Source organism: Capra hircus, chromosome 15 (assembly GCF_001704415.2).
Source record: "Capra hircus breed San Clemente chromosome 15, ASM170441v1, whole genome shotgun sequence".
NCBI lineage: Eukaryota > Metazoa > Chordata > Mammalia > Artiodactyla > Bovidae > Capra > Capra hircus.
The window spans coordinates 41,975,959-42,199,372 of NC_030822.1; the positions used below are offsets into that span (position 1 = coordinate 41,975,959).

A 223,414-nucleotide genomic window follows, 5' to 3' on the forward strand; every position below is an offset into this window, starting at 1 on the left:
AGTCTATCTGATTGGCTGTTCTCCAGTCAAGCATTAGAGCCCTTTGAATCATGTCATCACTCAGCATCAATCAGCTGTAGCTACTTGGAGGAAACAGTATGAGTGGGTGGGTGTGTATTTGGTGGGAGGTGGGAGGAGGGTGTGTGGGGTGTGTGTGTGTGTCAGATTCAGGTAGGGGAGTCTAAGTGAGAAGCTCAGCTTGGCCAAGCACTATAAAACGTGCCTTTAATCATTTCCAGCAAGAGTCCTTGAAATGGGGACATTTGTGCCCCACCCCCCACCCCGTTAGCCCAAATGAGTGTGGTTGTCAGTTGCTTTTAATTTGGCAACATAATTTTGGGGGGGGGAGGCGAGTTGGAGCCCCCACAGGAGCCGACAACCACATCTTCCAATTCATATTTCCACCTACATTTGGGATCCTCCTTTGTACAAGCCACTGAACTGCTAGAAACGTGGATGCCTCTAGGTGTTGACGAGTGCTCATGAACTTCAGACTTCTCACTCTAGAATGGGGTTGAAGAGGAGGTTGATAGCTGGATGTGCTGTTCGGGTAGGGCCCGAATACATTTCGGTTCACTCTCTTTCCAGAGCAAGCTCATTCTTTTTCGTGGGCACAAGAGATGGGCCCAATAACTACAGTTAGAAATGCAGCAGGTGAAAAGCGAGCTCCTCACCAAGCAGCCGGGCCAAATCAGCGGGAGGCAGAGTAGCAGGTGGGGTCGGTTCAGCAATCACTGAACTCGGGGTTGGAGCGAGGACGTGTGCCGAGTGCAGAGCCGGGGAAGAGCGGCCTCCAGACTCCAAGGCTCCCAGGCCGGAGGCTCGCACACAGCGAAACAGATGAGACCCCACGTCCTGCCAGGCGCAGGTCTGGGGCATCCTCCCTGCTCCCAGCAGCGGCGGGCGCGGGCCCCGAGCGCTCAGCTCCTTGCAGGGCGGAGGGCGGCGCGAGGGAGGGAGAGAGGGAAGGGAAAGGCGAGCGTGAGCTGCCTCGAATGCTTGGAATAATTCCGCTTCCGTTTGGAAAGCCGCAGCCTCAGTCCCGCCGCGCCCGCCGCGTCCGCCCAGCGCCAGCTCCGCGTCCCGACCGGCCCGCGGCTGCCCGCTCTGCCGCCATGGCCACCTCCCCGCAGAAGTCGCCGTCTGTCCCCAAGTCCCCCACTCCCAAGTCGCCCCCGTCCCGAAAGAAAGATGACTCCTTCTTGGGGAAACTCGGAGGGACTCTGGCCCGGAGGAAGAAAGCCAAGGAGGGTGAGTGCGGCCCGGGCAGGGCCGGGAAGCTAGGGGCCGGAGCTCCGGGGGCTGGGCGGGCGCGCGCCGCGGGTGCCCGCCGCGGGTGCCCGGCGCCGGGGAGGGGGGCGCGCGGTGGCGCGGGCGCGCGCTGCCCGGGAACGTCTCGCGGGGCCAGTCCTCGGCGCCGCCAGGCTCGCTGTCGCCTGGGCGCTTGCCCTCCCGGGCCCCGAGGCGGTCTGTTGGGGCAGCCCGGGCCTGGGATCAGGAGGCGCCCGCACTGGGCCACGGGCCGAGGAGGCGGCCGGGCCCTCCAGCCCGGAGGCGGCGGCCTCCCCTAGGCCCGAAGTCCCCGCCTTCTCCGCGCCGAAGGCTGGCAGTTCCCAAGTTTCTGCTGAAACTTTTCTGGGCGCCGTCACTCTCACTTTTTGCCTTCATTGGTCTTTGAAATCAGATCGTTTCCTAGTATGCGGTTGCAGCCTTGGCCTCCTGGAGCTCTAGTCCGTCCCCAGGGCTAAGCCGGGCTCTGTAAATGTGTAGATCAACACCAAATGTTTGCTGAATGAATGAGTGGAGCGGTGGCAGTCTTCAGTGAGTGGTCCCACCTTGTGAAAAATGATAAACTCGCACCCTAGGAGGAAACCTCGATTAGACACACACACACTGTAGCATCCTGGGCTCTGACCCTTCTGCGAACTCTAGAGTTAAGGCCTCTTGCAAAAACCATTTCCTTTTTCCCATCAGGGTGAATTGAGGAGAACTTACTTTTTTTCCAGGACAGTTTACATGTAAAATATTTTGTCCTGTGGGCAGATTTTACATCCTTGTTTTTTTTTTTTTTTTCTTAATTGAAGTATAGTTGATTTACAATACTGTGTTAGTTTCAGGTGTACAGGATAGTGATTAAGTATTTCTGCAGATTATATTCCGTTATAGGTTACTTCAAGATAGGAGGTATATTTCCCTGTGCTATACAATATGTCTTTGTTGCTTGTCTATATGTAATTGTTTGTATCTGTCAATCCCATACCTCTTATTTGTCCTTCCTCCTTCCCTCTTTGGGGCTTCCCAGGTGGTTCAGTGGTAAAGACTCTGCCTTCCAATGCTGGAGGTGCAGTGCAGGGAAGATCCCCTGGAGGAGGAAATGGCAACCCACTCTATGATTCTTGCCTGGGAAATCCCATGGACAAAGAAGCCCTGCTGGGCTACACAGTCCGTAGCGTCGAAAGAGTCAGTCCTGCCTTAGCATCTTAACCTCCACCATGCTGTTTTCTAAAGTGGCTGCACCAATTTACATAGCCACCAGCAGTGTACGAGGTTTCCCTTTTCTTCACATCCTCTCCAATATTTGTTATATGTAGCACCCTGAATGTTGTTTTGAGCAATGAAGTGACGGTTTGGGAAAAGGCCTAATGATTGGTGTGTAGGAAGAAGTTGCTTAGTTTAAAAAAAAAATTTTTTTTTTCCAGACTCCTCTGTGGTTTGGGAATAAACCTTTTTAAATTAGTAATGGTGATATGTAAATAAGTTTCATATTCCTGACTTATCTTAAACCATGAAAACTCAGTGGAGAATTATCAAACATGACACAGAGAACTAGACTTCTGATTCTCTATATTAAATTGAGAAGCAGCAAAACACATCCCTAAAAATGTTTCCTCCAAAGTGTGGTTACTTTGGTAAACCACTGTGGAATAGTGTGCTTTTGTTGTTGTATAGTTGCTAAGTTGTGTCTGACTTTGTGACCCCATGAACTATAACCTGCCAGGCTCCTCTGTCCATGGGATTTCCCAGGCAAGAATACTGGAGTGGGTTGCCATTTCCTTCTCCAAGGGATCTTCCCGACCCAGGGATCGAACCTGTGTCTTCTGCCTTGCCAGGCTGATTCTTTACCGGTGAGCCACACATATTGTGCAATACATGTGGCTTCGGGAGTGTTTTTCTAGGCTATCCCTGTAACTTTCCTATGGTGTTCTCAACATGGGCTCTCCAGCTTGAGACTGGGCAACTCAGAGTTACTGAAGCTCATGACCTATCAGAAGTGCTCACCCCACTTTGCCAACTCTTTAGAAAAGTTTACTTTATATTGAGCCCAAAGTTGGTTTCTCTGTATCTGCTACTGTTCTGATCATGCAGCCAGGAGGAGTCAGGGATGGTGGCTCTTCACTTTCTCCAAGTGGACCTGCTTTGTGGGGTCCCTTGACCCTTCCAAACATCCTCGTTTCCTGTAGCTGGTTCTTGCAGATGAACTTCATGGCCCTCTGGTTTCCTGTCTTCAGTTTCAGTCCCAGTCCCTACAGGAAACACAGGAACAAATCAGTTGCGATTTTAAAACTAACGTGGTAAAGAACCTTCTGTGTAGGTTCTTAGGCTCGCCTTTCAGAGTCTACTTGCCAAAGGGTCACCATTCACCTTCCTTCCTCCAGATCTGTCTTCAAGACTTGCTCTTTCCAAGAACACCATCCTGAATGGTATCTGCCAGCTGAAGGTGCCCTAAATTTGTCCTGCAGCAATGGTTATTCCTTTATTTTATCCACTTATTTATTATCCTTAGAGTTTTTATATTTTGTCTGATGCCCAGACTGTACCATTTTGGCTCCCGTAAGCTGTCCAGTGTAACTGGGGAAGTAGATGTTTGGTTTCTAGCATGAGAGGAAGTCTCAGTATTGCTGAGCAACCCTTCTCTCCTAATCAGCTTGCATCCTCATTTTCCAACAGACCTGTTTAAACCCATGTCATTCAGTCTCTTCCCCAGACTTTGAGATAGAAAATTCAGTGCCAGATCTAGACACACCCCCTTCGTCCACAATTTTTGTTAAGGAAGTATGTTAGCATTGCTTTGCCATTTTCCCAGAGTATTACAAAAAGCTCTCTGCATTGCATGCTCCCATGTAACTTGCCCCTTTCTGGTAAGACAAAAAGGCATTGTGCTTGCAAATTTCTCCTCTGACACCACTCTTATGAAAATAATATAAATAATAGCTAATGCCCCTTGAGAAAAAAGTTTAAGTGCCAGAACTTTTTGAATTTTCCTCACACCCCCTACCCCCCAGTCCCATCTATATCTCAACTTTTCCTTTCCTGTTCCCTCCTATCTTCGTCCCTTCCAAGGAGATCCCTTCTTCCCTTGCTCAGGAGGCCCTTCATTTCCATTCTTCCCAGACTCAGTGCAGCCTTACTCTTTCTTTCATACCCCCAGTCTTTTTCATGCTGCTTAATCCCCCTAACATCTGCAAGTGTGCTTGAGTCTTTGCCATTTGTGGACACTCTCCCGATGTTGGTTTCCTCTCAAGGTGCTCAGCAGAGGCCTTGGAAGAGCCATCTGTACCGGCTTCCCTTTTCTTAGCTCCTAGTCACTTCCTGGTGCCCTATACCCATTCTTTCACCAATTATATATTGAGTTGCCTACCATGTTCCAGGCATTGCGCTAGGTATTGGGGTATGACAGGGAAAGAACACACAAAAATCCCTGCCCTCACAAGCTTGCCTTCTAATAGGGAAGACAGATCACAAACAAGATAGTGAGTGGATAAACTTTGTGTGTTATATTATAATGGTGATGAGTGCCGTAGAGCAAAATAAAGCAGGGAAAAGGGAGATGGAGTGTTGTGGGGTGAGGGGGGGGTATGGCTGGCAGTTTTAAGTAGGGTGGCTAGAGAAGGCCTCACCAAGAAGGGTTTACTCGGGTAAAGTCCTGAGGAAGTGAGTGAGAGCTGTATGTGTATCTCGGAGAAGAGCACTGCAGGGGAGGGAATGGCCGATGCCAAGACCCTGAGATGGCAGTGGGCCTGGTGTGTTGAGGACAACTGTGGAACGTGGTGAGGTCTCAGGGGTACTTAGAGTGAAGGGCTGTGTAGGGTCCTGCAGGCCTTTACTCAGAGTGACATGGGAAGGTCTTAGAGATTTTTTGTGCTGAGGAATAGCGTGATCATGCTTCTGTTTTAACAAGATGGCTCTGATGGTGATAAGTGGCTAAGGGGGCAGGGTGGCAGCAGGGAGATGATCTATCAGGCTACTGTAGTGATCCAGCTAAGATGTGGTGGTCTGATGCTGAGTGGTAGCAGTGGAGGGATGATCATTCAGTTCTGGATATAGTTTGAAGATATAGTGGATAGGATTTATTGAAACACTGGAAGGGAGATAAGAGAGTAGAATCAAGATGACTCCAGAGTTTGAGTTTGAACAACTGGAAAGGTGGAACTGACTTAGCTGAGTTGGAGAATTCTATAGGAAGAGCTGGTTTGGAAAGAAAGGGCAGGACTCTGTGTTGGATCTGTTTAACTCGAGGTGCCTCTTATGGTCCCAGAGGCCATATTGAGTTCACAGCTGGTTTTAGGAGTCTAGCCTGGAGAGGGATCTGGGCTGGAGACACTCTGTGTAGGTGTATTTAAAGCCAGGAGAGTGAATGGGGTCATCAAAGGAGCATGGGACATACAAGAGGTCTAAGGACTCTCCAACGTGTAGAAGGTGGGAAATGCAGAGGAACCAGCGAGAGAGGCTGGAAAGGAGTGGCCAGCATGATAGGAGGGAAACTGGGAAGGCATGGACTCCTAGAAGTTGATTGTAGAATTTATTTCCATGATTTACACTTCACTGAATTGATGCTTTTGAACTGTGGTGTTGGAGAAGACTCTTGAGAGTCCCTTGGACTGCAAGGAGATCAAACCAGTCCATCCTAAAGGAATCAGTCCTGAATATTCATTGGAAGGACTGATGCTGAAGCTGAAACTCCAATACTTTGGCCACCTGATGCAAAGAACTGACTCATTGGAAAAGACCCTGATGCTGGGAAAGACTGAGGGCGGGAGGAGAGGGGGATGATAGAGGATGAGATGGTTGGATGGTATCACCGACTCGACGGACATGAGTTTGAGCAAGCTCCAGGAGTTGGTGATGGACAGGGAAGCCTGGTGTGCTGCTGTCCACTAGGTCGCAAACAGTCGGACACGACTGAGCGACTGAATTGAACACTTCACTGACTAATGTCTCCAGAATCCACTGCCTCCTTGTCAATCCTCATTCTACTTGGGCTCTTGGTGGCATTCGTATTATTCAACTTTTTCTTTCCCTTAAAATTCTCTCTTTCTTGATCTTATCCACAGTGAATTGTTCCCTGTGCCTTTATTTTACTTTATTGGACTTCTTTTCAGGCTTTCAGTATTTGTTTCCCTCTCAGTAGCATTTCCCAGGGGAGCTGCTTTGCCCTTTCTTTCTGTTTTCCCCTCCATGGATTCTCTTACCTAATCCCATGGTTTTGGCAACCACCTGCCAATGGATGGTTCCCAATCCACATCTCCACTCCAGATCTTTCATCCGTATCCAGATTCATCTTCCCCCTGTCTCCTGGCTGTGTCCGGGATGCTCAGACTCGGCATGCCTGTGATGGAATTGTTGTGTGTCCCACTTGCCCAGATCTGCTGCCTCTCTCTCACCATTCTACCAGCTGAGGTGGAAATGTTGCAGTTGTCCTCTGTTTCAGAAGTCAGCATCTTTTTTTTTTAAGAGGCAGATGGTAAATATTTTAGACGTTGCTGGCCCTCTGGTCTCTATTCAGCTCTGCCTTTGAGGCCACAGATGATAGGTAAATGAACAAGTGTGGTGTGTTTCAATAAAAATATAGTTATGGACATTGAAGTTTCACATTTCATAATATTCATATTTTTCATAATTCATGATTTCATAAATTATGGATTTCACATACTTATGTCACAAAATAGTCCTCTTTTGTCCTTTTTCAGTCACTTATAAAACGTGAGTCTCATTCGTCGTCCCGGGGCTGTGCAGACTCAGGTGGAGGCTGGATGTGGGCATGGCAGTAGCTCGCCTGCCTCTGCTCTGTTTCATCCCCACATCCAATCATCTCTCATGCAATCCTGCTGATACTGCCAGCCAAATATTTCTGTTTTAATCCAGACCTCATTGTCTTCTTCGGGACTGCATATTTTGTTAAACTTGAGCATCTTTAGTTTCCACCTAAAGTATTGCCGTACCCACCCCGCTAGTCTCCCTGTCTCTGGTCCTTTTTCATTCAATCCACGCATCATCCTTTTGCTGATATGTTGTTTTATTTTTAAGCACAAAGATAAAATCTCCCCAACAGTCCTTAGCATGGCATTAAGTCCTTCACAGTTGCTCTGTGGTCTACCTTCTTTGTCTTAGTCTTCTTAATTTCCTTTTCAGGAAGTTTCCGGTTTAGCCATTCGAAACTGCTCTTCGTCCCCCAAACACGTCATGTTCTTCCACGTGTTTGCACCTTTATACATGCTGTTCCATGTTTCTGGAATGACCTTCTTCCCTTCTCTATGCAACAATTTCCTATCCAGTCATTGAGACCCAACTCAGATATCCCATCCTGCTTGAGGCCTGCTATAGATCCAATAGGAAGAGTGAGATACTTCCTTCTCTGTGATTCCATACTACCTTGCCTGTGTACGATGGCACGCTGCATTGCCACCTTTGTGGCTGTGCATGTCACACTGTGATGAGAGTGTTCCTGTGCCTGTCCTGCTTGCTATAGCATTTAACACATAATGATATTGCAATTTCTATGGAATGAATTTCTCCCTATTTTTCTTGGTGAAAACAGCCCCCCACGAACTGGCTGTGTAATCTTAGACAAGTCTCTTCCCCTTTGCTCATTTCTAACATAAGTAATTAGGCTAAGTAACCTTTTCAGCCCCTTGCAGGTCTGGTATTTGATGACTTCTGATGACTTCTCATTTCACCAGGCTTCTCTCAAATTCATTGTTCATTTATTGTCTATGTCGGGTGGTCTGGGAGTGACATCATCACAAAGACCTCTTTCTTTCCTCCACTAATGAAGGCACCTCTGTGTCGGGAGGAGGAGATGGAAACCAGGATAAGTGGGCCGCAGCCCAAGGACACCTCCATATTAGGAATCTGTCTCCTTGTCTCAGGGAATATCTCCATTTGGTTAACAAGCACAGTTCATAATTTTGTTTTAGCCATTAGTACAGGAGGAGAGATGAAATCCTGTAGACATTTGTAAGTGACTCGCTGTCATGGAAAAAAGAACACAGTTGGGGAAAGTTATGACAATTTTAATAATAAAAGACTTCAAAAATATGTTACAAAATAAAAGTAGAATCCTTTAAAAATGTAAATGGTCTGTTACGTGTTCAATATGTTCTCTAGCTTTGCAGTCAGTGGGAAGCCCAGATGAGGGCCTTTCCCTGAGGACCAGGCCTGCAGGACAAGGTGGCCTCATTCTTTCTTTTCTTTCTTCTCTGTAGACTCCAGAGGGCAGGCGTTGTTTATGCTGCTCATGTTGTACCCCACGTGCCCGGCACAGCATTGGCACTTAACAGGCGCTCTGTAAAACCATGCTAACTACCTGAACTGTCAGTGGGAATAAGATGCCCAGGTTACTTTGAACTCTGCTCTAAGCTTTGATGACTCTTCTGGTGCTCTGATTCCACCCAGGCCTTGACTTCTTGCCCTGTGCTGGGGGGTGGGCAGGGGCCAGGGGGAGGGAGCTTAGAAAACAGTGTCCTCCCTCCCCTCAGGAATCTCTTTACCCTTTTGTGGGAAGACGTCACTTAGCTCTGTTATTTCACAAGCACACAAAGGCCCCTGAGACTGGAGGAGTAGGTCCGAGAACCAGTGGGCATGGATTGGTCGGTGGCAGCAGGGAGCCTGAGAGGAGGCCCACTGGTCAAGGGTGGTGACAGGCCAGTGTTCTTTGTTTTCATACAGAAAAGTTTGCTTTGTGGAAATGACATTTCACATGTTCATGTTAAAGTGCTTAAAGGAAGAAAGACCAGAGGAGAAATAGCCTATTTGCAATTTGGGGAAGATGAGAGCAATGTTCAGACAGAAGCTCTTTCATTCCCCCGAGTCAGCCCCGTGCCCTCACCCTGTTTGTCCCTTCTAGCTTCATTTACTCACTAAGTGAGAACTCAGGAAATCTGAAAATCAGCCAGGGCCCTGCCTCTGTCACTGTGTCTCAGCAAGGGAGCTCCAGCACAACTCCCGACTCCAGCCCACCAGGAGAAGGAACCTCCCTGAGCCCAGCCTCACTCCCAATCACAGTCACTGCCACCTCGTTCAGGCCTGGGACAGCTGTCTGTGTGGTGTGCGATCACTCTCACACTCGTTTGACATCTGGCTCTATTAGCATTTCTAAGTGATAATCCTGTTTTCTCTGAACATACCCGCCTGCTGCAGCCTTAGAGAAACCCACTTGTGACTAGTGTCGTTGGCTTTCCTTCCAACCAGCCTTAGGGAAATGGCTAGGCCGTGGATGGAAGAAGCAGTGAGCTTAATCAGTTTAAACTGATATTAAACAGATATTAAACTGAAATATCCTTAACTACCGCACACTCTCTTGGGGAAAGGGAGAAGAAACCAAATTACTTAGCTCCTGACTTTTAAAATAAAAGTTATTTTTTTCTTCTCCATTATAAAATTAACCTGTGCTTATCGGATTTATGGGAAAATAGAGAAAACAATCATGCAATGTTCTGATTCTCAAAAGCAATCATTATTAGGATTTTGGTTTATTTTTTCTATTTTTTCTTTATAAATTTTTTCTTTTTTATAATTGTAACTGTGCCATTTCTGTTGTTTAGTCACTCAGTCATGTCTCTTTTGTGACCCCATGAAAGCCCATACCGTCTTTATTATATAGATAAAAATTCTGTATCTTTATTTTCATTTATTGTAAATATTTTTCATCTTATTAGATTTTATTAAACATGCTTTTAATTGGTGCATAATATTGCATTCATAATAGTGAATGTCCTATTGCTTATTTAATCATTTCTTTTGGTGCTTTTTTAAATTTTTCTAGAAATAATGCATACATTTTTAAAAAAAATATGCAGAATAATTTTTTTGCCTGGAGCCCCAGAAGTATAATTACAGGGTCAAAGGGTAACAGTTGACTTGCTTACCAGCTTATAATTGGTAACCAGGTGACATGACTGCTTTTGGATCTGGTGGTCTTCCTGGTAGTTTGCTTGAAAGTGAAACCAACATTGTTAGGCTGAAATATTCTGGTCCTGGGAGGACCGGTCACGGGTGGGGTGGGGTGGGGTGGGATGGGAGAGTAATGGGTCAGGAGAGCACAGATTTCCAGCCTGGCCGCTAACATGCACAAGGGAAGCTCTGCTAGAGGCAGGTCTTCACTTCACAACATTCTCTTATGGCCATTCTTTATGCTTTTATGGCCTGGCCTCAGCCTCAGAGCTCGTCCTTCTAACACGACCCGAGGAGGGGCTGCCTTGGGAATAGTCATCCTTGAAGTCAGAGCTGTCACTTCCTACCCTACTCTGAGTTCTCCCTAGGCTTCTGTGAGACCCAGTGGAGGTTTGTTTAAGAAGTCCCTCCTTCCCTTGATTACTTCCTCTTACCTCCTAATCTCTGAATTCTTGGACTTGCCCCCCCACACCCCCAATTTGGTGGCCACAGACAGATGGGAAGAAATCAAGACAGTGGGCTGAATGCTACAGCAGACAGATTTGAGTTGGGGTTGAAGGACCCCTTAGGAGATACAGTGCTTCAAGACGCCAAAGGAAGAAACCCATAGGCTGGCAAGAGAAGGGATGGGATTTGGGAACCTTCTGAGTTTCAGGTTGGATTTTGACAGAATGGGCCTGGCTGTTGCCTCTGGGGTTGTATCCTCAACCTGCACAGAAGGCAGTAGTCAGGTGTCCCATTTCATCTCCTAAGAATGGATCGGAGCCAGTTGGAGCACGTAATTATCACACCTACCACCCTAGGGGGTATTTCTGGGAGTTACTTGTGGAGGCAGGCACCCTCCCTTAGTAGTGATGTGTTGCGGGCATTTATTTCATCACTGAGTCATATCCTATTTTCTTCACTCATCCCCTTATCGCTTTTAAAATCCAGAGGCAACTCCCCTCTTTATGCTGTGAAATACAACCTGACACCAAGGAGCCGGGGTTGATGCAGCGGATCTCCTGGAGATGAGGATGCTGGGTGATAAACGGGCAAGGCTGCCAGCCCCTGTCTGCTCCCTCAGTGCTGTAAACTCAGGTTGCAGGGCTCCCGATGACCCTAAGGGGCTTCGTGGAGCAGACCCTGCGCTTGTGTTTTTCCAGGAAACATTTATTGGCAGAATAGGTAATCTGCCAATCGCAGTGTACATTGACTTTTCATTCAAAACCATTATTCCTAAAGCAGTTTTTGTGTTGGCCAACGTGACTTTGGCTACGGGGCGTGCTGGGAGGGAACTGCTTCCTGTGGGGAGGGGAAGTGGGAGAGGAGTTCAGGAAGAGGGTCTGCAAGCCCAGTCACCCAGTTTCAGGGGCAAGGGCACTCCTGGTCTGTTGTAGTGGGCACCGAGGTGGCAGGATATAGAGATTTTTAGCATCCACTGGGTGTCTGAGTCCTGAATTAGGGAGGCTTATCCAGATCAGGTCTGCGATTCAGGGTCTTGGCAGTGGAAGCTGAAGGAACTTGTGTTAGTCGCTCAGTCATGTCTGACTCTTTGTGACCCCATGGACTGTAGTGCACCAGGTTCCTCTGTCCATGGAATTCTCCAGGGAAGGATACTGGAGTGGGTTGCCATGCCCTCCTCCAGGAGGAACTTAAACAGGCTAGTCAGGACCGTGGCTGAGGAGGTAAAGAGCAGAGACAGTCTAGTGCTTGGTGTGGACTCAGGGTTCACCACCTCCCCCGGAGTAGAGGTAGGCGGGGGAGGCTGCCAAGGCTCACAGGACGCCTGGGTTTTGCCTCACGTACCTCCCCTTGACTCCAGGCTTGGAAATAAACTTTCCTCTCGGGGTAGGGTAGGGGATTCCTGACTTAACATAAGGCTGAGCTATCCTGGGCTCCCAGCCCTGGTGGGTAGAGCTGCAGATGACAGCTAGTTAATGATGACAGTTGGGAGAAACAGGGGCAGTTGGAACTGACAGTTTTGATGCTGTTTGCAAAAGGCAGAAGAAGAGGAACACAATTCCACCTTAAACAACTCAGGATACAGGCAAGTCCCGAAGTAGCCCCTTGCAAGGAGAAGCAGCTGCCTCTTGGCTGAGGGTGGCGAGGCTCAGCAGCCCCTCCAGTGCATGTCCAAGCGCCTGGAGAACAGCATGATCCCTTCACCTGCTTTTCCTCCATGCCTGTCATTATGGTAAATTACAAGGCTTCCATGATGGTCAGGAGAGGCAGGTTGATTCCTTCTGATTGTTCCTGTGCTGAACTTGGCTGGGGTGAGGGGCACCCAGATTTCACACCTTGTAATGGCCCTGCCAGGGGTGGATGTTAGCACAATTGGGACCTGACACTTCAATAAATCTGAGACATTCTGCTGCGGAGATCAAAGTTCAGAATTGCTTAAATTGGTGTTGGAGCTGGTGGGAAACAGGAGTCCAGGGCCATGAATTAGATAGATAGCAATTGTCGTTCAGTTTGTGAGGCTTAAACGTCAGCTTTTCAGATGATACAACGTCAATTTAAGTAATTTGGGCTCCCAGCTACCTAGCCCTTTCAGCATTTCTGGTTCTTGGAAGTGTGATTCATGGTCTCACTTATGTTCTTAAATGGAAAAAAACCCAAAAACCAAACAAATCAAACCTCAAGCACACCTTGCTTGTATCACCAGGGTTGGACAGTTGTGTTGGATCATCAGTTTTCATGGAAGTGTGGATGACGATTGCATCTCCTGCCTGGATGTGCTGGTAACTGCCCAAGCTACCGTGACCTCTCCCCTGAGCTTTGGACTCATTAACACGTGTGGGTCATGGCACTGTAAATTGTGCACAGAGATGCACCTGGGTTTTAACACAGGGCACATAATTCTCAAAGGCTTCTGATGAGGTGAGAAAGTGCTCTGGTTTCTGATGACAGCTCGAGTCCAGAGGAGAGGTGGTCTGGTTTATGTGAAAGAGTGGGCACTTCAAAAACATACTGCAGCTTTATTGAGATACAATTAACTCATTTAAGTGGTATAACTCAGTAGTTTTTAGTATATTCAAACTTATACAACCATTGATATAAACAATTTTGGAACATTCAGTTCAGTTCAGTTTAGAACAGTCTCACTACCCCCAAAAGATAACCTGTACCTGTTAGCAATCTCTCCCCTTCTCCTCTCCATTCTCCTCCTCCCAGGTAACCATCATATATTCTGTCTCTCCAGATTTGCCTGTTCAGGGCATTTCATAGGAATGGAGTTCTGTGATATGTGGTCTTTTGTGATTGACTTTTTTCACTTATTTTCAAAGTCCGTCCATGTTGCGGCCTGTATCAGCGCTGCATTCCTTTTCATGACTAAACAATCTTCTGTTACATAGATACACTGCATTTTGTTTATCCATTCATCAGCTGATAGACATTTGCATGGTTTGAACAATCTTCTGTTACATAGATACACTACATTTTGTTTATCCATTCATCAGCTGATAGACATTTGCATGGTTTGTCGTTTTTTGGCTATTACAAAGAATGTAGCTGTCAATTTTCAGATTAAGTTTTTGTGTGGGCATGTTTTCATTTCTCTTGGGTATAAACCTAGGAGTGCCATTGCTGGCATTTATGCTGACTCTATGCTTAACATTTTGAAGAACTGCCAGGTTGCACCACTTTACCTGTTCACCAGCAGTGTAAGGGATCTAATGCTTCCACATCCTCGCCAGCCCTGCTTGTTATCTGTGTTTTTGATTGTAGCCCTTCCGGTGGGTCTCATTGTGGTTTTTATTTGCATCTCCGTAATGGCTAATGATGTCGAGCCCCTTTCCACGTGCTTTTTGGCCATTTGTAGGTCTTCCTGGGCACTTAGGCTTTTAAAATTCCATGGAGTTCAATGCACACCTCCTTTGTCCTGAGCAGGATGGGAGTTCTGCCTGCTCATGCAGAAAGGGGAAGCCTGGCGAAGTCTCACCCTCCCATGTTTCAGGTGTTGGCTGGGAGCCCAGGAGACATGCCGCACCTTGTACTAGGTGCATCTTCATCTTGCAGAATGACTGTATTTCTGAACTATTTCCTGTGAAGCAAATTGTCATCATCCTATTACACCGCTGATTTGCATTATTAAATGAGAAATTGTTTGGCTGGAATACAATTTTAGCCCCAAATTGTTAAAGAAAAAATATGCCAGAAAACCAGCGAAGATTTAGAACATGTCCATTTAAGTGAAATGTGGAAATTCTTGGTATTACAACATTACTTTTCAAATAATAATATTAACATAACAATGACAACAATTACATAAGAGCTTTGTGCTGTTATGCGCCAGAGAATGCAGTAGATGCTTTACGTACATTACCTTATTGGATCTTCGTAACAACGCTATGAAATGGGTATTATTAGCCTCTTTGCCTGTTTACAGATGTGGAAAGTAAGGGGCAGACAGGCCAGGTAACTTGCTCAAGGTCAAGGCTAGTGTACTACTTAAGGTAACACTGCTGCTGCTAAGTCGCTTCAGTCGTGTCCGACTCTGTGTGACCTCATGGACGGCAGCCCACCAGGCTTCCCCATCCCTGGGATTCTCCAGGCAAGAACGCTGGAGTGGGTTGCCAATTCCTTCTCCAAAGCATGAAAGTGAAAAGTGAAAGTGAAGTTGCTCAGTCGTGTCTGACTGTTAGCGACCCCATGGACTGCAGCCCACCAGGCTCCTCCACCCATCGGATTTTCCAGGCAAGAGTGATGGAGTGGGGTGCCAGTGCCACTAGCAGCGGTAATAGATAAGTCCCCATTTCTCAGAAGCTTAACATCGTAAAAATGTATTTCTTGTTTATAACAGAACCCAATGGCAGTGTTCTTGACTGAATTGCCCTCCACACGGTCATTCAGTGATCCCAGACCCCTTTCCCCTATGGCTTTGCCTCTTCCAGGTTCTTTGAACCCTCATCAATCACCCAGTTGGTGAGAGAGAGAATAGGACTGCAGTGGGAGGTTTTTATGGGTCAAACACCTACATGATCACTTCTGTCCACTTACCACTGGCCAGAACTCAGTTATGGGGCCAGACCTCCATGTGAGAGAGGCCATGAGACAGAGCTGAGTTGTCTGCCCGGAGGGAAAGGAAATGAGCTTTGGCAAGTGTATCCGTCATTATGCCACTGCTAGCAAGTGGAAGACATGAGATTTGAACCCTGGCAGTTTGGGACCAGAGACTGACTCTACATCAGCACTTTCTGCCTCCTCACCATGAACAGTGGCTCAAAGCCTGAGAAAAATGTGGTGGACTGCACCACATTTATAACTGTATGTGGCTGCCTGATTGCTGTGCTTGGGAATTCTGTCAAAGTTGCTATCTTCAGAAAACAATAACCTTGAGAACAGATATTGAGCGTTTGCTTTGTTCCAGACATGGCTCTATGCATTTTACATGTTCTGCTTTATTTAATCGTCACAATTACCCAGGCGATAGGGAATTATTACTGGTCCCATTTTCCAGGCAAGGAAGCTGGTTATGTGTCCAAGGCCACATAAGTAAGCAGTGTCTCTGGGCTCCGAAAGGCCCTTACACAAAACCCCGTGGTACAAGGTGGGGGCTGAAGGGAAGAGATCTTGCTTCTAAGATCCAAACTTTCTAAGTCATTTATGAGACAGTGGGGAAAATGTAAACACTGGGAATGTGATGACACTAAGGAATCATTGTTAATTTGTAGGATGGCCATATTAAAAAAGAAAAAAACTCCTTCCTTATATTTTCAAAATACATCCTGAATGTTTATGGACAACATGATCAAATGTCTAGGATTTGCTTCCAATCATACAATGTGAAGTGACCATGAGTTGCCAGTTGTAGGATGGTGATGAGTCCGTGGAGTATTGTGGTACTAGTCTCTCATTTTGGAGTCTATTTGAAGTTTTCCATAATAATTATAATAAAAAAGGAGACTTTGAATCAGACTTTAATGAATGGACTTTCTGCAGCCCCTGGATGGTAAATGAAGTGCTGAGGGTGGGCTCAGAGCACTAAATGAGTTTGCTGAAGACCAGCTGAGCGGCCTGGGATGTTTTGTGGAGCAGCTCTTCCAGGGCTCTGGGAGCCATTGGCTGGTGTTGGAATTGTAATTTGAGATACACCTGGAGGCAGGGTTTAGTGTCTGGAGAATGGAGCGTCTGAAAAAGAGCCCCAGGGCCTCCAAAAGGCAGGAGCACAGGCTTCCTGGATGAGGAGAGGCCAGGTCAAAGTCAGGCTCTGCCCTGGCCAAATGGCCTGAGATACACAGACTTCTTGTGCAGCCTGTGATAAATATCCTGCTGAAAGGTACAGCTTGGCCCCAGGCTCCAGCTGCACTTTAATTAAACGGTGAAAATCCATCAAAGACGCCGCCTCCTCAGCCGGCCTGTTCTCCGGAGTCCCAGGTGAAGCCAGCTCTTGGCTGGCCCTGGGCCAGCAGGAAGGTGGGCTGCTGGCTTTCCCAAGCCCCTGCCTAAGATCAACATCTACCGCTTAGCAACCTGGCTTCCAACTTGATGCAAATTAAGCCTGGCATTTGGAGATGGTATTAAATGTCCTAAATCAATATTCTAGAGGCAGGATCAGAACAATTAAAACCCTGATTTTCTCCTCAGATCATTGGTGTATATATGAGTAAGTTTTTCAGCTCACTTAAAAAACTTAGCAGGTTGAAAAAGATGAGGGTTGGCTTGGTGGTGCTCTGAGCATAGTTTATTCCATCCTCAACATCTTTTCCTATTTTTTCACGTATCCAAGGTATGTCCAGCACAGAGGGGCTTTCATGTATGATGTTGCATTTAATCCTTGCAATAACCATAGGAGATCCTGTCATGTACATTTTACAGGTGGGGAAACTGGGGCTCAGAGAGGTGAAGTGACTTGTCCAAGGTCTCTCAGCTGCTAGGTGGTAGAGCAGGGAGCATAATTTGTTTCTTCATATTCAAATTCAGTGCATCACTCACTCTAAAACAACTGGCTTTTTCTGCATAGCTTCCGTGGCTCAGATGGTAAGGAATCCTCCTGCAATGTGGGAGACCCAGATTCTATCCCTGGGTCGGGAAGATCCCCTGGAAAAGGGAATGGCTACCCCCTCCAGTATTCTTATCAAAGAATTCCAGTCCATGGAATTACATGGACTGGATTACAGTCATGAGGTTGCAAAGAGTCAGACACGACTGAGCGACTTTCACTTTTCTGAATAGTTTTTCTTTCGCCAATAATAATAATTAGCAGTGATGAATAAAACAGTATTAATAGTAAGTGGCTAATGATTTACAGTTTCTCTGGCCTTAAAGGTGGTGGCAGCTTTTCTAGTTTGTCCATTTCTTTGTTCAACAAACATTTATTAAGAGGCAACCTAGTCGGGAGGTTTCTGGCTCTAGAGCCTGCCAGACTCCCTGGTCCTACTATACAGTGGGTGTGTAACCAGGGAGTCTCTCTGAGCCCCAGTTTCCTCATCTGTGAAATGGGATGTTACTAGTAGCCACTTCACAGAGGTGTCATGCGGATTAAACGAACTGGTACTTGCAAAGTGTTTAAAGTGGGGCCTGATCCCCAGGGGGCATTCCAATATATATGAGTCCCTGGCAGACACTGTCAAGGCCATAGGGATATCTGTGTCTTGTCTCCCATGGAACTTACCTCGTGTGTATGGCCAGATGATATTATTGCTTCTGTGTTTATTAAACTAAAGATATTTATGATAAAAAAATTCAAAGAGGCAAGAAATATATGAACTGGAAAGTAAGGAAGGGCCCATTTCTTTTCCAGCTCTCAGGCTTTCGAGATAATAGTGTATCTGATGATGATAGTGCGGTGTCAGGTATTGTCTTATAAAGCATATGTTTCTCCCTGGAATAGCTGGAAAGAGCATTCAGATGCTGCTGCTCCTGCTAAGTCGCTTCAGTCGTGGCTGACTCTGTGCGACCCCATAGACGGCAGCCCACCAGGCTCTCCCATCCCTGGGATTCTCCAGGCAAGAACACCGGAGTGGGTTGCCATTTCCTTCTCCAATGCATGAAAGTGAAAAGTGAAAGTGAAGTTGCTCGGTCGTATCCGACTCTTAGCGACCCCATGGACTGCAGCCTACCAGGCTCCTCCATCCATGGGATTTTCCAGGCAAGAGTACTGGAGTGGGGTGCCATTGCCTTCTCCAAAAGAGCATTCAGCAGTTTATACTTTTCACATACTCATTTATCTTGAGTATCTTTCACATATGGATTTATTATTTTTCAATAAACATTTTTATACACTGTCTGGATGTGCCACTGCTAACATTTAAGCAGTTCCCTATCAATGGACATTTAATTTTTTTGTAGTATTTTGCTACTCCAAATGCTGCATTGTATAGGCTTGCAAATGAAAACATTCTGTATCTGTTTATTTGTACAGTGAATTCTTAGAGGTGAAATTGCTGAGTCAAAAATTTGTTCTGTTTGAATTTTGTTGGTTATTACCAAATTGCTCACTAAAAAGGAAATACTTGGGAAGAAAAACTAAAGTTGTCCTGAACTGTAGTTTTATTGGAAATGCTTTTCCTTGGCCATACAATTTTAGCTCTCAGACTTCTGGTATAGATAGAATGTTCTGGATTTCAAGGCAAAATTCTGTATGTTCTTAACTGTCTACTCCCAGGCCCCCTATCCCTGTTCTCTGAGGGAAGGGTTTTTGTTTTCTCCCTTCAACTTTCAGGATAAATATGTAGAGATTTCACACTCTTCTGGAATGGATGCTCTATGCTGCAGAGGGCCCAGATTTCTCATTGGTGGAGAAAATTACAGGAGAATATCCCCCAGTGGATGGCTGAAGCCAGGGTCTTGCTGAGCATCCCACAAGCCTTCTTCAATCCCTCCAGACCCGGAAACAGCTGGGTCCTGCCAGTGTCCTTCTGCCTCCAGCCCCTACGGCAGGGAGAGATGGGACCAGCTAACAGATTGATTTCCTTTTAGGGATGACTGCTCCACCAACCCCCAGCCAACCAGGAGCTGAAAGTCCAGTGTAATAAATTGTATCCAGGACCACAGCGAGGAGGGGGAGTGAAATGACTCACGAGTCTCTGCATCCTCCCGTCACATTCCAACAGCTGCCTTCCTCAGGGCTTAGGTCACTCCCTAAGAGCAATACCCGGACCAGGCTGTGGAGCACAGCCACCGGTGGCCGGCCTGGCTGAGGGGGACCCAGTGAGGGGGCTGCAGACGAGTCCTGGCTTTTTCTTGTGGCCTGGTCCTTGAACAGGCTTGTGACCCTGGCTCCCCCTGGGAACAAGACAGTGTGTTTCTGCTTTCAAAGGGCTCTCAGTCTAGCCTCTGGGGACCCCTGTCCTCCTGTGCCCAGCTCAGTGCCCTAGAGGGAGACACACCTATGAGCTTGGTGACCCTGGGCAAGTCACTTCATTTCTCTAAACCTCAGTTTTCCCCTCTGCAGAAAGGATGGGATGAACTTAGTACCAGTCTCTAATGTTGTTAATAATGGATAAGCTGATTCATGTCAGAAACTTAGCTTGGGACCTGGCACACAAGCACTTAATATTAGTTGTTGTTATGACTACTATTTCTACTGTTCCTTTTGACCCATTTTGCAAATAAGACATTGGGAAATGTGTTTTGGCTGTAGCTCTCATCCCTGCCTATGATTTGTAATAATAAGAGTGAACATTTATATAGAGCTTATTATGTTCCAGGGTCTTATGCGTGTTGACTCATTTAATTCTGCCAAACCCTATGAGTCACCGTGAAATAGGTTCTATTATTATCCCCATTTTATGCATGAATCAACCGAGGCATGGAGAGGTTAAGCTACTAGCCCATGGCTGGTAAATAATGAAGTAGTGGATCCAGGGTTCAAACCCAGACTGTCAGCTCTGAAATCTTATCTTCCTAACCACTGTGTCTTCCTGCCTCCCACTATATGTTTATATATTTCTGTAGGAAAGTTTTCCAAAGTTATAACAGTTAAGTGACATTTATTTTCCTCTTTTTACTTGCATTTAAAAAATAAGAACTGTTTTTTTTTTCTTATCGTAGCAATATAACATTATACCAATTTTGAAAAATACAGAAGAGGAAGACTAAATTATCCCCAGTGCTATCACCTGGACCAGTGGTCCACATGAAGGGCCAGTTCTTTTGTATTTCCAGTCCACTGTGGACTGTGGTGTCCCACTGTGTGTGACTACTGTGCAGCTTGTGAACCTGGAACTTCCATCCCAGTTTGACAGCATTCAAGCTGGTCTGCACCCTGTTCAACTCACAGTTCCATGAGACATGTGCTTGGATGTTACAGCAATATTAAATTGCTAAAAGTTTCCAAATGCACACTCTAGAATTATTTTCCTGATAGGGTAACATGCAGTTCACAGACTGCTGCTGTCCTGTGAATCACTCTGCAAACTGCATTGACTTAGACACTGTTTCCATTTTAGCATATTTTCCAGAATTTAAAAAAATTTTATTTTTCGTTTCTTCACATTTCTTTTTCTCACTGTATTTCCTGTTACGATGTTCACTATAAATAATTCTTGAATATAAGAATTTAGTCTTTAACGACAATGATATTATAATATTCCATCTGATTAATGTACTATAGATGACCGACCTAGTCCTTCTGTCATGCGGTTCAGTATATTTCCATGTATTTGCCATGATAAAAGTATGATGTTGAACAGTTTTAGTCTAATTGCTTTTCCATATTTAATATTTCCATAGGGTAGATTTCCTAGAATGGAATTACTGGGTCAAACAATATGAAACCTTTTCAATTTCTTGGTAGTTATTACCAAAAGGGGATATGCCAATATATGCTCCCAGCAGTAGTCTATGAAAGTGTCTGCTTAACAACATCCTTTTCTGCATCCGTAATTATAATTTAATTAATGAGAACAACCTTAATTGTTTTTAATTTCTCTGATTACTGGTGAGGTTGGACATTTTCCATGCGTGTAGCCATTTATATTTCCTCTTTTGCTTTATACTTGACTGTTATTACTTTGAACAGATTTCAAGCTACTTTAAGTTGGAGGCCAAGTCAATCCGTACAGAAAGTCTGTACTTGCTGATGTATGGTCTCTCCTTTTTCTGGGTCCTTCCTCTTTTCTCTCTTTTCTCTGCTGCCAGAATTAGGGGATGGCTTTATATGGTCTTGATGGTCCCATCTTTAGAATAAGCCATCTGAATTCAGACCGAATAGTGTACATGGACAATGTAGCAAGTATTGGGACTGTGGTGTTTCTTTGTTTGATTTGGCCATGCAATGCAGTTTATGGGATCTTAGTTTCTTGACCAGGGATAGAACGTAGGCCTTCTTCAGTGAAAGCTTGGAGTTCTAACCACTAGCCCGCCAGGCAGTTCCCTATATGGGACTGTTATCTGAATGAATGTGTTCTCCCAAATTTATATATTGAAATCCTAACCCCCAAGTGGCAGTGTTAGGGGGTGGGGCCTTTGTGAGGTGATCAGAGAGAGGTTAGTGCCTTTATCACAGGGGCTCCAGAGAGAGCCCCTGCCTGCTTCCACCATGTGAGGACCCGGTGAGAATGCATCAGCTGCACACAACCATGCTGGTGCCTTGATCTTAGATGCTGACCCTTAGGACTGTGAGAAATAAAGTTCTGTTGTTTGTAAGACACCTCGTACATGGCAGTTTGTTATAGCAGCCCAACAGACTAAATTGGGGATATTTCTTGAGTATTTTCAATTTTTTGCTCAAAAATATTTTTTCTTTTTTTTTTTCCTTTTCCTTTTGTTTCTGTGTTAGTGTCAAATTTTGTCTTTTTGTAAGTATCACATGCCAACTCGAATCAAGCAGTTTTTGAAACTACTGATCTGCTGGGATTTCTGATGTATTTTTGTTAGTGATGGGGAAAGTAGGAAGCATTTTTGAAATGGGGATGAGTTTAGGAAAGTCTAGATGTCTGAGTACAAATATTTAGCCATGTTCCCATGTGCTGTGTGCTTTACTAGCAGTGTAGGCAAAGTGAGGCCCGAGGAGCAGTGCAGGCTGAGGTCTGGCAATAGATGTGGACCTGTGTTTCCCTTAAAGGGATTTGTTGAGAGCTCTTAGTTAATATTGGGCTTCCCTTATAGCTCAGTTGGTAAAGAATCCTCCTGCAATGCAGGAGACCCCGTTCGACTCCTGGGTTGGGAAGATCTGCTAGAGAGGGGATAGGCTACCCACTCTGGTATTCTTGGGCTTCCTTTGTAGCTCAGCTGGTAAAGAATCCACCTGCAATGCGGGAGACCTGGGTTCGATCCCTGAGTTGAGAAGATCCTCTGGAGAAGGGAAAGGCTACTCACTCCAGTATTCTGGCCTGGAGAATTCCATGGACTGTATAGTTCATGGGGTCGCAAAGAGTCAGACACAACTGAGCAACTTTCCACTTTCACAGTTAGTATCAGGAGATCTTTGTCAGTGAGGCGTGATTTCTCCATGTGCCCTTTCAAAGTCTGTGCCAGTGGCAGGTGTGGCAGTGGTAGTGGCACCAGAATATTCCACTGCAGGTGATTCTCACCTTTACAAACCTCCAGTCCCCTTCCAGGGTTGGTGGATATTTTTAAGCAATGCGAAAGACCCTAATCGGAACCTATAGTTACCATAAGGGCAAATAATTTTAACTAGCTAAAATACATAGCCATTAAGGGAATTGAGACTGGAAATTATTTAATTTCATACTTAGGAAAGCTATTAATAAGCATCCACTCAAAAAAAAAATAAGGTTCAAATTAGTTTAGAAAAAGCTAGGTTAAAGGAACTTCTTTTCTTCCTATCAAGGCTTAATACTTTCTCTGAATTTCTAAAGCAGGAGCTAACATATAGGATACAATATTTATAAAACTTTTGCTATAGGATCCTACTTTTCAAGAAGCATCTATTAACCTCTTGCAAAATAGGTGTTTTGTAGCAAACATCATTCAGTGGAAAATGCTGGAGCTGCCCAGCTTCTGTGGCATTGGTGTTCACATTGATCATGAGTCTTTGAAGCTGATGATTGTTGTGCTGAATTATATAGGATTATCTGGGAAATGAGATGGACTTTCCTGATAGCTCAGTTGGCAAAGAATCTGCCTGCAATGCAGAAGACCCTGGTTCGATTCCTGGGTTGGGAAGATATCCTGGAGAAGGGAAAAGCTACCCACTCCAGTATTCTGGCCTGGAGAATTCCATGGACTTATATAGTCCATGGGGTTGCATATCCCCTGCTTTATAAGATTGATTTTTTTTTTTTTTTGGAATGCAGTTATTCACCGCCAGCTCTCTTTTATGTCCAGTGGTAGAACAGTAGCCTTTGGGGAGCAATAGGATTGGGAAGTCGTCATCACAGGTCAGGTGTTTAATGGCACTAAAAATGTGTCCTCCTTTTACTAAAATAGAACAACCAAGGCAGTCGAGTAAGCTAAGACATTTGATCCAATTTAGGTTAGTGGGCCAATATTACATAGTGGTTAAGGAGAGTAGATGCTTAGAAATACAACTGCGTATGTCAGACCCAGACGTTGCCACTTAACTAGCTGTATGACTTTGGGCAGTGAGCCAACCCATCAGAATTCTCAAGTTCCCCACCTATAGTAGAGTGAGAATAATAATTTCACCTACAAGGGTTGATGTGGGAATTAACAATGCATGGTAAGAGCTCAGAATTTCACGTATCAGTTGAGAGCCTGGCGGGGAGCAGTTGGCATCCGTGATAAGGTAATCAGAGAGAGTGATGAAGGGACCTTCATCACTCCACCCAAGTGATGTGGGTGGAGTTGAAGGAAACCAAGGATGGCAAGGCACCCCAGGGCCGACAGCAGCTGGGAACAGATCCTACCTGTGAGCCTTTAAGGGGCAAGGGACGGGGCACTGACCAGCAGCTGGGAAGAAAGCTGTAGCTGTTGAAGAGCAAACCATGGCCTGGCAGGGAGGGAGCCAGGGGATAAACATCTCATCCACTGGTCCAGCCCAGCTGTGCCAGAGAGGGGATTTAGAGCAACAAGTGGTAAGGGCTCGGGGGGTGTTACCTAAGAAACACTTTTCTTTAATTTTTGTCATCAACTCTTAGTGGTGGCACACAGGCTTCTCTCTAGTTGTGACACATGGTCTTAGTTGCCTGAGGCGTATGGGATCTTAGTTCCCCAACCAGGAATTGAACCCTCATCCATGGCTTTGGAAGGCAGAGTCTTAACCACTAGACCACCAGGGAAGTCCCCAGCTAATTTGATGGATACTGTGTAATTAACTTCCTCTTTTCCCCCTTGGTCACAGAATCTTCTACAGGATTGCTGTTGCTTATTCTCAGTGGCACTTCTGGAAAATTGAAAATGATTTAACCTTATTGTGCCTCTTGCTTTCTTTCTGCAAAGGAGATACTGCTGGTATGTTTCTCATGATGTGAGATGAATTAATACATGTCAGGCACATAGAGCAGTGCCTGGTGCATAATAAGCTCTCAGTAAAAATGAAGCCATGAGCTGTTGCCTTTCTTCACAGTTCCAAAGGGATATCAATGTGTATATTCTGCTTTGTTGCAGGTAATAAGAAGGAGCTTGTTTTTCTCCTGGGTCTGGCCCTCCATCTCAAAGTTTAATACCTTTCTGATTGTGTGTTTCAGTGGTTGAGTCTCCATGCTGGACCTTAACTCAGTCCCAGAAACCCGAATACATTTTCTGATGCTGATGGTAACTCCTCTGTGCTGTACTTGGCACAATGAAGAAGGCATTTCTCGATCCTGCTCTATTAGCTCTGCCTATTAAATCTTTGTGCTAACGCACATGCTATCAACCCCACCAGCAAGTGTCTTGGCAGCCTCCTCCCTTCTCACAGAGGCCAGTAAGGCGGGCGCCATCTCTAAGACCCCGTCCACTTTTCTCCGTTTCCTCTTCTCTCCCTCTTTCCAAGGAGGAACCCCTATCAGTGTGGAACCCCTACTTCACTCTGCCTCCTCCTTTACGTTCCCCTTCCCCCACCTCTTCTATTGATGATAAGGGTGTGGAGAGACAGGGAGAGGGATCCTCTTGGTTTTCCAGTTTTGCCGTGAGCAGGAGTCTGTGGCTTTGATGTCACCTGGATGGAGAGCAGGTGCCCTGATTAGTCCTCTAAGGGCATGGGGACCCTACACAACCCTCGGGGTGGAGAGCTGATGATCAGAAGCTGATCGGAGCCCCCACTGTGTTCCCCCGCCAGCGCTCTGGGCATTTGGCCTGAGGGGTTCTGCTGTGGGACCCAGATCAATATCAGACCAAATAACTGAAGTATGTGTTCAGCATTTATGTAGGGCAGATGGGGAGAAGTTGGCTGTTTGTCTTCACAGTAAGACAAAGGGATGACAGTGTTTTTATTTTCCATCATTTTCTGAGCTAAGCAACATCTTGAAAAATATTTAAAAAGGGAGTTTAACAGTTACTCAGATACATCACTTATTCCCCTAAATAGGTCTAATGGCTAGGGTTAGTTTGGTTTTTAAATTTCATCAGACCTGGACCTGCTGAACTCAAGATCCTGTCAGCTCACTGGTTTCGGGCTTGGTGGTATGGCCTCTTGTTACACCTTGCAGTTTGCACACTGGGCAGTGCAAACAGCTTTATCCAAAGTAGCTTTCCAAGAGGACTGTGCCTTTCCTCCCCATCCCACCAAGTGCATCATCTTCTTTGACAAAGGGGGACCCATTATGCTTTATCAGTATGGAGGAAGCAGTATGGAAACTCGAGTTAACTGGTACCATATTTCCAATTTATTCCAGGGATGTTTTAGAATTTCTTATAAACTTGCACCCCATGAAGCCATCTAACTGGCTTACCATTTAATATAGCACTTTTTTTTTAATCACTGGGGAACGCTTAGATAGGAGGCTGGCCAGGACCTGAGTTATGGCCTGTGTGTAGTTTGTTTATTCATTTGTTCAGCAAACAACCAAGTGTTATTCCAGCCTGGGTGACCTTTAGGTCTTGGGGTTGCAGGTGACAGCAGGACATCCTGGGGCTCTCGTGTTGGAGGTGAAGGGCTCACGATTTGGGAAGATCACCCCATGTGTGGTAGGGATCATGGTACATGCAGACCCTGCTCCCTGGGGATGCCAAGGTGGGTGTCGGGGTCCCAGGGAAAGGATCCAGTCCTAACGGGATTCAAGAGTACACTCAGTCTCAGCAGGCCCAGGAGGGGGAAGGAGGAAAGCCCTTCATGCTAGAGCCCAGTCCAAGAACTTGATGCTGCCAGCAGTTGGAATTGCCTTGGTAGCCTAAGTCTTCTGTGGTGGGGCCAGCCCTCATGGGCATGGGATGGCAGATGGCCAGGACCTTGTGCCAATCACTAGGTGGGGACTGGAAAGAAAGCACTGAGTTTGGCCCCATTTGGGGCAGTGTGGGTGGTCCTGCTCACTTCCAGCTGTGGGGCTTGAGTCATCAGCAGCCCTGGCCAGGGTGCTTGGACGTGTGGCCAAACCCAGAGTCCTTTTGGTCCTGGCACCTGACCCTGGCCATCCACGTCTCTTCTGGAGATTAATGAGCCATTGTCTGATGTCACTGAGGAAGGCTGTGGCAGGCTGGGGAGGAGACCTCAGAATGTAATTGACATGGTTCTCACATGGTCCATATGGGATCACTCACATGTGCCTGGCTTTCCAGTTTACAAAGGAGGGAATTTGGGCTATGTCAATTACCAGCTGGGTATCTATGTACAAACCACTTAAACCCTCTTAGCCTCAGTTTCCTCGTTTATGAAACAAGGATAATGAAAGTCACTGCCTCGCCCATCTAATGGGTATTTTATTTGAGACAATGAAGGACAGGGCAAGAGGCCAAATGGGACACAAGAAAAAAGGGCTGGGACAGGTCTGGAGGAAATGCTGAGAATATAGTTTGTCACTCGAGAAGCAGGTGAAATGGTGAAGAAGGGTGTTCTCCTCTTCAGATTGCCTAAAATTGTGTAGTCTCCTTCTCAGTGGACACTGAAATTGCAGGGTTCAATGCAAATCAGATTGTAAATATGATTTTCCTGATCATAAAAGAAATACATGCTTATAAAAATTTTAAAAAATATTAAATATCAAGACAAACATTAAAATAAACCATAGTCTTTTTATTGCTAGTATTTGGATGTTTTCTCTCTCATTTGTATATCTAATATTTTAACAAAATAAAAATCATACTGTATATTCAGTTATGGGACTCAAGCTTTTGCAATGTAATTTGTAACATAAATGTTTTTAACAGAATTAGACTCATGGTGTGTATCAGTCAGGGTTCTCCAGAGAAACAGAACCAGTGGAAATATATCTGTATTTGTATATTGTATATACATATACACACATACAGACACATAACATACAGACACACATAAGTATTTGTACTAAGAGATACACACACACACACACATATATTTGAAGAGATTTGTCTCAGGGGGTTGGTGTTCATGTTTACAGGATTGGCAGATCTGAAACCTGTAAGGCAGGCCAGCAAGCTGAATACTCGGGCAAGAATTACTGCTGTAGTCTTGAGGCAGAATCTCCTCTCTTATGGGAAATCTCAGTTTGTGTTTGTAAGGCCTTGAACTGATCAGATCTGCCCACACTACAGAGGGTAATCTTTTTCACTTAGTGTTAATCCTATCTATAGAAATACCTTCGTAGCAACATCTAGCTTTTGATTCAATAACTGGGTACTATAGCCTAGCCAAATTGACACACAAAACTGACCCATCTTTGTATTTTTATCTTTTTGTTTCTCACGTCACAGATATTTTTTTCACAGCAGCATCAAACATTTTATAAGAACTTGATATGACTGTATTATTTTATTCACCAATGGCTTTACCATCATTTGTTTATAAGTTTCCCTGTTGTCAGATATTTAGGTTGTTTCCACTGTAGATGTAACACTTGATAAACATCTTTGGCTACATCTTTATATATATATATATGTATATATATATATTCCTTATTAGTCCCTAGAATATATCATTAGTGGAGAATTACTGAGTCAAAAGTAAAGATTTTAAGGCTTTTGATACACTTGGTCAAATTTTCTCTAGACTTCTCAAGGTGTGATCCTCGTACCAATACCATCAGTATAACCAAGTTGTGGTTGCTGTTTTTCAGTCCCTAAGTCATGTCGGACTCTCTGACCCCATGGACTGCAGCACACCAGCTTTCTCTGTCCATCACCATCTCCTAGAGTTTACTCAAACTTACATCCATTGAGTCGGTGATGCCATCAGCCATCTCATCCTCTGTTGTCCCCTTCTCTTCCTGCCCTCACTCTTTCCCAGCATCAAGATCTTTTCCAATGAGTTGGCACTTCACATCAAGTGGCCAAAGTCTTGCAGCTTCAACTGGGTAGCTTATGAGAAAGGAAGATTCTTGGGCCTCACCCCAGACCTACTGAATCAGAATCTGCATCTTAACTAGATGTCCGTGTGACTTGTGTACATTGCAGTGTGAGAGGCACTGCCCAAGAAAATTTGTTCTGATTTGTAAACCATCTGTAGTCTGAATGTGTGTGTTCTGAAATGTATCTGCTGAACTCCAGATGCCTGGTATTGTAGTAGATGAGGCCTTAGATAGGTCCTTAAGTCATGAGGGTAGAGTCCTCATGAGTGGGATTAATGCCTTATAAAAGAGGGTCCAGAAAGATCTCTAGCCTCTTCCACGTAAAAGGACATAGGGAGAAGGGGCCAGTTATGAACCAGGAAGACCAGTCTTCACCAGAGAACTTGACCATGCTGGTGCCTTGACTTTGGACTTGGGCCACCAGACCATGAGAATTAAATTTCTGTAGTTTATAAGCCACCTAGACTGTGGTATTTTGTTATAGCGGCCCGAATGGGCTAAGACATACCAGAAGTATTTGGGGATACTCAGTTCTCTTCTCTCTCATCAAAACTGGGCATAATTTTGTTTTTTTTTTTTACCTTATAAACTTGCTAGCCAAAAAATGATATTCTGTTGGTCATTTGATTTTTAGCTTGTAACAAATTTATTGAATCCGCTGACTTTCATTGGAATTCAGTCAGGAAAGAGCCCTCCCTAGCCTGAGCACTGCCTTAAAACATGCTCTGTGACATCTTAGGTGGATTGCATGTCCAGCTATGAGGACATTTAAGGAATTAGGACTCACCTGTAGGTTTGAAGGCCTAGTCCAGTCTGAAATCAAAACTTCAGCTTCCCTTCCAATTCCATGCTCTTCCACTCCCCCTGGCCCAGCCTGCCCCACAACTCCGGCATGGGTGTGGGTGATGGGCCTGGCGTGGCCTTTCGCTCTCTCCATTCCCTCCTCCTATTTCTCTTATCTGCAGTTGGGGCAGGAAGGAATATGAGAAGGGACAAAAGTCCTCCTATAGTGGTGCCATTGTTACAATGCTCTCCTGATGGTTGCTGGCTCACTGCTAATGTGTTTGGTTTTTCAGAGCTCCTGCAAGGAATTTTAAAAGAGTTCTTCAATGTGGTTAGCTTGCTTGGGATTTCAGTCTCTGGGAATCCGTGATGCAGTGGCCTCCCCTGTCATGCCTAAAATAATGGCATTCCAGGACTGCTGTTGCTGTCACCCATAGGAAAGCATGTCATCTATTTAAATTCCCCCAAAATGACAGCAACGTGGAATGAAAATTCTGATGTTTAAAAAGCATATTTCTGATTGTTAGAATATGGAAAAATCATTTCCTTTGCAGATTGGAACTTTTTTCTTTTTTAAGGTTCATTTCGGAGGCCTCAATTCCACTAGATTAGCCCAAAAGTTCATCTGGATTGCTTTCCCCTGATAAGGAATTCTTGGTTTGCTGTGACCATGTCTCCTCCCGATCTGGTTTCATAGCTCTCCCAGCCGAGAGTGTAGACCAGCCTCCGTTAGGCTCGCTGATTGACTGGGCCGTGGTGCCTGGTTAGCAGGTTCTGTCACTATTTCAGTGCCGTCCAGTGAGCGGGGGACTGCTCAAGAGCTCGAGCTAGTGTTTGCCATCCCTGCACCTCCCAGCTGGCCTAGTGGTGTCTGATGAGGAGCTTGGGGGTGGCTCGTTGAGAAGCTGGGGTGTTGAGTATGCTCTGAGTTGGAATTCCAGCTGACCAGCTCTGTGAACTTGGCCTTATCGTCTCGTTTCCTCACTGGCATAATTCAGATTAGTTCATTTATAAATGTGTATCATGTGCCTACTATGTGCTAAGCACTATTTTAGGAGTTGGGGCTGTGGCAGTGAATAGGCTAGAGATCTGAATAATGAGAGAGGGTCGACGATCTTGGGGATGAATGTTCCAGAAAGAGGGGTCTGCAGGTGCAGCCACAGAAGTTCAAGGAACCGAAAGGCTCCCATGGTTGAAGCTTGGAGGTCGAGGGGAAGCTGGTGGGAAATGGAGCTGGGAGTCGGGCCAAAGTTAGATCCCAAGGGGCTGCCAGAAGACTGAGTTTTTCCCTAAAGCACATGGAAAACTATCAGAGGATTTTAGAGGTGAATAACATGATCTGGTTTACTAGTAGTAGTAGTTACTGCTTCTCTTTGAACATTAACTGCAATTAAATAAGATAATATATGCAAAATTACTTAGTGGTATGCCTTGTATGTAGTAGGTGGTTGATAAGTGTTAATATTTTTACCTTTTAGCGAGACACTGGTGGTCTCCTACAGTTTGACCTTATGAAGTTTGTGGTAGGCTGAATAATGGCACCCCACAGATGTCCATGTCCTAACCCCTGGGCCTGGCAACTATGTCACCTTATAGCGCCAAGGAGAATTAAGGTTGCGAATGGAATTAACGTTGTTAATTTAATTTTAAGGTGAGACCTTAAAATACGGAGAGTGTCCTGAATTATCCAGATGGGTCCAGTGTAATCATAATAATCCTTAAAAGAGGAAGAGCAAGGCAGAAGGGAGTCAGAGGAGACACGACCATGGAGAAAGGCCAGAGAGAGACAGTGTTACTGACTTTGAAGACGGGAGAGCAGCCATGAGCTAAGGAGTGCAGGGTGCTGCAGAGCTGGAAAAGGCAGGGAAATAGAACCTTTTACATTCCCCTTAGAGCCTTAGATGATTGCTTCTTGACAGGAAAGCTACAACAAATCTAGACAGTGTGTCAAAAAGCAAAGACATCACTTTGGCAACAAAGGTCCATATAGTCAAGGCTTTGATCTTTCCAGTAGTCATGTACAGTTGTGAGAGCTGGACCGTAAAGAAGGCAGAGCGCCCAAGAATTGATGCTTTCGAACTGTGGTGCTGGAGAAGACTCTTGAGAGTCTCTTGGACAGCAAGGAGATCCAACCAGTTAATCTTAAAGGAAATCAACCTTGAATACTCACTGGAAGGACTGATGCTGAAGCTGACGCTCCAATACTTCGGTCACCTGATGCGAAGAGCTTTTTCACTGGAAAAGGCTGTGATGCTGGGGAAGATTGAAGACAGAAGGAGAAGAGGATGACAGGGGATGAGATGGTTGGATGGCATCACCGATGCAATGGACATAAACTTGGGCAAACTCTGGGAGATGGTTAGGGACAGGGAGGCCTGGCCTGCTGCAGTCTGTGGCGTTGCTGAGTTGGACATGACTGGGCAACTGAACAACAAAAACTAGAGCCTCTAGAGGGGAATGAAACCCTGCCAACATCTTTTTTATTATTATTAACTATTTTTGGCGGCTCTGGGTGTCTGATGCTGTGCGTGGGCTTTCTCTAGTTGTGGTGAGCAGGGGCTTCTCCTGTGGCAGAGACTGTAGGTGCTTGAGCTTCAGTAGTTGCAGCTCTCAGGTTCCAGAGCATGTCATCTTCAGTAGCTGTGACACACGGGCTTCGTTGCCCTGTGGCATGTGAAATCTTCCCGGACCAGGGATTGGACCCTCGTCCCCAGCATTGACAGGCAGATTCTTGAGCACTGGACCACCAGGGAAGTCCCCTGCCAATATCTTGATTTGAGTCCAGTGAAGAACCCGTTTGGACATCCGATGGCCAGAACTGTGAGATAGTGACCTTGTGTCGTTTCAAGCCACTAAGTATGTGGTAAAGATTTCGTACTAAATATTCCAAACTCCAGTTTAGTTTGCTCCAGTATGACCTATGACGCATGTGTTTTAAGATTGCCATTTAGTTCACCATCTGTTGATTGATGCCTACGGCATGCCAGGCTAGATAAGACGACTCTGGAGGAGCTGACCGATTAGGAGACTTTCTGGTATTTCCCACAACCTCCAGAGGTACCAAACTCCATATGTGCCTCTGGTGGCACATGGCAGCCTCTTAAGTACAGAAGTGAAATGAGGCCTGCTTTTCATTGACCTGGGAGGGCAGGGGAAGCGGCTGAGCTGGTGGTGAGAGGTTGGGCTCTCAGCTCCAATCCCCTTGGCTGGTGACCCAGACACAAGGACTGCAGGGAGAGGTGGGCTTGCCCTGGGCCCAGCCCCCAGGCCTCCTCCATGAGGCACCCCAGCCCTCCCCCTGCCCCCACTAACACCCCTTCTCAGGCCCTGCCTCTCTCCTGGGGGGGCTCTGGGCCAGCTGCCTCCTTGCTTGGACTGCTCTTATTTTCCCTTTACTAATCGTCAGGTTCTGTCTGTGGAGGCGGCAAACAGGGGCTCCTGGAGGCAGACCTGCCCAGGCACAAGTTAGGGGCTCAGCAATGCCCGGGATGTGATTGGTTGGGGCTGGATACAAAGGGTTCCTGTATAAAGCAAGAGCCTTCGCTTTATCCTTTTAGGGAAGTTCATTCTCTCTGGTTGCCTCTCCTCCTCCTTTTGGAGATGTTGCTAGAATATTTCTGCAGCAGGGGCCCAGCCTATACCAGTCCATCCTTCACACTGAAACTGTCAGAACATATGTGTCAACACCAACCACCAGCTCTGACCTAGTCCCTCATTGACTGGAAATCCCTCTCGTCTTATCACCCCATTTATAGCTGTGGTTTCAAACATTAAAAAGAATAATAAAATCAATGCATTTTTTTTTCAGTGAAATATCAGTATATAAAGCTGAATACCAGGAGGCAGTAAAGTATAGAATTGTCATTAAGTATCAGGACTCTAGCATCAGACAGAGCTGGGTTCAAATCCAGACTCTGCCACTTATATAATCCCAATGAGTTGTCTAATTGCTGAATTCATTTCCTCACCTGTAAAATGGGATGTTGGCAGTTCTTAGTGCATGGGGCTGTTTTGGAGATCAGAAGTGATTACTTAAGAGAGTGCCTGGCTGAGCATAGGTACTCAATAAAATGTTGGCTCTTATTACTAGAATATGAATTAATCTTCTAAGTTCTCATGTATAACATGTATTATCATTTTATTATACAAGTGTATAATTAATATTTAATTATACAACCCATTGCAGACAGTAGTTTGGCTATCTGTATGAACACAGAACTTTTTAAAAATTAATTTTATTTTTTTGAAACATTTCAGACTTATAAAAAATTTTGAGGAGTACAGAAATTCCCATTTGCCTTGTATATAGTTTCCCCTATTGTTAACATCTTACACTAGTATGGCACATTTGTTACCATTAATGAACCAAGATTGATACATAATCATTAACTAGGCTCTGTACTTTATTCCCTAGTTTTTACCTAGGAACTTCATTTATCTGTTGCAAAATTGCATCCAGGATAGCAGATTACATTTATGATTTTTTTTAAGTATGATAGCATGTTATTTTAGTTTTTAGAATACTTATTTACTTGGCTGCGCTGTCTTAGTCGTGGCATGCAGAATCCTGTTGCCTGACCAGGGATCGAACCTGGGACCTCTGCATTGGAAGTGCAGAGTTTTAACCACTGGACCACCAGGGAGGTCCCGGCATATTACATTTAATTGTCACTCAGAAATGGAATTAGGCTCCTCTAAGGAATTAGGCTCCTGTTGTGTGTGACAGGCTCTCAGACTTCTCTTGTTTTTGATGGCAATTTTCAGGAGTATTGATGTTTTGTAGATATTTTGTAGGATGTCCCTGTATTGGAATTTGATGTTTCTCTCCTGGTTACCCTGGAGTTGAACGCAGGAATTTGCAGTCAGTGGATCGTGGATGGCTACCACAGAGTTCTCTTAGCTTCAGCATCCATGAAATTAGAATCGAATGTCTGCGGGAACTTTCAAGCACAGTTTGGAGAATCACGGATAGATAAGCAGGGTCCTTGGTGTGGCCTATGAGATCCTTCTCAGCCTGCCCTACCCACTTCTCTGGCCTCTTCTGCCTGCTGGGAGCCCTCCAGATTCACCACAGTCCCCCGAGAAGTCTGGCCCTTGATGTATATTGATTCTTCTGCCTGGAATGCCTGCCCTCCTTTCTGTGTCCATCTAATTCTTGGCCTCTGAGATCCAGGTTAACTCTTGCCCCCTCCCTGATGTCCTTCCCACTTTCCCTAGGGAGGCTGACACTGTCCCCGGGGTTCCCTCAAAACTTGGCATTTCTCTCTGTATTGTCCTTCTGGGTACAGGTATCAGTCCACCTCTCCCTCTGGGTCAGAAGCTTCTTGAGAGCAGGAACTGAGTCGTAATCCTCTCTGTATTCTTCATGCCTGGTGTGAGGCCTGGCATGCAGTAAATGCTTAAGAGCTAGCTGTTCAGTGAATGACTGACATTTAAGAGAGGTGCTGTGTCTGTACCTGCCTTAACACAGCATGTTTCCTTGATCCTTAAAATGTGGGGATGTCCCTGTGGATGAAGGATGCCAGTAACTAGCCCTTGGGTGGCTCTTTTAAAGCCACTTTCTCCCTGCCCCTGAGAGGTGTGAGTACATGGTGTGAACATGGAAAGGGCCACCAGGGGGCTCCAGGGAGCAGTTCACCGACCCAGCCTGAGAGGAAGATTGAGTGGTGACTTCAGCAGCCAGCCTTGAGTCCTGCAGAATTCACAAAAAAAAAGTGTGTCCAAAGAGAGGTCTGTTTTGCTACTGATGTACCAGGCTCTGTAGCAAGGACAGGATGTACCAGCCTGTTCTGAAAACACGTGTGGGCCCCAGACAGTCTTTTTCCCCCAGAGATTTCTGCCTGCAGAAATTCGCACAAAAGATACCGATAGCCAAGAAATAACATTTGCAGGAGCAAATGATCTCGTTACAACTGCCAGCAGACCTTCACTTCATTCAGATATCCGCATTTCTGCTTCCACTGCAGAGTTAATAGTTCTCCCTGGATCGGAAACTCTTAATGGATATTACTAAAGCCAAGATTATAACTGAGAAGTTGGAGCCAAAATCTCAGGGCTTTTTTTGAATTCTATGAGAAGGGGGAAAAAATAGCTGAGTTGATTTAAGATAATGAAATTTGAATTAGAAATTTCTGTCTGGGGTCAGTAACCTCTTTAATTTTGCCCTTGTGGCTGGTATTATTAACACTCGTAAGAACAACAGTAGCTCTAGCGTATTGGGTACCTACTCCATGTTACGCTCTGGGATGGACATTGTGCCCACGCCAGGTACCTGCCCTTGGGCATCCAGGGGGAAATAAAGCAGCATAGTCCTCACCCGTTCTGCTGCAAAGATACGAGCTCCGTCACATAGGTGAGGCAGCTGAGGGTCAGCCACATTAAGTGGTTTGTCAAGGCTGGAAATCAAATTCTTTCTGGCTTCAAGACTTGAAGTCTTGTCAGTCACGCAAGCACACCCCAAAAGGATCTAAAATAGCTGCCAATCATGAAACATGTCTGTGCTCCAGGGGATGGGATGGGATTGGATTATTGCAGGAGACAGAAACATATAGTATTGCAAGTAAACCCATCATTAATAATAATGATAAAAAGGATGATAGTATCTTACAGTTCTGGGGCTACAAGCTTCCCAGCAGTCACGGTAGACAAATGAAAATATGGGGGGGGGTGGGGGGTGGGAATCTGCTAGAATTGAATGCTGTTTGCACTCAGAAGACTTTTATAGTTTAAGAGCAAAGTTAAGATGGAATCTCTGAACTCGCATGTTTTAAGAGGCAGACTCCTCCTCCTAAGGGTTTTGACCCAGCTGCTCATGATCCTCCCGCACCCACCTTCTGTTTGGCTCCCCAAATGTGACGGTGATCAGGTGAGGTGCCCATCGGACAGGCTCCAGGAAACTGGCCCTGGCGGCTCCCTATCCCAAAGGCTCTCTCGCCAGAATTTCTGAGAATGAACATGCTAAACCATAGAGCCCAGAACCAAACTTGGAGAACACTCCAGCCCCAGCTGAAAGGCATTAATTGTCTATCCACAGCTTTCTTAAACAGGAGAGCGTTTGTAACTGGAGCGCAAAGCAGTTTCAACACAGAACCATGACTAAAGGAGGATATGCAAAAACCTCTCATACTTTTGTCCCATAGCCTAAGTCCCTTTAGAAGCCTCCAAGCTTCTCAGGACCGGGTGTGTGCCATGCCCTTAGCCGGGCGTCACGCTCCCATGCCCGGCTCATCCTTGGCAAGTTCACTTCTCTGTGCTCCAAGACTTACCCCGGGGTCAGCATGGAGCTATTAATTATTTTTCTTTGTCAAACCTTTGTCAGCAACTTCATCCCCAAAAAAGTGGTTTGTATTCCCTTTGGCAAGAGTTGTGACTCTAGTAAATAAGAGATAATTACACTCGGGTTTTAAAATTAAAACACCCGAAAAAGCTAACAGTGCCAGTGAGGAGTTACTTATATTTCACAGCAGCCTGCTTCCCTTGGGACAACAGACTGAGTTTGCTGTGTTTCATGCAGACTCTGAGGGGTTTGAAGATAGATTTTTATTTTAAGAGGCCTGAAACTCTTCTCTTGCTTCTAGTTCGTATGAAATCATGCTTCACATTCTTTCGTATTTTAGCACCTTTGGAGGAATTTAAGGCTCTAAAACTGCAATTAAAATGTGAGCATTAAGGAGTCGCAAGATTAAATGAGAGAATGTATCAGAAAGCATTTGGAGATGTTTTTATTGCATCATGTTCATTCTATGTGCATAATGCTTGGATTTGGCAGGGAAGGAGAAAGGCGTTCTTGTCTTGTGGCTGCTGAGAATTTCTTTCTTTTTTTTTTTGTCCTCTACTTTGCACTTGGAAAGTGAAAATATATTCAAGTGAGTCCTTACAAACATTTGATCTTGTTTTCATAAGAAGTGAGAGGAATTGTGAAATGTAATTTTAAAAGTGGAAATATACATTTTTTTCTCATGAAGAATTATTTGCTTAGCGTCGTTTGGCCAGTGACCCCATCTCTGGGGCAAGAGAGAAGTGTAAGGTGTGGCTGACCCTTGCTGCCTGTTCACAACAAACCTCTCGTTAGTGTGCCTGGTGGAAGTTGGTGAAGTTTTGCTTCATGGAGCTGCTGAGGGGAGAAGACGTTCTACCGCTGTGTCAGAGGACCTAATGCCATAGAATGAAGGGCTGTGCTCTTTTTAGAATGTAAGGCTGCTGCAGAGCCCACCTGGGCACTGGTGGGCAGGCTTAGCTCTTTGCTTTTCCCCCACGTGCCCCTCCCCCACCACCTTGATGAGTGATGTGCGGAGGCCAGTAGAGAGCACCGAGGACTCCAGAACTTGGGGAGAGTATGTCTGACAAGTGAGCTGCCAACTGTACTTACACAGATGGGCGTTTGGGCCCTGGATATCTATGAATACCCACCCCACCCCCGCCAAAAGACATTGTAGGGCCTGTAGGAGTAAAGATGGTGTGGAGAACTTGAAACCAGGATTCCAACATGGTGGAGTGGAGAGAGTTAAGTTTCATGTGTTGTGTGCTAAACTTTCTCATAGGGCTTTCATATCTGTAAATTATAGGAGAAAGCCCTCTTTTGACAACCCTGCATTTAAGACGTTTCCACCACTTTGACTATTAAGTGGCATTATCTTGCCCTCCCCACCCCCACCCCAGATGTGCTTTGATAACCAGGCAGCACTCCCTGATGTCATCTATACTTACATTTATTTGGAGGCATGAGGAGAGTTTTAGCCCTTGAGAAACAATGGCCAGTGTTTACTCTCCAGGGGAATCAGCCTTTACATCATCTGAACCTAAGACATTTTCTGAACTGTAATATATATTATCACAGATCTTAATTTGAGGCATAGATGTTAGAATAATTTCATTTTGAAATATGGTGGTAGTAAAATCCAGCATTAACGTGAGCAGTCAGTAATTCAAACTTTTATTTGCTCTGCTATCAAAGGAATATCTTTCTGCTCCCACCAGCTGGGTGTGGGGAGCAGGGAGTGTGGGGGTGGGGGGAGGGGGAAAGATTTAGCGTTTTTGCTGATAATAGTACTTTTCCAGCCCAATTTGATTTTTTTCTTAAAGAACTGCTTCCCCCGCCTCCCCCTTGTAACTTGATTTGTTTAGTTTCTGAAGTCCATAAGAGTCCTGCGTGGCTCCCTGGATCTTTGTGAAAAGGCACATGACCTTTCCCACTAAGCTGTTGGCGCTAATCTATGCATGCCTTACCAGGGGCAGAAAGTTTGAAAACTTATGAGAACTGTTTATAATCTCCATTTGTTTCCCCCTTTCAACATCTTAATGCCACAGTGAACTGGCTGTTTTGGCAAAGAGGTCTCAAGTGGGATGATTGAGGGGGAATTTTCCCCCTTGGTGGAACTGATTGACTAGCCTATGTGAGCTGCTTTAGAAAACTTTTCATCTGTAGAATAATTTTGGCCATTATGAACATAAATGGCTTTGTCACCCTTTAGCAGGCAGATGGAGCATGTGTTTCACATTATTAATTCGAGGTGGTGTTAGGGCTGGTTGAAGCAGCTTTTAAGAAAGCAGCGTCTACACGGCCCCATCATGTTTCCAGTTCCACTGCTCAGGCAGTGTTCACACTGCCCAGGGTTGCGGAACAGCCCCTTCTGATGGGAATGCTGTGTGACATGGACCTTGCCAAAAACTAATGGATCATTTACAGGAAATAAGAAGTTAAGGAGGAGGATGAGTCAGTAGACTTCAAAGCGAACCCATTTCCACAGAACTTAAATAATGAATACCAAAGACTGAGGATTTCACAGACAGCTTCTCCAGCTCTCAGTGCAGCTGGAAACTTCGCGCAACTCCAGTACTGTCTGCTCTGATAACAGGGTCCCAAATGCTTCAGGAAAGAAGAGGCGATAAGGAAGAGTAGGGCAGGGATGAAAAAGAAAGAAGGGGAGTGATTTGCAAAGAAAGATAGAGGAAGAAGGGTGGATGGGTGGATGGATGGGATAGATGGAAGGAGGGATGGAGGAGAAGGGAGAAGGAACAGAGGGACGGAGGGGCAGAGGCTGGGGGTGTCAGGTGGTGGGTAGTTAAGTCTAATTTTGTACAGATATATTTTGTGTGGCAAGTATCCTGGTACCCCTGTCATGTGGGTCTCTGTTTAGCGGATTGTGCTGTGCTGTGCTTAGCCACTCAGTCGTTTAGTGGATTACTAAAGTCAAAATAAAATTGTGTATCTTTTAAATGCCACTTAGTCATTTATGAGATCATAGACAAGGGGTTTAAGGAGTTTTCTTTTGGAACTGCTTATGATGGAGAACTGTGTTTGAGAAAATTGAGTGCTGGTTCAGATTACAAGCACAGCACAGAGGTCCCTCACTTAAGGAAACTTGTATATATCAGTGAAACAGTTGGATTCGGGAGATTTATGTGTATGACATAACTTTTTTTTTTTTTTTTAGATTTAAGGGAAACTCTATTCAGTCTTTTCCAAAAGCAACCTAGTTTAAAAACGAATTGAGATCAATAGACAAGGAAAAGCTAGACAGATAGGCGAACATACACACCCACGAAGGGAAGGTAGTACAGGTCAGGGCTGCCAAGTCAGACTCTCTCCATCTTGGAAGTGAGGTCATCACAGATCATAGTCAGCTCACCATTCCCTGTAGTCCTCTGCTCAACCACCTCCTCCAGCGAGTAGGCTCGCATCTGCTCCTTCCTCAGGACCCCCTGCAGCGCCAGGGCGTCCGTCTGGGCCTTGTTCCAGACCTGGGCAATCTGCTTGTTTGCCTGCTGAAGCTTCTCCTCCCCCTGGTCCTTCAGCACCTGGTCCTTCTGGCCCTCCTTCCTGATCCTCGCTTTGTAATCCTCAACGCACTTCCTCAGCAACTCTTGATTCGTGCGGTGGCCTTCGATCACCTTCTGTTTCTCAAACTGCTTGAAGAGGTCGAAGAATGACTTCTTGTAGTACAGGTCTGCCGTCCGCTGAGCTTTCTCCTTCAGAACCTCTGGATCTCGACCTTGGCAGATTCCTTCTCTTTCTGAGCCTCCTCCGTTGCCTGGTTCACAGGCCCCTCAAACCCGTCCACGATCTTCCCAGGGTCTCCAGGACCCTCTCCTGCAGGTCCACGCACCTGCCCTGCAGCGCCTCGTTCTCCTGCGTGGCCTCCACCGCTGTGTCCAGCGGTTCCACTTTCAGGAGTTTATCCATAAGAAACAATTAGACAAAGGTATGAACACTGTGTGGATAACAGCATTGTTCATACTTGTGAAAACCTTGAAATAAACTTATACATCTAATAGATATCAATAAATCATGGTGTATGTATATTGCATATACTATAACATCATCAAAAATACAATGCAGTTCTGTATTATTGACATGGAATGATTTTCACAGTATATTAAAAATTTTCAGAAAGTATATGCTTATATGTGTATAAACACTTATATTTACATTGAAAAAAAGTCTGGAGGGATATACCTAAACTGTTAACAATGATTAAAACTAGGGAGGTACGGTTTGGGGTGATTTTAATTTTCTTGTCTGCAGTTTCTCATTTGTTTTCTACAGTGAATATGTATTACTTGCCTACTCTAAAAAACAATTGAAAGAAAAAAAAAAAAAAACAGTTGGTAAGAGAGGGGGATTTTTCACTCTGAGAGAGGATTTATTTAAGCTTTTTTCCCACAGAGAAGGGCCCAAGTTAAGTTTGTGTTTACAGAGCCCTTCCCAATGTTGGAAGGGGGGAAAAAAAACCTTCCCAAATGTCAAAATCCTGTTTCTGGATCTCTTTTGCTTCAAGGGCCCTCTGGTGCCAAGCCCTCCTCCTTGCTCACAGCCTGACCGGAGTCCTCTCGGGTGGCCGGATGCCCTTGCAGCCAGCAGAACTGGATGGGGAGGCAGCAGGGGTGCCTCTGGCCAGATGGTAGGTGCCCTTGCCTCTGGGCTGGAGACTCTAGGTTCTAATGGCAAGTGACAGAGACCACCCAAGGCCAGCATTGGTATTTTAAAAGACTTGGGGACTGGAGGGGGAGGAGAAATCACTTATCTAAAAGAAGAAACCCTAGACTGCCAGTCACTGGAAGGTTCTTGCTGGACGCAGGCCCTCTTGGTCTGGAGGAAAACCAGGAAGTGCATTCGTGCCCCATTTTCAGAAGTTCTCCAAGCACATCAGCATGGGCCCATCGAGGGTCTGAGGCGGGGTGTGGGGGCTTTCTCGCTGCCTTTTCCATGATAAATTCTTCTACTTTCTGGGTGGCGTGGGGTTTTATCCCCCCACTGTGGGCTTGACAAGGGCGCTCTGGCAGGTCCTGACCACAGGCCTCCGAGAAGTCCCTTCTGTATCTGCTCTTCCATCTGCTGGAAGGCCATGGTGACCTCTGGGACTACTTCCCACTCTTGTCTTGATTTTTTTTTGTTGGATCCAGCTGGTCTCATCCCCGGGGCAGGATGGGTGTGGGAGGAAGACCAAGACAGTTGGGATTCTTTAGCTGGTGGGTTGCTGGCCTGGAGGAAAGCCCAGCTTCTCAGCCATCCCTGCCACAGCCTCCCCCCACCGCCTAGTTCTTGGTTGGAATGGAAGATTCAGTTCTAACTTGGTTTGGAATCAGCATGCTGATTGCTTCCTTCTCAGCAACTGGACCTCACTGGAGCCAGACTTAATCTTTATTCATCACCCACTGGCTATGTGATCCAGGCAGATCATTTAACCTTTCTGAGCCTCTGTTTCCTCATCTGTAAAATTTCAGCTTTATTGGGGGTGGAGGTTGGAGGGGAAGATGGGTAGGTTGAAGACTTACTTCCCTAACATAGGGAAGTGCTTCGAATAATAGCTCACACACTGTAATAAAATTATTACTGCTGTGACAACTGACATTGACTGAACAATACTTTATGTCAGGCAGTTTTCTAAATACTTTGCCTATAAAAATTTACTTAATCCTCACAATGGCCTCTAGAGTAGATACTAACTAATCCCACTTACAGATGAGAAAAATGGAACCATGGAGAAATTGAATAACTTGCTCAAGTTAGTATATGAATTAGTGAAATAACCAGGCTGTGACCAAGAAGTTTTTTTTTTTCTTTTCTTTTTTTTGTTGTGGTAAAATACACATAACATGGGCTTCCTAGGTAGCAGGAGGCCTGGGTTCGATCTCTGGGTCAGGAAGATCCCCTGGAGAAGGAAATGGCAACCCAGTCCAGTACTCTTGCCTGGGAAATCCCATGGACAGAGAGAGAAGCCTGGCAGTCTATAGTCCATGGGGTCGCAAAGAGTCAGACATGACTGAATGACTAAACAACACAGAACATAAAATTTACCATCTTAAGCATGTTCAAGTGCACAGTTCAGTGGTGTTAAGTAAATTCACATTGCTGTGCAGCTGATCTCCAGAGCCCTTTTTCATCTGGTAGAACTGAAGTTCTATATCCGCTAAACAGCTACTCCCTATTACCCGTCCCCTACCCCAGACCCTGGAAACCACTGTTCTACTTTCTGTCCCTATAAGTAGAACCATGCAGTATTTGTCTTTTTGCGACTGGCTTATTTTACTTTGCATAATGTTCTCAAAGTTTACCTATGTTGTGGTATGTGTCAGAATTTCCTTTCTACGAGTAAATGATATTCCATTACGTATATATATATACACCAGATTTTCTTACCCATTCATCTGTCCCTAGACATCTGGCTGTTGTAAATAATGCTCTTATGAACATAGATATATCTGTTTGAGTTCCCGCTTTCAGTTCTTTCGGGCATATGCACAGGGGTGGAATTACTCGGTCTTATGGTAAATCTATTTCTAATTCCTTGAGGAACAGCCATACTATTTTCCATTATGGCTATACAAGTTTATGTTCCCACCACAAGAATTCCTATATCTCCGCATTCTCCCCAACACATGTTTTGCTCATAGTAGCCATCCTAGGGGGTATGAGGTGGCATCTCATTGTGTGTGTGTATGTGTTTTTAAAGATTTTTGGATGTGGACCATTGTTAAAGTCTTTACCGAATTTGTTACAGTATAGCTTCTGTTTTATGTTTTGCTTTTTGGCCCTGAAGCATGTGGGATCTTAGCTCCCCAATCAGGTATTGAACTCGTACCCCTGCACTGAAGAAGCCTTAGCCACTGGACTGCCAGGAAAGTCCCTCGTTGTGGTTTTGACATACGTTTCCCTGCTGATTAGTGATGTGAGCTTCTTTTCATGTTCTCCTTGGCCCTTTATGTATCTTTGGAGAAATGTCTATTCAAGCTGTTTGCCCATTTTTTAATCAGGTAGTTCGTTTTTTTTGTTGTTCAGTTGTAGGAATTTTTAATATAGTTTGGGTATTAACCCTTTATCAGATGTATGATTGACAGATGTTTGCTTCCATTCTGCCTTTTCACTCTGTCGATTCTGTCCTTTGATGCACAGAAGTTTTAAGCTTGGTGTAGTTCAATTTATTTATTTATTTGTTTTTTACTTTTGTTGCCTTTGCTTTCGGTGCCATAGCAAAACAGGGAATACTTTTGGGTGATCTATAGTTGAGGAAAGATGAGGGAATAAGCAAATTCTATCCATTTTGTTTGGAAAAGTAAGACATGAAGACAGGAGCTAGCACCCTTTGTGGTGTTGAGTAGTGTAGAGAGACTAAAAAAAAAAAAAAAAAAAAAAAAATAAGCTATAACTAAGCAAAGGCAGTTTGGAATTGGATCTCAGCCCAACATGAAGAGAAAAAGAGCCTAAGAATACTGTATTAGCAGACAATGTTTGAAGCAGAAAAAAGAAAAAGTCCTGAAGGGCTGAGAGCCAAAAAGTCCAAGTAAGAATAAAAAATTAGGAGAAGATGGGGAAATGATGGGCCTTTGACAGTCTAAAGGGGGGAAAAGGTGGTGTGCATTAGAGAAGGATTATTGGGTTGAAATTTGAGCAGGGAAGTTAAAAAATTCTTTTGGCTGGGCAAAAAGGGAGATTCTACTGCCGGGGAAAATGGATTTTGCAACAGTAGGGGAGAAAAAGCAGGACACAGAGGAAGTGAGGCTGCTAATTACGAGAGGGAGGGCTTTTCAGAGACTCAAGGAAATGACTGCAGAGCTAAATTTTTAGTCCCTTTCAGCCTTCCCTGTCAGGGGTTCCAGCAACAATGAGCCAGCACAGCCAGAGCAGGCGAGGAAACAGGAGACTCGGCAGCCCTGAAGAGCGTGCAGAGAAGTATCTGAAGCCCATGCATGCCCTTTGGTTTCTATTATTTATGTTAAAAATGGCGAGCACTGTACTGTGGCAGGAAGAACCCTGGCCATGATTGCTGCTGCACACCCCTGAAAGGCGGGAGAAGCCTTCAGTGTCTGAGGCAAACAGACCTCGAACAGCAGCAGCCTGGCCGGAAGGCAGTGCCACATGCCAGGGGAGGGTTCATCTGGAAAGAGCACTGTGCTGCGAGTCCAGAGGCCTGGTGCCTCCCAGCTTGGCCATAAATTCACTCTCCTTCAGTGATTCCTCCCATCTTCTTCTAGAAAACAAAGGCCACAGCTAGTTGATCTTCATTTCAGAGAGGCAAAGAGTCTTATTCAAATGACCTGAAGTCGATGGGGATAATATTAAGGACGTACGTGGACAAGAATTCCGAAGACGCAGACCAGGTGGGCCAGCGGCTGAGCAGACACCACAGGAGACCTGGAGGGAGGACCGTGGAGGGTGCTTGGAACCGTAGAAGTTTCTGGACTGTTCGTCTGGCATTCTGCCACTGACGTGACTCTGTTCTGTTCTCTTGCTACTGGATGGCTTCCTGCCCCTCCTCTCTGGATCTTTTCTCTCTGTCTTTGTTCCTGCTTGAAGTAAGGATTGTCCTGTGAACGCTGATCCTGAGCCCAAGACTTGTTCTTAGAGGATAATGAAGATGATAATAGCAGCTAATGTTTATCAAGTGCCTACTATGTGTCAGGCGCTGTTACAAGCACAAGATAGGTCTTAAATTACTTTATAGTCTTAGCAATCTTGTGGGGGCAAGAACCACCATTCTCCCCAGCTGGAAAAAGCTGAGGTGCAGAAAGGGATTTGCTGTGGTCACACAACTAGTAAGTGTCATAACCAGCATTCAGATCCAGGCAGTGAACTCCAGAGCTCACCACCCACTGCTCCCAGCAAGGAATGGGAGGAGTGAGCTGCCAGAGGTCTTCAGTTCCTGTTTCCCTCGATGGTCACCCAAGCAGCAGTCATCTGTCTGTTCACATCAAGCTGCTTAGGACATTTGGGGGGGGGCAGTATTTTTCAATCTGTACCAGCTCTGAGAGTTAGTACTGAGTTGACTGTATGTAACATCTCGATGGACTCAGGCATTTGCCATTATGGATTGCTTGACATGGGATGGTCAGGGAGGCAGGCCGACTAGAGAGGAGATTGAGGATCTGGTTCACTAAGAAGTCGTGGCACAGACAAGGGCATTCAAGCCTGGTAACAGAGGGATTACAAACATCTCAGCCCTACTCGGATGTCTAGGCAAAGATGTGGGACTGGAGTTCAGGGTGGGGGTGGTCACGGTGGACATTAGGCCGTGAGAATGAATGAACTTTCCTGGAGAGAATGTACAACGCGGTGAGTCTGACTACATTTATCAAATTCTTTCTCTGTGAGTCTAAATACTGGATGAATCCCAACAATAGATTTTTTTTTTAATTTGCCTTTTTTTTTCTTCTATTTTTGTGATAATTTCAGACTAGTTTTGTTGAAATGGACTTCCCATGTGCTTAGGCTATCCACTAAGACACGTTTCAACTGCCCGCCTCTTAATGCCTAACTGCTCAGGCCATGCATTACAGTGAGGTTGGTGGTGATTGCAAGGGCAGTTAGAAATTAAGCGTTTGTTGGCAATCATCTAGGTGCAGTGCTTTTAGTCGGGTATGCATTTTGGTGGGAAACAGCGGCTTAAGTTCTTCAACTGAAATTGTGCAGTTATCATCTGTACACGCCAATCCTTAATCCATGAAGTAAAAGGACAAACCAGAAGGATGTGTTTCAAAAGTATTGGGGCCGATCAAGCCTTTTCTGATTATGTTCTTTTGGAGTTTAACTGTCTAAGCTCTAGAATATGGAAACGGGTCATTCCTGGAACATTCTGGATTGTGTAGTTCAAGACCTGTTGATGGAATTCAAAGCCTTAGTAGATGGTTGTGCCAGCCAGATGCTGCTGCCTTAATTTCACTTCTCCCTGCATTTAGAGAGCAAGTGTCCCAGTCAGGTAAGGGCTTCCATTCACAGTCATCATCTTCTGTGTATGATTTGAAATGTTCGGGAGTATGCTTGCTTCCATTTAGGATTCTTACACTTTTTTTTTTTTTTCTAACTTCAAAATTGTTCCATGTTTACATTTCTATCCATAGATCTACTTATGTGATCACTGTAGTTTTTAATAACTTCATGGAATCCTGTTGGGTTGCTATACTGAATTTACTTAACCTGTTCTTGTGACTGAACGTTTAAACCGGTTTGATTTTGCTTCTTAGTAATATGCTGTTAGAAACTTTGTTCGCATTGCTTCCTTTCTGTCTCTCTTTTCCTTTTGAGTATTCCCTTGGGAGTATAGCTCAAAGAAGAATTAAGGATCAGAGGTTTTATAGCTCTTGTTCCATAGCAACAGGCAGGCTGCAGAGACGCTGGAGCACTCACAGTGCTCCCAGGGATGGCTGAGCACGCTTGACCCCGACATCTCTGCCAATATTGTTCTATCATTGTTTCTTGTGCTTTTGTTAGTAGGTATACAGTTATTCTGATTCATGTTTCTTAAGTTATTACTGAGGTGGAACATTTTCTCCGCGTTGGTTTATTGGGTACATTTCCAGGGAGCATAATGTGTATATAAGAGGCTGGCACAGGATACCACTTTTTAATGTTCCTTCTCTCTTTTCCCTTTCCCTCATTAGCCGTTTGTCAAATAGGGTGTCATTACTGATGACAGTGTGTTTTTATCATAATATAAGAGTTCATTCCTATTTTGGATCATAAATATCTTCTATCTATCATAATTTAAAACTTTCTTTTGCTCCTTTTATATTTGTTTTGTTAGTTTTTATTAAGGAGACTTTTTTATTTTTTAAATTGAAGTATAGTTGATTTACAGTGTTGTGTTCATTACTGCTATACCGTGAAATGATTCACTTATACATATATATTCCTTTGTAAAATATTATTTCTATTATGGTTTGTCATAGAATATTGAATATAGTTCTCTGTGCTTTACAGTAGGACCTTGTTGTTTATCCATTCTATGTATAAAAGCTTACATCTGCTAACCCCATCCTTCTGCTTCATCCCTCCCCAACCTTCTCCCCTTTGGCAACCTCCAGTTTGTTCTCCACGTCTGCGATTCTGCTTCTGTTTCACGGAGAGGTTCGTTTGCGTCGTATCTTAGATTCCACATATATGGAACGTCACATGGCAGTTGTCTTTCTCTTCTTGACTTTCTTCACATAGTATGACTGTGTCTAGTTGCATCTGTGTTGATAGTGTGACCGTGTCTAGCTGCATCCGTGTTGCGGCAGATGGCATTCTTTTCTTTTCCGAGGCTGAGCAGTATTGCATTGCGTATGTGTGCCGTGTCTTCTTTATCCAGTCTTCCCTTGGTGGACATTTAGCTTGTCTCCATGTCTTGGCTACTGTGAATAGTGCTGCTGTGAACAGAGGGGTGCATGTATCTTTCTGAACTAGACTCCTGTCTGGGTATACGCCCAGATGTGGGCCTAGTGGATCATATAGTAATTCTGTTTTTAGTTCTCTTAGGAAGCTCCATACTGTTTTCCACGGTGGCTGCCTCAACTCACATTCCCACCAACAGTGTAGGAGGATTCCTTTTCCTCCACATCCTGTCCAGCATTTATTATTTACAGATTTTTTTAAATGATGGCCTTTCTGACTGGTGTTAGAGGGTACCGCATTGTAGTTTTGATTTGCATTTCTCTAATTATTAGTGACGTTGAGCAACTTTTCATGTGCTTCTTGGCCATTTGTATGTCGTCTTTGGAGAAATATCGATTTAGGTCTTTTGCCGATTTTTGGATAGGGTTGTTTGCTTTGGTTGTTGTTGTTGAGTTTTATGAGCTGTTTGTATATTTTGAAAATTAAGCTCTTCTCAGTCACATCATTTGCAAATATTTTCTCCCATTCTGTAGGTTATCTTTTCATGTTTCATGGTTTCCTTTGCTGTGAAAAAGCTTGTATGTTTGATTAGACCCCATTTGTTTATTTCTGTTCTTATTTCTATTGCCTTGGGAGACTAAGAAAATGTTGATATGATTTATGTCAGAGAATGTTTTGCTCATGTTCTCTTCTACTAGTTTTATGGTGTCATGTCTAATGTTAAATATTTAAGCCATTTTGAGTTTATTTTTGTGTATGGTGAGATGATCCAACTTTCTTAATACCGCTTACTGAAGAGACTGTCTTTTCCCCTTTGTATCTTCGTGCCTGCTTTGTTGGAGATTAATTAACCATAGGCATGTGAGTTTATTTCTGGGCTCTCTATTCTGTCCCATGAATCCATTTGTCTGCTTTTGTGCCAGTACCACACTGTTTTGATTACTGTAGTATCAAAATTGAGCTAAAATACTAGTTTTGCAGTATTGTATGAAGTCTTGGGAGACTTATGCCTCTTTGCTTTATTTTTTGGGTGGATTGTTTTGTTGATTCCAGGTCTTTTATTATTCCATATGAATTTCAGGATAATTTTTTCTAGTTCTGTGAAGAATATCATGGGTAATTTTATAAGAATTGCATTAAATCTGCGGATAATTTTGGGTAGTGTGGACTGGTTGTATCCATTTTAACAATGTTAATTCTTCAATCCAAGAGCATGAAATACCTTTCCATTTCTTTGAATCTTCTTCAGTTTCCTTTATTAATATTTTATAGTTCTCAGAGTCAAAATCTTTCACCTTCTTGGTCAGATGTATTCCTAAGTATTTTATTTTGGGGAGTACAGTTTTACGGGGTATTGGCTTTTTTACATTTCCTTTCTGCTACTTCATTGTTGGTGTAAAGGAATGCAACTGATTTTTGTATCTTAACCCTGTATTCTGCTACCTTACTGAATTCATTTCTCAGTTCCAGTAGTTTTTGTTTGGTGTCTTTCAGTTCAGTTCAGTTCAGTTGCTCAGTCATGTCCGACTTTGTGACCCCATGAATCGCAGCACGCCAGGCCTCCCTGTCCATCACCAACTCCCGGAGTTCACTCAGACTCACGTCCATCAAGTCGGTGATGCCATCCAGCCATCTCATCCTCGGTTGCCCCCTTCTCCTCCTGCCCCCAATCCCTCCCAGCATCAGAGTCTTTTCCAATGAGTCAACTCTTCGCACGAGGTGAAGTACTGGAGTTGCAGCTTTAGCATCATTCCTTCCAAAGAACACCCGGAACTGATCTCCTTCAGAATGGACTGGTTGGATCTCCCTGCAGTCCAAGGGACTCTCAAGAGTCTTCTCCAACACCACAGTTCAAAAGCATCAATTCTTCGGCGCTCGGCTTTCTTCACAGTCCAACTCTTGCATCCATACATGACCACAGGAAAAACCATAGCCTTGACTAGATGGACCTTTGTGTCTTTAGGGTTTTCTATATATAGTGTTTTCTCATCTGCATATAATGACAATTTTACATCTTCCCTTCCAATTTGGATACCTTGTATTTATTTCTTTTTCTTATCTGATTGCTGTGGCTAGGACTTCCAAAACTACGTTGAAAAAAAGATGACAATGGGCATCCTTTTCTTGTTCCAGATTTTAGTGGGAAAGCTTTCAGGTTTTCACCACTGAATGTGAGTTTGTCATAAATAACTATTATTATGTTAAAATATGTTCCCTTTATGCCCACTTTGATAAGTTTCCATCATGAATGGATGTTGAATTTTGTCAAGTGTTTTTTTCCTGCATCTATCGAGATGTGCATATAGTTTCGTCTTTTGTTGATGTGGTGTGTCACGTGGATTGATTTGCATATGTTGAACCATCCTTGTGAACTTGGGATGAATCTCACTTGGTCATGGTGTATGATCTTTTTTATGTGTTGTTGGATTTGATTTGCTGATATTTTGTTGAGAATTTTAAAGGAGACTTTAAATAGATTTTAAAATATTTGAGTCTACCTTCTTTCTGCCTTATATTAATAATACTATTTATTCAGTAGTCATGAAGTTATCTCTCTGCTATAACTGGGGTAAATATACTTTTTGATTAAGTGCTGTCTGAGTTTAATTAGTTCATTGACCAATTTGGAAAGTATTCTCATATTTGGTAAGTTAAGATTTAATCTACTTTTCTTCTGATACCAGATTCTTCCACCAGCATTTATTAGATGGTGATTCTCTCATCCACTTATTGTGATTCTTAGTTTTTGTTTGTTTGTTTGCTTGCTGTATTTTAAGGACTTATAGGTGCTTAAATTCACCCCTGGGATCACTATTTTATTGGAATCTTTATCCTGGCTTTGATCCAACAAAATTCAGTTTTGATAAAGATTACTTTATAATATATCCTTAAATTTGATTGTTACATCCTCCTCCAATCTTCTTTGGTATTATTGTGTATTTAGTTTTACTTATAAATTTTGCTAGTGATTAATCATATACTAGAGCAGAAGGCAATGGCACCCCACTCCAGTACTCTTGCCTGGAAACTCCCATGGACGGAGGAGCCTGGTGGGCTGCAGTCCATGGGGTCGCTAGGAGTTGGACACGAATGAGCGACTTCACTTTCACTTTTCACTTTCATGCATTAGAGAAGGAAATGGCAACCCACTCCAGTGTTCTTGCCTGGAGAATCCCAGGGACGGGGGAGGCTCGTGGGCTGCCGTCTCTGGGGTCGCACAGAGTCGGACACGACTGAAGCGACTTAGCAGCAGCAGAGCACTCTAGCAGGAATTTAATTGTTCTTATGCTAATCTATTTTTGCTTTATTGACTAATGTTAGTGATATTACTCTAAATCAAGAGTAGTGGCTCTAACTTTAAGTATTTCTTTATGTTAATTCCCATTATAGTTTGATATCAATAATTTCTACTTCACCATGATATGCTATTCATCTAGATTCATCTAGATTCTCAAGTTGGTTTTTTTTTTTTTTCAGTATTGGGAATCATCATTTTTCATTGCCTTTTCTAGCTTTATATCACCGGTATGTATTTGGTTGTTTTTGCATTCTCTGTTTATACTATTAGACTTCCCTGGTGGCCCAGACACCAAAAAAAAGTAGTATTTTTATTTCTGCCTTTCCTGTATTTATTCTCTATTTCTTATTCATCTTGTCTTATAATCTTTTCTACTATGACTTCTAATAGAAATACTGAGAGGAGAATCTTAGACCTCTGACTATGTTTGCAAAGTAAAGCCCTTGGGACTGCGCTATCCATTATGGTTAGCTGCTAGTCACTGATGGCTATATTTCAATTCAAATAAACTAAAAATTAAGTAAACTTAAAAATTTGGTTTCTCAGTCACATTAGCCACGTTTATGTGTACAATATGCCACATGTGACTAGTTGCTACTACACCGGACAGTGCAGGAATATTTCCATCATTACAGAAAACAGACAGCTCTAATCGAGGCTCTCCACACTAAAAATGATATTGATATTCAGCTTTTAACCTGTAATCATTTTTATCTGAAGGAAAATATCCCCTCTTCCTAAATCAAAGCTTTCTTATAAAGAGTTAGTGTTGAACATTAATGATGGCCCTCTCAGAATCCACCAAAATAATTCTTAGATTTAAAAATAGATTTTTCTTATCAAAGTGTTGAACAATCCTAATAAATTTCCCCATGTAGTGCAAGTTCTATCTTTGTATAATAGCTCGTATTATTCATTTTTGAAAATTTCCCCTGTCTATAGCATATTATTTGTGATTTACTAAACTATATTCTTCAGTAAGATAGTCGTGTAATTCCAAGACACCTCCACCTCCCCCCCTAGTATTGTCCTCATTAGATGTTCAGTCATGATATTATTGGCTTCCTAACACGACTTTATGGTGTATAACGGTCAGATGGCATCACCAACTCGATGGCCATGAGTTTAAGCAAGCTCCAGGAGAGTTGGACACAACTGAGTGACTGAACTGATATTTTGAAACAGTTTATGTAACTGGTATGTGAAAATTTAGTGATGTTCTCCTGAGAATTCATTAGGGGCTTCTTTTAGAAATGTGTGGATGGAGCAAAATTTTCCCAAACAGTTTCTCTGATATGAGTCTCTTCATGTTTATAATTTTTACCAATATAATTAGTTTTTAATCCAATATAATTGGGCTTCCCTGATAGCTCAGTTGGTAAAGAATCCACCTGCAATGCAAGAGACCCTGGTTCAATTTCTGGGTTGGGAAGATCCGCTGGAGAAGGGATAGGCTACTCACTCCAGTATTCTTGGGCTTCCCTTGTGGCTCAGCTGGTAAAGAATCCACCTGCAATCCAGGAGACCTGGGTTTGGTCCCTAGGTTGGGAAGATCCCTGGAGAAAAGAAAGGCCTACCACTCCAGTATTCTGGCCTGGAGAATTCCATGGACTGTATAGTCCATGGGTCACAAAGAGTCAGACACAACTGAGCTACTTTCACGTTCATAATTAGTTCATCAAACGCCACTGAATGTAAACTTCTGGTGGAACACCAGGCAGCATGCTGGCTGACAAGATGAATGTGACATTGGGCGTCAAAAAGAATGAGGATTTTCACACCCCCTCTTCATTGGATTCCTCAAGGCTTCCCCCTACCCCTCAACCCCTCCAACTGGACTCCCCAGCTTGAGTCCCCAGGTCAGCCTCCTCCTCTCCCCACCTCCATCCCTTGACCTCATTACCTCTGCCCATCTCCAAGTTTCTCATGCAGAGAATACCCTTTTCCTCTTCACCTTTCATTCACCTTGAGGATCCACCCAAAGTTTCTGTCTGGGATTATCTCTGAGTGATTTCTCTCTGCTCTCATCTTAATGTATTCCTTGATCATGTCATTCTTTTTGGCAAATAACTATCCACAGCCTTGTCATATTATCTAACTATCTTCTGTGTCATTATGTATGTCTAATATCCTTGTAGGGGTGGGAGTGGAGGGAGATTTCAGGTTTTCTATTTCTTTTGTTCAGCAAAGAGAGTCCAGTACATAAAGCTGAGTATGTGGATGAAGTTAAGAGATACTTATTGGAATAAGGATTTTGATAAATGAAGGATTCTCATTTCATTACCAAGCAAAGCCAAAAAGATCTGTGGCCAAGGGCAGGTTTTATGTAACCTAGGAGGAGAAAAAGGCAAAGGAGATTCCATAAAGGACCAGACTCATCTTCCAAGTTTGTTAATTCAGCTGTTATTTCCCCTTCACTAATAGATGACTCTTGAGTACCTAGCATGTGCTGGATGTGGGAGATACAGGGTTGAACAGAATCAATATAGTCCCTGGCTTCATGGTGTTCACACCCAAGTAGGGGAGATTGGTATTAAACTAGTAAACCAACAAGTTGTTGGTTCTAGTTGTTGTTCACGCACTAAGTCACATCCAGTTCTTGGTGACCTCATGAACTACAGCATGCCAGGCTCTCTGTCCTCCACTAATTCTGGGAGTTTGCTCAAATTCATGTCCACTGAGCTATCTGACCATCTCATCCTCTGCCACCCCTCTTCTCCTTTTGCCTTCAATCTTTCCCAACATCAGGGTCTTTTCCAATGAGTTGGCTCTTTGCATCAGATGGCTGAAGTATTGCAGCTTCCAGTGAATATTCAGGGTTCATTTCCTTTAGGATTGACTGATTTGATCTTCTTGCAGTCCACAGGAATCTCAAATGTCTTCTCCAGCACCACAGTTTGAAAGCTTCAGTTCTTTGGTGCTTAGCCTTCAAATACCTAATTCCAAATTGTATTAAGTGCTATAAAGGCAAGAGAAGGATATTGACAATTAAAGTTAGCCTGGGTGGTTGTTCAGGGCCTCAGTCAGTTTAGGAAGTGACATTTAAGCTGAGTGCTGAAGGATGGGTCATTAGCCCAGTATAATCAAGTAACGAAACCAGGCAGAGGGAACAGCTTGTGCAAAGGCCATGAAGTGTGAAAGAGCTTAGTGGGTCTGACAAACCGTCAGAGGCCATCGTGTCATTGAACATTTAATTAAATGTTCGAAGAAAAAAGTGTTCCCTAAAATAACAATTGTAATGTTAGAAAAACTTATTCATTAAAGATCTGTTGTGATATTTGGTGGATATTTTTCTTTAATTTTAGACATTAATTCTGAAATATATAGCTTCTTTTTTAAAATCTTACCATTATTTCAAAAGTCAAGTGGACCTGACTGATATTTGAACATCATGCCTGTCAATATGCCTACAAAGTCATTGATAAGTGTCCAAATGAACCCAAATTGTTGGTCATAATTTTGATCATGCCTGTATTTCTTCTTTCTTAGGAAAAAAAAAAAAGGTGTTATTTTGACTTTTGGCTGAACATATTGTGTTGTAGATTATCCTTCAATGAACTATTTAAAATGTTTAAATTAGTCACCACTTAAAATTTTATTTTATTATACCATCAATAGCCAATTTAAAAGAGCCAACTATTTTTAGTTAAAAAAAAAAGGCCACTGTATGAGTGGAGCTTGATGAATAAAGGGGAAATTTCCCATGGTTGAGGCAGATTCAGATTCAAAAGTACTTGGATTTTAAGCTATCTGACATACATTTTAGAGATTTTTTTTTCAAGCCAATGTATGTGCCTAGTACTGTCCAAGTAATATTACCGTGTATAATCTTATTTAATACTGAGAACATTCATATTACATGGGTACTTTATTGTGCCCATTTTCCAGTTGAGGAAACCAAGGCCTAGAGATGTTAAGCAGTTAGCCTGGGGTCACACAGAATATTGGTGAAAGAGTCTATATATAAATAGGTTGCCTCGAGCCTCCAGAGCCTGAGCTTAAGCTCTGACCACTGGGTCAGAGCCTTGCCACAGGGTCACTTGACCACTGTGTGGCTGATGGAGCTAGGCAGTAAAGGAGCAGGCAGATAAATTAGGAGACTCTTTCAATGGTCCAGGTGAGAGGTCAAAGCTTGGACCAGGGGGCTGCTGTGTAATTGAGAAGAAATTAGTATTTGGAGGTCAGGGCAAAAGGTTAGAAAAAGAAATATGATATAAGGGAATAAGTATGCTTTACTTAGACTCTTTTTTTTAAAAATCTTTGAATTCTTATTTTAATGAATTTAGAATTTAGGGGGAAAAAAAATAACTAGCAAAAGCATAGCAAGAAAATAAAATTAGGATCAGAAATGAAGTATGAATCAAACTAAAAATTGATAAGTAGAAAAAAAGAAAAGTGAAAAATGATCATTATTATTAAGTGAGTCATTTGTATGGAATATTATTTATAACTCCTAGCTATATTAGCTAACCAAGCTGAAGCAGATAAGTTGAGTGAGATAATGAAATTAGTCAACAATTTATTGTTATGAGATGTGAGAGGAGATATATTGCCCTCTGTGGGGCCCGTTCTTTTTCTTTTTTTCCCACCTTTTCTTTCCCTGTCTGTTGAAGTCTGACCAGTCTGCATTATCTTGTTTAAATCCCTTTCTAAAATAGAAAAATCAAACCGTCAATGTGTACACATGGTTATTTTAGCCCAAATCAACAATTACAAGCAGTAGAGATGGCCTTGCCTTTGTGCAAGCAAAGGTTACATTATATTCAACCTTTTCTGTTGAAGGGAGCAGAGATGGGCTTCATCTGCTTTAGAAATGCTTTCTACCCCCACAGACGTATTTTTAAAAAGCAAGTTTTATCCATGTATCATATGGGTTATCAAGTGCAATGGACAGATTAGAAGGAAGCGTCTGTGGGTGAATTTAGGTTATGTGTTCAGGTACAAAGGCCAAATATAGCTGCTGTGCTACTCACTCTTACTCTCTTGAGAAAAGGTGAATGCCCAAAGAGGAGAAGTAAATTACCATCAGGCTTTCCAGCTGAGATGTGAGGAAACTGGTTTTCGGTTTCCAGGGAGCAGGACTGTGTCTGTCTAGGTGTGTGCCCAGAAACTCCTGTAGTGAGAGGGCAGGAGAAGGGGGAGGAGACCCCGGGAGTGACTGCCGAGGCCCATTTCATGTAAATGAGAGATTTACAGACTCTCTCATTCACGAGTCTGCTCCAAGACTCCCTCCTCCTGGGAGAAGTCTTCACACCTGGGATTGGGCTTGCCACCAGCCTATGGGGCCCTCCTTAGACAACCCTCTTCCATGGTTCCAGTAGCTTTCTATAAGAGAAATTAGGAAACTTGGAGAACAGTGGGCGGAAGATGAGCAGAGAAGGGCAATAAAGGAGTCTCAAGCCCTGTGCATTCGACATGAAGGGAAGGAAGGAAGGAAAGTTAGGTAAACTGAGAGGAGAAGAGAAGCAGCAGAAAGGATGGATCACTAGATGCTAACACTAGGCCATTCAGTCATTCATTTGCACACTCATGTATGCACTAGACATTACTAAGCCAGGACAGAGTGGGCTCCTGAGATGGCCAAGGTACCATAACCTTTAGGTATCTTCTCTGGATGGTCTGCCACAAGTTCACAGACATTGGTGTGTCTAGATGTTGTATTCAAAATCCTTGGCATAGCTTCTGGCACATATTTGGTACTTAGCAAACCCTGACAGTCATCACATCACCAGCATCGTCATCATTACAAAGCTCTGAGATCCTTGAGGACAGATGGGTTGTTCTTACATCTTGAAACTCCTGGGTTGGCAGAGTGTCTAATGCAGAGATCAGACCCCATGAACCTTACGTCGAACTACCGACCAACTGAATGGAGACATTTTTGGGCACCTGACTCCTTGCTGGCACCTTTAAAAGGCATGGAGAAAGCTTCTGAGACTGACCTTTGTCCTAAAACAAGACGGGGCATAAATTTAAAACATTTTAAATTGAGAAGTCAATATAGGGGTTGAATTTGCCAAGTGAATAGAAACAGAAGGAGCTTCAGGAATTTGGAGGAGGAGCAAATTCTGTCAGTTGGTAGGGAGTGGGTGATATGTATTAATCCAGAATCTAATCAGGTTCAGAGTTTTAAAAGAAGTGCACTGATAAATATTTAACAATCAGCTCTCTGGGAAAAAAGTATATGTCTGAATGTGTGTGTAAGTGTTAGTTGCTCAGTCGTGTCCTACTCTTTGCCACCCCGTGAACTATAGTCCACCAGGCTCCTCTGTCCATGAAGTTCTCCAGGAAAGACTACTGGTGTGGGTAGCCATTCCCTTCTCCAGGGGATCTTCTTGATGCAGGCATCGAACCCAGGTCTTCTGCATTGCAGGCAGATTCTTTACCATTTAAGTCTTACTGATAGGAAGGAGCTACAGCACCCAATTCACAAGTAATAATACAATGTCTAAGACTCTTTCTTGTACATTTCACACTCCAGTTGATTCTCACTGAATTTTTTTTGCTGTTTTTGTGTTGTGGTATCCATAGCTAGCCTGTGATTGTGGTTCAGCCATGGTTTGACTAATGGAATTTCATCCCAATCCACCCACTCTTCCTCAATGTATTTGCTGTCATGGAATTTGATACGTGATTTGCTAAACTACTTTTTTACCCTTGTGCAATAGTTCAACCTATGATTTTTCAGCTTAACGATGGTGTGAATGCTATATACATTCAGTAGAAAGAGTACTTCAGCTTTTAAATTTTGGTCTTTTTCTAGGCTGGTGATGAGCTACCGGTTTGATACTGTCTCAGATGCTGGGCAGTGGCAGCAGCCACAGCTCGCAGTCAGGCATCCATGGATGAACAGCCCATACTCTTATAACCATTCTGTACTCATATAACCAGTCTGTTTTTCATTTTCAGTATAGCATTCAATCAGTTACATGAGACATCCCACACTTTGTTATAAAATAGGCTCTGTGTTAGATGAGAATGCCCAACTGTAGGTTTATATAAGTGTTCTGAGCATGTTTAAGGTAGGCTCAGCCAAGCTATGGTGTTTGACAGGTTAGATGTATTGAATGCATTTTCAACTTTTGCTATTTCCCCTGGTGGCTCAGATGGTAAAGAATCTGCCTACACTGCAGGAGACCCAGGTTTGATCGCTGGGTCAGGAAGACCTCCTGGAGAAGGGAATGGCAACCCACTCCAGTATTCTTGCCTGGAGAGTTCCATGGACAGAGGAGCCTGGCAGGCTACAGTCCATGGGGTCACAAAGAGTCAGACACAACTGAGCGACTAACCCTTTCACTTTCTCTTTCAGACTTAACGATGGGTTTGTGTGCTTTGTCGCTCAGTCATGTCTGACTCTTTGCGTCCCCACGGACTATAGCCCACCAGGCTCCTCTGTCCATGGAATTTTCCAGGCAAGAATATTGGAGTGGGATGCCATTTCCTACTCCAGGGGGTCTTCCCGCGTCAGGGATCAAACCCACTTCTCTTGTATCTCCTGCATTGTCAGGCAGGTTCTTGACCGCTAGCACCACTTGGGAAGCCCCAACGATGAATTTATCGGGATGTAAATTCATCACAAGTCAGGGATGATCTTTGTTATGTTCACTAAACTGAAACTTCTTTCAGCTTCAGCATTACATTTGTCAGAGCTTATTCATTCACCACCAACCTCAACACCTTCTTTGCCGAATCAAATAATCGTTTTCAAATACTGGGAGGGTATTTTCCTTTTATTATACCATTCACAATGTAATGACTACAGACATGACTCACATCTGCATTATTGACATTTCTTCCGTTATTATCTACATTTCTTAACTGTAGATAATCAACAGAACAAGAAACCAAGCTCTGACCTGCAGTATTTTCTATTTACATACTTGTAGCATGCTTTCCTGGTGGCTCAGCAGTAAAGAATCCACCTGCCAATGCAAGAGATGAGGGTTTGATCTCTGCCAATGCAGGAGATTTAGGTTGGGAAGATCCACTGGAGAAGGAAATGGCAACCCACTCCAGTATTCTTGCCTGGGAAATCCCATGGACAGAGGAGCCTGGTGGGCTACAGTCAATGGGGTCGCCAGAGAGCCAGACATGACTTAGCAGTGACTTCAATGACAACAGTGTATAAATACCACCCCATCATGGCCAATTTTGTGGTATCTTTGAATGTGGACTTGGGAAGAGAAATGTTATACAGAACATCATTATACAGCATTTCTACCATATAGATCCCATGAATGCAAATAATCCCAAGAGCATAGATAACAGAACAAGTGATGAATGTTGAGTATTTATTACCCTTGTTTTTCAGTATCATTAATTGTTTAAGTGTATGATTTCAATTTTAATAATGGCTGTTTTTAACAACCAGCCCCATGAATTCCTAAAAAACGTAATACCAGAGAGCTGGTCAGAGCAGGCTCTAACACCCCAATGGCCCCTACTCCTAATGAGGGGGGAGGTCTCCTCTCTGGGGAGGAACTCTGTATACCTTCTCCCCCTCCCCACTCGCAGACATACAGGGTGTAGTTGCTCATGCCGCCCCAGCAGGAAAACTCACATAGTGGCTCATTTCTTTCCAGAATCTGATACCAGGCATTCTCTGGGGGGTTTGACATGGATCTTCCCTGGTCCATTACTCACCCTGATCCTGACGTTTAGTGCAGTTCCTAACAACCCTACAGTTCACACTTACTTCCATGTCTCTTTCTTTAAACATGAGAAAGAAGGATCTCAGAGGATGGTCATAAGCGGAGCACTGGGGCCAGCTGTCAAGTCGGGTTGCCTGCAGTGTTCTTCACAGCCCCCTCCCGCTCAGCCTCCTGAAAGAGACCCAAACCTGCCTGATGGGTTAGAGAGGTTCTCAACCTTTTTTTTTTTTTTTCTACCACAAGAACAAGGAGACATGATTCCTAATATAAAAAACACATATTTTTTATCAGGAAGGCATATTTTTATTGAAAAATTTGACCAAAACAAGCTCTGCTGGCTCCACCCTCAGCTATATTTTCCTTTCTTAAGCAATATTCCTTTCACATAGATGTAAAAGAAAACCGCCAAGTGGGAGGTTGGAGTAACCTGCCTGCTGACATGTAGCACTTCATTTTTGTGTTGGTTGGTGAATAGCTGATCCCCTATTTCCACCAGTACCTCCCACCCTGCATGGGCAAGCTTGGCCCTCCCAGGCTGTGCCGGACCCTCCCACAATCTGACCCCAGCAGGTACCCCCACACCTGCTCCCACCCTGCCTGGACAGTGCCCGGATGTTGCCCATTCACCATCACTGTGGCCTGTATCCTCTCAATCACAAGGTTTGAGCCGCAGAATACCCTGTGTGCTCAGCGCCCACCTCTGGATTGAAGCCAAAAGGCTCAGGCCTTGTGGCTGTGCAACCCCTCTTGGTTTTGATAGAGAACACCTCTCAGAAGCTTAGAATCAGAAAGGGGTTTTCAGAATCCAAGCCCCCTCTCTGATGTGTCTACCCTGCCTTTCCCATCTTTGGCGGGTTCCCAGGTAGCTTCACTCCTTTATCCCCACATCCTATTTCCTTTAAAACCCAGTGAGCTCTCACCTGTCCAACAGCCCCACCCCCACCTCTAGCCCCACCCCCATTCATGCTTGAGCCTTACCATCTACTATTAGACCTTCTACATGCAGACCTTCTGCCCGACCAGCTGGGCCTTGGCTTATGTCCAGATGCCCCTGAGGCTGATGCCACCTGGATCCTCACGTCAATCTCCATCGACTTTCCTGCCTCTTATTCTCCTTGTGCCATCAACACTTAATCACAGCGCCTCACTTGCCCTTGGAGACGTTTTCCTTGTCTTCTGCTGTGAGTGCAGACTAGTGTGTGTGTGAGCCCTAGTCCAAACCCAGTAGTTTTTGGAAATTCCCAACTTTCCCTGTTTTGACTACAACTCTGATTTTCGTAGAGATAAGGGTCCTAGGTAACACTGGCATCTCCTGTCCATTTGACCAAAGCCAAGAGATGGAACCTACTTCTCCAAAGGGAAAGGAGCTGTAATGTGATTGATGTCCAACCATAGAGTTAAAGTAAAACTGGTTCTTCAATTAATGTGAAATTTTTCCTGTTGTTGCTTAGTTGCTAAGTCATGTCTGACTCTTTTGTGACCCCATGGACTGTAGCCCACCAGGTTCCTCTGTCCTTTGGACTTTCCAGGCAAGAATACTGAAGTAGGTTGCCATTTCCTTCTCCAGTGGATCTTCCCAGCCCAGGGGTCAAACCCACGTCTCCTGCATTTGGCGGGTGGACGCTTTATCACTGAGCCTCCAGGGAAGCCCAGATAGCTCCTACTATGCTTTGAATTGTGAAATTACTACTACGGTTGAGGAATGATTAAGTCGTCTTTTTTTTTTTTCCCCTCATTTTCTTTCTTGCCTGTTGCTTGAAAAACATTGCTCACAGATGTTTAAGAACATATATTAAAAGTGAATTCCAGTGAAAGGCCTGTTAATTACATTATTCAGCCTGGTTCAGTAACTCTCTTTAAAAATAACATGCGTGTTTAGGACAGGAGTGTTTTCCAGTTGTCATTTCATGAGATAAATGTGTTGGGAAATGAAGAGAGTATAAATAGATGTGAAAGTCACTTTATCTAATTGAAGATGAATGCTGAGCTTTGGGAGCTGTAGCAGAATTGAGTCCTGGTTCAAACTTGCCTCGAAAGAGATTTATGATCATGGGATATGAAGCTTCATTTCCCAGGGGCTCTCCTGGTGACCATTAACTCTTCAACTCAGTATTCTGTCTTTTTATCCAGCAGAGGCAGCTCACAAGGTGGATGAGGGGAGAAGAAGGATGCAGGTCAACGAAACTAAACAGCAGCAGCAAAGCCACCGCTCCATGCTGTGGAATTTAAAGTGCTTTGACAAACTAAGAGCCACATTCTGTCATGACTGTGTGATGCCAAGTGGCCTTCCCTTGGGCTTTGATGTCTTCTTTTTCTGTTTATGTCGTCGAGATTTTCCAGAATGCTTTTAAAAGGGAGAATTAGGAGTAGCTCTAGCACTGTTGGTTTTAGACATTATTGTTGAAGCCTGGCAGAGCCATAGTATTTGAGCTCATTTTCTGCCTTGACCTCAGAAAACCTTTTTCCAGAAAACTGACTACTTAGGTCTAATCTGTGGTTACACACAAAGGAGATCTGGGCTAGAAATGAGGGTTCTATTGTGGCCGTTATACTGAAAGATGCTTTCTTGATGGAATACTGCAATACCATGTGGGTTAAAATATTAAAAGGTGTATTAAACTGAATTGTTTTAATGGTTCGAATACCCTTAGAGGTTGCCAGAGGGAGGCGGGTAGCTGGAGTTCTTAATGACGAACTGGAAGAATAAAATGCACTTGAACCTCGAGGTCAGATGCTGAATTCCTCCTGCAGGTGGAAACACTGCCCCTTACAGGGAAGGCCAAGTCTCATTTTTGTGATGACCTTACCCCCTAGAAACTTTCCAGGAATCCCTTATCATCAGCTCCCCACCCAAAAGATGAAAAACACCATCTGATTTCCAATTTTCCCATCTCTTATTGGAGTTTGCAACTTTCTTGACTAACAGATGGCCAGAAAATGTGTAAGCCCAAATAAAAGCAAAGCACGCCTCACTGTGTCTTCACAAGTGTCAGTTGCTTTTTCAAATTAAAATTATGTAAATCATCCCTTGGCTGGAAGTAGGAGAATCAGATATGAAGGAAACAAACCTAGCACTCAAGAATATTTTAGTTTGGGTTGTGTGTTGGGCTTTTTTTTTTTTTTTTGCTTTGCTTTGCTTTCCCCACCACCCCCCACCCCCCCACCCCCCGCCCCCCCCAGCTTTTAATGTTTCCTTTTAAAGAGAAAGAAGAGAAGAGGCATTTGGTAGAAGCATTTTGCAAGTTGCTCATTCACAAAGCTCGCCGAATTTCATCAGCAGCCAGCCTAGAATATTAGGGCTGGCAGAGACCTTAGAGGTCATCGTTTTAATTGACTTGAAGAGGGAGGGAAAGATTCTGGAGTAAAAGACCCAAGGAGGGCCTGGTCTCTCCGGGTTTGGCATCTTTCTTACCTCAAGGAGTTAAAAGTCTGGGGCTGAGCGTGATCAACCAGATGGTCTTTAACAGTAACATGGTTCATATTGTTTAGATTATCCTCTTGCAAGTACCGTGCCTCGTTTACCTTTTATGGAATAAAGTGTGGAAAATTGACCACAGATGTAAGTAACCAAGAATGACGGGGAAGCTGTTGTTACCAGGCCTCCTCTTTTCTCTCCAACACGCCTGATCCCGAAGATAAAAATAAAGAGAGAAATGGGAGGCCGGCCGAGCAATAATTTGCCTTACCTCCACGGCTCGGATACGGGCCGCCCTCTGTTTGACGTCTCCATAAATCCACGGTTGGCCTTGAGACTCCTGTGAAGGCTACCCTCACTTTCTGATTTTCCAAGTGCCCTCCGGTTAAAATATCATACAACGTAAGCAGTTTTTCCATCCTGTTTGGAAAGGCAGAGGGGGCAAGTCCAACATACTGGCAGGGAGCGGTTTTCAGCCCTCTGGTCCCTGCAGGAGAGCAGAGAGCGGCATTTTGCAGCCTGAGGGGCACAGGTCAATCCTGCCTTCCCATTGCTATGATTGCTACCTCGGCTGCAGCTGCAGGCTGGGCCCAGTGAATTAGAACTAGGTCTTCATGATTCTTGGGAAGGTGAGATCTCTGAGCTTGACAGAAGACTTGAATACCCAGAAAGGGCCCAGCTAGGAAGGAACTTGTTGAGAGAGGCCTGTGCTTTCCTTTACGGCATGCATTTTAGGATTAGAAAGGCATTTATGCCTTTTTAAACCTTCAGAAGAATAGTCTCCCACCAAAGTCATAAACTAGGTTTCCTGAAGTCCCTTTGTTTTCTCCATCTTTCTCCCTCCCACGTTCCATTGCCAAGGCCATGTTGGCCTTCGCTTCTCATCTTTCTCCATGGCACTTGCTGCCTTTACCTGTGGCTGTGACCGCCATCAGGTGACCAGACTTCTGCTCGCAGGGCAGCTGAAGGCAAGGAGGGCCAATATAACCCACTCAGGGACCGCGGGCTGCTCTGGGCCTCTGTGAGATGGTTGCTGTGCCTCAGAGTAGACCAGATTGCCTTCCGTTTATGAGGGGCCAGCATGAGATGGGACTCCATGCCTCTGCTCTCTGTTTTCTCTGTCTTCTCATTCACATCAGTGCAGCCCCCCTTCCTCCTGCCAGGCACCTCCACTCACCCCTTCCACCAAGATCTCTGTCTGGAGTCCTGACTCTGCTGTCAAAAAACTCCCCACCGTCAGACCTCCTGAGCCCACTCCTCATGTGCTTTCCCAGACACTCAGGGCTGTCTCTGGGACATGGCCTTTTTCCCACACTCCCCTGGTTTTCCGTGCATACTTGTAGCTCACTGGCCTCCAGGACTCCTTTGAAACCTGCCCTGCTTTTAAGGATTAGCCCACTCTCCCTGGAGGAGGATCTGGCAACACACACACACACACAGACACACAGACACACACACAGACACACACACACACACAGACACACACACACAGACACACACACACAGACACACACACAGACACACACACACAGACACACACACACAGACACACACACAGACACAGACACACACACACACACACACAGACACACACACACACACACACACACACACACACACAGACACACACACACACGCCCTGTTACAAGCCCCTGGAAGCATCTTGCTCACCGAGGACTTGAGCACTTGGAGTTGTCAAACACGCCCTTCCTCTCTGTGAACGCAGCAACCTCTTTCCTGACCTGTCCATCAGCCGTGCAGCTCCTCTGTCTGTCCTCTTGGCATCGACAGCGACTCCATCCACTCCGCTACATGACTTTGCTCCCATGCCTGGAATCCCGAACGTTTGCCCTCTGAGCGTCCCCTCCCTGCCCACAACCATCTGTGTCAGCACCTCTTCTAGTCTTTTATCCCCAGGAAGATGTGCTTGCCAACCTCTCGCTCCTGACCCCCGCTTCTCCCAGACCCTCAGTCTCCTACACCTCAGCCTGGTCATCTGGAGATTATTTGAGCCACACTCTCCAGCGTCCTCAGTTTTCCCCACCTCCACTCCAGCCCCTTTTGTTCTTTCACTGTTCCAGCTGTGCAGTCTCCAGCCTGAATCCACTCACAAGGCCTTTTTGCGGAGCCTGGCACTGGCCCACTAAGAGCTGCTGGGGATAATCTCATAAGCTGCCTGAAGGACTTGGGACAAACCCCTTCCCAACTGACTCTAACATTACCCCAACCCTCAGGGCCGCCCAAATCCTTTCTCCTCAGTCATCTCCTCTTTTCCCCTTATTCAGCAAATGTCTTGAAAATCCACCTACAGCGCGGCGCTTTCGCAGTTTCTGATGGTGTATCAAACTGTAATGTGCCTTCTGCTTCCTGTGAAATTGTTGCAGCAAAGGTTACCTATGACTTCCCAACTTCCAAATGCTCTTTCTTCGTCTCATGTGATCTCTCTTCAGTGGTCAGCCTCTTGGAGTACTCCTCTTTCTTGGCCATAACAGGTATCTCTGAGGGTTCCCTGAGCACTTCATCTGTTTTTTCCCCCATAGAATCTCCCTTTTCTTCCTGCTTCTTAAAAATTAATATTCCCTGAGTGCCATCCTCTGCCACCACTCCCCTCACTCCTATCCATGACCTTGATCCCGCAAGGTGGGAAAAAAGCAAATAGGGTTGATCTTCTGAAACCTTATTTCAACCCACTTCTAAAAACATCCTTCCCATGCAACACGGATGGGAAGGGAAACACTAGGTGACCATTGGTGCCTGACAGTCCGCTTCTGAGATGATGGCATGCGTCTCAGGGCTGAAAAATATTCATTTTGATGGCAGTGCTGGTGGGCCATAGAGGGGCAAACCCATGACATCTGCAGATGGTTTGCACTGCTGTGTTGTGGTTGCAATTCTCATAGGCCATCAGGAACAGTGAATGGGTAGTTCCTCGAACCTGGAGAAGAGATGCCATTTAAAAGCTGGTGTATACAGTGGACATGGTGCTAGCTTTAGAGTTAGGCATTGTATTTTGAATCCTTTTTTCCTCTTACCAGTTGTGTGACCTTGGGCAACTGACTTCTTTCCTGGCTGTCTCTTAGTGTTTTCATTTATAAAATAGATAAACATTATCATCTACCCAGGATTGGGAGTAAAGCATATCTTAGGAAGATATCATGATTTGCTAGACTTTGTTCAGTAGGATGATTGAACTGATACAGTGGTATTCTCTTAAGTCGCCTCTAAGCTGACAACTTATCCCATATTACTTAACATCCTCTTTTTATGGCACTGGCATTAAGAGTTGAGGAGAGATTGAGCAGAACTTGTCCCTGGCCTCAGGCTGGTTGAAATCACGCACAATACAGGTAGAGTACTTGCAGTAATCATCTCTAATCCAGGTTTCATTGAAGTTGCTTAGTAAGAGCTCTGAGAATAGAAAGATAACTGCAGGCTGGAGTAGATGGGACAGGTGGCCTGAGAGAAACGATGGCTGCTTGGAGTGGAATGTCATGTTATAAAGCAAGTAGTGAGTGATACAGTCAGAGGCTTTTTTTTTTTTTTAATGTGGATCACTTTTTAATAAGTCTTTATTGAACTCGTTACAGTATTGCTTCTGTTTTATGCTTTGGCTTTTTGGCTGTGAGGCATGTGAGGTCTTAGCTCCCCAACCAGGGATCAAACCTGTGCCCCACCTGCCTTGCAAGGTGGAATCTTAACCACTGGACCATCAGGGAGGTCCCAGTCCTGGGCTTATATTAAAGTTAGGTAGGGAAATTAAAATTTATGCCAGAGGCCCCAGGGAGTCACTAAATATTTTTGAGTGGGAACATGAAAATGGTGTTTTCAGAAGCTTAGTTTAAGCTTCCTCATATATAAGACATTTTTGATGGAGGGAATCGTGCCAAGGACATTGATCAGATAGTTGCAGAACCTGATCTGAAGAAGTGCAGGGTTAGGTTGGGAAGGAAAAGATGGGAGTGCAAGCTATTTCATAAGAAAAAAAAAAAAAAAAACACCTTCAAAAAGCAATAGTGACCATTTTCATATTGTAGTTTCAGTGTGTGTTTTCCAACACTGTCAAGCAGTCATCAGATTCTCAGTGGCCACTGACTGGATGTCCTACAATTTAACTCAATTCTGATACTATCTACTTGAAAGATGCTGCCAATCCAGCAGGTTAAGGGCCTCAGTTTCACAAGGGTCTCTCATCCATACCCACTCATTTTAAATAAAACTAGTCTGAAGTCCAGGTTGTTACCTATGTCTCTGACCTACTATGCATTGAAGGCTCCCATAGCCCCTCCTCAGTTCAATTAATTGGCTAGAGTGGCTCACTGCGTTCAGGAAAACAGTTTACTTACTAGATTACCTATTTATCAGTCATGTAGCCCAGGAACAGCAGAGGGAAGAGATGCTTAGGGCAGGGTGTGTGGAATGGGGCTCAGAGCTTCCAAGCCCTCACTGGGCGTCCCACTCTCCCAGTATAGGCGTGTGTTTTCTAACTGGAAGCTCTCAGAATCCCGTCCTTTTTCAGGTTTTTATGGAAGCTTCATTATGCAAGCATGACTGATTAAATCATCAGCTGTTTGTGACTGAACTTAATCTCCAGCCCCGCTCCCCTCCCCTGAGGTCAGGGAGTGGGGATAAGTTCCAGCCCTCTCACCTAGAAGTTGGTTCCCCTGACAACCAGCCCCCATCCTTATTAACATAAATTCTCCTCACTAACAGAAATTCAGGAGCGATCGAAAGGGGCTTGTAATGACTATAAAACCTGTGTTGCTTTTATCAGGACATTTCAGCAGTTTTAGGAGCTGTGTACCAGAAATGAGAATGAAGACCAAATATATGTTTCTTATTGTAAATCACAATATCACAGAGATGAAAGCACAAAATGACTTAAAAGTAACTTTGACTTTTCTAAACCTTTGACCGGCGGTATTATGAAAATGAAGGAGAAACTTTTGTGTGTGGTAAAATATACATAACAGAAATCTGGAGTGGGTTGCCATTTCCTCCTCCACGGGGTCTTCCCAACACAGGGCTTTAACCCACGTCTCCTGTGGCTCCCGCATTGCAGGCGGATTCTTTACCTCTGAGCCACTGGGGAAGCAAAATATGCGTAACAGAAATCTTACCATTTTAGCCATTTTTAAAGTGCACAGTTCAGTGGTATTAACTACATTTACGGTCTTGTGCCACCATAGCCACCAGAGGAGAAATTTTTTTTGAAGATTTATTTCTGTGTTATTTTTGTCTGTACTGGGTCCACATTGCCGCACCTGGGCTTTCTCCAGTTGCAGAGAGCAGGGGCTCCTCTCTAATTGTATTGCATGGGCTTCTCATTGCAGTGGCTTCTCTTCCTGTGGAAGAAGGTTTGAGGCACCCAGGCTTCAGTAGAAGTTTGTGGGCTTAGAAGTTGTGGCGCACCCACCTAGGTGCTCTGAGGCACAGTCCCAGACCAGGGGTCAAACTTGTGTCCCCTGCATTGGCTGGAGGATTCCTTGCCGTTGAGCCCCCGGGAAGTCCCAGGGGAGAAACTTTTACAGCAGTTTGACTCACTGTACCGCCAGAGCACATGATCGATGCGCATGCATTTTGTCTATTCTGTTATTTCAACATTTTCTAGTAATTTAATTTGGTCATATATTGCAAAATACCAGTCTGCAATGATTTGGAAATTTTTAAAAGCTGATGCTTTTCTTCAGATTGCTTGAGAAGCACTCTGCTAAAGGAATAAGAAAGATACGGGGTGGGGGCGGAGAATAAATTGGAAGAGTGAGACTGATATGTACACACTACTATATATTAAAATAGATAACTAATAAGGACCTGCTGTATAGCACAAGGAGCTCTACTCAGTACTCCGTAATGACCTGTGTGGGAATAGAATCTGAAAAAGAGTGGATGTATGTGTAACTGATTTGGTGTGCTGTAGAGCAGAAACTAACACAGCATTGTAAATCAACTATCAGTTCAGTTCTGTTCGGTCACTCAGTCGTGTCTGACTCTTTCCGACCCCATGGACTGCAGCACGCCAGGCCTCCCTGTCCATCACCAACTCCCGGAGCCTACTCAAACAATTGTCCTTCGCATCGGTGATGCCATCCAGCCAACCCATGCTCTGTCATCCCCTTCTCCTCCTGCCTTCAATCATTCCCAGCATCAGGGTCTTTTCCAATGAGTCAGTTCTTCACATCAGGTGGCCAAAGTATTGGAGTATTCAGCTTCAGCATCAGTCCTTCCAATGAATATTCAGGACTGATTTCCTTTAGGATGGACCAGTTGGATCTCCTTGCAGTCCAAGGGACTCTCAAGAGTTTTCTCCAACACCACAGTTCAAAAACATCAGTTCCTCGATGCTCAGCTTTCTTTATAGTCCAACTCTCACATCCATGCATGACTACTGGAAAAACCATAGCTTTGACTAGACGGACCTTTGCCTATCCTTCTCCAAGGGATCTTCCTGACCCAGGAATCAAACCAGGGTCTCCTGCACTGCAGGCGTATTCTTTACCAACTGAATTATCGGGGAAGCCCAAATCAACTATACCCCAATAAAAATTCATTTAAAAAAAAAAAAGGTATAGCATCCCTGGGAAGGAAGAGGTGAGCTATAGGAAGGGTATCTTCTACTCTCCTCTACCAGGCAAGATCCTAGCCATTCTTGAAGCTCAACTCCTGGGTCCCTTCCTCTGAGAAACCTTCTCTTCCCAACCTCCCTGAAAACTCCCAGGCCTCACCAGAGGTTGATCAGCCCTCAGGTTGCTGCTGTCCCACGGACATACTTCTTTCTTTCTTTCTTTCTTTCTTTCTTATTTGGCTGTGCCAGATCTTAGTTGCAGCACGCAGGATCTTTGACCTTAGCTGTGGCGTGTGAACTCTTGATTGCAGCATATGGGATCTAGTTTCCTGACCAGGGACTGAACTCGGGCCTCCGGCGGTGGGAGTGCAGAGTTTCAGCCGTGGACCAGCAGGGACGTCCTCATGGACATATTCCCATAGCTACTGTTGTGGGGCCAGGTGGACTGGCCATCTTGGTGGTGTCCCTGCTAAAATGTGAGCTCTGCATGGATACTGAAGCCTTCTCATCTCTATGTGCACATTACCCTGCACGTGGTAGGCGTTCCGTGAAGAGTTGTTCACAAGAATTAAATTGAATTTAGACAGCCGACTTAGTGGATATAGAGATGATGACATGTTGGGGTATAAAAGAAAGGATGTCAAGGCCATGCTTGGTACCAAAACTCCTTTGGGAAGGAGGAGGCCATTCATCTATTCTGAGGAAGATGTGTGGGGAAGACACCGAGGCTGATGCACAGAAGTGGAGTTGGGCAGCCTGTGTAGGGAATGCGCTGGGGAGGCAGACAGACAGGCAGCAGCATGGTCTCTGCTTCCCATTCACTCTTTAACCTCATACTTCTGTTGAAGCATTCATCACAGTTTCAATATCCAGTCATCAGATATGCTTCAACCCTGTCCCTCATTTATTTGTTTATTCAATCAGTACTCACCAAGGGCCTATTTTGTGTCCAGCTTTGTGTTACAAACTTTGCTTAATAACGCTAACCCCTGAGCATCCTTTCATGGTAGGTATTTTTGTCTCTGTGTCATGGAAGCAGCTCAGGAGATTGAGTTATTTGCCTGAATTAAGGCAGCTAATCAGTAGCATATCAGGTTGTGACCCGAGGGCTTGAATCCCTCCTGCCTTGCATAATGTCATGAGGCTGGTGCTCACTAAGTGTTCATTGGGACAATTCCAGGAAAACTTGGACCAGAATGGGAAGAAAGGGGACAGAAGAGGCAGTTCGGGGTTAAGGGTTGGCTTATCCAGTTTGGAGGAAGATTGTGAGAGAATGGGGCTAAGGTAGGCACTGTGGAGCCTAAAGACCCATAACCCAGGGGAGAGAGGTCTGGGAGACTCTGTTTAGACCTTGTTGGATCTCAGCCAATCCATGTCACTCCCTTGCAGTCGACTCTGCCGCTTTTGCAAATTCTCTACTGCGGCCTCTCCACTCTGCTTGAGCTGGGCCAGGCCACCTCTCCTGCCTCTTTCCTGGTGTCCTCCCTTTGCTTTCTGTGCTCCAGCTCCACTGGCTGCCTTGTTCCCTTCAGAGGACATTTCCACTCGAAAGCCTTTCACTTTCTGTTTCCTCTTCCTGAATGTTCTTTCCGCTTTGTGTTTGCATTTCTGGCTCCTTCACATCACCCAAATATGTTAAAATGCTCCCCTCTCTGCAGGCCCATGCCCACAATTTAAAAAGGACACTTCTGGTGTCCCTGTATCCCATCGCCCTGCTCTGTGTTTCCTTACAGCCTGCCTTTGCTGGCCTAACAAATGTGTTTGCCTGCCTTTTCATTGTGTCTCCCCTTCAGGAGGCCTGAAACTCCCTTGAGCAGGAGTGTATCTTGTCTGTTGTTGTATCCCCATAGTACCTAGAATAATTCTTACAACATTGATTGCTCTCCATTCATATTTGCCAGATAAATGGGATGACCAGCTTCTCTCTCAGAATCTGAACTGAGAACACAGTGACTTTCTTGGTTGGAGATAGGTGTGGCTCCATGGAGTCGGTCAGGCTTGGGTTAACAGCCATGTTCATCACATGTAAGCCTGGGAAGTTGGTCAAGATCAAAAGAAAAGCTAAAGGGAGAAAGAGTCCAGGTGTCAGAGAAGGTTTCACGGCCAGGGGATTCTCTTTCACGTCGTGGCCTAATGATATTTGTATTGGCTTCTGTATTTGTTTTGTCCATAGACTTGTCTGGGTATCTGTATTAGTTTTCTCTGACTACACCATGAACTGTCACAAATTCAACAGCTTAAAGCAACACCCATTTATTATCTCACAGTTCTATAGGTCAGAAGTCTGGGTGGGCTGGGTTCTCTGCTCAGGGTCTCAGACTGAAATCAAGGAATTGGCAGGACTGGCCTCTTATCTGGAGACCCTGGGGAAGATTTCGCTTCCAAGCTCATTCAGCCTGTTGGCAGTCTTCAGTTCCTTGCAGTTGTCGGACTGAGGTCTCTATTTCCTCTCTAGCTTTTGGCAGGAATTGCACATAGCCTGCAGAGGCCACTCTCAGCTCCTTGACGTGTGACCCCCAACTCATCAGCAAGGGAGAGCTTCCCACATATCGAATCCTCCCACACATCGAATCCTTCCCACAAAGCTCTCTGAATTCCTCTTCTGTTACTAGCAGGAGAAAACTCTGCTTTTAAAGCACTCATATGATTACATTAGGCTCACCCAGTTGATCTTCTGTTGATTAATTTAAAACCAACTGACCAGTAACCTTAATCATATCTGCAAAATCCCTTTTGCCTTTTAACCTAACATTATCAGGGCATGATATAGTCACAGTCCTAGCTTTAGGATAGGAAATCTTGAGGGCCAACTTTAGGATTCTGACTATCACAGTATTCATTTTTCTAAGTTCCTTTAATTCATTAGCTTGGAGGGCTGGTAGAAGGGGGAATCTTTTATTTGCAACTGAAGAGCAATGGCCATAATCCACAGAGGCCTGGCAGCCCAGTGAAGTGGGGGAGGTGAGTGTACAGTTATAAACTTTGTCTTCTTGACCTCTGCTAAATTGCGGTTCTTTCTTTTTCCTCTGGAATGGAGTTCGGTATATAGAGATGTGAAAGATTAGACCATCTGCCATACTTCAGATGCCAAAAATAATGAAAATAGACCCTTGCCTCTAAACTCTTGGGTAGAAAAATTTTTTTCTTTTTTTAATGCTTTTCCTTGCAGATTGCTCTCCGAATGAGATCATTGGTGATCCTGAGCCTTTTCCCATGACTTAATTGATGAGGAGAGGACCGCCCAGCTAAAGCTTACAGAATACATTGGGGGTAATTGGCTTAAAGCCTGCCGGCTCTTGTCGAAACGAGCGGTTTTGGTTAAAGCACACCATGCAGCCGAAAAGTATTATGTATGTATATTTTCGTCTTGAGGTATTATCAAGAAATTCCACATAGAAAGGAATAAACTATGGTTTGGGATTGAAAAATGCAAGAAGTAAACTCTGTTTCCTGCAGATGTAAATCAGGGCAAATTTTAAAGCCTTTCGTGACTCAGAGAGAGGTCACCAACCAAATCTGCAGAGAGAGGCAGACTAAAACAAAACGGCTACATTTTTTATGATTTTTCCTCCTGCTGCTTTTAGCTCTTCATTTACCCGGCCTAACACAACTTTCCAGACGCTGCAGGAAATCGGAGATACGGAATTGCTGTCCACTTCACTGCCTAGCTTCAAAAAATGAATAGTCAGACCTGAGCGTCAAAACTGAGTAAACTGGGGATTTGAGAAAGAAAGCATACTTTGTGGCACATTGGTGGCAGTTTGCAGGATTGTGAGATGAGTGATGGCTCTTCACCCCTCGTAGCCTAGTCCGACCCTTCTTTAATGCATGGACCGACTCAGCAGCATGGAGACAGGAGGTCATCATCTCTCCTGGATCCTACTCTCTGGAGTGAATCAGGAGCTAAGGAGGCAGCAGCTATGAATGAAGATAAGGAATCCTAGATCTTGGGTAGTACCTGGTGCCGCTGCTGGGGGACCTGGCAATTTTGAGCCTCAGTGTCAATTAGAGATCATGATGCCTAGTTAGCAGGATTGTTTCAGAATTAAAGAAGATGTATCTGTAAGCTTTGTAAACCATTAAGCAAATGTAAGTGGTTCTATTATATGAGCATTATTAATAGGAAGACATTGAAGTTCCCACCTAGTCCCATCCAGCCTAGTCCCTAGATTCCCATTCCATGGAGCCCAAGACAGGAATGGGAAATGCAGGGAGAGGCTTTGTGTTTTCAAGGCCAATGAATCTAACACTGGAAGCTTGAAGCTGCTTTTAAAAGGGAGAAGGGGGCCGCCACTGTGCAGCACAGAAGCCTCAGGCCCTAGACAGAAATCCAGGTCGAGCTCCAGGAGTTCAGCCCAAGAGCAGAGCTCTTGCAAGCAACCCACCAGATTCCCTGAGGAACCAGATGCCAAGCATGAGTCTGAGGACCCGAAGGGATAAGAACCTGAAGCTTCATGAGGGTAGAAGGCAGAGGGCTTCCATGGCCCCTAAATGAAATAGAGGTTGTTTCCATAGCCAGTGGGGAACTCTCCAGGTGTTTCACGTTTCTTGTTGACTTAAGTTTTTAAAAGCATCTGTCACAAACTGTTTTTTCTCTTGGGTAACTCCTTCCCCCTGCAGATGTAGGATTCAAAGATAGAAAGCTGAACTCTGGGCTTTTGGCAATAACAGAGTCAAGTGTATTGATTCATTTTTTGATTCAGCAAGAGTTTATGACGCCTCCTCTTTTTCAACCCTGTTCCAGACCCAGGGGAGTCAGAGGTGCAGCACACTATCAGATGGGTGCACGCAGACACTTGGATGGAATGGAAGCAGCTGTGCCATAATTTTTGACTTCCTTCTCCATGCCCTCAGCCAATAGTGATTTCATACAGTGACCGTTGCTGCTGATTTCTATCCCTAAGATGCTGATTTCTGTCCCTAAGACCTTGCTTCTGTACTTTCTTCCTTTCCTCTACCTTTAAGTTCTAGCTTGAGCCCAGCTTCTCCTCCAGAGCCTTCCCAGATCTTCTCATATATGTGGATCACCACTTGCTTGTTGTCTGTGCCCCCCGTTTCCTGTCTTGAGATCTCATTCCTGTTTGCCTCGTCCTTTTCAGCTTGGTTTATAGATCCTGAGCCTGGCTCAGTGGGGGCTTGTTGAGCTGAACCTAGAGATAGTCACTTCCAGCACTGTGTGTTTTGAATTTTCTGCCCTGACTTCTGTCTGCGCATGGTTTCTCCATGGAGTGGGGGCATGTCAGTGTTGCCGCCAAATGGTATAGACTTGGCAGAAGTGGAATCCACATTGTCAGTGGGAACAGCTGTGGGTGAGACATAGGTCAGTAGACAAAGGAGGCATTGCAGGGTCCTCCAGGCAACACCATGAGGCAAAGTTCAAGGGCAAAGAAGAGGTGAGCCCCCACTAAAACACATGTGGGGGACCAGGAACAGGCAGCTCAGATGATTATCACTGTGTGCTTGCAATGACTCATCCAGTTTTTATGTGTAAGGGCACTGGCCCAGTGTGTCTTAAAGGTATTAGTCTGACTGTCTGGGTGAAGGAAGAAGCCGCTGACTGTTGCCACATAGGTGGACCTGGGCCTTCTGAACCCCTAACCCTGGGCTGGGGGAAGAGAAAGCAGCTGGGATGGGGTAGAAGTAGGACAGGAAATTTAGGATTTCAAGGTCATATGAACAGTTGGATTGTAGGGCCTGGTGGCCTTGGATGGAGCAGTCCTATAGTCAGTGGGTAGAGCTGAGGGGTCCTGTCCTCCAAGTAAGGGGCTGACAGAGTGGTCAAGAAGGCCGTGGACTCGGGGAGGGCTGTGCTTCAAGATAGAAACGGAGCACTGTGATGGAGTCTGGGGAAAACTAACTGAGTTCGATGTTGCATATACTTAACGCAGCCTGGACATTGGGCGTCGAAGTTAAGGTCCCTACATACTCAAGTTTATGTGAAAGAAGTGAGCTAAGTATACTCCATCCTGGGGTGAGTAACCATGGGAAGCTGTGATCACTCCTGGGCCTGAGTGGTTACTGAATTCCAGAGATTTAAAAAAAAAAAAAAAAATGGTGCGCAGAGGGCCACCCAACAGCCAGAGCCTATGACCTTTGGTGATGGTGCCTCCATAGCAAGAGAATCAGGAAATAACCCAAGCTCCTCTCTCTCCTGGCCTTCCTGGGCTCCTTCCCATTGGTCTACTTAATCAGAGGCAGAGGGCAAGCTTGCCCACTAACACAGCCACTCTCGGGCAGGAGAGGGTAGGGGGAAAATGGATCTTGAGGGGCCAACTGTAGGCTTTCGCAACATAACTAATTCTCGACCCTCCCTTCTGAGGGAACTGGCCCTACCAAATAGCCTATGTCTCCAAGAAAGGCAGGGCTCAGGATTCATGTGAGGTGAGCCTCAGACTGAAAATCTCTGTTGCTTGGAGTTGACAGGAGCTGAGAAAAGAGGGTCTGGCGCTGTACCTTTAAAATAACAGCTTGCTCCATACATACGGAGGCCATGTGTCCTCAATTTTCCAAGACAGTCTCAATTTCAAATATTCTGTCCCATTTTGCCCATAAGAATACTGGCACTTGTCAGATCGCATGTTCCAATTTTTGATTCAGAAAATATGGTCACTGTATCCCTATACCACAACAAATGCCAGATGGTTAAAAAAGCTAATTTTTTTTCATGGTATACTTATCCCAATTGTTGAGAAAAGACAATTTTCTGACTATTGAAGCAATTGAAAAAATTATCAATGATAAGTTTGATGGGTTCAATTACATTTTAAAAAATCACCTTTTTTCTTTTTTCTGTACAAAGAAAACCAGCAAAGCTAAAAGGTAAAAGGAGAAGCAACTGATTGGGGAAGTAGTTACAATAAACATAACAGCTAAAACTCGCCATCCAGACACTTTGGAGAATTTCATATAAATCTTAAAGGGCACAGTCAAGACTTCATTGGACAGATGGTCAAAGGATATGAGTAGATAATTCACACAAGAGAAACATTCACTGTAAACAAATCCCAGGGAGGTAATTTAATATGTTCAAGTTAAAACAACTGCGACTTACCATTTCACACCTATGTATACTATAAAAAGTAAACAAAAGCTATAAAATATAACTTGAGCAGAGCTTTGTAGGAACATGCACATTGCAGAAGGCATTAATATTTCTTTTTCTTTTCCCCTTCCTAGAGGAAAGTATGGAGATATGTAAAATATATCAGGACACGAAAGCAATCCCTGACTGGCTCAGCAATTCTACTTTTGGAAATATATCCCAAGAAAATTATTAGAAAAACTATTATTATTAAATTAAAAGTATTATTAGAAAAAAGTATATATACTATATTGTATATTATATATACACACCCTTGATACAACATAGGTTTGAACTGCATGGGTTTACTCACAAAGATTTTTTTTCAAAAGATATGTATTGCAGTATTACATGACCTGCAGTTGGTTGAATTCTTAAATGCAGAACTTCAAGTATTGAGGGCTGACTATAAAGTTATATTTGATTTTTGACTATTTTTGACTAAGGAGAGGATGGATACCTCTAATCCCCGTGTTATTCAAGGGTTAACTGTACGTATGCACACACACACACACACACACTTTTACCTAAGACAACCCAATTTACCAACAATTGTGTGATAACTGAAATATAATAGTCTAGAATAAGTATTATATTATTAAAATATCAAATATATTCACTTTGTGAACATGAGAGAAGGTATATTTTAAAATGTTAAGTTTTGAAAAAGTACAATGAAACTCTGGCAATAATGATGTGGTCATGTGAAAGCTAGTTTTGTCCAATTATAAGGATCAGATAAGAGTCTAAACTGTGCAGTTCATCAGTTTTCTAAGGTAAAAGTGTATTCTGTGGCTTCTGGCTTGTTATTCGTTATTGCTGATTTTAGATATTCTAAATGTAGCCTGTTCACCATAAAAATAATGAGTAAAGTAAGAATAAGGCTCTGACTCCTGTTGGTTTGTAGATTGAGTGTCAAGGGTGATGCTGGTTACTTCTTCAAATGTATCTCCATACAGTCGGGGTGGTGGTGGTGTTCAGTCGGTCGGTCGTGCCTGACTCTTTTGCAACCCCATGGACTGTAGTTTGCCGGGCTCCACTGTCAATGGGATTCTCCAGGCAAGAATACTAGAGTGGGTTGCCATTTCCTTCTCCAGGGGATCTTCGTGACCCAGGGGATCAAAACCTTTTCGACTGCATTGGCAGGCAGATTCTTTACCACTGAGCCACCAGGGAAGCCCACAGGAGGGGTGGCCACTTCCTATTTAATGCTGTACTCCTCGACCGTGGAACCCTCTGTTCCCTGTCTCTCTTCTCTCCCTCTTGATTGTGATCCATGAATACCGATGCACCTGGTTCTAGTAGGTGATGAGGCTCCGTGTATGTGGTACACAAATCCTTGAACATAGCCATTTAAACTCAACCATGAAGTCACTTCAGGTCCATCCATGTAAAGGTCAGTCTAGTTACTATCCTCCACTGCAGGAAAAAGACAATTCAATCTCTAGTGTATGTTTTTGTGGTATTTTTAAAGCCTTAAATGCTAATCTGTTAAAAATAAGGGTGGGGAGTTCATTGTGCAAATGTGAAACTTACAAATGCCAACCCCTGTGTTCCTCCTGTGAACCAGCGGCCAGTGTCTAGCCAATTCCTTGATCTCTGGCAGCAGGGAGAGAGGGACTGGGGCACACGGCCGAACCCCAAGCCCTGCACGTAGCATCCCAGTCTGCTTGGGTGCATAGACTTCCTCTGGGAAACCCAGGGTCCTCTGGTACCTTGCTCACTGAGACAGTGACTCCCATAAACGTGTAACAAGTTCTTGTATATGCAGACCCCTTGAGAGTGTTTGTGGAAATCCCACCTTTCATTTTCTGTGTGACCTTGAGGAAAGCACTTGAAACCTGAATTCTCATAGCAGAAAAAGCATAGGAGAGGAGGCTGAGGAAAGTTTGTGTGAGTGCTCTGAGTTCGGTCGCTAGCCCTGAAAGTAGATGCCATATATATACTATGAAAATTTATAAAAGGCGGAAGAAAGGATAGAAACCCCATAGAGCTCCAGTTATCCATCAAAAAGACTACTCCTGGTTGTCAAGGAAATGAGCATAAGTTTTGAAGTCAGCTGGACCAGTGTTAACCTAACTGATGCCTCATTGCCTCTCCTCCTCACGCTGAAACTGTTAATGATGGTATCCACCTCTTGGAGTGGTTGTGAGTTAAAGTTAAATAATCTTGTAATGAACATAAATGAATGTATGGTACAAAATAAACTTCCCATAAGCATGAGTTCTCTTCCCCTTCTCTCCCATAGATTATCTTGCATACAGGAGGTATTTGGTTTACAGTATATATACACTGTATGATAATGGAGTCATATGTAGAGAGTGACAGTCTGATTCACCTGCCACACAACAGAGATAACCAAACACCGGGAATACGATCTCTCTCGGCCATAGTGCAGCATGGCCAGCTACAAACAACAGAAGGAAGAAGGCAGAGAGATGGGATATGGATGTGACTCTTCTCAGGGATAGGATTGCACTCTCTGAGCACAGTATTGGTCCACATGCTAACATGAAGATGCAGTCTGTCCAGCATGGGATACAGTAATCTCTGATCACCATTCCCCAAAACCAACAGCAACAAAGAAGTGTCTAACACGAAGTAGTGGGATGTCCCAGTGGGTAGATGGAGCACAGCAGCAGGAACTTGGGGGAGTGATGCTCAGATGTGCAGAAAAGCAGATGGAGAAGGAAATGGCAACCCACTCCAGTATTCTTGCCTGGAGAATCCCGGGGACAGGGGAGCCTGGTGGGCTGCCGTCTCTGGGGTCGCACAGAGTCAGACACGACTGAAGCGACTTAGCAGCAGCAGCAGCAGTCTTGGGACACATTTAGCCCCAGACACTGGGCGGGGGGGTTCTTGGACCAGGATTCATCAACAGGGACTAAGGCAGAAGGTCAACAATAAGAACTTTGATAACAGACTGGATAATGAACTCTCTCTGGTACTAGAAGAAGCTCTGTTTTGGGGTCAGATGGTGATGCTCTTGAGCCCAGGACAGTCTCAGATCAAGATGGAATCCTGGAAACTGAGGCAGGACTGAGTCCCACAGATGAGAGTCAGTTGGTCCGAGTCATGAGGATGGGATGGGATGCGGCAACTGGGAGCCAGCGTGGACCAAACCCTGTTCCTCTTGAAAGCGGACTCACTTGCTGCCACTTGGTTAAACTTTGGGCTAGTCTCCACAGATGTCAGTGGAAATTGCTCCAGAGTTTTCCGAGGGTGCCCCAGAAGTTTCCCTCTCCCTGCTCCTTTCTCTTTGTTCTCTCCCCAGCTTATCTAAATCTGTGTGGGTAACATTTAGCCAAGAAGCTCTGTCAGGATTTTGGTGAGAGGAGGAAACTAACTGTAGGTAATGGAAAATTATATTCAGTGTATTATGGTTGCTTTAATTGGGGCTTAGTCATGATGCTTAATTCATTTCTAAATCTGAAATCTCACTAAAGTGAATTTTCTGTTTAGCAAGAGGGATGTGGATTCAAGATGGTCATGAAGTGCCATTGCGGCCCCTCTTGAAGCAGTCTTCCCTGACTTTCTGTTGAAGGGTTCCCTCGTGGACTCACTGTTTCTCTTCTCCTCCTGACCACAAACTCCAACTCTGTATCATCTCCCTTCCTCTCGGTGCGTTATACTTTCCAGCTAGACCAGTGTTTGTTGTTGTGTTTTTTTTTGTTTTTTTTTTTTTTTTATGGGGGCGATTTTTCCTCTCAGGGGACATTAGGCAATGTCTGGAGACATTTTTGATTGTCATGATGGTGGGGGTGGATGCTCTTGGCATTAGTGGATAGAAGGCCAGGCTACTACAAAACGCCCTACATTGCACAGGACAGCCCCCCATAACAAAGACTCATCCAGTCCAAAACATCAATAGTGGCTCTGTTGAGAAACCCTGGTCTAGATTGTAAGCCTGTTATGAGCTGACGTGATGTCTTAGATTCTGGCAAAATAATAATCACCACTAACAACTAACATTTATCAAACTTTTACTATGTGCCAGGCATTGTTCCAAACACTTTCTACATATTAGCTCATTTAATCTTTTTTTGTTAGGAATGATTGTTATCCCGTTATACAGATGGGGGGCCTGAAACATGAGAAAATTAGCTTACCTAAGGTCACACAGCCAGTGTCTGGTGAAGACCCTCACTAATGGTAAGAATAGTGGTACTAGTAGCAGTGGACTTTTTATTAATTTTCATCAAGCCAAGGGCTTTGTATATTTTGTTTCATCTTTGCCAGGACCTCTGGCAATAGAAGTCTTAGAATACCCATTTAAGGTTTGCAGAACCTAGGTCTCAGTTGAACTTGCCTTTTTTTAAAAAATTTATTTATTTTTTAACTGAAAGATAATTGCTTTACAGAATTTTGTTGTTTTCTTTCAAACCTCAGCGTGAATCAGCCATAGGTATACGTATATCCTCTCCCCTTTGAACCTCCCTCCCATCTCCCTCCCCACCCCACCCCTCTAGGTTGATACAGAGCCCCTGTTGGAGTTCCCTGAGACATACAGCAAATTCCCATTGGCTGTCTATTTTACATATAGTAATGTAGGAACTTGCCTTGTTTTTATGAACGTGTATGTTTTTAAACTTAGTGTCCCTCTCCCCCACTGCCCTGTAATCCTAAGAATGCGAGGATCTTACTGCTGTCCTGCTCCCCGAGTGGCCTCTGTATTCAGCTTGAGTTCTGGCAGTGGTGTGCACTCCCTAAGTGATTAAGGGGCGAGGGAATGAAATGGCAGTGTGTTGGATGCCCATAGATGGACCTGCTGAGACCTCGCTGTGGCTTGGCAGTCGTGCCATGTTTTTTCTGCCCTGGAGCTTTCCTCTGATTCTTTCCCTCCACTGGACTTCAAAGCTGCCCCGTGAAAGGGTCTGCTCCTTATCACCATATAGTGTCCAAAGAGTGTTGGGGACAGGCTAAGAGTATTCACTGTCTGGCCTCTCCTGGGCCTTGTCAAAACAAGCAGGAGCGTCTCATTGTTTATAGGAGCTAAAAATCATGACCATGTTAAACCCAAGATTGTCAGGCACCTTTGGACGTTTTTACAACCCGCTCTCAGACGAGGGATGGACTTTCTTGTGGCTGGATATCAAGTCCCTGCATAATGAAATTTGATGCCACATGATGCTAGGTAGAGATACTTCTTTTTCTTTCTGATATCTGGACATTTTCAGAACTTAGATAATTTTATCCTGTTTACATCAAACATGCAGGTAACTCTAGACTTTTATATCTGTATTATTTCTGGGGAGGTCTAATGTGATTATGAATGACAGTAATTGACATTACATGCTTTGATTAAATTTCCTTTGCTGTGAATCAAAACCTTTTAGTCCAGTCCTCCAGTGCTATTTCTGGACTTCTCTTTTACATACTCCGATGCGTTAGGCAGCAGGTATGACACAAATTCGCTGTCATAAATTCTACATCCCATAGATTAACTGAGATAGGGCATGCAAGGTCGACTTAATGCGAGCCACATGATAATCAATCAAAAAATGTTAGTTGAATCGCATACTTTGTGCCTTTTAGGTGTACGCTATTTGAAGAACCATAGTGTTTCTTGGATGATAATCATAAAGCTGATGTTTATGAGCTGGCTCTGTTTACAGATGATTGTGGATAGCATAGTAATTACATCCCAGGATTTTTCTCCTTCCAGGGTTTTTAGGTGGTCACTAGGACCTTAGAGGAAACTACCGGAGATAGCCTCCTGCCTCCTCATCCCCTAAACAACAACAGTGGCAAACTCAGTCATCACCTGGTCAGCCTGCTAGAGAGGGGTAGAGGGGAGGGAGGGTCTGGATCAGTTACTTGATCCTGACCCCTCTCCCCTTCATTTGGGTGCACAAAGCATGTTGCCTTGGAAAATGCACCCGTAGCATTTCCAGGTATCCGCTGCTCCTGGGCCTTTGAGCGTCCTCGGGCCCCCCCATAGCGCTATCTCCACCACAATCCATACTTTGGTCTTTGCGGTCAGATAGAATAGGAAGTAAAAGTCCTCTGCTTAATTGGCCATGACATCTCCTTCCAGCCTGGGGATTTTCCCCAGGACTGACTCTCAGTGAAGCCATCTTTGTCTCTTTGTTAAGTCTCTCCCCACCCCTGGGACAGAGTGATTTGGACACAGGGTCCTGGAGGACTGATCAGAGTGGTGGGCATCCCCACCAATGCCTCACAAGTTAGCATCTTGGGAACTTGTCCTGAGTCTCCGCAGTATTCTACTAAGGTGCAAATGAACTTGTCCCAGCATCTGCGGAGTCTACTGGGCCAGTGCCAGTACTGGACCACCTCCCAGCTTCATCTGGGAGTGAAACAGATGCACAGGCCACCCCTCACCCCTGGCCAGGCCTTTGCCTAAAGCCCTCTAGCCAACAAACCCAATGGGCCATGGTGGCAAATGTTCAAATACAAGAACATTTTCTTCTTGGCCTTAATGCATGTCTAAGATGGTAAGTTCGTGCCTGGAAATGTCTATGTAGATACGTTCCCATCTGTATTACCTAACCGTGGGTTTAGGTTATCTTTCCTGAAAGGATGGGTTCCCCATAACTGAGACAAGACTTGAAAGCACAGCATGGCCCTCATGCTGTGTCTGGGGCAGCTTTAGGTCTCCCAGCTATACCCATAGTTTGCTGTGCTTAAAGAGATGCTTATGACCTTGAGTCTGTGGGCAGGCTAAGGAATTTTAGGTGCCCTCAGATGAGACTCACTTCTCAGTAGTCTAAGCATCAACCCCTTGAAAACACCCTGCCCAGCTCTGACTGAGGTGTATACCCAGCCTGAACAGAAAAAAACAGGCGCTCCAGATTTCTAGTTGCCAAGAGGCAAGCGCTAGAATCCTGTTTGCTTTGCAGCAGGTCTGTGAGTCCCATGTGGCATCATATTAAATTATATAGGCAGCCACTTGTTCTCAACTGATGCACTGAGCTGAGAGTTGTGGGTTGAGCAGGCAGCCTTCTCCTCGGGAAATGGCTGAAAAGATGCTGTAGCTCCACAGACCTCCGGACCTTGGAAGCTGGGCCTGAAAGCAAAGGAGTGAGGGCCACCGGAGGGAGGGCTCAGCTCTGGGCAGAAGATACCATGATTGTGGCTGAAATTCTAGACCATGGGCTGCGGGGCACTTTGCCCTAAAGGTGGGTCAGAGTCTGGGCGAAGTTGGATGTGCTGTGGTAGGGGTGGTTCTCTGCTGGGGGTGCCCTGGCCACCTCCTGGTTGCGTCTCTTGTGTTTGGGCTTCTGAGATGGCAGATGCCCCTCCTCTTGCCTCTGAAGGTTTGTTGTGTCAATCTGACCTGCATTAGCCTAGCTCTGTTGTTAAAGAGAGCTCTGGAGGGATGGGGTGTATGGGTGGGGGGAGAGTGTGGGCGTGTGTGTAAGATGTTTAGAGGTTGGGGGTGGCAAAAAGAGGATGAACATGGAGATACAAGAATGAAGGACTTTTGAAAGAAAAGATCTACCTAATTTTACTGCTTGTTGTCCTCTGCTCCCTCGTAAAGGTAAATCTAAGCATGCATTCTGGAAGTGTAGTGAGAAGCTTTCGGCTTCCGTGAGCTATTAGCCTGCTAAATGCTTTTCCTGAGACCTAACAGCCAGCTCTGCTCAGTAGCTGGAGCAGGGAGGGTGTTGTAATTCTCATTAGTGACAGTAATATCAACTGGATAAATATCTTACTTCAAGAGCTCGTAATCACTGATGCCTAATGGACCTTTGAAATTCTCACAAATAGTTTGGAATAAATAGATAAAGACAGGGACTGAAATGGGTTTGATTGATGTGCATGGGAGTCCTTGGCAAGACTTTCCACTCGGTTTCCTCTCAGATTAAACATGGCTTGAACCTAAACATGTTTGGGTTTATGCCTGGGCTGAAATTCCTCCCCATGGACCTTGACAGGTTAAAGATTACATCAGTTTTGGCTCTTGGATCCGGGTTCTGAGAAGACCACAACTGATAGAGGATTGAAAAAGGTAGCTGTGAGCAACGTTTAGTCAACGTGGGAACCCGAGGGATGGCTGTGTTGACAGTCTCCTTGGCTCCCCTGAAGATGTGCAGGGGGGACCTGACTCCTCCCAGGGGCCCACAGTGCTTTTATGACAGATTCACAGCTGGTTGATAAATCGACAGACCCCAGAGTCACTCATTTGCACCCTCTGGGAAAGCGCTTGTGTTGAAAGTCCCAGCATCTCTCGGGGGGAAAAAGGGGACTTGAGGGATCCTGAAGTTACAGCTGACTCTGGGACGCTCCAGAGCAGAGCTGGGTATCAAAATTGGGGCAGGGTGTGGAACAGACGCAGAGGGAAGGAAGGGGTGGAGAGAAAAGAACCCAGGCTGATGCTGAGTGAGAGGCATTTTGTTGTTTCATTTAATACATTGTGGAGACCATTGAAAAGGATGATTTTCCCCTTTATTTACTAGATATTTATATATGTTTTCCTTATATTAATTGCCATGTAATATATTGTATTAAATTTCCCTAGGGACTTTGATAGACTGTTATTATGGATTTTTAGAATGAAGTTGTTATCCATTAAGAATATTAATCATGCTTACCCTATTAGTTCCATTTTTTGCTTCCAGATTGACCTTATTCTTAGTTGTTTGACCTGATCTGCCTCCTTATTTTAAAAAACAAGCCTTTGGTTTCCTTCTGCTTTTTTTCACCCAGAATCTAGTTCTTCAGTACCATGAAACACACACACACACACACACACACACGAACTTCTTGCTATAGAGAACTTCTGACAGATACTAAAGTAGCAAGAATACCGTGGTACACACCCTTAAGCCCATCACCCTCTTCAATACGGATTAATCCATGGCCAACCTTGTTTCATGTATGCCTCCCATCTGACCCTCAGCCCCCACCAGAAGATTCTTTTGCAGTGAATCCCAGGTACACCATTTCAGTATTTTTATTTTGGTTATAGCTCTTAAAGATAAGGGTTTTTTTTTTTTTAAAGAAAAACACAATTATTATATTATATGTAGATAAAAGTCTAGTAATTCCTTAACATGTTTAGCTATTCAGTCTCATAACTGTGATCATTTATTATTTTTAGTTTCTTGAAATCAAGATCAAAATAAGACCCATGCCTGGCAATTAATTGATATTATACCAGATCTCATTTATTCCTCGAAATATATATATTGAAGAAACTCACTGAGTTCCCACAGTCTAGATTTTGCTAGCCGTGCCTTGACAGTGCCAGTGAACCTGTTCATCTGTCCCTTGTGTCTCCTGAGAATTGAGAGGTGGACCTAGAACTGATGGTGGTGTGTCCCTTTGAGGGCAGGAGGAAGGAGAGGCATGATGTCTGGTTGTCACTGGTTTGTCAGGATCCATTAGAGTTCATTGCCTGGAAACCTTCATTCATTAGGGGTTTCCAAATCATCGTGTTCTAATTCATCTATTCTGTCATCATTTATCAGCTGAAATGCTTTATAAAGATAAATGTTGCCTCATTAAGCATTTGATCAATGCAAGTATGGTTTGATTTGAAGAGCGAGGATAAACATCAGATATTTTCTCTTTATTCACCAGTTTTCAGAATGAAGGGGTTTCCTAGCATCTTCTAGAGGTGACAGAGAGGTGTTGAGTTTTGTTTTGTTTTTTTTCTACATTATTATTGATTTGTGGATTTAACTATATTTGATGTATTTGGACCCCTTGCAGTTATCCATGTTGATGCTCAAACTTTTCCGTCTTTGGCCAGTGAAAGCCTCTTGGATGTGATCTTAATCTGGTACAAGTTCATACCTAACTGATTTCTAGCGATAAGATGCTCCAGGCTCAACTTGTATATTTTCTGCCTCAGAGCTAGAATTGGCCCTTTGTCCAAGAAGCCCTGATTCCTTTTATAGGGAATGGCATTATTGTTTAGAGCCCACAATCCAGGTGCTATGCATGTTGAACAGCATCTTTTTCCACCTCTGAAAATCCAGCCAAACCACAGTCAACACCACCACTTGTTAAAACTGTGATGGTCATCACCCCTCAGTCATCTCCATCTAGCCTTCACCTTGCCTCCAGACCACCTCCCAGTCTCTGTAACATCCACAAAATACCACTTCTTAACATTCCTGGGTACTTTCACCATGCCACTTGACCCAAAACTTCCTTCTGCATTCTAAAACATTTCATGGGCCTTTTTCTACTGCCTCTTTCACAATCCTCTCTGTCCTTATCAACCCAAGACAAAGGGATAGGTCATCATTTCTTAAAAGTCTCCTCCAGCTTTGTTCTTAAGCTCTGTTGCCTCGCCAAAGTCTGGCTTGTCTCATGAGGTCATCTCTGAGCAGCCCCACTCTCTCCCAGGGCTTGTCCACATTCCTAGACACACTCTGGGGAGCAGTGGGCTAGCAGTTACCAAATGCTCACTAGGGTATGTCCTACTGTGCTGAGTACTTCATGTGTGCTGTGTCATCTGAGCTTCTTTACAGTCTTGTGAGCTAAGAATTATGATTTCCACTTCAGAGGGGACAAAAGTTATTAAATAAGAGGCAGAGCTGGGATTCATCCTTTCTCCAGAGCTCAGGCCAGCTCAGATTGCCTAATCATGGTGCTAGATCCCAGGAGGACTTCTGCATGGATGGATCCACTAAGGAATCTTCCTGAGCCTTCTGCAAACCTGCAGAACTCTGCTCTCCTTATCCTACACTGCTTTCAGGAGTAAATCCACACCTTGTGTGTTCTGGCTCTTGGCTTAACTCTCTGACACCTCACAGACTCATTGTGCTCCAGCAGTCGTCCTGAAAATGGGTCTGTTCTCCTCTCTCCTCTTCACCTGATAAACTCAAACTTCTCCTTTAAGAAGCAACTGAAGCATCTTTTTTAAGGAGCTCCCCTCAGACTTCCACCTCCAGATGAGTTAAGTGATACTGCTTTGGCTCTCCCAGGGGACCATGCTCTGGGAGTGGGTCTTATTTATCCCTTTGACCCCAATTCCAGTAATTTGTGGAACTGGATCAAATGACAGGTTGTACAGAAAGAAGTTGCAGTGGAAGTGTTGGGCAGGCAATCAGAATACCAAGCACAGTAAAAGCATCTCTGATTTACTACAATTTCTTTTAATAGGTTCTCTGTATAGTGCCTGGCCCGGGAAAGTTGCTCAGCAACACTGTTAAATCCATACTTACACAAATGAATGAGTGTTTGGTACCAGTCATCCTTTACTTGCTCACATGGATCAAATGTTACCTTCCTTGAAATGGTTTTTACAGTTTCTTGTGGCCTCTCACTCTCTGCTTCCGTTGTACATGTGTATTTTTGTCCATAAGTTAAATTATGCTCTGGGCCTGGAAGATATATCTGGGATGAGGCTCCCAACGCATTGCCTTGCACGTAGTCAAGACTCAATAATTATCCGTGGAATTTAATCAAATGGCAGGTTGTACAGAAGGAAGTTACAGTGGAAGTGCCGGGCAGGCAATCAGAACACCAGACAGACAGTTAAAGCATCTCTGATTTACTACAATTTCTTTTAATAGGTTCTCTGTACAGATTTGCTGTCAACATGGATTATTGGTTTAGTGGAAAAAAAAAAAAAAAGGACCCAGGGAGCTGCAATAAGTCTTGTGAGGCACAGAGACTGGCAGCATTTTGTCACTGCTTCCAGGGCGATGGGCACAGATGTCTGCTCTAGGACAACACTTTGTCATAATGCTGAAGAGGCCTAGATAATGAGCAAAAAATGCTTCCGCCTAAAGAGCCAAGACCTGTCGGCCTTCTCTGCTCCTTCCTTTGCTGTCTCCAATTCTTGTTTTTCTCTAAAACCCAGACCCACCCAAGATTACCATCTGGCTGTGACCTAGAAGGTGGAGCTGTTTGTTTGTGCTATGTTTATTTCTGCCAGAAGGGAGCACTGTTCAAAGATCAGCCTGGCCACACTGCCTATTCATTCCGAAAATACGTATTAACATGGCCATGCAGCAGTGGGCAGGCCTCTTGGCACATTCGAAATAGTGGGGGAGATGGGTTCTTCAGATACGTGCACAGATAGATAATTACAAACAGTGCTAAGTGAGATGGATAGAAGAACAAAGATGCAGCCATGGAAGGGTCTGGCACTGCCTCTCCAGGAAGCCCTCCCTGGTCCCTCCTGGCGGTGCAGGCCTAGCCTGGTCTCCCTCATTGCCCTGAGCCGTGCCTGTGTTGGTCCTCAGACCACTGAGACCCCAGGTGTACATGAATGTGAGCTCCTACGGCAAGGGTTCGTTCTTTTCTAGAATATGTGTGGCATACAGCAGGTGCTCAATCAGTATTTAAGACTGGGAGGAAGCCAATGAACACATTTTACCAGGCCTCATTCCATTAGATGAAGAAGTCAGAAACTTCCCGCAGCACTGTGATTATAGTGGTGTGATGATGAGTTAGTTCCAAAACTTCTGCTCCGTCCCCAGAAGGAGGAGTCTCTCTTCCAGAAGGGATGGAAGGAGTGACTAATGAGCAGAAGTCTTCAGCATAAGGCCTGGCCTATTCAGGAGCTTGGAGCAAGTTATGTCCCTTCCCCTGCCCCCTAGAAGTTTCCTTAGAGTGGTCTTGTGCTCTGATGCAAGCACCCTGCCCAGCAGCAGTACCAGCCTCCTCTCAGGGCAGACCTGAGCCAGGTCAGGTCCATCTCCTGCTCAGCTCTGAGTCTCCAGCCTGGGCATGTCACAGTTGGGACTAAGGGAATGTCTGTTTTGAATGGCATGGGCTTAGTGTCAGAATAAGATGAAGAGGGTTCTGCAGCCCATCCATTCTGGTTTGCTTCTTCCTTGGAGAACAAGAGTATTTTCCCCTCCCAGATATGTTGCCAAAAACATACCCTTTTGGCTCCCACCGGATCTCCTAGAATTTGTCTCCTAGGGGAAGAGGTGGCAGACCCTGGCCCCCAGATCCCCAGGTGAGCACAGTAGATGCTTTTGCACTCAACACAGCATCCCAGGTCACTTCCTTTTTCAGCCCAGCTTGGTAGATGGTTTGGTGTACACAGAAGGCTCCCCACTTAATCAGGCACCTCCACTTTTCTGTCCCAGGGTTCTGGTTTCTGAAGCCCCCTCAGCTGGCACCCATTGTGGCCTAGAAGTACAGAGGGGTAGCACCCGGGGCCACCTCAGCAGTAGGGAAGTCTCCTGGAGACACTGTGTATGGTTCCTTAGCCCCATAGGAGCTGCAGTTCAGGTGCCCACAGGTAACTGGCTCAGTAACATGGGCCTCCTTCGCTGGCTCTTCCTACGTCTCTGCATCTCTTTCCTCACCCCTCACCCCTTTTCCTGGGATTTCTTTCCCCTTTCAAATGACTTCAAACTCATACACTGGAGAATGGAGACAGCTAACTGGTAGAATCATCTTCCAGAGAACTTTTCAGGAAGTCTCCTACACTTTCTGAACTTTAGCTTCCTCATCCACTAAACAGAGCGAAGAGCCTGTAGCCTGAACCTCACATCAGGCTGTCATCTGGTTCCCCAGAGGCCCCACATTTTGCACTTGCTGGTCCTGCTGCCTGAGCACCCCCTCCCCTCCCCACCTCACCCCCTTCCATAGCTGCCAAATGACTCAACCCTCCAGATCCAGCCGCCTTCCCCAACGACTGGGAACCACCTAAATGTCCAACAGTTATGGAAGGGTTAAGCAATGTGTGTGCATACCTTCTACAGAGGTTGAGAAAGCCAGTTAAAGGGAGAGCTTTGATGGCATAAGGAAGTACAGTGAGATTATCTGGTACTATAAAAGCTGGCCACAGAACTACCCAGTATGTACCCAGTATGGGAGTATGTGTAAGTGTGTATATAAAACGTAGAGAAGCAGAAGAAAACATAACATGTTACCTCTAAGCAGTAGGCTTGTTTTCCTCTTAGTTTTTAAATATTTTTCAGGTTCTCTTAAATTAGCATTTTTTTCTCTTCTAGCCAGGAATAAGTCAACTTGTTATGTAAAACAAACAAAAATACAGCTTAAGTGTAGCCTCTGTCCTCAGAGAGGCTAAGCTTACGAAGAGTGACCAGACCACCTGTAGGGTTCAGTGTACAAAAAACATTGTTACGCAGAACTGGAACAACATACAGTGTAGTGTTAAGGATGTAAACTCTGGAGCCAGCTGTTGTTGTTCAGCTGCTAAGTCATGTCCAACTCTTTGCGACCCCTTGGACTGTAGCACACCAGATTCTCTGTCCTCCACTCTCTCCTGGAGTTTGCTCCAGTGACTGCAGCTGTGAAATTAGAAGACATTTACTTCTTGGCAGGAAAGCTATGAGAAACCTAGACAGCATATTAAAAAGCAGAGACATCACTTTACTGACAAAGGTCCACATAGTCAAAGCTATGGTTTTTCCAGTAGTGTACAGATGTGAGTGTAGTTGGACCATAAAGACGACCGAGCACTGATGATTCGATGCTTTTGAATCACTGTGGTGCTGCAGAAGACTCCTGAGAGTCCCTTGGACTGTAAGGAGATCAAACCAATCAATCTTAAAGGAAATCAACCCTGAACATTCATTGAAAGGACTGATATTGAAGCCGAAGCTCCAATATTTTGCCCACCTGATGCAAAGAGCCAACTCATTGGAAAAGACCCTGACACTAGGAAAGATTGAAGGCAAAAGGAGAGGAGGGTGGCAGAGAATGAGAAGGCTAGATAGCATCACTGACTCAATGGATATGAACTTGAGCAAATTCCAGGAGCCAGATGACCTGGGATCAATCTGGGTTCCACTTTTTTGCTCAAGTTACATAACCTCTCTGGGCCTCATTTTCCTCATTTGTGAAATGGGGATAGTCAGTTCCTACTCATTGGATTGTGGGGAAGATTAAATGAGTAAACGTATGTATTATTAAAGAAAGGTGCTGTGTCTGCGTCCCTGGCACAAAAGAAACACAGTGCGAGTATGTGTTCTCTCACGTCACCATGATCCATTCAAGGGAGAGTTTCCACCAACAGTGGTCCTTCAGGATAAACCACCAGCTGACCTCCAGACAAATCCAGATTTAGCCCACTAGTGAACTGATCCAAGCAAAACACAACAGTGCCATTGTCACTCACTGGCCACCCGCCTACCCAGAGCCCTTGTTTCAGTGGAGTCCACCACTTGGAAATTCCAAGGGACTGGTCCTTGATGTGGCACTTTAAGCAGCATCAAGCCACTGCAAAAATAAGTGCCTGGCTTACTTTGAATTAATAAATAGGAATGCTATAGACACGAAGGTCAAAGAGCCACAGAGAAAGAAATAAAGAAATTTTACTCCGGCGATACAGAGATACAAAGCCAGAGGCCCCGCTGGTTGCCTAGAGCCCCGCTGGTCTTCCCGTGGTCTCTGCAGCTCCCATGTACTCCTCTGTTGCTCTCTCCACTTTGGAAGAATGCTCTCAGGACTTGGTTCAGGACTGCGTGGAGGGCAGAGCATTACTGCGGTGTGGTTTGTGTGCACATCTTTCCCCTCCCTGCCCAGCTGCAGCATCCTCTGAGCACTTCCTCAGGGTGTAGCAGCACACGCCTGGTGTACTGGTCTCTCACCGTCACCACAGGTAGCTGTTCTTCGGGCATCCCCCAACCCCAGAAGGAAAGGACTTGTTTGTCATTGTATTCACAGCTCCTGGCCCAGCCCCTGGTACCAGACATGCCCGTGTGTGCTTATGAATGAAAGAGATGAGCAGTGCCAGTTTCAGCCTGGCTGTCCTGAGTTGTTGTGCCCACACTTCACATCTAATTAGCTAACATACCAGGTCAGTTGCTATGGTCTCCCCAAGGCTGTTATTAATACAAATGCTAGGGTATATGGATGCGCAGAGATGCACACGCATGCGTGACAGCCTGGTGTTACCCGTTATAAACTCCCAGAGGGACACCTACACCACTTTCTACTTAAGTAGGAACAGACCTTTAAAACCAAGAAGATGGTTCTGGTGCTAGATCTAAAGCAACAGCGGACATGGTGTGTCAAAAGACAAAGAGCGGTGATGTGTTTGATTTTGATCATAGACCCTCTGTGCCTGAGCACTGTTTTAAATTCCCAAGGCTTACTTGAGACCTCACTGGTGTTTCCGTTCACATGGTTTTGACAGCCCAAAGCTAGTCAACGGTGCATCCATCTCCCTCTGAGCGTACTTGCAATTGGAGGGCTGCTGAATCACGTGTTTGGCTGAGCAATGAATTAATGTCCAGGGACCATCTGCCTGGCAGCCTTCCAACCCTGCAGAGACTATAAAACTGACCAAAACAAAGACACGGGTGGAAACTTTAAGACTTGGGACTATAGATTCCCCTGTCAGCTCCCATCACAATACCAACGTCTAAGTTTCCTTTTTGGCTGTGCTTCAAGGCCCAGATGTCAGACCCTGGTGACTAAACAGCTATGCCAGGTAGAGCAGAGTGTGGGGAGACCCTGACAGTCTGCTGAGGCCACTCTGAGCTGTTCCCGTGTTTGCCTGATGCTTTATATTATGGCCACTGAGATAAGTTTGTTGTTGTTGTTGTTTTTAAGTAATAAAACTCTGGCTTAAGGGCTAGGATGGAAGGGGTGGTGATTTTGCATTTCCTTTTGATAATTTCACATAGAAGAAGAATGAACCCACGTGTTGTAGGCGGGGTGAGTATTGAGAACAGAACCTGTCCCCCAAGAAAACTGTTGGAGCCAGAGTAATGCCCCCCCCCCAAGATATCCATATCCCAGATATGGATTTTAATGAATCTAGGGATATATTAGTTTACATGGCAAAGGGAAGTTAAGGCTCCAGGCACAATTATGGCTGCTCATCAGCTGACTCTAGAATAAGGAGATTGTCCTGGGTTTTCCGGTGGCCCAGTAAAATCATAGGGTACTTAAAAATAGAAGAGATAGGCAAAAAAAAAAAAGAGGTCAGAGTACCACAATGTGAGAAGGATTTGACCCCCGTCCCCCACTGCTGGCCTTGAAGATGGAGAAAGGGGATCACAAGCCAAGGAATGCAGGTGGCCTCCAGAAGCCAGAAAAGTCAGGAAAATGAACCTTCCCCTAGAGCCTCCAGAAAGGAGCAAACTCTGCCAATGCCTCGATTTTAGCCCAGTGAGACCCATGTTGGACTTCTAACCTGCAGAACCATAAGGATAATAAATCTGTGTTGTTTCAAGCCACCAAGTGTGTGGTAATTGTTACTACAGCAATGGAAAGCTAATACAACAGCCATGTCATAAAAGCCCCATCAGGAACAATGGATAGATTCAGCTTCCAAAGCAGTTCCAGAGAAAGCAATAAAGACACCTTCAGTGATGGTTGTACTAGTGGGACAGAGCTCTTCTTGGGAAAGCAGAAATGACCTTGCCAGGCATCCTTAAGTTATGAGGAAGCTCTGTCTTCTCATCTCAGCCCTGGAAACAAACCTAAAAACCATGCAGTTTCTGTGTGGAAACAAGTTCTCACTTGGGAATAAGTACCGCTTGCACTGTAGGACTTTGAAATGGTCTTTGTGCTTTGCTTCCTGTACAAATGCTTCTATAGGGGTCAGCTAATGTTGGATAAATTACCACTGTCTCCTTGGTGATGGAAAGAAACATATGCGTCTCTTAAAATTATGGATTTCCCCCCAGTGAGCACTATATTTCGTTGGAAAAATAGAAAATTTGGGTTGTTTTTTTTAATGGACTATTTTTATAATACTTTTAGATTTATAGGGAAAATGAAAAGATAATACAGAGAGTTCCCTTATGCCTATGTTCAGTTTCCCCTCTTATTAACATTTTATATTAATATGCTGCATTTGTTATAATTCATGAACCCATATTAATATTATTAAGTTATTCAGATTTTTTTCAGCTTTTACCTAATGTCCTTTTTCTGTCCCAAGTTCTCTTGCAGGATACCGTGTCACCCTCCACTGTCACATGTTCTAAGGTTTCTCTTGGCCGTCACATTTTCTCAGACCTTCCTTGTTTTCAACGACCTTCTCACAAAACTCAAAATTATCACAGACTTAAATATAAAATGTATAAAATATACAGAAGAAAATATAGCAAATCTATTTGATTTAGGAGTTTGGCGATGAGTTTTTAGATGCAACACCAGAAGGACAAACCATGAAAGAAAAATCAATAACTTGGACTTCGTTAAAATCTGCATAAGATCTTGTTAAAATGGAAGGTGTATGGTCTGTATCTAGATTAATTTTTGCAGTTGGCTGTCCAATGGTTCTAGCATTGGTTGGTATGACTGTCCTTTCTACATTGAATTGCCTTTCCTCCTTTGTCAAAGAGCAGTTGACTGTATTTGTGTGGGTTTGTTCCTGGGTTCTCTATTCCGCTGCATTGACCTGTGTGCCTGCTCTTTTGCCGCTGTCATTTACCTTGACGTCTGGTAGTGTCGATCCTCCAGCTTTGTCCTTCTTTAATAATATTTTGTTGTCTACTTTGAGTCTGCCTTCCTATGTGAACTTTAGGATTGGTTTGTCAATATACACAAAATAGCTTGCTGTAACTCTTGACTAGGATTACACTGAATCTATAGGTGTACAAAAAGGATGTTCATGACCCAGTTAATCACGATGGTGTGATCACTCACCTAGAGCCAGACATCCTGGAATGTGAAGTTAAGTGGGCCTTAGAAAGCGTCACTATGAACAAAGCTAGTGGAGGTGGTGGAATTCCAGTTGAGCTGTTTCAAATCCTGAAAGATGATGCTGTGAAAGTGCTGCACTCAATGTGCCAGCAAATTTGGAAAATTCAGCAGTGGCCACAGGACTGGAAAAGGTCAGTTTTCATTCCAATCCCAAAGAAAGGCAATGCCAAAGAATGCTCAAACTACCGCACAACTGCACTCATCTCACATGCTGGTAAAGTAATGCTCAAAATTCTCCAAGCCAGGCTTCAGCAATACGTGAACCATGAACTTCCAGATGTTCAAGCTGGTTTTAGAAAAGGCAGAGGAACCAGAGATCAAATTGCCAACATCTACTGGATTATGGAGAAAGCAAGAGAGTTCCAGAAAAACATCTATTTCTGCTTTATTGACTATGCCAAAGCCTTTGACTGGGTGGATCACAATGAACTGTGGAAAATTCTGAAAGAGATAGGAATACCAGACCACCTGACCTGCCTCTTGAGAAACCATATGCAGGCCAGGAAGCAACAGTTAGAACTGGACATGGAACAACCGACTGGTTTCAAATAGGAAAAGGAGTATGTCAAGGCTGTATATTGTCACCCTGCTTATTTAACTTATATGTAGAGTACATCATGAGAAATGCTGGGCTGGAAGAAGCACAAGCTGGAATCAAGATTGCCAGGAGAAATATCAATAACCTCAGATACGCAGATGACACCACCCTTATGGCAGAAAGTGAAGAGGAACTCAAAAGCCTCTTGATGAAAGTGAAAGAGGAGAGTGAAAAAGTTGGCTTAAAGCTCAACATTCAGAAAACGAAGATCATGGCATCTGGTCCCATCACTTCATGGCAAATAGATGGGGAAACAGTGTCAGACTTTATGTTTTGGGGCTCCAAAATCACTGCAGATGGTGATTGCAGCCATGAAATTAAAAGACGCTTACTCCTTGGAAGAAAAGTTATGACCAACCTAGATAGTATATTCAAAAGCAGAGACATTACTTTGCCAACAAAGGTCCGTCTAGTCAAGGCTATGGTTTTTCCAGTGGTCATGTATGGATGTGAGAGTTGGACTGTGAAGAAAGCTGAGCGCCAAAGAATTGATGCTTTTGAACTGTGGTGTTGGAGAAGACTCTTGAGAGTCCCTTGGACTGCGAGGAGATCCAACCAGTCCATCCTAAAGGAGATCAGTCCTGGGTGTTCTTTGGAAGGAATGATGCTAAAGCTGAAGCTCCAATACTTTGGCCACCTCATGTGAAGAGTTGACTCATTGGAAAAGACCCTGATGCTGGGAGGGATTGGGGGCAGGAGGAGAAGGGGATGACAGAGGATAAGATGGCTGGATGGCATCACCGACTTGATGGACATGAGTTTGGGTAAACTCTGGGAGTTGGTGATGGACAGGGAGGCCTGGCGTGCTGCAATTCATGGGGTTGCAAAGAGTTGGACACGACTGAGAGACTGAACTGAACTGATAGGTGAACTTGGAAGAAACTGACACTTTAATACTGTGTCTTATAATCCATGTATCTGACTGTCTCTCGATTTATCTAGATCTTCTTTGATTTCTTTCATCAGAGTTATGTAATTTTCTACATGCCATCCCTGTGTACATGCCATTTGATTTATATCTTAGTATTGCATATCTGGGTGCTGCTATAAATGTTATTGAACTTCCCTGGTGACTCAGACGGTAAAGAATCCACCTGCAATGTAAGAGACCTGGGTTCAGTCCCTGGGTTGGGAAGATCCCCTGGAGGAGGCATGGCAACCCACTCCAGTATTCTTGCCTGGAGAATCCCCATGGACAGAGGAGCCTGGTGGACTACAGTCCATGGGGTTGCAGAAGATCAGACACAACTGAGTGACTAAGCACAGCAGATAAATGATATTGTGTTTTTAATTTCTAACTTTAATCATTAATTGTTGGTGCATAGGAAAACAATTGATTTTTGTCTATTAACCGTCTATCGTGCCCCCTTGCCATAACTGCTTATTAGTTCTAAGAGTATGGACTTCCCTGGTGGCTCAGAGGGTAAAGAATCTGCCTGCAGTGCAGGAGACCAGGGTTCAATCCCTGGGTTAGGAAGATCCCCTGGAGAAAGCAATGGCTACCCACTCCAGTATTCTTGCCTGGAGAGTTCCGTGGACAGGGGAGCCTGGCTTCCTGTGAACAGTCCGTTGGGTCACAAAAATTCAGACATGTCTGAGCAACTAACAGAAGGCTATGGGTTTTGTTGTTGTTGTTGTTTTGTTTCATCATTGGTCAATTCTTTGGGAGTTTCTACACAATCAATCATATTATCTACGAACAGAAGTGAAAATGAAAGTGAAAGCTGCTCAGTCGTGTCTGACTCTTTGCAACCCCATGGACTATTACAATCCTTGGAATTCTCCAGGCCAGAACACTAGAGTGGGTAGCCTTTCCCTTCTCCAGGGGATCTTCCCAACCCAGGGATCGAACCGAGATCGCCCACATTGCAGGCGGATTCTTTACCCTCTGAGCCACAAGGGAAGGTTATATTTCTTCCTTTCCAACTTGCGTGCCTTTTATTTCCTTTTTCTGCATTATTGTAATAGCTAGAATTTTTAGTATGATTTTGAGTAGAGGAGATATCTTTGTCTTGTTTCCAATCTTAGGATATAAGCATCCATTTTCTCACCATTAAGTGTTTTTTGGTAGATGTTCTTTCAGGTTGATTTTCCACATAGAGAAAAGTTGTTGGGATTTGCCAGTCAGACAGTGTAGATGTTTCTAGCTGCAAGAACTTCTGGGGGGACCATTGAGCCATTTAGAAATTAAAGGAGCTTGAGTGAGCTTTCATGACGGCCAGAAAGTAATCACTGGAGTCCCAAGAAGGAGCTAGAGCAGCCTAAGTACCTCACTGGGGTTCACTGGCACTGAAGGAGAAAGAACAACCTGCTTATCCTCTTGCTCTGCCTCAGTATGGTGTTTGGGTTTCTCATCTACAGACATGGGGAGCATGGTCCAGCGCAGGCTGGGGAACAGATGAGTTCACAGCCCTCGACACTCTGGACCCTGCCTACTTACTCACCCCTTGTTCTTCCTCCCTGTTTCTCCTGTGTGTGCCCTACATTGCCAGTGTTCAGGCGTAACTACTGCTGTCTCAGCAGCTGCCCTGTTTGTCTACATTTTGCTGTTTATACACAAGGTGTGCCTTTTGTGAGGCACCTGTGTTGGATGAAAATGTAAGTTTCTCAAAGTCCGGCTCACATGTTCCCCTTTCTGAGAATCCTTCCCAGTCTTCCCCATTGAAAGTTAACCTTGTTGCCCCCACCACTGAGCTCCCACAGCCCTCTGGTTACATGTCTCTCATCCGAGCGCAGCATACTGCCCACTGTGTTTTTCTGTGCCTGCCTCTCCCAGCAGAACAGATTGGGGCAGACTCATGTCAAATCCCCAAACCCTATGCCCAGTGCTGGCACAGGGTTTGCTTCAAAGGAGGTGCCCAGTGATGTGTATTGGTCACATGAATGAAATTGCTAGCTTTGCACAAATGGACCCTTTTGTACTCTTAGAAGCCTCTGTCCATTCTTCTCACCATACTTGCTTTCCACCTGGTGTTCTTCAGGCCGTTGTATATATGTTTTGGAGTATAAGAGATATCTGCAGCTATTCTGTTTCTCATGAAAAAAGGGAGGGAAAATTACTGTTCTTTGTATACCTACTGCCTTCATTCATCAGCTTTATAATCTTGGTGTCCCATGCACCGATTAGAGAGCTAAGGCTCCAAGCCCCGGAAGACACCAGCTCAGCTGATTTAAACAAAAAAGGAACTTCCTTTATCACTTATAACAAGACACACAAAGCTAGGGTGGCTCTAGGGATGGTGGCTTAGCAGTATCAACAAGAACTCCCTTCTTTCTTCCCTGCCAACCTTAACGTATTAGCTTCTTCGGGCAGACCTAACCTCATGACTACAAATCTAGGCATAACATCCTGATGCAGTATGGTTAGAAGGAGAAAGATACCTTCTCTTCCTTGACCCTCTTTTTAAAATGAAGGACAACTTTTCTAGAAGGTTCTAGAAATTTCCAGTTACAGCTCTTTGACCAGAATTGTGTTACCTGATAATGCTTGAGCCAGTCACCACTAAAGGAACTGAGATTATCATGATTAGCTTAACTCAATCGAAATCTCACCTAGAAGCATGGCAGTTGGGGGGTGGGGGGGGTGGTTTGCAGTGTATACTGGAACAAAATGAGAGAGTTATTTCAGCAGAGAGAGAGAGAAGGTAAAATCAACATTGGGGAAGAAACTAATAGTGTCAGCTACACTTTTTTTTTTTTCTTTCCTTCTGGTTTAATTCCATTCAGTGCCCCCCTACACCTTTGTTTTAAACAACATTGTTTTCTACCACATTTTGAAGTGTTTAAGTCAACAACATAAGGTCCCATGGCTGATAAAAAAGAGAAGTAGGATTCAAATCCAGGTCTTTCAGACTTCAAAGCCCATCCATGTACTTGTTCTGCTACACAGCTGGACCCAGAGTCACGCTGTGTTTCCCAGAAAAGCCAGGCTCCCTCCCTCATGGCGAGCGCTTCAGGAGTTGAGGCAATCGCCCTGCTCTCCCAAGCCCGACCTTCAGCTGGGCATTTAATCTGTTTATTAAGTTATGACTAATGGCGCCGCGAGACACCAAAGGCTGCACATTCAGACCTAGTTTTAGGTTGTTAGAGGAGGTTCAGGGGAAAACATCATATTCATATTCTATGCTGAGAAAATTCAATTGCAGCTCTTTCTCTTTCAGAGTGCAGGGATGGCGAGGAGCTTCTGCTGGGTCCTGCTTTGGTTTAATAGAAATGAAACCTCCAAAGCACGTGGGCTGTTTTGGGAACATGGCCACTAATGCAGCCCCATGGGGCAGGGGGCCAAGCCTGAGCCGGGCAGTTTGCATATTCACTTTTACAAACAGTTGGCTCCGAGTCAGCAGTTAATGGGATGGGAATGATGTTCCTGTACCAAATCATTTCCTGAAAAAAAACATTTCCAATTGCAAACATATCTCTGCCTTTCTTCTTGGGTTTGTTTTGTCTCTGTGAGTGAATTAAAGAGGCAGGGCAGAGGGGAGTATTTCTGACTGGGGATTTTTCATCTAAAAACATTTCTAACAGTGATCTACACAGAAAAAGAGGCGCTGTTCAGACCCACCTTTAGGAGTCCTGGCTGCAAATATGGTGTTTCTAGTCACACGTTAGATGTATAGATATCTCTATATTCAGATTGGCTCTTACTGGACAACAGTCTTGGGACCAAGGTAGCTTTTTTCTCTTTACAAAAAGTAAGCTGGAAATTCTGCCCTAGAAACGTGCCCACACACGCACACACAGGATCAGGCCAAAGTATGGTTTTCCTCCCTTAAGGACAGGCTGAAAGTCTTCTTTGCATGCTATACACTGCTCTGGTAAATTGTGCTTCAACTTATAACCTGTGCAGTGGAAGACTCGTCTTAACAGGTTTATTCATTTATTCAACAAATGGTCCTTGAGTGCTTATCATTTTAAGTAATAATTGCAAATAATTACATAGCTTTTAACCAGGTACCAGATACTCTTCTAAATGTTTTACATGTATTAACTCATTTAATCTTCTCAACAACTCTAGGAGGTAGGGAATATTATTATCACCCCCATTTTGCAGATAAGGAAACTGAGGTGTAAGATGGATGAACTTGTCCAAAGTCACGTACTAATAAGTGGTAGAGCCTGGATTTGAATGTAGGCAGTCCTGACTCCCCTTCAGAGATCTAATAGCGAACAAAAGAGAAAAAGTGCCAGTCTTTCCACGGCTTACATTCTGTTGAGAAGGGGATAGATAATAAATGTAGAAATAATGGTTATTTCAGATTGTGATGAGTGCTATGGAGAAAATACAACACAAGAGGGAGGCAGGGGACTATTCAGAGGGTCTTGTAGGTCTTAGGAAGGAATTGGGGTTTTATTTTGAGTATAATGGGAATTCCCAGGTGGCAGTAGTAAAGAATCCTCCTGCAATGCAGGAGATGCAGATTCAATCCCTGAGTCAGGAAGATCCCCTGGAGAAGGAAATGGCGACTCATCCCAGTGTTCTTGCCTGAGAAATCCCATGGACAGAGGAGCTTGCCAGGCTGCAGTCCACAGGGTCACAAAGGAATCAGACATGACTGACCAGCTAAGCATGCACATGAGGGGAAGCCGCAGGAAGCATAAAGCAGGAGAATGTATGATCGTGTTTACATCTTTATAGATCATTCTGACTGTGCTCTAGGAAGTAGACTGACGTGGGGAAAAAGCATCAGAAAGCAGTGGGCAGGTTAGAAGGCGGTTCTGGTTATTTAGGTGAAAGATAACGGTGGCCTGAACCAGAATGGTGATGATGGAGCTGGTGAGAAGTGGTTGGAATAGGGTCCTGTTTTGGAGGGGGAACCCAGAAAACTTGCCAATGTATTGGCTGCAAACAGTGAGGAAAAGAAGAAGGGAAGGGTGATTCCTCAGATTTTGGCTTGAACTCTTATGCAAATGGTAGTTCCGTTTACTGAGGAGGATAAGAAGGAAGGTGGAGAAGTCTTGATGCGGTGTTGTTACAGTGGAGGTAAGGGTACTGAAGATCACGTGTTCTGCTTTGGATGTATAAATTTGAGACCTCCATTAGTAGACCAAAGAGGAGATATTGAGTGAGTCTGGAGCTCAGGGTCAGGCCTAGGCTAGAGATTTTGTTTGTTTTTGTTTGTTTCTGGTTCTTCTTTTAATAATGAGTTGACTCTTGTTTTCGCAACCCAGTGATGCTGGGTAAATAAAACCACTCAAAAGAAGAAATTAGGACAGAGCTTGGTTGTTTTTGTACATGAAAAATATCTAGGAAGGTGCTGCATTTTTATCCTATCCCTGATTTTGTTGCCTTGAATTCAGTTTTAGATAATACAATCTTATTAACTTTAAAAATACGTAATGCAGCATGCATCAGGCTGGAGATTTAAATTTGGATATCATCAGCATTTGGATCTATGGGATCAGTCAGGCTAGCACCATCCAACTGAATCTTCTGTGATAATGGAAATCTACATCTGTACTGTCCAGTGGGGTGCCAGCTGCCCCATGGGGGCCACTGAGCACTTGAAATGTGACAGGGGGAACTAAGAAGCTGAGTTATTAATTCATTTAAACTTCAATAGCTGCATGTGGTTAATGGCTACTGTATCAGACAGCACAGACCTGGTGGCAGGGTGGGGTGGGGTGGATATACAGATGGAGAAGGTTCTGGGCAAGAGCTAGTCTCTTCACTGGCCAGTTAACCCAGTCTCACACCCACACTGAAACGTAACTTTATTTCCACTTCCCATTGCCTGTGTAGTGATGCTTGTTAAGTGGTAGACATCTTGCTTCTTTGTGAGAAACAGCCTGGAAAAAAAAAAAGCAAACGGCTAGTCCTAGGAGGAGTGCTAGGAGACATTATAAAGTCTAAAGAAGCAATTGTGCTTTGCTGGAAAGCAAACGTAAGCCCATATTTATAGAATCATTTAAACCTTGAAAGTGTCACTTATATTTTTAAATTATGTTTTGTGGGGGGAATTATATAGAATGTTGGGTGTCTGTGGATTTGGAGATTCAAGATGGTGACTGGCTGATATCCCATCTGAATGTCAAGAGCCCACAGCACCAGGACTGAATACCAGCTTCATAATGCGAGTTGTGTCTCTCTAGGGCAGAGTGGGTTTCACTCCCTTTGTTAGGCAATCTCGCTCTCTGTCCAACTGCAACCATCAGTGACGTCTGCTAATATGAAAGAACTCTTTGTAAGCAGCTGCCTGTGCTTAAGAGTACTTGCAAGTGTATGCTGGCAATCGGTGAGGCCAGAGTCAGTACAAAAAAATAAAATGGAAAGATGGGACATTGCTTTTACCAAAGTTGATTGCAGCTGCCATATCACCTCTTTAAGAACTGTTTGGTGACCAGCTCCTTCAGAGAAAACGGTTGTTCTGTGCTTAATTGGTGCAAAGGAATTGAGTGCAAACTGGAATTGAGCAGAACTGAGAGGATTTGAGCCACTGCTTTTAGGAGAGGTAATAATCCAAGGTCAATGCTCAGCAAAGTGCCATCACACAACTGGTTTTGTGGTAGGGATTTGTATTTTTCTTTTTTACTAAGGCTTCTTGTAGGGGGTGGGGGTCAGTGGATGGAGGGGGTGGGGCTGGAAGTGTCTAGTGGTCACTGACCTCTTGTTATTTTTCTTGAGGACAATGGAATTGTAGACTTCTAAGATTTGGGAAACTGTAAAAGAACTTGATGGTCACCTGTCCAGCTTTTGATGTTCAGCTGAGGGAATAGGTCTGGAGAAGTGAGGTGCCTGACCCGAGGGCCCATGACTCCCTATGGTTGAAGGGATAAATCCAGAGCCCAGGGAGAGGCCAGCATGAGGCATCCTCGAGCAGTGCTGGATGGGAGGAGGGGGGTGGGGAGGAGGGAGGGAGGGAGGAAAATGTCCAAAAAAATGCACAGGAGCCAATTCAGGAGAGAAGTCAGAGGAGGGTTGACCTGAGGATGGAAAAGGCCTGTGGCTCAAATGGAGCCTCAGCGTGGGGACCTCGTGCATCTAGTCAGCAAAGACTTGTCAAGCGTGCACTCTGCACCGGACGGCAAGCCCCTGAAGGAGGGACAGGAGGGAGGCGTGGCAGAGACTTAAGAAAGACGTCAGTGCTCACTTTGCTTCCATTTATTCCAAGATCATTACTGAAGGGAGGCAGATGTCCATACCCGATTTTTCTAGGAAAGCGAGTAAGGTGACAGAGAGTGAGATGAAGGGGACAGTTTGGTCCTTCTAGCAAGAAGAGGCAGGAATTGGATGCAGCTGCATCACAACTGTAGGCTAACCTTGGTGCTTTCGTTTCTCAGTCTGCATCAGTGTGGAACATGGTATGGGCTGCTGCTTAACGCTGCGCTTCCTTCTTACAGTGTCCGAGCTTCAGGAGGAAGGCATGAACGCCATCAACCTGCCCCTCAGCCCCATCCCCTTCGAGCTGGACCCTGAGGACACGATGCTGGGTAACGGGGTCTCTTGTTCTCTCTGGGTTAGCCTGATGCCTTCAGAGCAACCACCTCGCTGACTGCCTTTTCTTTTTTTTAAAGAGGAGAATGAAGTGCGAACGATGGTGGATCCCAACTCACGCAGCGACCCCAAACTTCAGGAACTGATGAAGGTAAGAGGGAATCAGAAGGGGCTTTAGGTGCCTCCCGACTCCACAGGTGTCTCTAGACCAGTCACCTGCATAGGCACCACTCGAGCCACTGTAGAGAGAACAGAAATCCACAGCAGTCCCTGGCCACAGGCAGCTTGCAGTCCAGAAGGTGGACATCTACAGGTTAACAGAGGTGGGACATAACAGGTGCCCAAGGAATGGTGTTGACCATAGGCACTGGAGAACTTAGTGCAAAAAACTCACATTTGCCAGGATCTTCTCACTCACATAGTCCTCTCACTGCGTTTCCCAAGGACCCTCAAAAGTACCCTCTGAAGTTGGATTTAGTATCATCTCCATCTCTTTTACAGGTGAGGAAACTGAGTCTCAGAACAGCCCGGTGATTGTTCATTTATAGTCATGGCATGAGTGGAGGAGATGAGATTCAAACAGAAATGATTAAGATGAAATAACAAACTGTGTGTAATGTACTTGGCACAGTGACTGACCAGTGGTCACCCTCAAAAATTCTCTATTTCCTCCCGCTTCTGTGTCTATCTTCTTCAGCTTCTCCAAGCTACACTTAAAACAGGACCAGAAGGCGCTGGGTGCAGAGGGATTCACTCAAAACGCAAAGCTGAATGTATCATTTTCCTGTTCAAAACCTGTGTGTAGCTTCCTATGAACTGCAGGTTGCAGCCCACAGTCCTGGGAGTGGTGTTTGGTGTCTCCATGCTCCAGCTGCCTCTTTAACCTCAAATAATCCCTGCTTGGCAAGGATGCCACAGGGACAGCAGACCTGTTCACGGCAGCGCCTGGTGCACACTTGCACACAGCTGCTCCACGCTCCCACCGCCAGGCCTTTGGCCATGCAGTCCCTCTGCCCAGGCGCTCTCCTTGCTCTTCAAAGCCAGGTCACGTCCTTCGGGAAGCCCTCTCCAAACCCCAGGGCTGTCGCTCAGCCCCTTTGTGTGCCGCTGTGGTTCATGCATTTGCTTCTGTACTGTTGTCATCGCATGACGTTCCAACTACTCGTATGCTTCTTGGTCTCCTTCACTAAGTGGGGAGGTGCTTGGGGTTAAAGAGTGTTCTTTTTTTTTTCATCAGGGATGGTCTTTTTTTGTACCTTCAGGATCCAGCACAGAGTGATATATAGCAGACATTAGTAAGTGCTGGATGTGTAGATGGTTGGATGGATGAAGGAGAGAAGGAGGGAAGGGGAAGAGAGAGGAAGGAGGAAGGGAGGAAGCACAGAAGCCCTGCCTTAGGCCAGTAGAACAATGTGCTTTGAAAGCCCGAGCCTCCTCTCAAGGGTGGAAACCTAGCCCAGCTCCCGCCTGTGTTGTAAAGGCAGTCTGCTTATGCCAAGTCAAAGAAGTCAAAAGGTGATGCTCTGGGACCTCCCTGGCAGTCCAGTGGTTAAGACTCCATGCTTCCACTGCAAAGGGGTGTGGGTTCAATCCCTGGTCGGGAACTAAGATCCCACATACCATGTAGCATGCCCCCCACCCAAAAAAAGTGGGTGCTATTCCGTTTAGGGGAAGTGGTCACAAAGTCGGAACTGTAGTGCTTGCCTGAAGCTTGTGATCAGGAGAGGTGACTGGACACAGAGAGACCAGAGGGACCTTCTTAGGGTGAGGGAACTGTTCTGTATCTTGATTGTGGCTGTGGTCACACAACCATGTACGGTGACCAAAAGTCATCACACGGTATGCCTAGAATTGGTTAATTTTATCGTATATGAATAATACCTTCATAAATAAAGCAAGAGGTTGAAATTAAAAAGACAATGGCCTTGTGCAAGCTTCAGTTTCCTTACCTGAAAAACGAAACTGATGCTACCTGCCTCTCGGGATGCCGTGTGGATTAACTGAGTGGCTGGTCACCTGGAACGCCTCTGCTGAATGCCTGATGCACAGAGGCTAAGACACAGACCACAGAGGACACCGCACAGCCCCACTGAGAGGAAGCCTGGTGCAGGGAGGAGAACGTGTGCTGTAAAGTGAGGTGGACAAGAGTCTGATTATTCCTGTCCCTGCCCACAGGTCCTCTGGGACCTGGGGCTGTGATTACTTCTGTGTTTGGTTTTACCTCCTGAACATAGGGGTGACAGTAACCACGTGGCCAGGTGTCATAATGGGAGAGTGCTTTATTTATTAATAAAATCTGCCCTTACTGGATGTTTGGCCCTTGCTGTATGTAATTCCTTTCTTTTTTTTTTCCCTGATATTGGTTTTGACTTTTGGCCACTCGGTATAGCATGTAGGATCTTAGTGCCCTGGCTAGGGATCAAACCCATGCCCTCTGCAGCGGAAGTGTGGAGTCCTAACTACTGGACCACCAGGGAGACCCTGTAATTCTTTTCCACCACCTAGTGTGGGAGGTGCCTTCAACTCCCATTATAGAGGTGGGGAGTCAGAGGTTCAAAGCAGATAACTAGCTTGCCATAGATTCATAAATCACAGACATATGCACACAGTGGCTCATGGATGACAGAGGTACACACACAAACACATAACGGTCCATCGATCCCAGAGATGCACAAATTATTTTAGTAGGTAAAGTGAGGGTTTCAACCCCAGTTTGCATGACTCCAAAGCCCATCCTCTCCTGGCTGCAAAGCCACACAGCCAAGCACTGTGTGAACGATCCTCGCCATTCGGGGAAGGGAAGGCAGGGGCCAGAGGTGTTAGCGGAGACACTGGAGCCACCAGCACTAGCGGAGCCTATACCTGCAGGTTAATAGGACTGTTGGGCTCACACTCACAGCTGCTGGCACACATACTCAGGTGTGTGGATAATTCTGCTCCTTTCAAAATCTGAAGTTCATTCAAATTTTCACTGTCCAGGATGAGAACACTGGTGTGTAAGGAAACATCCTATGAGTCTTCCCTTATTCTCTCTCTCTCTCTGCAGGTATTAATTGACTGGATTAACGATGTTTTGGTTGGAGAAAGAATCATTGTGAAAGACCTGGCTGAAGATTTATACGATGGCCAAGTCCTGCAGAAACTTTTTGGTAAGAGGAAAGTTGAATGTCGCAGTGGGTGTGTTTAAATCTAGTTCAGAGCTGTTCTCCAGTCACAATAGTTCACTGAATGGAATAGGGATGGGGGACCTTGGGCTAGAAGACCAGTGAAATGTACTCTTGGAATGTTTTACATGAATGCCTTGCAAAGGGAGGCTTTGTGACCAGACAGGGTTGCTCCGCCTAGCAGTTGAGAATCGCCAGGAGGGCATATGACAAGACTCCACTGCGCACTGAAAACATGCTTCACCCTCTCCAGAAAATTGTGCGCCTGTGGCCTCTGTAGGTGTATTTACAGGCGCGTGGAGCTGCGTGCGTGTGTGTGTATACCTCTGTCACCTGTACATGTATGTGTGTGTGTGCACGCATATATGCATACCTCTGCAGGCTATGGGCGTGTATGTGTGTGTGTTCCTCTGAGTATCTCTCTCCAGTTGGTGCAAGTGCGCAGGTGTGTGGACCTCTGCGGCACTTGGCTCCCGTGTGTCTCCAGGTGTCTCGCCTCTGGCAGCGTGTGCATCCCCGAGTCAGTTCACAGCTGTTACGTGAAAGTGTGGGGCTGTTGGGGAGGGAAAGGAGACTTCTGGGTGACATTAGTGTTGAGAGGACAGATTCATCATGCCTGGATTTGGACTTCTCCTCTCTGTCCCCCACTTCCTGTCCTCCTAACCGCTGCCCCAAGTTCTAGACTCCCATTCTTAGCTTCTCACTAGTGCCTCACACTGAGCGCATCCTCTTTCCTAAGGATGTTTCTTTCCTTCCAAGTGAATAGAACCCCTTCCTCTCTTCCCTGCCTCTCCATGGCTGTGGGGCAGGGGGTCTCCATGGCCCCATGTCTTGCTCAGAATTCTCTCCCGCGTCCCCTCCTCCCTGCCATTTTCACTTGTCTGAACTGTTGAAACAATTTCTGAGCTCACCTCTTTGCCTCCCATCTCACCTCTTTGCCTCCCATCTCACCTCCTCCAGCCCATTCCCCTTTGTGACCAGCTGGCGCTGCTGGTGGAGGAACCGTTTTTAATTGCAAGTCTCATTTTGTCAGTACTCGCTCTCCCCCACCTGTGGGACGAAGTCCAGACCTGTTAGCACAACATTCAAAGCATTGCATCTGCCTTGTCAGCCTCACCTCCAGTCACTCACACGTGTGGCTCACGCCATGTAAAATGCTTCAAATCGCGCCTGACACCCAGTGAGTGCCCAGTCAGTCAGTGTCTTTTATCATTCCATTGGCAGTCTTGCTGTGTTTATGGACACCGCACCATGCTATGACTACACTGGGCATATTCACACCTCTTCTGCCGTTTCTTTTCTTCTGCCTCTGGGGCCCTTCTTCCTCCTTTATCCACTGAGGTGAACCATTATTGCTCATTCTTTCTATCTGCAGAGTCAACCAAACGTGCCCCCACTCATGACATAGTCACATTTGAAAGGAATAGTCATGGGTTCTGTGTTCTCTCAGATCCAGATACACACACGTGTATAAAGCATTCATGCTTTTCTTATATAGATACACACACATGTACATAATATGTATGCCTTTGTTGTATAGGTACACACACCTATATATAACATACATGCTTTTATGTTATAATACATAAGACATGTATACATAATATATATGCCTTTATTATTGTAAGACGTTCCATTTTGTTTGTAGCTGTTTATGTAAATGTATGGGCTTCCCTGGTAGCTCAGCTGGTAAAGAATCTCCCTGCATTGCAGCAGACCCTGGTTTGATTCCTGGGTCAGGAAGATATCCTGGAGAAAGGATAGGGTACCTACTCCAGTATTCTTGAGCTTCCCTGGTGGCTCAGATGGTAAAGAATCCGCCTGCAATGCAGGAGACCTGGGTTTGATCCCTGGAATAGGAAGATCCCCTAGAGGAGGGCATGGCAACCCACTCCAGTATTCTTGCCTGGAGATCCCCATGGACAGAGGAACCTGGCAGGCTACAGTCCATGGGGTCATAAAGAGTCAGGCACAACTGAGCGACTAAGCACACCCGTATAAGCGTATGTAGGCTTCTCAAGGGCAGGAGCCGTGTCATATTCCTTTTTCCAGTCTTGTCCAGTAATAACACCGTGCCCAGCACTTAATCAATGTATACTGAACCAATGAATGAATAATATAAAGTCTAGTAATTTCTAGGAAGCTAAGCTCATTTGGTACTCAAACATCAATATTAATGAGTATTAATATTTAAAGGCTTGTAAATGTAACTGAACACGGAGGGGAACTTTGGCACGTGCAGATGTGGAGAAACCCTGAGCCTCACTGACGACCTCTCCTAGCATTTGTAGCTTTTAGCTGCACCACCAGATTTCCACCTGGGACCTGACACTGTCTGGAAGTGTTCTATGCTGGACTTTGCAAGCAGGGGTGGGACGTGGCTGTGGGGTAACAGAAAACGGTCATGAAGCAGTGTCGCCTCTGGGAATGGTTACAAAACTGCCCAGCATCATCCATGCTGCCCCAGGTCAGGCATCAAGGACAGTCAGGTTGCTGCTGCTGCTGTGGCTGCTAAGTCGCTTCAGTCATGGCCGACTCTGTGTGACCCCATAGACAGCAGCCCACCAGGCTCTTCCGTCCCAGGGATTCTTCAGGCAAGAACACTGGAGTGGGTTGCCATTTCCTTCTCCAGTGCATGAAAGTGAAAAGCAAAAGTGAAGTCGTTCAGTCGTGTCCGACTCCTAGTGACTCCATGGACTGCAGCCCACCAGGCCCCTCCGTCCATGGGATTTTCTAGGCAAGAGTGCTGGAGTGGGTTGCCATTGCCTTCTCCGACATTCAGGTTAGACCACCTCAGATCTCAAACTTCATGTTGAAAAGGTGATTAAAAACAGAGCTGATGCCTCTTTTGTTAACCTAATTGTAGGTCGAAGGCTAGACATACACATTCGGAAGCTACAGACAGCATGCCCATTGGAGAGAACTCGTTTGCAGTTTAAAATGTGCATCAGGAGCTCCTGGGAGGAGGCGGTCTGGAGATGGGGATTTGGGGTGACCCCTCCGACCTTGACCCCTCTGGCTATTTTCTTTCTTCGTGCCCAACCACATTTCTCAAAATAAAGGCTGGCACTCCCTCTCCCTGCTTCCCCACCACTAAGCATTCCCTCCTGGGATACGGGCTGGGTGCACCACCTTGCCATCAACTTTTCCTTCCCATGTCACCAGTGTCACCTGAGTCCCTCGTGCATGGTGACGTTTGACCCTACTGAGCATCTCATCGGCCTCCCCCCACCCGACTGTCTCTGTGGCCTTGTGCTGCCATTACTCTTCCACCCGCTTCTCAGTTGTCCTCCTCTGTTTTTCTCTCCATAATGGTTGGGTTTCCTCCAGCTTCCATCCTTGGCCGCCTCCTCTTTTTCTTTCATACCTTCTTCCTGGGTGATTTCGTCGTTGCTACAGTTTCAACTGTCGACTAAATGATCATCAGCCTCAGATCTCTATCTTGGAACAGCTCTCTCTTTGAAGCTGTGAGTAAGGTTATCTCTTCCCTGCCTTTCCAGCCTGCCCACCTGCATGTCACATAGGCACCTGTAACCCGCCTGCCCCAACTCTGCTTATCTTCCTCCTCCCCAAACCCATTTTGTTTTCCACCTTGAGGAATGCTATTCCAAGCCCAGATTAGAAATCTGGGGGTAATCTTGAATTGCTCCTTCTTCCCTCATATTCTGTTGGTCACAGTGCTGACAGCTGTATTCCCATATATATGTGTCAAACCCATCTCATTTCTCAACCAGCTAGAACACGTGCAGCATTTGTAAAAGTGCCTGGCTCACTGCGCACTGGGTCAGGGGTGGCTGTCACCAATATTTTCCAACCCCACTGCTGCCTCCTTAGCTCAGAGCCTCACCATTCGTCTTAACTTCTCTGGCTCCAAACTCCTCTTCTTACGTTAAGCTGTTTCCTGCCTTGGAGGCATTCTGAAGTTCTCCCAGATCTTCTTTATATTTCATGATTTGTCTTACCACTTAAACCCATAGCCCATTTGTCAGTGTTTCTTTAAAACTTTTTTATTTTGAAATAATTTTAATAGAGTTGCAGAGACAGCCAAGAGGTTTCCCGTCTCCCTTTACTCAGCTTCCTCTAATGTCAACATCTCACCAAGCAAAGGGTAAGATCAAAACTAAGAAATCAGCCTCAGGACAGTGCTTAACTGAATCGCAGAATTTATTTGGATTTCACCAGTTTTTACATTCATGTCTTTTCTTAGTTCTGGAGGTAAACCCAGAATCCCCCATTACATTCAGGTGTCACATCTCCTATCTTTCACGACCTTGGCACTTTTGAGGAGGACTGGTTAGTTATTTTGCAGAATGGACCCCAATCTGGGTCTGTCTGGTGTGTTCTCATGATTAGCTGTATGTTTGGGGAGGGGTCACACAGAGCTGATGTGTCCTCCGAGCATCATTTCAGGACAGACATGATGTTACTGTGACTGGTCACTTGTGATATTAACCTTGACCACTCAGTTAAGGTGGTATTGGCCAGGCTTTCTTCACTATAAAGTTTTACTACTTTTCTCTTTGTTATTAACTTATTTGCAGGGAGATACTTTAAGACTTTAAAAATATCTTGTTTTTTCTTACACTCATCCTACTAACTATAATCGGTGAAGTATGTCTGCTGGTTATTACTGTGGTAGTCTAGTGGAGGTTTTCTGTTTTCCTATTCTCCCATTCCTTCTGCATGTATTAATTTGAAGTCTTCTGTAAGGATAAGACTTATGTATCCAGTATTTATTTATATTAGTTTGGATACAAGGATACTTACTTTATAATCATTCAGTTCAGTTCAGTCGCTTAGTCATGTCTGACTCTGCAACCCCATAAACCACAGCACACCAGGCCTCCCTGTCCCTCAACTCCTGGAGTTTACCCAAACTCATGTCCATTGAGTTGGTGATGCCATCCAACCATCTCATCCTCTGTCATCCCCTTCTCCTCCTGCCCCCAATCCCTCCCAGCATCAGGGTCTTTCCAATGAATCAGCTCTTTGCATCATGTGGCCAAAGTATTAGAGTTTCAGCTTCAACATCAGTCCTTCCAAAGAACACCTAGGACTGATCTCCTTTAAGATGGACTGGTTGGAGCTCCTCACAGTCCAAGGGACTCTCAAGAGTCTTTTCCAACACCACAGTTCAAAAGCATCAATTCTTTGGCACTCAGCTTTCTTTACAGTCCAACTCTCACATCCATACATGACTACTGGAAAAACCGTAGCCTTGACTAGACGGAGATTTGTTGGCAAAATTATGGCTCTGCTTTTTAATATGTTGTCTAGGTTAGTCATAACTTTCCTTCCAAGGAGTAAGCCTCTTTTAATTTCATGGCTGCAGTCACCATCTGCAGTGATTTTGGAGTCCAAACTGTTTCCACCATTTCCCCATCTATTTGCCATGAAGTGGTGGGATCGGATGCCATGATCTTAGTTTTCTGAATGTTGAGCTTTAAGCCAACCTTTTCACTCTCCTCTTTCACTTTCATCAAGAGGCTCTTTAGTTCTTCTTCACTTTCTGCCATAAGGGTGGTGTCATCTGTATGTCTGAGGTTATTGATATTTCTCCCAGAAACCTTGATTCCAGCTTGTGCTTCTTCCACCTCAGCGTTTCTCATGATGTACTCTGCATATAAGTTAAATAAACAGGGTGACAATATACAGCCTTGACATATTCTCTCCTCAATTTTGAACCAGTCCATTGCTCCATGTCCAGTTCTCACTATTCCTTCTTGCTCTTCATACGGTTTTCTCAGGAGGCAGGTAGTATGGTCTGGTATTCCCATCTCTTAAGAGGACCTAGTGGTGTGTAGAATGAGCAGCCGAATTTAGAGTAGGCTGACTCTACATTGTTGTTGTTTAGTCACTAAGTCATGTCCACCTTTTTGCAACCCCTTGAACTGCAGCACACCAGGCTCCCCTGTCCTCCACTGTCTCACAGAGTTTGCTCAAATGCATGTCTATTGAGTCAATGATGCTATACTCTAAATGGTGAGTGTTAAATAGGGATGATTCCATGAGTCCCAGGAGGAACGGCATCTTGAAGGGTTTGGTCATATTGGTTTTGAGAATCTCTTCTCCACACCCAAAATAGAACTTAGGCTGAAGTAGTAGCTATGCTAAAATTGAAAGAGTAATGAAAAGCAAGATTGATCAGAGTTCCAATCCTGGTTCTGCCACGAAAACATTCCTCTGCAGCTCGGGTCACTCTTCTGTAAAACCAGGAAGATGACCTGTACAGCTTTACAGTAGAGCTGTTCAGTATAGTACCCACTAACCACATGTCGGAGAAGGCAATGGCACCCCACTCCAGTACTCTTGCCTGGAAAATCCCATGGATGGAGGAGCCTCGTAGGCTGCAGTCCATGGGGTCGCTAACAGTTGCACACGACTGAGCGACTTCACTTTCACTTTTTACTTTCATGCATTGGAGAAGGAAATGGCAACCCACTCCAGTGTTCTTGCCTGGAGAATCCCAGGGACGGGGGAGCCTGGTGGGCTGCCATCTATGGGGTTGCACAGAGTCGGACACGACTGAAGCGACTTAGTAGTAGTAGTAGTAGTAACCACATGTAGTTATTAAAAGAAATTAAAATTAAAAATTCGTTTACTTAGTCACACCAACTCCATTTCAAATGCTCCCTCACCAAATATGTCTAGTGGCTATCATACTGAATAGTGCAGAAATGAGCATTTCCATCAAGAAATTTCTTTTGGATAGCACTGCCCTAGCTGTTGCTATGATAGTCATTGATTCTAAGATGATTGAAGATAATGTATACTGCTATTCTTAAATTGGATGGGACATTTTCTGGTCTCTGAAAAACTCAAAAGCTGGATGAAAGTCTTTTTAGTCTTATTCTTTTATCTATTAGAGTAGAGAAGCTCTCCAGAGTGTCTCACTAAGTAAAAAAAATAGTATGGTGGTTGTAGTATGGCAGAAGTATTGTGTCAGTGTTTCTGTGCATTGAGACATATGTAATATTTGAGTATGTAGAGAATATATCTGGTGAGTCACAAAAACTCTCTATAGCGTGGAACTTGGAAATTTGGGACAGCAGAGGGAAGAGGGGACTTAATTTTCACAGCCTGAATTTTGTCCATGTTTGTATATTCTCAATTTTTAAATACATATGTAAATTTCAATAGCAAAACTGAATCTATCAGTAGATGTCAAATAATAATGCTTCATACATTTCAACAGCTATCCCAAGTATAACAGGAAGAGAAGGAAACTACCTAAATATGATAAAGACCATTTATACAAAACTTAACAGTGAACACATTACATAGTGAAATATCAAAGGCATGGCATGAGGAACAAGTCAGAGAGGGTAGCTATCACCACCATTATAATTGTTTTGGATATACAAGCTAATGTAATAAGATAAGGAAACAGGTTTTCAGGTTGAACATTATGGCTCACTAAATGTTGAAGCAAATCTTCTTGGCCTGCATACTTTAATATAAACCTTAAAAAACACACTTTTTTTGTATTGTATGGCTTAACTGGAAAGGAATGAAATCCTACTGATGCCAAGAACAACAAGGAAGTGTAAATCCAGTAAAATAAGTGTTAATTTCTAAACAGTAATTAGCCTGAGGTTTAATGACTCACACTTACAGGGTCAAGAGAGAAAGCCTGAAGCCTGAAAGGAAGGGGAATTGGATCAGATACTCCTGAGTATACAGCAGGGTTTCTGAAGTGTAACACTTTCAGTGGGTGAAATAGAAAATCTTGTCCCACAGAGAGGGTAAGTAAGGATAAATGTCTATCTCAGCCTTGGACATGAATAGGACACAAGAAAGAAGACTGCACTGATAATTCCTTATCATCAAATGTCTGTACTCACAAATTTTGGACTAGAATTCACAGTACTTTTGTGGTTTTAAATGCCCAAGCTGAAAATGTAGTTAAAACTTGTTCCAAGTTTTTAGTGCTTCCCAAGGCAGGAGCAAACATATGCCTTTTTAAAAGAATGAACCTTAATTCCAGGCTACAAAACATTCCTAGAGATAAAATTCCAAGGTAAATGAGCTCAAAATCAGAAATCACCAAACACATGAAAGTAAGCCAGTATGACAGCATCAGCCAAAACAATAAACTACAGATTCATCCCACAAATGCTATCAGTTCAGTTCGGTTGCTCAGTTGTGTCTGACTCTTTGCAACCCCATGAATCACAGCACGCCAGGCCTCCCTGTCCATCACCAACTCCTGGAGTTCACTCAGACTCACATCCATCGAGTCAGTAATGCCATCCAGCCATCTCATCCTCTGTCATCCCCCTCTCCTCCTGCCCCCAGTCCCTCCCAGCATCAGAGTTTTTTCCAATGAGTCAACTCTTCGCATGAGGTGGCCAAAGTACTGGAGTTTCAGCTTTAGCATCGTTCCCTCCAAAGAAATCCCAGAGCTGATCTCCTTCAAAATGGATTTGTTGGATCTCCTTGCAGTCCAAGGGACTCTCAAGAGTCTTCTCCAACACCACAGTTCAAAGCATCAATTCTTTGGCGCTCAGCCTTCTTCACAGTCCAACTCTCATATCCATACATGACCACAGGAAAAACCATAGCCTTGACTAGACAGACCTTTGTTGGCAAAGTAATGTCTCTGCTTTTGAATATACTGTCTAGGTTGGTCATAACTTTTCTTCCAAGGAGTAAGCGTCTTTTAATTTCACGGCTGCAATCACCATCTACAGTGATTTTGGAGCCCCCCAAAATAAAGTCAGCCACTGTTTCCACTGTTTCCCCATCTATTTCCCATGAAATGATGGGACCAGATGCCATGATCTTCGTTTTCTGAATGTTGAGCTGTAAGCCAACCTTTTCACTCTCCTCTTTCACTTTCATCAAGAGGCTTTTTAGTTCCTCTTCACTTTCTGCCATAAGGGTGGTGTCATCTGCATATCTGAGGTTATTAATATTTCTCCCAGCAATCTTGATTCCAGCTTGTGTTTCTTCCAGTCTGGCATTTCTCATAATGTAGTCTGCTATAGATATGAGCAATTGATCAATTATGGAATATAAAATACATTTAATATGTCAAAAGTTTTAAGACTATTGAAAGGATGATAAAAGCACAAATAGCTATCAAAATTGAACAAGCAAACTATGAACGAGAACTAAATAGAACTTCTAGAAATGGGAAAAAAATGGACTAATGTAATTAGAAACTTCAGTGGATTAGACATAGCTGATTAGGAATTGATGAACTGGAATATGGCACTGAAGAAATTACCCAGAATGCAATGTGAGAAAGACAATGGAGTGGAAAATGAGAATTAAAAACAGAGATTAAGAAAATCCAACACATGGCTAATTGGAATTCTAGCAGGAGAAAACAGAGAGAATGGCGTATAGATAACAGTTAGAGACATAATGAATTAAAAATTTGAGAACTGATGGAAGATATGAAGTCTAGATTCAGGAATCTTAGAGTATCCCAAACAGGGCAACCAAGCCAAAATCTTCATAATGAAACCTTAGAACACTGAAGGCAAAGAAAAGATCAAAAGCAAAGAGAAAAAAAGAGATTACCTATAACAACAGACTGAAAGCTGTCTTTTATCAGGAACAATAAAATCCCAAGGTTATTGGAATGAAAATTTCAAAGTGCAGAAAAGTATTGTTAACTTACAGGTTTACATCCAGAAAAAAAAAAAAAAAAAAAAACTTTTAAAAGTGGGGAGAAAATTAAGGCATTTTAAACAAACATGAAGTGAGAGGGTTTACTACCAATAGACCCTCACTAAAAGGAATGTCTAGAGTATGCTCCACAAAGAAGGAAAATGAACCCCCAGAAAAGATATGAAATGCAACAAAAAATGAAGATACAGTAGAATCAGAATCCCAGACACTTAATCCTAGCACTTAAGTCAGGAAGAGTGATCAGTTAGTGTGCTGAGGTCCTTGTATTATTCAGTACGTGGATAAAGAGACTAAGCAGCATAAGACTGCAAGTTAAATACACATGATAAAAGTTCTAAGGAAACCACTGAAATAATCAGAGTATATAGCCTCCCTACTTTTAATAAGGAGAAAGTAAGAGGGAATAGAAGCCCTAATCTGAGAGACAACAAGGATGAAAGGGGGACATAAAGAATCAGAAAAATAGAGTAACAGAAAGTTCAAAAGAAGCTGATACAAGTGAATCCAAGTATATTTGTAAACCCAATCAATGTAAATTGGCTTTATCCTTTTAAAAGATTGTCAGCCTAGATAACAAAAAATCTTTCTATATGCTGTTTACTAAACATAGTCTTTGATATAGGAGGATACAGAAGGGTTGAAAAAAAATGGAAACAATCGTATCTACTAGCCAATACTAATTAAAAGAAAGCTGGGGTAACTATTTTAATATGAAATAGACTAAGGAGAAAAACATTGCTGTGGAGAGTCTCTACATTATTAATGAGACTAACGTTACTAGGAAATAAGGACATTTTAAAACTAAAACGTTTATGCATTGAATGTTACTATATAAAACATTTTAAATGTCGGTCAGAATTACAAGAACTTGACAAATCTACCATTAACATATTTCTTTTAATAACACATTAAGAAAAAGTTCGTAAAACTAGAGAAGAGCTAGACAATCTAAATGAGCAGCAACACCTCCAAATGAGTGTTTTCATTCTTTTCAACTGAATGGAACACTGGCAAAATTTGACTATGTCCATAAAGGCTCAATAAATTATACAGACCAAATTCTTTGACCATGATACAATAAAGAAAACTTTTTTAAACTAACCCTCTCCATGTTTTTGGAAACAAATATATAATAACCTAGGAATTGTTCATATTGGAAGGAGTAGTTTATGTATTCTAATTCTTTGAAAGGGTGGTTACACTTATATAATATGATATATGTGGCGACTGTGTTTGTTAGAATATCTAACAATTCTGAATGACAACCATTCAGAATGCTTGAGTTTATTCTGCCCTGTTTTAATATTTGAGAACTTTTTGAATACTGTTTCATTGTTTTCTATAAATAACCTCTGCAAAAGCCTATTTGGATGCTAACTTCAAAAACAACTGAAAGAGTTACAATATAATCCTACCTGAGAAAATTTTCTAAATAGCATCCTATTTCAAAATCATGCCTACTACTTTACAACAAGTTAAACTAATGATGAACAATTTTCAGAACTATAAAAACATGAGAGAAACAATTTCCTGGAAGAATAAAAATTTGGTAATGGAAAATGTTCATAGAACTAGCTGAAATTAGCTGAATAAAGGGGAAAAAAAACTAGAAGACTTTAAAAAGAATTTAGTAACACTGAATGAAGTTATTTAACTGTAGGACTATTTGAGTAGATCTCTTAAATTTTAAGGGTTGAATATTTTTAAAATAATATGAAGGGTAGAAACAGTAGAAGAGACTCTCAAATCTATCTTAAAATGTCATAAAATTGAAATAAGTGACATAAGCTTGCAAAATAGGGACAGTAATGTTTTATGTTATTTGTATGCCTAGAGAATACTAAAAACTCAAAGAATAATAAAGGAATTTGGTAAGATGACTGTATTCAAGAAGAAAATTTGTAAGACAATAACTTTTATTTTTACCAGTAATAATCAGTTGGTAATACATATATACATACACACACACACACAGAGGATGTTTACTGTAACTTTATTACAAATGGGGGAAAAGTGCAATATAACCTGACTGTGTATCTACAGGGGAATGATTGAATAAGATCTGTTATATATTGGGTTGGCCAAAAATAGTTCATTCAGGCTTTTCCATAACCCATTTTCTCCTGGGCAGTTTTGTCTTCAAAGAATTACTCAAGAGGCATTTGACTTGGATAAGCTACAACTGCTGAAAAATAAGATAATGTAAGCTATATGGAGACTGTTGATGTATGGTGAAGTTTCATTAGTTTGTATGGCGTGCCTAAAAAATGAGGAGAAAAGACATTTTAAACATGCTTCAGAAAGTCCTGTCAATCCTCCAATAGGTTGTGGAGAGTGGATTAGGTAAATCCAATAGCAGACAACATATTTCCCATTAAGGAATCCAAAATTGTTCCTTAAGATAGAAATATAAATTTACATTAATAAATAGACTTTTTTTTTTTCGCCTTTAAGTATTAAGGGGTTATGTCATTGCATACCCGAACCATTGATTTTAAAACATACCAGGATAAGTTCCACTTAAGGAGGAAAAAAAACATTCAATTAAACTATTACCTGATGCTTTCTTATGACTTGGAATTTTTATGTTCTACTTTTTGAAATTGCTTATGTAGGCTTTCTTTAAATTTACTGAAGTATAGTTGATTTACAGTGTTGTGTTAATTTCTGCTATACAGCATCTTGTAGGCTTACTGAGACGTGGAAGTGACCACACTGTGAAGAGTTATGACCAAGTTCATCCACATAGAAGCAGTGGTAACTCTTGTAGCTCCCATCTGGCTGTCAGCAGTTGTAGGATCCCATCAGTTTTAAGACAGCCTGACTTCAGGGATGTTAAAATGTGAGAGGATGTGTGCGTTAGAGTTAATTAAATCGGACACATGAAATTAGTTATCTTCCAAGTGGGTTTAAAAGGAAAGAAGGTTCTTGAGACATAAATATGATTCATATTGTACTACACTATGAGAGTGTTCAAGACACCTTGAATTAGGACTTGACCACTGCCCGGGGAAGCACGGAAGGCTTTCCAGGCAGGGCACAGGGATGTCCTTGGAGAAGAAGGCAGACATGAAAAAAAGAGGGGGAGATATGAGGGGAAATAGCTCAAATATGATAAACTGGGTTAAATGCCCACCTATGGTCCTGGACTCCCTGGAGAAGGGAAAGGCTACCCAGGATCCTGGCCTGGAGAATTCCATGGACTGTATATGTATATAATCCATGGGGTCACAAAGAGTCAGACACGACTGAGTGACTCTCACTCACTCACTCATGGTCCTAAGGCCTTATTATTTTGGGGTTTCAAGACATAATCCCTAGGTCTTCACAATACATACGAGCACCACAGTGCCACCATCAGCTGAGGAAGGGACAGCAGCAACCCTCTCTTACTAGGTGCTCAATGTGTATTTGGTGAGTGAGTGAATGAGTGAAGGTGTGAGTACATGGCTTGGGGTGGTGTGTAGCAAAAGTAATAGCTGTTCTCTTTCCCTTGTCGCCCCAGAAAAACTCGAGAGTGAGAAGCTGAACGTTGCTGAGGTCACCCAGTCAGAGATTGCCCAGAAGCAAAAGCTGCAGACTGTCCTGGAGAAGATCAACGAAACCCTGAAACTTCCTCCTCGGAGCATCAAGTGGAACGTAGACAGTGAGTTTTGTGGAGGGAAGTGGGATTGTTACAGGACACCTGTGGGGTTTCCCCAGGAGGTTGCATCATAAGCTGGGTGGGTGCAAACCCATATATCTCTGAGCGAGATGTGCCTTTCCTTAGAATGCAAGCTCATCACCCTCATCCAAGGGAAGCTGAGGAAGGCGTTCTGTAGAAACCTCATGTAGACTGTTGGGAAGGGAACTCCTGTTCATTGAGCTACTTCTGAGTCCCAGCACACCCTTTTGAGAAAACTGTCTCCAGCCTGTCAAAGCTCTGGAAAGTGGAGATCCCTAGTTTGAGCAGCTGAGAAGCAGGGAGCAGGGACTTGGCTCTATTTTAGTGCCCATCCCCTTCCTCTCACCCCCATACTGTCCAGAGGGAGCAAAGATATGGTTGAGAGCATAGGTACTGGAATAGGATTTTAAAATTCAGGTTTTCATGCAAGTGTAGCTCAAGGATCTCAGAGAGTATAAATGGTTCATTCTCTTGCTGCTTCAAGGGCCTGGCTGTCTAATATGGACCTAATTGAGTCCATATCAGTCAACATGAGATCAATAGATTTGAGCGAATCCAGTAGCAACAACACGTCTTCCTATCGGGAGCCCAACATTGTTTTGTTCTTTGTGATAGAATAAAAATATGCATTTAGATGAATAAAACGACTTAGATTGTAGGTTTTGCCTTTTAAGTATTAAGAGATTGAGTATTATATCTTATTGCATCTGATGTATACAACTTACAAAAATTTTTTTTTGTGGCTGCACTGGGCCTTTGTTGCTGCACACGAGCCGTCTCTATATGCAGTGAGCGGGCTTCTCACTGCGGTGGCTTCCCTCGTTGCAGAGCACAGGCTCTAGGCACCGGGCTTCAGTAGTTCTGGTGCGTGGGCTCCAGAGTGCAGCCTTAGTAGTCGTGGTACATGGACTTAGTTGCTCCACAGTATGTGGAATCCTCCCAGACCAATGATCAAACCCACGTCCCTTGCATTGCGGCCTGATTCCTAACCGCTGGACCACCAGGGAAGTCCTGATGTATACTACTTAAAATGGACGTCTCCTCCCCTCCCCACCCCACCCCAAAAAACCACCTTTTAGACCTGAGAAAGTAAGGGGAATCTTCACCTCTCCAAGTCAGAGACATAGTAGCTGCCACTGGCAATCTCTTCAGCGGGTTCCTAATATCCGACATTGGAAAAAGATGCCAAGTACCTCCTTCAGCATAACTGCACCTTTGCTTACAGGCATGATAAGCTGCCTGGAGCAGCACACAGCACTGGGAACAAGGCATCCTCTGCCGAGCAGAGCCGATACCTGAGGGTGGGAGCGGGGAGGCCGTGGCTGTGAGCCCCAGAGGCTGCCCCAGGCCCCAGGAACGCTAATCATGTTCAGCGGGGGAGGGAAAGGGAGCTGGATCACTAGTTTGGGTAATGTATCTGCATTCTGGAAATCCATAATAGCAATAAGCATTAAAGTCCTCTGATGGTGACCTCTGGTCAGTTTTGTTTGATCCTATTTCCTACTCCTTTGAAAATGGACCATCTCTATATACGTCTGCAAAACAAAACACCTTTTACCTCTTTTTTTAAAAATTGAAGTATAGTTGATTTGTTAGTAGCTCAGTCTTTTCCGACTCTTTGCGACCCCATGGACTGTAGTCCACCAGGCTCCTCTGTCCATGGAATTCTCCAGGCCAGAATACTAGAGGGAGTCGCCATTCCCTTCTCCAGGGAATCTTCTCAACCCAGGAATTGAACCCAGGTCTCCTGCATTGCAGGCAATTTCTGTACCGTCTGAGCCACCAGGGAAGGAGTAAAATATTTAGGAAACCCTCTGGAGCTCTCTTTTCTTTTTTTTTATTGAAACATAATTCGTTTATAGTGTTGTGTTAATCTCTGCTGTACAGCAAAGTGATTCAGTTATACATAAATATATATACATTCTTTTTAAAATGATTTTTCATTATGATTTATCACGGGATATTGACTATAGTTCCCTGTCCTACTATAGTAGGACCTTGTTTCAAAACTCCTTTTCATGTATCATGGACTCTGACTCAGAAAATAGGAAAGATGGAATTGTTTTCTTTCATTTGTTTTTAGGCAACAGAAATTTATTTGCTTCCAGTTTTGGAGGCCACAAGTCTGAGACCAAGGGGTGGGTATCTTGGTTCTTTCTGAGAGCTGCAAGGGGAGGATCTATTACAGGCCTCTCTCCTGAGCTCACAGAGGGCTGATTTCTTGCTATATTTCTTCACATCATCTTCCTTCTATGCATATTTCTGTGTCCAAATTTTCTCTTTTGATAAGGACACTTGTCATGTTGGATTAGGGACTCCCCCTATTCCAGCATGACCTCATCTTAAATAATCACATCTGCATTGATTTTACAAATAAGGTCACATTCAGGGGGACTGGAGGCTAAGACTCCAGTGGGTTTTCATTTCCGTCTCCAGGATGAATTTGAGGCTGGAGTGAGCAAATCAACCCTTAACATCTGGCCAGCCCCCACCTACCTCTCTGTCCGCAAATGTATCTGATGCTGTCTCAGCCTCTCTCCTTGTCATCCATACTGGCCTCATTTAAATAAGGCACAATATTCCCACCTTTCTAGAACCCTTTCTGGAAGACATTTCCTTGATCTGAAACATTCCTCATTTCATCTTCCCCATCCACAAACCATTTTGCCTGGTTTAAGATAGGAATTTTTTAAAGCCACATCAGAACCCTTGTCTTCAATGGCTTTGAATGATTTGTTTTGGGTTCGCATTCACTTTCATTTCTTATAGGGAAATGCCTACGAGTAAAATAATCACATCTATTGCCACCCTCATCTAGCTGTTTTCATTTTTTTGTCATTACTATCCACATCAATGCATAGTTTTTCATATTTTTACTTGATGAAGGCATGTACAAACTCATTTTGTTATCCTCTCTTAATATTACATCATACACATCTTCTATATTCACATGTGGTCTTTGTAGTTATAATTTTTGATAGCTGCTCTGTTTCCTGGGCTAGGTATCCCATAGTTAACTTAAACCCTATGTTGACACTGATCTTTTTTAGAATGTTTTCCAGCTTATTGCTAATATCAGATAGTGCCGAGTTAAATGTTAGGTTGTGGCTCTTTGCTTCTCTTGAATTATTCTCATCAGATAGCTTTCCAGAACTGAGAGGAATGACTAGGTCAGAGGGAATAATTATCTCAGGGACCAGCTCCCTGTGATGCCTTGGGGCTTCAGGCCGCAGTGCTTTCTGTGATGAGGAATGTGGCGGGCGCGACTCCCAGGGCAGGCTCTCACCCCTCCTCTCTCGGTTATCTTCCCTGGCTCTTTCTGAGGACACTGTGTCATCTTTCCACTCAGGATCAAGGTGGCAGGGGCAGCACTGAGTTTCCAAGGTCCTTGATCCAGGGTTTTAGGGGACTCTTCCTTTTCTTTTTTTTATTCACAGTAATAATTTTTATTATTGAAAATTTAGAAAATACAGTTAAAAGACACTTAAATAACATCTAACATATTTAACATATTTATAGTGCTGTATGCCTTGTACTTATCTAAACACTTTACATATTTTGAGCCTTGCAATCGTTATTCAACCATCTGACCCCATTTTACAGATGGGAAAGTTAAGGCATAGAGAGGTTAAGAAACAATGAATGTAAGCTTCCCAAGGGCAAGGATTTTTGTCCCTTTACTGTTGTATCCCTAAAGCCTGGAAAAATGATTGGCAATACTAAGCACTATACCATTTGCTAAAGGAGTGTCACACGGTGGGTGAGTGGTGGAGCCAGGAATGAGACCCAGAGAGTCTGGCTGCGCCTGTGTCCTGAGCCACACATACTGCCCCCAGGAGCTGTCCATCAGATACAAGCACTGTCAGCCTTGTGATGTTCCTTCGGGGTTTGTATGTGTGTAAGAACTAAATACATCAATAAATGAATAAAATGTGTGCGTATACTTTGCATATAAAATACATTTTTATGAAGATGAGATAAACCTGTATATATGTTTATCTTTACAGATCTTTATCCTTCTATATGTCACTTTTTAAAATATCATATGATATAGATTAGGTATATCATAATTTACTTAACTAATGACAGATTTTAAGATTTTTTTTACATTTTCTCACTAATATCAGTACAGCCTGAGGAGTTCTGTCTGCTCATAGATATAATTACTTCTTAGGAATAAAAACCCAGCAGTGTTAGTTTAGAGCCAAAGGATATGTACATTTTAAGGTCCTAACACATACTGTCAAACTGCTTCCTCCCAAATTGCACCAATTTCTGTGTCCACCACAATTCATGTTTGGGGAACTATTTCTCATTCAGCAGCACCCTTGAAACAGTTCCCCAGCCCTAGAGCGACCCTCCTGGGGTCTGCAGGGCCCAGTTTATACAGTGGAGTCTTGGTTTCTCAGCCCTGCCGTCATTCTGCACGTTTCCACCCTGACTGGAGCACAGGCCACGGCGGCCCTGCATTCTGCCCGGCGTCAGGGAGAAGACACCCGGAAGACGTGCTGGGAGATAAAAGAATGAGAGTGCCCAGATACACAGAGGTTGTCAGAAGCTTTCCTAATTGAAAAGATAACATGTCTTTATTCTAAAGAAACATTTGAAGCAGGAAAAAAGAATCAATCTTTCCGCTATAGCATTTTTTTTCGCTTTCCAAGGCTTGGCAACAAGCACATGTGTATATGTCTCTATTTGTGTACATATGTGTATGTGTGTGTATTTATATACATGTATGTATGTGTGTATGTACAAATATATGTGTATTTATAGGCATAAATCCATAAATGTTTATTTCCCTTATTTCTAGTTCTCTTTAATATTCTTAATATTTACATCTGTCTACTTTGTCTTAACAATGATTTTCCATATATGCAAACTATCTCATCTTGTGGATGTTCTATAATTTATTTAAGCAGTGAATATTAAATCATGTTTGTCCCAACCTTGATTTGCAAGGAAAATCTCAGGCATCACTGAGGAGAAGAGAAGCAGCTCTGTAGTTAGGATAAAGGAGCCAGAGCAGTTGTACTCCTTTTTATCAGTTTTGCCTGATGACTTTTGGAACAAAGGGTTTCTCTGCTTACTTTTTTTTAAAAAATTGAAGTTAGGCTGCTTGTCTAAACCATCCTCTTACAGGGAAGTGTATCATCTCTAGGTCCATCCAAATGGCATTATTTCATTCTTTTTAGTGGCTGAGTAGTATTCTATTCTGTAAATATGCCATATCTTTTCTCCCCCAAACTTTAAACTTAATTTTGTATTGGGGTATAGACGATTAACAGTGTTGTAGTATCGGGTGAACAGCAAAGGGACTCAGCAATACATAGACATGTATCCATTCTCCCCCAAACCTCCTCATATGCAGGGTGGCACGTAATATTGAGTCGAGTTCCAAGTTCAATACAACAGGTACTTATTGGTTGTCCATTTTGAATATAGCAGTGTGTTCATGACCTTCCCAAGCTTCCTAAATGTCCCTTCCCTCTGGCAACCGTAAGTTCATTTTCTAAGTCTGTGAGTCTCTTTCTGTTTTGTAAGTTTATTTGTATCATTTCTTTTTAGATTCCACTTTTAAAGGGTGTCGTATGATATTTCTCCTTCTCTGACTTACTTCACTCAGTATGACACTCTCTAGGTCTATCCATGTTGTTGCAAATGGCATTGCTTCATCCTTTTTGATAGCTGAGTAATATTCCATTTCTATATTCCCACATCTTCTTTATCCATACCTCTGTTGATTGGAGCACATCTTCTTTATCCATTCATCTGTCAATGGACGTTTAGGTTGTTTCCCTGTCTTGGCTATTGTAAATAGTCTGCTGTGAACATAAGGGTGCAGGTATCTTTCTGAATTATGATTTTGTTCAGATATATGCCCCGGAATGGAATTACTGGTTCATGTGTTAACTCTTATTTTTGAGGAACTTCTGCACTGTTTTCCATGGTAGCTGCACCAGTTTACATTTCCACCAACAGGACAGGAGGATTCCCTTTCTCCATGCCCTCTCCAGCATTTATTATTTAACATCCTTTTTACACAGCATGTATGTGATGTAAGAGAGAGAGAAACTACATAGTTTTTCCTCGTGAAAGTATACCCAGAAAGACAGAGCACTCATCGGAAGAGTGTGCCTACAACACAGCTCTGCTTTGCTCACCGAGACCGTCAAGGTAGCATACGGCATCACCAGAGTGTGAGAACAAAATCTCTGACCACAGCTTTTCCAGCATTATGAAAAAAGGGTAGCGGGAGCAAATGTCCTTACAAGCCTCAGTGACGGGACTGATGCGGTCAGTTCTGACTGGAAGAACAAACCCGGATTTTGCGTTTGTGCATCATGTCAGTGGGTCTGTCGCATGCCAGGTGCCCTTTTTTGAAAGGGTGAGTGGGTCTCACTGGGTCTCATCTGTGGTACTTGGGCTCCCTAGTTGCTGCATGGGCTCAGCTGCCTCATAGCACATGGGATCTTCATTCCCCGATCAGGGTTCGAACCCGTGTCACCTGCCTTGGCAGATGAATTCTTTACCACTGGACCACCAGGGAAGCCCCCAGGTGCCTTCTTTAAGGCTGTAAATGTTGGGGGATTCTTAGTTGACGAAGCCAAAGGCCCCAAGCTGAAAACTCCTTCTGGAAGGCCATGAGTTAGGAGCAGTTCATCTGCTGTATAGTGGTGGTATTGAGTTGCTGTTTATCAGAGTCAGTGGAAAACCTTCTTTGAAGCAGCAATGATAACAGAAAACTCTAATGAGTTCCCAAGAATGGTCTGAATCATTTCATTTTCTTGGTGATTTCCCAAAGCTTCTGTTAGAGCAGATTTATTGATCCCAGGGCAGACAGAATGACACCCTAATAATGGGCCCAGTTCACACTCACTAACTACACAAAATAGACATTTCTTGTTCCTTCCTTAAATGCCCCTGTAATTAGACCCATAAGGCTGGTAGGACTTACTTTCCCTGTGAAGGCAGGTAAAGTATCCGGAGACTTTCTCCTTTCATGAAAGAAAGGGGAGAAAGTTGACGTGGTTTAGTTGTCTAGATGCCAGGCACTTTCCCATAAGTGATAATAAAAAAATCTCCCTGGAGAAGGAAATGGCAACCCACTCCAGTATCCTTGCCTGGAGAATCCCATGGACGAGGAGCCTGGTAGGCTACAGTCCACAGGGTCACAAAGAGTTGGACATGACTGAGCGACTTTTTAGTTTTACTTTTTACTTAGTAGCTATATAACATCCAGCTAAAGACTAACAGGCAGGTATTCTTTCTGCCCCCTTCTGATGTCTATGTCAGAAGCTTTCTCTATCTCCTTTATACTTTAATAAAACTTTATTACACACACACGCAAAACCCACCATTCCTAGGCATTGCTATGTGCTAGGAGCTTTGCCTATGTTATGTCTGGAAATTCTTACCACCTGCATTTCTTCATAGGCATTGTTATCCTCATGTGTGAGGTTGAGCAGGTTGAACCCCAAGGGCCTTGAATGGCTTACCCAAGGCCGTGTACTCAGTAAGGGAATGGTAGTTTGTCAGGTCAGAACGCAAGCTCCAGTTGGCCTGACCCTGTGTGCCCGTTACATCAAACCCTTTTTTTCCTCTCATCTCAGAAAGCTACAACTCAGTAGTTTCCCAGCCTTTTCTGGCATACACGGCTTAACATCCAGCACACACAGGTCAGCTACAGCTGGGGCATGAACATCCCCTCCCAGCTATGACCCAAAGGGCACTGCCTGCACTGACTATGCATGGCACTCAAGAGGGCAACAAAAGCCTGGGGTGTCTCTCATGCCTTCCTCTGGGGCTCTTAAAGCCCTGGGCGAAGGAAGGCACCTGGTGTCCTGACTCCGTGTTCCCTGATTGAGGGCCTGCTTTGTGTAGAGCCTTGGAACAAGATTAGGGCTGATAACCCATAGAGTTCCCCATCAGATGGGAAGGGAGGGGGAAACAGCAGACATGCTTACGGTCATCGGCAGAGAGTGAGCAAGAAGCTGGAGGTGGCGCCGCGCTGATCTGCACTCAGGCTCCAGCAGTTGCCAGGATCCCAATCAGAGTGGAAAAGCACTGCACTGCAATCCAGGAATAACACGATCTAAGAAGTAAATCCGTGGGATCTGGCTGAGAACCGAGGGGGCCCAGGGTGAGGCCTACAATGACTAAGGGTGTCCCCTGACCCTTGGGGGTGGGATGAAAGGGGTATTGATTGTGGATCAAAGTGAATCAGGATGCTGGGTGAGGGGTCACTGAACCCAGATTTGTTTTCCACTTTGTGTACAAGCATTTATTTCTGCATGTAGCTGAAGATAAGGTTTGATGGCCATGAACCACCTCACAAGACCAGGACACAGACTGCATTAGCCCCACGTGGCACTGCTTTGTTTTGAATATCTGTTTATATCTGCCTAGAACCTGGAAGAAGATTCTCTGATTTATAAATCATCTTCTATTTCAGCCGTTCATGCCAAGAGCCTGGTAGCCATCTTGCATCTGCTAGTTGCTCTGTCCCAGTATTTCCGGGCACCAATCCGACTCCCAGACCATGTTTCCATCCAAGTGGTTGTGGTCCAGGTAAGTCAGAAACCACCTCAAACATCAGTGCCCTTAAAGGGGCGCAGGGGCTGAGCTCCGGGGTGAGCTCAGGCACACTGGGAAGCTTGCTAGGAGGACTGAATGAGTGCTGAGTGTGCCTGGGTGTGCTGTGTGTTGGGAGGCATGTCAGTGAGCTTTCTGATGCGTATGGGCTTATTTCCGATATACATACAAAGGGTGGAACAGCGTGTGCTTGTGTCCGGGACAGCCTTATGTGGGGCGTGTGCCTGGGGTTTACATGCTTTCGTGAGGAAGGTACCTGGGTGTTATGTATTTGAGGGTGGGTGCTGTATATATTTGTGAGGTCTGTGTAGTAGGATTACAAGAACATATTCCTATGTGTGTAAGTATGTCCTGTAAGCCATGGAGGGTCATTTTTTGGTTCAACAACCAATGCACAGTTATTGAGAAGAGGCAGGTATCTGTGCATGTGAGGGCACGTGTGCATGTGTACACGTGTGTTTGAGAGAGACCCTGACAGGCCGTGCCCATGCTGAAGGCACTGCCGCTTTTCACCTGCCCAGAGAAGCACAGCTGGGGTATCAAGTCATCTTGTGCAGATTATTATGTGGAATTTCCATTTACACATGGCTCTGTCCTTTCCACAATGAGGGGATGCTCTCTCCCCATGACTATCTCATTCTGCTCCTAACCCCATTAGATACTCAAATTCAATTTTATTTTCCAACTTTATGCTGTTGAGCAAAAGGTCGTCATTTTGTTGGCTTCTGTTCTTTTCCAAATAAACATGCTGCAAGGGAGAACATCCCTAATGAACAACTCCCTGGTTATTCAAGGTTATCCAGGGTTCTGTCTGGCGGCTCTGCCATCCCTTGGTGAAGAAGAGCCTGGAGGACCAGTAGGTTTTGCTTGAGAAGCCAGGCCAGGCCAGCTTCCTGGACAAAAGGTCTTTGGGCCAGGCTTTCAAGAATCAGAAGTGAACTGGAGGAAAGGCGGACATGGGGGTGCCACTCAGCTGTGCCCTAGTGAAAAAGTATTTTTTCCAATGCCTTCTGGGTACTTAACTTGCCAAACATTAAGGGGGTATAATAGGAATATGACACCTTGGCCCTGCTTGCCCAGAGACAGGACTACCTGAGCAGCGGAGAGGGCTATCAGAGGCCCCTTGTCAGTGCACACGTGTGTGGTTCAGACACTGAGTGTAGCTGACTGAAAGGGACTAATTGGCCTCACTTGTGGGCTCTCAACTGTGTCAAGCATGGCATGAAGGATTTTATGGATGTGCGGCCAGCCCAGAGCCTCCTGGTATATGCATCTTCCTAGCGAATCCAGGCCATCTCTATTGTGTCATTTTTTTTACCAATCAATAAAGTGTGAATCCGTTTCATTATATTTTTTAAAACTATGATTCAGGATTTGTGAGGATGGGGGGTGAAACAGTGGTCACTGCAGGCCCGTGTCTCATGCCTTATTTTGAACTCAGTTATAGGCCATCAGAAGCCTGTCACTGGTTTAATTTCTCCTGCAGGCCGTTTCCTTAGCACGAGGGAGAAAGGAGGATGTGTTACTTAAAATGGCATCGAGGCATGTCAGGTTTTATGGGGTGTTTTGCTTTATCAAGTGAAACAGGCACAGAAGCATGACTCAGAAATGGCTGTAAGATGCTGACTGAACTAGAGGGTTAGTTCTTTAGGGAACAAATAGTGGTTTGAAGTGAATCAGGATGCTATGAGGGGCACTGAACCCAAAATTCTTTTCCATTCTTTGTACAAGCATTTATTAATGCTGTCTGTTGTTGGAGATGAGGTTTGATGTCTGTGAATGGCCTTATTAGTCCTATGTGAAAATTGTTACAAATGTTGAAGCTGAATTTGGAGAAAGTCCTGGTTTATCCTCACTGGCTCTTTTTTAAATGGTATTTTACATTTTTTTCTTCCTTTTTTGCTTTGATAGTTCATTCTTCTTAATCTAATCCAGATACAGGCATGGCCTTTATCCAGCTCTACCTTTCCTTCTGTAAAAGGATTTTGTAAGGATGCTAGTTTCTGTGGCTATTGGGAATGCCAAGAAAAGGTTGTGAAAGTTGGGACAGGAGGGTCAGAAGGTGGGCTTTAGCTAAGAGAATAAAGCTTGGAGGCTCCTTCTTGACACACCTGGCCTTTGTGGAAGATGGATTTGCTCTGACAACCTCTTGCCATGCCTAGACTATCTTCCAAGTGTCTGGTAACTGATTGGGTGAGGACCTGATGAATGCATCTCTCTCCTCACCTTCATCAGGAAATCTCCCTGAACCCCAGCACTGCTTCAGCAGCTCACATGCCCACATAAACCAGCACTCAGTTGACTAACGGTAGGGACTTCTCTTGGTCCACAGGCTAAGACTCTACGCTCCCAAAACAGGGGAACCAGGTTTGATCCCAGATCAGGGAACTAGATCCTGCATGCTGCAACTAAGACCAGGTGTAGCCAAATAAATTGATTTTTTAAAAATTGGCTAGTAGCAGCCTCTGTCTCTCCGAACAGCGTTCTGATCGTGCCCCTGCTCCCCCGACTCTGCCTTTTTTGCGGGGCCCATTCCTCCCACTAGAGTGGGCTCTCATCTGTGTCCATTCGCATCCTAGGCTGACCCTCCCAGCTCAAAGCACGTGTTCTGGTCCTGCTCTCAGCACTTCCTCTCTGCAGGGGGCAACCATGTAATTGCTTATCCACCGCACATTTGAGAGGGAAAGAAAATCCTACTCTGATAATTGAGCTGGGTCCTGAGGCATAAACCAGGGGCTTGTTTGAGGAAAACCTTCTTGCTCACCTTTTCATCTACCCCATTTTACTCTTAAGTTCCTCGAGGTCCGAAACTGTCATAAGTCCAACAGAGGGGCTTGTACGGAGAAGGCACTGATTAATGAAATGGAGAAGAAAGAGGATAAGTTGATGGCAGGGGGTAGACAGATGATGGGCAGATAGATGCGTGGATGGACTTACAAAGTCCTTACCCTTTTCTCAGAGCATAAGCTAGTTACCTAAGGACTGTACTACTTACTGAAAAGCTCCCCTAGTTAAACACTTTTTAAAAACTCTCCTTCTGACTTCTCCAAGTTGGCCTCAGTTCCTCCACCCCAACCCCCTCACCCGCCAGTTAAATGTGTTTCTCTGCTTCCCCCTGTGGCCCCAGCCGGAGGGCAGACACACCCTGGCCTTCATTTCCATTTGGTTTTCTGTGGATTTCTCCAGGAGGCAGTGTGCTTCCAGCAGAAGGTCTTCCAATAAAGAAAGAAAAGAGTCGCCATCCAAGAAACAGCCGACTTGTTTGGAATAAACACTAATTGCTCTTAAGTATGAATGGTACAGTCCAGTCCCAGGAAACCAGGGGCCTTGTTTCACTTCTAGCAGTATCTCATCGCTGGCTTCATTTCTTAAATGCCAGTAACTTTCTCAGTATCAGGAATGTTAATCAGTTTTTTGTATTTTTCTAAAGCATATTTTTCTCTCCTCCTCCCCAACCCTCTCCCCACCCCACCCCCGTTTTCAGAAACGAGAAGGAATCCTCCAGTCTCGGCAAATCCAAGAGGAAATAACTGGTAACACAGAGTATGTCAACACCATTGTTGCCAGCGATTCTGTAATGGAACACAGATGTTTCTCCGAAATTCATCCATTTGCTGATATTTAGTTTTCATTTATTGGGATTGCAAGAGGGATTAGACTTCAGCCAATGATTATAGTTTAGCCTTTTCCATGCATTCAAAACATGCCTCTCAATGCTTAAGGTACAAACTTGGGTGGGGAAGTGGGGAGAGGGAATTAGCCGTGATTGAAAAATTCTAATTTTGTGGCACTCCAGGAAAAAGTGTGCCCAAAAAAGCCAACCAGCATGAAATCATCATGCCATAAACATGGGATTGAATTTAAATTGTTAACCTTCAAAAGGACGTTTTTCTTCCTTTTCTGAATCTGATTTATATGGTCACGTGCCATGACCCAGAAAGTCCCTCTCTACCTTACAGTGGTGGATTTTTTTTTTTAATTTACATTCACAGAAACTGGAATATCCGAATATGTAAGAGGTTTGTCATAAGAAAGATAAGTTTTGTTCTCAAGCACAAAGAGTGGGATGGTGTGGGGGGATCTGAGATCACTGGGCAGGCCTGAGCCCTGGCCACACACAAAACCAGCAAAATTTGTTTGTGTCTTCTCCTGCTCCCCCAACTTTCCTCTATTTTCCTTCAAACAAGACGAGCCAGTGGAAAGGGCAGGGGCACATGAAGCAATGATTATACCCCCTAAAACCTCACAGCCCAAAGATGGAGGAGAAAGCCATCCTTGGTTTACTTGACTTGAACATTAAGTTCATTCTTCTTCCCAGTACACTACCTGCAAGTCATTGCTTAATAGGTGATAGATATACAGTTAGAATAAACATAATAAGAATTGAGAAAAAAGATGTATTCAGCATTTAGTATATACTAGAAATTATTCTAAAATATTTGTGTATATTAGATCATGTAATGCTCAGAACATCTGATTGAGTTGTTTACCGTGTTATCTTCATTTTAAGAGTAAGCAACCTGGAGCCCAGAGAGGTTTGGTAGCTTGCCCAAGGTCACACAGCAAGCAAATGGCTCTGTAAGACTTAAAGCTAAGTGGTCTGTCCCTAATTCTTGTGCTCTCACTGCTTTGCTGCATCACTGCTGTGAGTATCGTTCCAATTCCTGCCCTCTTTGAGAAAACATATTCTAGGTCAATGGCAGGTGCACCTTGGTGGGTATCACAGGATGGACGGGAGAGAGCCAAACCTACCTTCCCAAGCCAGTGCCTTCAGCAAACTGGGCAGTGAAATGCCATATTGGGATGGTCCCTGAGCCCTGCTCCTAAAACATGGTTGGGGATCCTGAATTTCTGAGTCCAGTATTCTTTCTCAATTGTAAGCAATAGTATGAGTTTATTTAAAGCAAGAAATAAAGTTAAAGCAAGTCCTTTAAGCGTCACTTATACCAGGCTTTGTGTGAACACCAGTATATCTGTAAAGCAAAGGGGAAAAAGAAATGGTAATGTGGTAAAGACCACCCATAGTTGGAGACTTAGTGCAGAATAAGATGCCAAGGAAGGAAGCTTTGGGGGATCTGCAGCCAAAGGTGAGGAGAGAAGAGTCACACTGTTTTTTCTCTTCTTCCCGCAGGGCTCTTTCTGGAAGGCATGGTGAGTTGCGTAAGATTGTCCTCTGGTGCTGGTGCCTGCCAGTGGGGTCTAGTTAATTCTGCAGCAGCTGGAAGAACAGGCACTCAGCTTGCTTCCTGTGTGTTTGTCTGCGCCAGCCTGGTGACAGGCTGGCTGGTGGGGAGGGAGGGTCAGCCGCTGGTGGGAAGAGGAGAAGGAACCACAGCTGCAGTCCTGCAGGTCACTAGACCACCGGCACTGCTGGGCTTCTGCGTGGGTCCTGGGCGCTCGCAGGGCGGTCTTGCTCTGCGAATAGTGTGGAAGTAGAGCAAGTGATGCGCACAGCACAGCCCCCTCTCCCCACTCTGTCCAGCCCTTCTCGAAGCTGCCTCTTTGCTCATCACACCTCCTACCTCTCCCATTTCCCAGAACCTTGGGTTTGTCTCTAAGGTCTCTGAATGTCCAAGATCACAATTCTCATTCTCAGATTTAATCATTAAGAGTGGGTGCGAGAGTGGGAGAGGCAGCCCAGGACCACAAGCCTCCCAGGGCCAGGCTCCTCTTGGAAACTCCCCATTCCCAGTGGCAGATCCATCTCCACTCTTTCTTCCTACTATTTATTTTTTTGTTTGTTTATTTGGCTGCCTCAGGTCTTAATTGCAGCATGCAGGATCACTTAGTTGCGGCATGCAAACTGTTAGTTGCAGCATGTGGGATCTAGTTCCCTGTTCAGGGATTGAGCCCAAGCCCCTTGCATTGGGAGCAGAATCTTAGCCACTAGACCTCCAGGGAAGTACCTCCTTCCACTATTTCACCCCTCAGATCAGTGGACCTAGGGGCTGTAGCAAGGAAAATCCCTGCAGGGGGCATGGCTTCACTATTTTCTCTGATTCTATATGCACTGTGGATACTATTTTGAAATATTCTAATCATACTAAATAATAACTCAGATCAGCAGATACTTCAGAGTTTAAGGAGCATGTACTTTCTAGTCTTTCATCCTCATAACCCATCTAGGGGAGCTTCATGTCCAGTGCGCATTTTATAGAAGAGGAAGGCGAGGCTAAAAGGATTGGAGTGGCCGGATCCCTCAGGAGGGGGAGCTCCCCTTCTGTGCTGCAGCTCTGTGGCTCCCAGTCTGCCTATCTGCCCTCTACCAGGAAGCCTGTCTGGGTTTTGAAAATTAGGGAGTGAAGTGATTTGATATTTGGATGACATTCTGCTTTCAGAAAGCTTCAGAAACACTTTAGAACCATGACTAAATCATGGTATGAAGGGATACACAATAGTGACGAGAAATGGCTAGTTCCAAGCCAGATTGCCTGCTAGAGCCCCCCAAACCCAGCCTAAAAGAGAGTCGATGTGGAGGGTGGACACACGTGCTTACACACACACAGAGGGGGAGAGGCCCCCAAGATAAGAAGCAACCCCAGACCTCTGTCCAAGCCCAGTTTCCCAAGTTTCCAGCACAGTTTATCCCCCAGAGAATTCTCACCTGGAGGTGACCGCTGGTCTGTAGAGGCTGGTGCCTGGGACCTGGGGTGGCACTAGCTCTGGGCTCTATTTGCTTTCTCTTTTTTTCAGAACGTGATGCTTTTGACACCTTGTTCGACCATGCACCAGACAAGCTCAACGTGGTGAAAAAGGTGGGAAAGAGGTGCCTAAGAGGGAGGGCGGGAGGGAGGAAGGGGAGTGAGACGTCAAAAGACATCAGGAAAACCCCCAGCAGCTTGCAAGCTTTCTGAAACTGGTGTCATGTCCAGATGACCACAAACACAGGGCTTTCCTGCTTGATGTCTGTTTCACCTGTCTTGTTCTCGCTGGATGCCTTATCTAGTTTCTTTCTTCTCCCATTTAGATGACAGCATCTCTGGGAGGTTCTGAGGCTACGGGCCCCTGTCTTCCCACTCACACTGAACCCCCAGCCATCCCTGCTCCTCACGCAGACCTCCCTCTGTCTCTCTGGACACAGGCACCTGTACCAAGTGGAGGGGGGACTGGAAGGGACCCGACATGGTCGTTTCTCCTCTGGCCCCCTGAGCCTGGGCTCAGGCACCCCAGCTGTCATTCTGTCCTCTCACACTCCCCGCTCCTTGCCCAGTCTTGGGCCTGGCTATCTGAGTCATACAGTGCCTGGGACTGCAAATCCTGGGGGCCATCCTTCCCTGTGGACGCAGGAGTTCCACAAGAGCTTCACTGGCTGAGCCGTCTTGGCTGGGCCTCGTCCTCTGTCCTCACGGTGGAGTCACGGGGCAGCCTCCGGGGCAAGAGTCTCCATCTCAAGGCCTGGCTTGTGTTTTCTTCTAGACGCTCATCACTTTCGTGAACAAACACCTGAATAAACTGAACCTGGAGGTCACAGAACTGGAAACCCAGGTGGGTGACAACCCCGAGTGCAGGGTGGGGGACAAGACCCTGCAGGCCCGCCACTGTTCCCAGGGCCCCACGTCGCTGGGAGGTTTTTCCACCCTGACCCTGGAGCTTCTCTGGGGAAGGGAGAGGGAATTCTATTCTCCTCAGAAGGGTGAACTGCATGAGATTTCTCTGAATTTTTTCCTAGTTCTTATTTTGAAAATCTGCAAGAGTATTGTCATGAACCTCTATGTACTCTTCACCCACATACACCGATTGTTAGCATTTGTCCACATTTGGGTTTTTTTTTTTTCTTTCTACCTCTAAATACTTCAGCATACGTCTCTTAAGAACAAGTACATGCTCTTAGAGAATCACAATACAGTAGTCAAATTCAGGCAGTTTTAGCATCAGTGCAGAGTAAACCTGTTTTGGCTGAACCATGTGAAATTGCTGCTGCTTGACTACTCTGGACATGAGCAGTGTCACATGGTCCAGAGAAACACAGATGTCCTGATATTCTCACCTGAGCCGTGTAGCTGTCATGTCTCTTTTTAATAAAGAACAAATCCTCAGCCTGTCTGCCTAATGCTGACATTTTTGAAGAATGTGAGCTATATGGTGCATAGAATCTATTTCTCTCCTTCATGATTAGAGGTAGGTTATGCATGTTCAAGAACAGTACCACTGAGACAATACTGTGTTCTTCTCAGGTATTTTTGTCCATCAGTTCGGTACCTGGTGGTGGTAACTTTGATCACTTGGCTAAGTTGGCATTCTCCCAGATTTCCCTACTGTAAAGCTCCTCCCCATTATAATTAATAGCTAATCTGTATTTAGGAGATACTCTGAGACTATGTAATGTGTCCCATTTCCCAGTCTCCTTTCATTTGCAATTAATTTCTAAAGTGTGATTTTCTTTTGACTATATGGGCACCTCCTATATTTTTAAAGGTAATTCCCAGGTCTGCGACTGAGCTCTCCCTGGGTGTGTCTCAACTCTGGAGGCAGCGTCATATATGGGAGATGGGGACATTCTGCAGAAGTAATGATTACTGGAGAGAGCTGGAATGAGCCCTTGGAACTTCTTCTTCACTTTTCAAGGGCAGGGAAGGGGACGTGTGGGGTCTGTCTGCAAGTTTCACCGCCAAGTCATTGGAACTGCAGTCGGGGGTGGCAGCAGGCTAGGTCTGTGGCACTCCGAGCTATGAGTAACCCTGACCCTAACCCAACGTCCTCTCTTGAGTTGACAGATTGGATTCTTTCATCCTCAACCCATTCCAGCCACAGCCAGAGGAAGGCCCAGCTAACCTGTTCCATGGAAGGGACTTGATTTTGACACAGATGTTGGGGTCTGCTTCTCATGGTCCACCCTGGGGTGGCCTGGAATGAGTCATGCTCAGGCCCTACCCACCTGACTTGAAGGCCAGATGGATGAACACAGGGAGGAAGCCACTCCTAGGTCGAGTTCATGCTCAGGGTGGTTTGCCCATAACCAAGGTTGAGCCACAGCCCCACCAGCTAGTCACCCAGGAGAGCTCAGACTCTGGGCCCAGCCCAGATTCTGGGTAATTCAGTCTAGTATTTTAAAAGTTTCCTAAGATGCTTCCAAGAACTTCGACCTCTTGTGAACTCTAGCAACTGTTGTTTATATAAATGTTTGATGGCTCTGCCTCCTTTGAAAGGTTCTAGAGTATCAGGTATGCACCTGACCGCTATATCTTCACTCAGGCCTTTATCTTCTAAACCCACAGCACCTACTCCTTTCACACTCCCCTCATCTCACAGCCCCCCACTGTGCCCACAAAGCCTGCCCAGCGCACACGTGCCTCCCCTCCCTCGCATGGAAAGCCTGCACCCCTCTGCTTGGCTTCAGCGCCTGTTGTTCGTTTGACCAGGTTCTCAGCCAGTCAGGCCTCTGTTGTCCTTGATGGAAGGGACCAGCTCTAAGCCTCTTGCCATAGCCCTGAGCACACAGTTGTGCTTTGTCAGCAAGAGCCAGGACGTTGTGTCCTGAATGCTTTGTTGTTTTCCAGGATAAAAAGTAGCGATAGCTAATATCTAATATGTGTTAAGTGTTGCCTACGTGCCAAGCAGTGTTCTAGACAACTTACACATATTTACCCCTTCCCTCCTGCTTGCCTTCCTGAACTAACTCCTGCTCATCCCTCGCATCTCCATCCAGGCAGCACCTCCTCTGGAAGCCTTCCCTGGTGCCTGCCGTGGGATGAGTGACCTCTCCCAGTCTCACGCAGGCCAGCATGTTTCCCTCCCTCAGAGCAGCAGCAGCTGCATGCCTGTCCTCCACAGGAGTCTCCCCGCTGGCCCATGAGTTCCTCCAGGGCCGGAGCCACACCTGACCCACCTCTGTGCTCCCTGTGCCAGATCAGGGCTTGGTAGAGAGTCGGCGCTCAATAAATACTAGACCAGTTGAGATCAGGAGCGTGGGCCTGTGTGTGGACCAGCCGGACGTGGGGCAGCAGACCTTCCCGCCTTGGGCCACTGTTCATCACTGCCCGCCAGCAGCCTGCCTGAGGACATAGCCTTTGGGGGCTGACCTGGAAGCTGATGGGCCCCTGGATGGGCCAGGGCTGGAGGGCTAGAGGGCCCAGTGCCTTCACCTGGCTCTCTCCTCCAGTTTGCAGATGGGGTGTACCTGGTGCTGCTCATGGGGCTCCTGGAGGGCTACTTCGTGCCCCTCCACAGCTTCTTCCTGACCCCGGACAGCTTTGAACAGAAGGTAAGAGGAGGCCCCAGCCCATATGCCTGACCCATCTTCCCATACTTGTGCTGGGACCATCTGGGTAAAGGTGGTGGCTTCCTGTCTCCCCAGGGTCTTCAGTGTTTGGATGAGGTGGGGCCGTGGTAACGCACAGCTGAGCTGGGGAACAGCGACCTACAGGCCCCTGAGCATCCCTCCTTTGCACCCCCTGGCCACACCCTGCCAGGGGCCACAGCCCAGCTTCATTCCTCCCCAGAGGTGACAGGGAAGGTGGCTACAAAGTGGTCAGTCCCTCTCAGCTGAGTTCTGATGCCTCTCCTGGGCTGCCACCGCCCACCTGCTAGACAACAGGCATTTGGTCCCAAGCAGAAACCTTTCTCTGCATGTTGAATGTCTTTTTTTTCTAAACTTAATTTTTTAATTTATTTTACTTTGGCCTCACAGGGTCTTCCTTGCTGCTCCCAGGCTTTCTCTGGTTGCTGGCTAGCTGGGGCTGTTCTTCCTTGTGGTGCCTGGGCTTCTTACTGTGGTGGATTCTCTCATTGTGGAGCACAGGCTCTAGGGCACAGTCGCAGTAGTTGCGGCTTGCGAGTTGCTCCACAACATGTGGAATCTTCCAAGACCAGGGTTCAAACCAGTGTCCCCCGCATTGGCAGGCAGATTCTTAACCACTGCGCCACCGAGAAGGTCCTTTTGAACATGTCTTACTGTCAGATTCTTTCGACTATGGGCACACATGTTCCTGGGTTTACAGTCCTGGCCGTGACTCAGGAATACAGTAGGACATGGAGAGGACCTTTAACTCCTCCGGGAGTGCTTCACCAGCAGAGGCTAGGCCTCGTCCGCACTCCGTGTGGCAGGCCCACTTTGGCCGCCTTGTTTCTGCTTCAAAAGCCAGCCTCAGAGGCTCAGCCCCTGCCCCTCTGGCTACAGTGCTCGTCCTTCCACTTTCCACGGGCAGGTCCCGGGGAGCCGCAAGGGGCCAGGAATGAGTGTGCAGCGCCTCACACACTTCATTTCTCTTTCCAGGTCTTGAATGTCTCCTTTGCCTTTGAGCTCATGCAAGACGGAGGATTGGAAAAGCCCAAACCACGGCCGGAAGGTACTTTGCTCTTCCCTGGGTTCATGGCAAGAGGCAAGACCTTCCCCTGCACACAGGTTTTCATGGCACAGAGCATGATTCGTGTTTGATACCAAAGGGAGACTGTCCTCTCTGAAACCGTCTTTGCCATGGCAAGGGAAGGTGGGACAGGGCACAGCTGCTCAGTTCTGGGGGTGCTTGGTGAGCTGCAGATTGCACAGCCATGGGGGGAAAAAAAAGGAACCTGAAATCCCATGTGTGGGATCATCAGTATGAGGGCCCGTGCAGGCATGATGCAGAGCAGAGGTGCAGCTGCAGGAACTGTCCTGGCCTGATTTCCAGGTTCTTCTGTCCCTGGACAGGGTGCTGACCTGCCCGAGAGCTATCTCCCAGGTAGGCAAGGGGAAGATGCAGAGGTCATCACAGGCACTCTGCTCTGAGCATAACTACCTTTTCTGCGCTCTGCCAGCTCCAACTCTGCCTAAGGACAAGGCTTGATTTGTCAGGTTTGCATTGCAAAGGTTAAGGCTGAAAAAATGCAAAAAGCAGCAAAATGCTCCAGCAGTGCTCCCTTGCTTGTGCTTAATTAAAGCAATGTGCACATTTGTGCATGTCAGAGGAGATGGTGGGAGTTGGGCTAAATTGGAAGGACCAGATAAGGCTTTTGTATTTTTTTTCTTTTATACCGGAGTATACAATGTTGTGTTGGTTTTAAGTGTACAGCAAAGTGATTCCGTGATACATATAATGGATCTATTCTTTTTTAAATTTCTTTTTTCATTTAGGTTATTATAGAGTATTGAACAAAGTTCCCTGTGCTATATAATAGGTCCTTGTTGATTATCTATTTTAGATATAGCAGTGTATACATGTCAGTCCCAAACTCCCAATCTACCCCTTCCCCTCTGGTAAACATTGGTTCCCTAAGTCTGTGAGTCTCTTTCTGTTCTGTAGTAAGTTCACTAGTATCATTTTTTCAGATTCTGCGTATAAGCAATATCATATTTGTCTTTGTCTGACTTGCTTCACCTAGTATGATAGTCTCTAGGTCCATCCGCATTGCTGCAAATGGCATAATTTCATTCTTTTTAAAGGCAGAATAATATTTATTGAATATATGTACCATATCTTCATCCATTCAGCCGTCAATGGACATTTAGGTTGCCTCCATGTCCCAGATACTGTAAACAGTGCTACGATGAACACTGGAGTGATGTATCCTTTCAAACCATGTTTTTCTCCAGATATATGTGCAAGAGTAGGACTGTTGGATCATATGGGAGCACTGGTTTTAGTTTTCTAAGGAATCTCCACACTGTTCTCCATAGTGGCTGTATCCATTAACATTCCCACCAATAGTGTAGGAGTCCCATGTCCCTGCACCCTCTCCAGATTTTGTTTGTAGACTTTTTGATGATGGCCATTCTGACTGGTGAGGTGAGATCTCATTGTAGTTTTGATTTGCCTTTCTCTGATAATTAGCAACATTGAACACCTTTTCATGTGCCTCTTGGCCATCTGTATGTCTTCTTTGGAGAAATGTCTGTTTAGGCCTGCCAGTTGGGTTTTTTTGTTTTTTTTTTTTGGTATTATTTGTTTTTATATTGAGCCACATAAGCTATTTGTAAATTTTGTAGATTAATCCCTTGTTGGTAGCATTGTTGGCAAATATTTCTCCCATTTTGTGGGTTTTTTCGTTTTATACATAGTTTCCATTGTTGTGCAAAAGCTTTTGAGTTTATTTAGTTCAGTTGACAATGGTGAAGCAAGTCTTGGAGGGATTTGATGCCAAGGCAGCAAGTTTGGACTTGATTCCATAACAGTAGGAGTCATGGAAGGTTCTTGAGCAGGTGGGCGGTGTGATCAGAGCTCTATTCCAGAGAGACGACTTGGAAGACAGTGTGAGGCACCATCAGCAGCACTGGGGAACGTGAGAGGAAAAACAAGCTTGAGAGGGGACGTAAGTGTCAGTTTTGGAAACCTTGAGGTTTTAACCAAAGAGAACTGGAGTTCAGGCCAAAGAACAGGGCTGTGGTTATATCATTGCAAGTCTTCCACTTATACACCAAGAGAGAATGGAACAACAGGAAAGCATGTAAAGAAAAGAGAAGGGCTAGCAACAGTATCAGAGAAGGCAATGGCACCCCACTCCAGTACTCTTGCTGGAAAATCCCATGGACAGAGGAGCCAGGTAGGCTGCAGTCTATGGGGTCGCTAAAGTCGGACACGACTGAGTGACTTCACTTTCACGCATTGGAGAAGGAAATGGCAACCCACTCCAGTATTCTTGCCTGGAGAGTCCCAGGGACAGAGGAGCTTGGTGGGCTGCTGTCTGCTGGGTCACACAATCGGCCACGACTGAAGTGACTTAGCAGCAGCAGCAACAGTATCTTATGGGAATGCCTTTACTCATGAGGCTGGAGGACAAAGCAAAAAAACCAGAGGAGAGAGGTCGATTGTGAAGACATTAGTTGGTCCCTGTCTAATAACACTTTCCAGACCTCAGTAACTATCAGCTGGCCAGCAAAGGCCAGTTTCTTAGTCCTATTTATCATCACCTTGTTCTGAGCACCTGGTTGCTGCCAGAGGAGAAGCTGTAGCAATGCTGTTGTCCCTCTTGAGGTTCTCTCCCTGCAAGGCCACTCAAGCCATTCTAATGCCTTCAAAAGTGGACTCTAAGCGTCCTGTGGCCAGCTGTGAAAAGCACCCTGCTTCTGGGTATGGGAGATGTAGCAGGAAGAGTTCCGGCCAGCATTTCTGCTCCGTCTTCTTGATCTGCCTAATGTGAAACTTTCTGGTTACAGATTGGAAGTTCTCCTTCTGACACCAGTTTTCAAGCATTTATACCCTTTAACATGGTTTTTCCAATATCAATTAGTCTATAGGGATATTTCAGCATATAGATGACATTTCTTATATAATTATTGAACTGCTTAATATGAAATTTCCTGACCGATGTGAATGGAAAAACACGTCTGTTTTATTTGCTATTATACTGGGCACTATGCCCATGCTGAGAATTTCCAGTGCATAAAGTAGAAGTGAAATAGAATTCTATGAAACTGTACTTTGTGAGAAGTGTACAGCATTCTCTCTTGTTTCTTTGCTTCTACCTGGGAAGTGAAATTTGGTAGTAAATGCTGTAGACTTTTCAAAAAGTGCTTATCTAGGTAGTTCTTTGAGGGTGTTTCAATATCAAACTGGCTGTAGTAGAGGCATTTTTTTATGGCAAATATTTTTAAGGTCAGGAAAATGCTTCCTCTGCCATGCTGTTTCACACTCAAAGCTCTGTTATACCTTGAAATCCCCCGGAAACTTTGGGTTTCCATCTTAGATGACTTTTGCTACTTACACTTCATAATCTTTTAGTACGCCAGTTGTTGTTCAGTCGCTTAGTCATGTCTGACTCTTTGCAACCCCATGGACTGCAGCACTCCAGGCCTCCCTGACCTTCCCCACCTCCTGGAGCTTGCTCAAACTTACGTCCATCAAGTCAGTGATGCTATCAAACCATCTCATCCTCTGTCATCTCTTTCTCCTCCAGCCTTCAATCTTTCCCAGCATCAAGGTCTTTTCTAACGAATCAGCCCCAGATAGTGTAAATGCAAGTCAAGCTTCAGCATCAAGTTCATGGCCAAAGGAGCAGCTGAAATATTGGCATGAAGGTGGTGGCTTTCTATTTAGGGTATCATACCGTGCCTCTTCAGTTGCACATGACCACTCTGTAATCATTCAGATAGATTCATCTTTGAATATGGTTAAGATACCAGCACTCTAGGCAGATGGGGACTAGAAGACACCTAGAACCAGATAGGAATGAAGTCTGCCTGTAAGACAGCCGGCAGGCTGATGGAAGGGCTAAAATATAAGGAGTCTAACAGCTGGGACCAGGCTACTGCAAACAGTGCTGAAAATCCAGGCAGGTGAAGGCAGGCTAGTGTAGATGATCAACACTGTTTGTGGAAGGATTTGGTCAGAGGCTGGAAATATGGGAAATGATTGAACTTCCCTCCCCCATTCCCTTAGGAGATAGTTTACAGACCAGTGGCAAAATTTTTAAACTCTGATACGAGTGTCAGCAAGGATGCACAGCAACAGAGACTTTCTCTTTGTCCTTGTGTGCTTGCATGCTAAGTCACTTCAGTCGTGTCCGACTCTGTGCGACCCTATAGACTGTAGCTCACCAGGCTCCTCTGTCCATGGGGTTCTTGTGTCCATGGGGTTCTCCAGGCAAGAATACTGGAGTGGGGTGCCATTTCCTTCTCCAAGGGATCTTCCCGACCCGGGGATCAAGCTCACATCTCTTATGTCTCCTGCACTGGCAGGCAGGTTCTTTTACCACTGGTGCCACCTGGGAAGTCCCTATCTGTTCTGTGTAATACATATAGGACTTATCATAGGGGCTTCCATGGCACAGTGGGTAAGAATCTGTCTGCCAATGCAGGAGAGATGGGTTTGATCCCTGATCCAGGAAGATCCCACGTGCTGCGGAGCAACTAAGTCTGTGCGCCGCAGCTACTGAGCCTGCGCCCTGGAGCCCACAAGCTGCAGCTACTGAAGCCCGTACTGTACAAGAGAAGTCACCACAGTGAGAAGCCTGAGCACAACTAGAGAGCAGCCCCCACTTGCCTCAGCTAAAATAAAAGAGCACCCACAGCAACTAAGTCCCAGTGCAGCCAGAACTAAATAAAATTATTAAAAAAAGATTGATCATACAAATGTAAATGTATGATTCAAAATGTCCACATCCTAATCCCTGGGACTTATTACCTTACATGCTAAAAGAGACTTTGCAGATGTAAGCTGAGGATCTTCAGCTGGATCCTCATTGGAACCCCCACGACGATCCAGGATAACCAGAGTGATATAACATGAGAAAGACTCCACCAGCCTCGCTGACTTTGAAGATGAAAGGAGGCCATAAGCCGAAGCATGCAGGCAGCGCCTAGAGGGTTAGAAAAGGCAAGAAAACGGATTCTCCCTGAGAATCTCCAGAAGGGAACACAGCCCTGCTGACACCCAGTGAGACCCGTTTTAGACTCTGACCTTTAGAATTGTAAGATGATATATTTGGATTGTTTTAAGCCGCCAGATATATGATAATATGTCAAAGCAGCAATAGAAAACTAATATACCCTATGACTAACAATTCCACTCATAAGTAGGCAGGTCCATATACCAGGCCGCTAGTCTAAGAATATCCATAATGGACTACACTGGCATGTGCATCCCCAGTAAGCAAGCTAAATAAATTGAAGTACACTCATACCATGGATTATTGCACAATGGCAACAATAAAAAGGAATGAAGTGAGAAATCATGAGAGACTTCTATTTGCTGAAGCATGAAGAGGTCAATGATTATCCTCTGCAAAAAAAGCAAGTGTAAAAGTGGACAAAATGATCAAAAGCAGCCATTTCAAGGCACTGAAAACTTACCAGAAGTAGTTCACAAATTGAGAAATTTTCTTGAAAGACAACAGAACATAATTAGTTATACCTCAGTAAAACCATAAAATATACATCAATGAAATTGTTTAAAGGATGAATCCTATAAACAATTTTGAGTAAAAAAAAAATCACAAAATAATGTGTAGTATTAATCTATGTATTTTGAAGTATAAAAATAGGCAAAACTACAATTTGATGTTTAAGGGTTCATATGTTGCTGGTGGAACGTAATCTTATATCCTATGTATCAAGAGTAATCATGATAAAAGTGGGGATAGTGGTTACCTTTGCAGGGTGACTGCGAACCTGAATGCAGAGAGGAAGGGGGGTGCTTCTAGGGTACTGGCAATAGTCTACCTTGGACATGAATTGTGGTTACATGAGGGTTTTCATACAACTATTTAAAACTCTGTGTGTGTGTTTGTATAGCATATACTTTTCTGGATGCTTGTCATATTAAAAAAAGTTAATGTAAAGCTTATGGCTAAATCACTAGACAGGGTAGCAAATCACCACCAAAATAACCCATACCAAAGGATGGAAACAGGAGAGCAAGGCAAAGACTGCATATGAGCTCCATCCATTGGAGATGGGATGGAGGCTGGAACACAAGGGACATCTTAGAGCCTGGACTCACCCTGAGTAGGGGGCTTGTGACCACCCCATTTATTCCAGCCCCCACCAGTTGGTGGCACTGAACCTCCCGATTTCCTCCCACCTTGGTCAGGGAACTCAAAGATGGAGGTAGGAAGGCATCAGAGAAGGGACTTCAGACTGGGATGAGGGCAGCTGGGGTGGCCCAGGTGGGTCCATGGAGGGCATGGCCTTGAGTCTGACTTGTTTCTTCCTTGGCCTTGACCAGACAGCTTCTGCTCTGGCTGTCTATCCAGAAGCCCTACCATCCTGTCTGCTCCCAGACAGGGACTCTGGACCAGCATAAAGAAGAGATCAGAGCAGTACTGACTTGCTAATAATACAATTTATTAGCCCAAGCTTTGCAGGGAGTCATAGATCATTCCCAGGAATCCAAAGCTCCTTTCCTAGCTGAGAAGGCCCACCTACTGGCCTACCAGGAACAACCTGTGTGGCCCTTGGCTTTCTTGCTAAGAACACACAATAAGTAGTGTCTCTGATTATAGTCCCCCACTTCACCAGGCCCACCTTGTGGTGATGACCTACAGAAAGAATGAACTCAGATTTCCCAAGGAGCAGGGCTTACTTTATGTGAATGGTACCCCCGGAGTTGTGCAATGGAGACTTAACAGACTTAAGCACAGGCTTAACAGCTATCCGTTAAGCTCTGCTACTAGGCAAAGATGGGAAAGTTGAAAGGAAACTACCATTTAGGGAGCCCTTCATATGTTCATGAGGCTTCCCTGGTGGCTCAGACGTAAAGCATCTGCCTTCAATGCGGGAGATCTGGGTTCGATCCCTGGGTCAGGAAGATCCCCTGAAGAAGGAAATGGCAACCCACTTCAGTACTCTTGCCTGAAAAATCCCATGGACAGAGGAGCCTGGTAAGCTACAGTCCATGGGATCGCAAAGAGTCAGACATGACTGAGCGACTTCTCTCTCTCTCTCATGTTCACAAAACCCAATCTTACCAGTGAGAAAACCCAATTCCAAGACATTAAATGGCTTTAAGCAGATCATTAACCCATTGTAGTGAAGATACACTTCAAATTTTAGTGGACATTAAAATTAAAACAGAGGAGACGTATCAATATAACAGTAGATGGATGCAGAGCTCACCTCCTTTGTGAACACATCAAAAATATATCTACATGTGGAATAATTTTCACTGAAAACTAACTGGAGACTGGCAGAAAGACTCTTGTACAACCAATGCTATATAAAAGATCCACACAGAACTGGGTAGGAAAGGAAGGGAAGCAATCAAGGACCTCTGCTCCTGAGAGGGGATGCATATGAGGAGGGGGATCACATGGACAGAGATCCTCCCTGGGGAGGAGGCAGTCTGAGCCGCATATTGGGCACCCTGGCCCTGGAATCTGACACTAGGTGGATGAGTCCCCTTAGGTTTGAAAATCAGTAGGACAAATAGGAGGGCTATATGAAACCTAGACTCTTCTCATGAGGAGCACACTTGCTAGCTCTCAAAACAAGGCGGAGGAAGCAGACTGAAACAGCAGGGGACCCTGGCTGGTTTGCCATAACTGCCCCAGCATATGCCCCAGCCTGCGATGAGTACCGCTGCAGCCCCACTTGCTCCGTGATGCTGCTCCACGCTAAGGCAAGGGCTGCTGCGGCCGAGGGGAATTCTCAGTTTTGAGGGAGGGAGCTGGTTTGGACATGGAACAGCCTCTGAAAGGGGCAGGGGAAACTTCTTCTGGTGCTTATGGAGCCAGCACATCAGAAGTGGTCTAAGACCCTAACTAGGGCTGGGACCTCCACAGCCCACACATAGACCACCTCTGAGACCCAGTCCAGCCCAATCCTGCTCTGCTCTAGGGAGAGGCGATGGGCGGGGAAGATCACACACTTATGGTGAACAGAGCCAGTTCAGTTCCCACCTGAGGGCTTCTGCTTCAGCAACTTGGGACCCAGCCTCTCTCCCAATAGGGTGATAGCAGCCACTGAGCAAAGCAGAAGGCCCAGCTCACACCTAGCTCTACATCTAGCCCCCCCCATCTCCCAACCCCACCTCCTGCCAGCGTGACACCTGCCAGAACACCGTGGGGAACGATGTGACCCATGCTCATGTCAGACCCAGCTCTCGCACCAAAGCCACGGGACACATGCAGACCGCATAGTCACTTCCACACAAGGACATCCATGGAGTCGGTAACTGTTTCACCTAATCTCACAGGGACAGAGCAAGTTAAGCAAGATGACAAGATACAGGAATTTATTTCAATTGAAAGAACAAGAGAAAACCTGTGGAAAAGAAACAATGAAATGGAAGTAATTTACTTGATAAAGAGTTCAAAGCATTAGTAATAAGAATGCAAAGTGTATTAGGGAAAAGAATACATTAATACAGTGAGATTTTAATAAGGAACTAAAATTTTAAAAAAACTGATCAGAAGGAGTGTGGAGAGAGGGAACCCTCATACATTGTTGGTAGGAATGTAAATTGAACAGCCACTATGGATTACAGTATGGAGGTTCCTTAAAAAACTAAAAATAGAACTACCATATGATCCTGCAATCCCACTCCTGTGCATATATCTGGAGAAAACCATAATTGAGAAAGATACATACACCCTTATGTTCATTGCAGCATAATATACAATAGCCAGGACGCGGAAGCAACCTAAATGTCCATCAGCAGAGGAATGGATAAAGAAGATATAGCACATATATACATGGAATATTATTCAGCCATAAAAAAAGTTAAATAACGTCATTTGCATGAAAACTCATGTACCTAGAGATTGTCTACTGAGTAAAGTAAGTCAGAGAAAAAACCAAACAATATAACCTATATGTGGAATCTAAAAAATGTTACAAATGAACCTATTTACAACCCAGAAATAGTCACAGATGTAGAATACAAATTTATGGTTATGGTAGGGGGGAGGAAGGGGTGGAGACATAAATTGAGAGACTGGGATTATACACATTTAATCTTAATTATTATATACACACTACTATATATAAAAGAGATAACTAATAAGGACCTACTGTATAGAATGGGGAATTCTTCTCAATACCCTATAATGACCTACATGGGACAAGAATTTTTAAAAGAGTGATATATGTATATGTTGAATGGTTCTATGGAGACCTACAAGACCTTCTAGAACTAACAACAAGAAAAAAAAGATGTCTTTTTCATCAAACAGGACTGCAGTGCAAAAGTAGGAAGTGATGCCTGGAGTAACAGGCAAGTTTGGCCTTGGAGTACAAAATGAAGCAGGGCAAAGGCTAACAGAGTTTTGCCAAGAGAATGCACTGGTCATAGCAAACACCCTCTTCCAACAACACAAAAGATGGCTCTGCACATGGACATCATCAGATGGTCAAGATCAAATTCAGGTTGATGGTATTTTTTGCGGCCAAAGATGGAGAGGCTCTATAGAGTCAGCAAAAACAAGAACAGGAGCTGACTATGGCTCAGATCATGAACTTCTTACTGCAAAATTCAGCCTTAATTGAAGACAGTAGGGAAAACCACTAGGCCATTAAGATATGACCTAAATCAAATCCCTTTTATGATTATACAGTGGAAGTGACAAATAGATTCAAGGGATAAGACCTGATAGAGTGCCTGAAGAACTATGGATGGAGGTTCATAACATTGTACAGGAGGCAGTGATCAAAACCATCCCCAAGAGAAGGAAATGCAACAAGGCAAAATGATTGTCTGAGGAGGCTTTACAAATAGCTGAGAAAAGAAGAGAAGTGAAAGGCAAAGGAGATAAGGAAAGATATATCCATCTGAATGCAGAATTCCAAAGAACAGCAAGGAGGGATAAGAAAGCCTTCTTAAGTGAACAATGTAAAGAAATGGAGGAGAACAACAGAATCTGAAAAACTAAAGATTGCTTTAAGAAAATTAGAGGTATCAAGGGAACATTTCATGCAAAGGGGCATGATAAAGGACAGAAACAGGATGGACCTAACAGAAGCAGAAGAGATTAAGAAGTGGCAAGAATATATAGAAGAACTGTACAAAAAAAAGTTGTTAATGACCAAGATAACCACAGTGGTTTAATCACTCACCTAGAGCCAGATATCTTGGAGTGCAAAGTCAAGTGGGCCTTAGGAAGCATTGGTACAAACAAAGCTAGTGGAGGTAATGGAATTCCAGGTGAATTATTTCAAATCCTAAAAGATAATGCTGTTGAAGTGCTGCACTCAATATACCAGCAAATTTGGAAAACTCAACAGTGATCACAGGACTGGAAGAGGTCAGTTTTCATTCCAATCTCAAAGAACAGCAATGGGAAAGAATGTTCACACTACCACACAATTGCACTTATTTCGCATGCTAGCAAGATAATGCCCCAAATTCTTCAAGCTAGGCTTCACAGTATATGAACTGAGAACTTCCACATGTACAAGATGGTTTTAGAAAAAGCAGAACAACCAGAGATCAAATTGCCAACATCTGTTGGATCACAGAAAAAGCAAGAGAATTACAGAAAAACATCTACTTCAGCTTCATTGACTATGCTAAAGCCTTTGACTATGTGGATCACAACTAACTGTGGAAACTTCTTAAAGAGATGGGAACCAGACCACCTTACCTACCTCCTGAGAAACCTGTATGCAGGTCAAGAAGCAACAGTTAGAACTGGACACGGAACAACAGACTGGTTCCAAATCAGGAAAGGAGTACATCAAGGCTGTATATTGTCACCCTGCTTATTTAACTTATATGCAGAGTACATCATGAGAAACGCTGGGCTGGAAGAAACACAAGCTGGAATCAAGATTGCCGGTAAAAATATCAACAACTTCAGATATGCAGATGATACTACTTTAATGGCAGAAAGTGAAGAGGAACTAAAGAGCCTCTTAATGAAGTTAAAAGAGAAGAGTGAAAAAGCTGGCCTAAAACTCAACATTCAAAAAGCTAAGATCATGGCATCCAGTCCTATCACTTCATGGCAAATAGATGGGAAAACAGTGGAAACAGTGACAGACTATTTCCTTAGGCTCCAAAATCACTGTGGACAGTGACTGTAGCCACAACGTTAAAAGACATTTGCTCCTTAGAAGAAAAGCAATGACAAACCTAGACAGCATATTAAAAAGCAGAGACATCACTTTGCCAACAAAAGTCCATCTAATCAAAGCTATGGTTTTTCCAGTAGTTATGTACAGATGTGAGAGTTGGACCATAAAGAAGGCTGAGCACTGAAGAACTGATGCTTTCCAACTGTAGTGTTGAAGAAGACTCTTGAGAGTCCCCTGAACAAGGAGATCAAACCAGTCAGTCCTAGAGGAAATCAGTCCTGAATATTAATTGACGCTCCAATACTTTGGCCACCTGATGTAAAGAGCAGATTCATTGGAAAAGACCCGGATTCTGGAAAAAATTGAGGGCAAGAGGAGAAGGGGGTGATAAGATGGTTGGATGGCATCACTGACTCAATGGATATGAGTCTGATTTAATCTCCAGAAGATAGTGAAGGATAGGCAAGCCTGGCGTGCTGCCATTCATGAAATCACAAAGAGTTGTACGCAACTAAGCGGCAGAACAATAGCAATATATATATTTATAACTGATTCACTAGAGACAATGATATGCAAACAAATTTGACAACCTAGAAGAAATGGACAAGTTTCTAGAAATAGAAAGCCCACAAAAATTCAATCAAAAAGACAGTTTGAACTGACCTATCACTCGGGATAAAATTTTTGTTGTTGTTGTTTAGTTGCTGAGTCACATCCTACTCTTTGGTGATGCCATGGACTAGAGCCCACCAGGCTCCTATGTCCATGAGATTTGCCAGGCAAGAATACAGGAGTGAGTTGCCATTTCCTTCTCTAGAATATCTTCCCGGCCCAGAGATCAAACCTGTGTCTTCCAAACTGGTAGGTGGATTCTTTACCACTGAGTCACCAGGGAAGTCCAGAGATGAAACAGAATCTGTCATTTTAAAACTCCGTACAAATAAATTCCAGGACCAGATGGCTTCAGAGGCAATTCTACCAAACAAAGGAGAACTTACACCAATCCTTCTCAAACTCCTCCAAAAAACTGAAGAGGGGGGAACTCTCCCAAAGACATTGTCTGAAGCCACCATCACCCTGATACCAATACCTGATAAAGATACTACCAAAAAAGAAAACCACAGGCTATTATCTTTGATGAATATAGATGTAAAAATTCTCATCAAAACATTAGCAAACTGAATCCAACAGCATATGAAAAAGATCATAGACCACAACCAAATGGATTTATCCCCAGTACACAAGGATGCTTCAGCGTATGCAAATTGGTCAATGTGATACACCGCATACAAAAGAAAAGACAAAAACCACATGATCATCTCAACAGATGCCAAAGAAGCATATGATAATAGTCAACATCCATTCATGTTAAAAACTCTTACCAATGTGGGTATTGGGGGATCATCTCTCAACATAATAAAAGCTATTCATGACAAATCTATAGTCAATATAATACTCAATAATGAAAAGCTAAAAGTCTTCCTGCTAAAATCTGGAACAAGGACATACACTTTCACCTCTTTTAATCAACATAGTATTGGAAGTCCTGCCAACCACAGCAATCAGATGAGAAAAAGAAATAAAAGTTATCCAAATGGGAAGGAAGAGGTAAAATCGTCATTACATGCAGATGTCACGATTCTCTATATATAGAAAACCCTTAAAGACTACACACAAAAACTACTAGAACTGATAAACAAATTCAGCAAGGTAGCAGGATATTAGATTAACGTACAGAAGTCAATTGCATTTGTTTACACTAACAATGAAATATCAGAAAGGGAATGTGAAAAACAGTACCAGACTTTCATAGTGGCCCGGTGGTTGGGAATCCACCTGCCAATGCAAAGGACACAGGCTCGATCCCTAGTTCAGGAAGATTCCGCATGCCATAGGGTAGCTGAGCCCATGTGCCACAACTACTGAAGTCTGAGAGCCCTAGAGCCCATGCTGCACAACAAGGGAAGCCAGCACCCTCGGAAGCCCATGCACTGCAGCTAGAGAGGAGCCCCTGCTTGCCACGAGTAGAGAAAGCCTGCATACAGCAGTGAAGATCCAGCACAGCCAGAAATACATAGATAAATAAAATTTAAGATAAATATTCTAGAAGCAGCATTAAAAAAAAAATACCATTCAAAGTTGAATTCCCAAAAGAGAAATACTTAGAAATAAACCTTACAAAAGAAATGGAAGACTTATACACTGATGACTATAAAACATCAATAAAGGAAATTGAAGATGATTCAGAGAAGTGGAGAGATATCCCATGCCCTTGGATTCGAAGAATTTATATTGTTAAAATGGCCATACAACCCAAGTGTGTGTGTTAGTTGCTCGGTCATGTCGGACTCTTTGCAACCCCATGGACTGTAGTCCACCAGGCTCCTCTGTCCATAGAGTTCTCTAGGCAAGGATACTGGAGTGAGTTGCCATTTCCTTCTCCACGCAACCCAAAGAAATCTCCAGGTTTAATACAATCCTGTCACTCATGACATATTTCAAAGAATGAGAACAAATAATCCTAAAATGTATGTGAAATCATAAAAGATCCATGATTGCCAAAACAATTCTGAAGAAAAAGAACAAAACAGAAGGCATAATCCTCCCAGACTTTTGGTTACTACAAAGTTTCAGTAATTGAAGACAGTGTGGTACTGGCACAGAAACAGCCAGATGGATCAATGGAACAGAATAGAGCACCCAGAAATAAACCCAAACACCTCAGTAACTTTATTTTTGATAAAGGAAGCGAGGATATACTATGGGAATTAAAGACAGTCTCTTTAACAAATGGTGTTGGGAAAGTTGAAGGGCTGCATATAAGTCAGTGAAGTTAGAACACACCTTCTCACCATACACAAAAACAAACTCAAAATGGCTTAAAGACTTAAACATAAAACATGACACCATAAAATTCCTAGAGAGATCATAGGCACAACATACTCTGACTTAATTCGTACCAGTGTTTTCTTAGGTCAGTCTCCCAAGGCAATAGAAGTAAAAACAAAAATACACAAATGGGTCCTAACCAAACTTACAAGCTTCTGCATAGAAAAGGAAACCATTTTTTAAAAGACAATGTACAAAATAGGAGAAAATATTTGCAAGTGATGTGACTGACAAAGGCGTGTAATTACCAAAATACACAGCAGCTCATACAGCTCAAGAACAACAAAAAACAAACAATGCAATCCAAAAATGGGTAGAAGACCTAAACAGATCTTTCTCCAGAGAAGAAATAACAATGGTCAAGACACATGGAAAGATGCTCAGTCTTGCTAATGACTAGAGAAATGCGAGTCAGAACTACAGTGAGGTACCACTTCACACCAGTCAGAATGGCCATCATTAAAAACTCCCTTGTGGCTCAGTCAGTGGTAAGGAATCCACCTGCTAATGCAGAAGACACGCGTTCAGTCCCTGATCGGGGAAGAGCCCATGTGCCGCAGAGTGACTAAGTCCATGCACCGCAACTAGTGAGCCTGTGCTCCAGAGCCCTGGATCTGCTACTGCTGAACCCACGTGCTACACTGCTGAAGCTTGTGTGCCCTGCAGCAAGAGGGGCCACCACAATGAGGAGCCTGTGCACCGCAGCTGGAGAAAAGCCCCTGCACAGCAACAAAGACCCACCACAGCCAAAAATAATGGATAAGTAAATAAAATTATTTTTAAAACTCCACACATAACAAATGCTGGAGAGGATGTGGAGAAAAGGGAACTCTCCTGCACTCTGGTGGGAATGTAAGTTGGTACAGCCACTATGGGAAACAGTATGGAGGTTCCTCGGAGAACAAAAAAAACAGAATTACCGTATGACCCAGCAGTCTCACTCCTCAGAATATTTCTGGACAAAACTATAATCCAAAGAGATACATGCACCCCTGTGTTCACAGCAGCACTCTTCATAGTAGCCAAGACATGGAAATAACCTAAATGTCCATTGACAGCGAATGAATAAAGAAGAATCCATACATATATCAATATACAATGGAATACTACTCAGCCGTAAAAAGGAATGATTCCCTTGGCAGCAACACAGGCACAACTAGAGATTATCACACCAAGTGAAGTCAGAAAAAAGAAAAATAAGTACCATATGTAATCACTTATATATGGAATCTAAAATATGGCACAAATAAACATATCTACAAAACAAACAGACTCATAGAGAACAGACTTGTGGTTGCCAAGGTAGAGGGGGCTGGGGAAGAGATGAAGTAGGAGGTTCAAGTTAGCAGAGGTAAGCTATTATATATGGAATGGATAAAGAACAAGGTCCTACTGTATAGCGCAAAGAACTTATATCATCCTTCTCAACTGTTAAAAAACACCGAAGAGAGGAGGGCATTCATAAATTCATTCTACCAGGTCATCATGACCCGGATACCAAAATCAGGCAAAGATACTACAAAAAATAAAAAATTACAGGCCAATATCTAAGATAAATATACGTAAAAATTCATGACAAAAATATTACCCAAATTCAACAATATAAAAATTCCCAAATTAAATGGGATTTACCCCAGGAATGCAAGGATGGTTCAGTTCAGTTCAGTTGCTCAGTCGTGTCCGACTCTTTGCGACCCCATGAATCGCAGCACGCCAGGCCTCCCTGTCCATCACCATCTCCTGGAGTTCTCTCAGACTCACGTCCATCGAGTCAGTGATGCCATCCAGCCATCTCATCCTCGGTCATCCCCTTCTCCTCCTGCCCCCAAACCCTCCCAGCATCAGAGTTTTTTCCAGTGAGTCAACTCTTCTCACAAGGTGGCCAAAGTACTGGAGTTTCAGCTTTAGTATCATTCCTTCCAAAGAAATCCCAGAGTTGATCTCCTTCAGAATGGACTGGTTGGATCTCCTTGCAGTCCAAGGGACTCTCAAGAGTCTTCTCCAACACCACAGTTCAAAAGCATCAATTCTTCGGGCTCAGCCTTCTTCACAGTCCAACTCTCACATCCATACATGACCACAGGAAAAACCATAGCCTTGACTAGATGGACCTTAGTCGGCAAAGTAATGTCTCTGCTTTTGAATATGCTATCTAGGTTGGTCATAACTTTTCTTCCAAGGAGTAAGCATCTTTTAATTTCATGGCTGCAGTCATCATCTGCAGTGATTCTGGAGCCCCAAAAAATAAAGTCTGACACTGTTTCCACTGTTTCCCCATCTATTTCCCATAAAGTGATAGGACCAGATGCCATGATCTTCGTTTTCTGAATGTTGAGCTTTAGGCCAACTTTTTCGCTCTCCTCTTTCACTTTCATCAAGAGGCTTTTTAGCTCCTCTTCATGTTCTGCCATAAGGGTGGTATCATCTGCATATCTGAGGTTATTGATATTTGTCCCAGCAATCTTGATTCCGGCTTGTGTTTCTTCCAGTCCAGCATTTCTCATGATGTACTCTGCATAGAAGCTAAATAAGCAGGGTGACAAGATACAGCCTTGACGTACTCCTTTTCCTATTTGGAACCAGTTTGTTATTCCATGTCCAGTTCTAACTGTTGCTTTCTGACCTGCATACAGATTTCTCAAGAGGCAGGTCAGGTGGTCTGGTATTCCCATCTCTTTCAGAATTTTCCACAGTTGATTGTGATCCACACAGTCAAAGGCTTTGGCATAGTCAATAAAGCAGAAATAGATGTTTTTCTGGAACTCTCTTGCTTTTTCCATGATCCAGCGGATGTTGGCAATTTGATCTCTGGTTCCTCTGCCTTTTCTAAAACCATGGTTCATGTATTGCTGAAGCCTGGCTTGGAGAATTTTGAGCATTACTTTACTAGCATGTGAGATGAATGCAATTGTGCGGTAGTTTGAGCATTCTTTGGCATTGCCTTTCTTTGTGATTGCAATTAAAACTGACCTTTTCCAGTCCTGTGGCCACTGCTGAATTTTCCAACTTTGCTGGCATATTGAGTGCAGCACTTCAACAGCATCATCTTTCAGGATTTGAAATAGCTCAACTGGAATTCCATCACCTCCACTAGCTTTGTTCCTCAGTATCCCTAAATCAATGTGCTACATCACATTAAAAAAAGGAAGGATAAAAATCATATGATCATCTCAGTAGACACAAAAGGTGAAAGTGAAAGTGAAGTCACTCAGTCCTGTCCGACTCTTTGCGACCCATGGGCTGTAGCTCACCAAGCTCCTCCCTCAATGGGATTCTCCAGGCAAGAATACTGGAGTGGGTTGCCATTTCCTTCTCCAGGGGATCTTCCCAACCCAGGGATCGAACCCAGGTCTCCCACATTGCAGGCAGATGCTTTAACCTCTGTGCCACTATTTGACAATATTCAACATCCATTCATGATAAAAAAAATTCTCAAAGTTGGTATAGAAGGAACATATCTTGATACAATAAAGGTGATTTACGATAAGAAAGCCTTTTTAAGTGAACAATGCAAAGAAATGGAAAAAAACAATAGAACAGGAAAAACTAGAGATCTCTTTAAGAAAATTAGAGATAACAAGGGAACATTTCATGTAAAGATGGGCATGATAAAGGACAGAAACAGTAAGGACCTAACAGAAGCAGAAGAGAGTAAGAAGCGGTGGCAGAAATACACAGAACTGTACAGAAAAGGTCTTAATGGCCTGGATAACCACAATGGTGTGGTCACTCACCTAGAGCCAGACATCCTGGAGTATGAAGTCAAGTGGGCCTTAGAAAGCATTACAATGAACAAAGCTAGTGGAGGTGATGGAATTCCAGTTGAACTATTTCAAATCCTAAAAGATGATGCTGTGAAAGTGCTGCACTCAATATAGCAGCAAATTTGGAAAACTCAGCAGTGGTCACAGGATTGGAAGAGGTTGGTTTTCATTCCAATCCCAAAGAAAGGCAATGCCAAAGAATGTTCAAACTGCTGCACAATTATCCTCTCATTTCACATGCTAGGAAGGTAGTGCTCAAAATCCTTCAAACTAGGCTTCAGCAGTACGTGACAGAGAACTTCCACATGTACAACATGGATTTAGAAAAGGCCAATTGTCCATGTCTGTTGGATTATAGAAGAAGCAAGAGAATTCCAGAAAAACATCTACTTCTGCTTCATTGACTACGCTAAAGCCTTTGACTGTGTGGATCACAACAAACTGTGGAAACTTCTTCAAGAGATGGGAATACCAGACCACATTACCTGCTTCCTGAGAAACCTATATGCAGGTCAAAGAACCACAGTTAGAACCAGACATGGAACAATGGACTGGTTTCAAATTGGGAAAGGAGTATCTCAAGGCTATACATTGTCACCCTGCTTATTTAACTTACATGCAGAGTACATCATGAGAAATGCTGAGCTGGATGAATCACAAACTGGAATCAAGATTTCCAGGAGAAATATCACTAACCTCATATACACAAATGATACCACCCTAATGACCAAAAGTGAAAAGGAACTAAAGAGTCTCTTGATGAAGATGAAAGACGTGAGTGAAAAAGCTGGCCTAAAACTTAGCATTCCAAAAACTAAGATCATGACATCCGTTCCCATCACATCATGGCAAATAGATGGGGAAACAATGGAAACAGTGATGGACTTTATTTTGGGGAGCTCCAAAATCACTAGAGACAGTGACTGCAGCCAGGAAATTAATAGATGTTTGCTCCTTGGAAGAAAAACTATGACAAACATAGACAGCATATAAAAAGCAGAGACATCACTTTGCGCACAAAAGTTCATCTAGTCAAAAGTATAGTTTTTCCAGTAGTTCTGTATGCATGTGAGAGTTGGACCATACAAAAAGCTGAGTGCCAAAGAATTGATGTTTTTGAACTGTGGTGCTGGAGAAGACTGTTGAGAATTCCCTGGACAACAAGGAGATCAAACCAGTCAATCCTAAAGGAAATCAACCCTGAATATTCATTGGAAGGACTGAAGCTGAAGCTCCAATACTTTGGCCACCTGATGCAAAGAGTGGATTCATTGGAAAAGACCTGATGCTGGGAAAGATTGAAGGCAGGAGGAGAAGGAACGACAGAGGATGAGACGGCTGGATGGCATCATCGACTCAATGGACATGAGTTTGAGCAAACTCTGGGAGTTAGTGAAGGATAAAGAAGCCTGGCATGCTGCAGTTCATGGGGTTGTAAAGAGTCATACACAACTGAGCAACTGAACAACATGATAAACCCACAGTTAACTCCATACTCAACAGTGAAACGCTAAAAAGCTTTTTCTCCAAAATCTGGAATAAGACAAGGATGCCCATTTTCATCACTTCTAGTTAACACAGTGTTGGAAGTCCTAGCCATAGCAGTCAGAAGAGAGAAATAAAAAGTATCCAACTGGACAGGAAGAAAACTACAAAGGTGTTATCACCTTTGTAGATGACATGATACTATATTTTGAAAACCCTAAAGTCTCCACCAAAAAACTACTAGAACTAATAAATGAATTCAGTAAAGTTGTAGGAAGTGAAAGTTCTATAATTTGAAAACCGTGAAACACTTATGAAGGAAATTGAAGATGATACAAAGAAATGGAAAGATATTCCATGTTCATGGATTGGAAGAATTAATAGTTAAGATGTCCATACCACGCAAAGCAATTATAGATTTAACATAATCTCTTCCAAAATACTCATAACATTTTTCACAGAACTAGAAAAAATAATCCTAAAATTTATATGTAACCACAAAACTCCCCACATTGCCAAGGTAATCTTGAGAATAAAGAACAAATCTGGGGGAATCATTTGCTATAACTTTACATTGCAAAGCTACAGTAATAAAAATGACATATATATCAGTGGAACAGAGTAGAGAGCCCAGAAATAAACCCACAGACTTGTGCTCAGTTTATCTACAACAAAGGAGGCAAAAATGTACAATGGAGAAAAGGAGAAAAGACAGTCTCTTCAGTAACTTGTACTGGGAAAACTGGACAGCTACATGTAAAAGAAAGAAATTAGAACATTTGTTCATATTGTGTACAAAAATAAGCTCAAAGTGGATTAAAAACCTAAATTTAAAACCTGAAACTGTAAAACTCCTACAGCAGAACACAGGCCAAATATTCTTTGATATTCTTTGACAGATTGTAGTAGATTTTTGTAGATCTCTCTCCTAACAGGAAAGAAACAAAAGCAAAAATAAATAAATGGGACTTGAATTTAAAAGCTTGCACATCAAAAGAAACATTGACCAAAAAAAAACACAACCTACTGAATCGGAGAAAATATTTTCAAATTGTATTACCAGTAAGTGATTACTAGAGGATCCCCTGGCAGATCAGCTGGTAAAGAATCTGACTACAATGCAGGAGACTGCCTGCAATGCAGGAGACCTGCGTTCAATCCCTGGGTTGCTAAGTTCCCCTGAACAAGGAAATGGCAACCCACTCCAGTATTTTTGCCTGGAAAATCCCATGGACAGATGAGCCTGGCGGGCTACAGTCCATGGGATTACAAAGTGTCAGACACAACTGAGTGACTAAACCACCATCCAAAATATATAAGTAGCTCATACAACTCAATAGCAAAAAGTCAAGCAACCTGATTAAAAGATGAGCAGAAGACCTGAACAGACATTTTTAAAAGAAGATATACAGATGGGAAACAAGCACATGAAAAGATGCTCAGCATCACTAATCTGAGAAATGCAAATCAGAATAACAGAGATAGCACCTCACACCTCTCAGAATGGCTATCAGGAAAATATCTGCAAATAGTAAATGCTGGAAAGGATGAAAAGGGAACCCTTCTACACTGCTGGTAGGAATATAAGTTACTGAAGCCACTATGGAAAATAGTGTATGTGCTGCTGAAGTAAGCACTTTGTTTTGGGGGGCTCCAAAATCCCTGAAGATGGTAACTGCAGCCATGAAATTAAAACACACTTGCTCCTTGGAAGAAAAGCTGTGACCAACCTAGACAGCATGTTAAAAAGCAGAGACATTGCTTTGCCAACAAAGGTCCGTCTAGTCAAAGCTATGGTTTTTCCAGTAGTCATGTATGAATATGCGTTGGACTATAAAGAAAGCTGAGCCCGGAAGAACTGATGTTTTTGAACTGTGGTGTTGGAGAAGACTCTTTGAGAGTCCCTTGGACTGCAAGGAGATCCAACCAGTCAATCCTAAATGAAATCAGTCCTGAATATTCATTGGAAGGACTGATGCTGAAGCTGAAACTCCAATACTTTGACCACCTGATGCGAAGAACTGATTCATTGAAAAAGACCTTAATGTTGGGAAAGATTGAAGGCAGGAGGAGAAGGGGACGATAGAGGATGAGAGGGTTGGATGACATCACCGACTCAATGGACATGAGTTTGAGCAAGCTTCCAGGGTTGGTGATTGACAGGGAAGCCTGGCATGCTGCAGTCCATGGGGTCACAAAGAGTTGGATATGACTGAGCGATTGAACTGATGAAAAATAGTATGGAGCTTCCTTAAAAACTAAAAGTTGAACTACAGTCAGTTCAGTTCAGTTCAGTCGCTCAGCTGTGTCCAGCTCTTTGCAACCAACCCCATGAAATCACAGCCTGCCAGGCCTCCCTGTCCATCACCAGCTCCCAGAATTCACTCAGACTCACGTCCATCGAGTCAGTGATGCCATCCAGCCATCTCATCCTCTGTCGTCCCCTTCTCTTCCTGTCCCCAACCCCTCCCAGCATCAGAGTCTTTTCCAATGAGTCAACTCTTCACATGAACTACAATATGATCTAGCAATTCCACTGCTGGGTATGTAACTAGAAAAGATGAAATCTCTAGTTCAAAAAGATACATGCACCTGATGTTCACAGCAGCACTATTTACAATAGCCAAGACATGGAAGCAACCCAAGTGCTCATCAACAAATCAATGGATTAAGAAAATGTGGTAAATGAATATGGAATACTACTCAGCCATAAAGACAAATGAAATACTGTCATTTTCAACAACATAGACAGACCTACAGAATATTATGCTTAGTGAAATAAGCTAGATAAAGACAGACAAATACTGTATGATCTCCCTTATATGTAGAATCTAAAAAAATAAATGAATGAATACAACAGAACAGAGACTCACAGATATGAGAACAAACTAGTGGTTACCAGGAGGGAAAGGGAAGGAGGGAGAACAAGATAGTGGTAGGGGATTAACAGACACAAACTACTATGTATAAAATAAATAAGCAACAAGGATATACTCCACAGCACAGGAAGATATAGCCATTGTTTTTAGTGACTTTAAATGGAGTATGTCTATGAAAATGTTGAATCACTGTGTTGTACACCTGAAACTAATGTAATATTATAAACCAACTTACTTCAATAAAAGAAGAAATAAAATTAGTTAGGTTAAATGGGCATTTTGAAACCTTTTCTCATATTGGCCATTTTCTTTCTCAAGCAACCTTAGAACTCACCTATCTTTAAAAGAGAAAAACAAATCCTGTCATCTCCATCCGTGTCTGTCCTTCATCAGGCTCCCAAGTTCCTCCTTTGCACCCACGCCACTGCTCATTCTGCTGTGAACACTTTGCCTCCACCTACACGTGGCCATGCTCTCTCTCAAGCCACCAGTAGGACCATGTCCCCTGAGACTCTTTCCAGCTCTTACCTTCTTGGGAGCATATGGCTCTATTAGTCATCCCCTCTTTCTGGATTTTTCTTTCTTGGCTTCCAGGACACTGGGCAATTATTCATTCATTTCAGTTCAGTCGCTCAGTCATGTCCGACTCTTTGTGACTCCATGAACCACAGCACACCAGGCCTCCCTGTCCATCACCATTTCCCGGAGTCCACCCAAACCCATATGTCCATTGAGTCAGTGATGCCATCCGAACATCTTATCCTCTGTCATCCCCTTCTCCTCCTGCCCTCAATCTTCCCCAGCATCAGGGTCTTTTCAAATGAGTCAGCTCTTTGCATGGGGTGGCCAAAGTATTAGAGTTTCAGCCTCAGCATCAGTTCATTCATTTATCTCCCACTAATATGTCTGAGGTCTGTGCATGCCAGGTACCAGGCCAGGCACTGGAGCAAAACACAATCAATTCTCTGCAGTCACATTGCTCAGAGTCCCGGCAGAGACAGATTTCATCAAATAAGCACACAAATCATTGATTTAGAACTGGAGAGAGTACTGTGAAGGAAGAGTGTGGGAGTTTTGAGAACATAAGACAGAGTGCCCTCACCAAGACCAGGTGTCAGAAAGACTTCATGAAGGAGGCAGTGCTTTCAGCTGAGGTCTACAAGAGGATCGGGAGTTAGCTACTTGGGAAGAACAATCTAGATGTTTAACAGTGTGTGCAGAGGCTGAGATAATGGAGGACAGCCTATTGGGAGGTTGTAAAAGAAAGCCAGTGTGGTCAGTGCAGAGTGAATGAGCAGAACATGGCATGAGACTGGAGAGGTGGGCTGGAGTCAGCTTCTGCCCTGTGAAGCCTTGGATGAGGATTTTGGACTTTAAGTGACATGGCTGTCTGACCATACAAGCTGTGAGCTGCACACCTCCTGTTAGTCACTCAGTCATGTCCGACTCTTTGTGACCCTATGGACTATAGCCCACCAGGCTCCTCTGTCCATAGCATACTGGAGTGGGAAGCCATTCCCTATTCCAGGGGATCTTCCCGACCCAGGGATCGAACCCAGGTCTCTTGCATTATAGGCACATTCTTTACCATCTCAGCTACCAGGGAAAACTCCTAGGAGCAGAGTTATGTTGTTATTTATGGTAACACTGTGCAAATGTGAATAACGAACTGTGGAGTGTGCATCTAGCACAACCATACCCAGAAACCAAGTAGTCTAACTGCAGTGAGTACAATGGACAGGAGAGGGCAAGAGGCTTTGAGGAGCCCAGTTAGGAACCTGCTGCCCCAGGAACCAGTTAGGCCTCAGTGTTCCCCTACCTGCCCCTTCACACACTCCCTCGTTGAGCTCACCTTTGCCCCCGTCTGCCTCTCTAGCAGCTCCTCCTTAGGCTAACGCCCTAATCTTTGACTTGGGTGGAATTTAAGGAACACTCAACATCAAGCAGAAAGGGGAGGACAGGAATTAGCCCAGAGGACAGGGGACTGTATTTGGCAGAAAGTGATTCATCCTGAGCAGGGCGAGGTAGCAGGTCTCAGCTACGGGGCAGGATCCCAGTTAGAGGCTCAGATCTGTGCAGGAACCAACACAGAAGCAGAAAGGGGGCTGCGCTCCGGGCCTGGCGGCTGGTCCCTGAGCCCCTGGTCTGTCAGCAAGAGAACTTGGAGCAGAGTCTGAGCCCAGCAGGGTGGAGCAGGATTGGTGTACAACTGAGACGAGGCCTGGGCAGGAGCAGGCAGGAGGGTTTCCAGGAGTTGAGGGAGCCCTAAGGAGATTCCCAAGCCCTGGGTCCTCAGCTTATGGCCCAGTTGGTCTTAATCTTTGCAGTGCTGGGACCTGGGCACACCTGACTATGGCAGTGGCCGCAACTGCCTGGGTTCCCAGGCTAAGACCTGGAGCCACTGGAGCCCCCGCCTCCCACTCTGCTGGTCCTGAATGAGCCCTGTTCCTATTCACCAGGCCACTGCAGGAGCCCTGACCTTGTCCCCAAACCCTTCTCTCACAGCAGCTCAGCCTCCTCTCTCCCACTTTTGAATCCTAGAGCATTTATTATTTTCTATTCTCTGACATCATTTACTTCATCTGACGTTCTGCACAGTTAGGGGTTTTTTTCTAATAACTTTTAGCATGAAAAATATCACATAAACAGAGCAGCACATAAAAGTGTGGGTTAGTGAAATAGTCCACGAGCCACCTGTAACTAGCACCCAGTTCAAGGGAAACAGCCACCCCAGCTCCTGAAATTTCCCTCCACTTGTCCTTTTTGGACTTGGGTAATCCTCAACGTCAACTCTCCCGCCTTGTATAGTCATATACAAGGGAAAGGCTTTTACCTTTTTCTTCTTTTAACTTTTCCTCGTAATTACCACGGTTTGTACCTCTGTGTGGGCTTCCCAGGTGGCTCAGTGGGTAAAGAATCCGCCTGCAGTGCAGGAGATGCAAGAGACACGGGTATGATCCCCAGGTCAGGAAGATGCCCTGGAGGAGGGCGTAGCAATACCTATTCTTGCCTGGACAATTCCATGGACAGAGGAGCCTGGCAGACTACAGCCCATAGGGTCGCAAAGACTTGGACACAACTGAAGTGACAGAGACACAAGCACGTAGCCCTCTAGTAGGCAAAGAGTTCCTTTCTTTATGTTTTCTCTATGCTGGTTCTTCAGGGAAGGGTCTCCAGCAGGGTCATGAATGCAGAGGGGCCAGAGCAGAGCCTCGTGGGGAGAAGGTGGAGAAGTCAGCATCAGCAGAGGGTTCGCGAGGCAGCCAGAGAAAGTGACCAGTGAAGCGAGGAACAGAGAGAGGGGACAGGGGAAGTGAGGGGGAGGAAATGGTTGCATGAAAGCTCAGGACTCACAGTGGAATTCTCCTGATAATAGAGTCCAGCTCCCAGTCTCAAACCCAGCCACCTTGCTCTGTACTTAATCTTTCAAATGATACCTATCTACCAAGTATCCCCTGCCAGGTGGGATCCTATGCCTTCTAGGGGCCCACCCTTCCTTCTTAAAGGAGAGGTGGCTTAGTCCTAAGCCACCGCCTCATCCCCCACTGTAGCCCCAGGCTGTCCCCTCCTTTCCACCACTCAAGCTGGCGCTGTGGTGCAGATAAAGGCAGAGGGGCACCCAGACACAGGTGAGACCAGAGACAGAGTCAGGTCAGGGTCCTCACACCTGAGATGCTGATTCCAGGGCAAAGGCTGAGTGCCCTGGGGCCCACTGTCTTTCAGTGAGAGGTGCAACACCCACACCCTAGTACCTCTGCCCCTCACTGCCCCCTGCTCTGAAGTCTTGCTGCACAGCCCTCCCGTCCTTCAACACCCACCTGGCCCTGGTTGTCTTGTGGGGCTGCTCTTCTGTCCTAGCAGGACAGGGAGCTGGCTCTTCAGAGCACACAGTGACGTCCTGTGGGAGAGAGGAGAGCACACCCCTCCCCAGGACCATGCTGGGCACCCATGGTGGGTGGCAGGAGGAAGGGACGACCCATGCCAATTTGGGCACCACTGAAGCAATGTGTTTTTTGTTTTGTTTCCTATGCAGACATCGTCAACTGTGACCTGAAATCTACCCTGCGAGTGTTGTACAACCTCTTCACCAAGTACCGGAACGTGGAGTGAGGGTCAGACTGGACCGTCCCCGGAAGCGCCTTATCCTGCTTATTCCTGTCTCCTGCTCTGTGCTCCCCTCCAAGTCCGGCTGCTCTTTTCCCAGAGATAGTGGGAACTGAGATCAGGAAGGAAGTGACCTCAGTGGGCTGACCTGACCTCCTAGGCTCTGAGGCTGACCCCACAATGGCTGTGAAGGTTGTCCCATCCTGGTACCAGGTCCAGATTTCCTTCTGTGTAATCTGGAACCAGCTTAGGCACAAGAGCCCATCCACCCACCCACCCACCCACCCTCAGAAGATGAAAACAAAGGATAAGAGCTACCATTTAATGGGTGTAACCTATGGGCTGGGCACCACGCTAAGTGTTCTGACCTACTACTCCAACTTGCGCATTCTCATGACTCCCACTGATGATGATGTTCTCAGCCCCTTTTACAGATAAGGAAACTGAGGCTCAGAGAGGTTACGTGACTCGCCAGAAGCTGCCGTTTGTTTTGCTTCTTTGAAGACCATATTCGTTAACAGCGAGCCCGTCATGTCACACTCTCTGTGCCTTCTGCACTTGCGTGTGCACGTGTGTATATGCGTGCACGTGCACCTGCGCCCTCCAAGACGGTGGGACCCCCTGATCTCAGCGCCAGCCAGGCTAGGTCAGGACTCGGTGGTTCGCACTGAAATTGGCAAATCAAATTTAGCCCAATTAATAGTGTGTGTGTGGCAGGAGCCGTATCCCTCAACTCCTTTGTACAAATGAAAATTACGCTTAATTCCTTCAGATTTGTAATAACCCCTTATTCTGGTTTCAGGGTGACATTTGGAAAGGATTCTGTTTGAAATTAATGGAGTGGCACATTTTGCAGCCTTTTTGCCTGATTGCATGTAATGGAAGTGCCCTATATTTTCCTACAAAATAAGTCCTCGATTCATTATCGTTAGGCAAATGTACAATATACCCAGGCACCGCAGAGAGCTGGGCACAGGCCCATGCGAGCAGGGCTTGGGAAGTAGGGCTCTTCAACAGGGACTCTTGAGCTTTAAAGAAAGGAACTCCTTTTTGCCCTCTAATTGATCATTTAGACCATTTCTGGCGAAGTCTACCCACATGCAATTACTGGCTAATTCAGGCAAGCAAAAATGTAAGTTATTTAGACCCAATCTGAGTAGGTTTCCTTGCGTGGGTTACCCGCGGGCTTGTGGTTACATGGATCCCCTCTACATGAACCCAAGTTTGGAATACAGGGCTCAAGTTGTCTCAGCCTGCAGGGCCTGGGATAGGAAAGGGGCTGAACAGGGGTGACTAGGAGGACAAGAAGCGTCAGGCAAATACTTGCACACTTAGCATACAGGGGGACATCCTCAGACCGAGGGATGTGGCTTGTGGTATTTAACATTTGTACTCTGAGTTGACCAAAGCCTTGGGATAGCTAATAACTTGTACTGATGTGTCTTCCCTGTAGAATTTTCTGAAGTATGCTAGGTGGACAGCAGCCTGTATCCCCACCTCTGGATGTCTGTGACTACTTTAGCACTACTTGAGGCCCAGTTGCACAAAGCCCCTCTCTGATTTGAGGAATTCATCATGATCTCTAACTACGCCACCCAGAGGGAGGCCTTCCGTCGTGTCCAAACATTCCTTCCTGCTCCATCAATTCTTACTCTACAGTCTCGCTGCAGTCACTCAAAACCCATATAATTTCAATATACTACTTATTTCTGGAGAGATTTCACTCTAAGAAAGAAGTATTACTCAGCATTTAAGATACAAAGAAAATGTACTCTCTTGTGTCAATCTGTGTAAAAGAATACAATCCTTTTTTACATAATTAGTGAACTACTTCATTTGTCACTAAGAAACGCTAAATACAGTGCTATTTCTGTTTGCTCTTTTTTAAATTCCTGATAGCGATTCAGCATAAATAATTGCTTTGTCTCCTTGAGCAATACTAAAGCAGATGAAATAAGAGAAATGAACTCATTTAAATGTGCTTTGCTATATGAATTTTGTCTCCATTTTGTGCTTTTTTCTTATATTCAAGCTGCAAATGGACAGTGGACAAGTGACTTATGAAGAGCACTCCTTTTTATATTTTACATATGCGCTATATGAAAACACATCAGAACACTTGGAAATTTTTTTAATAGCAGGTCCAATCTGTCAGAAAATGGTGTTTTGAGACCAAGGTCTTTACCTTACTCTGAAATTCCAGGGCTTGGGCCTGGTTTTATAACCCTGCCATCTCATGTAGAGGTTTTTCTTTACATTATGGAACCTCGTGCCTAATACATGACTGTTCTTGAAGGGGGGTAAAAGGCATCAGAAAACAAATAAACCAAACGTAACCTTTGTCTCTTTTAAAAGAAAAAAAAAAAGCTGAGGCAAAAATCAAGTCTCTGTAGGCTCACTGGATCCTTTTTTCCCTCTTTTCTAAATTTAGATTCTTTCATATTTTTAATAGTTAATGTGTAAATTGTGCAAAATTCAAAAAGCATGTAGGAATATCTAGTGAAAAACCCAGCCTTCCTCCCTCCTTTTTCCCAGCAGACAATACCTGTCTCCAGAGGCAACTATTTTGTTCTGTTTCTAGTATTTGCTTCCAGATACCCCAACAATATAAAGTATATACATGTCTGTCAACATATATAAGACTATTTTAAAGCATAACATATTATACATACTATCACGCACACTGCTTTTTTTCATTTAATGTTCTATCTTAGAGATTATTTTGTGCTGGGTATTAAAACTCTTATTAAACTGAGAACATGAGCACTTTATAAATCCAGATGCACACCCCTGCTCTGTATGAGCTAGAAAAGGAAAGCCCCACCAGAAGGAGGTAATGTTCTAAACAGTCAAGACTGGGACATACTGGAGTGGGGGTTGGAGAGGACTTTACCAGAAACATTCCCCTGTTTCCTCAACTGAGTTTATTTCTTAAAGGCCTTTTTTGGATCATTATGGTGAATGGTGTACAGTTTGATTAAGCTTGTAGTTGTACATAGTACTAGGGCTACTAATTTGTAATTGACTCAGAAAATACTAAAAGTTACTGAATAGCCCACAGTATCCTTCTACAAACCCAGCCACCCATGCAGAGCCCGTCTACTCTATGAGAAGGCTCCAATTTCACATGTGCAGGCACAGAGCTGACATTTCCAAAGTCTGGGAGAAGGACTCTTTATCAGCACATCATCAATGTCGTCTCGAGTTGGTTGCTATTTGCAATTGCTGCTCTTGGTACTTTTTAATTATGAATTACAGTTAGCTTAGCTTTATCATTATCAGTTTATTTTGTTGTGGTTTTCCTGGTTAACCCAACAGAGTACACTGTAGCTTATTTGCATCAACAGTATCCCTGGGCTGTAATTTTCCAATAACTTGACTCTCAGACATGTATACATTGTGGTTCAAATATGAATCATCCTTATTCCAGTGCTAGAACAAATGTATACATAATCCACTCCCCCTAAATTATCATTAATTTATTTTTCCACTGGAAAATGAGACTAGATGGAGTCGGTAAGTCAAGCAGTTTTGCCCTAAGTAGGGGCTGATCAAAAATAATTTCAGATCCACTGCACTTAATTACAACCCCGCCTCAAGAACCCTACCTACATACAACATACTAAAGATGCCAAAAGGGTGTGTTCTGAAACCTCCATTAATGCTAATATTGCATGCAGTCTCCACCCCCGCCCAAAATTCGCTTATATCCGTTGGAAAATTCGAGATTTGCTGCGAATATTGAGAACAAGAAGACTGAATTGAGATGCAATTACTGGGTGGTTGGTGGACTAATCAGCTTCCTAACACTTGTACATTCAGGTTCCAGTAAAAGACTAGTAATGTAGGAGCTGCTCACTGTTATAACTGCAAAGATTCTCTCTGCACACAAATAGAATTTTAACTTTTTTCCTCCCTCTTTCCTAAAAAATATAAACCCAGGCTAACTACAAGATTTGCTTATGCCCGATGCTTTGCTCTGATAGTGGTTGCACATGTGTTCATGATGCTAGTAGCCAGGCACCATGAGGGTGCTCAATGAAGGATGCCCAGTCCCCACCCCAAGCTCAGCAGTCTTTTGAGATTTGCAGATTTCCCAGGCAGGAAGCACCGGTAAAGCATCTTTTAAAAGTATATTCTGTAGGATGTTAATAGATGTGAGGTGAAAAATATGTGACCCTTGAGTTGAGAAAACAAGAGGCCAAAGAAAATTAAACTCCCTTTCTACTGTTTGGGTTTTATTTTTTGCTTTTTTTTTTCCTCATTGGAGCCCAACTCAGTGTTCCTGCACTAATGAAGATTATAACTCTCTAAGGGGAGACCAGAAGAGGGCATCCCAATCGTGCTTGACCATGGGACCTATTTGGTCCCTGAAGAATTTGCAGGCTGAGTACTCTGTGGAACTCATCCATTCATTTAGCCCTCCAGGCCATATGGTCTAGAAGCATGTACTGAGTGTCTACGATGCGTTAGGTGAACTGTGACCAGTGGCCATCAAGGCTCACTCATAGAACTTAAAAATAATCACAAATTAAAGGTACTGACAAATTGAGATGACCTCTGTGGAGAACTACATAAAACTCTGAAGGAGGTCTCATTTAGATTTTGAGGTCAAGAGAGGTCCCTGGCAAAGTAATATTTTAAAGTGACACCTGAGGGAGTTTCCTGGTGATCCAAAGGTTAAGAATCCACCTTGCAAAGCAAGGAACACAGATTGGATCCCTGGCCGGGGAACAAAGATCCCACATGCCAAGAAGCAGCTAAGCCTGTGTGCCATAACTGCCAAGCCTGTGTGCCACAACTAGAGTCCGTTCACAACAAAAGATCCCACGTGATGCAACGAAGATCCAACACGGCCAAATGAAAAAAAAACGTATTTAAAAAAGAAAGACATTCTAATAATAAAAATAAAGTGACACCTGAATCACTGAGCCATTCAAGTAAAGAACTGTTAAGAACAGGATCCCAGCTGGAAGACTCAGTTCCCTAAACAAACTGGTAGGAAGTCAGGATGGCTCGAGTACAGAGTGAGAGGGGAGAAGAGGTGTCAGATAAGAGGATTACAGATTCTACCATAGGAAAAATGGGAATCAATGTGTGTTTTTAAAAAAGTCTTCTGGCCACTGTGTGGGGAAAATTTGAGAAACCTATGTCAGTAATATGGGCTGCCCTTCCCATCTCCTTACCGTGGTTGTGGCTGGAGAGCAAAGGGCCCAGGAGAGGAGTTCCAGCTTCTGCCCCGCCCCACGCTAATCTGGTCTCAAGCCTGCATAGGAAGCCTGGGTGTGCTATCCAAAGGCAAGGCCTTCTGGGCGCTCATAATACTCTACCCTCCTGCAGGGATCCAAGGAGCTCTCAGGCATCCCCATCCTCTCTACATTTGGGTCTTGTGAGAAGAGCTAAGGAACCAAAGGGGGCTGCCCAGGTGGTGGAGTGGTAAAGAAACCTCCTGCCAATGCAGGAGACCCAAGAGATGCTGTTTGATCCCTGGATCAGGAAGATCCCCTGGAGCAGGGTTTTCAGTATTCTTGCCTGAAAAAGTCCATGGACAGAAGAGCCTGGTGGGGTATAGTCCATGGGGTTGCAAATGGTCAGACATGACTGAACACACAAGGAAACCAGAAGGCTGGATGAGGCTGCACATGTAAAGCAAAGGAAAGGAGAGCCCACCAGCCAGAAAGCTGTTCCCTGGGGACCAGGGCCTCCAACCTGCTTACCAGAGGACTTGTACTATCTCATCCCTATTTGGGTTCAGTGTGGGGAGTGGGCACGCAGCCTGGGAGCAGGGCAAGGTATAGGGTTCCTGGAAGCGGAGTAATAATTTCATTCTCCCAATTATTATTAATCAGCATGAATTATTATTATTACATAAGGCCTACCAAAAGTGGGTCACTTATGCTGCACAGTTAGGGTCTTGTGAAATATCTTTCATAGGAAAGTAGTATATTATTTTCACTGGAAGTGAAATACCAGAAATATTAGAAGACACCCCCGCTTGGGAGCTCCTTGGTTGGAAACCAGTCCAGCAGGCACCTGCCCCACAAGCATACTTCTCCTTAGCCTGCTCCCTGGCCCAAGCAATCAGGATTCTTGCCTCGACTCCCTTCTGCACACTGTGGGCACTAGCCTTGATGCTGGCATTTAAAAGGGCACTTAGGAATTTCTGAGAAGCCCCAATGATTAAGATAAATGATGTTTTATCAGTGAAATGAACTTTTCATTTCTTGTTATTGATTTTCATGTTTTCACATTTTCAGATGTCGCTTGTTTGCCCTGGGGTGGCATTCCAAGACACACAAACGTCATTAAGGCAACCACTTTAAAGAGTGCCCTGTTTTATTGAGGTGGACAGGACAATAGATAAATATTTAATCAGCTACACATTTGCTCAGTCTGGGAGCTAGGATTAGGACTGCACGATGCTCAGGCTCTTATGTGTCTTCCTGGAAACCCTGACAATGGCCTCACCACCTGCCCTTTAGAAACACAGCGTTGCCCATGGCAAACATTTGCCAGTGTTTCTGAAAAGCAGCTCCTGGAAGGGTTTCTTTGCTCAAGCTTCAGAGGACATCCAGTCGCTCCTTAATTGCCACAATACTGGAGAATACACTCTCGTGGAACAGGAGACATTTGGCTTGAAATACTAGATAATAAGACAGTCCCCAGTGAGCACGTGCTAAGCTAGGCACTCAGGCCACCTATGCTGCATCTCCTCCATGCTATGAGTCTCCAGGTGATGAGTGCACATTGCAGGGAGGGGCACTGATTGCATCCTCTGTTCAGTACCTGAGCCCACACTTCCTGCATCGCCCGCCCTAGTACTGATGAACAAAACACCAAATACCCTGGAACAAGCCCCCCAGCTGCACATGATCAGAATGCAATCAAGTCAGAGGATATCTGTGAAATGCCTGTTCTGGGGCCAGCCCCGTTCTATGCAGAGAATGGGATCAGAAAGTACAGGATCCCTGTCCAGATGGAGTCGTCCATCCTAATGGGAATGACAAATGCAGCTCATTTGAGATAATTCAGTGATGAGGCAGGACCGATGCCTTTTGAGGGTCCCTAGTTAGCTTCTCCCGTGAAATACCCCAGCCCCAGCTGCCATGTAATCCTTAGTGGCATTTGCCCCCAGGATCAGCAATTTCATCTTCCATACAGATTTGGTGCTTCAAAAAATCCACACAACTCACCCGAAAGCCAAATGGAGACTTAGGAACATTTTTCTAAAGTCTTGCTTTTTGTTGGGAAATCACTTCATTCCACAAATTCCAACTAGCCACCAAGGAGCCCAAAATCCAGCCTGATGTTTTAACTGCAAGATGCTTTGACTCTGTCACTGCACCCAAAGCTCTCTCTCCACTCCAAATCACCCTTTGTTCAGCCCCGTTGAGAGGCATTTCTAGTCTTAATCCCCAGCACAGAACTGCTGCAAAAAAAATCAGAGTGAACATACACCAGCAACTGATCACTCTTGGGGGCATCTTCAGTCGCCACTGGGTGACCCCTGGCTTCTGCACGTCTCTTCTCATCTCGTGTGAATTACCTTCATCTCCCCAAACACCTATTCCTACCTTTTCCCCAGGCCACTCTCCCACTTCCTCCCCCTTAAGCCTTCATCCCTTTCTTCACTAAGAAATCAAAGCTGTCATGTTCTTTCTACAACATCGACTTCTCGCTGCCTCTCACTTCCCACCTCAATTTCCAGGCTGCCTCTACCTTCACCTGCCTCATCCAAGACCAGCTCCTTCACCCTCCTGCAAACCCAAGCCTCCCTCCTCCTCCAGTATCTTGACTTTTACTCCAAGCCATGCCTATTTCTAGGATGAAAAACACCTGTGTTTGTGTCGGTCCTCCCTGAAATTCCATTTCCCCCCCAATTCTGTTCCTTAAGATATTCCCTGAAAATCTACAGATCCACACTGATCCCATTTCCTTCCTTCCTTTTAGAAATTCCTAAAACCTACCACTAGTTTTCAAGAAGCTGAAACTGTTCTCAGCGGTCATCACTCCATCTATCAGGCTAATTCAGCCCTTGTTTCCCTGGCTGTGGAGCATCTGACCTTGCTGTCCCTCCCTTCTTTCCAGGAACTCAGCTGCCAAGGTTTCAGAGGCACTGTGTTCTCCTCCTTCCCTCCCACACTCGGGCCGCTGCACTGTCCGCTCCCAGGTTCCATCTTCCTTGCCCCAGCCCCCGATTGTGACTGCCCCCTGGAGGCACCTCCACAGTTCTCTCCTTACCTCTCTCTGTGGCCGCCACCTGAGCCTGCTCTCCCCTAGCCCCGACGTCTCACCCAGCCAGCTCGGCAATAAACATCTCCTTTTGAATGGGGTAGCCCACGTCTAACTTGGCACACCCCAAACTGAATTTTTATCCTCCCTACACCTGCCTCTCCTTTAGAAATCCCTGTCTCTTGCAGAAGTGGTTTCTTCTTCCCAAGAATCCTCGTTCTCAGATGCGCGTGCTCTGAATTTTCTGCTCCCCACACTGCTTTAGCCAATCAGTTGTTAATTATCTCTTCATGGGCCACCTGTCTTGCATTGATTCCCCTCCTCTTCAGGCACTCAATGATTTCCCTGACTCGGACCTCATCCTCTCACACCTGGACATTGTAATGGCCTCTGAAATAATTTCCCTTTGGGCTATCCCATCTTGTGCATGTTCCCTGCTTAAATTTCTTGAAACACAGCTCAGATAATCTTACACCTTGTCAAACAAAATGAACAGAGGTGCTTCTTGAGAACTTACAGTATGCACTTTATACAAATCTTCTCATTTAATCCTCTCAACAACCCTGTGAGGTGGGTACTATCATCATCCTTACTTTACAGGAAGAAAAATGAAGGCACGGAGAGACTTAGTGACTTGACACAGGTCACATGCCGCGCCAGTGACAGAGCTGGGCTTTAAGCCGGGAAGCCTGGCTCCAAAGCTCAGGTTCTCACTCAGTGAACTCTGGAAACATTACTGGCTTCCACTGTCCGTAGACCAAAATCCCTTTGCCCACTCAATGTCCCCAGAACCTGGTTCTATACCACCTGACCAATCGCTAACTCTTTACATCCAGACAGACCCGTCTGTTGCCGGAGAACCTTCGTTTCCTGCCAGCAGCTGTTCTCCTTGTTTTCAAATGGAATTCCTGCAACAACCAGGCTCTGACTGATAAGGTTGTTCATTCATCGATTTATTCTTTACTCATTCAATAAATGTTTAGACATTACCTATGCCTCCAGACACAGTTCTAGGCAAAGACCACCACGGAGAACAAAACAGACATGCCTCGTCCCCCTGTGTATACACTCCAGACCCAACATGGACCTGGGCTGCATCTCCCATGCTTCTGCTCAGTCTTGTCCCCCTCCACCTGCTATCCCTGCTAGGACCCTGCTACTCCGTCTCTGGGACCAGACCCCCGCTTTGGTTGTGTCATACGTAACCTGTGCTTTGCCATAGCCAAGGGTGTTGCCAGGGACAGATGCTCCCTCTTGCGAAAGCTAAGCTTCCAGCCCCTTTCTGCTCAGGAGGCCATGAATCAGTGATGAGTTGCAGCTGTAAAGCAAAGACTTTAAATAAACTCTTGCTGGACTCTGACTATGTGCCAAGCATACGGTTGGCTCCTGCAGACATCTCAGCAAACTCTCAGGTAGGAACTATTGTTATCCCTATTTTACAGAACAGAAAACAGTGTCCACAGAGGCTCACCAGCTGGGACTCAAACGCAGCTCTGACTCTGAAATCTCCACTCTGAAACTCTTTCCACAATTCCCTGCTGCCTCCATATTCTTATAATCCTGGCCACACGAGCTAGAAACAGGGACCAGGGCCTTCTCTGGTGGTGCAGGGGGACAGTTTCAATCCCTGGTTTGAGAAGATTCCACAAGCTGTGAAGCAACTAAGCCCATGTGTCACAATCACTGAGCCCACACACTGCAACTACTGAAGCTGCACGCCTAGAGCCTGTGCTCCACAAGAGAAGCCGCCGCAATGAGAAACCCATGCACCATGACAAAGAGTAGCACCCTCTCACTGCAACTAGAAAGAGCCCGCTTGCAGCAGTGAAGACTCAGTGCAGCCAAAAATAAAAATCTTTAAAAAAGAGTGATGTGGGGCTTGACTTTAACTGTGAATCATCTTAAATACTATATTTCTTCTTGACTTCATTTTATGTATTTCATCATTTGATTGGCAAAGGAGGAATGGTGGGGCTTTCCTTAACTGACTGTAAGAAACTTTATAATTGGGTGAAGAGAAAGCGAAAGTGTTAGTCACTCAGTCATGTCCGATTCTTTTGCGACCCCATGGACTGTAGCCCCCAGGCTCCTCTGTCCATGGGATTCTCCAGGCAAGAATACTGGAGTGGGTTGCCATTTCCTTCTCCAGGGGATCTTCCCAACCCAGGGATTGAACCTGGGCCTCCTGCATTGCAGGCAGATTCTCTACCATCTGAGGCACCAGGGAAACCTAGGGTGAGGAGAGTTCAACAAAACTCCAAAGGTGTTATTTTGATGATATGTTCTGTGTCTTTTCTGCCAAATACTTGGTTACTGGGATGCTCTGAGAAGGGGTGCAGGCATAAAAGTCTGAAGGAGTCTCACTTCCATTCCAAAGACATGGCCTGTCATTGCCCTGGAGTAGCAACGTGGGGGGCTGTGCAACTTTGGGTGGAAGGCAGGAGACAGGTTGGGCACAAGGCATGTGGCTGGAGGGAGGCAAGGGCCTGGGTCTGGACAGCCTGAGGCTGCTGACAATGGCTGGGCCCAGGGCAAGCAGCCAGACCTGCTGAGGTCCCACAGGTGTGACTCACCCAGGTTCCACAGTCCAGGCAGGTATACAGGGAGAAGGCCTCCAGCGGGTAGGGCTGAGCCCTGGCAGTAAACAAGGCTTGAGATCACCGAGGGGGCTGCCCAACTAGCCTTCTGAGCCCCACTGGGGAATGGCAATGTAGGGAGGGGTCAAGACCAAACTTAAGGACTTTCCTGGTGGCTCGGTGATTAAGAATCCACCTGCCAATGCAGGGGACATGGGTTCAATCCCTGGTCTGGTAAGATTCCATGGATCGCGGAACAACTAAGCCCGTGTACGACAACTACTGAGCCTGCATGCTGCAACCGCTATGCTCTGCGAGAAGCCACCACAGTGAGAAGCCCGCTCACCGGAACAAAGAGTCGCCACTGTTTGTGGCAACTAGAGGAAGCCCACACGCAGCAATGAAGACCCAGTGCAGCTAAAAATAACTAAAAAAGTTTTAAAAGACAGGAGCTTAAGCCTGTGAGGGGGACGAGAGAGCCAGGACAAGAGAGCTGCCATCAAAGTGCCCAGGCGCTCTAGCCAGACACTGGGTCTTGAATAACCCAACCTTTCCAGGGCTGTCGAGCTGCTTGTCTGCCTTGAACCTTACCCCACCCTCTCCAGTCTTCCTTCCCAAACTCCCCAGTCAGGGAGTTGGCTCCTGTGTCTGTGGCTAGGCATATCAGTGGATCCAGGACCCAGCGGTGGGAAACTAAAGAAGTGTGATGACAGCCGTCCTGGCTCACAGTCCAGGCCCTGCCCAGACTCCCCGCTCAGAGCACGGCTGCCCTGGCAGGGCCTGCGTTCAAGTCTCTGCTTCCTCCCCCCATGATCCCGGATTACTCACACTGGCCTCCAGATAAATGTAGTTCAAAAAGTTTAAGGTGCCGCATCGATGCATATTTACAATAACTATGAGATCACAGTTCAGAACAGATTTCCAAGAGAAAGCAAGCAAGCCAAACACGGCAGCCATCTTCTCCTTCTTTTAGATTGCCCAATGACACAGGGAGTCAACTTACAAAGACCCACAACAAACCCAGGAAAGAGGGTACAACCACTAGGTACAGCTAGAACCCCTGAAAACTTCTATTCAGAGCAAAAGACCTGGGTTCAACCCCTGGCATTTGCTAGCTGTGTTTCATCGGGTGAGTCGCTTGACCTCTCTGAGGCTATTTCTGTAGAAAGGTATAAGGGGAGGCAGGGCTTGTCACACAAAGTACTGGCCTTGGTTCTGTTTGCCTGACTCAGAAAGTGCCACCTTCCCACCTCACCCTCTTTGGGCCTCCCTCCTGAAGCTGTGTTCCAACTATGATAGTAACCATCCCAGGCTGAGCAAGACCACTGTATAACCCAGCGCTTGTCGAGAGGACTGAATGAGTGTGACTGTGAACATTCTGCAGAGCTGAGAATGCCATGGTAGGTATGAAGCCCTTATTGCTCTCATTCCTACAAGCGCAAGACCAGGGTCAACCAGTAGCAGCCTGCTCACTCTGTTTCTCACATTCCTGTAGCAGACGTGACTAATCAAGCCTGCACTCTTCCTCCTTAGGCTGACCAGTGATGTCTGCCGTGGAGTGGGAGCGAGGGAGGAAAGGAAAGCTATTTGCCAACGCAATGCTGTACAGAGTTTACCACTTGGAAACCAACACAAGGCTCCAATAGGTGCCTGAATGCTAATCGCTGCCCCTGTTTAGGTCAGAAGCCCACTCCTGGAGCCAATAAACTGCAACTGGAAGTAGGGGCAGGAGGCAGAATCCGTAAGAGAGTAGCTACCAACCCAAGCTTGAGAGAAGGAAACATCTACTAGAAGAGAGTGTCTGGTTCCACAATTGCTCTCTTCTGAAAAAGCCACTATCCCAAGCTCTGAGGGTAGCACCAAGCCACATGGGAGATGAGCCAACAAACCCAGGGGGGTTTAAGTGGCATGGCCAAGATGACCCTCTAGAAGGGGCTAGAACCAGCTTCTGTGCTTTTTCCCTTTGGGCAGGCAGCAAGGTTTGCAAACACCCACATATTACCCAAGCAACCTTGCAGACAGAGGCCCGCAGAGCTTGCAGCTGGAGAGCAGCCTGAAAAGCAAGACCCGGGGAGCCCTTGGCCAGGTTCTCAGAGCGGAGAAGCAACCTCAGTGAAATCCAGAAGGCACCATGTGAAGAAGCCCGCAGTTTGGGAACAATCCTGCTAAGTCATAAATCCTTCAAATTCTTCGGCTTTTGCCTTCAGAATTACTGGCAGCCTCGGGCAGGGGGCAAGTGTTCACCGACAGACACTGACTCGCCTCGTCTCTGTTGGGGAATGCCAAGCCAGACTGAGTCGGAGAAGCCGGCAGAACAACTCTCCTCTAGAAAAGTCTGGGGGGTGGGAAGCGCTTTGCTGTGGACCCTCTGGTGCCCACCCAGAACCCCCTTAAGACCCAGGCTCCCATGCCCCCACATCCTCTCCCTTCCTCCCACAGCTGCCTCCCATGCCGCCATCAACCTCAGCCAAGGAGGCGGGGGGGTCCAAGTGTACATGCCCTCCCCTGGGGACCCAAGCTCTGGTCCACAGTGACACAGAGGCCAGTACCTTGTCTCTGTCCAGGCAGTCTCCACGTAGCCAGCCCTTCGGAACTCCTGGCGAGAGTTGCAGCCACCTCACTGTTGAGCTTTCCTCCCCGCCCGCTCCTGCTCCCTCTCAGGTGCTGGCCCTGAGATCCGCGCTCCCAGCAGGTGTATCTTGTTCCCCACTCCTGTCTGCCTGGCCCTGGCAGTCCCCCATCTTAGAGCGGGCTTCCCAGGAAGCTGATCTGCAGAGCCTAGGAAGGGGAGGAAGAGTCATGGGGTCTGGGTGCTGAGAGCACTGTGAAATAATCTCATTCAGCCCCACCACCCCACCGTGGAAACAGCCTGCCGGAGGCCACAGAGTGGACTGGTGGTAAAGCTGGCCCCAGACGCTCTGACCCCGCTACGGGATGATATGAAAATTACTGGCATGTCCGATGTTGGGCTGCACCCCACAGGCCTGCAAGCCTTGTAGTTGTTCAGCCTCAGGACAACTAAGCAGTTCAGAGACAGTGAGAGAGGCCTCGGTGGTTTCATGGCTAGGGAGACCTTACTTGTCTGAAGCAAGGCCAGGGCGACACCCTGCCATGTGTGGTGGGGAGGACACAGCAAGGTCTTTGCCATCCGGAGGAGAAGGCGGCTGCCTCTTACAGGGGAACTGACATCAGGTTAGCGCATCAGCTACCAGGGAAACCAGAGGCAGGAGCACGCCCCTCACAACCCCTCAGGTTAATGAACATCATGAGGGCAAATGTTTTCCTTTAACAAGCTAGCAGGTGGAGCTTAGGGGCAGGGAGCAAACACGTTCATGTCAGCAGGATGGAGGTGAAGCAGGTGTGGGTCAAGCAGGGGAATGTCCAAAGAGCAAAAGGACAGCCATCTTGAGTGGCCTGACCATATACTTGAATATGTGCTCTGTATATAAGCATTTCCCCTAATCTTCACAGCAGCCCATTAAGGGACATGTCATCAGCTTCATTTTTCACAGATGTTATAAATGAGCTGCCTGCAGCTTCGAGATGGTGGCGCCAAATTCCAACCCAGGTCTGCACGACTCCCCAGCCTAGACTCTGGGCACTAGACACAGTGCCACTAGCTCTTGGGTGAGAACAGGTTGTTTATGACACATATGAGACCCACATGGGTTCTGTCCCCTGCTGCCTCTGGGTGAGGATGGCGTGGTGAGGCCCTCTGTGGGTGAGGCTGAGCTCCAGGCCTCGGCGGGATCCTGACCCGAATGTGGCACACGTGTCGAGTCACTCCTGCAGATCAAGTTCCCCCTTACTCCTCAGGGCGGCCCTGTGAGGTTGACCTTCCAGCCCAAGAATGCCAGAACTTGTAGAGTCAGGAGTTAAACTAAATCCCATGCCGCTCCTCAGGGAGGTCCCCCCAGAGGTGACAGAAATGTATCACTCATGTTCTACGAGCCAGGCTGAGTCAGAATCGTTGTGACATGGCTCACGGAGGAGGCAGCAGGCTGCAAGTCCAGGACGATGTTCAGTGGGGGTGGGGGAAGGATGAAAGCCGCCTGATATACCTGCCAGGAGAGAGAAGGCAGGACCTACCTCTGCATAGGCGAGAATGGGAAATGGGCAGAACACGTCGGGGCAGGCCCACCAGTCCTGTGGGTCCCCCTATACTGCCCCTCTGTGCACACACCCCACCCCTGTGCACTTCAGGCCCTGAGCCCACAGAGGCACCTCGATGCCCCAGTGAGGTTATCTTACTCACACTGACAAGCCTAAGAGACTGCAGAGCCGAGCGTTGGCCTCTCACCATTTCCCAACACACCTGCATTTCTGCCCCCTTTCCTTTCCTATCTCACTTATTTTCCAAAGGAAGTATTACTCATCATGAGCCCAGCTTTGGCTTCTTTCCCCAGGAATGAAGGGTAAGGGTGTCAGTATTTGTGCCCCCAAATCTGGCTACTGGTTATGGTCTCCTCAAAGAGATAGAGCTCTTGGCACCAGCGGAGGGTGTTGGAGCTGATGATGGAGATAGTCCTTGGAGGTGACGCTGGTGTGGCTGCTGAAGCTCACACAAGGTTTAGAGGGGCAGATGTGATTCCAATATCCAACATCAGGCAGAGGGAGGAGAATCTGGCCACCTACCTAGCTAGTGACCAGGAGCTCGACAGACTGGAAGCTTTGGGGAAATCCCTGGAGTTCAGGGCTGAGTCCAGGGCCAGAAAAGGCCTCAAAGGCTGGGCTCTGACTACTAGGCTTAAGGGCTGAACTGCACCTGGGTCAGCGATGAAAGTCCTGGAGAAGATGGGGTCACTCAGGGCATGGGGTCTAGACCCAGAAGACCCAAGAGTAATCAGTTCCTCCAAAGTGTCCCAGGGTAGGCAGGGATGTACCACAGGAATCCATAGGAGAGATGGGATGCAAAAGTACTCAGCCTTGCAAAGAAGTGTTGGGGCTGCAGAGCAGGGCAGGCAGCACATGAGATGCGTCATCAGGCAAGGAGTCCTGGGACCCGGGTTCAAGAGCTAGCTCCACTCCTGAAGTGCTGAGAGACCTTGGGCAAGTCATGGCACCTCTGTCTCAGTTAGGCACTGACTTGCAGGAGTCCTTGCGGGCCACTCAGAAGGAGGGAGAATGTCACAGTTTCAAAGCTGGGGGTGGGGCTAAGGGAGCAATTTGGGGCACTGAAGCACTGGAAGCAAGCACCGCTGGGGACCTGGTACCACACCAGAGGTGGGAGTAGGGGCCCTACAGGGACCCAACAGGATCTATAGCTACAAGAAAGGGCCGCCAAATGGGAGCTGTGGCTTTTGGTGGAAGAATCTACTCACTACTGCCAAACTGAGGCTGGGCAGGGAGGAGCAGGGGGGTAAACACCCCCTCTTTCTCCTCTGGTCCTCGAGTCTTCTGCCGGCCCCCAGGGGAGCCCAGCTGTTGCAGCCTCCTGGGGCACAGAGAAGCGTGGACCTAGTTTGGAAGCAGGCCTGGAGGGGCAAACAGAAGACCAGCACAGCCCCTCTGAAAACATTTCCTCCTCTAAGAAAGAAGGAGACAATATCTGTCCTGCTAACCTCCAAGGAGCCTCTGAGGATCGAGCAGGAGGGGGGCCAGGGGACTTCTGAATTTCCTCCCAGCTCTCAGAGCCTAGGATTCTCAGCAAATAAAGCCACCAGAAGGAAGGGCTGAGCAGAGTGCCTGGGACAGGAGATCAAAGTCTGTGGAAGCCGACAGAGCCCATGCGCAGGCCCAGCAGAGTCTGAATTTATGCGGCCACCACAGTGGGCTCCGACTTCCTCCGGAGACAGTGGGCATACATAGAAGGAGTAGTTACAAGGCCCAGGTTCAGATTCCAGTTTCGTCACTGTTTAGGTAAGGAACGACACTAAAGGGAAAGATACTATCCTGAACTGTAAGCATGGGAATAAACTCTCACAGACTTACTATGAGTAAATTCAGGGAGATGATGTGTCCATGCCTGGCACACAGTGGGTTCTCACTAAACAGGAGCAGTTTACTTTCCCTTCTTAGGGACACAGGACACGGGAGAAACTGGCACAGACAATGCGGAGTGGTGAAAAGTGAAAAAGCAAGTGAGCTCGGCTTGTCTGAGGACGTGGGTTACCTATGAAAGCATTACACCCTAAAGGTGTGCTGAGGAAGGTCTAGGAAAAAAAAAAGCTGTAAGACAGGTAACATGAGACCATAGAGGGACCCAGTGTGAATGTCCAGAGATGACTCAGCCTCAGAACAGGACGTGGTCCAAAGCACGTCCCAGCCAAAGCCCCAGGTCCCCCAGCAGCTGGCTCATCAAGTCTTGTGAACACGTGCTTCTTCAAAAGGCATCCCGCACTTCCAGGTGCCCTGGTGGTTGGGTAAGGCAGGGAGGATAAACCCTCAGGCCTGTGCTGAAGGGCCAGCTTCTGACTGGTTGAATGAAGGACATGAGTCGAGCACTGAGGAAGCAGGCCTGGATGCAGTTCCCACTCGGCCACTAGTGGCGGCTTCTCTTTGAATCTTTTCTCATCTGCAAAACAGGAGTGATGGTAATCTCCACTTCACAGAGTTTCCATGAGGACACCAAAAGAGCGCATGGAACGTGGGAAAGTACGCACCCGAGGCTGCGGCAAGATCAACCGGCAGAGCCCGACTTCACTACTCCCCCTGAGGGGCCTGTGCCCAGGGGAGAAATGCCTCCCCCATCAAGGCAGAGTGAGGGCTAGCTCTTCTCTGCCCCAGGGCAGGAGGGAGCTAGTGCTGATTGGGATAGAGAACAAAGACATCCAGGCCTCTGAACTCTGAGCAACCAAGGTCACAGTTGAGAAGTCATTTGGGGATTTGGGTGGCAGGGCAGACCAACCAGACAGAAGTAACCTCAATGGTTGCTAATTCCCCATGACTGTGTGCACAGCCAACTGAACCACTGCAGATGCTGATAATTCCCTGAAGGTCCAAGGAAGGGGCACCCAGTAAAACTTGGCAGTGAGCTCCCAGGTGGGAAATACAGAAACTGGAAGGAGGGCACGCCTGCCTGAGTCAGGGCAGACAACTCACCCTGTAATTCTCAGACCTCCCCCGACCCATGGTGTACTAGAATGCAGTACAGACTGGGTCAGGTTCTCACTGCAGAAAGTAGGATCAGTCATTCCCAGCAAACCCTTCTGTTATACGCACCAGAGCTCCAGGTATTGGTGGTGAGGGAACACAAGCTCAGTAGATTCTATGTACAAGCTTAGTGATCCTAGTTCTCAGAATAGGCCAATCAAAGAAGCTCTCCACTTCCCAGTCTTTGTGGGAAAAACTATATCTTCGGTAGACTGGCCCCTGTCTAGACATGAATCCTGGGGCACCAGCTCCCACCACAGTTCCTGGCCCCTCAATAGCACTCAGGGGATGTTCATGCTTTCATTCCCCTATAGGTAGTACTGCCATCCAGACCCCAAAAAACAACACTCAGAGTCTAATATTTGTGCCGAACCCATTGGAAAAGGACTTCTGGAAGCAGACTGCACCCAAAACTTCAGAAAGCACCAAGACCCCAGACCCCAGCACATCCTAAAGGAAAAAAAAGCCAAGCATCCCAGGCCCAGGAGCCCCAGCAATCTGGACCCAGTTTAAAAGGGAGACAGCTTTTCCTGCAGTCCCAGAGCATCACAGCTCCTCCAGATGGGTGGGCTCTAGGGGTTCAGAAAGGAAAAAGACACATCTTTGCCCTTGAAATGGCTATACTGGGACTTGTAAACAGGTCCAAGTGGGAACAGAAGGCACGGAGTAGGGATAAGGGTTGAGAGAAAGACAGGGGTTGGGTTGTGAAGGACCTTGAATGTCAAGCTAAAGGACTGTCTTTGTCCCGTGTTTGGGAACCAGAGGGCCTCTAAATTTCTCTAAGCACAGAAGTGAAAAGATCAGGTGTAACGTGCAAGGAGAGGGAAAGAGGCCCTGCCTGCTCTGTGGGCTCTCAGACTGGCCACCAGGGCCGTGCTGAAGGGTATGTCAGCTCCCCGGGCCCACAGGGTCGGGTGCCAGGTGGCTTCGGCCCTGCTGCTCTCTTGTTCCTTATACCTCTTGCTGGCACGGTCAAACGATGTGGATGGCCCTGTTGGAGGCCCGGAAGTCTCCAGACTCACAGTGATATAAACATTAGAGCGCTGGTTTAGAGACAAGCAAGTGGGTTCTAGAACCGAATTTCCTTTATGAACGACTTTGAACAGGACACAACCACTCTCAGAATTGGATTCTATTACTGGAGAACAGCTTTGCTCATTGCTGGGGGGTGTGATGAGATCATGTGTGTCAAGGCAGCTCGTGTGTGGCCGGAGCCCCAGGAAAGAGGTCCACTATTGCTTGCTGAATGTAAACCTGACTAGCAACTCAGGCTGGGAGCTCAGCAGGAGGAAGTCCAGCCAGGCCCAACCCAGCAGGAAAAAAGTTCCCTAACTGGGAGAATTCCCGGGATCACCAGTATTCTGAGACCATATCAGGCAGTGCTCTGACCCCTCGACAGTCCCCGGGTGGGAGAGGCTGGGGCTCTGCTCCAAGAGTTTACAGGCTATTAATAGTTCATGGTAGCAGGGCCGCAGGCCACTGTCCAAGGGACTTCTTTTTACCCCATGCTTTCAGCTGCTCTGCTCTTTAAACCACTCAGAAAGAATCGTATTATTTGGGGAAGCTGGTTGGGAAAAGGACATGAAATCCTTCCTAGAGAAGACCACCACTTTCCCCCAATTTTTTGTTTCCCAACAAATATCCATATATTTCACATCTCTATTTTTCCATATATTTCTAGTAAGGAAAATGAAAGCCTTTCTTCTCTGCTCTTTGAGCCTTTTTTAAGATCGTCTATAAAGAGGCATTCACATTGTAAAACATTTTGACATTTTCTCACTTAATCCTTATCCTGAGGTAGGGGGGCTCATTTTATCCCCATTCTACAGTTAAGAAAACTGAGCTTCAGCAAGTTTATGTGATTCAGCCAGAACTGCAGGGCTGGCCATGATCAAGGTCAGGATTTCTTCCTCCAAGCCCTGCACTCTTTCCAGTGCCCCACACTGCCTCTGGTTTCCCTAAGGGACTCTATCCAATAGCTTTTCAGAGTTCCTGTCTGAAGAGCACAGGAGCAGAGAATCGGAGTTTGAAAGGACCTGCCTCATTTCCCACACCAGGCAGGAACCCCTCCCACAGTGTTCCTGGCGGATGGGCGTCCTGTTTCTGGGAAGGGGAAGGAAGGAGAACCAATGTTAACAAACCCACAAAGGACTGTATCACTGAGGTTGCCTTCACTTAGAGAGTGCATAAGTTGTAACTTGATCAGCCTAAAAACTTCATCTACATAACAAGAGTTCTCATCTAGTTAATTCAGTGGCTCAGTGATGTCATCAAAGACTCAGGTTCTTTCTGGAGCTCAGTGCTGCCGTCCTCAGGGGTCAGTGTTTCTCTATATGGGCCTGAGACGGCTGCCTCCATAACAGGCCTCACAGACAGCCTCAACAACAGCTGGTAGAAAAGGGACAGGAATTTTTCCCCTATGTTTCTTCTTCCTCTTTTTTTAAAGCAAAGACACCTTCCTGGTATCCATTAGAGATGTCTCGCATGTCTCCTTGGCCAGGACTGAGCTTCATGGCCACCCTTAAAACAATCTCAACCTAAGGGAATGAGATCACCAGGATGACTGCCGTGAAACAATGAATATTTATTATGCCTCCCTGAGTCACGGAGAGGAAGCATGGAGCCCTGAATACAATCAGGATTTTGCTAGCAAGGAAAAAGGGGAGAATGGTTTGGGTGGACCTAACCAACTATCGCACAATTGCACTCATCTCACACGCTAGTAAAGTAATGCTCAAAATTCTCCAAGCCAGGCTTCAGCAATATGAGAACTGTGAACTTCCAGATGTTCAAGCTGGTTTTAGAAAAGGCAGAGGAACCAGAGATCAAGTTGCCAACATCCGCTGGATCATGGATAAAGCAAGAGAAAAACATCTATTTCTGCTTTATTGACTGTGCCAAAGCCTTTGACTGTATGGATCACAATAAACTGTGGAAAACTCTGAAAGAGATAGGAATACCAGACCACCTGACCTGCCTCTTGAGAAACCTATATGCAGGTCAGGAAGCAACAGTTAGAAATGGACATGGAACAACAGACTGGTTCCAAATAGGAAAAGGAGTACTTCAAGGCCGTATATTGTCACCCTGCTTATTTAACTTATATGCAGAGTACATCATGAGAAACGCTGGGCTGGAAGAAGCACAAGCTGGAATCAAGATTGCCAGGAGAAATATCAATAACCTCAGATATGCAGATGATACCACCCTTATGGCAGAAAGTGAAGAGGAGCTAAAAAGCCTCTTGATGAAAGTGAAAGTGGAGAGTGAAAAAGTTGGCTTAAAGTTCAACATTCATAAAACTAAGATCATGGCATCTGGTCCCATCACTTCATGGGAAATAGATGGGGAAACAGTGGAAACTTTATTTTTTTGGGCTCCAAAATCACTGCAGATGGTGATTGCAGCCATGAAGTTAAAAGACGCTTACTCCTTGGAAGGAAAGTTATGACCAACCTAGACAGCATATTCAAAAGCAGAGACATTATTTTGCCAACAAAGGTCCGTCTAGTCAAGGCTATGGTTTTTCCAGTGGTCATGTATGGATGTGAGAGTTGGACTGTGAAGAATGCTGAGTGCCGAAGAATTGATGCTTTTGAACTGCGGTGTTGGAGAAAACTCTTGAGAGTCCCTTGGACTACAAGGAGATCCAACCAGTCCATTCTGAAGGAGATCAGCCCTGGGATTTCTTTGGAAGGAATTATGCTAAAGCTGAAACTCCAGTACTTTGGCCACCTCGTGGGAAGAGTTGACTCATTGGAAAAGACTCTGATGCTGGGAGGGATTGAGGGCAGGAGGAGAAGGGGACGACCGAGGATGAGATGGCTGGATGGCATCACTGACTAGATGGATGCGAGTCTAAGTGAACTCCGGGTTTGGTGATGAACAGGGAGGCCTGGCGTGCTGCGATTCATGGGGTCGCAAAGAGTCGGACACGACTGAGTGACTGAACTGAACTGAACTGAACTGAACCAACTATCCCTGATCCTGCTAGATGCTGTTTTCTCTAGCTTTAAGTGAAACAATAACATTGAGAAGAACTCAGGGACTAGAATCCTTGTCTGTTGGATTTTACCCAGCCTTTCACTCACTTCTGTGACCCCAAGTATATCCAGAACAATGCTTTATAGAGAGGTGGCACCCAACAAAGCAGCTCACTTTAAGGCAATAGACATTTAGAGGTTGCCTACTATGTGCCAAGCAGTTTGCAAGGTGCTGGGAGTATAGAAATGAACATGGCAAAGGGTCTACCCTTGAACTTACAATCTGACACCTTTGGGTTATTGTTATTCTTATTGCTTTTATTATTAACTAGCATTTACTTAAGTACACATAATGTGCTACAAATTTTGAAAATACATACCATTCTTGTTAAGATTCAGGGTATTCATAATTCAAAAAGACACATGTACCTCAATGTTCATTGCAACACTATTTACAATAGCCAGATCATAGAAGCAATCTAGATGTCCATTAGCAGAGGAATGGATAAAGAAGTTGTGGTACAATCCATACAATGGATTATTACTCAGACATGAAAAGGAATGAATGTGAGTCAGTTGTAGTGAGGTGGATGAAGCTAGAGCCTGTTACACGGAATGAAGTAAGTCAGAAAGAGAAAACAAATATGGTATATTGATGCATATATATGAAATCTAGAAAGATGGTACTGATGAACCTATCTGCAGGGCAGGAATAGAGGCACAGATGTAAAGAACAGACTTGTGGACACAAGGAGAGGCTGGGACGAATTGAGCAGAGCACTGACATCCATACTCCACCATGCGTAAAACAGAGAGCAAGTAGGGAGCTGCTGGATCACAGAGGAAGCCCAGCCTGGTGTTCTGTGACAGCCCAGAGGAGTGGGGTGGGGGTGGGGTGGGAGGGCGGCTCAAAAGGAAGGGGGTATAAATATCTATATATTCTTATGGCTGATTCACGTTATTTTACAGCAGAAATTAATACAACATTGTAAAGCAATTATCTTCCAATTAAAAAAAAACATTTCAAGATTGTCAGGGTATTTTTTGGTTCCCATTGGCAAATGATTAAGTGACATCATGAGACAGGAAGTAACTTGCCCAGAGTCTCAGGGTTCCAGGATGTCAGACCCAAGGACAAATAGAGCTGTATCTAACTCAGAGCCCACCCTCTTTCCGTCAGTCACATTCTCTGTGCCCCTTGCCCAATTGAATGTTCTAGTTTACCAATGAAAAAAAATTGTGTAAAGTTAAACTAGCATGTGGATATGTGGGTCTCAAAAACTATAGTCATACAGTCATAAGGTCAGGTTTTGCTTATCTTTCTTGTCTCTTCTGTTCTACTTAGTAGGCAGTGCCCTCCCCCTTCCAAGAGATGCAGAGTCAAGCAGCTTTACCACGTTCGTGTGGCTCATAATGCCTCACATAGTTTCCAACAAAATAATTCAGAGATTCAAAGTCTCCCCTCCCTCAGCTGGAGACTCCCTCCAGGGAGAACCTGTCATCAGGGACATGAGATGCTTCTTCCCTCTTTGCTTTTTAAACAATAGGTTTTCCTCAGGTCAGAATCTGAATTCAGAGTTCCTCACTTTTACCACCAGCCTCCTGGTACCTCTGGACCTTCTAGAGCTGCCTCAGGATGAGCCAAGGAACATGCTCTAAGATGCCGCAGGAGAAGATGAAAGACATTTGTCCGGCCACTTTGCTCACAAGCATCCTTCCAGATGTGTCAGGAGGTTCAGGATCCCACAGGTTCCCCTGTGAGTCATGCTCCTCTCTACTGGCACACGCTGTTGGATGTTGCTGGGGTGTGCTCTGCTCAGAGTCTCTGGATTGAGATGCTTTGTGCTTAAAACAGATCTGCAGCCATCCTCTTGGGAGCCCGGAATTGGAAGAGTAGGCAGTGAGCCACCCATCTGGCCCAGGAAGTCTGTTTGAAAGGAATTATAAGAAATTCCATAAACATCGCTCCCTAAACCCCATGAGTCCCGCTGCAGGTCTCTCAGCAGCCCGGGCCAGCGTGTCTGGAATCGGAACCCCTTAGAGCACAGGCGTATTTCTATGTTGGATGTACCAGGAATCTTTTTCCTCTGCCTCTGCAGCAAAGAGCAATGGGCAGCTTCTCAGAGCACCTCAGGCTCTGTGCCAGCCACTCAAAGTTCTTCTTAAATAAGTGCTTCTGGGGAAGTTTGGTCAATAACCTTCCCCTGGGCTCCCAGGGCTCACTAGGTTTTCAGAGGTCAGGCTCGGGGTGAATGCAGGCCTGCCTCTGTCATTTTGATCATGTACCCCACCCACCCATCTCTACCTTCTCCCATCTGAGATTTGGTTTCCCCTCCGTTGTTCACCTTAGTTTTTCTATCCCAGCCAATTTTCCTGGATGCTAAATAAGGTCTTCTGGCTTATGACCAGCTTTGTAACATAGTGAGAACAAGCAGAGGCTTCAGCCAGATTCAAATCCAGATACTTCTCCTTGCCGCTGAGTTCTAAGGTAACTTTCCTGAGACCCAGTTTCCTCTTTTGTAAAATAGAGACAACAATTCCCACCTCGCGATGTTGTTGGGGAATTAAATGAGAGCTTTTGTGTAGGGAGTCTGGTAAACAGCCTGGTGTATCGTCAGATACACAACCCATGTCCATCCGCATCACACACCTAGCCCACCTAAACGGATTCACTTGTGCTCCATATACATGTCTTGAACTAACCTGAAACAGACATTTTTCAGATTTCTGGGCTGCCCTGGAAGGGTTTTGTCCATCATCCCCATCTCAGTTTTTTAAAAAATCAGAAGCTTGAAAGTTGAGGAGGGACTGGAGGGAGGGCAGTGAAGTAAGCCGGATGCTAGAAGCCCAGATTCTTTGGCTCAGTCTAGATTTGAGGGAAACCTGGAATTACTGCGATTTCATCACAGCGGCTGGTCCAAGATAAACCTGCCAGAACTGCTCAGAGGCCAGATCTGGACTGCAGTGATAGCCGGGGCCTGCTGAGAAGCAAGGAGAAACTATTTATCTGACATTTTTTCAACCTCAACCAAGAATTTTCTTTGGCTCAAGACGGTGTTGGGACCAGTTTTCATTTGCATGGAGCTCATTTGAGCCTCCGTGCCTCTGACAGCAGAGACTTCTTAGAAAGACTTCCATTCCCCTGCCTCCCTTCCATGTGGGCCTTTCTCTTGATTCAGAAATAATGATTCATCCAGGAAGGTTAATCCCCAGGTCCAGAACCTCACTTGTAGGTTTTCTCTGATTCGGTTCCACACACAGCCCACACAGTCACACACAGGTCTGGGCAACAGCAAAGATGGCCACCAAGGAATATCTGCCCTCCTTCCAAATTGGCAGGCTTCATCTAATCGAACGCATGTTAACCAATGTGGTGTATTTTAATACATTTTGCTGTTTCAAGCTGTGGCAGAAAATTAGAGTGTGAATCTTCTTAATAGCTGCTTCTAGAGTAGCTGTCTGTAATTTCTGCATCCTTGACTCATTTTTGCCAACCAAAGAAAGACTAGTCCATTTATTATATATCTTGGAGGGGTTTTATGGCAGTCATATCTGGATGAAAATACCTCAGTTTTTATAGTATTATTATGTAGACTCTATACTTTTCAAATAGGCCGATTCGGGGAGTGGTATGAACATTCTAGGAATAGAAAAGTGAAGTATTTTTTGAGACAACAGTCCTGAAGGAATCCATTCAGATCAGCGTTATCTGCTTCCAGCTAGTCACCTTATTCCAAAGACATTGTCCAACCTGTCTCAGGAGTCCACCATATGTATGTCTTTGGTTCATCATTCTTACCCAAAGCCAAGCTCAAGAATGGTCTTCGCTGCACTGTCACAGCCAAAGATCAGAAACAAATGTTCATCGAAAAGGGACTGGCTAAATTAAGTATGATACATGCAGTCAGTGGAATGCCAAATAATTGTTAGAAACAGAATGATGGAGCGAGAATGAACAAAGGTTGTTAGAGACCTATATCCAAGACATAGATCCTAGTCATACCAGCTACCCCTGGGGAGGAAAACTAGTGCCAGAGAGGCAAAAGAAAGGAAGAGGTTTTGTTTTCATCATTTAATTTTTGTTTGCTTTGCATTTTGTATCTTGTATTACCCATATAAACCATAATGAAATAATTGATTTTTCCAAAGGTACATTTAGAGTCTTGTCCAAATAAGATGATTGAACTGGCTATATAATTCAATTATAATTACCAGCTTTCTCATCTGCTGAGCATTTAACCTGGATTAGCCTCTATATCAAAGCTACTTACTACACATTTTATCTGATTTTCCCTTCAAAGCAATCCTATGAAGTAGGTTTTACCACCTTTATTTTCGGAATGAGGACATTGTGACTCAAAGAGCTTTTAAAAGTTGCCTAAGGTTACACAACCCACACAAAGCAAACTGGGATTCAAACCTTAGTTGGGCTAACATTTTCCACTGGCCCTTGGGGACCTCTTGCCATTATTCAGTGAGACTGCATCTCCCTCCTCACTCTGTCCCCATGGGGCTGGCAGGGGGCTTGGCACACAGGAGGTGTCTAAGACCATGCTGGGTGAATGATAAATAGAAAGCAAAACAGTGAGAACAAGACTCAGAGAGAAATTCCCCTAAAAGGAATGTTGCACACTTTTGAGCATCTTAGAATTGCAGAATAACATCCCTCTGAGGTTACTTGGAAGACAGCAGTCTTCATTTGGATGGCTATATTCTGCTGTGTTTGCTGGGGAGAAGAAAAAAAAATAGTCACGTTGATTTTAGTCACACCTCACAGAGCCTCATTACTTCAAAATGCCTGTCTGCTGGAAGGCCATTTCACAAGGAGAACCAGAGAATGTGATTTTCATTAGGCTACCTTTAAAAATAACTGTCTTTGAGATGGGATCATATGAAGAAATAAGTATTTCTCTTTTGTTTTATCTTCTGTTTTTCTTCATGATTGTTGGAAAATTCCAACAAACTTGGCATTCATTGCAGGGTGAATTTGGGACCCAAACAGTTAAATATCAGCCAGTTTGGCTTCCTTGCTGCCTCCCAGCCAAGGAGATGAATGGAATGTTCATGAGGTCGCTTGGCAGGCATCCACATTCCTATGGGAACGTTGAAGCAGGGAGAGCTTTGGGACACTAAGAGGCAAATGTGTGGGAGTTATGGGGCAAACTGCGAATGATCCAAAGTCTCAGAAAAATGCACAGAGCGCCATTGGCCCGAGGATGCTTTGCAGAGGACCAGCTATGTCTCCGCCCTGGCTCACATCCATGACACGACAGAAACCACGCTGCTCAGTTCTTTCTTACAGCTGCCCAGAAGTGGAATGGCACAGGCCACTTCCTGCACGGCTGCGGACAGGAGCTCATTAAAAGAATTTCATCAAAGAGTCCCACTTCTTCAGCTGATCTTTATACTCATTCCTCTTTCTCTCATCCTCAAGAAAATGACTTTAGGGGAATGTGCCCAACCGCCTCTTCCCTACAGCTTTCTCTGTCCTTCCCCAAGAGAGGAATTCAAACCCTGTGCATTTTCATTTTCCTGAAGGGCTTCAGTGTATCATTTAAAACGTACTCCAGAGACCAGGTGAGTTCACCAGAATTCTCACGTTACAACCCCCTCCAGCTTTTAGGAAAGGCTACATCTGATGGAGGACAATGGTAGAAGTGGGATTTTCTGTTTTAAATTAGATACCATGATATTCACGTTCTCCCCCAAAGAGCAGCTCATCAGAAAATGTCTTACTAAATAGATAGCCAGTGGGAATTTGCTATATGACTCAGAGAGCTCAAACCGGAATTCTGTGACAAACTAGAGGGGTGGGATGGGGTGAGAGGTGGGAAGGAGGTTCCAGAGGGAGGAGACATAAGTATACCTGTGGCTGATTCATATTGATGTACGGTAGAAATCAACACAATATCGTAAAGCAATTACCCTTCAATTAAAAAAAAAAAAAGAACATATCTTACTGCCACACTAGAAAGGAAGGTTGAGCCTATGCATTCAGAGACTTCTGCATGTCCCCTAAAAATCCACTGTGCTGGTCATACTGAGAAATGCTCTCTGCTGGAAGCCCTATGCTCTGATTCTCCTTCCCACTATGGTAGCATTGGTACCAGGGAGTGGTAAACCTTTAAGAAGAGTTCTCTGTAGTAAGAACTGTTAAGTAAGGGCTGTTAAGATAAGACTTTTTTATTCTAGCACCATTAGGCTAGGACATAGAAAGAATGGAGACACTGGGAGCTCTGGAGTTTATTTTTCTGTTTCATCTTATCTCCAGTGTTTGCAAGAAGACTTCTTTTCATTTCATCTCCAAAGGCTAAAAGATAAACAAGTATTGTGTTGGCCAAAAAGTTCGTTCAAGGTTTTTCATAACATCTTACATTTGTTGTTGTTATCTTATGCAAGTAAGCCTCTTAGTAAAGTTTCAAACCATATTAAAGTATATAGAACCATACAGAAGTCTTTCATCACTTACCCAATCATAGATCCTACCTCTGAGATTACCTTCGCTCCTACCAGATTTCATGTAATCTGAAATGCCATCAATTGTCAGATGCATGCCCATTTCAGAGACATTAAAAGATGAAGAAAGATGCTAGGTATCTTTCCACATATTTTTCTCAACACTCCACATATCCATAGATTTTTATATAATTATTAATTTTTATCATTAATACATTTATTCCAAACACATTGTTCTGCAACTGCTTTCTGAACATTTCTTGGTGCACCTTCTTTTTCAGTTAAAGATTTTGTTCCCTCCACGACTGTATCTCCAGTGCTAGAACAGTCCCTGGAATATAGTAGGAAGCCATTTCCCCCTCCAGGGGATCTTCCTGACCCAGGGAGTGAACCCACATCTCTGTGTTTCTTGCATTGGCCGACAGATTCTTAACCACTGCTCCAACTGGGAGCCCCAAGAAAGAAAGAAAGGTTCAGCTAATAAATGACCAGACTCTTTTGTTATTCTAATGTCTACATGGTCTTCAATAGTATTTATTGACCCTTTCCCCATCCAAGTAACAAGAATGGTTACTTTCTTCAAATAGATGGTTTCTTTCCTTTTTTTTTTTTTTTAACCTTTACAAGCAATACTGAATATCCTGGCTATTGCATTTATAGAACAGAAATAGTAATTATTATCATGCTATTCTAAGTACTTTACATGTATTAACTTATTTAATATTCACAAAAGCCATCTGAGGTTGGTGTTATCATCATTTCCATTTTTCAGATGACAAAACTGAGGGAAAAAAGAGGTTAAATGACTTGCCCCCAAAGTCAGCAGGGAACAAGTTATCAGGCCAGGATTTGGACCCTAGTCAAGCTTGCACCAAAGGCCTATCACTGTGCTCCTTTGTTTGGATGGATATCTTGAAATTGAATTGTTATGTCTGAGGGGATGAGCATTTGAATCTAAAAATGCTGTATCAGTTTAATTCCCTCCCTCATTGTCTAAGACTACCTGCTTCCTAACACCCTTGCCAATAATGGATGCCATCAATTTTTAAATCACGGAAAACTATAGGTAAAAAATAGTATTTCGTCATTCATTAAAGAGTTAGACAAAACTGAGTGACGAACACTTTCTTTCCAGGTGTACTGCGACATTAAGCTTGATTTCCATTGACTGTTGGCAAGTTATATTTTTCCTATGAATTGCCTATTTATTGTCTTTGCCCACATTTTCTATTGGGTTCTTTGTCTTTGGTTGTTGATTTTAGGAACTCTGAATATTATTACAACTGTGGCAAAAAGTTTCACTTAGGTTATTTCTTTGATATAATACAGTCTGTCACACAAAAGTTTTTAAAATCTGATGTAGTCAGGTTCATCCGTTTCTTTCTACACATGGCTTCTGACTTTTGCGTCCTTTCCCATTCACGACGATAAAGGACTATATTTCCTTCTCCTAACTTTTTATTTTTAGGTTTAACTCTATATTCCATCTGGAACCTATTTGGGGATAGGACTTGAGCTCTCTCTTTTTAAGTGGAGACCCAGTGTTCCTATCCCCATTCTTTGATGTGCTATGTTTACCATACATTAAATTTCCACGAATGCAAAGATCTGTTTCTAGATCTTCTGTTTCATTGTCTTAATGGTTTATTCCTGAGCTACAACATGTCTGTAAAGAACAGAGGCACAGTCAGTGCATAATTAATGTCAATTATCTGCTTCATCTCTTGTTATCCTTCCTATATACTTTCTCTTTCCATAGTTCCAATCTATAAATCCATGTCTCTTTAATTTTTCTTATCTATTTATTAATAGCATCTTTCACCCTGAGTTTTAGGGTATAGGTCTGACCACCCTCATCTCTAATCTGAAATGAGATAATGTAGTCACTTAACCAAACTATTTTTATGTAGCATTATAGTTGTAAATCCCCTTTGTGGATCACTGCCTTGTGGCAGTGAAGCGGCATGCATAACTAAATGAAGCTATGAGCCATGCTGTGCAGGGCCACCCAAGCTGGATGGGTCATAGTGGAGAGTTCCGACAAAATGCAGTCCACTGGAAGCGGAAATGGCAAACCACTCCAATATTTTTGTCCTGAGTATCCTATGAACAGCATAAAAAGGCAAAAAGATATGACACCAAAAGACGAGCCCCCCAGGTTGGAAGGTGTCCAATATGCTACTGGAGATGAATGAAAGGTAATTACTAATAGCTCCAGAAAGAATGAAGCAGCTGAGCCAAAGCAGAAATGACCTCAGTGTGGATGTGTCTGGTAGTAAAAGTAATAAAGAACAATACTCCATAGGAACCTGGAATCTTAAGTCCGTGAATCAAGGTAAACTGGACATGGTCAAACAGGAGATGGCAAGAGTAAATGTCAACATCTTAGGAATCAGTGAATGAAAATGGATGGGAAAGGGGAAATTCAATTCAGATGACCGTTATATTTACTACTGTGGGCAAGAGTCCCATAGAAGAGTAACCCTCATAATCAACAGAAGAGTCTGAAATGCAGTACATGGGTACAGTCTCAAAAGGACAGAATGATCTCAGTGCCTTTCCAAGGAAAATCATTCAACATCTCAGTAAGCCAAGTCTACACCCCAAGCACTGATGCTGAAGAAGGTGAAGTTGAATGGTTATCTTAAAACCTATAAGATCTTCTAGAACTAACACCAAAAAAAAAGAAAAAGATGTTCTTTTCATCATAGGACATTGGAATGCAAAAGTAGGAAGTGATGCCTGGAGTAACAGGCAAGTTTGGCCTTGGAGTACAAAATGAAGTAAGGCAAAGGCTAACAGAATTTTGCCAAGAGAATGCACTAGTCATAGCAAACACCTTCTTCCAACAACACAAGAGATGACTCTATACACACAGACATCACCAGATGGTCAATACTGAAATCAGACTGATTATATATTCTTTGCAGTCAAAGATGGAGAACCTCTACACAGTCAGCAAAAACAAGACCAGGAGCAGACTATGACTCAGACCATGAACTCCTTATTGCCAAATTCAGACTTAAATTGAAGACAGTAGGGAAAACCACTAGGCCATTCAGGTATGACCTAAATCAAATCCCTTATGATTATATAGTGGAGGTGATGAATAGATTCAAGGGATTAGATCTGGAAGACAGAGGGTCTGAAGAACTATGGACAGAGGTTCATGACATTGTACAGGAGGCAGTGACCAAAACCATCCCAAAGAAAAAGAAATGCACGAAGGCAAAGTGGTTGTCTGAGGAGGCTTTACAAATAGCTGAGGAAAGAAGAGAAGCAAAAAGCAAGGGAGAAAGGGAAAGACATCCCCAGCTGAATGCAGTTCCAGAGAATAGCAAGGAGAAATAAGAAGGCCTTCTTCAATGAACAATGCAAAGAAATAGAAGAAAACAATAGAAAGGAAAAGACTAGAGATCTCTTCAAGAAAACTGGAGACATCAAAGGAACATTTCATTCACAGATGGGCTTGATAAAGGACAGAAATGGTAAGGACATAACAGCAGTAGAAGAGGTTAAGAAGAAGTGGCAAGAATACACAGAAGAACTATACAAAAAAGGTCTTAATGATTGGGATAACCTCAATACTGTGGTCACTCACCTAGAACCCGATGTCTTGAGGTGGGCCCTAGGAACTCAAGTGGGCCTTAGGAAGCATTACTACAAAAAAGAAAAAAAAAAAAAAAAAAGACCTAGAAGAGGTGATGGAATTCCAGCTGAGCTATTTCAAATCCTAAAGATGATGCTGTTAAAGTACTACACTCAATATGTCAGCAAATTTGGCAAACTCAGCAGTGGCCACAGGACTGGAAAAGGTTAGTTTTCATCCCAATCCCAAAGAAGGGCAGTGCTAAAGAATGTTCAAACTACTGGACAATTGCACTTATTTGCCATGCTAGTAAGGTTATGCTCAAAATCCTTCAATCTAGCCTTCAGCAGTACTTGAACTGACAAATTCCAGATGTAAAAGCTGGGTTTAGAAAAGGCAGAAGAACCAGAGATCAAATTGCCAAAATTTGTTGGATCATAGAGAAAGGCAGAGAATTCCAGAAAAACATCTACTTTTGCTTCATTGACTATGCTAAAGCCTTTGACTGTGTGGATCACAACAAACTGTGGAAACTTCTTCAAGAGATGGGAATACCAGACCATCTTACCTGTCTCCTATAAACCCGTATGCAGGTCAAGAACCACAGTTAGAACCTTACATGAAACAACTGACTGGTTCAAAATTGAGAAAGGAGTGTGACAAGGCTGTATATTGTCACTCTGTTTATTTAACTTATATATAGAATACATCATGCAAAATGCCAGGCTGGATGAGTTACAAGCTGGAATCAAGATTGCCATAAGAAATATAAAAAACCTCAGATATGTAGATGACACCACCCTAATGGCAGAAAGCAAAGGGGAACTTTTCAGTAGTTGCATGCGAATGTGAGAATTAGACTATAAGGAAGGCTGAGTGCCGAAAAATTGATGCTTTCAAATTGTGGTGCTGAAGAAGACTCTTGAAATTATCTTGGACAGTAAGGAGATCAAAGCAGTCAATCCTAAAGGAAATCAACCCTGAATACTCATTGGAAGGACTGATGCTGAAGCTGAAGCTCCAGTACTCTGGCCACCTGATGGGAAGAGCTGACTCACTGGAAAAGATTCTGATGTTGAGAAAGACTGAAAGCAAAAGGAGAAGAGGGCAGCAGAGGATGAGATAGTTAGAAAGCATCACCGACTCTATGGACATGAACTTGGGCAAACTCCAGGGGACAGTAAGGGACAGGGAGGCCTGGCATGCTCCATGGGGTCCCTCTGGCAGTCCATGGGGTCACAGAGTCAGACATGCCTTAGCAACTGAACAACAAAATAGCTATAAATAACATAGCTTCCTCCCAGTCCCATTAAACCAGCCACTTTCTCCTTATTAATCAGAATAAAAAACAGTTGAATTTCAGGACTTTCTTGGTGGTCCAGAGGTTAGGACTCTGTGCTTCCAATGCAGGAGGCACAGGTTCAATCCCTAGTTGGGGACCTAAAATTCCATACACCATGAGGGTGGCCAAATTTTTTTTTAAGTTTTGGGGATCACTGGATGATTCCCCATGGCCATGTGGCCTGCACAGAATCCCACAGGTATCCTCATCACCCCCAATTCATTGATTCTCACTCAAGGGACCCCTCTCATGGGGCTAGCTCTGTGAATGAAGGTGACTCTTCTGCCACTATATTCCAGTCCACCTCTGGCCTCCACAGTGTTACTGAATATATGAATAAAAATCTCATATTTTTTCTGCAAGTTACCTATGTTCAACACATTGAAGCTTTATGATTTGGGCCATAATAATCTAGTCTCTATTCCAACTGCTCCTCCATATAACGCAGAATAACATCTGGTTAAAAGCAAAGCCCCAGAAGCCAGTCAGCTCTGTCTGATCCCAGTTGCCCCCTCAACAAGCTGTGTGACCTCAAGCCTCTGTCTACCTCAGCTTCCTCATTTGTAAAAAGAGGGTCATGATGGTAATAAACCCATCTTAAAGAGTTGTTGTGAGGCTAAATAAATTAATAATTATCAAGTACTTAGAACAGTGCCTGATTCACAGTAAAGCCCTGGAAGTATTTGCTAAAGTAAGTTAAACGAACCATAAAGCCTTTCCTACATTTTTATTAATCTCTTCTACTCCACATAAGATTTGGTTTATTTAGATTTCTCTCTCTTTAAATATTCATGTGAAAATATTCTTTAGATATACCAACTAGGCTTGGAACATACGTGTTTTTTCCCATCCTCCATAGATGCCCTGTGGATTTCTGAGACTGCTAATCTCTTAGAAATAACAGTAGTGAGAGTAACAATAACAATAATAATAATGAAGTTTGCAAGGTTTACATGAAGAAAACGTCTAAACTCTCCTGAAGAAAATAAAAGATTTGCCTAAGTGAATAGTAAGAGTCAGTGTCATAAGATGTCAATTATTCCAGAGTTAATTTGTAAATCAACTCAATAAACATATGAGTAAGTTTTTCAGAACTAAATAAGGTGGTTCTAAAAATTATATGAAAGATGAAAACAAACATATCCTGGAAATTCTAAAAAAAGAAAAGAAATGAGGAGGGAACTATGCTTAGCAGATTTTACAAGTTTTTTTATAAAACTTCATGTGCTCTTGGTACATGAATTCACAGACTGATGAACAGAAAGAATAAGAAATGAGACTGTAGTGTACCATAAGGGAGACATCTCAAATTAGTGGAGAGAGATGGTGTTGATGGTGTTGGGGCAGTTAGTAGCCATTGTGAAAACCCATAGACATTCAATTCTCATCAGAAGTAGTTTTAAGTGTGTGTGTGTGTGTGTGTGCATGTACATATATATATATATGTAGTGTCAGGCTGGGGTGAAGGGTGGGTTTGCAGGATCTTAGTTCCCCAACCAGAGATTGAACCTGGGCCTTCAGCAGTAAAAGCATGGAACCCTAACCCCTGGACCACTAGGGAATTACCAGCGATAGTTATATTCTATAAAAAAGCTGCAGACACTGAATTAGTGAATGCTGAACCATTTTTGCTAGGAGAAATACAGGATTAGGGTTCTGCCAGCCTCTGGTCACAACATTTCATCAACTGATCAACAAATACCTTGTTTCATGGGCCTTTCTGTTTAAAGACCCCTTATTAATGCACACTGTTGACTCATTATATGTAACTCATGGCCAACAGCACTATAACTCATGCCTGAACAAAGCTTATCTAACAGCCATATTTTCTCTGTAAGGTACTATAATTGTAACTTTCTTGTGCCTGAGAACACTAGACGGCACTTCAGTGCTGCACTTGGGAGCCATTTTAAATAGCAAAATTCCCAAGAAACAGTACAGAAATGCAAAATGTGGTGCTAAATGGACCACACAAAGAACACTCATGTCCAGTACCAGAGCTGAAACAAGAAGGCAGAGCATCATTGTGGCCAACCTCAGCTGAGAACATGCATGTGACAGGAAATTCTAATATTCGCCACTCCTTTTATGTCCGTAAATGACAGCAAAAGCATTGCGAGTATTGATTTTGGAGTAACGAACATATTTTAGCAACTAGGTAAATTTGTAAGCGTAGAATCTGTGAATAATGAGGATAGATGTAGTCAGAACCATATCTCACACTGGATAACAGAATAAATTCTAAAGCATCAAATCTTGAAATGTTAAATGAGAATCATAAAGTATTGTAAAAATAGTAGACAATCTTCTTTATAACCTTGGAGTGGAGAACTTTCTAATCAAAACACAAAATCAAAAAGCCACAAATAAAATTGTTAAAATTTTGACTCCTGTAAAAAACAAAAACAACTTGAAGACAAAAAAAGAGCTACTCTAACATAAGTCAAACTTAGTTCCTAAACAACCAAAATAGCAAAAGGTAAATGACAAACTGGGAAAATATTTGCAGTTCTTTTCAGAACAAAAGGCTAATCTTCTCACAATATAAAATGTCCTAGAAAGAGATGAAAAAAACCCTAAACTATAATTTTTTTTAAAAACCTGAAAAAGGATATGAAAAATTCAGAGAAAAAAATATACAATTCATAAAGCATAGAAAATATTCAACTTTATTCATAATAAAAGGAATGTAAATGAAAGCTATGTTTAGATATTATTTCTCATCAGTCTAGCAAAAATCCAAAAAGATTTTAGACTGATGTGATGACATCACTTTAAAGAAACGTTTACTTTTATGCATTTCCATTAGGGGTTTTAATGGTACAGCCTGTATTGAGGACAAGTTGCCAATAATTGCATTCGATCATGCTAAGTTGCTTCAGTCATGTTAGACTCTTCGTGACCCCACGGACTGTAACCTGCCAGGCTCCTCTGTCCCTGGGATTCTCTAGGCAAGAATACTGGAGTGGGTTGTCATGCCCTCTTCCAGGGAATCATCCCAACCCAGGGATCGAACCCGCTATTCCTGTGGCTCCTGCATGGCCGGCAGATTCTTTACTACTGAGCCACTGGGGAAGCCCCCGCCAATAATTATCAGAATTCAAATGCATATAACCTTTGGCCCAAAAATTCACTCTTAGGCCTTTTTTTATACTTAGACACATGCAAATGACCAATGGACAGAGTTATTCATTGCAACATTGTTGTCATTAGCCAAAGATTAGAATGTCAATAAAATAAGGATTGAATACACTATGGCTATTTAAACAACAGAAAACTGCAGCTGTAAAAACACATGAAAAAGTTCTCTATGGACCAACACAAAAAGATCATGGAGATATATTGCTAAGTGAAAAGCAAGACACAGAAAAATATTTGTATGATCCCTTGTGTAAAAAGGAGAGAAGAAAAAATATTATGTGCACTGGGTTGCATATGCATAAAAATTCAATGAAAAGATTATTAATAAACTAATAACAATGAGTAGTACTATAGGAATTGAGCAAATATAGGAATAAAGTTAGGAGACTATTTTAGAATTACTGATATTTGACTGTTGGAAATGTATACCATACTCCAAAAATTAAATTTTCTATTTAAAATTTTATTTATAATCCAAAAATTAAATAGAAAATTATATTTAAAAATGGAAACTGCATAGATTGGATTATAAGATGAAGGCACATTATCCTTTTATCAACACAAGAACATAAAGGCAATTAGAAACTCCAAGAAGGGGAATTCCCCGGCAGTCCAGTGGTTAGAACTCCGTGCTTTCATGGCCGAGGGCCTGGGTTTGATCCCTCATTGGGGAACTAAGATCTCACAAGCCACACTGTAGGGCCAAAACAGAGAAAAAAAAGAGAGAAAGAAACTCCCTGAAGAGGACAGAAATGCTGTATAAGAAAGTCCTAGTCCAAATAGAAAGCAAACTAAAAAAATCATGGAATGATATTCTATATGCCAAGTGAATCTACTTAGCCTTGATGCTTAGGACAACATCATTCAGGCGCTATCCATTATCTGGGTCCCAGAGTCTTGAGCAGTCAAATCAGGTCAGTTCAGTTCAGTCGCTCAGTCGTGTCCGACTCTTTGCGACCGCATGAATTGCAGCACGCCAGGCCTCCCCATCCATCACCAACTCCCGGAGTTCACTCAAACTCACGTGCATTGAGTCAGTGATGCCATCCAGCCATCTCATCCTCTGTCGTCCCCTTCTCCTCCTGCCCCCAATCCCTACCAGCATCAGTGTTGACTGATTTTCCAATGAGTCAAAACTTCACATGAGGCGGCCAAAGTATTGGAGTTTCAGCTTTAGCATCATTCCTTCCAAAGAACACCCAGGACTGATCTCCTTCAGAATGGACTGGTTGGATCTCCTTGCAGTCCAAAGGACTCTCAAGAGTTTTCTCCAACACCACAGTTCAAAAGCATCAATTCTCCGGCGCTCAGCTCTCTTCACAGTCCAAATCTCACATCCATACATGACCACTGGAGAAACCATAGCCTTGACTAGATGGATCTTTTTTGGCAAAGTAATGTCTCTGCTTTTCAATAGGCTATCTAGGTTGGTCATAACTTTCCTTCCAAGGAGTAAGCGTCTCTTAATTTCATGGCTGCAATCACCATCTGCAGTGATTTCGGAGCCCCCAAAAATAAAGTCTGACACTGTTTCCACTATTTCCCCATCTATTTTCCATAAAGTGATGGGACCAGATGCCATGATCTTAGTTTTATGAATGTTGAGCTTTAAGCCAACTTTTTCACTCTCCACTTTCACTTTCATCAAGAGGCTTTTTAGCTCCTCTTCACTTTCTGCCATAAGGGTGGTGTCATCTGCATATCTGAGGTTATTGATATTTCTCCTGGCAATCTTGATTCCAGATTGTGCTTCTTCCAGCCCAGCGTTTCTCATGATGTACTCGGCATAGAAGTTAAATAAGCAGGGTGACAATATACAGCCTTGACGTACTCCTTTTCCTATTTGGAACCAGTCTGTTGTTCCATGTCCAGTTCTAACTGTTGCTTCCTGACCTGCATATAGGTTTCTCAAGAGGCAGGTCAGGTAGTCTTGTATTCCCATCTCTTTCAGAATTTTCCACAGTTGATTGTGATCCACACAGTCAAAGGCTTTGGCATAGTCAATAAAGCAGAAATAGATGTCTTTCTGGAACTCTCTTGCTTTTTCCATGATCCAGCGGATGTTGGCAATTTGATCTCTGGTTCCTCTGCCTTTTCTAAAACCAGCTTGAACATCTGGAAGTTCACAGTTCACGTATTGCTGATGGCTTGGAGAATTTTGAGCATTACTTTACTAGTGCAGTTGTGTGGAAGTTTGAGCATTCTTCAGCATTGCCTTTCTTTGGGATTGGAATGAAAACTGACCTTCGGTGCGTACCAATTCAAATCCAGCCCCACCTGTTACACCCTCGATGAAACTAAGATCAATGGCATTCAAAAGGGAAGTTGCCATGACTGGAAAGTCACTATTTGGCCCAGCCACTTTGTATTTTTATAAAATTACTAAACTAACTGTTAAGATTAACACAAAACAATTTTTAAAAAAGCTTTCCTTAAAACTCACACACTTCTCTAACAAGTAATAATCTAAAAACCCAACCTCACATTGATAATTCTACCAGCCCCATCAGGCTCTGAGAAGACAAGGATGATTCAAAGTATCAATGGAATAATATAACTATCTTTGTGAAAATTCCCTGGCCATCACCAGCATTGTTTAACTTTTCTCTGATAAGAAAAGAGTTGTGTGCCAAAGAGTACATCTCATTTTCTCTCAACTCTTGCTGGAATTTCAAGAGTTGCTATCCAGACTCTATATGACTCAGCCCCTGAAGGGTTCATGAGTACAGTAGAAGGCTTGGTTTATGGATAAATGTATGTGATTACGGCATTTCATCACGGAATAGACTCAAGAGCAGGAGTCAGCAAACTACAACCCACAGATTAATTCTGGCCCACTGCCTGTTTTTGTAAATAAAATGTAATTGAAACGGGGCTACACTCATGTATTTACATATTGTTTATAGCCACTTCCATGCTATAATAGCAGAGCTGAGGAGTTGCAAGAAGAGAACATACAGCTTGTAAGCCAAAAATATTTACTACCTAGCCTTTTGCAGAAAAATTTCACTGAATGCAGTGCAAGAGTGTCTAGGCCTGACATCCAGCAAATTCCCATTGACAAAATCAGATAGACATGTAGCCTGAATCACCACAAAAAATCTTGCTTTGGAGGTATAAGTATAGGTAAAATCATCATTATTATCATATATAAAATGTAATTACATAGGTATATGTACACACACATATATATATACATACATATATGTCTGTATATGCATATACTTTCACTGCAAAATAGTGAGTTCAGGATCAAGATGTTCATTCAAAGAGGCTATAATAATCTTATCCTCATTCTTCTTTCTCACAAGAATCCAGTGTGTTCTACACACTTAAAGGAGGCAGCACATTTTAATACAAATAACAGATTCAGTTAAAATCAGACCTCTCACATTCTGGTTCCCTGGGCTCAAACAGTGAGACACCGCATGCGAAGGGACCTACGCATTGTCAGTGAGTGAATGGTGATTATTAGTTTTAAACTCACCTATCCCCTTTGGCCTGGATCCCACTCTTTTTTCTCTTGCTTTTTTCATTCCCTGGCCCCATTTCTCAACCACCACTTCCTTAGTTACTGACAATGTCTTTTTAAAAATCCTTTGTCTTGTCTGTATTTAGGTACTTATTTTTTAATTGCAAATTATTGAAGGCTGGAAGCTTCACTAAGTTGCCACTAACTAGTAATCAAAAAGATGTCATGCAGTTATCTGGAAGAGTTATATACCCATGGAAAAGGAAATGGCAACCCACTCCAGTATTCATGCCTGGTGAATTACGTGGACAGAAGAGTCTGGCAGACTACAGTCCATGGGGTTGCAAAGAGTTGGATACAACTTAAGTGACTAACACACACACACACATACACTTTTAATTGTTATATATTAACTATATAAAACTATACAGTATACTAATATATAGTCACATATATTTTAATAGTTAATACCATAAGAAATAAAGAGAAATCTCCACATCTTAGAAATGAAGAAGAAACTAAAAATCAGAATAGTATATATGAGAAGTGACTCTGTGAAGGCCCTTGAGGAAGAAAAGTGATGCTAGTTTCAGTAACCTTGGGATTTGGATTTCCATACTCTTGTAAGGACAGAAAAGCCTTTTGTAATGCTAGGAGTTAGAAATGAGATATCTACACAAAACTCAGCGCCTCCTAAGGGGGAAAAACTATCTATTAGCACATGAGGATCATAAGAAAGTTTGTCAGTCTTTTCTTAGGATCTAGATTGATAAATAGGAAAAGCCTCTTAGACAATTCAAAAATGGAAGCCTGCAACATACATGGCTTTGGACTTGAAATTGACTTTCTCCATGTAATCTGAGGACATCAAAGTTGTCCAGTGGTTGAAAAGAATTATTTTCTATATTTTGTCAGTTTATCTTCTGTGGGTTTTTAATAGGTGGGAATACTGAACAGCTGAGAATTTAACATATCCTGGCAGACAGAAATACAAAACTACCCTGGAAGGATATGCCTTCAGTGTTGACTGGCTCCAGAGGATTTCAACAGAAAATGCCCACTGAGGATGAGCTTATAATAAAAGATATCAATGTCAGACATTTGAAAACTAATGTACCATGAGTAAACTGTGTGCCCCATATACAACACGATGTAATAACTGAAATCTTAGGTACGGTCTAAATCCATAAGATAGATATGCTTAAAGTTACCAAATATGAGAAATTCCACTTTTGGCCAACATGAAGTAACAGAGATAAGATATGCTTTTCATTTGAAACAACCCCAAAATGACACCCTATATGAAACAACGGTCTTCAGATATTGGTCATCAGCCAGTCTGGACAGTGACACCTAAGAGAGAGAGAACACAAAAGGTGAGTCCAACAAGTGCCTCAGCTTACTGCTTGGAGGGAATTTTCCTGCCACAACACAGGAAAAGAGAAGGGGGGCAGAGTCTTGCAGTTTCCTTATGTTGAAAAGAGAGAGCTGTAAGATGGGAGGCTGAAGTGGCTAGAGCTCCCAGGACAGAAAACCAGAAGAGAAAAATCAGCCAAGAGACAGCTCCAGAGATCATCAGAGCCTCTTGAGTCTTCAGCTGAAGACCGATCAGAGCATGCTTGTGAGAAAACTACCCAAGGATGGGGAAATAATCAACCAAAAATAGCAGAGGGAAAATCCCCAAAGCTCGCACCAAGCCAGGAATAGTTCATTTCCCTGCCAGCCAACCTGGAAAACCTCCTAATTCATAGGCATTGGGTGGAATACTTAGAAAGATGTCACTTCATTAGTAATACTAAGAATTAGAACGAAGGATATAGTGATGGATACAGAAAGACAGTTAATAATAATTAAGAGGTCAATTCATTAAAAAGGAAATAATCCTTGACTTGAGGAGATGTAGCTGAGAGCCTGAGGAGACTGGGGTTACTAGCATTTACAGGACAAGAGTGAACGAGGAGACCAAGCATTGCAAAAAGAGTTCCAGGGTTTGTAGAAGGTCTCTTCGACTATTCAACTGAGTATAATAAGCACATGTGTGTGAGGAAAGGCACCAAGGCTGGGGAAAGAATCATCTAAAGATTTAGAAGTAACAATGTCCAGCACTCTCACAGAGCTAGCAACGGCGCCTGTTCCTACCAGCCAGGCTGAGAAAGCTTACGATTCTCAGAGTGTGAGGTAGAACATACAGAAGACTCTTGTGTTAACAGTGGGGAATAGTTAAGGCCTCCACTAAGCACTGCTTTAGCTTTGCCTAATACATCTTAGAAACAAATCTTGAAAGATTTTAAGTAACTTAACTGTGTCTCAGATCAAAGGGTGAGAACAAAAGTATCCAGCATCTGTCAAGGAAAAACCCACCATGTCTGTGATCCAAGTTTTAAAATTTCCAGATGCAAAAGAAAAAAAGGCAAAAGATGACCCATAATGAGATAAATATAAACATTAAAACCAAATCAGAACTGACACAGTTATTAAAATTAGCAAACATCAGTCATTAAAAGTTACTATGATTATATTCCACACGCTAAAAAACAGTTAAGTAGAGGTATGTAAGATGTTTTTAAAAGAACAAGAAACAAACAAACAAACAAAATTCTAGAGGAGAAAATGACAATGTGTGAGATGATAAATATACTGGATAGGATTAAAGGCAAATTAGATTTTGCAGAAAAAAAAGGTTAATTAACCTGAAGATGGAAGGATAGAAATTATCCAAAGTAGGAAACTAGAAAGAAAGAGAAATTTTCCTAAATGAGCATAGCATCAGTGAGCTATGGGAAGACTTCAAGTGGCCTAATTATGTTTATAATCAGAGTCCCTGAAGGAGAGAAAATGTAGGAGCAGAAAAAATATATCAAGAAATAATTATCATAATTTTAAAAATTGGGTAAAATCTATAAGCCCACAGATCCAAGAACCTCAGCAAACCACAAGGAAAAGAAATATTAAGAAAAACATACCGCTTCCCATCATAAGTCATTCAAAACAAGTGATAAAAAACCTTAAAGCAGTCATATTTTTAAAGAAAGCTAAAACAAAACAATATGTTGCATCACACCTTCTGGTTTCAAACCAGAGTATAAAGCTACTGTCATCAAAACAGTATGGCACTGGCATAAAAACAGACACGCAGATTGGCGGAACACAATACAGAGTCCAGAAATAAACCCACACATATGTGGTCAACTAATTTACCACAAATGAGCCAATACTATACAGGGAAGGATAGTCTCTTTAATAAATGATGGTAAAAAGTAGACAGACACCTGAAAAAATGTGAAACTGGACCACTGTTTAATACCATACACAACAATTAACTCAAAACAGATTAAGGACTTAAATGTAATACAGGAAGCCATAAAACTCCTAGAAGAAAGGGAGTAAGCTCCTTGACGTTGGTGTTGGCAATGATTTTTTGGATTTGACACCAAGACAAAGGCAGAAAATATTAATTAATGGAATTATATCAAAGTAAAAAACACACAGCAAAGAAAACCATCAACAAAATGAAAATGCAAGCTACTGAATGAGAAAATATTTTCAAATCATATATCTGGTAAGGGGATAATATCTAAAACATATAAAGATTTCATAAAATTCAATAGCAAAAAACAAAGCAATTAAAAACTGAATAGACATTTTTTTCTCAAGAAGACATACAAATGACCAAGAGGTACATGAAAAGGTGTTCAACATTACTAATCATCAGGGAAATGAAATCAAAACCATGATATCACCTCATACCTGTTAGGATAGTTACTATCAAAAAGCCTAGAGATTAGTGTTGACAAAAATGAGGAGAAAGGAGACCCTTGTGCACTATTGATGGGAATGTAAATTGGTATAGCCACTATGGGAAAGAGTACAGAGTTTCCTCAAAAATTAAAAATAGAACTACCATATGATCCAGCAATTTCACTCCTGGGTATGTATCCAAAGGAAATGGAAACACAGTATCAGAGAGATACTTGTACTCCCATGTTCATGTTGCATTATTCACAATAGCAAGACACAGAAACAACCTAAGTTTCCATCAAGGGTGAATGAATAGAGAAGAAAGATAGATAGACAGACACACGTACATGAACATACACAATGGAATAGTATTCAACCATTAGAAAGAAGGAAATCCTGCTATTTGCAACAACAAAGATAGGGCTTGAGAGCATTATGCTAAGTGAAACAAGTCAGAGAAAGACAAATATTGCATGCTATCACTTAAATATGTGTTATCTTAAAAAACAAGTCCAAGTGATAGAGACAGAGAGTAGAAAAGTGATTGCCAGAGCTGAAGGTGGGGGAAATAGGGAGAGGTTGGTAAAAGGATGTAAATATTCAGGTATAAAATGAATAAAGTCTGAGGATCTAATGTAAAATATGGTGACTACAGTTGATAACACTGTATTTTATAATTGAAATTTTCTAAAAGAGTAGAATTTAAATGTTCTTGGCAAAAAAAAAAAAAAGATAATATATGAGGTAGTGAATGTGGGTGGTTTTTTTCCGATTGGGTGTTTTTTGAGGGTTGTTTTTTTTTTTTTTTTTGTCATACTGTGTCATGCAAGAATTTCCCAACTAGGGATCAAACCTGTGCCCCCTGCAGTGGAAATGCAGAGTCTTAACCACTGGACCTCCAGGGAAGTCCCATCATGGGTGTATTAATTAATGAGATGGTGGGAATCTCTTTACAATGTACATGCATAGCAAATCATCACAAGGTATACTATAAATACCTCCTAATTTATCAATTATACCTAAACAAACCCATAAAAAGCAATATATAACATATGGGGGAACAAGAATAACTTCCCAGAAACAAGGCAGATGAGAAGACATCAGACAAAATCTTTAACATCCTGAAAAAATAAATATCAGCCTAGCCTAGAATTCTATACTCAGCATAAAGATCTTTCAAAAGAAAAGATGAAATAGATTTATTCAGATACTCAAAGGGAAAGAAAGAAAAATTAGGGGAAAAAAGGGAAAGAAAGAAAAATTACCACCAGCAGACCTACACTATAAGAAATAGTAAAAGAAATCCCTCAGGCAGAAGCAAAAAGAAATATGATTTCAAAAATGGATCTGCACAAAGAAAGAACACTGCAAATGGTAACTACATAGGTAAATATATAAGATTTCTTTCTTTTATATAAATTCTAATAAAGCTAATGACACTTTAAACAAAGGCAATAATGGCTGAATGTGGGTTTTATAACATATGTAAAAGGAAAATTTGTAACAATAGTTGTCCCATCACTTCATGGCAAACAAAAGAGGAAAAAGTGGAAGTGTTTATATATTTTGGTGATATATTTCATTTTCTTGGACTTCAAAATCACTGGGGACAGTAAACTGCAGCCAGGAAATTAAAAGATGCTTGCTCCCGGAAGGAAAGCTATGAACAACCTACACAGTGTAATAAAAAGCAAAGACATCACTTTGCCGACAAAGATCCATATAGTCAAAGTTATATTTTTTTCCAATAGTTATGTATGGATGTGAGAGTTGGACCATAAAGAAGGCTGACTGCTGAAGTGCTGATGCTTTTGAACTGTGGTATTGGACAAGATTCTTGAGAGTCCCTTGGACTGCAAGGAGATCAAACCAGTCAATCCTAAAGGAAATCAACCCTGAATATTCATTGGAAGGATTGATGCTGAAGCTGAAGCTCCAATACTTTGTCCACCTGATGCAAAAAGCTGACTCACTGGAAAAGTTTCTGATGCTGTGAAAGGTTGAGGGCATGAGGAAACGGGGACGACAGAGGACGAGGTTGTTAGATGGTATCACAGACTCAGTGGGCATGAGTTTGAGCAAACTCCAGGAGATACTGTAGGACAGAGGAGCCTGGTGTGTTGCAGTCCATGGGGTTGCAAACAGTCAGACATGACTTCGAAACTGAACAACAACCACAGCAACATAACAATAGCACAAAGTTTATGAGGAAAGAGATGAAAGCAAACTATTGAAGAGTTCTTATACTACATATGAAGTGGCATAATATCACTTGAAGGTAGAATGTGATAAGTCAACGATGTGTATTACAAACCCTAGAGTAGCTTCTAAAAGAATAAAAAGAGCTAAAATTAACAATCTATTCATAACTTTTGTGATAAAATAGAATCACAAAATGTATTCAATTCATCTAAAAGAAGCAGAAAGAGAGGGCAAAAGGATCAAAGAAAAATAGGACAAATGGCAGGGGAGGCGGGGAGTAGGAAACAGAACAATATCAGTAATCATATTGCGTGTAAATGGTCTAATTGCTCTAATTAAAAGCAAAAATTGTCAGATAGGTTAGAAAAAAAAGTGAGGCCCAATTATATGCTGCCTATAAGAAACTCACTTCAACCATAAAGAGCAGAGGTTACCTTCCTGGTCTTCTTGCCAGAAGTTTTTCTCTGAGATTGACTTTCCATACCTGTTTCAGTTCTATAACTGGAGCCGCCTGTGGGTTAAAGCTTGGGATAGAAAAAAGGAAGCAAAACCAGGAATTTATTTCCATATTGATTTTTCTTCAAGATCTGACTTCCTTCCCCAATTTGAATATTACTTTAAAAAAATTTTCCCCAGACTTAAAGTAGTTTAAAAACAATTTTTATTCCAAGTTATTAGTTATAATCTGTGGGAAACATAGGCTGTAGTGGACTTCACCCATCTTGACCAGCGCTGGAAGTCACAAATAACTTTTCAAGAGGTGAAGGTTAGGAACATACGTTCAGCAGTGACAGAGAATCATAAACTGATAAACTCATGAAAAGATACTCACATTCATTTATAATCAGAGAAGTGAAAATTACTGTGATAAAAGTTGTACTTCAGCTTGGTGATGTAACATCTGATAACATCAAGAGTGGAAGAAGACAGAAGGAAACAGAAACTTTCCTGTTTTAGATGGAATTGTAAATTGGTATAACTGATTTCTAACCTAAGACAAAAGAGTTAAGAGAATATCTCATGCAAAATCCATAGGCACAAATTTGAAAATCTACAAAAAATTGATAATTTTCTAACAAAATTAAAATCATCAATATTAATCTGAAAGGAAATAGAAAGTTTGAATAGACCAAATATAAATGTTGAAAAATGACCAAAAAAAATCTACCATTGAAAATGACATTAAAGGGATTTCTCTGGTGGTCCAGGGGCTAAGACTCCAAGCTCCCAATGCTGAGGGCCTTTGCTCGATCCCTTATCAGGGAACTAGATCCCATAGAAGCGTTCGCATGCTGGAACTAAGAGTTTGCAGCTAAAGACTCTGCATGCCACAACAAAGACTGAAGATTCCATGTGCCACAGCTAAGATCTGGTATAGCCAAATAAATAAATAATTTTTCTTTTAAAAAAATGGCATTAAAACCAAATGGGTTTAGAACTCAGCTTCCGTCTAAGCTATAAGACAAATTATTATTTGTCTATTTAAATTACTCCCAGAGACATAAAAATATAGAAAACTCTCCAATTCATTTTACCAACACTTTTTGGTTAGTTTTTGTTTGTGTGTTTGTTTTTGGCTGTGCCTCATGTCATGCAGGATCTTAGTTCTGTAACTTTAGGGAGCCCCCTGCCATGGAAGAACAGAGTCCTAACTACTGGACCACCAGGGAATTCCCACTAGCAAACATTTTAACAACCAAATAGGTTACACGTAATACAAAACGAAGATGATCAAGCTCATCCATTTATTTAGAAAGAAAAATGCTAAACAAAGTACTAGTGGATAAAATGTACAGTAAAACCCATATTACCAACTAGGATTTATTTTAGAAATTCAAGATGGTAAGATAGAAGACTGATCAACATACTAAGATCATGGCATCTGGTCCCATCACTTCATAGCAAATAGATGGGGAAACAGTGGAAACGGTGACAGACTTTATTTTGGGGGGCTCCAAAATCACTGCAAATGGTGACTGCAGCCATGAAGTTAAAAGACACTTGCTCCTAGAAAGAAAAGTTATGACCCACCTAGACAGCTTATTGAAAAGCAAAGACGGTACTTTGCCAACAAAGGTCCGTCTAGTCAAAGCTATGATTTTTCCAGGAGTTGATTTTTTGAGAGTTGGACTATAAAGAAAGCCTAGTGCAAATCCCATGGACAGAGGAGCCTGGTAGGCTGCAGTCCATGGGGTCGCTAAGAGTTGGACACGACTGAGCAACTTCACTTTCACTTTTCACTTTCATGCATTGGAGAAGGAAATGGCAACCCACTCCAGTGTTCTTGCCTGGAGAATCCCAGGGACGGCGGAGCCTGGTGGGCTGCCATCTATGGGGTCGCACAGAGTCGGACACGACTGAAGCGACTTAGCAGCAGCAGCAGCAGCAGTGCTGATGAACTGATGCTTTTGAACTGTGGTGCTGGAGAAGAGTCTTGAGAGTCCCTTGGACTGCAAGGAGATCAAACCAGTCCATTCTAAAGGAAATCAGTCCTGAATATTCATTGGAAGGACTGATGCTGAAGCTGAAACTCCAATACTTTGGCCACCTGATGCAAAGAACTGACTCATTTGAAAAGACCCTGATGCTGGGAAAGATCGAAAGCAAAAGGAGAAGGGGACAACAGATGATGAGACGGTTGGATGGAGTCACTGATTCAATGGACATGAGTTTGAGTAAACTCCGGGAGCTGGTGATGGACAGGGAGGCCTGGTGTGCTCCAGTCCATGGGGTCCCAAAGAGTCAGACATGACTGAGTGACTGAACTGAACTGCACTGATCAACATAATTCATTACATAAAGACATCAAAGGAGAAAAAGTGTATCATCATTGAGCTTCTATCAACATCTGTCAATGTGTTTAAGAGTAATAAGTATTAAGAAGCGTAGCTGAAAGAAAGCTCCTAATTAACTTTTAAACTAAATTCTAGTTGTATATGATCAGCATTTCATTTGTCCTTCCTAATTACATAAACCAACACTTTTTTCTTTTATTTACATTTCTCTTAATTACATAAACCAATACTTCAGGTAGTTTGATTTGGAATGCTATCACTTGAAATTGTGAGTACATATTAATATAAGCATCAACAGAAAGACCACTAAAAGAGAAGATTATTCAATAAGATAGTCACATACAAAATAAATATATTAAAGTCAATAGAGAATCTTCACACGTTGCTGGTGGGGATGCAAAATAGTGTAGCCAGTCTGGAAAACAGTTGGGCAATTTCTCAAAAAGTTAAATATGAAATTAACATATAACCCAATCATTCCATTCTTACATATCCACCCAAGAGATATAAGACATATGTCCCCACAAAGACTTCATGAAACATTCATAATAGCATTGTTCTTAATAGTCCAAAGACTTCATGAAACATTCGTAATAGCATTGTTCTTAATAGTCCATAACTGAAAATAATCTAAATGTCCATTATTGGTGAAAGAATAGGCAAGGTGTGATACATAGTTCACCAGGCACTCTGTCTATCAGATCTAGTCCCTTAAATTAAATAGCTGTGAAAAGAAGAGAAGCAAAAAGCAAAGGAGAAAAGGAAGGATACACTCATTTGAATGCAGAGTTCCAAAGAATAGCAAGGAAAGATAAGAAAGCCTTCCTCAGAGATCAATGCAAAGGAATAGAAGAAAACAATAGAATGGGAAAGACTAGAGATCTCTTCAAGAAAATTAGAGATACCAAGGGAACATTTCATGCAAAGATGGGCTCAATAAAGGACAGAAATGATAGGGATCTAACAGAAGCAGATGATATTAAGAAGAGGTGGCAAGAAAACACAGAACTGTGCAAAAAAGATCTGCATGACCCAGATAATCACGATGGTGTGATCACTCAAACTCACCTAGAGCCAGACATCCTGGAATGAGAAGTCAAGTAGGCCTTAGGAAGCATCACTACGAACAAAGCTAGTGTAGGTGATGCAATTCCAGTTGATCTATTTCAAATCCTGAAAGATGATGCTGTGAAAGTGCTGCACTCAATATGTCAGCAAATTTGGAAAACTCAGCAGTGGCCACAGGACTGGAGAAGGTCACTTTTCATTTCAATCCCAAAGAAAGGCAATCCCAAAACTACCACACAACTGCACTCATCTCACACGCTACTTAAGTAATGCCCAAATTTCTCCAAGCCAGGCTTCAGCAATATGTGAACCAAGAACTTCTAGATGTTCAAGCTGGTTTTAGAAAAGGCAGAGGAACCAGAGATCAAATTGCCAACATCCGCTGGATCATGGAAAAAGCAAGAGAAAAACATCTATTTCTGCTTTACTGACTATGCCAAAGCCTTTGACTGTGTGGATCACAATCAACTGTGGAAAATTTTGAAAGAGATGGGACTATCAGATCACCTGACCTGCCTCTTGAGAAACCTGTATGCAGGTCAGGAAGCAACAGTTAGAACTGGACATGGAACAGACTGGTTCCAAATAGGAAAAGGAGTACGTCAAGGCTGTATATTGTCACCCTGCTTATTTAACTTCTATGCAGAGTACATCATGAGAAATGCTGGGCTGGAGGAAGTACAAGCTGGAATCAAGATTGCTGGGAGAAATATCAATAACCTCAGATATGCAGATGACACCACCTTTATGGCAGAAAGTGAGGAAGAACTAAAGAGCCTCTTGATGAAAGTGAAAGTGGAGAGTGAAAAAGTTGGCTTAAAGCTCAACATTCATAAAACGAAGATCATGGCATCTGGTCCTGTCACTTCATGGCAAATAGATGGGGAAACAGTGGAAACAGTGGCTGACTTTATTTTTCTGGGCTCCAAAATCACTGCAGATGGTGATTGCAGCCATGAAACTAAAAGACGCTTACTTCTTAGAAGGAAAGTTATGACCAAGCTAAATAGCATATTTGAAAGCAGAGACGTTACTTCGTCCACAAAGGTCCATCTAGTCAAGGCTATGATTTTTCCAGTGGTCATGTATGGATGTGAGAGTTGGACTGTGAAGAAAGCTGAGTGCAGGAGAATTGATGCTTTTGAACTTTTGTGTTGGAGAAGACTCTTGAGAGCCCCTTGGACTGCAAGGAGATCCAACCAGTCCATCCTGAAGCAGATCAGTCCTGGGTGTTCTTTGGAAGGACTGATGTTGACGCTGAAACTCTGATACTTTGGCCACCTGATGCGAAGAGCTGACTCATTTGAAAAGTCCCTGATGCTGGGAAAGATTGAAGGCAGGAGGAGAAGGGGACAACAAAGGATGAGATGGTTGGATGGTATCACCGACTTGATGGACATGGGTTTGGGTAGACTCCAGCAGTTGGTGATGGACAGGGAGGCCTGGTGTGCTGCTGTCCATGGGGTTGCAAAGAGTCGGACATGACTAAGTAACTGAACTGAACTGATACAAACATATAGTGGAATGTTATTTGGAAGTAACAAGAAACAAACTGGGATTCCCTGGTAGCTCAGCTGATAAAGAATCTGCCTGCAATGCAGGAGATCCTGGTTTGATTCCTGAGCTGGGAAGATCCCCTGGAGAAGGGATAGGCTACCCATTCCAGTATTCTTGAGCTTCCCTAGTGGCTCAGACAGCAGAGAATCTGCCTGCATTGTGGGAGACCTGTGTTCGATCCCTGGATTGGGAAGATCCCGTGGAGAAGGGAATGGCAATCCACTCCAGTATTCTTGCCTGGAGAATTCCCATGGATAGAGGAGCCTGGCAGGCTGCAGTCCATGGGGTTACCAAGTGTTGGACACGACTGAGCAACTAAACACACACCGCACAAGACACAAACTACTAACATAGGCTAAATTACAGATAAATCTCAAAAAGAATTGAGACGCTAAATGAAAGACAGACACTTGAGAATGTTTATATGGTTTACTTTTATGAATTGTTCAGAAAGTAGATTAGTATTCACCTGAGGCTGGGGATGAGAACTGGGATTAGTTGTATGTAGGAATGAAAGATCTCAGAGGAGGAAAGAAAATATACTAAAATTAATTTATGGTGATGGTTCCACCACTCAGCAACATTACTAAAATTCATCAAAATGCACACTGGTAATGAGTGAATTCTACCATACTGTAAAATTTACCTTAATAAAGCTACTAAAATATTAAGAATAAAGCAAGAGATTTCTGATATACAAGTGATAATCAAGTAAAATATATAAGAAAACATCCCATTCACAACCATAGAAAATAATAAATTATCTAGGAATTATGTAACAAGAAATGTTTGGAACTTGTTGGAAATTATAAAATTCAAAATTCTATAAGAACATTAAATCTTGAATAAATGGAAAGAGATATCTTGTTTTTTAAAAGGAAATTTCACCATCATAAATTTTTCCTAACTTAAACTATAAATTCAGTGTTTTTTCAGTCAAAATCCCATCTTGAGTTTTTAGAAGGAGTCTTAAAAAAATGATTCTTAAATTTACCTAAAATTATAAACATGTGAGAATAACCAGGAAAATCCTTAAAAGAACAAGAAATGGAAACATGTCATACAACATTATTATCATAAGATGATAATACTTAAACAGTACAATTTATAAATATATCAATGAAATGAAATAAAAATTAGTAAATCAGCAAATAAATATAAATATTTGATGTATTATATATCAAAGTTCAAAGCAAAGGGCAAAATATGGAATATTTAATACATGGTGTTTTGACTGGTGTCAAGTCATTTGGAAAAATACGAAGCGATCTGACCTCATTTCATACTCTAGAATAAAATCCAGGTGGATGCTATTTCTATAATAGCTGAGTAAAGAAGACTTCTCTAAGCATTTCACAAGGATTATTGCCTATACAGAAAATGTTGATACATTAAGTTGCATTTTAGCTAATAGTATTTGAGAGCTCATACTGTAGCAAGCACTTTTCTAAGCACGTAAAAACTAGTAATGTATTTAATCCATGTAACAACCCTATGATGTAGGTACTAGTACTAGCCCTATAAATAAACCTCTCTTGTGCATGTCCTCATAGTCTCTTAGCCTCACATCTCCTGGACTCTCAGCCATTTGCTCTGCTTCACTCACCACCTCAGCCAAAGGACTTTCTAAGGCCCCTGTGGTCTTGATGCCCGGGGCTGGCCAAACACTTACCTGGAGCCTACAGCTTCCCCCCACAACCTCCAGGCTCAGAGGAAATGCCATTCCACAAAGTATCGGACCTGGTTGCCCACAGCTGCCAAAAAGCCTGATGATGCAACAGAGGAGGAGGGAAACTTAATTTCCAGTGGGGCAAATGGCGACATCCCTGCTGCAGGGGAAAACAGGGAACTGGAGGATAGAATCCCTCTCCTCCTTCCTACCTGCTGACGGTTCTGAGACCCAGGCTGTCCCTCAGCCTATCTGGAGGCATCTTGCATGGCTGAGAGACTCACCAGCTAAGCCACTGCTCATGTCTTTGTAGCTTGTCATGAGACAGTGGTCAGGGGAGTGAGACATTACCTTGTGTTGCTTCTCACACTGCCTGGCCTCACTTTCCTTTGCACTCATTCTTGCTACCCTGGGATTACACTTCCTTAATAAAGCATTTGCACTTAATCCTTGTCCCAGTCTCTATATATCTAAGAATCTAGAGTAGGACATCTATCTTTTTCTCATGAGAAAACGCAGAGAGGTAAAATTACTTGCCAAAGATCACCCAACTAGTTATTCATAAAACTTGGCTTTGAACCCAAGGAAATTCATTAATCTTACAGAGTACAACTCAAAAAACCCCCAAAAACCCAAGCCTCAAAACAATAGCAAACACCATTCTTATTGTAGAAAACTATTTTGGGGACTGGGAATAAGACAAAACTGTCTTATTCTACATATTGCTAAATCTGTTACACTGGAAATCCTAGCTATCCATTATGGAAAGCAAAAAAATCAAGAGAAACAGTGTTGATGTTATTCACAAATGTTATGATTGCATACACAGAACAAATTTTTAACATAAATAACTAGAATTAATAAACCTGAATTAATCCAATATTACTGAATACAAGGGCAATAAACAACCCTGAATTATATTTTTATGTATCAACAACAAAACACAAAAAATACAAATATTGCTTTAAATATTAATATCATAAAAATTATTCAGGAGAAAGTCTTATAAAAAATGTGGATGACATCCTCAAAATCATAAAACACTATCAAGGGAAATTAGTAAGGATGACCCCAAAATGGAGATACATATCACAATGAATTGTAAGACTCAATATTATAATGATGTCATTTCTTCTCAACTTCATTCATAGATTCGATGTGATAAAGTTTTAGCAATTTTTTGTTTGGGAAGTAATTTGTGTGTGCGTTATAAATGAGTGCAAAGGATCAAGAATAATCAAAATACCCTTGAAGAAAAACAGTGAAGAGGGACTTGTTCTAACCAAGGCTAAGCTACAGGAAATCTGATATAGTATTGACACAAAAGTTGACAAATAATGGGAAAGTAGTACTAGTTTAGTTGCTAAGTCGTGTCCAACTCTTGCGACCCCATGGACTGCCAGGCTCCTCTGTCTATGGGATTCTCTAGGCAAGAATGCTGGAGTGGATTGCCATTTCCTTCTCCAGGGGATCTTCCCAACCCAGGAAATGAACCCGGGTCTCCTGCACTGCAGGCGGATTCTTTACCAACTGAGCTATGGGAGAAGCCCAATGGGAAAGTATAGAACCGCAAATCAAAGTCACTCATAAGGAAATAGGCCATAATCAATAATACACTCTTGGACCCATACTTCACACTACACCTACAATGAACTCTAAGCAGATTAAGGATGAAATGAAAGAAGTAAAACTGTATCACTTTCAGAAAATATTTTCACTGTCTCATAGGTTTTCTTAAATAAGATGCAAAAAAAATATGGAGAAAAAAGTAGATCTAAAACACGACACAAATGAATCCGTGAAACAGAAACAGAACAGACCTGGGGCTGCTGAGGCGGGGGCAGGGGAGGGGCGCAGGCAAGTGTTGAGAGTTTGGGGTTAGCAGGTGCAAACAACTATATATATAGGATGGATAAACAATAAGGTCCTACCGTATAGCACAGGAAACTATCTTCAATATCCTGAGATAAACCATAATGGAAAAGAACACAGAAAAGAATGTACATGTATGTATAACTAGTCACTTTGCTGTACATCAAAGATTAACACACACTGCAAATCAACTATGCTTCAATAAAAAGAAAAAAAGAAAAGAGAGTTCCAGAGGGCTTCCCCAGCATTTTACTCCTAACCTTGATTGGTGGTTACATGAGTATTTCTTTCTATTTGTTAAAATGTACACTTGTACAACTCTGTGACTACACTAAACACCACTGGATTTAATGCATTAAAGGGATAAATTGTATGGCTGTGAAATATATCTTAATCCCCTGGGTGTTTTAAAGGTATGTGTTTATTAAAGTAAAAAACTAAAAAAAAAAAAAAAAAAAAAAAAAACACAAAACAACCACCCTGACTTTTCCAACCAGTTATAAAGTTTAAGATCTGTTGGCATTTCTTTTTTATTTTTACTCTGAGGGTAAAGTTGTTCAGTCACTCAGTCGTGTCTGACTCTTTGCGACCCTGTGGACTGCAGCACTCTAGGCCTCCCTGTCCTTCAGCATCTCCCGGAGCTTGCTCAAACTCAAGTCCACTGAGTCAGTGACACCATCCAACCATCTGTCATCCCTTTATCCTCCTGCTTTCAATCTTTCCCAGCATCGGAGTCTTTTCTAAGGAGTCAGCTCTTCACATCAGGTGGCCAAAGTATTGGAGCTTCATCTTCAGGATCAGTCCTTCTAATGAATATTCAGGATAGATTGAGGATTAAGGGTAGAGTACTGTGCCCCAAATTACCTGGATTCATTTATTTTTCTCTGAAGTTGCGATGTTTATTTGAAATACAAGATTAATTTGTTTCTGTATATACTCAGTTTTAGAGTTGTATCTACATCATTACTGATGTAATTTTAGTTTGGAATATTTGAAACCTTTATGTTACAGAATAAGAACTATACATGTCATACTTGGAAAAAATAAAATATAATGCATATAGGGCTTTATGCACATTTCTGTATAAATGTCCTATTTTGAATAAAATGATAACTTTTTAAAAGTAGATGTTTGACTTATTAAAACTTACTACTTCAGTTAGTCAAAGGAATTAGAAAGAAAGGGAAAATCCAACCCCATAATTGGGAGAAGCTGTCTGCAGCACATATCTACCAACTATCTTGTACTTGGAATACCATGTTTTTGTTTTTGAAACACTTTCCACACTTTGCCACCACAGAAATTAGGTACATATCACAGTCAGTGGTAGGTTATAATTTAATTGATAATGTTCTCTTTTTTAATGTAACAAAATAGCAGTGCAGTTTTAATCAAGTGGGTTGCCCTTTCCCTCTCCAGGGAATCTTCCTGACCCAGGTATCGAACCCAGGTCTCCCGCATTGGAGGCAGACGCTTTAACCTCTGAGCCACCAGGGAAGCCCCAGTGGCATCTTAGATTTGATTAAAAACTACATGTAGGAGTGGGTTGCCATTCCTTCTCCAGGGGATCTTCTCGACCCAGGGATCGAACCCATGTCTCCTGCATTGCAGGCAGACGCTTTAACCTCTGAGCCACCAGGGAAGCCTAAAGAATACTAAAGAATCATTAAATAAAATACAAACAACTC

The 223,414-nt window shown here is 44.0% G+C and overlaps 1 protein-coding gene and 1 non-coding gene across 4 annotated transcripts; one reads left to right on the forward strand and one right to left on the reverse strand.

The window, feature by feature from the left end:
- Positions 777–169,003, forward strand: PARVA (parvin alpha). 3 transcript variants are annotated; one of them, XM_018059568.1, is made up of 13 exons: positions 777–1,251; positions 104,303–104,392; positions 104,477–104,547; positions 107,443–107,545; positions 120,708–120,848; positions 129,319–129,434; positions 132,943–133,001; positions 134,590–134,609; positions 136,152–136,213; positions 136,875–136,943; positions 139,558–139,659; positions 140,671–140,743; positions 166,872–169,003. In XM_018059568.1, exons 1-13 carry the CDS (start codon positions 996–998, stop codon positions 166,946–166,948), a joined length of 1,239 nt encoding a protein of 412 aa, XP_017915057.1. In that variant the 5' UTR covers positions 777–995; the 3' UTR covers positions 166,949–169,003. The 3 variants fall into 3 exon arrangements, with proteins under 3 accessions (XP_017915057.1, XP_017915055.1, XP_017915056.1); XM_018059566.1 differs by lacking the exon at positions 777–1,251 and adding an exon at positions 45,400–45,753; XM_018059567.1 differs by lacking the exon at positions 777–1,251 and adding an exon at positions 83,894–83,936.
- On the reverse strand, positions 33,775–33,847 carry TRNAG-UCC. Its single transcript has one exon. It is a non-coding gene; the product is annotated as a tRNA-Gly (tRNA).

What these genes read in the sequence shown, in the direction of transcription:
- PARVA (XM_018059568.1), top strand. Translation starts at nt 996, where the DNA reads ATGCTTGGAATAATTCCGCTTCCGTTTGGAAAGCCGCAGCCTCAGTCC. An exon ending in GAAATAACTGGTAACACAGA is followed by an intron (nt 133,002 to 134,589) that starts GTATGTCAACAC and finishes TTCTTCCCGCAG; the next exon opens with GGCTCTTTCTGGAAGGCATG. An exon ending in CGGACAGCTTTGAACAGAAG is followed by an intron (nt 139,660 to 140,670) that starts GTAAGAGGAGGC and finishes TTCTCTTTCCAG; the next exon opens with GTCTTGAATGTCTCCTTTGC.